Source organism: Eublepharis macularius, chromosome 6, assembly GCF_028583425.1.
Source record: "Eublepharis macularius isolate TG4126 chromosome 6, MPM_Emac_v1.0, whole genome shotgun sequence".
Classification (NCBI taxonomy): domain Eukaryota; kingdom Metazoa; phylum Chordata; class Lepidosauria; order Squamata; family Eublepharidae; genus Eublepharis; species Eublepharis macularius.
Window position 1 is genome coordinate 97,331,147 of NC_072795.1, and position 236,115 is coordinate 97,567,261.

The 236,115-nt window shown below is 41.8% G+C and overlaps 1 protein-coding gene across 1 annotated transcript; it reads right to left on the reverse strand.

The window, feature by feature from the left end:
• Positions 1–9,146: 9,146 nt before the first annotated feature.
• On the reverse strand, positions 9,147–217,947 carry STK32C (serine/threonine kinase 32C). Its single transcript, XM_054983368.1, has 12 exons — positions 217,857–217,947; positions 103,474–103,529; positions 29,834–29,985; positions 25,410–25,583; positions 23,834–23,871; positions 20,749–20,838; positions 18,551–18,654; positions 18,316–18,432; positions 15,086–15,211; positions 14,774–14,905; positions 11,624–11,691; positions 9,147–9,373 (listed from the first exon to the last, which is right to left on the reverse strand). Exons 1-12 carry the CDS (start codon positions 217,945–217,947, stop codon positions 9,235–9,237), a joined length of 1,287 nt encoding a protein of 428 aa, XP_054839343.1. The 3' UTR covers positions 9,147–9,234.
• Positions 217,948–236,115: the final 18,168 nt, after the last annotated feature.

The window sequence follows — 236,115 nt, forward strand, 5'->3', positions numbered from 1 at the left end:
CAGCAGTGTCCAATGAGTATGGACAGTCTTAACTGGGAAAAGAAATGCTGTCAGCTCACATCAAAATATTAAACTGGAAAGGCTCTCTTGAAAGGCCCGGAGCCACTATTAGGAACATCCATGAAACTGACACTGTGAAACACACAGTCTGAGTAAGAAAAGTCAGTAAAGGCTCATGAAAAATGGCATGGTTCCCACAGAATTCTTGGGGATGCTGCCCACGCCTTTCTAGCATGCTGGTAGGCCAAAACCATTTTTCCTTGCTTTTAGAGGCTTATGCGAAGCAGGAGTTGGCTGTTCCTGCCACAGAGAAATGCTCAAACTTGGTTTGGCCTTTTCATTGTTGTAGCCAGGGCTTTTTTTCTGGGGAAAGAGGTGGTGGAACTCAGTGGGTTGCCCTTGGAGAAAATGATCACATGGCTGGTGGCCCTGCCCCCTAATCTCCAGACAGAGGGGAGTTTAGATTGCACTCCGCACCGCTCCAGCGGCGCGGAGGGCAAGCTAAACTCCCCTCTGTCTGGAGATCAGGGGGCAGGGCCATCAGCCATGTGACCTTTTTCAAGAGGTTCCGGAACTCCATCCCCCCACGTTCCCCCTGAAAAAAAGCCCTGGTTGTAGCTGTTGCTTTTATTGCATTGGCATGTTCTAAGTTTCTCTATGTGTCACTCATCTGAAGGACCACCTGCCCCTGTATCGAACTGCACATCCTGGCAACAGTTCCTACATTCCCTTCTCCTTCAGATCAGAACAGAAGATTCAGAAGCTGCATTATCTCTTTTATCACGCAGCGTCTGCCTGCTGTGTCCCAATGGCTGGGAGGAATTAGCTGAGGCTGAATCCAGACAAACTGAGATGAAGGTGGTTTTGAAGACTGGGAGAATTAAAGATCTCTATTACCTACATTAGATGGGGTACCCTTGTCCTTATCTTGGATGCTCAAGAGCCTGGGTGTCATGATGGACCCACCAGCACTTCTGAAAAACTGGCATGGTCGGTGCTGAGAAATGCTGTTTAGGAGTTCCCTCTGGCAGAGAGGTTAACCGGTGCCAATTCATGCAACAGCAGCATTGATGCTAGATTACAGTTAACATATTACATGAGGATGATGCTCTTGAAAAGAACTCAAGTTTCAAGGGGAGCCAAACATGGTTGCCCGATTGTTATCTCATGTGAGCCATTTTGAGTACATTATACCTATTTTGAGAGCATCGCAGTGGCTGCTTGTTCGTTTCCACATCCCATGCAAGAATGCTGGTTATTACCTTTGAAGCCTTATCTTTTTAACTTGTATCTGCTGGATTTCTGGTCATGCATTGCACTCCACTTTCACAACAAGACACAATAAATAAATAATGTTGTTTCAGATATTTAAATAGAGTTGAGCTTTCCCTTCTCACCTGTGCCAGCTTCATCAGATTATAAAATATATATTTTACTTTTTAGTATTAGGAGCAGTTCTTGATAGGGTTTTATTATGTGAAATATACATGATTAACTGGAGCATATTTTTTATTTTGTTTGTTTTTCATTATATAATTCACTTTATTTATATTCCACCTTTCTCTTCAGTAGGGATCCAAAGTGGCTTACTAGTAAAGAGTCCAGTAGCACCTTTAAGACTTACCAACTTATTTGTAGCATAAGCTTTCGAGAACCACAGCTCTCTTCATCAGATGCATCTGATGAAGAGAGCGGTGGTTCTCAAAAGTTTATGCTACAAATAAGTTGGTTAGTCTTAAAGGTGCTACTGGACTCTTTACTATTTTGCAACTACAGACTAACATGGCTACTCCTCTGGATCTATGAAAGTGGCATACATTGATCTCCTCTCCTCCATTTTATCCTCACAATAATCTGGTCAAGTAGATTAGGTTAAGAGTGAGCAACTGGCCCAAAATCGCCCGGTAGGTTTCCTTGACAGAGTGCGGATTCACTCTAACTACGGCCTTTGCATGGTCTGGAGCTCTTGTATTTTAAAGCTTTTGTATTTTACTCATTAAGCCTTGCACTGTATTAGACAAAAGATTACAGTATAACATTACAGTATTGTTGAATAGGGCATCTTATTTCAACATTTTTTGTAATTCTTTCAGTCTTTTATATTCCTGTGTGAAACAAGGGCAGTCCACTGCCCATGACTGCAATTAGATATGAAGTTAGGACATTTTAACATTTTAGATTTTTAATTTTTTTTGCACACTGCATCACAAGCATGGCCTCCAACCACCCTCTAGTGGGGAAAGAGAGCAACCTATCCTTGTATGAAGTAATCAGACCTCCAGTGTTAATTTTACAGTCGCTTTTCCTCCATTTCATTCACCAAGTAGATTATGTGGATATTACCTGGGAATGGAACAGTTGACAAGATGCAGCGAAATCAGTCAGATGCCCAGGGACGTGCTGATCAAGAATTGTGCGTGCGCGTGCAGACTGTGATGCTGCCCTCTTCCTAAGGATGAGGCATTGTCACGCCACAAAAGGTGCAAGAGCACCACAGGGTGCAGCTTTGCACTTTGATGCCTAAGGACTGAGGTTTTGACAGGATGAGGTGTTGAAAGAGAAACAGAAGTAGAAACCCTGCTCGAGCACCTCTGTTTGGGTCAGGAGGACTGTGGGGTCAGCTGTGGCAGAATGCAGCCATTTCTATTAAAACTGCAGTTTTGTATTTCCCCTAGTTACAATGCTCTAGTCTAATCATAAGAATCTTGACTAATTTGGCTTTTTCACGCAATCGTGGAGCTGGAAAACGACCAAGTATCAGGAATGCTGTGAGACGGCTAAGAGAGTCACAGATCTCTATCCGAAAGACTCATTGTCAGTTGAGCCAGGAAGTCATCGTTGTTGTTCCAATTTAGCAGAAGATTCAACATCTTTCTTCCAGCTTTGCATTTAATGTGGGGATACGGGCACAGGAGACCAGTTCCACACCCCATTTATGGCTTGAAGCAGATATGCTTGCAGTTACATATTGAGTGAGCAGAACTAAATCACTGTCTATTCAACTGCATCTCCAAAGGAAGGGTGACCTGTAGGAAGATGCCACCATTGGGCAGTCAGCTAAGAGTTGGAGGCCCTGCACTCTTAGGAGGTGGGAAAGAGGAACCTCTGGATCAGTGCTGTGCAAATGCATAGCTGCTGGCCGTCCAGGGGCATGCAGCACGGGCACAGAACACTAATCTCAGGGGCTCCACTGGGCACAGCCGTCCAGTCAACAGCCATGGATTTTAGAGAGCTGATCCCCATGGCATCTGCTTCTTCTGCCCCCTCACACCACACCTGCCAGCAAGAGCACAGGGTCCCTTCCCTTGGAGACTGTTACTCAGCTGTGATCGTTTTTTCCTATGTGTTGCACCCCATTAGGAGTCACCACCACCGCTGAGTAGTAAACCTGTAAATGAATATGAATGTATCATTTTTTTAATACAAAAAGTACACATTTATTACTCCACAAACGCAATGGAATATTTTTGCAGATGTCTGCAAAAACAAAACAAAACACATATATATTGCTATAACGTAATTTTTTCATAGAATAAACTGCTCATCCTCATGCAGTAAAACTGACCGAAATGTCTGAATCTGGTTTACAAAGATATTTTACAAAGTAAAGTTCCATTGAAGTAATGAACAAAAGAAGGGTAAACAGCCAGACACTAAAAATTCATTACTGTCCTAGATTTATGTTGTCAACATTTTTTTTAAAAAGATGATGCCTATGAGGTTTAGTACAATGGTTGTTTGTGTACATCGATGGCCCTCGACAACAAACATAGGAAGCTGGTCCATCTCTTAATCCAGATGGTACTCAAGTGTCTGGCCTTTCACGTGATCTGCAACCCCCCTATGATGCTGCATTCAGGACATCTCATAATTTCCCATTATTCTCCTCCCTTCTGTCGAGAGGTCTCCCCCTCTCACACTTTGCCATGCTTACAGATCTCTGGAGCAGGGCATCTGTTTTTAGTGAGAACATTTCTTTTTTCTGAGATTTCAGACGGTCTTGGTATTTCTTGCTGAAACATTCGCATGCTAGGAGGACTGCTTGTCACTCCAACCAGTAATCCAGCTATTCTGCTACTATTCTACATGCCATGCTTCTCTGTATCATAAGTAATTTATTTACAAATTGTTTCCAACCACTGAAGGAGTAGGTGAAGTACATATGTGCCCTTCCACTTTATCCTCACAACACTGGAAGGTACTTTAGATTCAGAGCTAGTTACCAGCACAAGATGAGCGGAATGGGGAATGAGACCTAGGACTCTCTGGTCCAAGTCTAACATTCTGTAGATTCTACCATGCTAGCTTTCCCAGTGAGTGCTCAAGAGTCACGGGATCTACTTAGTACATTTTTATTCTGTCCTTCCTCAGGGTGGTTTCTTCCCTCTTCCACTTCATCTGCACAACAAACCTGTAATACAGAGAGTGACTGGCCCAAAGTCACCTAGTGACCTTTATGGTAGAATGGGGATTTGAACTCAGATCCTAGTCTGACACTCTAACCAATACACCATGCTGGCTTCTATTATTGTTGCATAACATAGGCTTTTTTAAAAAACAAGAGTGATCATCCTTCACTTCTTGATCCTTGTCAGCATCTCTAATGTTGAGGGATTTACTAGTTTGTTTGCTGGTTGGCAAAACTTACACACAAGTGACTATAGCATGGACTGGGGGTTACATTATTAACCTAGATCCAGCCCTTTGGAATGCATACAATAGCCAAACTATATAAAAGTTTATTGGAGTATGCATTCATAAAAAATGTACAAATGCTAACTGCCAAAACAAATCAGCTCTCACCAGCTGAGGACTGATAATGATCACCTTTGTGCTCATTAGAAGCATCTATTTTTCAATGTTTTCCTAGAAACCACAGACTTCTATGATTGCATCCCTCCAATACCATGCCTCATAGTAAAAGAGAAAGTACACAGATTTAGCTGCAAGCAGGATTTTTTAAAAATACATAAATTAATTCTCTAAAAGACTGTGCATCAAACCCTTGCTTCGAAAAGTTCTGTGCTATTGTGTACCAGGAATGAGGTTTTAGTGAAAGCAGAAGGATGGGGGGGGGGGGTCAGTTGTAGAGAAGCATTCGTACACTTGAAATGTTGGTTTTGCTGGGCTAACTGAAATTGGCAAACAAACACCTAGTCCTGCAATCACTAAAGGTAATAAAAGGAAGGTGGATTCAGCCAACAACCACCAATTACTTTTAAACCTGGCTTTCATAACTCTGTGTGGAATGGGCAGGCTGCTGCTTCTGGCTTCATGCACAAACGCAGCATGATCAGAGGCTCACCATGTGCTTACCAACACAAAAACTAGCCTCTAAGCAGGAACCACAAGGTATTTTGTCGTCAAAATCCACCTATTATCATACTTATTCGAGTGGATGACCTAATAAAAGTGTCTTCTCCATCTTTTTCTGCTAAGGAGGGGAACTAAAGATATATGGAATCTAGCTAAATCACAGCTTGTCATGTCTGCTGCTAGGAAAAGGAGAGGGAAAAAAAGGTATGAGGCAGTCTGGGGTGGGTGTGTTGTGCAATTGTTTTGAGATTGAAAGGGCAGGAGAATTGGCCTGCCACTCATTTACAAAGTGTTCCTACAACAAAACTGGTTCTTAAACACAGGGATAAATATTCTCACAGCTGGAGACAAATGTGGGGAATACAGACAAGAGCACTTTCCAGCCCCATTGGTTTTCAATAATGAAATAATAGTACATGCTTAACTTGCACACTGAAACCAATAGAACATGAAGTGTTTCACAAGTGGCTATATATTTTAACTTCTTCAAACACTGCGGTTATGAAATTCTAAAATGACAAATTTTAAATGGCAGCCATTTTGTGCCACTTGAGTACTGTGGGCTCGAGTCCTGAGAGAAACATTTTGCATGGTCGCACAGATCTTACCTGAATTCTTTTCTTGACAAACTGGTTTAATTCATTCGAGTTATTATTATTAATGAACTAGCTAGCCTTTCCTTTTCCCTTCCCCTCAGGGGAGGTAGTAAGAGGGTGACATTTGGTCATGAGGATAGGGTAATTTGGGAAAGGTATTATTTTTGTTGCTGTTTTGCGTTCTGTGTGGATTAATTTCTGATTTGTTTGGATCTTCTGCCTTCCTTTGCATTCAGTGGAATTTGTTTCTTCTTATTTATTATGATACTTGTTTGTTTGTTTTTTGCTTTTTCTGGTTGCCCTCACTTAGTGAGTTACCTGTTTTAATTATTTTGGGTAATATATTTTTCATGGCTCAGGACTGGATAGGTAGACTCCCAATGAACCAACTGCAATGAAATATGACCTTGCCTCAGTTTAAAAATGCTATTTCTCTGCAATGTGATTGCTGGGGCAGATGGGTGGCATTCTAGACAGACACTCTGGAAAGACTACTTTTAATGATAGTTACTGAGGGCCAGGCTACAAGTGACGAATGACACTTGAACGGCAAGTGGATTGAGTGGAGTGCAAGTGAACAGGGAGAAATACACTTGCCGTTCAAGTGTCATTTGTCACTTGTAGCTTTGCCCTAAGACTGGTTTTAAAAAAATGCTGTTCTGGCAGCCATTTTCAAGCCTTTTGCAGAGATGATGGCTGGGGGCATCTTATTCAAGGGACTGTAAAATCGAATCTTTTTACCCAATTCACTTGAAACTTGGGGATTCTTTAGATTCTCTGATATTCTGATACCATTTGGTGAAAAAATGTCATCTCAAGATAATCTACCACTTTCCCTAGATGGAAAATAATGGGCAGACATCTTAACGAAAATGGAAATGGAACCCAACAAGTCTTTCTAATAGGACAACATTTCCAAGAATTCTTAAAATAATATGACTTTCCTTTGTTAAATTATGATACATTATTAAAATGACAATTTTCCAGTGCACACCCCCTATTAGCCAACAACAATATATATTCGCTTATTTCAGTGCCAATGGCTTTTTTATGGACCAGCAGCTTTTTTTCTAAATCAAAGCAGAACATTTATCACAATGCTAGCTTTCCCAGGTATGTTTTCATCTCTGATTGATACATTTATCAATGAGGTGCTTCAGTCCAATCAAACACACACTTGCCAACTCATACTTTAATTCATGGTTATAGGATGGAGTATATTTAATGCTGTGCCAATTCAGCCGTGCAGTATGTTCAGTGAATGCCAGCACTGGCTCTTGGAAGATGAACATTTCTACTGGCATGTGGCAAAACTCACTTGTGTTGTGGGTATAATGTCATGTTTTGTGGTATTGTGCTGGGAAAGGAAGTGGAATGGTACAGCCTAAACATCTGCCTCCTAGTACAGCAAGCCTTTGGGCTGAGGGAGCAACTCGTCAACAAACCTCCATGAGTTAAGGGCACTTGCAACAGTACCAAGACCTAGTGCAGTTTCTGTAGTTTAAACTGAAGAAAGGACATACCATATACCGAACACATGAGCTCTGGCTTCTGAGTACCCCCACACATTGTGCCAAAAAAGAACATGTTTGTTTGGTGGGGGAGGTTATAACATTATGATTGTGTACTTTCATCTTGCTTACTGGCCTCCATATAAAACTCTGGAAAGATAAGTATGTTTTTGGCAGTCTCCCATGTTTATGTGATTAGCTGTGCAATCCTAAAAAGACTTAGAGCTCACCATGTCATCTGATGTCAAGGTTGTAACTTTGCTAAGGATTGCAGTGTTATGGTGCAATTTGTTTATGAAAATTCAGATCACAAACAAATCACTCCTAATATATTATCATACGCTGCACCTTTGGAAAGTTGGTCTAAGTGCCAAGCAATCACTGCTGTCGGGCAGCATATAATATAAAGGAACCGTTTCAGAGATGGTAGTAGTGTTGTAACAAGGCAGTACAGATTCCTACCGCCAGAAGGCTGCAGTTCAATCTCTGACATGCTGACCTCTGGCAAGCACCTCATTAAGACAGCAGAAAATAGATGTTCACCTTGAAAGCATGCAAAGTTCACTTTCCTTCAGGAAAACATGATTGGGATGCAGACAGGGCATTCTCATAGACACTTCTAACAAACAGGTGGAGTTAGAACAGGTATGAAGTTTCTGTACAGCACTCAGTCTCCTGGAACCAAGGGATCCAGGTGTTTTAAGTAGTCACTTAAAGCCACTATGCATTAGATAAAGCTGTTAAGCCTATCATAGAAAAAGAGGCTTTGGAAACAATTAAAAAGGCAATATCCACAGCTGGAACAAACATTAGTTTCACTGACCTCTACAGATGAATACAGAGGCCAATGATTTATATACAGTACTTTAAATTACACTTTGAACCATGTCAGCAGAAGGGTGCAACGGTCATCACTTCCTTTGCTCTTTTATAGCTCTCACCTCTACATTCCTCCCAAGTGGTGCCCTTCTGCTTCATAGGAAAGAAAGCAATGCTAACCTTGATTTATAGCCTTGATTTATAACCTTGATTTATAGCCTACACACTCCTTCTGAGTAAGGACTGCTATGTAAAAATATCCATATGTTTAGAACAACAGCCTACTTTGGATCACACACTTTGCAAATTCCAGTAGCAGAGCCCAGCGTGTTTGGCTGTAGCTGGGAGTATCCCCGACTCCTTGACACACATTTATGAGATGAGGCTCATAAATCAAGTAGAGCCAAGTCAAGTGGAGCCAAGATGTCACTATAGATTTTACCCATTGAGTTCAGTACGTACAGGTTACTTGTAGCTACCCCTGTTCTGTAAGATCCTCAGATGCTCTGAAAAGATTGATAGACTCTCTTGTGTTCATTAGCTGGAACACCAGGGCAGTACAGCAACATCCAGTTTACAACCACTGTTGCAATCTCCCTCTGCCCTCTCATCCCTTTCTGTGCAGCCTTGTTCAGTAATACCTGGGACCTAACCTAGGCTATAGTCAGTCTGACCTTATCACCTGAAAATATATGTCAGAAAGCTATCAGCCCCTGTAAAAAGGGAGCAAAGGAAATGGCCCCGTGTTTACCAAAGTGTTGCATAGCAAAGTGTCTTTCCTTATAGCAGGTGACTGGCAATCATTTTGATCCATGAACACAGTTCTGTAAGAACTAGCTGCCTCTTTACGGCTCTACAGTGTTGATTTTTGTGACTCCTCTTCTGTTTCTTAACTAAAGTACTCAGTGTACTGTTGTCTGTCAGTGCAACCTGAGAATGATTTATTCAAGAGACACGCAAGCTTCTGGCTCCTTTGCCTTGTCCTCGTAGTCCTAGCTGCTGCCAGTGGAAGAACATACTGAGCTACACATATTCAGGTTGGAATTTTCCGATTCTGTTTCTGTTTCAGCTTCATCAGTGGTTTCAGGGGGAGAAATGGGCTCATTCATTTGATCCTGGGTCCTCTTCAATCTGTATAGGATAGGAAGCAAGAGAAATGTTGATGAAAGCTGTGGGTTGGATAGATCCAGCAGAAATTTCCTTTAATGGTGTGTGGAAGGATGCCAATTCTCTCCTACCACTGCAGACCCGTTCCTCCAGGAGTAGCATTTGGGGGGCCGTTTCAGGCTGCAGCAGGCCACGGAAGGTAAGAAAGTCCTGCTGTACTGATGGGAAGCCAAGACAAGGCAAAAAACATTATTTGCTTCCACCTGGAGGCCAGTACTGGACTAAATGAAGAATCGGTGACCACTGGAAAATACTAGTAGAAATTACTGTTGGATCCAGCCAGTGTTTGAGATTAAGCATATGACAAAGAATGAGATATTATACCCATTTCTTTGTACAACTCTCTGTTGGGAATGATGGGGTTGGATCCAGACTAAATTTTCAAGTTCCACCAACTGCCTCTTCCCACTGCAAACCCACTTCATGTCATTCCTCAGGGTCCCTCATCCCCTGGGAGTAGCATTTCATGAAGATGTGTGGGCTGCACTGGGCTTACAAAGGCCTGGCACTTACACTTTAATTCCATTCTGGAAATTTTAATCTGGCTCCAAGCCAAGGAAATGCCTGTATCCTCAGTGGCACATAGGTGACCCTTCAGTTTCATCTGCTGTATGCTGCCTCCTTACAATTAGGGAACTATTGTGGAAAGAGTCTCTCGGGGACCATGCTTCTTAAAAATTGAAACATTGCCGATCTTGTTGCATCATAACTGGGGTCAATAATGATGCCTGCAAGTATAGTATAGATGTGAATCTATTATGTGGAGACTCTGGGTCATATATGCTAGCCAATTCAAAATGTAATCGATTCCAGTGATTGTTAACAATGGAATTATTCTTTTCTTTTGAAGGTTTTGAAAATAAAAGTAGTATAGATCTAGAGCATGGGTTCCCAACTTTTTTGAACTTTTGGGCACCTTTGGAATGCTGACTGTTGGCAGCTGCCACTGAAACATTGTTATTTTAATCTGCCCAGCCAACTGGATCTCCAATGGCCAATCAGAAGCCTGCTAGGCAAGTGTCTCGTCTGGCCGCATTTTCTAAAAATACTTGGTGGACACCAGAAAGGTGTCAGCAGATGCCATGGCACCATGTTAGGGCCCCTCGATCTAGTGTGTTGGGCTCCTTTGAAATGCTGTATGCAATTTTCATTGCTCCGTCTCAAAAAGGATATCAAAGAGCTAGAAAAGGCAGAGAAAGAGGCAAAAAAAGAAATTCAAGAGGTTGCAGCACCTTCCCTAAGAGAAAAGGGCAATTTTGGGGCTTTTTAGCTAAGAAACAAGACAGAGTAGAGGACATGGCAGAAGTTTATAAAATTATGGATGCTGTAGAAGAAAATGGATAACAAAACCTTTTTCTCCCTCCCAACAGTACTGGATTCAGAGAAGACAAAGAACTTGTTGAACTCACTGCCTCAAGATATAGTGAGGGCCACAAGTTTATATGAGGCAAGGCATAAAATTCCTGATAGTTCCAGGAATCACTATTCACCATGATTAACCTCCATGTTCAGAGACAGTATAATTCAGAATACCAGGTACAATATTGGGGGATCCTCATTGTAGGTTATCTGGGACATTTGACCAGCCACTGGGTGTAGCAAGATAATGAAGGATCATTGGTCTGATCCTGTAGCATGTACTTTTCCTTTTATATTCCTCTTCATCATCATCATCATCATCAGAAACTCATAACTTAATTACGCCAATCTAAATCTATTGATTTCAATAGGCTTCAGCTGGAGTAACTCTGAACAGGATTGCACTGTAACTCATAAGTCAAGAAGCCGTGGCATAAAAGTGAAATTATTCTTACTTCTGAGAACTTTCTCCTTTTTTCTACAGCTAGCTATGGTAATGGAAAGTGCCATTATAATGATCCTTGTTGGGATTTTCAAGGTAAGAGACTAACAGCGGTGTAGTGCAGTCCTAAGCAGAGTTACACCTCCCTAAGCCTACTGATTTCAATGGGCTTAGACTGGAATAACTCTTCTTAGGATTGCATTGGTGGTTTGCCAATTTCTGCCTCTGTACAGAGACCCTGGTCTTCTTTGGAAGTCTCTCATCCAATTACTAACCAAGGCTGACCCGACTTAGCTTCAAAGATCTCATGAGAACAGGCTAGAGTGGGCTATCCATGTCAGGGAACAGCTAGCAATAATCCTTGTGAATTCAAATGCTACTCAGTGATTCTAACAGCATTCTTCCAAACTCACTTCTCTCTGTTAAAAATGACAAAGTCTTGCTGAATTGCTTCAAGGCAGTCCTGGAGGTAGTCATTTTCCTATGAAGAAGAGAAAATGAAAACAATATGTTAGCATGAATTTATTTGTCTAGAACAATTAATGACTGTTATGAACAGAAAGGGATCCTGAAAGTACTCATTGGTTCTTTGGTAGTAATGTGCACTTGAAAAAAAGATATTTTTTGCATCCAGATCTCAGGAAGGGGAAAAATACAGATATTTGATGGTATTCAGCTCTGCCTCCCCTTTTGTTTTGGGATTCATTTTTTTCTGGGTCTATTTGAGTTTCTTTATTCCCTATAAGGGACTTTTAGGGGCATGCTGGAGTGGTTGTTATTCAATCAAATGACATCAACATTGCAGGAGACCTAGTGCTGCCTGATCACTAAAGACAGCCCAATCTCCAAGTGAATTGGACTAAGGGGACCAATTCTATGGGCCCTTGAACAAAATGCCCCCAGCTACGCTACTTGCAGACCAGGAGAAAAAAAATAGTAAAAAAGTCCAGTAGCACCTTTAAGACTAACCAACTTTATTGAGGCATAAGCTTTCAAGAACCACAGCTCTCTTCATCAAATGCATCTGATGAAGAGAGCTGTAGTTCTCAAAAGCTTATGCCTCAATAAAGTTGGTTAGTCTTAAAGGTGCGCACTATGGCTCAGGAAGTATGACACTGCACAAACAAGATATATATCTATATCCACCATATTAAATGTGCTTATTTGAGCAAACTCATTAATAATCTCAATTCACATACAATATACAATCACCAATCCCAACAAATCCTCAATTAAGTGACAGTGAAACAGTCTTGGTATCCAATAGTAAAATGGCACACCCCGCGTTCTCCTCGCGGCTTGAAAGTAGCTGGCGTCCGTAGTTTGCCAGTAAAAGATACGGGCTGCTGAGGATGTTAAAGGCAACGAGCCACGCCGGCCTCTTTCCACTTCACTCGTTTCAAAAATTATTTTCTTCTTCAGGCCATTAAATGACTACATCTCATTTCATTCATTCAAAACTCCAGCTCCATGCAATTAACGGTAGCGGTGGGATCCCACCGCTACCGTTAATTGATTGAAATGATTGAAATGAGATGTAGTCATTTAATGGCCTGAAGAAGAAAATAATTTTTGAAATGAGTGAAGTGGAAAGAGGCTGGCGGGGCTCGTTGCCTTTAACATCCTCAGCAGCCCGTATCGTTTACTGGCAAATTACGGATGCCAGCTATTTTCAAGCCGCGAGACAAATGCGGGGCGGGCCGTTTAACTTTCCGATACAAGGATTGCCTTTAACATCTTCAATACCTTCAGTAGCCCGTATCTTTTACCGGCAAACTATGGATGCCAGCTACTTTCAAGCCGCGAGACAAATGCGGGGCGGGCCATTTAACTTTCCGATACAAGGATTGCCTTTAACATCTTCAATACCTTCAGTAGCCCGTATCTTTTACCGGCAAACTACGGACACCAGCTACTTTCAAGCTGCGAGGAGAATGCGGGGCGTGCCATTTTACTATTGGATACCAGGACTGTTTCACTGTCACTTAACTGAGGATTTGTTGGGATTGGTGATTGTATATTGTATGTGAATTGAGATTATTAATGAGTTTGCTCAAATAAGCACATTTAATATAGTGGATATAGATATATATCTCGTTTGTGCAGTGTCATACTTCCTGAGCCGTAGTGCTCTCCTTGAGATTCGTGATTTACAGGAAGTTTTCCCTTGTAGTTGTTTTAGTCTTAAAGGTGCTACTAGACTTTTTACATGTTTACTGATAATACTATGAAATTATTAACAATAACGACAACTTTGCAAACGCACAAATTTGGAACTCTGCCATAGAAAATAGTCAAGAGGCAAGTGTTATTTGGTCTGGTAGAGTGTTTACTTTGGCTAGATGTTCTGCCCTACCCTCTGCTGTTCTGGATGGCAGATTTAAGAAGATTCCTTGGAATGAGAGGCTATGTCCTTGTATACTTGGGGAGGTTGAAACCCAGGAACATGTGTTCCTGAGGTGTCCTTTCTTTAAGGAAGCACGTATGAGACTTATAAATCCCTTTCTGGAAGGTATCTCAGAACATCCGGATAAGAACAAATTAGAGAAACTGCTGTCAAACTCAGATTTTACAACATTACACCAGATAGCGAAATTTTGTGCTCTGGTTGTTAAAGTCCATTAGAGTGTAGGCCTCCACTCCGACTACTTGTCTAGAACTATGCTGAATTTCTGGTTTTTATAAATTTTGAAAGATTTGTTTTAAATCGTACATATTCATATGTTCCATGTTTTAATGGTCGTAAAATATGTATTTTACTTTTTATGATAAATGTATTGGCTAAGTGCTGTAATAAAGAATCTCTGGTCTGGTATAGCTTCCTCATGTTTGTACAGCTCCTTCATGCTAATCGTGCAAAGAACCATTGTGACTGTTAACATTTATGACACTATCTGAATGGTTTATAAGTATTCACTCCCCTTCTGAGGAAGACTCCGAAACAAGTGATAATCTGGAAGCTCATGAAGGAAGAAAAAAAGATTAAAGGAGAGTTGTTTAGAATGTTTGGACCCAATATGAAGTGCTTCAGGTTTATTTGATTGTATATGAGCTACATTTACTTTGTTATAATACTTGCCGACTATCTGCCAGTATTTGAACATGTTTGTGGATTATGATGGTTGTTGTGGATTTTCCGGGCTGTATAGCCGTGGTCTTGGCATTGTATTGTATGTACTGCATGTTGGATTAATTTTTTTATAATAACACACACACAATATTGGATAAGAATGAATTTCATTTGTGTTTAGTGATCCTTATCTCAGTGTTTTTGTAGTTGATAGAAATAGTAATGCCATGCCAATATTATATGTCAGAGGAATCAAATCACAGACCTAGAAATTCTAGGAGGTGCCATTCATTCTCATCTAACATAAGAGAGAACAGAATATCCATACTGTGTATAGCACTGGCACAGACCGCTTATTCTTTAGGGTCTTATGCAAAGCAAAATATAGCACAACACTCAAATATTTAAACTCTGTTTGGGTTGTTTTGTTTTAGCCTTTTTTGTGCTCAATGTCCTCTTTTGTTTACATTGGAAAATTCAAGGATACACTGACCGACTGTGAGCTGTCCTTGCTATTATCCCGGGACTTATTCTTTGCCAGCCTCTTCTTCTTCTTGTGCAATGGCCTTGACTCCAAGATCATCTCTTCTAGCTCAAAAGTGGGGTCGCAGTGCAGACGGCCTTTCTGTGTTTAATCAGACCAAGATATTGCCTTAAAGCCATGTGATTTACAAGCAAGTTAACTGTAGCAAGATATTGTACCAAATGTGTTTGCCTTGGCAAATCCTTGGCTTTACACCACGGCTTCTCTCATAAGCAATGGGGATCAGGGACAGAAGCAAATGTACCAGGCACTTTGACTTACATTAGGAACAAAGCCCGGTTCCACTTTCTTCTCACAGATTTCATCCCAATCCACGCTGGATAAGTAGGAGGAAGTCTGGATGTCAGCTAAGCTAGAAAAGCGATGCTCAGGGTTCACTGTAAGAAGCTGAAATTACAAATGTTGTGGCAAAGTTTGTCTTGACAAAACAGTACTGCAAAGGATAAAACAGCTTTAGCTCAGAACTCTGGGCTGATTACTTCCATGGAATGGTTGCTCCTTCTGTGTGGCCCCCCAGCGATAATAGCTGAAACAAGGAGGCTATACAGAGTGGTTGGATGATGCAATCTCTTCTCACACCAGTGCTGCAGCTTTCTGGGTACCAGCGGAGCTGGAGAGTAAACAACTGCATTTGCCATTTGTCATTCATAATCCCTCTTTCAAATGTTACAGGTACACTTTGAGACCCAACCAGCAGAAACAGCAACTGTGCTTTAAAGCTAACATAACAACCCCCCGCCCCCCCGGGAACTTATACAAACCCTGAGCAGACATTCATTTACATCTGAGCATAATACCTACTCAGCCACTTCAAGCATAGTAAGACATGGAGAAGTGGCTAATAAATATGATGTGTTTTTAGAAGGCTCTTGTAGCAGCTCACAAAGACCATTTACAACATTCAGTGCAATAAAAATAACATTAAAAACAATCAATAAAACTTGCTTTGATAAAAGTATTACAGTCCCAGACAGCTAACAGTCCTGAAAAGCATTTATGAAGTGGTCCCTAGACACAGTAAAAACAGCCAAAAATCCAGAGTTACATCCTTTGAGCCCATGGACTTCAATAGACTTCAAATAGTGTAACTGTGCTGAGGATTGTGCTACACATTCCATCTATGTGCCAAAATCTTCCTGGATGAAAAGGCCCTGACCATTTCCCTAAAGTCAGCTGGCTCAGGTTACAAGTCTATGTTAAAAGCCATGCTTTACCACGTTAGTTTTCATGTGCATATTTTCATGACAAAGCATTTTCAAACAAGTAAGACCCTATCTGAAGTGGTTGCAGTTTTCTGAAAATTGTGCCATCTGCTCTACTCAATGTTTGAATCAACATCTCAAGAACAAACACTAAACACAGTCTTCATTTCTGGTGATGTTAAGGAAGTTGGTTATTTCCAGGTTTGTAATACTTGACTCCAATCAGGAGTGTGCATCAAGACCAAAGAATTCCACACCACCATTCAGCAGCTTCAGTCCAACATGAAAACACGGGAAGCTGCCTTACAGTAAGGTTACATTCAGATGTCACAACAAACTTTAATGAAATAGCAGCTTGTCAGCCTTGAATATGACCAGAGCTTGTTTGCTTCATTCACATGCTCCCCTCCCTGCAGTGTATGGAGATTAACTGGACACTTCCCAGTTTGATCCAATCCAAGTTAGCCAGGGCTTCTTAATGCAGACACCTTGGCAAACTGGAGTCCCTTGCAGTACCACAAACTGGGATTCTAAACCTCAATCCCAGTTTAGAATCCTGGCTTGTAAGAGGAAAGCAACCTCCAGTTGCTCAAGATGCTATATTCTGAAGTTATAGCCAAGTGGAGTGTGATCAAACAGGGAAGAGGTCCAATAAACGTAATACATTTGAGGAGGAGGGAAGTGGGAGGAGCAAGCCGAGCAAAACAGCTGGATTGCTGACAAACTTGTTTAAATATAGTTTGTTGTGTTGTTCTGTCATCACATTCACCCATCAAGCCCAGTACTGTCTGCCAGAGATTAAACTGGGGTCTTTCTATATGTAAAACTATGAATTCATTCAGTTTCCATTCCCCAATAAGAGCCGTAGGTGGTTTTAAGAGCAGTCCTCAGCAGAGTTACAATCTTCTCAGTCCACTAAAGTCAATGGGCATAGAAGGGTAATCCTGTTTAGGATTGTATTATTAGCGTATTATGACTATATATGGACTAGTTTTTTTTTTTAAATAACCTCTTCAAAACAGTGTGTTTACATACATCATATATTTGGAGTTCTCTCTTATGGCTGCTTGAAATTGGTTTCTGTAGACAATGTTTTGAAAGTTATGCTCTGATGTGAGTCCTGTAGAGGGCGTTTGTGTACTTGCTGAGTGAGTTTCGAGGGAATTGTTCCATAATGGAACTCAACTTCTTTAAATCAAACTTTCTTTCTGTATATTGGTCACCTGACAGTAATCTGTATTGGAGCCACCTGTTTGTGTGAGTGACATCAAAAGGAAACCATTGCAGAGATAGGTACAGTGGGCTTGCATCAAAAAATTTTCACTGGTAAACTATGGATACAAACATATTTTCTTTCAGTTGCTTGAAACTGAAAGAAACCCAATGAAACTGGAGAACTGTTAACCAAAGAATTTTAAACTGATAGCAGTCCATCAATGGCTACTACTAGCCATGGTGACAAAAGGGACCCTCCATGTACAGAGGCAGCAAACCTCTGAATGCAAGGGCCAGGGGGCAGCATCAGGGGAAGGCTTTGGTCTCTATCTTGTTTGGCCCTCCAGGGCAACTGGTTGGCCAATGTATGAAAGAGGATGCTGGACTAGATGGACCACTGGTCGGATCCACTAGGCTCTGTTTATGTTCTTATGAACAATTAAGCCTCATGTACTGAGACAAGAAAAGGAAACTTCACTCTGAAATTTTATCATGGGAACTGGCACATACTAACAAAGCAAAAAAAGCAATATTTTATATTGATTACTGAACGATGACATTTACAATAAAGGTTGGCTCATTGCCATTAGTTTGAAGGAAAAGGATCTGTTCTGATTAGCATTGCAAATGTCTATCTGATCCAGCAAGGGAATGTACACACATTGGACTGGGAAATAAATATCTGAGCAAAACGGTGTTATAAGCATTTGAAACATTGCATCATTGCATCCAGTACTGCATCCAACACTTTGTGACACTAACTTAGATCCTAACCTTGGGGGTTGTAGCTAAATATGCCCTTCCACTCACACACTCATGGAATGGTTCTTTCCTCGACCAGAAGGATTCCTTTCCATAGTTGCATCTAATTTGCATTTGCATCTAATTCTATGGCTTAAATTCAGTCCATTGCATACAGAGAGTCATCTCATTTGGAGACTAAACACCTGCAGATACATACAGGCAACAATGTGCAGGCTGCTCTCTGAGACTGGCTCTCTAGATTAAGTTTTCTTTGCTATTTCCACCTTGCTGGTCAACAATCGCAGCCCTACTGAAGAAACTGTTATTTACCTTCCTTAATAACGCCACCATGTCTTTTGACCATGTTGTCGTGTACTGGACGCTCACAGTACTGAACAACTGAACTAAAGATTCAACTGGACTATTGGAGTGGATGTCATATGGCCTCTAGAAAAAAAGAAAACAGAGATATTGGAAACTTCTGCACTTCCCTCTGAGGCACATTAAGAACATAAATAAAGGGGCAGGCAGCCACAACATCTATATTAAAAAAATGATACTACACCCATCCACGAAGGAGCTCGTATGCCATCACTCCCAATGACCACCAGTCAACTTCAAAGGAATAACCAGTTCCACCATTCAGAAAAGAATGAAAGACTTCTGGGGCTAAGAGGGAAAAAGAGGAAGAAATTACTTTGTTTGTACCATGTTTGAATGCCATGAAATTATTCTTACATTATGCTAAGATTCAGACAAAGGCATGGAATCCCTTCCACCAACCTAGGTCCATTGCCTCTCTTCTGCCACCTTCATGGAGGAAGTATTTTCCATTGAAGCAAGAGGGAATATCAGAACCAGCCCACTGCAACTTTGTTTATTTAGTGCTATTAATGTGCAGGCATGGTGTATAGCCCAATCTAATGAGATCTAGGACGCAAAGCAGAGTTGGTACATGGATGGGAGACACCAAGAAAGACTGAGGTTGTTCTGCAGAGGAAGGCAATTGCAAATCAGTTCTGCTCCTTGCTTCTCTTGCAAACCCCTTGCCGTGGTCGCCATAAATCAGTTGTGACTTGAAGGTGCACACATACATATTGATGTGCATGGCAATTTAAAGAGTACAGGTCCCTGCCCTGAAGCGCACACAATCTAAAGTCTGAAACTAGGAAAGCAAGACATGGGGGAGATAGTGGGCTGAACAGAGGGCGAACATGTACCCATTCCTGTTCCATATTCTTAGTCTTAGTTCCAGTAGGGGGTGGGGACTAAGGGATTGTGCCAAAAGCAACAGAGGGTTTACAAAACTAGAAGAACCTATATACATTTTGTTATATTATATATAAATTTTAAATGAATCATGATAGTTGATTATCATATTAAAATCTAATGTTTGTGAAAGGCAGATCTGGTTCCTCAACAATGATTTTCCATGATGCCCATTCTGGGGCACATATCTTTTCAAACTCATAAAGAAGTCTAATAGTGCAATCCTATAAACACTTTTCTTGGATGTAAGCCCCACTGAATATGCTTGAGTAGGATTCTGAACAGAACTGCTTAGGATTGCTCTCTCCTTAAAGCAGAAGGAGGAGGCAGAAGAGAAGCCACCACCCCTCCTCTGGTTGGCAGAAAGAAGCAGCAATGGACAAAAGGACGGCACCCTGCAACAGGTTTTGCCCTGGAGTGGGAAAGGGTGTTTGGGAAAGGGTACACCAAGAGCCAGTGCACTCTGGCCAGGCAATAGGACCAGGTGAGCAAGTCCTCATGATCTTCCTGCAGGCAGCCCATTTATAATGCAGTGGTAGAAATTCCACTGTGGGAAGCTGGCCCATGCTCTTCTGAAACTATCCCTCCATGCCAAAAGGTTGGGGTGAAAAACAAAACACAGGAGTAATAAGAAGTGCACCAACAGAAAGAGAGACTGACAGTTAAATCCTAAGCAGAATTACTCCAGTCTGGAGTACCTCTGCTTAGCATTTCACTGTAAATGCAAAGAAACTGGTGGGGAAATCTCTGCAGCATCATGTAGATTTTGGAAGCAGTTATTGTGCGTATTTGCTGGTAAAAGCAGCGATCTAAAGCCTCCTTTTAAGTATCAGATCATACAGATGTTGATGCTACTACACAACCATCAATGTACATGGTGCTTTATTTATTTAGAAAGCTTGTTAGTCACACTCTACAAAATGCCCGAAATGATAGGGATGTGCATTTGTCTGGAAATCATTGCCGGCTAAGCAAGCATTGTTCAACTGCTGTGAGTGGCTTCTAAAATAGCCCTGATCGGAGGGGGCTGTGGAGGGACACCCAGGTAACTCCTATAGTAGCACTTGGCAAACCAATGAAAGCCAAAGGAAACTAAATAACAAAAATGAACGTATACAATTTACAAACATAACAAAAAAGAACGTAAATTTTTGGAAGAAATGGAAAAGTTACACAGAAAGAAAAGGAAGAATAATGCTTTTATACAAGTAACCAAAAAAAGATGATTCCTCGCCCTTATAACTTGTGCTTCAATGGCACGAGTGGCAACAAAAAGAGGGAAGGGAAAGCAAGTGTAACAAGAGATAAGTGGGCTTTTTGAACAATAAAATATAACTGGAGAAGAAAAATCACATCAGCATGGTCGTGTGGCTTGCTAGTGTGAACCTTACCTAGCTCCACTTTTGTATGAAAGGGAGATGATAAAATGGATTTCTCATGAAAGTGGTTGCATATGAATGGCATCATTTCAACCAAAGGAAGGTTCTTACTCACCCATGTAAGGCTTTGTTCCGGCTAAAGCAGTTGCTCTTTCACCATCCCGGATTATTGTTGCGATATTAAAATCCGTTAGGTGGGCATGGCCTAGGAGGAACCAAATTTGAGAAAGTAAGTCCAAACATCAGGGCTGATAAACACTGGTGCTCCTTTTTTCAGAGAGAAATGGCTTAAACCTTAAGCAAGGAGGTCCCTGATACTAAACCGGCAAAAGGTGACCTGTCCCTCATTAAATGATAAGATGGCCCAGGAAGCATTGTGTGGGAAGGGGGGAGTCTATTCCCAGAATAGGGTGCTATGTCTGCACACATAAACATTTTCTGATTCCTGGAACTCAAGGGCTTCATTAAACACCAGCACTTACTTGAATCTTTTCCTGGTAGAGATACTAATCTACCTTCAACATAAGTTGGTTTACACACATAGACATACATGATAAAAGCCCTTGAAGCCATCTGTGGTCAGAGCAGACCACATCTTTTCTGCTTCTCTCTCTTGCCTCACGAGCAGCAATTTGATCGCTGAATAAATGATGCATGTGGGAATGGTGCTGTCTGAGCAGGAAAAAAAGCTGGAAATACAATGGGTGGTGGTGGAGGGACACATGCATGGACAAATCACCCAGCCTGTAAATCATCAGAATCACACTTGAGAGAGTGCATCCAAGCGTCTTCAAATCAAAACCTCACTCTGAAGTGATAAAATACGCCACCCTCTCTATCAGGCTCTCAAAGAAGCCTCTCACTGCAGAATGAGTAAAGTCCAACGCACATACCTCAGAGGAAGTTTGCAGTCTCCAGCATCTCTATTACACGTACAGCTGGGTGTGAGGGTGTGATTTAAAGCATCACAAGAGCACATGGGCAGGGTGAACCTTTTTGGTGCATTAAATTACTTTTCCACCACCACCGCTCCTGCTTTACTTGTGATTCACAGCCAGATTTACTGCTGTCATATTTGAGTCTCTGACTGAATCCACAAAGTAAAAAAGAATGCTGGTCTAAAACAAAATTCTAAAACCAATAACAAGGTTCAGATAGATCAAGATGGGGAACCATGTTAGTCTGTCTGTAGCAGTAGAAAAGAGCAAGAGGCCAGTAGCACCTATAAGACTAACAAGATCTCTGGTAGGGTGTATGAGCTTTCGTGAGTCAGAGTTCACTTCTTCTGATATAGCTAGAATGTGAGTCCATCTGTCCTTGTATCTTGGGGAGTGGAGTGATTACAGAAGCTGAATGACAATAGCCGGTGAAGGTCTACATAATACCTTTTTGTTAAGTAATAAAAGGTATGACGTGGTTTGTGTTCTTGCTTTTGAATTCTGAATTCACAGGTCTTTGGATTATTGCTCTCCTATAATCGTTCCCCTCCTGCATTGCCAAAAAATCCAAACCGAATGTTCACAAATATCTAATAACATGTGGGTCCCGATTCTTGATGCTAGCTGCACAGCAAACACCCTTCCAGTGTTCTCATTAATTTGGGAAAATTCTAACCCACCTGAGGGTCCCTATAAATTCATCTTAAGATACAGGTGGTTGATGTCAGAATACTCCTGTGAATAAACATATCTTTTCCAAACCACCATTAAGTGTACTGCAGGCCACTTATCACCTCTCTTGCTACCAAAGGCTGGGAAAAAATCCCTCATGAGCTGCAACAAATCAAGAGCCACTTTCAGAACTCGCTTGCAGGACAACGACTTTCAAGCCCAGATAAGAACTCCAATCCAAAATAATCTGCTGACTTTTTCTTCAGGTCACTCTCTCTTTCCCTCTCTCATTAGTATTAGTGATTCAAGAAGCATGGATAGACACTAAAATATTTTTCCTTTTTTATTTCTCTTATGACACAACAAGACTGCAGGTACTTCATAGGCACTAATGTATATATATATAGTGCTTAGATATGACTTGGAGTCATCAAGAGTCAAGGGGGAAGAATTCCTCAAGACTTTCTCACCTAGCTGCTGGGAAAACTTCCCAAATGGTAATCCCCAGCTTGAATTATGCATGTAAATTCCAGAGAAAAACTGCATTACACCATGTATGTTTCAGTTCTCAAAAATTCACCTTCAAAGAGTTAGGCTACACAACTGAATCCACACATCTGGATATTGTCTACTCATCACCTCCTGGATTTTCCTGTCTGTTGTGTGATTCTAGAGTTCCATGACAGAAACTCCAGATATTTCCTCTGACTGCAAAAGTGGTTGTTGGGGAAGAGGGAAGGTCAACATAGATCAAAGCCTTGGTGCTGAGGGGGTAACCTGACCGGGTTGGGGGGGGGACCTTCTTGCATCCTCTCCCTACTGAGGATTAAAGCAGTCCAGGGGATTTAACATACCCTTCCCAGTATCATGTCCTCAATTCATACTGGAGTACCAACTGCTTTTTATAGTCAAATGACACATCTGGAGTTCCAAAGATAGAACTCCTTACATCGTGTGTTGCTTGGCTCAAAGCAGGTGCTCTGCAGTATAGCTGGAGTTCTTCAGGAAAGTGAGGAATGATTTTGTTATGACAGCCTACTGAAAAATTCTCATCTGAAAACTGAAAAGTGAAGCCTCTGCCCATATGGAGATTCAAGAATGTATCAAAGCCCTGCCCACGTGGAAAATCTTGCTTTATTCCTGACATCTTTCAGAAATTCAAGAACATCTGTCACTTCTTGCCACTGACTACTCAAGCAGGTACACAGATGTTAAGGAGAAAAAATGGATAAATGTGCTCTTTATATATTTTATATCAGAAAACGACAATGGGCGTCTCACAAAGCTAATTTTAATTGCTTTTGCATGAAGCTGCACTTATCAAAACCTTTCCAGAATGAGTAATAGTAGCTACCAATCAATGTCAATTACGCTAATTCTTCTCTGAAATGAGCTGGGGGGGGGGGCTGATGAACAGAATACGTTCAGTTTCAAATCCCTTATCCTCTTGCACGTCATTCACAACTATGAAAACTGAGGGGGGAAAAACTTGAACATGTAAATGAATGTACAAAACAGAAAGCACAGAGAAGATCAGAGTATTCAGATGCAGAGGTGGCAAAAATAATTAGGAATTTTTTTTGTTCTTACCTTGTTCATCAAGGAGAATGTTGTCTGGTTTCACATCTCTGGAAAGAAGCAAGCTTTTAAGTCAGATTTATAATAGGAAGGCAACAATTTCTTACAACTGTGTAATGCAAAAATACCCCAGGAAGCCGTGAAATAGTGGGATTTTAGATAAAAAGAATATTTTTCCGGAGCCATTAAACAAAATAGGAGTGTGAAATTTGCGTAACCCTCTCAAGGAAATTTCTATTCAAAGTAATAATTGAAACACACAAAAGAATGTCATACTGAGAAAACAACTCTCGGCCAGGTACGTTAAGTCCAAACTTGAGAAAATGCAGGGCAGATTTGTCAATGGATCTCCCAAGCACATCTGGGTAATAAATATCAGCTATGGGGACGTCCAGCATGGACCAGAGCTATGGGGGAGAGGCCTTTGCTACATGCTGTTTTCCTTGAATAGTCCCCTGGAAGTGCTATGTGCTTTGGGGGGAAGATATCAGTCCGCTATATGGTTTCCCCACAAGACAAATGGCCTCCCCCAGCAAGGCAAGTATCTGAGGTTGGGAAAATAGTGTGCCTTTGCATTGGGGAGAGGGGAGGGGGTTTAAAAACCCTCACCCATGGTTTCAACTCACCAATAAAAAAATACTCAGGAAATCCATTCACAGATCTCCCTGCATCTCATGAGGAATGTAAGAGTTGCCATGCAGGATCAGACCAATGGTTCATCTAGTCCAGCATCCTACCTCACATAGCGACCAACCAAATGCCTCTATCTTGTTTGATCCTTATATACTAAAGTAAATGCGAAGAAAAGCTACTTATAACGACAGAGCATCTCTAAACTTACCAGCAAAGAAAACAGGAAATCCTTTGGTTTATGAGCTGATCTCCCTAATGTCCCAATTATGACCACAGTCATTGGTAGCCTATTCAAAAAGCTGGCACCCTTACCTAAAGCTCTGTAGAGTCTCATAAACTTCTGAACAGGCACTTAGTGAGTGGGGAACACATACTCAGTACAGCATTTTCTTAAGCTATGTATGAGCTTCTGCTTGTATTCAAATTTCTGCATTCCATACCCTACTGCACTGCTTTTTGAATGTTTGATCATACTGGCCAACACTTTGTAATCCGCCTTGAGTCTCAATGAGAAAGTGGACTATAAATTACAAATAAGTACTTTCTAGCTGTGGTGACTTAGAGAAAAATTATCTAGTGGCAACTTTTTCCAGTTATAAGTGATTGCACGCTGTCATGTTCTGAAATGTTTAGGAATTAAATACGTTATCAAAAATAGATCAAGATGGGTAGCCGTGTTAGTCTGTCTGTAGCAGTAGAAAAGAGCAAGAGTCTAATAGCACCTGTAAGACTAACAACGTTTGAGGTAGGGTATGAGGTTTTGTGAATCACAGCTCACTTCTTCAAAAATGTTTAGGAATTAAATACACTGTACCAATTACAAGTTCAGATGTATAGCAGGGCTCATATGTAACCGAAACCTGCTCAACAGCTATCCCTAATAAGCAAATATCCAGACTGGCTTGTATTGTGCTGCCAGTTTGCAGCAGCTGGAAGTAACAGATTGTGTCTTTACCTGTGTATAATATGCTGACTGCGTAAATAATCTAAGGCTGAGGCCATCTCACAGATATAGAGTTTCACTGTTTCCTCAGTAAACTGCACATTTTGCTGGAGATGATAACGAAGGTCACCACCCAGGAGTAAATCCACTACCATAAACATATCTTCTTCATCCTGAAAAGAGTACCTGTGGAAAATGAGCAGAGGTGAGTGAACTATGGGATATCAAGGAAATGCCACAGGTGGCATCCCCAAATGCAAGGACTCTTTCATGTATACATGCACTTGCATAAAAAATATCACATGCACCTTTACTTTGTATATGATCTGCAAACACATTCCTCTGAAATGCAAACAGTTTCCTTTAGGACACTATGCTACTTTTCCCCCATTGCATATTTATTCTCAGTACATTCAGTTGGGTTACATCATCTTGTTTTGCAATGCTTTTTATATGAGCTCTCCTCCTCCCCCTGGGTTGATATTGAACAAGGAGCAAATGTCCCAGTTAATTTTACTTTGCTCGCACAACCCCCCATTTCTATATCTGGCACAATCACATGGTTCCTGGAATGTGATCATTACACACTTTTCTAGGCATAATCCATAATGGACTGGAATATCAAGCAGCCTGCCTGGTTTTATTGTCAAAGGGAAACCAGTGCCATTAGTTCTCAATGACTCACTAGCAAGACAGTGCTAGCCTGCATTGTGGCTAACCCTTCTTTTTAATGTAAAAGTCCAGTAGCTCTGGGAACCTAAGATATTGGTCCTACTTGCCAAAGGACTTGACAGAACAGATAATCATATTGGAACCACATTAAATTGCCTATGGCAGTGTTTCTCAATCTTTCATATCTTATGCCCCACTTAATCACTCTTATCAAAGAAGTGATAGCAACAAAAGTCCTCTTTTTACAAGAAGGATATTTATATTTGTGACATACTGCACATTTTTTAAAAGTCTATAAGTGCTGTAAACACCTAGCTGCAGGACTATTAAGAGTTAATCCCTCACAGAATTAGAGAGCTGTGAACAAGGAATCTGATTTGGTAGCATCAGCTGGAAAGCAGCGGGTCTGTTTTCAGTCCTAGCTGAACAGGCAGGAATCAAATGTGAAGAGTCGGGAGATGGAGTCCTAACAGAGAGAGCAGTTTTACACTGGCAGGAGAACTGGAGAAAGTTGGCAAGGAGGTTTAGAAAGTAGGTGCAGACTCCCAAATGGGCTAAGGAAAGGGGGATAGATCTTCTAAGGAGAGATTTTCCCTACCCAGTCAAACAGAGAGGTAGCACCAGAGAGTGAAGAGATCCCTGGTCGAGTGAGGTTGGAAATTACCCGTGGAGACTGTCATATTCAGTTAACAACTGAAGGAAAGTACTGGTGGGTGAAGAGAAGGGGATTGGGGTACTAGAAAGTGGGTAAAAGAAAGTATACTGGAGTGCTTGGGGGAAAACAAGGGAACCTATAGTTAGTTAGTTAGTTAGTTAGTTAGTTAGTTAGTTAGTTAGTTAGTTAGTTAGTTAGTTAGTTAGTTAGTTAGTTAGTTAGTTATGGAATTTTAAAAACGTCTCTGGTGCTATTCCTGTTGTTTAAGTACGAGGGAACGTCATAATATGTTTACACTCTGTTATTAATAATAGCATGACAAAAGGTGTCAGACAGATAATCTGTGGCAAGTACAGTTGACAAGAGATGGCGTGCCACACTTGCAGGTAGCTCAGAGGGCTGAGGGAGCGTGCATTCTTTGCAACAGTTATGAAAACCCCACATCCCACCTAGACTTCTTCAGCACCCCACTGGTGGTGCGTGTACCACTGGCTGAGAATTACTGGTCTATGGGGATGTGGGATAATTAAGCAAAATCCTTTAGCAACCACTGCTTGCTTTTAGACTGCTTAAAAACACCAATTTCTCTTCCAAATTGCATTGTGTGCCTTCCTTACAAGAATATGAAAATATAGAGTTAATGCTCAGCTGCACAGATTTCTGTACAGGTTTCCTTCCTCTCATGCCCACGGAAGACTTTAGAGGAGAATGTTGGGTGGGTGGCAAGGATCCCACTGCCATGCCCGCCACTGTACTGGGCATAGAGTTGCCAACCTTCGGGTGGTGGCTAGAAATCGCCTGGAATTACAACTGATCTCTAGACAGAGATCAATTCCCTTGGAGAACATGGCTCCATTGGAAGGTGGACTCCGTGGCATTATGCCCTGCTCAGGTCCCTCCCCTCCTAAACCCTGCTCTCCCCATACTCTACCCTCAAAATCTCCAAGAATTTCACAACCTAGAGCTGGAAACCCTGTTTGGATGCCTCTTAGCACCTTCTCAATGACTGGCTGCTCCACCATCCCATTGGCAGATGCTGCATTGCAGGCAACATCCCAATAGCTGCGGGCAGATGATGTCACTTATACTAAACACCCGACACTCGAACACAGACTGTTTTAAAGCTTGAGAGAAATCCTCATAGATGGCCACCTTTCTTTTTCTGTTTTGCAAATGTCTTCTGCTGCAATCATTTTGCTCAGAATGCTTCGCATGCTGATAATCAGCAACTGACTAGGGAAGCATATTTGCATAATAAGAAATCAATATATGACCTGAGTTGTGGCCTTCTTAAACTTATGGCTAATCTGTCTCTAATAATTGCTGGGTTTTGCAGCATTATAGAAGAAGGAACATCTGAGCAGATATGCTTCTGATGTCATCCATACAGGAGATATCGCTGAACAGAAATCATTCTGATTAGTTCAGACACTGGCAGCATTTCAAGTTTGCATACATGTTTAGTATTTCACATGGGATACTTACAAGAGCCTATAACAACTTTTTGTGTCTCCCCTTGAAACATCCAGCCTGATGAAGAGCTCTGGAGAACCTATGATTGGTCCTAATAAAAGGTATTATCCGGCATTTGTTTGGGGACTGACCTGAAACTTCTTTCTCTTTGGAAATAATCCAATTTAGCTGATATAAAGAAGGATAGTTCAACTGGAGGAAAAAGAACCTGAGAAAAGACTTTGCTTATGTTCTCCCCCGAACCCAGGGAAATTTGGCTTCTACTGACTCTTTGCCTTGTGCATCAACTAAAACTAATCTCCAGTATTGTTAATCTAAGCACTACATTTTCTCCCTCTTTCAAGGAACCCATGAATTCCATCTGGTGCTAGAGACACATTTAATCAGATACTGTTTTTTATAGCATCCACTGGATACTTCTCAGAAGGCCAAACATGACACCAGCACCATTTTATCTTTGCATATCTGCTCAGCATGCCACAAGGGATGCTTACAAGATGTTCTGAAGTATCTCCCGTGGCTGCTGCCAAATATCCAGTCTGATGAAGAGTTCTGAGCAAATCTGAAAGCTTGCACTATCTTTGTGTTATTTTGTGTTATCATAATAAAAAAGTGTTAAGTGGTTTTTAGTTTCATATTATGCTTTGGATCAATGTTTTTACCTGTATCCTAACTGATGCTTCTCTGTACTTTCTGTTAATCTTTATACCATCCCATTAGATTTGTGAAGGTTTTTTGATTTTATATAGCCATGGTTCTTCTTAGCATGTGCTACTTAATTATCTGGGACATACTATTTAATTACCTGCTAGGCAGGAGCAAAGCTTTGCTCATAATTGCTGGCAGAACTGCGCAAAGGCCAAAGTTTTGCCCTCGTGCCTGAGGACATGTAGTCCAATTTTATTTTGGGTGCCCTTGAGTAAGACACTCTTTCTCCCCTAATTTACCTCATAGAGCTGCTGTGAGGCCAGAACCATATACCCAACCCTGAGCTCCTTGGGAGGAAGGCAGGAGCAAAAGGAGGGAAAAGCTCCTGCACATGCCAGTCCTGCAGTCCTACATTGCTCGCTGGGCAAGTGAGAATTCATGCCACATGAATGGGGAGCTTTTCTCCCTCTGCCTGAAATTTAGGAAGAGGATTTGATTGAGTGAAGGGTACAATCCCACTGGGGCAGAAACAATAAAAGGAATGAGGAGGAAGGTGTCTCCTGCTGACACCAAGAGAAACAAATAATAGACACCCCCCTCAATCTGAATTATAAGTTTAAAGTGAATAAAAATATTAATAACAAAATGAAGGGAGTGAAATTTCTGCACTCATTCTTACTATCAAACTTTCTTTGGCTTTTCAACTGAGAACTCTTGTGGCAAGCCAAATACTGCCCCTCCTGATGCTGCTACTGGGGAAAACGGAACCCCAAGGAACAGCACAAGGCAGGAGCTGCAGTTCTGATATGTGATGGAGGAAGTGAGCAAACATTGTTCCCTTTATATGCATGGAAATGATTGATGGGCCAGGATCCAAGTCTTAGACTAGGCTGTGTCCCAAACCAACTCTACCATTGCCATAACTGTGAGTGTCAGTGAATGGAACAGAAACACACAAAAAATGTAGAGCAGATAAGAAGATATTCACCAAAGATTCACCAAGAAGACATGCTCTATTTCCTGCAAGATCTCTAGTTCTCGGAACACATTCCGAACCTCGTCTCTTTCAATGCACTGCTGTTTGTTCATGTACTTCATAGCATACATCTTTTCTGTATCCTTCTTTTGTACGATGCACACCTTAATAAAAAGAAAAAGTAAACTGGGTTATAGTTAGATGCTCTCATTTGCATTATTAATCTAGCTGTTGCAATGACATGTCAAGACTAAAGCCAGATTGATAGAGAGCCACATAAAGTACTTTCCAACCCATTTTCCACTGTTGGTGTCCATGAGAAAAACAGAAAGGCAAGCATCAGATGTCTGACATGTGCTGCTCTGAGCCATAAGGAAAGACAAGATAAGTATTTCAATAAATGAATAAATGTGTCCAGTTTCATCAATGGCCTTGCAAGGCTGGTTTACAATTGCATTTCAGTCATTCTGGACTTTGTAGCACAAGTGTGATTTAGGTCTAAACCTATTCTTGTGAGTTATTACATTTGCTGACTTCTGCCTATAGCAAGACAGATGAGCTCAACTGCCTCTGTGCACCAGAACTGGGCATTTTGCATGCTATCACTCAGGGGTGGATCTACTATGAAACTAATAAAGCTTAAGGTTCAGGTCCCCTAATCCTAGAGGAGCCCTGAAGCAACTTTTTTTTTTTAATGAGTGAATTTTCCAACAAACTTGATGGAGTTTTTTTAAGTGTTTATTATTAAAATAAGGCTATTTTAGTGACAGAATCATAAGCCAATGGGTTGAAGTACTTAATATTGACCTTAGAATATGCTCTAATATCTGTTTCATATGGCTTCAAAATGTCTCTGTAATTGGTCAAATTTCAAAATTTTCTCAGGGTCTTGCAGCACCCAAACCCCCAGCTGTGTGGGCTCGCTGAGCTCACCAGACTCTATTCATAGCCTACATTTTGGCAGCTGGATCCTCGAATCCTTCATTGGTGCACGGCTTAATAGTTCTATAGCTCAGCCCTTAGCCAATCAGAACTATAAAAATACATCTGAATTTTCAATTCAAGCTGCACTAGACTTGTTTGTGCCCTTTAACAACAAAAAGTAGATTTTCATCTCTTCATCCTAATGAACCTCGCCCCCTCTGACGACCTTCTAACCGCTCAAGTAGAGAATGAACCAATACTTTTCCCCAAGCATTGATGTTGGGTGGCGTGACCACCCTGTTCTCTGCCATTTGGGCCTTGAGGACCTTTGAAGGGCTGCAAGGCCCTTTGGACTTTGTTGGATGTTGCCCTATTTTTGCTGATTGAGAAGGGGCCCCCATAACAGTTCAAGCTCCGGAGTCCCAAAAATGTAGGTCCGCTATTACTAACTGCCCTATAAACACTGGCTTCTAGTGATGTTTAAATGTCGAATTCAGTGTATGAGGGAAGCTGCTTGCAACCAATTTGTCATGGATAAAAGTACCTATAAGCAGCAAGTGCAAAAACTCACTTATGATGTTCCTCCATCTTTAGACAGCAGAAATGGCACTGGAGGTGTTTTTTAAAATTTCAAAAAACCCAACACCCTAACTAGTTTATTTATTTTAGAATGGAAAGGTCAGGTGAAATCAGAGGTTGAAAATTTATGAGGTATTACCAGAACATACACATACTTCAGTTTTTAAGCACTTCATAGATACTTTAAAAAAATTGCTTTTTTTTTCTTCCCGTGGTTTTCATGAAATGCTCTAATATACTTCCTTTAGTATTCGCCGTCACTTTTGGAGTTAGGAACGCTGGTACCCACTTGCTAATACTCCAATCCCCTTCTCACCAAACACCAGTACTTTCCTTCAGTTCTTAACAGAGTCTGAAAGTTTCCACAGGCAGTTTCCAACCTCACTCGACCATGGATCTCTTCAGAGCTACCTCCCTGTATGACTGGGTAGGGAAAGTCTCCTCTCCTTAGATCTATCCCCTTTTCCTTGGCCCATTAAGGAGCCTGCACCTACTTCCCAAACCTCCTTGCCAACTTTCCTCAGTTCTCCTGCCAGTGTAAAACTGCTTTCTCTGTTAGGACTCCATCTCCCAACTCTTCACATTTGATTCTGCTCTCTGCTAGGACTGAAAAAAGACCCTCCTCTTTACAGCCCATGCTACCCAATCAAATGCTTTGAGGTAGCCTGTCACTCACAGCTCTCTGATTCTGTGAGGGATTAACCCTTAATAGTTGTTCTGCTGTGTGTATAGTACTTCCAGAATTTTTTTAAACATGCAGTGCATCACATCACCAAAAGCTGTTCACCCTTGATAAGAGAAACTTGGCATTCCAGTTAAACTCTGTGAAAGTTGTTGGCTACAATGCCCTGTAACATCAAGTCCATTATTGTTCAAGAAACAGTGTAATACATCTAACTAAAGTTCTGAAGGGAAATGAATTCGAAGTTCATTCCTTGACTGATATCTGAATGCTGCCTTTAAAAAATCAGCCAATATTTCAAATGCAATCCCAATTATCTAGACAATTTGTAGAACTACTTGAAGTTCATCATGGACAGGGGATCCATGGTCAACACTGTTCATTTTCAGAATATGGATGTCTTGGTTGTACTGAGATTCTTTGAACTTCTTAATTTACTGAAGGAAATAATGCACTAAATGACAACCTAGCCTTTTCACTTGGGTAACAGCTAGAGATGGGCACGAACCGAAATATGAACCAAAATTAAGCACGAACCAGGCCGGTTCATGGTTCGCGAACTGCAGTTCATCAGATCCCATTTCTGATGAACCGCCATGAACTTTAGGCTGGTTCGTTTGGTTCGGTTTTTGATTTGTAACTGCAGACAGCCTGGTGCCAATCAATCAGTTTCCTAGGCAACAGGGGATGGACTTCCTGATGACCCAAAATCGACCTTCTTCTGGCCCAGAAGTGGTCTTCTGCTGACCCGGAAGTGGTGGTTTTCTGACCCTGATGTGCCGTTTTCATGAACCAAGCGAACCGGTTCGTGAACCAGGGGCAGGTTCGTGAAAGTTCATGGTTCGTGAAATTTGACGAACCACGAACCACATGGTTCGGTTTTTTTCCAGTTCGTGCCCATCTCTAGTAACAGCTCCAACTGTTTATTTCCCGTTATTCTACAATGTGTATTTATTTTGCAAGCACTCATACACTTTGGAAACTTAGACAGCTCTAACTTTGACTTTTAATTATGTTTGCAAATTATCCTAGATATTTGTAGTGTTATCCAAATGGGGGTCTCCTTGCAAGTTGGGGGAATTAGTTGAAAAGAAACAAGTTAGGAAGAGGGGTGGCTAGCAGGATCTCCACTGATATATACCAGGTTCCTTCCCTCAGAGGATTCTTGAAATGACCAAGAGAGTGTATAACAAAAATGATTTTTATAAAAGGAGTTTCTAAAGCAAACAAACGAGACCATACACCACACACATACAAAGTTTCTTAGGAAAAGCAGAGATGAGGATGGATAGAGTTTCAGGGTTTGGGGGTTATAGTTACCAGTCAAGAAGGGAAGCAGCTTGAGCATCAAGCACTTTGTGGCAAGAAGAGAGAGAGGGGCTCGGACATGCATCTGAGAGTGTGTATAGAATCTCAGAACACACCCACAGAACTATGGCAAAGAGTAGCCCAATTATACTGTGGAACATACCCTGGGACAGGATGGCATCTTTTACCCCAAAACAATAACTTAATGGCCATCTCCAGGGTGAGACAAAGAACTGGGAAAGCTTTGATTAAAGTTATCAGTGATGATTGATGGCTGGAAAGGAGTGGCTATCAGAGACCTGATTAGCCTTGAATAGGGAAGGGGAGGAGGGAAGATCAGAAGGGTGTGTTGAGATGATTAAATCTCGAGTACCCCTATTGTCTTAGGATCTTTGCACATCTTCTGGGGGTGTGGGGCTAAAAGCTAGTATCACCTCATGACTCACATGTTAGTAATTTTCCAACTCCCAACTAGGGGTTGGCAGTCATTTCCTGTGTTGCTGGGCAGTGCTTCTGTGTTTTTAAAATACAAGCAGAGAGGGGCTTATGATATAGCCATATTCATAAGCTTCCCTATTAACATGAGGGCAGGTACGCCTGCTAACAGTAGAAATGGTACAGATATAGATCAAGGCTAGATCTGACCATTAGATTTGAGGAAATGGATTTTTTCAACCCCATATTGGAGTTTGTGATGGAGCCAACAGTCCCCTTGGACCTGTGGCATGGTGGGAAGTGGATTTCATGAGCACTGGAAAGGTTATTTCCTCAGCCAAGAGGAATTCAGGATCTCATTCCACAAGTAGGATGGGTGCTTTACAGTGTAATCCTCGTTAGAATTATACCCTTCTGTTGAAGTTAATGGGTTTAGAACTCAGATTAGGATGGCAATACAATACACTAGGGAGATGAGCAGGCCACTGAGTGCACAATCTCCAGTCACCAGAGTAAGACTGGCACAGGATGGGCTTGCCAAACTCAGGCAAGAGGTATGTGGTAGATTGCCTCTCTTATTTGCTTATCCTCATTCCTGAAGAATTTAATGAAATAGAAATCTTGTACATGAACACTCTTAAGACAGCATTTTCTTTTTAAATCAGTACTGGTGACATCTAGCTAAACCCCCACACATACATCAGCCGTCACACTAGATAACCTCTCAAGTACGTCAAGTTAAAATGCCTATTCCTATTAGCCAATTAATTCCATTAGCATCCAGACAACAGGAGTCAAAATGTGCTGCCCTTGAGAGACCTTTTTTGGCAACAGATCTGATGTCAGCAGTTGTTGATCTCAGGAAGCAAATGTGTCATTTTTTTATTTGCCCTCTGCTGAGAACAGCAAAACTGGTGGGCTTTAATCATTACATTTCCTAACAAACTTTAAAATTTTGGTGTGTGTTTTACATTTTCCTATGCTTCCTTTGAGAACTAATGAAACACTTAATTGCAAAGTAACTATTTGGAAATGAGTTGATGAAAAATCTGCATCTGGCACAATTACATCCATCTTCTTTTAATTAGCAGATTTGCTTATGCTTATGCTTATGAAGTTGTGCATGTGACTGAAAATTAAATCTGACAGTTTGCTCCTACAAGTTCCTCTTCAAGCACAGCAAGTTGAATGTGACCTTAAGGTGACTGCAGATGAATTGTTAGAAAACACTCTTATGCCCTCTAAAGCAGACGATCATAATGGGCCTTGAACAAGCAGGACAGGGCAAAGGAGTTCAACATTTCATCATGAGAAACAAACTGAAAATCACTAATAGCATATAACGCAAAACCATCACTGGAAGGCCTTAGAAGCAGAAAGAAAAAATATAATGGATAGTTATCATGAGCTCAGTAAAAACACCCGAATTAGAGGGGCACAAATGGAAATCATGAGAATTATAGTTTCTTGTTTGCCAAGATAGCTCACATTAAACCGGATGATTTATATAAATAGTCACATATGTATATGTATTCAGAGAAGCCTCACGTATCAAGAATTAAGCACAGACTCAGGGAAGAAGCTACAGCTGAATTACACCCTCAATTAACAGTGCAATCCTGAGCAGAGTTACACCTTTCTAAGCCTATGGACTTCAGTGAACTTAGAAGGGTGTAACTCTGGTTGGGATGGCACTGTGAATTGCTGACATTTCCTGTTAAATAAGCTAACTGCTTATGTCTGGAGAATCACTGTAAGTTAAACTAAGCAAATATTTTCTGATTTAATTCTAGTCTAGGCAGCTACAGCACATTGTGACAACGATAATGTATAAATGAGAATATTTTTGGCTGGGCAAAACCTGCTACAGCTCCCTAATTCACAGACAGTGGGACAATCTTTTCCCTGTACTGTTGGTCTTGCTCCCTCCCTCATCTCCGTGGTCAGCTCTCCCTTTCCCCATGGAGCTCAAAGCACGTGTATGCTGGCAGTCTACAATCACACAGAGGTCTTGTTCACAGAATCTCTCACTAAGGCGAAGAAACTGCATCAGCAAGGCTTCTGGGTAAGTGGGTATTTTTGTGGAAGAGAACCCACTCCACACATTCATGGAGCGGGAGGGAAAAGCAGCCGGGCTTCTGCCTCACCAATCTTCTGGAGTTCTTTTAGCGAGTTAACAAGAATGTGGATAAGGGTGATCCGGCAGACATCAGATATTCGAACTCCCAAATGGCTTTTGACAAGGTACCTCACCAAAGACTCCTGAGTAAGCTTTGCAATGCTGGGATAAGCGCTTAAATAACAAAAAGTAGAGAATAAGGAATAAACGGACAGTTCTTGCTAAGCAGGGGGGTCCTGCAAGGATATGACAATGATGGACATGGGAAAACCCTTGCACCTGCAATTACTCTGCTGCAATAGCAGCAATGTTCCTTACGGTTCATGCTGCAGTGAATATTCTGGGATACTGCATCATATATTGCTTCTCTTGCATTAGCAAAGCTGGCCACAGTTAAACAGCCAACTCTCTGCTCCAAGACAAAATACCCCACAGGCTCATCAACGTAATTTCAACCAGTGTGCCACAAACAAGACCACACAAATTCCATCATGCCAAAGAAAACTGCTTGAAATGTCTTAAACACACAGAAACCAGGCCACCAGCTACAAGATGGCAAAGCAAACTTTCTCAATAACTGCTAAACTGATGTGGGAAAAGAAAACTTCCCAGTCTTTTGATACTGTTGCCAGTTAAGGCTGCGCAAGAAACTGAATACATATTTGACTGCCTACCACAACTGGGTGGATTATAAATGGTGCAGGCAGCCCTAGCCTACCATAGTTCCTGAGTTTTCCCTAACATCGACTATATAGATCTGTTTTGTATATATAGGACAGCTGGATGTTGTCATGTGCCCCAGGTCATGTGGTCTGATTGCAGTCGTGCTCATGCTAGCTTACTCTCTGGATCTCCTACTTTGACTTCTTATTTAGAGGCATGAGAATCTGTTGACGGCGATGAAATATTCACTAAAGCCTAAGCACAATCACCTTAAAAAGGGGGGGGGGGTTTCTCCCTTACAAAAATGTTGGTCTTTCTAGTGTACAAATACATTTGACCTAAATGCGAGAGGGAAGGATGTGATTCCAAGTGACTGGGGGTGCAATTTTGAAAACTGCCAGTCTACGTAGTAAGTCTGGATGCTATAAATATTTCATACTGTGTAATAGTTGCTTTAGGTTTATGATTATCAGAGAGAGAGAGAGGGGGGGGATTCATTATGGGAGAGTCAGAAAATGGTTGTTACTTGCATGAGGAAAATACTAATGGATGTTTTTGGATGGTTTTTCTCTTCCTTCTCCAGTATCTGGTCTCTTATTTTGTACAGAAATCCCCTTCAAATGATAAACTTTTTTAAAAAATCTGTGAAATACAGGCAGAATTAAGAGTAAACTGCTTTCTGTTCTGTTTAAGATCCTGCATATAACAGAAAGAATACAGGGCTGAATTCCCTGGAGGTTCAGGCACTGCCAACTGATTTGTGCACATCTGCCTTTGTTTTTATTAAGTTAAAGGCATAAGGGGTCCGGAAATTACTTTAACCATTCAAGTAACCACATTTAAAGGACTCTGGTCAATGCCACTGTCTTGTATCAGTCTGCTGTTTTCAACAGAAATTAGATCAACCAACTCTCATTCTGGGCCAACGTTTATTTTACTGACCTGATTAGGGGAAGGGGAAGAGGAAATCAGTAGGGATAACTCCTCCGGGTTCTGCGTCATTCTTGTTCCTATTCCACACACACACACCCTTTTCTGATTTCAGTTTGGCCTTGTGTTACTGAACACAATTACTTTATAGCCACACAAAAATAAAGGATCATGCCGGTTTCTGTTCCCTTGCACTAAATTTGTCTAACAATGTGAAAGCATTTTTCAACATTATTTGTGCCTCAATAAATCAGCATTGTCTATTATACCTACAGTATACATATATATGATAGACTTGATAGCCCATCACCCACTAGTCGATACTGTGTAGCAGCAGCCATCCTTGGAGCAATAATTACAGTTACCTTTGTAGAAATAATTTACAGTATGTGATAGCAACCAGCTTTGCTTTGCAACATAGCTAACAGTAATTATGTAGTAATAACAAACAGCCTTGCTCTAGCTAACGGTTTATGATGGCAATAGACTTTGCAACAAGACATGACAAAATCCACAGGGTGGTATGCATTGCTGAAGGGGAAGTCACGAGTTTGGAGCATGATGCCCAGCCAAAGATGACACGTATGCCTTGCTGTAGTAGCTTTATAAAAGCTCTGAGGATTCTCACCCAAGTCAGAGGAGCATAGTGACTTGCTTTTGAGAGACTTGTTCCCCTCTTTCGTTGCAATGAAGCTTTCATGTCATTCTGCAACTTCCGGTTTGGGATCCATGAAGGTCTAACACAGCTCTAATCCTGGAGCTGACCGGGCTGCCGTTTAAGCGGCCGGCGGGGCAAAATCAAGCCCGCAGCCGACTGTTCTCAGGCGGAGAACAGGCATAGAATGCTCAAGCACCTCAGGGCGCGTCGATCTCGGGCGAGGGGGGGTCCTACGCAACGGATCCTCTCCCGACCCTTGAGGTCCCACCCTAAGACAGGTCGGCTATAATCTCTGCAGCAGTCCTGGTGCCAATGCGGTTGGCATAAGACCTACATGCCCAAGCTTCAACAGGGGAAGGAAGAGTGGATGGGAATCTAAGATTGAAACAGCGATTACAACCCAAGAAAAGTGAATGAGAAGGTAAAGATCACTATCTCTTGAAACGGGACAGATTACTTAAAGTAAAGAAGAATTAAAGTAGACTTTTAAACTGCAACAGACCAAGTATAAGGAGGGGAGGACCCGGCAAGAATTATATTAGAAAAAGGACTAAGTTAAACGAAGTTATTAAAGAAATTGGACTATTGTTTTGAATACCTGTGGCTATAAGGAGATATCAGGCTGTGAGAAAGTTTCACCATCGCGAGAACTGCTGTGGGAAGTCGGGAAACAGGAAGTACGTAACAACAATAGAGTTGCTGGAGAGAGGCGGCCCTTGCCGGAGGGCAGGAAGTAGGGAATCGCCATTTTTGAAAGGGGAAGAGCCGCGGCTTCAGCAAAAGAGGAAGTAAGCCATATTGGATTACAAAAATCATAGAGGAACCATAGAGAAAAGACGCCCGACATTTTGGACTCTTTAAAAGTTTTTTTTTGGAAAGACCGGGACATTTAAACTAAAAGGACATTAAATTAAACGCCACGGAGCTAAGGAAGAGAGCGGACTCGTGGGAGCGAGCCAAAGCAAGCCCCACGATGTCGAAAAAAGAGTGGCAATCGGCGATAGAGAATTTGGATAAAAAACTTTTAGAAGTGATTAAAGAGCTCAAGGACATGAAACCGGAGTTGGTGAAAGAGGTTAAAGAGGTTAAAGAGACAGTGAAAAATGAGCTGGCAGAAGTGAAGAAAGGTATGGAAACAATGCAAAATGACCTGCAGGGAACACAGCAAAGAGTCAAGGTAGTGGAAAGCGCGGTGGAGAACTTAGCAGATACGCAACGAACAGAGATGAGGGTGATGAGGGGGAGAGTGGCGGTTGCGGAAAGTAAACATATGGAGAAGCAGCTGAGGTTTCGCAGCTTGCCGGAAGTGGAAGGAAAGACAGCTCAAGAACAGATCACTGAGGTGTTAGCTGAATACCTGGGGAAGGAGGAGGAGGAAGTTGTGGCTATCCTAGATGTGGTATATCGTGTAAATTCAAGAATCGCGACCCAGAGGAAACTACCAAGAGATGTGATTGTGCAATTCACGACCAGAAATATAAAAGAGAAGATTGTGACTAAACAGTTTCAAGATCCATTGGAGACTGATGGCGAGACGATTATTATCATGAAGGAATTACCCAGATCGGTGTTGCTAGATCGAAAAAAATATAAAGCTCTAATTCAGATTCTGAAGGACATGAAAATAAGGTACAGATGGGAACTACCAGAAGGAGTGTCCTTTGAATTTGGAGGAGCGAAAAAGCGCATCAGATCTGAATCAGAGATGGAGCAGTTTATAAGGGACAATGAAAAGGACTTACCAGCAACAAGAATATGAATATGGAGTGCAAAGTGTTATCTTGGAATGTAAATGGACTTAATTCACCGAATAAGAGAAAAAGTATTTTCCACTGGCTATTAAAACAAAAATGTGATATTGTATGTTTGCAAGAGACTCATATTAGAAAACAGGATGCAAAGTATCTAAAATTGAATAAATTGGGCAGTGATTTTGTAGCGGCCTCTAATAAGAAAAAAAGGGGAGTGGTATTGTATATAAAAGAGGAGCTACAGCCAAAGTTAGTGATGAGAGATGCGGAAGCCAGATTTTTAGCAGTGGAATGTATATGGAATTTAAAGAGAGTATTGGTGATTGGAATTTATGCACCTAACGGAGCAAAAGAAAGCTTCTTTGAGGACTTGAGGAAGCAATTAGATGAACTTTCTTATGACCAGATAATTCTTGCAGGAGACTTCAATGGAGTGACAAACTTGGAACTAGATACAAAGTCAGCAACTGCACAAAAGAAAAGAGGACTATTACCAAAGACGTTCTTTGTATTGACGCAACAGGAAACGTTAGAAGATGTATGGAGAAGACAAAATCCCAAAGGCAGACAATATACGTTTTTCTCCGCGAGACACTCTACGTTATCAAGAATTGATATGATCTGGGCCTCAAAAGACTTAGCGCTTTGGACTAAGGACGTGGAAATAATGCCTATGGTAGGCTCAGATCATAATCCAATTATGTGGAAGTTGGGGAAAAGGAGTAAAAGGAGAGGATGGAGAATAAATGAGGATTTGCTGCAAGAGGGAGAAAATATGGAGATGTTGAGAAGAGAAACAAAGTTTTTCATACAATATAACATGAATAGAGAAGTACCAACCAACAAGGTATGGGACACCTACAAGGCAGTAATTAGGGGCATATTAATGGACTTAAATGGAAGAGCCAGGAAAAAAAAAGAGGAGAAGAGACAGGAGATCACGGAGAAAATAAAAGCCAAAGAAATACAGTTAAAGAAAAGACCAGGGAAAAAGAAAATCTACCAGGATATTAAAATTCTTCAAGAACAGCTGACAGCAATGAATAATAAAGAATTGGAATGGAATCTTAAGAGAACGAATCAAAAGGCGTTTGAAGGCGCAAATAAACCTGGAAAATATTTGGCATGGCAATTGAAGAAGAGAAAGGAGAAGAAAATAATAAATAAAATCTGTGAGGACAATAAAGTGTACCTGGAACAGACAGCTATTAGCAGAGCCTTTTATAAATTTTATGCCAAATTGTATAATAAAAAAGAGGTGAATAAAGACTCAATAGCGACATACTTGGAGAAAATGAAGCTCCCAGTAATTTCGGAAGCTTGGAGAGACAAATTGAACAATGAAGTAACGGAGGAGGAAATAAGAAAGGCAATACAGTCAACAAACTTGGGAAAGGCGCCAGGACCGGATGGACTTACAGCCAAATTTTATAAGGTAATGGCTAATGAACTGGCACCATTCCTAAAAGATGTGATTAATGGTGTTTTAAAGGATGAACGGATCCCAGACACTTGGAGTGAAGCTAATATATCACTGATCCCCAAAGAGGGGCAAGATCTGACTAACGTGAAAAACTATAGACCTATATCGTTACTTAATAATGATTATAAAATTTTTGTGAAGATACTGGCGGAAAGAGTGAAGGGATGGCTTTCTGAAGTTATTGAGGAGGAGCAAGCTGGTTTTTTGCCAAATAGACAAATCAAAGACAATTTAAGGACAGTTATAAATGCTATTGAATACTATGACAAATGTTGTGACAAGGAGGTTGGCTTCTTCTTTGTGGACGCTGAAAAAGCGTTTGACAATTTGAATTGGGACTTTATGTTTGCCACCATGGAAAAGCTACAAATGGGAGAAAGATTCATAAGAGCAGTAAAGGAAATCTACAGAGACCAGAGTGCAGCAATTGTGGTGAATGACGAGGTGACTAAGAAATTGACTATAGGTAAAGGAACAAGACAAGGTTGCCTGTTGTCTCCACTGTTGTTTATTTTGGTTTTGGAAATACTGATGATACAGATACGAGAAGACAATGCAATCCGTGGAATAAAAATAAAGGACTTTTCCTATAAGGTCAGAGCATTTGCGGACGATATAATGCTAATTGTGGAAGATCCAATGGAGAATATGCCAAAAGTAATAGAGAAGATTAAGGAGTTTGGAGATTTGGCAGGATTTTATGTAAACAAAAAGAAGTCAAAGATATTATGTAAAAATATGACTAAACAAAAACAACAATTATTAATGGAAATAACAGACTGCGAAGTAACAAATAAGGTGAAATATCTGGGAATTGAACTGACTGCAAAGAATATAGATTTATTTAAAAACAACTATGAGAAACTATGGACTCAGATAGAGCAAGACTTGATTAAATGGAACAGACTGAATTTGTCATGGTTGGGAAGAATTGCAGTAATTAAGATGAATGTGTTGCCAAGAGTGATGTTTCTGTTCCAGACAATACCAATTATCCGAGACTCTAAGCAGTTTGAAAAATGGCAGAGGAAAATATCAGATTTTGTTTGGGCAGGCAAAAAGCCTCGAGTGAAAATGAAAGTGTTACATGATGCAAAAGAAAGAGGCGGAATGCAACTGCCCAACCTAAGACTTTATTATGACGCAATTTGTTTAGTGTGGTTGAAAGACTGGATGATGCTGAAGAACCGGAAATTACTGGCCATAGTAGGATATAAAAAAATATTCGGATGGCATGCATATTTATGGTATGATAAAGTAAAAGCGGACTCTATGTTCTTACATCATTATATTCGGAGAAGCCTATTCACAACTTGGAAGAAGTACAGAAATTACCTACAAGATGGAATCCCCTCATGGGTGGTTCCATATGAAGTAATAGATCCGAGAACTGTCGATAATGAACAACAGTGTTTAACATACAAGGAGATAACCCGAATGGAATTTTCTAAACCCAAAATAAAGACGCAGGACGAGTTGTCTCCAAGTTATGATTGGTTTCAGTATAGACAGATCAGAGATCTTTATAATTCGGACTGTGTGAAGGGAGGGATAAGAATGGAGAATTCGGAATTAGAACAGGCACTTTTACAAGAGGATAAAAAGGAAATCTCTAAGGTATATAAAGTGCTGCTGAAATGGTATACTGAAGATGAAACAGTTAAAGTGCAAATGGTGAAGTGGGCTATAAACCTTAATAAAGAAATAACAATGGAGGCGTGGGAATACTTGTGGAAAAATACGTTGAAGATCACGACATGCACCAATATTAAAGAGAATGTCTATAAAATGATTTATTGTTGGTATTTGACACCAAAGAAAATTGCGCTAGGGAATTTGAATATGTCTAACGAATGCTGGAAATGTAAAAAGCATGAGGGATCTTTGTATCACATGTGGTGGACTTGTGAGGTAGCTAGGCAGTACTGGGGGGAAATAATAAGAGTAATAAGTGAGATTTTACAATTTCAAATTAATAAGAACCCAGAACTCCTGCTACTGAACTTGGGAATGGAGGATATTCCAGCACAATATAGGACATTGCTATTTTACATGACAGCAGCGGCTAGACTTTTGTACGCGCAAAAGTGGAAAGTGCAAGAAGTGCCAACTATTGAGGACTGGATATATAAATTGCTGTACATGGCGGAAATGGACAAAATGACAAGGAAACTGAGAGACCTTGATCCAGGACAGTTCAACACGGATTGGGAGAAGCTGAAACAATATTTAGTGAAGAAATGGGAGGTGGCAGGAGAACTGTGGCAGTTTGAAAATTACTGAAATACAATAAAAGTAGAGGGAGGTGACTTTACCGGGGGGTGGAGAGGTAAATGAGAATTTCTAAGCAACTATTTTATTAGACTATTATATATAGCATTAAGTATTATAGGTGTTATTACAAGAATTATAATGACAGAAATTAACTAATTATAAGGATAGAAACTAATTAATTTCATTCTGGCAATAATTGTATAATGGAGATAATTTTATAATTGCAATGAAGGAATCTAAGTAAGGTGGGAAAATATATATTAATGTATAGATTATGTATTAAATTGATTGAATTGGTTTGGAGGTATATATGGGTCAAATTGGTTGACTATTTTTGGTGGATAGTTGCATAATGAAAGAATAATACAATTATATAATTAAAACAGTATGAAGATGAGATATGTAGAAAAAGTAATATATAGAGTATAAGTTAAATTGGTTGACTTATATTGAATGTACTGTTTATAGAAGTATCTAAAATTATGCTAAAGGAGGGATAAATTGTTTGTCCCATATTGAAGATGAGATTATAAGATAGAGTATAGAGTATCAAAATTAGTTAAATGATTATTATCAAAAGAAAATATGCCAAGAATGTATTATTTAGTTATGTATTATTTAGTTGTTAAAGTAAGTAGGAAGACAGAAGGAGCACTGTGTTATATAGATAAGCTTAGAAGAAAGTGAAAGATTATGTTTGACAGATAGAATAAATTTAAAATGAGTAAGGGAAAAGGGACAAGGGGTTGGAAAACTGTTGGAAGTCAACAAAAGGGGGGGAAAGGGAGGGGGTTAGAATTGGAAAAATTAAAGGAAACTGATTGTAATGTACAATTTAATGATATCTAATCCAATAAAATTATTAAAAAAAAAAAAAGCTTTCATGTCATTCTGCCTACTCCAGCCTCTGTGTGGTGATTGGCAAACACACAGGGGAGCCAACTTCGACACAACATATATGAAGCCCATCACACACAGAAACGATTTATTTAAAAGCTCTATAACGTGCATTCACAATGCAATCTTATATACAAAACCAACAGTGAAAAGTAAGAGAATCTGAATAGATGACAAAGGATACAAACAAATATAAAAAGACGTGGAACAAACAACATAGGCCCATCTTTAGAAATAAGTCATTCAAACATTTTAAAATTAGGGTGAATGCTTTAAAGATATTTACACTGCAATCCTGCGTAGAGTTATGCTAATCTAAGTTCAACAAAATCAGAATGATGTAGTAGTTTTTGTCAAAGTAGGGTCTGAGAGAGCCAGGTTTGAGTCCCCTCTCCAGCATGCAAATTCACTGAGCGACCTTGAGTCAGTTATTCTCTCTCAGACTAGCCCACCTCACACAGTTGTCACTGTGAGGCTAAAATGGAGGAAAGGAGAATGATGTAAGTTGCTTTCGATCCCCACAGGGGGAGGGGTGGAGAGAAAAGCCGAGTATCAATCGGCTTAGACTGGAGTAACGCTACATAGGACCACTGCTGGTGCCACGGTTCCTGGCGCCTGCGGCCACCCCCCCAATGCATGCGCGCTGCATGCCCCCGTGTGCGCCACAGACTGCGTGATGACATCATCACGCGATGACATCATCACGCAGCACAAGCCGGGGGCATTGGCCAGCGGATGGCTGGGGTGGTGGGCGGAGGCTGCTCCGCACGCCACCCCAGCAGCAGCTTGTGGCTGCTGTGCCCAGCTGGGGGCGTGTGGCGGCGGTGGCAGCACAGGGCTGGTTGCAGCAGCTGCAGCCCAGCCACGCCAACTCCGTGGCGCACGCCTCCACCCCCGACACCCCCTCCGGCGCCCCTCCAGTGCCCTCATGCCCTGAGGCCACCATCTACCTGGCCTCCATGGGCACACCAGCCCTGCATAGGACTGCCCTCCTAATTCCCAGTGTTCTAAGCTTCCATGCCAGAAAATAAGTAGGATGAGTATCCTAACTATTCTAGTTCTCTGGGTCAGCAAGCTTAGTGGCAATGTTGCACTGGTGCAGTAAAACAGATTGCTGTGGAGCCTGTAAGTTTTAATGAAGTTAATCAATAGATCAATCAACCACAGACTGAGTTGATTAATCTGTGGAGGAAAGTTTTAATTGCTGGCACTGGGAAAGTGACAGGTATACTTGTATATGTTTGGAGGTTATTTATTACTAAAACAGGATCTTTTTAAAAAGGAAACTAGTTGGCCCGGGATCCCGATGGCCTTCCCCTCTGAAAAGTAAAGGCAGATTTTACTCATTCAACTGAGATCATCCTCTAGCTTATTCAGTGTCCTTAAAAGAACAGTTACACAGAGTTTGGCTAATATATGCACATCTATTTTAATTTAGTTATTTAGATGAAAAATAGGTGATTAATTCATGAAAAATCATCTAACTGAGAGACAGTCCAGATGCATTCACAGTGGCAATGAAACATCCACCCAACAGTTTTCCAGGCATTTTCTTTGCCTCAGCCCCCTCATGGCTGCCATTTCCCCCTCACCCAAGAAATAGCCACTATCAGCGTAACTTCACTGTGCCCCTTGCTGTCTGGCTCCCAACTAAGACAGATCACATGGGCTACACCAGAGAGGCTAATGGCAAATCCCAGGGTTTAAACATGGAACTTCGGCAAAGTCTGATATTAGTTGATTTTCATGGAAGAGTTCATAATCCCTACTACCTCTACTAATCCATCTGTGTCTTCCTGCCCAGCAGCTTCTCTCCTGAAGCCCTTTTCTTCTCAGCCAAACTCTGATACTGGAAGTGACCTCAGCTGGCAGAAAAAAGGAGAGGGAGGCAGCTAGAGGGCACGAGGGAGGAGAGGGAGGCAGCATGACTGGCATGTCTTAAGAACATAAGAACATAAGAGAAGCCATGTTGGATCAGGCCAATGGCCCATCCAGTCCAACACTCTGTGTCACACAGTGGCCAAAAATCGGGTGTCATCAGGAGGTCTGCCAGTGGGGAAGGGACACTAGAAGCCCTCCCACTGATTGCCCCCCCAAACACCAAGAATACAGAGCATCACTGCCCTAGACAGAGAGTTTTATCTATACCTTGTGGCTAATAGCCACTGATGGACCTCTGCTCCATATGTTTACCCAATCCCCACTTGAAGCTGTCTATGCTTGAAGCTGCCTGCCACCACCTCCTGAGGCAGTGAATTCCATGTGTTAATCACCCTTTGGGTGAAGAAGTACTTCCTTTTATCCGTTCTAACCTGGCAGTTCAGCAATTTCATTGAGTGCCCACAAGTTCTTGTATTGTGAGAAAGGGAGAAAACTACCTTCTCTATCCTATGCATAATCTTGTAAACCTCTATCATGTCACCCCTCAGTTGTCGTTTCTCCAAGCTAAAGAGCCCCAAGCGCTTTAACCTTTCTTCATAGTGGAAGTGTTCCATCCCTTTAATCATTCTAGTTGCCCTTTTCTGCACTTTTTCCAGTGCTATAATATCTTTTTTGAGGTGTGGTGGCCAGAATTGTACACAGTATTCCAAATGAGGCTGTACCATTGATTTATACAGGGGCATTATGATACTAGCTGATTTGTTTTCAATTCCCTTCCTAATAATCCCCAGCATAGCATTGGCCTTTTTTATTGCCGTTGCACCTTGTATCAACATTTGCACTTGGCCACGTTGAACCTCATTTGCCATGTTGACGCCCACTTGTCCAGCCTCAACAGATCCCTTTGGAGTGCCCCACAATCCTCCCTGGTTCTCACCACCCTGAACAATTTAGTGTCATCTGCAAACTTAGCCACTTCACAGCTTACTCCCAACTCCAAATCATTAATGAACAAGTTAAAAAGCACTGGACCCAATACTGAGCCCTGCAGTACCCCACTGCTTACCACCCTCCACTGAGAATATTGCCCATTTATACTCCCTCTCTGCTTCCTATTCATTAGCCAGTTTTTGAACCACAAGAGGACTTGTCCTTTTACCCCATGACTATTAAGCTTACTTAGCGGCCTTTGATGAGGAACGTTATCACTCTTTTTCACAGCAACAATTATCTGTGTAGCTCTTGTTGTCATTGTGAATGCAGAGGTATTCACAGTGGCAACAAAGCATTTCCACAGCAGTTTTCCATGCATTTTCTACACTTCAGCCCCTTTATGCCTGTCATTTCCCCCTCACCACTAGAAGACTGGAGGTGGGGGCTTTAACAAAATCATTAACTGCAAATACACTATAGTGCAATAATGTTATAATGATCTATTGCCACAATCTACTTGTTCGTCTGAATTTTCAGCTTTATTTTTTTTTAAAGAGGCAAACATTCCCCTTATATCTGTGGAACAAAAAGTGCTTGAGTGTCTTACTTTTTCTTTTAATGAAAGCTAGGAATTCTGAGGAATGAGTAGATTAGGTCTGACACTGATAATCATGTGTCCTGTAGAGTCTCTCAGTTCGCACTCGCAGCCAAAAAGATAAGATCTAAGGTGGTACTGAATGAGGCTGCCTCGTGATCCCTGGGATAGTTTGGCATACTATATTATTTTAATTAATTTTACTAACTTATATAAACTGTGATAAGGGACTTAATTGTTTATTAGTCAATGTTTGGTGAATTGTGACGGCCTATGGCTATAGACAATAAACTCTTTTGATCTTTGAGTAGATTAGGGCAATAGATAGTACTGTAATTGATGTTTAAGGCCTCTTCTTTGCAAAAGCCACCAAGTTTATATAAAAGCCTTTTAAGGCCAACACGGGTAAGACAGACCAGGACCATATCATCAGCATATAAAAGAACTGATATTTTCTGTGATCCTAAAGAGAGGGGGACAAACTCAGGGCCTGATAACGTCGGAGATAGTACTGTATTGATGTAGCACTTTCTGATTCAAAGCTCACGTGGAAACAAAAGCCTGAAAAAGATCTCTAGTAGTGTGTGGGGACATGGCAGCTGCAGGGGATGAGGCAAGGAAACTGATGCCAATGTAGGATTGCCATCCTCCAGCTGAGACTTTTGCAGTCTCCTGCAATTGAACTGATCTCTGTAGTGTGGAGGAAATAGCAGCTTCAGAGGGTGGATTGTATGGCGTCACATTCCTGCTGAGCTCCCTCCCCTCCACAGATTCCATCTTCTCCAGGGCCCACCCTTAAATCTCCAGGAATTTGTGAACCTGGAATTGGCAACCTTATGTCAGTGTGTGAGACCTCCAAACATTCATACTTCTTAACTGTGATCTCCCCCCAAATAACAGAGCAATGGCTCCACATGGAAGCAATTTTGGACAGTTTTCTGTTTAAACACACCAAATTGCCACCATCGTGTCTAGCTGGACTAGTTCAGAGAGGACTGATCTATATACATCTGAAGGCATTTCAGTCACCACAGGTCCATTTACACTGGCAAGAACTCCCAGCACAGTTGACTAGCCCCACTTTGTCCAAGATGCTGCTTGCGTAATTTTATACATCCTATTCTGTGGATCCATGCAGGGTTGGGGCGGGGGGGGGGGGGCGGGGGGGATTGGAATGTCAACCAAACAGGTCCACTTTGCAACATGACTTCATTCTGCAGGCAGCTAAATTTGCCATCCATGCAATCGCTTGATCATCATCCTCATATACATTTTCCTAGCTTCCCAAATCTTTCAACTGTTATCTGGTGTTCTGAATGAACCTTTGCTGAGGGCTAATTTGAGGAGATAATGGAGGGTAGTGGCTGGCTCCTGAATCTGATTCCCAGTGATGTGCTGGCAAAAGGTCACAGCCACCATTTGTTCATATACCATTTTTTGCCTTGAAGCTGGCAGCAGAGGAGTGCTGGTGGAAGGCCAAATCCTAGTGCTGATCAGCCAGTCTTGGTTCACGTTTGCATATGGGAAATGGATCACACTGGCTTGTTTACAGAAAATCATAGTTTAATTTTGGTTTGTTTGTAATGCTAGAATTCCACTCACAATCACTCATATTTCTGTTTGCATTGGCAAAGGCTGGTTTCATTGTCTTTTCTCTGTGACCTGGGAGGGTGTTATCAGGGACCAAAGGTAGATGAAACCAGGATCAAGCCAGGATACTTGAGTTCATAGGTTACATGAAACCCACTAAGACTCACTGTGCTCAGTAAACTAGATCATGGTTTCAGATCCTGGTTTGATAGAGAATAACTAACCATAGTTAGTAGAGGGGTCTGCATTCAGACAATCATGCTAATCATAAAGGTTTAACATGACATTTGAACTGAACATTGTGTTAATTTTTGCTCTTTGGGGGATTATTCAGAAACTCTGTTGCAAGGCACATTATCCGTAGATTGTTTTCAGAATGACCTGGACATTACTAGTTTCTAGAACCAAGATGCCTCTCAGCACAAGGCAATCCAGACAATACATTTTGTGCAATTCTGTCATTATATTTCAAATAACAGTCAATTGAGAAAAAATCCATTAAAGCCAATAGCAAGAACAAAAAATGGCACGTTTGGAGGGTGGAGGAAAGCCCATAAAATAGCAGCAGCTGCTATGATAATGGTGCTATTGTTAGCAAAATGATCTCATTATTATTTGGGCTTTTGTGAGTGTTGCATGGCTAATACGCAGAATTTAAACATCAGATTGCATATGGGTTACTAAAAGAAACAGGGTAAAGTTTGTTAATACTCCCTTCAAAGGATGAACAGAAAGACTTTTCTAAGTATACCTTTGAAAATTAAATGTTTACAGAACTAAACCAAATAAAAGATATTGCTTGTCATATTTTGTATTATCTGGAGCCAAAAGGGAACAAACAGCCTATACTTTGTGAGTCACCTTGAGGAGGTCTCTGGAGAGGCCTCAATAAATACCAAAGTGATAAAAATAGCCCCTGATGTATGTGATTTCTTGAACAGATTGCTGCAAGTCATGAGAACAAGATTAAGATGCTGGGTGTGTGTACCCCCTTAACGGTCTAGTGAGCATAATTCCTTGGTCAGCAGCTAGACTGGTCTGCAGGCCAATGCAGGGGTGGCCGACAGGGTCCAGAGCTCAGTGACAAAGTGCATGTTTTTATGCAGAAGGCTCAAGGTGCACAATCCTCAGCATTTCTACTGTCTTGAAGGACTAGGCAAGACTTCAGCTTGATACCTTGAAGAGCTGTAGTGAACTGGAGCAGACAGAAGTAAATCAAATGGACTAGGCTCATCATAAGGCAGCTAACATTCCTGATAAATACATCTTTCCTTTGGAACATACATCTAGAGCTTGCATTATCAGGAATTCAAACTGTGCAGATAAAAATCTACATACAAGCACTTGTATATGCAGAGGTTCTAGACACATGTTCCAATGAACATGAAGTTCAGCATGTCACAATCCCACCTCATCCACCCCACGCCACAACTTACATCCATTCTCTCCATCTAGAAAGTTAAAAAATGGCTAACAGTTCCAACCAACTTAATCATTCTGTTAGAGGAATTCTGAGCCATTATTGGAAGAACAGTCTTGATCAAGGTTAGTTGTATTCTTTCCCTTCTCTCATGAAAATGATTTTCCAGATCATCTTATCTTTATTTATCTAGTTGTGTAGTCTGCACTATTCCAAGGATTCAAGCAAAAAATGGAGGAATCAGGGGGCCTGATTCAAACCATTTAATCCTCATAGCACCCCTCTTGAGATAGGTTAGGCTGAAAGAGAGTGACTGTTCCAAGGTCACCCAGGAATAGGGTTGCCAGGGGGGACAAACTATGGGATGGTGGGGCATGGGAGGGAGTCGTGCGTGTGCTGGGGGGGTACTTACCTTGGGCGCAAAGCGTACTCACTCCAGAGTGCCCCACATCGCACCAGGAATGATGACATGGAGTAATGGGTCAGGCCAGGGGCTGATTGAGTGAAAAATCAGCCCCAAATGCTAAATTCAATTGGCCCTCGGCATGACCCATTACCTCTGCATCGCACCAGGAATGACGTCATGGGCAAGGGTGGGGTGCTCTCGAGCATGTGGGAGCAGACTTTGCCTGCAGCACGGTGTTCTTTCTTCCCCCTGCTGGCCAGATAAGAGGCTGTGGGGGAAGAGGCTGGAGACAGGGGATGCCCCTCTCCATCTGGGGGAATGGTAAGCCTACCCAGGAAGCATTCAGGGCACAGTGGGAATCTGAATCTGGGTCTCTCTGATCCTAGTCTAATAACCGCTTTGCTATGCTGGCTCCCACTAATTTTGGCAACTGATCATTGGCCATACAAAGGAAGATAAAATTAACAAGGAAAAAGAGTGCTGGTTTGAAGGATCTATTGCAAAACTAAATATTAGGAGTTTAGCCTATTTCCTACTAAAGTCAGAGATCCAATTGAATGGAAGGCTGGCAGTCCCATTAAAGACATGGACATTGTCCTTAGTTCTATTATGCGTACTAAACGGAAAAATATTTCTCATTGTTGTGATAGAACATATAATTTGGAATAGCTAAGTAAGTTTCTGGCTGCTCTTACTTTCCAAGAAGGGCTTTGTTCCATGACCATTTTTGACAACTCTGTTATCAGCAACATTATCTTGAAGTATTATCTTTAGTACCTAGAAACCCATTTTAAATGAATTGGACATCTGTGGCATTGAATTTGGTGGTGTTCTGCATAACAATAACCCTGCTTAGAAAATAATATGAAGAAAGAAACAGTTGTAAAATAATTCTTATTCCTGGTATATCATTGATAAGGAAATTGCTTCTCTTGCTATAGCAGCACCTTTACATCTACATTGAATATTAAGCTGCCAATTGCAACTGAGCCTTAAAGAATAAGAGCTACAGTGTGGGAAAATAAGGAATTGACCCTGATGCAAATCTTTGTATAATTAAGGCTAGAGGAGGAAATCTGCAATTATCATGGAGTTGGTGGTTGGAAAAGATGGCTGAGCTCCTGTCTGAGGATTGGAGAAGTGAACTTTAGGAAATTTGAAGCAAACATTGACAACAATACAACCTTTTATGGAGCTAATTATTCTCTAGAGCAGCAATTTTCAAACTTTAGCAAACTGAGAACTTGCATTCTGATTTACAATTTTGGTGGTCCCAGGAGGGCCAAACCAAACTAGACAAGATGGCATCCTTGTGGCCACCATGGAGATGTTGTCACCATTTTAAAGTGATTTTAAAATGCCACAAGGGCTTGGTCCTGACCTTGCCCTCAGCATGCCCTCTTGTTTCCTCCCATGGCTCCCCACCAGTGGGGGAGGAGTTGTGGCTGTTTTGGTTCTTGATAAAGTGTATGGAAAACAAGAGCCCTTCAGCGTGTCATGCTGCGGTCTTTAATATGGTGACAGCATTCTTATGGCATCCACAAGAATGCCATCACATCCAGTTCGGCCCTAAGTCTTTCTCTCATCAATTACTGGCACCCACCATGCACCGCCCTCTTTCAAACTCCTCCATTCTCTAGTGTTCTAAAAACAATACAGTGAGAGCCACATCAGCGAAGCAAAATGCTTACTTAGCCTGAACATAACATGGCACACAAGGTCACATCTAAGACAGCAGAACCGCTATTTAAAAAGCCTTGACCCAACTTCAATCTCATCCCTTGATGGGAAAGGACTTTATACTAGAGGCAGCAAAAAACTTCTTTATTAGGTACTAACTTCTTGTCAGAGGTTGACTGAACCATGAATGAAAAGGATCCTGGAAGAACAAATTAATTTGTTTTTCTATTGTTTCCAACCCAGAATAATTTGGAAATTCACAAGAAGGCATGAAATGCTCTTCCTTAAAATTACTTAATTTTACAAGCCAGTAATAGTCAATGAACAAAAAACATCACTGGAGCTACCAAACGGTGCCACAAAAAAAGATCTTGTCAGATGTGTTCGTCCACTGAACCTCTGATGATGGCAGACTATAAAGCAAAGCTTCACTAGATGCTCCCAGCATCAGGATAAACTCTTTGGAGATGGGGCTGAAAGCACGTTTATAGTTCAGATTTATACTTGCATTTGCATTTATTTATATCCCGCTTTTCTCCATAGTTGGGAACTCAAAGCAGCTTGGAACATCGTTCTCCCCCCTCCATTTTCTCACAACCCTGTGAGGTAGGCCAGGCTGAGAGTTTGTGTTGGGCCCAAGGTCACCCGGTGAGCTTCCATGGTAGAAGTGAGGACTTGAACTCAAGTCTCCAAGGATTCTCGTCTGCCACTCTATCTGCTATGCTATGCTGGCTCTTGGTTTCTTCATCTGGTTGATATACAAAGATATAACAATTGTTGGTGCATCTCACTACATAAATTAAAGCAGCTGCAGCCTTTTTAATATTGTCTAGACTAAAAACCTGCAATGCTTTCAAAATTACTGTGTTTGCAGAGATTAAACCAGTCTCTCCTTCTATGGAGTGTGAAAAAACTGAGAGTGGAGTAAATGGCATGATTTATGCTACTTCTATTGTTGGTAGATCAATTCTTAAGTTCCTTAGGATTTAGCTGTTTGGAAATATTGAGATTTTGTCTTTACAGCACTAAAGCACATTTGAATAGCTGTCTTAATTCTTAAGAAATGCAAAATCCAAATTCAGTATTTTAATTCTTAATTTTATTAGCTTAATAATTAAGAAGTTTATATAACCTAGAGTTGACTCACTGACTCACAAAGGTATAAAAATGGTTCAGGTTTGATTTTATGAGACAGATTTATGTGCCAAGTTTCAAGCAGGAACTGTAAAAATGCCACGTGGTTAGACGAGCTGTAAAAATGCCATGTGGACAGACTTTCCTCAGAATCAGAGTATCTTCAGATAAATGACTAAATTCCAGCTTTTCATCTGTTGTGTAAGTACCATAATATTTTTGATACCCTCCTGGAGAACGAATGTCTCAAAGTGAGAATGAATGAGATTGAACTGTCTATAGATACTGTAATATGGTCTCCATTTTGTGGAGCAGTGAGAAGTTCCAGGGACAGTGATAACCCAGGTTGGTTTCTTGTGGAGCAGAGAGCATTTGAAGACTTGTGCCGTTTTTGTAATTCCTGATTTTTACAAAATGAATATAGGTGTGGCTCAGGTGCAGGCAGAGAGGCAGTCCTGCAGGGCAGCAGATGTGCTGCTCCACGTCAAATCCCCTTCAGCTGGAGGACCACCTCCTTCAAGCTCTGATAGGTCATTGGATAGAGCCATTTCTCAACGATGAAGGAAACATCTGCCATAAATACATTGTAATCCTAAACAGATTTATACCCTACTAAATCCATTGAAGTCATTTCTGCTTAGCATGGTGCTGTCAGAACCATTACCAATTTTTGCCATAAGCTCTGCCAACCCCCACCCCAACCCTAGCATGCCACTTTTGGTCAAGCCCATAAAACAGACCTATTGACCTTAACCCGAACTCAATACAATGCTCTTACAAGAATGAAGAAATATGGCTGGATTCAAACTCCCATGAACAAAGCTCACAGAAAGAATGGTTGCTAGCCTCTAGAGGCCAGAGAACAGGACTCATGGAGAAAATGACAGCTTCAGAAGGAAGTTTCTTTTCTTTTATTAAAATTTTTTTATTGGATTAGAAATCTCTATAATATCTATTACAATCAATTTCCTTTAAATATTCCAGTTCTAACCCCCTCCCTTCCCCCCCTTTTGTTGACTTCCAACAGTTTTCCAACCCCTTATCCGTTTTTCCCCCTACTCATTTCAAACTTATTTTATTCTATTAAACATATACTTTCACTCTCTTCTAAGCTTCTATTATAACACAGTGCTATCTCTATTCCCTTTCCCACTTAACTTATCAACTAAATGTTACATTCCTGGCATATATTCTTTAATAATAACAGTCATTTGTCTACTTTTGTACTCCATATTCTATCTTATTTCTTGTCTCATCAATATGGGGCAAACAATTTGTCCCTTATTCTGCATAATTTTAAGTACTTCTATAAGCATTATATACATTCACTGTAAGTCAATCGATTTAACTCATACTCTATATGTTGCTCTTTACTTCCTTCTATCTTATATTCATTCTATCTTGGTTATATAATTCCTCCATTATACAATTATCTGCCAGAAATAAAATTAGTTAATTTCTATCCTTATAATTCTTATAGTAACACCTCTATTACTTAGTACTATGTATAGTAGTCAAATAAAATATTTGCTTAGAATTTCTCATTTAACTCTCCTCCCCTCGGTAAAGTCACTTCCCTCTTCTTTTGTTGTATTTCAGTAATTTTCAAACTGCCACAGTTCTCCTCCCACCTCCCATTTTTTCACCAAATATTGCTTCAACTTTTCCCAATCCATGTTGAACTGTCCTGGATCAAGGTCTCTCAGTTTCCTTGTCATTTTGTCCGTTTCCGCCATGTACAGCAATTTGTAAATCCAGTCCTCGATAGTTGGCACTTCTTGTACTTTCCGCTTTTGCGCATACAACAGTCTAGCCACTGCTGTCATGTAAAATAACAATGTCCTGTATTGTGCCGGAATATCCTCCATTCCCAAGTTCAGTAGCAGGAGTTCTGGGTTCTTATTAACTTGAAATTGTAAAATCTCACTTATCACTCTTATTATTCCCCCCCAGTACTGCCTAGCTACCTCACAAGTCCACCACATGTGGTACAACGATCCTTCATGCTTTTTACATTTCCAGCATTTATTAGACATGTTCAAATTCCCTAACGCAATTTTCTTTGGTGTCAAATACCAACGATAAATCATTTTATAAATGTTCTCTTTAATGTTAGTGCATGTCGTGATCTTCAATGTATTCTTCCACAAGTATTCCCATGCCTCCATTGTTATTTCTTTATTAAAGTTTATAGCCCACTTCACCATTTGCACTTTAACTGTCTCATCTTCTGTGTACCATTTTAGCAACACTTTATAAGTCTTAGAGATTTCCTTTTTATCCTCTTGTAAAATTACCTCCTCTAATTCCGAATTCTCCATTCTTACCCCTCCTTTCACACAGTCCGAGTTATAAAGATCTCTAATCTGTCTATATTGAAACCAATCATAGCTTGGAGACAACTCGTCTTGCGTCTTTATTCTAAGTTTGGAAAATTCTATTCGTGTTATCTCCTTATATGTTAAACACTGTTGTTCATTATCGACAGTTCTCGGATCTATTACTTCATAAGGAACCACCCAGGAGGGAATTCCTTCCTGTAAGTAATCTTTATACTTCTTCCAAATTGTGAAGAGGCTTCTCCGAATGTAATGGTGTAGAAACATAGAGTCTGCTTTTACTTTGTCATACCACAGATATGCATGTCATCCAAATATTTTTTTATATCCTTCTAAGGCCAGTAGTTTGCGGTTTTTGAGCGTCATCCAGTCTTTCAGCCACACCAAACAGATTGCATCGTAGTAGAGTCTTAGATTGGGCAGTTGCATTCCCCCTCTCTCTTTTGCGTCTTGTAATACTTTCATTTTCACTCGAGGCTTCTTGCCTGCCCAAACAAAGTTCGATATTTTCCTCTGCCATTTTTCAAACTGCTTAGAGTCCCGAATAATTGGTATTGTTTGTAACAGAAACATCACTCTTGGCAGCACGTTCATCTTAACTACTGCAATTCTTCCCAACCATGACAAATTCAATCTATTCCATTTAATCAAATCTTGCTCTATCTGAGTCCGCAGTTTCTCATAATTATTCTTGAATAGATCTATATTCTTTGCAGTCAGTTCAATTCCCAAATATTTCACCTTACTTGTTACTTCACAATCTGTTATTTCTGTTAATAACTGTTGTTTTTGTTTGGTCATATTTTTGCATAATATCTTGGACTTCTTTTTATTTACATAGAATCCTGCCAAGTCTCCAAATTCCTTAATTTTCTCTATTACCTTTGGTATATTCTCAATTGGATCTTCCACAATTAACATTATGTCGTCCGCAAATGCTCTGACCTTGTAGGAAAAGTCTTTTATTTTTATTCCACGGATTGCATTATCTTCTCGAATCTGTATCATCAATATTTCCAAAACCAAAATAAACAACAGTGGAGACAACGGGCAACCTTGTCTTGTACCTTTACCTATAATCAGTTTCTTAGTCACCTCATCATTCACCACAATTGCTGCACTCTGGTCTCTGTAGATTTCTTTCACTGCTCTTATAAATCTTTCCCCCATTTGTAGCTGTTCCATAGTGGCAAACATAAAATCCCAGTTCAAATTGTCAAATGCTTTTTCAGCGTCCACAAAGAAGAAACCAACCTCCTTATCACAACGCTTGTCATAGTATTCAATAGCATTTATAACTGTCCTTAAATTGTCTTTAATTTGTCTGTTTGGTAAAAAACCAGCTTGTTCCTCCTCAATGACTTCGGAAAGCCATCCCTTTACTCTTTCCGCCAATATCTTCGCAAAGATTTTATAGTCATTATTAAGTAGTGAAATAGGTCTGTAATTTTTAACATTAGTCAAATCTTGTCCTTCTTTGGGGATCAATGATATATTAGCTTCACTCCAAGTGTCAGGAATCCTTTGATCCCTCAAGACACCATTGATGACTTCTTTTAGGAATGGCACCAGTTCATTGACCATTACCTTATAAAATTTGGCTGTAAGTCCATCAGGTCCTGGCGCCTTTCCCAGATTTGTTGACTGTATTGCCTTCCTTATCTCTTCCTCCGTTACTTCACTGTTCAGTTTGTCTCTCCATCTTTCCGAAATTACTGGGAGCTTCATTTTCCCCAAGTACGTCGCTATTGAGTCTTTATTCACTTCTTTTTTGTTGTACAGTTTAGCATAAAATTTGTAAAAGGCTCTGCTAATAGCCGTCTGTTCCAGATATACTTTATTGTCCTCACATATTTTATTTATTGTCTTCTTCTCCTTTCTCTTCTTCAATTGCCACGCCAAATATTTCCCAGGTTTATTTGCACCTTCAAACGACTTTTGGTTCATTCTCTTAAGATTCCGTTCCAGTTCTTTATTATTCATTGCCGTCAACTGCTCTTGAAGGATTTTAATATCCTGGTATATTTTCTTTTTCCCTGGCCTTTTCTTTAATTGTATTTCTTTGGCTTTTATTTTCTCCATAATCTCCTGTCTCTTCTCCTCTTTTTTTTCCCTAGCTCTTCCATTTAAGTCCATTAGTATACCTCTAATTACTGCCTTATAGGTATCCCATACCTTATTAGTTGGTACTTCTCTATTAATGTTATGTTGTATGAAGAACTTAGTTTCCCTTCTCAACATCTCCATATTTTCTCCCTCTTGTAACAAGTCCTCATTTATTCTCCATCCTTTCCTTTTGGTTCTTTTTCCAAACTTCCACATAATTGGATTATGATCTGAGCCTACCATGGGCATTATTTCTACGTCCTTAGTCCAAAGTGCTAAGTCTTTTGAGGCCCAGATCATATCAATTCGTGATAACGTAGAGTGTCTCGCAGAATAAAACTTATATTGTCTGCCTTTAGGATTCTGTCTTCTCCATACATCTTCCAAAATTTCCTGTTGCATTAATACAAAAAAAGTCTTTGGTAGTAATCCTCTTTTCTTTTGTACAGTTGATGATTTTTTGTCCTGTTCCAAGTTTGTAACTCCATTGAAGTCTCCTGCAAGAATTATCTGGTCGTAAGAAAGTTCATCTAATTGCTTCCTTAAATCCTCAAAGAAGCTTTCTTTTGCTCCATTAGGTGCATAAATTCCAATCACCAACACTCTCTTTAAATTCCATGTACATTCCACTGCTAAAAATCTGGCTTCCACATCTCTCATCACTAATTTTGGCTGTAGCTCCTCTTTTATATACAATGCCACTCCCCTTTTTTTCTTTTTTGAGGCTGCTACAAAATCATTGCCCAATTTATTCAATTTAAGATATTTTACATCCTGCTTTCTGATATGAGTCTCTTGCAAACACACAATATCACATTTTTGTTTTAATAGCCAGTGGAAAATACTTTTTCTCTTATTCGGTGAGTTAAGTCCATTTACATTCCAAGATAAAACTTTACACTCCATATTCATAACCTTGTTGTTGGTAAGTCCTTTTCATTGTCCCTCATAAACTTTTCCATTTCTAGTTCAGATCTGATGCGCTTTTTCACTCCTCCAAATTCAAAGGACACTCCTTCTGGTAATTCCCATCTGTACCTTATTTTCATGTCCTTCAGAGTCTGGACTAAGGCTTTGTATTTTTTCCGGTCTAGCAACACCGATCTGGGTAACTCCTTCATAATAATAACCGTCTTGCCATCAACCTCTAATGGTTCTTGAAATTGTTTACTCACAATCATTTCTCTTATATTTCTAGTCGTACATTGCACAATCACGTCTCTTGGTAATTTCCTTTGGGTCGCAATTCTTGAATTTATTCGATACACCACATCTAGAATAGCCACAGTTTCCTCCTCCTCCTTTCCCAGGTATTCAGCTAACACCTCAGTAATCTGTTCTTGGGCCGTCTTTCCTTCTACTTCCGGCAAGCCGCGAAACCTCAGCTGCTTCTCCATATGCTTGCTCTCCACAACCGCCATTCTTCCCCTCATCACCCTCATCTCTGTTCGTTGCGTGTCTGCAAGGTTCTCCACCGCATTTTCCACTACATTGACTCTTTGCTGTGTCGCCTGCAGGTCATTTTGTATTGTTTCCATTCCCTTCTTCACTTCTGCCAGTTCATTCTTTACTGTCTCTTTAACCTCTTTCACCAGCTCAGGTTTCATATCCTTGAGTTCTTTAATCGCTTCTGAAAGTTTTTTATCCAAGTTCTCTATAGCCGTTTGCCACTCTTTTTTCGATATCGTGGGGCTTGCTTTACCTCGCTCCCACGTGTCCGCTCGCTTCCTTAACTCCGTGGCACTTGGCTTAGTGTTCTTTTGTTTTAAATGTCCCGGTCTTTTTGCAAAAAAGTCGTTTAAAGAGTCCAAAATGTCGGGCGTCTTTTCTCTATGGTTCCTCTATGGTTTTTGTAATCCAATATGGCTTACTTCCTCTTCCGCTGAAGCCGCAGCTCTTCCCCTTTCAAAAATGGCGATTCCCTTCTTCCTGTCATCCGGCAAGGGCCGCTCCTCTCCAGCAACTCTATCACTATTATGTACTTCCTGTTTCCCGACTTCCCACAGCAGTTCTCACTATGGTAAAGCTGTCTCACAGCCTGATATCTCCTTGTGACCACAGGTATGTAAAACAATAGTCCAATTTCTTTAATAACTCCATTTAACTTAGTCCTTTTTCTAATATAGTTCTTGCCGGATCCTCCCCTCCTTCTAATCAATCTGTTGCAGTTTAAAAGTCTGCTTTAATGTTTCATTGCTTTAAGTAATCTGTCCCGTTTCAAGAGATAGTGATCTTTACCTTCTCCAGCGCTTTTCGCGGGTTGTAATTGCTGTTTCAATCTCAGATTCCCATCAATTCTTCTTGTCCCTGTTGAAGCTTGGGCATGTAGGTCCTATGCCAACCGCATTGGCTCCAGAACTGCCGCAGAGATTTTAGCAGCCCTGTCTTCGGGTGGGACCTCAAGGGTCGGGAGACAGTCCGTTGCGTAGGACCCCCCCTCGCCCGAGATCAACGTGCCCTGAGGTACTTGAGCGTTCTATGCCTGTTCTCCGCCTGAGAACAGTTGGCCGCGGGGGTCTTTTTGCCCCGCCGGCCGTTGAAACGGCAGTCCGGTCAGCTCAGCACTTAGAGCTGCGTTAGACCTTCATGGATCCCGAACCGGAAGTCTCAGAAGGAAGTTTCTATGGTATACCATACAGCATACCCCAGAGTCCAGAAGAAACAGAAGTCCCTCCCCCGGTGTGTGTGCATTATGTGTTGTCAAGTTGCTTCTGACTTATGGTCACTGATGACCCTATGAATGAAAGACCTCCAGAACATCCTATCGTTAACAGACTTGCTCAGACCTTGCAAACTGGTGGATATAGCCTTCTTTATTGAGTCAAGCCAACTCATTTTAGGTCTTCCTCTTTTCCTACTGCCTTCCACTTTTCCTAGCATTATTGACTTTTCCAGAGAATCTTGTCTTCTCATGATGTGACTAAAGTATGATAGCCTCAGTTTTGTCATTTTAGCTTCTAGGGAGAATTCAGGCTTGATTTGATCTAGTACCCATTTATTTATCTTTTTGGCTGTCCATGGTATCTGCAGAACTCTCCTCCAGCACCACACTTCAAATGAAGCCGTTTTTTTCCTGCTAGCTTTCTTCACTGTCAAACTTTCACATCCATACATAGTAATGGGGAATACCATAGTTTGGATTATCTTGATCTTGGTCCCCAGAGAAACATCCTTATCCTTAAGGATCATCTTCTTCTGATTTCTTAATTTCAGTCTCCCTTTTGATTGATGATTGAGCCAAGGAATAGAAAATCTTGAACAATTTCAATTTCTTCATTGTCAACTTTAAAGTTGTGTAATTCCTCAGTAGTCATTACTTTTGTCTTCTTGATATTCAGCTGTAATCCTGGTTTGGCACTTTCTCCTGTAAGCTTCCTCAGTAGTCGTTTCAAGCTTTCACTATTTTCTGCCAATAATGTGGTATCATCGGCATATCTCAAATGTTTTTTTTTTAAAGAATTTTTATTGGATTAGAAACATATAATAACAATTATAATCACATTCTTTAATTTTTTCTAATTCTAACCCCCTCCCTTTCCCCCCCTTTTTATTGACTTCCAACAGTTTTCCAACCCCCTATCCACTTTCGCTCTACTCCTTCATATTTATTTTATTTGTTTATTATAATATACTTTCAGATTCTTCTAAGCACTATTTCCACTTCCTTTCACATATAAATTGTCATATAAATTGTCATATAAATAAAATCCTCTTAATCTATCTTCTTCATTAAAACTACTAATAATATTCATTTTGATAACCTGTGTTTTATCTTACTCCTTCTATTCTCTTCAATATGGGACAAACAATTTGCCCCCCTTTATACATCAATTCCAATACTTCTATACACATACTTATTATACACACTTATTGTTGAATTTACGTATGTATGTATATATTCACTCTATGTTATACGGTTATCTTTCCAAAAAATATAGATTAGTTAATTTCTATCCCATTAATTCTCATAGTATCAACGCTATTGCTACTTAATATAATACTTAAAAATCATATAAAGTTGCTTAGAATTTTTCCATTAACTCTCCACCCCCTCGGTATAGTCACTTCTCTCCTCCTGTGTATCTCAAATGTTAATGTTCCTTTCACCAATTTTCACTCCACCTTCTTTTAAATCTAATCCAGCTTTCCTTATGATATGTTCTGCATATAGAAAGATAATATACATCCTTATCTCATCCCCTTGCCAACTGGAAACCATTCTGTTTCCCCATATTCTGTCCTAACAGTAGTCTCTTGTCCAGCGTACAAGTTGCACATCAAAACAACCAGATATTGTGGCACCCCCATTTTTTAAACACCATCCACACTTTTCATGATCTACACAATGAAAACCTTTGCAGTAATCTATAAGACACAGGGGTACATAATTTCCTTCTGAATCCAGCTTGCATGTCTGGTGTTTCTCATTCCATGTTCCTCAAGTACTGCCCCCAAGTATTTCCCAAGCCAGAATTTTGCAACCCTACCTGTACCCCTCCCCCCACTGCTTTGAAATGTTGGAGGACTTTCAGGAAGTATTTAGGATGTTACTAAGAGGATTTCATTGAGAAAGGACTCAGATAGGCGACAAAGGACTCTCATTGGTGCAAGCTGCTGCAACATTCACTGGAGAGTTCATACAACATTCTGCCTATTCCACCACTTCACTGCATCCTGCCCCCCCCCCCCAGTATCCCCAAGTCTAATACCAACTTTTTAGGGAACATTGAGGGCTGTATAAAAAATTGAAAGCAGCTCCTTCCACTAATGACATGGGGATAGCTGGCATGGGGGTACATAATCAGATCTGATTATAATTTACTCTCAAAAATATCCTAAGGGATCATGGCACTAGGGTGGGAGGAGGGGTTTAACTCTTTCTCCCATATAATTTCCATGAGAGAAATCAATTCCACCAACTATTATTAGACATGGCAGGAAAAAAGAGTGCTTTAGAACCAACATCTGTCTGTCACTCATTGGGTCTAATGACTGGGGATAAGAAATTTAAAATGGATAAAAGCAGAAATACAATAAATATTTGATCCTGAATAATATTCATCATACTATTTGCCATTCAGAAGCACAGAGAAATCTTACACAGATGGATAGTTCAGTTCTAGACTCAGAGCCTCTCTATACAAGACCTGTTACACGAGTATGCTCAAGTGCAGGGAGACACAATGTTTGCCGGGAAGTGTAGTTTAAAAAGACAGATGAAGATTCTGTCATTTTCACCTCTCTACAGGAGGGTAGTTTTAAAAGACAGAGCCAGCAGAGATTGCTACTCAGAGGGTTTGTTAATTTCATCTTCACCTCTCTCAAGGGGAGGTGAAATTGACAGAGCGTTCAGGGAGGTGAAGATGAAATTGACAAACCTTCTGAGGAAGAATCTCCACCAGCTGTCTTTTTAAACTACCCTCCTGTAGAGAGGTGAAATTGACAGCGCCTTCAGGGAGGTGAAGATGAAATTAACAAACCTTCTGAGGAAGGATCTCTACCAGCTCTGTCTTTTTAAACTACCCTCCTGTAGAGAGGTGAAATTGATGGAGCCTTTTTCTTTGTCTTTTTAAACTATGCTTCCCAGCTAACATTGCATCTTCCTACACTTGAGCGTCTTCATGTAAACGGTCTCATGCAGAGACTCTCACTTGCTCAGAAGTAAGCCTTAACATCTTCAGTGAGGGCTGCTCTCAAGTATAAGTCCCTATAGTCTGAAATGTCTCCTGTGTATCAGCATCTGGATGGTTCAGAAGGACTGAACTTATATTCAGGGTGAACGTTTCTTATCCCTCCTTGTTACAAAGGAGAGTAGCCAAGCTGCCTCCTTTTCACTTATAACAATGCCTAACATTGAAGAGACTGAAATCTAACAATCTCCTGGCAAGAATTTAAGATTATTTTAGCTGAATTTTTGGATGTAAATGACAGCTGAAGTTTTTCCAGACCTCTAAGGCCCTTGTCTGAATTTTTTTTTTAAATCCAGTGCAATCCTAAATACAGTTACTACCTTTAAAGGCCATGGAAATCAACGGTCTTAGAAAGATATAACTTCACTTAGGATTATGCTGCATTTTTTAGCTCAAAAGGATGTTTCTAAGCAACAATCTTTGGAGCCATGGAGCCTTCTGTTTGTTTGTGTGTGTGTTTTTTATCATGCACTAAATGTGTTCTTTAGAAACAAGAAAACACAAGGGTAGGTGGTGGAAATAAGCTTTTAATGTAAAACTCCACAAGACTTCAAAGTTATCTCCAAGCTCATAGAGTATGCTTCAATCAATCCATTGCTTATTCGAAAACCCAGTACCTGCTTTCTCTGCAGCCTTACCAATTAAAAACCCTAATCAATGGTTCTTCCTGTCCACATGTCTGCTATCTCCTGGGCCATCTGGATAAGGGGGGGGCACTTCACTGAGTTGTTCTCCTGAGTTTATTTCTCCCCAGAGTCTGGTCTCTGAGACACTCTGAGACACTGAGTCACCAACTGCCGGCACAAAGGAGGCTTGTGATGCCAGGAAATCTTGCAAAAAAAAAATAATGACTAGGTAAGACAGAGCTCAGCAGCTGAGGATGTTGACTCAGCAAGTACAACCACATCACCTACAGTCATTAGTCCACCTGATTGCAAATTTAGTTTTCATGCCCCAGTGGTTGGTAATTAGAACTTGGACGAACAGCTATTCTTGGAATTCTATTTTAGGTGGTTGTAGTAATTGCTGAGTAGAATCTCAAGATTTACTGGAATGGAGATGCACAGCCCTCCACTAAATCTGTGTCTCCACTAGGTGAATATAAAGAAAAGAATGAAAGCAACATATTAGGATGAGTGGTGGTGGAAAGTGCTGTCAAATCACTGCTGACTTATGGCAACCTCTTCTGGGCAAACCTCTTCTGGGCAAACCTCTTTCAAGGCAAGAGACTAACAGAGGTGGTTTGCCATTGCCTACCTCTTCTGGCAACCTCTTCTGGGCAAACCTCTTTCAAGGCAAGAGACTAACAGAGGTGGTTTGCCATTGCCTACCTCTGCAACCTGGTCTTCTCTGGAGGTCTCCCATCCAATTAGTAACCAGGACTGACCCTGCTTTAGCTTTCAAGATCTGATAAGATCAGGTTTGTCTAAGCTATCCAGATCAGGGCATGTTAGCTTTATAGTTCTGCTTTTCCAAAGGTGCTTAATGGACATATATTACAAGCAATATAATAACACATCAATTTCACATAGAAGCTGTCAGTTGCTCTCTTCCATGTAATTGTGGTGGTGCCACATGATTCATGTAAGTCAGATGGGGTATGAGGTGAATATTTCAGGCAACAGCAACAGATATTTAAGAGAGAGACAGACAGAGATACAGTGGTCTGATTCAACAGGGCACCTTTACTTCAATACTGCATCACTGGTTTTTCTGTGCAAAGTCTCATGCATGCCTGAGCTCAGTCATAATTGTGAATCCTTTACTAAACACCACCAAACGTATTACAGAACTTGACCATCCACAATTAACCACAATATTAAAACACAAGCTGTTTTCAATCTAATGATACACATACATCCCAAATCTGTAATAGTTAGACCTGAAGTTCTACTATGGCATACATTCCCAAATTTGTATACATTCTCTTAATCTGTATGCTTCCTTCTAGAAGTAAACTGCCCTTTTGTTAAGGAATGTTCCCTGCCCACTTAAGCACTGGTAAACAGATTTGAGATCAGAGAATTTAAGTTTGAGTTTTGAAAGGAGGAAGAGGCCTTACAGGAAGGAGTGGGATTTGGAAGTGGCATCACAATATGTCATCACTTGACCTTTGACCTGGACAAGTCACCACAAAGTGACATCAATTCCTTGCTGAGCTCCACCTTCCCCAAACTCTAACCTCTCCAGACACCTCAACCAAAATCTCCAGTGCTGACAACCCTAAGGATAGTGACCTTTCCCATTAAATAGTAAGTATGTTCTATGTCCAGAGCCACCCCTTCCTCTGCAGATCTCACCTTGCCTCTGAGATGTCAAGCAGGGGCCAGGACATATTCCTCAGTGAGAGATTTACTTTGAGGGGGCTCCAGTTATTGATCTCTTATTGAAATGTGGATACACTATGAAGTCCCAACACTGGCCTACTCTCAGACTGCTAAATTACTCCAATATACTCCCCCAGTATGTGGCCACTCACTTTGAAGGATTATGCCATTTATAATAAAGATTCTCTTCACATAACTATCTTTGAGTTGAGTTGGAAGAAATAGTTCACCTTTTCATTTCTTGCCATTTCCCCTCTTTCAATTGCACCCCACCCCCTGCTGCACTCAGTGGAGGAGAAAACTGGTCCATCATGTCTACTGAACAATAATGGGAGACTTGCCTTTTGAAAGCTGGCATGTATAAATAATGGTTTATACCTATAGATCTAGAGATAGATAGATATCGATATAAATATAAAATTTAAAAACTGATCACGGTCCAAAAATGTACTGAACATTAGTGCAAACGCAATGAGATAACTGGTAAAGGATGTTTCAGTAGATTTTGCACATATTCCATGTAATAACACTCATGTTGGTGTTGGAGGCCAGGCAATCCAAACTGTGAGACAGGATGGTGCAGTGGGCAGAGTATCAGGTTTTGATGTGGGAAGCTCAAGTTCAAATCCTTGTTCAGCCATGAAGCTCATTGGGTAGCCTGGGACATGTCATTGTCTCTTTTCCTAATCTACCTTAAAGGGTTGTTCAGAGAATAGTTGGGATGGTGCTATGAAGCTACATTGAGGGAGGGTGATATACCAATGTGATAAATAATGAATGCTTTGATGTTACTCAAGCATAAGCTTGGGGTCCAAAAACTGTAGGCTTAGAACACAGTACAAGTATACTGCCTTTCAATGGGGAGCACCTTGAACTGATCTCATTCTTGTTTGTAAGTTTGAACCTGGCTGTACTGCTTACCAGCGTGGGAAGTCAGCATGCTTATGTGAAACGTGAATCTGTATTATACTGAATTGGACCACTGGCCCACCTAGCCAGCTGGGTGTGGAGTCAGTTTGGAGCAGTGGTTAAGAGCACAGGACTCTAATCTGGAGAACCAGGTTTGATTCCCCACTCCTCCGCTTGAAGCCAACTGGGTGACCTTGGGTCAGTCACAGCTTCTAGCTCTCTCAGTCCCACCCTCCTCACAGGGTGTTTTGTTGTGGGGATAATAATAACATACTTTGTAAACTGCTCTGAGTGGGTGTTAAGTCATCCTGAAGGGCGGTACATAAACCGAATGTTGTTGTTGGTATAGCAGTACACTGCCTGACAGCAGTTCTTCAGAGTTTTAGGTAGAGAAAGGTCTTCCTTAGCACCTACTGTCATTTAACTGGAGATGTTCTGTATGCAGAGTGTGCGTTCTGAGGCACAGCCCTTCCCTTACAAAGCTAGGCTATGCCTTGAGAACCTTGCATTTCTATCTCCCTTGGTTTGGACGTAGCCTCCAGTTTTTCCTTGTCATGTACCTCCCTGCTGAGCCCCCAAGCAACTCACAAAAGTGCAATCTCTCTCCATCCACCCAAGCAGAGTTTGTCAGAGCTGTGAGATCCACCTCCCTAAACCCACAAGCCATCCTTCTTGCTACCATCTCTGTGCGAAGTGTGAACACAGCGGACCTGTATAGAGGCATTCTTAGAGTCACCCATAGCCTAGAACTTGCAGAGTTTCACCGGAATATGAGGGCTTCCTTGTTCAGCTTCGTTTTAAAATCTGGGGTTCACTGGGACTGGGATCATTACAATGAGTTTTTAATATATTTTCCTTTCAATAGATAATAGGCAATTGTACACAAATGAAAGCAATATACCATGCATGGCTGCTCTGCATGGATTGCGCCCATAGATAAGAACGTACTGCTTGGGGAGGGTGAAGCAATTTTGTCAATGGTGGATAATTTCTTTCCTTGGGAAAATATTTCTGTTAACGAGTGCAGTTTTTACCACATCTTTAATCCAAATATTGCCCCCAAGCCTAATTATTTGTCTTCTGTATAAATTAGAAAGTGAAACAGGAAATTTGAGCAATTTAGCATAACTGTTTAATGTGCACTTTCTCTTTGAATTAGGAAAACGAGTTTTTACATTAAATCAAATCACCTTCTTCTTGGGCTCCCTCCTCTCACGAGGTTAATTAGAAGGGACTGCTGTGCTTGGGCAGTCGGTTAAAACTCAGGTAGAAATAGAGCTTCTTTGTTTGGTCCTGCCAAGAAACTTTATCTGCACCTTCCCTCATCCTGAACATAAGCACTGGTTTTTATACCATCTGGAAAATATCGTTCCAGTGTTATTCCCAAAGTACAGGCTCAGTACCATAGTTTTTTTTAATTTAAAATGATTTTTAAAATATGCTCAGAAAAAAGAGTTCTTCTCCAGTGCTGCTTCCCAGCAAAAAGTAGCAGCTCTACGGGATGCTTGGAAGTTAAAAAAAATATTGTGCAAGATCCCAAACAAAGGATCCCATCTACTTAGATCATCCAAAGACTTTCAGAGACATCTCTTTGGAAAAGAGCTTCAATTCTGCATCATCCCTGCCAGAGGGTGATGGAATCGTGCAATTATACTACTGAGACAGAATGGTTCAGCTATACTACCCAAAGCAATGTTCCACAAAGATTTCTAGGATCCTGAAAACTTTTTTGTAGCTGTACTTAAGGGTTTTAAGGGTCCACAGTTAGGGGGAAAAAAATAATACAGCATTAGATAAACCGTACTGGTAGCCAGACTGCTTTAAGCAAATTGCCCTCAATTGGTGTTCAGAGAAGATAAAGTTATAAATAAAGGCTGTCTTTCACTGCCTGGCAACACACAGTTCTCCTACAAGGGTCACAATCTGCCAGTACCATTTGTACAACTGTTTTTGAAGCAAGCAGGCCAGTACAGAGAGGTAGAAGACAAATGATACATTGAGGTCCTAACATATACTCCAGGGAATGCCTACTGATGCATGCCTTTAGCTCTGCCGTGAAATGGCACTTCAGTAAGAGGTGACAGTACACATCACTTAGACAGAGCTGTGTTCCAAATGACTTACAGTATCACATTACCTTGAAAATTATCTTGTAGATGATATGTCACATGGACAGAGAAGTCTTCAGAAACTTTGTGGGAAGAAATACTATTGGAGAAAAAGCTCTTGGAACCACATTTTGCCCTACAGATCTGGGAAGATTCGTCCACCATTAATGTGAAACGTAAATAACACAGCACTTATATAATGCTCCACTGTGTCCACAGAGCTCCATGTACATTAGAAACCTGTAAGGCAGACCAGTATTATAATCCCTATATTACCAATGAAGAGCTGGAGGTTAATGGTTGGCCTAAGTAACTTCCTAGCACACGATATTGTATGTTACAACAGCATCGCCTATAAAGATGCGGACATATCCATGGAAAGAGAGTGCTGCAAACCACACCCTCAAAGATCTCGAGTGTTAAAGAACTTTAATAGCTCTCATTTCTCTCTCTCTCTCTCTCTCTCTCTCTCTCTCTCTCTCTCTGTGTGTGTGTGTGTATGTATCCAAAAAGCACAGATGCTTGGGATCTGTCTACAGACAACAAGAAATAAGGCAAAATTCTAAGGAAAAAAAATAAGAAAACCAGGCCTATACTTATAATAGCATAACTATATCCCCCTACCTTGGAATGGGTCCAAGGCAGAGCTTCTTGGCACAACCTGGCAGGGTCTGAACTTCATATCAGTGTCCTGATACAAAATTGACAACTTTTATGGAACCAACCAGAATGTAGGGTGTAGGTTCAAAGCTTCCCTCCAAACCAGCTCTTGAAGAATCCCTGTAAATGTCTGGATTAAAGGGCTTTAATCAAAGGAGAAATCAGTAGTAATCCATCAAGGAACTTGGACAACTTGGCCAAATGGTTAAATTGAGACTGAGATTAAGTTTCCTTTCCAAGCTCACACAATCACCATACCTGTCCCTCCCTTCCTGGGATGTGACTTTAGGATTTAATTGCCTCATTCCAGTGGATGAGACTGTGTTATTTTAAAGGCATTTCTTCCCTTTCCTAACATGAGTGACATACCAGTGTGCTGAGTAGAGGATGTAGCAAGTACCAGCTGTCTCCGTCAGGGTCCCATGCTGGAGTATCTCAGGAAACCTCTATAAATGGCCTTCTGAATCCAGACCTTCTCTGAGGAGGGCTGCAGCTGCCTTCTCTGTTGGCTCCACATCCCTACTGAGGCCCCACTCCTCAGCTGTGCAGGTAGGTCTTTGATGTGGGCGAGAGGTGGCCATCCTGCCTGCAATGGTACCACATCACTCCCTCTCAGCTGTATTTAATTACAGTTGGATGAGTCCCACTAGCTGCCTGCAAGCTCGGATGGGCCCCCTCCATCAAATTTCATAGTAAAAAACCCTGGATAAAAAGCACTAGAATGGTTATAGGAAGCAGTAATATAGGAGGTATTTGTGTATAATCTTGACTACCACATCAGCTACCTGAAAGATACGATTAACGATATAACATAAAGCATCATTGGGCTGAAAGTGACCAAGTGATTAGAAAATCAGTATTTTGACATTGATGAAGTTCTTAGAATCATAGAGTTGGAAGGGGTCTTACTGACCATCTAGTCCAACCCCCTGTCCAGTGCAGGAACAGCCTAAAACATCCCTGACAACAAGTATTCTCATTGAGCTGCTCCTTGAAGACTGACACTGAGGGGGAATCCACCACATCCTTAGGCAACCAGTTCCACTGCTGGATTACTTTAATGTGGAGAAGTTATTCCTAATGCCCAGCCAGTACCTTCCCTCCTGTAGCTTAAACCCATTGTTTAGGGTTGCCAACAGGAACAGCTCCCTTCCCTCCTCTAAGTGACAGCCTTTCTCTTCATCCACTTTTCTGTCAACAACAGAACAATCGTATGGTCCAGGACAAAGGCCTTCACTTTCCTAGAGGACACAGTGCTGTAACTAGTTTGGATCCTCTTTTTTCCCAACAACAACATGAAACACACAACAGCAGAAGGGGTGGGGGAGAAGCAGGACCACGTAAGATGACATCACAGAAACCCTGTCACACTTTCTCCCTTACAAATACCTAACTAGGAAGAGCCCCCAGTACCTAGTGGTAAAGGTGGCACTGATAGCCACAAGCTGTTGGGCTCCCTCAGACAAGAGTAGATATTTCTTGGCAGCCCATCCCAAACACAGTAAAAGGTAAAGGTGCAAGCACCAAGTTATTACTGACCCATGGGGTGATGTGGCATCACGATGTTTTCTTGGCAGACTTTTGTTATGGGATGGTTTGCCATTGCCTTCCCCAGTCATCTACACTTTACGCCCAGGAAACCATTTTACCAACCTCAGAAGGATGGAAGGCTGAGTAAACCTTGAACCGGCTACCTGAACCCAGCTTCCGCCAGGATTGAACTCCGGTCATGAGCAGAGCTTGGGCTGCAGTACTGCAGCTTACCACTCTGCACCACGGGAGTCTTGTCGCAAACACAGTAGCATGCAAAACCCCAAACATTTTGGGCAGGTGAAATGTCATGATTGCACGGGGAAGAAAGAGTTACCATTCCAATTGCAGTTAGGCTTGCCATCCACCTGCTGCAAAGGGAACCCTGCCCTCACCTGGCTGGTGGAGGAGGGGAGTGGGGAGAAGCCTGAGTGCTCCCCCATCCCCAGTCCCACTAAACGGGCTTTAGCATGCCTGGCAAAGCCTCCAAATGGGTGATCTGTGGCTATGCCTTTGGGCTGGAAAATGACATATTTTCTAGCACAAGGAAAGGAATGCTGGGCACACTGAAGCCTGTTCAGTGGTATGGGGAAGAGTGGGAGCACGGGAGCACTCACAAACGTGTGCACAAGAGGTAAGTGGTCCACTGCCCCAGCTCCCCCCCCCCACACACACACACACTTTGGCCCCTGGCAACCCTCGTTACAATGGTCAGTTGCCTCCAAGTCCCGATGGCTAGAGAACAGCCACAGAGTACAAATGTGGCTGTGCTGCCAATTTATTTTATTTATTTCACACGGATGATATATTATATTGCAAATTATTTAGTTATTCGTGAGATTATTTATTCCTTTCAGTCACAACTTGGAATTCCTCTGGGAAGATTTCTATATGGCACATTTAAAACAGCTTTCTTTAGAGGATTGCTGGCATAACGATTGCAAAGTATTCTAAACACAGAAGGAGAGCAGCGAATGTTTAAAGGCTGGAGGTTTAATCGATGGAGAAGGAAATCAATCAATGTATCATCTTGCATACATTCTTTCTTGATTCTGAATCCTCACCAGACCCTTCCCCTATGCTTTCAAGCATCATGATGGCTAGACATTTGTCGTTTTAAACCAATAGCATTGATGCAGCTCTTTACACATCTCCTGCTATGTTCTAGACAGTAAGATTCAATGAGAAGAGGCCATTGAACATGAGTTTATCTGAGGTAGTGGGGGGTGGTGAACTATACAGATAGATAATCCATGGGGTTTTATTTGACTGGAAAGTGCAGGCTTGGCTAACTGAGCCATACAATGTAGTCCTAATCAGACCCACGCTGAACAACTAACCAGTTAATCCTGATTTCCCTGTCTGCTACTGGATTCTAAAAAGTCTCCCAAGAATGCAGCCATGCAGATGCCAGATTACCGTGGCTGTAAACAGCTCAATATCAAAAAATCAGAGGGGCATGTAATTCATCTCTGTGGTGGGTTACATAAACGGAGATGTTTTAAATTATACATGTTTATATAGCTGGCTGAGCTGGTTTATATGATAATGAAGTTTCTGTGGCTGAGAACTGTACTGTAGAATCCAAATCCTACGAATACATTTATTGTTTAATATAGTGGAACTGCATATTGTGAGTAACCATATGCATTTCAAGAATAATGGCCTTCCTCCTCCTGCCACTCCCTCCCCCATCCATCTCCCTCCCCGCTGCTATTGTAGACAATATATATGCCTTTTTGTAATTAAAATACCAAAGCAATGCCACTGCAGCTTAGTATGATTATAGCAGTTCATTTAAGTAATTTGTCATGAAAAGGTTAAATAGGGAAGACTAGAAGAGAGAGGACTAGTGTTATAAGAAGTGGTAGTACATGATGTAATGAAGACAGTGGAAAAAGACTGCCAAATAATAGCCAAATATTGCCAAAAATAGCCAAAGATTGGCAGTGGGCCCTGTGTCAGGACATGGGCCCCAAGTGTTGACTGATCATGCCAATGTTTGGCACTGGTCCTACTGGATATGTTGATATCATGAAAAGTTTATCTCTAAGTATGACACCTTTTCCATGACAGGGATCACTGTTTCTATGGGACTGGCAAGAGCCTTCCAAGCCTACCAGCCTAGAAGCATATACTGAGGTCTACAAATGTGAAATGACTGTCTTAGCCACATCACTCTGCCTCCTGGCCAAGTCAGAAGACATACAATAAAAGCTTGGGAATCGAAAGCAAGATAGTATCCACTCGTCTACTAGTACCTCCTTGGGTTTTGGAACCTTCGGCTTATGCTAGGCACACAATAAATGTGGATGAGTGATGCTAATAAAAATGACCTGATACCTCGTCAGGATGATACAGATGATCAAGGCAGTCCAAGATTAGAGGGATACAGACAAACTGCTGAGATAGTGAGTCCACTGAGCAATGATCATTCTTTTGAATAAGCGAGTGTATCTTTCCCTATGACCTACACAAATGGTTGTCACTTAGAAGCTATACCTTCACAGACATCATCTCGATTTTACACCTGTATCCAATTCTATAGGTTTAATTCTCAGTCTCTGCAATGGTTACATTAGAAATGGGTAATCACACAGTATGGGTGGATGATATACCAGAATTATTCTGTACACTTGCATTTCCATCCCTTTATCATCCACTCATCCTATGTGGATCCCCTGGTAGAACGATTTGGGAACTGATATCTCTTAGATAATCTGGATGTGATTAGGTCAAACAGTACCCAAATGAGCATTATGTGTGATTCTGGTAGAAAATGTTTGTAAAATCCACTATCAACAGTGTCTTAACCCACAGAAGTTAAGAAAACATATAGATTGACACATGACGGAAATGAAGCAAAACAACAGCAGATTGGGTGGATATTTTTGGAATAGCTGAAAGATGACTGAAAATCAGTTTTGGAATATATTACACATATGGCAGGACACAAAACAACCCTTAATCACTTTTCTCTTATTAGCAGGGCTTTTTTTCTGGGAAAAGAGGTGGTGGAACTCAGTGGGTTGCCCTTGGAGAAAATGGTCACATGGCTGGTGGCCCTGCCCCCTGATCTCCAGACAGAGGGGAGTTTAGATTGTCCTCCGCGCCACCGAGCGGCACAGAGGGCAATCTAAACTCCCCTCTGTCTGGAGATCAGGGGGCGGGGCCACCAGCCATGTGACCATTTTCAGGAGGTTCCGGAACTCCATTCCACCACGTTCCAGCTGAAAAAAAGCCCTGCTTATTAGGATATCTAAATTGTCTTTGTATTAAAGATTAGGAAATGCTTGCTCATCAACTGAATAAAACTGGAATGGTAATTGCCCCCAAATGGAAAAAGTCAGAAGCACCTGTCTGTGCAAGAAAGGTTACTACAAGTATTGGGAAAGGATAGCTATACTGTGAGAATCACAAAGGGTAGCAGGTGGATTGGCATGAGCAGGCACTAATATATTTTTGGTGGAAAAAGCCCCCAATCACTACAGTGCCACTGTCATTTTGATGGTAGCTCGTAAGATTTTTTGGAATACTTAAAGACTATTGCTCATGCTACACTTCCCTGACACACACCAAGGACTGCACACAGAGAGGCCAGAGAAATATTTATTGGCCTGCAAGTGCTTGGCACTCTTTAAAGTTCACCATCCATTAGATAAAACGATGATGATGTCTCTGAGGCACCCTCTCCCTTGCCTTGGAAAACCCCAGTTCTAACCTTGCCTGCCATAAATATCAAACAGGAGAAGAGAGACTGAACATAACAAAAAATACATTTATTTTTCTGGGAACGGACGAGAAGGTGTAGGCATTCATGATCAAGTATACAGAAATGTAACTTATTGAGAGAAATATGGAGATACAGAATATTGCGGTGTGACATATTAGCCAGGAACTGCTAGAATGCTTTCCAAATGACAAATCTGCCAGGTTTCCCTCAGGTTTCTCATGGCTTTATTTTGTGGTGGTGCTGAGCAGTAGTAAGTAACAGCACCATTTGGTGGGTTCTCCCAAGTCCCAAGGTGGTAAACAGTGGAAATCAGTGCAGCCATATATATGAGTACCAGCTTCTTCTTTAAAAACAAAGAAGAAAATCACTGAGGTTTCCCAACCTGTCTTTTCTGCACGGGGCTTTTTCGTTGATTCTGGCCCCATACTGCATTGATTTCTCTCCAGAGTTCTGAACACATGGTCAAAATACCCCAATTCAGTCTCCAAGCTGCTAACCAGATTTTTTGCATTCTGCACGGAGAAAAGCCACATCTACTGCAAAATCAATCTTTCCCCAGCTTTTCGACAGCTTTTCTCCCTGTGCACATAGCCCAATTTTTCCCCAAGCAAAGTCAAAATGGGACTTTTTTGAAGTGCAGAATACTGTTTTTGATGTGAGGCCTGGCCCTGGCCTTGCCTTTTGCCTTCCCCTTAATCCCCCTGCATCCTGACTGATTGAACAGCAACCAATTCCATTTTTTCTTGATTTTTAAAAAAAATTAAATAGCAAGATTGCAATGTTGGTGCTTGAAAGAAACCAACAATTAAATAGCAACATTGCAATGCTGGTGCTTGAAAGAAACAAACCTTGCAAATTCAGGAGGGAAAACACTGCAATACGGCAAATACAAAAACTCTGCAGAGAGCCCTGAATCTCACTTGATATTTTAAAGTTTTCACCAGTGTTTCCTGTACTTTTCAGTCCATTCTTTTTTTGGCATTTTTTAAAAAAGATTTTAAACAGCAACATTGCAATGCTGGTGCCATTAAAAAAGACAAAAAAACCCCTTGTAAGTTTCCTCAGTAATCAACTGAGGAAAATGACTTGTGCTCAGCTGATCAATTGAGGAAACTGAGGAGTCCTCAGACTATCAGCTAACAAAACTGACCTGATCTAAGCAGATCAACTAATGAAACTGACATATCCTCAAAGCTCACAACAGAAATGGGACATTGTTCTAGAGCAGAAATAAAAAGCAGACACCATTTCAGTTCGACTCCCTCAAAGTATATAATTAAAGAATTGAAGCAGTATGGGGCCAGAACTGATTATTAAAGTGGATCCGATCCTCATGTGTTGAACATGCAGAAAGCCCAATGTAAAGTTCACCATGTGGAAGAGTTTCTATTTAAAACTACACTGGAATTTTAAACCTGCAGACCTCAGCATGCCCTGTAGCTTTCCTCTATACCAGAAAAACTGCATCTGCAGGACCACCACTCCCATTATGTCCCCCGCAGGACTTTGCACTCTGCATACAAGCAGTTACCGATTATCCCCAGCTCGAGAGACGTTTGCCTGGCCCTGACCAGGGCCAGGGCTTTTTCGGCTCTGGCTCCGGCCTGTTGGAACACACTTCCATTGGAGATCTGGGCCCTGCAGGATTTGCTACAGTTCCGCAGAGCATGTAAGATAGAGATGTTCAGCCTTGAGGGGTCCGGCATTCTGACCCCCTTCACTGCCATGATCTACACTCTGCTGCCCTGGATGCTGCATCATGACTGCACTTGTAGTCTTTTATATTGCAGTTTTATTTGATATTGGACACCTTTATTGATGGATTGTTGTGACTTTTAATTCCTGTAATTTTATTCTGTTTTTAAAATTGTACCACTCTTTTATGGTTGTGAGCCACCTTGAGCCAAATACAAATAATACAAATAACCTACATCTTTTCCACACTGTGACACTGAGAGATCTCTGTCTTTTGGTGCTACACCTCTGAAGATGCCAGCCACAGCTGCTGGCGAAACGTCAGGAACTACAATGCCAAGACCACGGCAATACAGCCCGGAAAACCCACAACAACCATCGTTCTCCGGCCGTGAAAGCCTTCGACAATACACCTTGAGCCTGTTCGTGAGGACAGTGGGATATAAATATGATAAAATAAACAAATAAAATAAATAAACTAGTGGATGAAACTCACTGCACTAGCCCAGTCTTCTCCACCTGAAGGGACTGTGAGATACCACAAAATCCCTAACCTGCTTAAAGGACTTCTGTCCAAGTGATGGTTAAATGCCTCTTTTTCTTTTTACCCCCTCCACTCCCCGTGCAAAGGTTTGGAAGACCCTGACTGGCTGCCTCTCTCTACCACAACAATAGGGTAAAAGGGAGACTGGCAGAACAGGTAAAGGGGGGTTGTACTTGGCTCTGTCCATCACACTCAGACTTATCTGTTCAAAACTGGGGAATCGAATCCCCAAGTTACATTTGAGGAAGAGGGAGTCAGTTTTATAGGGATGGATACAATAGGTAGTGGCTGAATTTCACCAGGCCAAGTTTCACCATTTGGGCTAGGCTGTCAATAGCTCTGATAAACTATTACTGCCCCCATACCCTCTGCCCACAGCTCATGCAGCTCTTAGATGGCACATAGTATAATTCTGAGTATGGTATACAATTTTAATCTAATCAAATCTAATCAAATTTTAAAAACCCTAATAAAAAAGAATCTATCATATCACTAATTTAAAATGTGGAGCAAATCTGGGGAATCGTGCATCCACTGTAGCTCTAACTTGACTACAGCCTTTTACCTTAGTGGGGAAACTGTAGGCAGGTCATCAGATTAAACGACTGTGGTAATTATGCTTCTCATTCTATAGATGCTTGCTTACCTCTGTTGCCCACCGATGTTTCCCATGGTAGGGGAATAAAAATTGGGGTAGCAGTCTGAGAGGGTCATGCTGGTGTTGTCACTTACAGTGAAAACAGAAATTGACATCATTATTTGGAGGGGGGTGTCTAGGATTTGCCAGAAACTCTACGGTTAGGTCAAATTCTAGAACACCCACCCCAATTTAATGAAATCATTTCCAAACATCACTTTCATTGAAAACTGGATGTGATGTCATAAGCCTGTCCCTGCTCCCCCATTCCTCTTGGAGTATTGGCAGCACAGCTGGAAATCACATTTGTGAGTCTCCTGTCTCTCCAACCCTACTGGCTGGCCTTCAGCCATCCTACAACATGACAAGGCTAGGCTCCCCAACCTCAGAATAGGAAGAGGAAGTGGTTGCACCACTTTCTTCCTCACTGTTCCCTGAACCTGTGCTCTCAGACCCCATAGCAAGGCTCTCTCATAACCCCCCCCCGCCAGCCTGTAGTGGTCCCAGCTTTATATGGGTTGGGTTTGCTCCCCTCCTTCCCCAATCCCCTGCTCTCTGGATGGCCTAACGTAATAGGGCAAGGCTGAGTTGGTTTCTTTCTCCTTGCTTTCTCTATGAAATGTATTCCCTGAGGCTGCCTTCGAGCCCCTGACTGGCTGACCCAGGAGGCCTGATGGAGTGGAAATTCCCACCAGCTGGGCCAGGCCAACTTCCTGCAGGCCTGCTCATTCTCAGTGACTCCCCATGCTGCTGGTTCTCGCTCCGCCCCGCTGGCTGCCTGCTTCTCCTGGTGAGGTGGCACTGCCACACCCACCACCATCTCTTCTGCTGCCAGGCCAGTCCTCTGAGGCCTCTTCTGAGCCCATTAACCCATTACAGTTTATTGCCTACAACATTTCCCCCTTTATTATCAATCAATTTGTGGTCTCATTAATATCGTTTTTCCCCCCTCCAAGTTTTGCCATCTGGCTCCCAGCATATCCAATCCAATTCACTATGATGATCGTCAGACATTTTTACCCACACTGAAAAACCCCCCAAAACAAACCCCAATGCATGACCAGCAAGAGCGGCTAAGACAGACTGAGGCCACCCCTTATGTGTTCCCTTCTTCCATGCACAAGCTGAGACAAAAGGAAAAGGTAGTGCAAAGTCAAAGTTGCCCAAAGAAGTGCTCTTTCAAGGCTGGGGGTGGACTGGCCCTTCAACTTTCTGCGAACGTTCCTGTTGGATTCCCATTTTTTGGTCTGTGCAACTCATTTTTCAAGTCAAGTAGCAGACATGCAGGCTCTCTCGTGCTACGCCACTAATGCGTTTCAATCCGCAAGTGCTCTGGAGGGAAACCTGCTTAGGGTGAGTGAGTAATTCAATTTCCCTGTCCAGTTAATCTGTGGCTTTCTGCTGAGATTGCTAAGAAAGCTTCCAATCTGTGCCAACTTTGCAATAATTTTATCGCATTTACACCTTTGTGCTTGGAAAATGGACTGTGGCCACAGCTCATTTCACACAGGCCATTGAGTAGTCACCAGATGGTGCTTTCACTGGGGATGCCGCTGACCTAGATTGGATTTGAACCTGTGACACTGTGGTGGGAAGCTTTTTCTCATTCTTTATCCTGCACATTCAAACCTCTCTGAAAACATGGACAAGCCAAATACAATTTAGTGTTTCAAAGGACAACCCTGGGACTGTCGAGAATCTCTTTCACTCTCTCTCTTTTTAATCAGAAGCCTTTTAAAAACGAAAACCACTTTATCTCCTGTTGTGTTTCATAACTCTTTTGAGGCAGCAAAGAAAAAAAATAGCTCCCAGTAGAAAGACTTGCTTGTATTTGTTTTGCTTTTTTAAAAACTGACTGGCAAGCATAGGCAGTGAGACAGAAGGGCCCTGTATACACTCCTGTCCAGGGAAAATTCTCAAGCTGGTAAACAGTCTACGGCACACATGCTCCCTCCCACCAAACCTCCAAACTGCAGAAAGCTACAGGGAACTAAAGCACACTTCTTTGGACGTCGGTTCTCTGGCCCTGCCTGCCATCCTCTGTTTCAAAATGGAGATAGATTGTGGAGTCAGGAAGGCAACAGTCAGTAAACAAACTTGGTCCAGTCCTCTAGACACCGTCAGACAGAGCAGAAGTTCAAGCCTCTTACTGAGCTGCAATTTCTCCTCAGAAAGTAAAGAATTAAAAAAGAGTGGGCTCTGCCTGTGTTCCAGTCCCAGTTTTATCCTGGACACATCTCATTCTTCTTGGCTTTTTCATTTCTCTTCAGCAGTAGTCATTTAGATGCTTATGTAATTTCCGCTGTTTGAGCAAATGGTTTTTTCTGAGCAAAACAATCAATTACAAATCAGCAGTGAATCCAATGACAGAAGAATAGCAGGATTTGAGCCCAGCGACGCATTAGAGACCAGCGAGATTTTCAGGGCATAAGGTTTTGCGAGTCAAAGTCCCCTTCTTCAGATACCAATGGCAGCAGTATGTATATATATGTGCCTTAGGGAGTCAAAGTTTGCTGGTGGCTTCATCATGGAGACTGTCAGAAATGTTTCCCAGGGCCTTGCATTCACATGAGGCCAGATGGCTGATCAAGAGAACCCTCAAGGTGAACGGGAGTAGCAGGATCATGCCCTTTAGCTTCACCTAAATTTTGTGTTCAGTGGAAGGTCCAGATACAGCCCTGTGCCCATATAGGTGTCATATGCTCTGTGTACTTCTTTTCATGGTTCCTGTAAAGCAGTAAACACTTGTATTTGCATAGAACTTTATACGGATCTTCCTCTGACCATGCGTAGATTGGGGGGCAGGGTTGTTGGGAGTGATCTTTCTTCCCTCTATGCAGTTCAGGCTTATCATTCCCCCGATCAGGGTGGGGGATCCTCTGCTGCCTGTGGGTGCTTTCCCCCACCACTTGACAGGGAGGAAATGGCATGAAACGGGGGTGATGTCTGCAGCATCCTGATGTGCTGACATCACTTCCCACACACCCAGGTTATGTCAGTGCATTGCTGGGGGATGCCAGGGACACTCTGGTATTTGAGCAAAACTCTTTGGTTCACATTGACATCACTTCCAGGTGTATGGGAGAATTGCCAGCTCTTCAGTATGATGTGGAGATGTTGTCAGTGAGCCCCCCTACAACCTACTAAGTCTCCACCCCCAGCTAGTTACCAGAGGACCTGACAATGCGAATGTGTTTTGATATATGCATGATCAAACATATGAACAGTGCTACAGCACGTTATGGAGAAAATGGATGAAAGTAACTTTGATCCCATAATACTAGAATGCAACTGAATGTCAAGAACAACAAAAGGAAGTACTGTTTCACAAAACAGGTGGCTGATTTGGGTACTCACTGCCACAAGACGTGGTACTTTTGATGGATGAAGATTAGGATGAACAAAGATGTAGAGGAAAGGTATACTGCTGTTTAACCACCCTGAGCCCATTCACGGGGAGGGCGGGATATAAGTCAAATAAAATAAATAAAATAAATAATAACAGCGATTGTAGCTGACCTCTGAGTTCAGAGGCAGAATTATTCTGATTATTAGGAAACTTGGCAGCAGTTAGCAGGTAAGGGCTGTTGCCAGTGGCTTCTTTGTGGCATCTGACTTGCCACTGTTAGAAAGAGGATGCTGGATTGGGGAGAACGGGCTGGACTGGCATGGCTGCTCTTCCATTCATATGTAGTGGGGCAAAGACTTATCTTAGCTCCAGCAGATATTTATATCTCATACTAAAGCTGCCACACTTAGCATACTTCCTAGTGAGTACATCCAATTGGACTAAATATGCTCAGAAACTTATCTTTTTTACACGATAAGTTAAATTTTATACAGATCATTCTCCTCTAAGAAGAGGAAGGAGTCCTAGAGCATTCTTGATGCAAATGCCATTTTGCTGACTACTGTACAGTATATTCTGTGTTGTAGCTGAAGTTTTCCTTTACTTTTCCACTGTAAATTATTTAACAACATTTTCTGCTTTATAATTTTATGCTTGCTCTCATTACTACAGAGCTAGACAGCAAGTCAATAAGAGCCAAGTCCCATATTCTTGCGGGTTTTTGTCTGCTCTCTGATTCTGGCATGAACTGTATTCCCTTCTCTCTCTCAAGAGAGATGTTGCATTTTGACCTCTTTTTCCTCTAGCAGCTTCTCAAGGAGCCAAATCAGCGCTAAATCATTGGAGGGAAAAAGGAAGTAGCAAACAGAGCTGGAAAAAATCATGCCTGTGGTCCCAATGCCAGCCTTTAATGTCTGCTATTAGAGTGACTAGTATTGGCACGGTGGCTCTAAGAAGAAAAGGGCTGCACTTCATCAAGTTGGGGGCAAGCAATACAGTATCTTCACAGTGAGTGCTGCCACCTGATGACCTACCAACTTTGGTCCTGCCATTCTTTCAAATACGGTTGCTAATTTGCAACCCTGAGATCTGACCCATCTCAGTAACAGCCCTGCAGCTTTGCCAGCCCCATCACCAATCCTCCTCTTCCACCTGCTGGACCCTCATGTTGCCACACAACTAGGCGGTGGGGGGTGGGGGTGAGTTAGGCCCAGGGATGGAGCAAGCTGAAAGACTAGGGTTGTCAGGCCCCCTCAATCTCCCAGCGGGAGACTGGGGCCTGGCTCTTACCTGGGGGCGAGGGGGTGCACTCCTGTAAGCGTGATGATGTCACTTCTGTGAAGTGACGTCATCACGTAGCCCCTGGATTGCGCCGTTGGGGGCTGCTGCGGAGTGCAGGAACGCTCCTGCACTTTGCAGCAGCCCAAAACGGGCCTGATCCGTGCCCAAATGGGCACAGATCAGGCCCGTTTTGGCACAGGTCAGGCCCGTTTTGGGCTCCTTTGGAGCACCAGAGCGTTCCTGCACTCCGCAGGGGCCCACAACGGGCCCAATCCGCACCAAAATGGGGCTGGTCTGCACCTGTTTTGGTGTGGATTGAGCCCGTTTTGATGCGGATTGAGTCCGTTATGGGCTCCTGCGGAGCACAGGAATGCTCCTGTGCTCCACAGGGGCCACAATCCAGGCCAAAACAGGCCTGATTCTGGCAGCTGCTGTGCTATTTGGACACAGTCCAAATAGTAGCAGATCTCATCCTCCCTCTGGCTGCCTTCCGTGCTCTTCTGCCTCCCAACTTCACGCCAGCCATTCTTGCTTTAAGAAGGCAAGACACATACAAAATCCTGGGGAGTATTTGCTTAACAGGATCGATTTGGTATTTAGGAGCCTCCACAACAGATATCTCTTAAGTGAACCGTTTGCTTTGTAGGCATGAACAGTTGTTGGGTTTTATTTATTTACTTATTTAAAGCATTTGTGCCCCATCTGCCCAGCACAGAGCTCTCCATGCACAATAAAAGAACAGAATAACATATCAAACCAAATAAGCTCTACCACATAAAAACTAGGAGTAAATCCAAACAAAAAATCAGGAGGAGATGGAAAATATAACGAGAATATAAATTTTGCAGCAGTACAGGTATAATGACTGACATGTATTTTTCTTGATTCAGAGATCAGCCTGTCTGTTTAGTTATTTATGTTTAGTTAATTTCCACAAAAAGTTAAGCCAGACTCAAATTCTCCACTCACACTTTAATTTCTGCTGAAAACTGTGTTGAGTTTCACAATGAAATCCTAAATCTGATGAAATAACCTCAAGCGTTCTGTCCAGGCTTACCATTTCCTCACTGGCAGCAGGGGATCTCCAACTGGCAGCAGGTGCTTCCTGCTGTTGCTCAGCTGGTTGGTGGAAATAAAATGGCAGGAAATGGGAGGGGCATCAGCAGCTGACATGCTGATGTCACTTCCCATGCACCTGGAAGTAACACCACACCTCGCCAGGGAACACCAGGGATGTGTCTCCTGGCAAGGTGCTGATGTCATTTCCAGGTACATGTAGAGTGACATCAGTGCCTCACCAGCAAGTCCCCCAACCCCCCCCCACCGTCGTCAGGGGGGACCAGGCATCTTATCCAAAGCTGTTGTCAATTGGCTGAAAACAAACAAATTGAAACTGAACCCAGACAAGATGGAAGTGATGCTGATTGGGAAAGCAGAGATCTTGAAGTACATTGTGCTTCTGAACCTTTGATGGGGTTCAGTTGACTCTGGCCGACTCAGTTAAGAGCCTAGAGGTTATACTAGATTCAGCATTACTGCTAGAGAGGCAAGTAAATGCAGCTGCAAACAGGGCATTCTCCCACCTCAGAGTAGCCTGGAGGATGGCCCTCTACCTTGACACAGCCAATCTGGCCACTTGGATCCATGGCATAGTAACATCGAGACTAAACTACTGTAATGCACTCTACATTGGTGTTGTGGTCCAGTCTGAGGGCTCCTCTGGAGGAGAGAAGCCTCGTATAACCAGCCAAGACTCCTCAAGAGAAGAGGAACCCCGTGAATCCAGCCCTAGCCCTGACTCAGCAGAAGCCAGTGATCAGGATCAACAGCTGCTGGCTGATCAGAGTTTACAGCCAGCAGCAGAGGCAGAGGCACCAGCACCCTCCGGCCCCAATACCACAGGGGAAGCTCAGCCAGAGACATCCAATGCCACAGGTGAAGCCCAGCTAGGGGCTTCCACCCCCACCCCCCAGGTTCACTCACACCCAAAGAGTGCCACAGATAGAAGCAGAGGCTAGAGCTGCAGGAGAGACGGCACAGTGCTTGCCTTCTGAGCCAACACCAGCTGCTGGAGAGCAAGGATGAGTAGCATCAGGAGTGAGCCACAGCAGCTGGTGGCAAACCATGCCTGGCTATAAAAGCCAGTCTGGAGGAACTGCCAGGCATGGAAGCAAAGTGTTACTTATTTGCAACGGCTCTATAGTGTGCTTGTGCCCACTCCTAGACCTGATGCTATCAGTAACTGACCTTAGACTGGACTTGACCTGGATTTTGGATTCTGGACACACCCCTGGCATTTTACCTCATGCTCTGACTATGGACTGGACTTGGCTTTTGGATCTTGAACTCCCCTTCGGGTTCGTGTTGGTGCTTGGACTTCGACTACTCTGCTTGGGCTGGCCCAGCCCACGACAATTGGTCTGCTTTCAAAGTTAACTCAAAGACTTCAGTTGGTGCAGAATGCTGCAGCTTGTTTACTCTCCGGAATTAGACGGAGCATGCATATGACTCCCATTCTGTAGTCACTCCGTTGGCTTCCCATCAGTTGCCGGGTCAATTCAAGGTCATGACTATCACATTCAAAGGCCTTCATGGACTTGGCCCCTCGTATCTCTCCCCCTATATTCCCCCATGGCAGCTTTGCTCCTCTGAACAGGGTCTTCTGAAGATACCACACTATAGCTGGGCAAAATCAACAGCTGCCCTCACACATGCCTTCTCTGTGGTAGTCCCCACTTTATGAAGTAGCCTGCCTGAGGAGGTCAGGGAAGCTCCCACTCTCCTAGTTTCCACAAACTATGCAAGACTGAAATATTCAGGAGGGCTTTCTACCCAGATTACAGGACTATGTCATAATAAATAGCTATTGGGTAGTGTCTACTGATTTAGATATGCACCTACTAGTGAGTTTCCACACTGCTAAATATGCAATTAGTTATGCTTTGGTTCAGATAGAGTTTGTTTCTGCTACCATTCCCTATTGTGTCTGTTTCCCTGAATGTCCTAACTGTTCTTCACTATTATACTTTGCTCAGCGAATGTCCTAGCTGTCCATTACATTGCATTGTCACTTGCACTGTTGTAATCTGCCTGGGATCTCAGTGAGAAAGGAAGACGATAAATAATCAACACACAAACCAATAATATAATACTGTTTGAGACTGGTCCTTCTCCAACATACTCAGGCCTTTGGGCTGCCACCTGCTCCTATGGCCATCGCAATGGCAAGAGGGCATCTCCATGCCAGGCAATGCAGAGCTCCAACACATCACCAAGTGGCCCCTTTAAGGAGCTGCTGTTCCTCTGCTCTTCCCCCCTGCTGGCCAGGTGAGTGGTGGCGGGAGATGGAGGTTGGGCGCAGGGGATCCCAAACCTGGGATCACTAATTGTCATGTTTCTTTTTTGTTAAGCAATTTACCGGTGTGATTTGATGCAGATTCAGTCCTCTAAACCTACTGAAATCAATAGACTTGAGCAGGGCTCATTTCGAGGGGGAATGCACAGGAACACAGTTCCGGCAGTTCCCCAAAGAGGTCACATGACAGGTGCCCCCACCCACCTGACTCTCAGCCATTTTGGGCCCATTTTGGCCTGGATTGGGGCTGAAACGGCCTGGATCAGGCCTCTGATGTGTGATGGATCATTCCCCTGCTCAGCAGTGGCCTGATCCTGAACATTTTGGGCCCCTTTTGGCCATTTTCAGCCCCTTTTGCCATTTTGGGCCCAATTTAGGCCCTGAATGGCCAGGATTGGGTCCAAAACAGCCAGGATAGGTGATGTCAGGGTGTGTGGCATATGCAAATCAGTTATGCTAATGACACGCTTCTGGTGATGTCAAGGGATGTGGCATATGCTAATGAGTTGTGCTAATGAGTTCCTCCAGCTCTTTTTCTACAAAATGACCCCTGGACTTGAGTAACTGCACTGGAAGATTCCTATTAAGAATTCCAAAGAAGAATAAACAAGAAACTTCAACAGGCACAAAGGATTTTTGAAATAACAGCTTCCAAGCCTACTTTTCTACCGGTGGCCACTTGTACATGCTCATGCTGAGATGTCATAAATTTATATGGGTTCCATGGCTCATATTTCACTCCTGAAATACTAACATTTCAGAATTTCAAAGTTCAGTACACAGAGATCCTGCTTCAAAGTGAAAGCAAACTGCATTCTGCCAATCAAATAGACAGAAATGACAGGTAAGTTCCAGTAACAAGTACAAACTCAGTATTCAGAAACCAGGATACACAATGAAAAAGCTGTTGCCACTACAGTCAATCCTGCCAGCTGGGGGGCAAAACAGTAGGGATAAAAGCCCGTAGGCCTGGCAAATGTTGCTCTCTGCCTGCAAGGCACTCTCTCCTGCATTAGGGCTCTGAAACTCAGAAGGATCCTCTTGGCATTTTTATTACCTTCTCTTCTGTCACATAAAGGACATGAGAAATAACTCCCTGGTTTTTAATTTTTTAAAGTTATATTTATCCCAATTTTGCCTTCCTGGAAGTTAGAAGTGGCAGTTAGGCGAGATGCCTCTGAGGGATAGTAGCAGCTCATTTTGCATGGAGGGCCCAAGAAGGGCAGATGCTGCAGAACAGTGTATCAGCTGCATGTAATGACTCTTCCAGGCGATCGGGTTCTACTAGAAATCTTGCCCTAAGGCCTCCCCTCCCCAAATCCTGGAGTTTTCAAATCTTTGATATTAAAATCTTAACCAAAAATCTATCCTCTGCTATTCTGGTTGAGCCATTGGAAAGAAGAAAAACATGCACTTGCAACTGGGAAACCATGCCAGTTGTTTTCTGTGGCACATCAGGCACACCTTAACTCACGATCTTGTCCATCTGGACACATTTGTGCTCCATAGCTGTCACCACCTTCATACACCCCCTCCAGGGTTGCCAGCAGGGGGAGATGGCAGGTGGCACAGGAGACTTCCCAGAGCATGTGCATTAGCACATGAGCTTGCATGGGGATGTGATGATGTCACTTCTGGTAAAGACACCATTACATCACCGCCACACTGTAACCTCTCTGGCACTTGGGCAAGAACTCTTACGATTTTTGCCCAAATACCAGGGCTTCACCTAGCGACTTGATGACATCACTTCTGCAAGTATAGGGACTGATATTATTACATCGCCAGTGACATCATGATGTCACCCAGAAGGGCCCAACAGTGACTGGTAAGCCCCCCATTTCTTCCCCTGCCAGCCAGCTTAGCAGCTGCGGGAGGCATGGTCTGGGGGTGAAGAATCTCTCACCCCCACCAGGGGTTGGAAGCCCTAATTCCCTTCTACCTTCATTCCTGACACAGGGAACAATTTTTTGAAGGAGGCTGAGGTGCAATAAACAATAAATTATTGTGGTCACCACTGGGCAAATCCTTTGTTCTGTCTCCTTTATCTGTCACCCCAACTCTTGTTAACATGAGAATGGTGAGATGTAAAAGGGGATTTTCTGGAAAGTAGGTTCATTAGTCAGAGTGTTATTTCCAGTTAAGTAGCTCATTCAAGGAAAAAGAGACAAGGAAGAATTCTGCAAAGACAAGCAGCGTAAAAGAAAAGTGAAAAGTTCAGGCTAATTCTAGGTGGGTTATTACCTTAGGGATATTTATTATATGCATGAGGGACAGCTTTTCATGTAAAACATATAGTAGCATAAAGCATCTGACAAGCAAGTAGGGAAAAACAAGTCTCTTTTTCATACTGCTGGTTCAGAGAAAGAGGGGTTAAGTGAGGGTAACTGGTCCAATCAACTCCCTGAAAAAAGTTTTGGTTGTAAATTAAAATCAGCCAATGAATGAAAATTTATCCTACAGACTGGTGACTGTAGTCCCTACACAGAGAGGGAAAATTTTCTCAGTGTCCAGTCATGCAGGCATTATTGTACAGTACACCAGAACTAATAAAATATGTTCAATAGATAGCAGAACCAAAGGAAAGAGTAAATATAAGATTTCCTTATTGCTTAAGAAGCAAACTCCAACAACTAGAGCCAAGAGATACCTCTCAGTTCTGCTTGCCTGGGGGTTATGCTAGGTTATACATTAACATACACACTATGGATGTGTGAAGGGAGATCAAGTCTAAGGACTCAGAGATACCTTAAAATTAAGTCAGCCAATGAGTAACAATGGTCATAAAACTAATATGTACAGAGGTGTTTTTGTCACCTGTTCTGCTGTGACTTCACAGAAAATGCTGTTAAATGGGCCGTTTCCACACTACTTACCTTCATCTGGAACGCCGCGGAATGTCACGAAAAAAATGCGGAAGATAGCATCTTCTTGTGCGAATTTTGCGTGATGTCGCACAAAACTCGTGCGAGAAAACACTATCTTCCGCGTTTTTTTCACGACGTTCCGCAGCATTAGGCATGAAGGTAGTAGTGTGGAAACGGCCATGATCTCTTCCTCTATGAGATATGAGTCATTTTACTTGGGATAATCTTCATATTACTGTAATTGAATAAGGCAGGGCAGAAGACACATTGGCCGATTCCAGACGGCCCTCTGCCTCCCGAAACGTTGCGCGTCGTCGCGCGTCGTCGCACGGAAAACGCGAAATATCGCGTTTTCTCGCACGAGTTTTGCGCGACCTTGCGCAAAACTCGCGCGAGAAAACGCGATATTTCGCGTTTTCCGCGCGACGACGCGCGACGACGCGCAACGTTTCGGGAGGCAGAGGGCCGTCTGGAATCGGCCATTGTGAGAAGAAAGACTGTCAGAGAGCAGCCCCAGAAGTCTTTTAAACATTTGAGCAGTCAAAGAGTGTACTGTAGGCACCTCCTGTCCTGTTTCTCTAGCCCTCATCCTCCTGCTGTGTGGTAAAAAAAAAATGGAGTCCTGCTTATCCAGTATCTGATGGAGAAAGGGAGCAAGAAGTACCTTGTCTGCACATTCTCCTGCTTTAAGGGACAGGCAGCGTTGTAATTTCCAAAGCCAGTGAGGTTGGAAAGATGTAGATGTTTTAAATTGCTATAGCTATAATCAGTAAGGTAGGTGAGTACAGAGGCTGTTTCACAGCTGTTGATTACAGTGATAAGTTTGAACTTACTTACAGAGTCAATCACCCACTGCATGAGAATGTGTGATTTTATTAGTTTTCCAGTATACAGAAAAGCAAGAGTTATACACATGAACACGATTATTTTCCTTCTATTTTTTTTCCACCAGCACTTGAAGCAACCAATATATGTGTGGCGATCCCGGCTAACCCCAGTCAGGAGTTGCCCTTCTGTCATGGTGACACTGGTTTGAGTGGCCTGTGGGTGTACCTATCCCGCCTTTTTGAGCTGCCTTGTTGGTCCCTTTTTGCGTCTCCTCAAACGCCCCAAGTGGGACCCCCTTGTAGGCCTCAGTCACGGTGTAAGAAATGTCAGGGTAGATGTCCCTGTAACTCCTCTCCCCCCTGGGAGGACGTCCCTTAGCAGCAGGGACAGAACCTCCGCTCTCCTCTTCGGCCAGGGCGTTTTCCTGCCTTATATCCCCCACCCCCAAGTGACTGCCCTCCCCCCATCCCAGGGTCCCATCCCAAAGGCCAGGCCCCAAACCTGGGCTATTGGAGGCCAGACTGTTCTTCTCCACAGTCCAGTCTTCTGGGGCCTGCCTCTCAGACCCATCCCCCAGTCCCACCTTCACTGCAGCCCGTCTCCCCGTGGGCCATTCAATGGCTGGGGGTGCCATTCGTTCATGGCCCACCCTCCTGTGCTGCAGGATTCTCTGGGCTCCCTTGATGGGTGGCAAGGCTCATCCTGCTGCTAGGGAGCCACCTAGCCCAACTGGCCATGTCATCCTTCCCCGGCACTGCCTTTCTTAGCCCATCACAGAGCCTCACGTGTGTATTGGCGGGGGGGGGGAGGCGGCTGCGGGAAGTCTGGGCCACGCCTCAGGGCCGGCTCTGGACAATATGTTACTAGTAAAAACAGGAAGGAAAGACAGACACATATTCCATGAACACTTCACAGTGTTCTCTGAAAAATGGCCCCGCCAGGTTGCCAGCTCTGTGTTGGGACGTTCCTGGAGATCAGGAAGTGGAGCCTGGGGAAGGTGGGGGGTTAGGGGATGGAAAGGATCTCATCAGGGTATAATGCCATAAAGTCACCTTCCAAAGCCATTTTCTCTAGGGGAGTTGATCTCTATGGACTGGAGAGCAGTTGTAATTCTGGGAGATCTCCAGCCATCACCTGACAGTTGGCAACCCTACCCATTCATCAACTGAAGGGGCACTAAAGGGGGCAAAAAAATTCACAGCATAGCAGGCAGGAAGAACTGCCATATCTAGGCGCACAGGCAATGCCCATGCTCCCCTCTGCTACTGGATACCCATTTAAACTGCTTTTACACGCGCTGGATAATGTATTTTCAATGTAATTTGCCAATAGTTTGCAACTGGATTTTCCTATGTGAAACAGGAAAATCCAGTTGCAAATGATTGCTAAAGTGGATTGAAAGTGCATTATTAAATGTGTGTGAAAGTAAATCAACCCTGATTCCAATTCATGCAGCATGAGGAAAATGCAGTGTAGGAAACATTCCCTTTTGAATAGGTTTCCTTTGCCCTCTATGATCATGTTGCCTGATCTGATTGGCTACATGGTGCTGTGATGTCACTATACTCTTTACATGATCCCTGATTTGCAGCCATCAGAGTAGGATTGAGAAGATACCCCACCAGAAAGTAGTACTCATAGAGAAATGCTTTTTATTTTGGAAGTTTGGCGGAATGTTGGACAAGTGACAGTTGAAAAGTCCATTGGACAGCAGTCAGAGAGTCAAGCTGCAAGACCAGGATGCCTACATTTCCCATCAAAACTTGAGGGAAGCTGACAAGTGTCCAATCTGTGCCTTTTGTCACTTGTGGTTCTGCTCATAGAGAGTCCTTGTTTCCCATTTGGTCCTCACAACAACCTGTGAGGGAAGTAAAGCTGAAAGAGTGTCACGGACCCAAGATCACCTATTGAGCTTCATGAGAGAACAGGGATTAGAACCCAGATCTTCCAGGTCCCAGTCCAACACTCAAACCGCTACATATAGTTTACCAGCATATATAGTAAGGGTGCATTTCAGTGAACCCAGCACACCAGAGGAAGACTGGCAGCTGCGAGGGGGGGGGCACTAATCAGAATGACTGGACAAATACTTTTCACACATGCATGGCAAGTTCTCTGTTTAATGCGCTGTGGATGAATTATGCTCTTAGGTGAAATATGACTTCAGAGTCATATCTTGAAAATGTAGCAATTTCAGGTATAGAGATACAACTGTACGTAGAATTTGATATCAAGACCCCATTTGTGACCAAGTTGTATCAACTAAACACGCAGAAAACTTATTATTACAGCGGCATAGATCCAAGAGCCTGCTTCAAGAGGGCAGAAGGCATTTCCACTTTTGCAGCAGGACACTTGGATCCAAGCCAGCATTCCCCAGGCGTCTTAAACCATTAGTGCAACCTGTGTGTCAGTGCAGACTATTCCCATTGCGAAGGAGTGTTGGAGTAGGATCTAGGAGACCGAGGTCCAAATCCCTGCTCTGCTATGGAAGCTTGCTGGGTGACCTTGGGCCAGCCACACCCTCTCTGCCTAGCTTCCCTCACAAGGTTTGTTTTTAGAATAAAATGGAGGAGAGGAGAACAATGTAAACTGCTTGGGATCCCCATCAGGGGAAAAGGTGGAGTAAACAAATAAATTATGCTTTTAACTAGCGTTGGTTCAAATCTATCTTGCCCATGTATTACAACTCTGGGTAAGGGAACTGGCTTCTTGCACTATTTGTTTAAAAATATTAAAACATGCAGGTCCTCCTGAGAGAGGTGCTGCAGAAGCTGTTTCTACCACATATCTAGCTAGCGATTTATCAGGAAATAAAGGACCCAGGTGCACACACAAAAGACAGTGGATGGCTGTGAGAAAAGATAAGGGCCGAAAGGCCACTCCACAATCTTCATTTTAAAATCTTCCCCCTCTAGCAGTGCTATCTGACAAAGGTCTAGCTCCACAAAGCTATTCCCATGAGGGCTTGAACACAGACATTTCCTGTACTGTACCGAAGCAAAAGATGCTGGAAGAAACGACAGTTCTGGAAACTAATGAAGCTGAAAATACTTGGTGTTACGGTGCAATAAAATATATTCTGTGTATGTGGGCCCAACACCAAAGCTAATTAAGAAGCTGCTGTGCATGATACACAACTGGTCTTTATAAATGAATTATGCCATGATAGCTCCAGTAATTAAAATTCTTAGTAAATCTAATTCATAGCATTGCAAAACTGATTTGTTGCAAGAATGTTGTACAAGCTTGGAATAATAGAGAGGTGTTTAATGATCTTATTGTACAATCAAAAGAAAAGAGGTTTGTTAGATATGAACACAGTATCTGATTACATGAAGCTAAGGGCCAAGCTAGATGTGACAGCGTCCTCATAGATACCACAAAGAGGACGATGCCATTTTAAAATCATTTAAAAATGCCATGAGGGCTTGATCTCGATCAGGCCCTTGCAGCATTTTTAAATTTTTAAATGACTTTAAAATGGCGGTGGTGTCCTCATGATCATATTTAGTTTGGCCCTCACATACTGTGTCAGATGGGTGAACTATCCAGCCCAGTACTGTTTAGTCCGACAAGCAGTGGCTCTCAAGGGAGTGAGAGGTTTTTAACTGCAGATATCAGGCACTGACTATAGGCTCTTCTGCATTATAAAGCACTGAACTATGACCTTTCTCTAATATAAAACAAATATATCAATGTTCAAAGATGAATATATCTCAATACAGAAGCTTAACAATGCAGTCTTGCACAGATTTACTCCCATCTAAACCCACTGAAATCAAGAAACTCAGACTAGAATAATTTTGAATAGGATTGCACTGTAAAAGAAGGAGGGAGGGAAGGGAAATCCAGTCATCTTCTGTTCCCAGTGCAACCTACTTAACTTTAACAATATTGCTGAAGTTTGTAATTACCTAGTTTAGAAAATGTGCATGTCACTTTCCTTTTAAGCGACATCGTCCCACTATCTTCAATATAATCATTTCTCTGTGATCAAACATTCTACACTCCTTTGTACTTACTGACTTTCATTATATATCTTATCTCAAAAAAAATAAATCTAATCTGCTTTAAAAGTGGACAGATCCACTCCTCCATCATAAAATTATAAAATGAAATAAACGCATATCACATAGGGTTTGTTTCTGTTGTTTCGAGGACAGGTATGCTTTGGTAGAGCTAAGAGTGGATCTTGATGTTGCTCGGGGTAACCCAGGCTGAGCCAAGAAGAAAAGGTTGAGCCAAGAAGAAAATGAAAGAGCAACATTGTGAAATGGATAAACAAGTTAACATATTGCGCCCTTCCTGTAAAAAGCTCAAAGCAGCATCTGGTGGATTCCCTTTCAGGTACTGAGCAGGTCCAGCCCTATTTAGCGTCAACATTGCCACTGCACAAGTATTGTCACATTTCCCTAGACTAGTTCGTACAGAAGACTGAACAGAAAGTCTTTCTCATCCTCACAGAATACCAGCAGTTCTAGGTCTACCAATTCTTTCCTGTGTGAGGCAACCGGTTCCAGATATCAGGAAGTTGCTTGCACATTTGCAACTAACTGAGATATGCTCTTGTTCATCAACTTTCCTTAAACAAAGTTGCACATGGGCCTACACTGGAGGTGCTAACTCCCAACTTATATGGCTGACTGTACCCAAACAAGTGTTTGGAGCAATGACATTGGTGATCAGTAATACGTCAACTCCATATTATCATCAGATTTATTTTATGTCTATGAGGTCAGCCTAATTGACCCTGCATGCTCTCTTTTGTTTTCAGATGGGTACCCATGTTGGTCTGCAGGATTTAAGTCCAGTAGCACCTTAGAGACCAACAAGACTTACAGGGAATACGTTTTCGAGAGTCAAAGCTCCCTTCTTCAGGTACCTTAGGGAGCTTTGACTCTCGAAAGCTTATACCCTGAAAATCTTGTTAGATTCTAAGGTGCTACTGGGCTCAAATCCTGCTGTCTCTCTTGTTTTTTTACACTAGACCAAGGACAGGTAACAGAAAGGGAAGCTCGATGTATTGTCGAAGGCTTTCACGGCCGGAGAACGATGGTTGTTGTGGGTTTTCCGGGCTGTATTGCCGTGGCCTTGGCATTGTAGTTCCTGACGTTTCGCCAGCAGCTGTGGCTGGCATCTTCAGACGTGTAGCACCAAAAGACAGAGGTGTAGCACCGAAAGACAGAGATCTGAGAGATCTCTGTCTTTTGGTGCTACACCTCTGAAGATGCCAGCCACAGCTGCTGGCGAAACGTCAGGAACTACAATGCCAAGACCACGGCAATACAGCCCGGAAAACCCACAACAACCATAGAAAGGGAAGCTGTCAGGATAAAAAGTCAGTATCAGCTCTACTTTGCAAGATGCTTTCTAAGGGACAAAGAAGCTGGAACAGCATTCACAGGTACGACCTGTAGCCCCCAATGACATTTCAGAGATATATTTGGGCATTTAAAAATGCTGGAAGAGCCCAATTTTGATCAAGCCCATGGTGTGGCAGGATCAAGTGATCTTGTCGTTCCCCCCCCTGGTGTCTTTTCAAGTGTTAAAAAAAGCTGTTTTGGCACTTTAAAAGGAGCATGGGTGGACTAAGATTGCTTGGTCCCACCAGGCCACAGTCCCGAGCCTGATCAGGCCTTTATGGCATTTTTACTGGCTGAATACATCTCTAAAATGACATCAGAGTCTATGGGTCAAACCCATGGATGTTGTAACGTCTAGTTTGGTCTTTATTATGCAGGAATATGTGTGCCATTTCCCTCTATCTTGCAAAATGTAGGTAGAGGGAAATGGAATACTACAAATACTACTAAAATACTACAAAAAGGGGGGGGACATAAAAAATCTAACTGGAGCTGTTGCAAAGACATTTTTAAACTGATTCCACTTGAAATACTTTTACAGAGCACATCTTTGGTAACCTTCACAGATAGAAGATTAAAGGTTTATAATTATCTGCTGCAAACTGGGTGAATTATTAAAGCCATGGCAATCCTAAAGTTAAAGTGCTTCTGAGCAAACCACTTTAGAAGTGTGCCTTCTTCAGGAAGGTCATGCAGAAACCATCTTCTCCTGAGCTGGCAAGTAATCTCTTTACACGTAAGTCCCAAGTTACAAAATCAATAGAGTTTAGGGTTGATACACATGTGCACGATTATCAAAGACTGTTACGACTATCAGTGAAATCCTATACAGAGTTATTCCAGTATGAATCCATTGACTACAGTGAGCTTAGACTGATGGAACTTTGCAGAGGATTGCACCATAAATGACTTCACTGCTATCTGGCAATAGCTTATTCTCTCTGCAACGTTTGCAGTGTTCATGCACACAAGTCATTATTTGGGGTTGCAACAATGGACATGAATATACAAGTCTAAATTGCTCTTACTTCAGCTGTGTGGTTAACATCAACAGCATAAGCCCAACAAAAAAATAGTTAAAGACATGGAGAGGTCTTTTTTTTTTTTGTACTTGACTACCAGATGAGCAGTAAGACGTGGTTCAGATGAAACACTGAATTTTGGAACTAAATATATGAACTTTAAAGGAACCTCAGCCTTAGTCACTTGATCCTTTTTCCCCTTGAGCACCACATGCTAATTCCAGATATACATGACAAATGACAAATTATAGTTGGTGCTTTCCTTGGGAAACAAGATTTTAGGCCCCAATTTGCTATTCCTATGGAGAACCCACACATTGCCGGATACTGTGCTACCACAAGAGTAAAAAAGTCACTACCAATATAACAAATTTAGTGTTAAAATGCAAATAGTGCTCTACTATAAATATAATCAATAAGTAATCAATAATTCCATTAATATCATTCAATAAATATCCATAATAGAAAGGGGTCAATAAATACAATTTTCACAAAATCATCCGACAGGTCTAAACATGAGCTCCTGGATTTAAAAGTCAATAATCCAAAGAAGATTCCACAAGGTCCTAGTGCAATATCTCAGTATGAGTTCATTTTCCAGAGAAGTAAAGTAGTCCTGTAAAAGATGTTATGCATTTGTAGAAGAAGCTACAGCTCACAAAGACGCCGCCTACAGGTTTGCCAGCATAAATTCATTCCATCCCGTTTCGTATGTCACTTCTTCCTAGGCTTCTCTATTTCATATCTAATTCACAGCAAAATACAAAATTCAATATATTTATAATGCATAATGCATACTGTGCTATGGCAAGCTTTCAATGCATTTGATGATAATGCAATAATTTCTCTGACTAGATAGCAAAATCTAGGAGATGAATTATGAGAATACTGCAATATCAATGATGTGAGGGTCCTCTGCCAGTTTAGAATCTTGGTTTGCAGGACTTTCTGCAGACCCAGAAAAAACTAATTAACATGCGGCATACAGGGAAAGGAGGGATTATGCGAAGGAACCTGCAACTCAGCAGTGAACGTCTGAATGAAATTCACATGTTGTTGCTACTAACAAAATTCATACGTTAAGGGGATGAATGCTGCAGCCTCTCTCGGTGACTAGTTTCTTACAGATGTCTTTTGTTTATTAAACATTGTTATAGCAATGGAAACTGTAATGTTTACATTTCAACTGAATTCTAATGTTTTATACACAATCGTTTCTGTTTAATTAACCTGGAGTTTTTAATGTGTATGTATAATAAATATGCCATTTTTAATTTCTTTTGTTTTTGTATGTTGTCATTTTGAGTCTTTAGGTTTCATCATTTGTGTTGCTGTATTTATTCGTCTTATGGCATTTTTGCCCATTTTCAATGCAAGCTTTAGCAAATCTGACTTCAATGGACTTAGAAGAGCTGAACTCTGCTTAGGGTTGGATTGTTTATGTTTCATGCCTTTCAATGCCATCTTTACACCTCTGATGCACGAAACAGGTATAAATTTTAATGGAAATATTTCTATCAAATTTCATTAGTAGAGAGAAAAAAGACAACTGCAGTTTCATCTTCAGCAGGCAGAGAACTCATGTTAAAAACTGGAGTTTTCAAAATGAAATGAGAAGACTGCAACATTTACTACTCAAAGTGCTTTACAATGCTTATCACTAATCTATACATAAATCTGTAAGTCATTTCTGTTTGTACTTTACAAATTGAGGAATCATGACAAGAAAGGAGTTACTTGCCCAGTGATGCTTAGTAAGTTTATAGCTCAGGTAAGAAATTGGATCTAAAACTAACTACTGTACTGTATTGGCTCTCATATGCAACATGGGCAGTAACTGAACCTTCTTTGTGAGACTAATCTTAACACATTGATGCACTAAATCTCTATGGTAACCAGGTTCCTCATGCACAGCACTGTAGATTAACTCCGCACTGTGAATTTGTCCGTCTTCTTTCATGGTTTTTGCCCTTCTACACACCCGTGCCTTATAATTTTTTAACCCATGAAAAACAGGCAGGGCCTTTGTGGCATCCTTCACAGTGAGAGGTAACAAGGGGAAATGTAGCATTGCTTCTCAAGTATTAATCTCCTATCTAAGCATACTGAGAAGGCATTATGTTTCATCCACTAGCTTTTCACCAAAGGTCAGCTATATGAACCAGAAACACTACAGCACACTTTGGGGGGCAGGGGGGAGGCATAATGGAATTAAGGAATCATAGATTGTGGACTTAATGGCCTCATTGGGGACCTTCTTTAAATGGAAGTGTATATTTTCAGATGCCAAACATACATTAGTTCTGAAATCTAATGATGCTGATGTCTTCCAGTTTCTGAGCTAATAATTACACTTAAGCCATTTCAAACACACAACACCAAAACATGAACTCACATGAAAACCTGAAGAGGCCTTATACTGAATCCGACCATCAGTCCATCAAGGTCAGTATTGTCTATACAGACTGGCAGCAGCTCTCCAAGGTCTCAGGCAAAGAGGTTTTTCTCCTCACCTATTGCCTCACCTATTGCCAGGCCCTTTAACTGGAGATGCTGGGGATTGAACCTGGGACCCTTTTGCATGCCAAGCATAGGCCCCACCACTGAGCCACAGCCTCTCCTCATGAGACTGTACTATGGGAAAGCAGCTTTATCACAAATGTAGAAGGTTGGGTGAATGAGTACTCACATCCCACATTGTTTATCCTTGGGAAATAACATTGTAAAGCAATGAGGTAACGTTACCCATTCTTTTCCAATCAGCATAGCAACATTTAGGAAAGACTCTGATGTTAAATAGCTGAGTTACAATGAAGCTTATTGATACATTGTATTAACCAGGGTTAATGACACCTTTCTTAGTCATTCAGGCATTAAATTGCTTGACATAGACTTTGAAGGGCCACAAGATTTTTACTTTATTATTGCTGTGACTCATACAGCTGTCCTGCTGGGATCCCCTACTGTTCACCTTGTAACAGGTGCCCCTCAACGAATAGATGCTGCCACTAAGGGGAAGAGACAGAAGTGGTGAGAAGAGAGGACAGATAAAATTCCAAGTGTTTGTATTTCTATGACATTTCTATGACTTAAGAGTCATCATTTGGAGTCACGTAGGCCAGTCAGTTTACATATAATGAGAAGAACAATATGTTGAATTTTCTGGTAGAAGACTGTAATTGGCTTAATACAGAGAGATGTTCAAAGCCCATGCTCGGGTCTAGATTGTTTCACAATTACAATCACAGGCAAGAATCTGCTATACTACATTTTATGGATTTGTTCAACTCTACATAAAACAGGGAAAAAATAAACTTCTTGTTAGTCAGCCACGGCTAGATGATTTTTCATTCTCTATTTTAAGAAATGCCTGGATTTTTTTACTCTCCACTCTGTCTTGTAGATATATAGTAGTTCTTTTTCTCTCCTTCTAAAATGGAGAGAAGAGAACCACATATGCCACCCCAGGCTCCTTGGAGGAAGGGCGGAATGAAAATGTACTAGAGAAATAGATTTCTTGTTTAAGCAGATTAAAGAGTCACCTTATTTCTTCACCAGATAAAGCATTGCATTTTTATTTCAGTAGAATATTTACTAATAATGAGCTTGGCTCATATTTTGACACATGCCTGATTCCACAGATTGCATTTCATTAGCTCCTTTATCGGGCACTGAATTAAAAGGTTATAAAACCATAATGGAAAGAACGAATCATACATTGCAGCCATAACCCATTCCATGAGTCATAATTGCATGTTAGAACTCAGCTGATTTCATGACATTTAGCACTTTTATCTTAATCTTCCTGATTATTTTTGGATTAAAAGAGGAATGATGTCTTTGGATATCAGAGATATTTATCAGAATCTAAGTGGAAAGAAGAGCTTGTCCAAAATGAAAATTAAAATGATCAGTTATGACTAAAGTCATTTTCTTAAAAAACCTCTATATTATTATATATTTGGATTTTGATAAAATTTTGGGGAGTAGCATACAAGTTGGGTTGCCAGCTCCAGGTTGGGAAATTCCTAGAGATTTGGATATAGTGGAGCTTGTGGAAGGGATGAAGCTCAGCAGGAATGTGATGTCCTAGAGTCTACCCTCCAAAGCTGCCATTTTCTCCAGGGGAACAGGTCTCTAGAATCTAGAGATCAGTTAATTCTGGGAAAACCTCAGGCCCCACCTGGAGGTTGGCAGTCTTACATACGGGTGATAATGCTTATCGTCTCTACAGCACTTTCAAACATTCAAAGCAGACTTCGCCCAGTTCCACATTCACATTTTCTGCAATAGTTTGTGCTTTACTTTCTATATCATACGTGTGTCTGTGTAAAGCGCTGTCAAGCCACAGCCAGCATATGGTGATCCCCTGCTGGGGTTTTCAAGGCAAGAGACATTCAGAGGGGGTTTGCCTCTGCATAGCAACCCTGGTCTTCCTTGGTGGTCTCCCATCCACATACTAACCACTGCCAACCCTGCTTAGCTTCTGACGAGATCAGGCTAACCTGGGTCATCTAGATCAGGGCCCTACATCACATAGTGCCTAAAAACAGCTCGTACAGCATCTTGTGCATGAATAAATAACGCCATCTCCAGATACTCTATGTTTAACATAGTGCAAAGGGCCACCATGTGGTTTTTTCAACCTTCCACAAGGATCTTAACGCACATGGAAATCTTTCCGTGGATCCAAGCCATTAGAACATAAAAGCATAAGAAGAACCTACTGGATCTGACCAGTGGTCCATCTAGTCCAGCATCCTGTTTCACAAAGTGGCCAACAAACAGGCCACAGATATAAAGGCCTTCTCCAACTCTGCCTCCCAGCACTTGTATTCAGAGGTTTGGCCTCAAGACAGAGTACATTTTATACTATATGGATCATCTGTGTCAGAAGGGGATAGAAAATGTTATGTTCCCCCTGTAAAGTACTGTGCTTAATGTAAGAAATGGTTTTAAGCTTAGACTTTGGCAAGCACCGTAGCTGAAGGAAATTCATAACTGGGAAAGTTACCTAGAATGTTGCAATCTCTTCTAGTGATGTTTTATATTAAGTGATTCTGAGGTTTACAATGTATTAAAAAGAAAGAAAAATGGGTAAGATACTTCCATTAGGTCAAATAATTTTTAAAATATAGAACCTGTATGAGAAACATTGTAATACTAAAGGAACAACAGCAGTCTTCTATCTGCCAACAGTGTTGCCAACACTGATGTGCCTCCATTTTCTTGACATGAATCTCTGTCCTTTAGGTTATCACTTGGCCTGATTATTACAGAAATTGCTAGGAAGGAACAAAAGGTAGACTGGCAAAAGGAAAGTGAGGCTAGGACTAGTTAATCTGCATAATGGAATCTGAGCCCTCTGAGACTGCGGATGGTTCATCAAGGAAAGAGCTCCATTATGCACATCTAAAGAGTCATGAGTCATGAGGAACCCAGCTCAGCCAAGGTACCATGGCTATTACACTGTCTATTTTGATCCAATCAAGTGTTCAAAACTGCAGCCTTCATTCTCTCTTCAAATAGGCCAATCAGATTCCTTCACTCCAACTCTCATTCAAACAGATCAATCAAGATTCTTTCCAGCCTCCAGTCCCTCCCCTTCTCCTCTGATTGGAGGAGCAGTTGGCCTCCAATCTGCCTTGCATTCCCACTGCCACCAATCAAAAGCCATAGATTAGACTTTCCAAGATCTCCCCCATCTCTTGTCAAGCCTTCAAAATCTACATTTGTTTTCTATTGTGCTTGATTTCCGTAACTGAGATCCCTTCCCCCATGCCTGCTGGGATCTGTGCCAGCTCTCTCACTTGCCTTCTGTCCTTGTGCCCTGGGTTCTGACATGTTGGTCACAGTCAGCTTTGTTACAACGTTTGCCTCTCTTCTGATGTATTGCCTGGAATTGCTTGTAATTCTTCCTCTTGGTTTCCCATGCCCTTCTCTGCAAAATGTCCTTCCTCCAAGCCTTAATAAGCCATCCTCAATGGTTCCCCAAGCCCAGAAAAGAATAGGTAATGCTCTTCCCTTCACCTCTCCTCTGCCTACTTTTTGCTTCCTTTCCCCCATTCTCTGGGGTACTCACTGCTCTGTGGGGGCACTACCTGGAGAGTGCTAGGATCATTTAGTTGTACTGACAACCTCTGTGGTATTTGTGCTGCAATGTACTGGAATACTTGTGCTGCAATGTACTGATTCCTTCTCTTTCTTACCACAATGTACAGTGTAGACGCAAAATGTCATGAAGCACAGTAACAAGCTGCTTTCCAGAATGTTCAGACCGCTGTGATTGTTGTTGCCACTTTCTTTGGTCTTTCCACGCAGAGCAGAAAAGGATAGAACTCAAAGGGCAACTGCCTTTAGGTCAACATATACTAAATATGACTTAGACAGCCAAAGAATTATGAAATGGAGGCAATGAAATACCTCTCTGTAGGAAGACCATCAGACAGTTGGCAAAACAACAAACATTGTAAGTGGAATGAAAAACTAAAAACAAAATCTAGAGAAGATAAATGTCAAAGGACAAAGTGCCAAGAAATAAACCCATCCAAGGCAAACGTCATGACAAAAGCAATTATGATCCATATCGTAACACAGAGATAATGTAGGAAATGTGCTGAAGAGGAGAAAAAACTAGTAAAAAATTAATCAATAGTTGGTTTCCTGTGCTCTTGTAAGCAGAATGTCACAGCAGCCTCTACTGATATCAAAATGTGATATGATCACTGTTATTATATATTATTCAGCTGATTTCATTTAAAAGGAACTGTATGGAACTATGTAGAATACGTTGCTCTGTTAAAAATGTGACCCTAATAATTATAGTAGAAAAAATGGCAGAGCAATTAAAACAAGGTTCCAGTTCTTACTGAATCAAAGCAGTCTATGAGACACTCATCTTTACTGTGGAGCACTTAATCACATCCATTTCCTTCCCCCACAAATTACAAACTTTTTCTCTTACCTTGCCAAAGCTTCCCTTCCCAATTGCTCGAAGGATCTGAAAGTGATCAAAGTTCACTGCAAAAAATAAAAAATCTCATTAGCTTCCCACCAAGATATTTCAAAGAAGCATGTCACCAATCCCTTTACCAAGCAGTGAGGTGCAGTTTATTAGATCCAGACTAGAGAAACATGGCTTTGATTCCTACATAGCAACGAAGCTCAATTATCTTGGGTCAGTCACACTCTCATCCTAACCTATGCCACAGGGATATGGTGAGGATAAAATGGGAATAACCAGGGCCAGCGCCAGGGTTTCTGGTGCTTGAGGCGAGATACTTGCCCTGTGCACATGCGCACACTCTGGCCCTGCGCGATGACGTCACTTGTGATGTCATCACACAGAAGTGTCTCCCTCACCTGAGGCGGGCGCAGCAGTGAAGGGGCGGAGAGGTGATCAGGGACACGTCCCGCTTCCCCGCTTACTGCTGCGCCACCGGGGCGCCCAGCTCGCCTGGGGCCGAGCCGAGGTGGGTGCAGCGATGAAGGGGTGGAGAGGTGAGCAGGGATGTGGCCCACTTCTGGGTCACAGGGGCTGGCTCGTACCTCCTTCAAACTTCAGCGCTCAAGGCGGCTGCCAGCACGGCCTCCATGGACATGTCGGCCCTGGGAATAACCCTCACATACACAATCCATAACTCTTTAGAAGAAAGGCAGGGTATAAAGTTGAGAAATGAATAAACTGTCAATAGCGTACAATATTGAGTAATCACTGACTTTACCAAAAGGATGATGCACCAGTTGTCTCTGACATAAACATGTAGGTAAGCACTTTAACTGGACTTGTGGCCCCACAACTCCCTCGACTGAGCAATGTCAATCCAGGCATGGAGACCTGGAGTTTGTTTTAAACCACCATTCTTTCATTGCACTCCATGCAAGAAAGGAACACCGAGGCTGTGTTAATACAGGTTTGGTTCTACCACCCAAGCAATAGAGAGGGTGCACAAATATATCTCACACAATGTTTCAGGTGGGTAGCTGAGCTGGTCTGTAATCGAAGAGCAAGACCCAGTTCCAATGGCAGCTTAAAGACCAACTAGATTCCCAAGGTATGAGCTTTTGAGAGTCAAGGCTCAGACCTTCATCAGTTTCTTGTCAGGGAGATTTGACTCCCAAAAGTTCATATCTTGGAAATCTAGTTGGTCTTTATGCTGCCACTGGATATCACACATAGAAGACAAGATCAATGATCCTGTCACCAGAAGCAAAAGACCCAGATCAAGCTGGATGAAGGGTTCAGGAAAGCTTCCGCCATAACTAACTAGGCTGTTATAAAGGGAGATGATGGGTATATTTGTTCTTTTACTGTTAGCAGACTCTTCCCTCCCCATTTCCACTATTCACTGCCAATCTGACTTTCCCATTTTGTTCATATTTCATAAAATAAAAAATAATTCTAAAACATAATCTATGCACAGAAACACGCTCAGGAATTGAACATGCAAAGGAGTGCTTCACATTCAGGTCCTGTGACTGGCTCACTGCATATGGGATATATGTATGTATGTACGTACATATATATAAATTTATTTGCTTCATTTATAGCCTACCTTTCTTGCTGAGAGTTAAGGTAGATTACAGAAACAATCAGATAGCAGAGAACCCTAACAGCGCAGAAGGACTATATACATCTGTGTGTAGGGTTATTACATTGGGACCCCGTGCACATAGGCAAACAGATTACCAGTGCTTTACAGGACTCATCCTGTTTTGAGTGCTGGGCTCCCTTCCCTCCTTCTGATATGTGACCAGTACGTAAGACTACACGTGCTCACCTTCTGTTCAGCCAAAGTGAATCTCTACATGCCAAATTCAAAATTTCATGACCATGGATGATTGGTAGGCTTACATTACCATTTGTTTCCACTGTTATGACGTATGTCCTACAGCCAATTCCACAGTAGAAGTTCATAAACAAGCAAGCTGCCAATTTCTGAATGAAGCAGTAATTCCCCCAAATCTGGCTGAAATTTGCACATACTAGAAATATGAGTTGCCACTCTGTAATGAATCTGAAATTGATTTTAAACATTTGATTCTTAGCTAAGTTCCAAGCCTAACCACGGCAACACAAAAAGACGCATAAAGCATTTAAATAACATCAAAAGTACATAATGAGATCTCACAGGGGAGCACTATGCCTTTGACTCCTTCCAGCGCACTGCTTTTGAATCAGAAGTGCCCTGCATGGCTTCGGATCAGTGCTTGGCCACCACTGAGAAGGCTTCATAGTACATAATGTCTGTAATTAATTTGCATACTCAATTAGATGTAACCAGCAAATTGACGTATCATTTTCTTGAACCAGGCTGAAATCATGCAAGATTCACTGAACATCCTGAACTCTCCTGCTTTGAAACACATCTTAGAATTATTACAGAACTTGAGCTAAGGTAGAACTAGATGTTATGTTCCATATTAGGCTACTGTCAAAAGGGGAGGAGGCTACTCACTTCTCTACCTCTCCCTTTAATAAGTAGTCAGACTATTATTATTATTATTATTATTATTATTATTCAAATTACACACAACACAATCAATAATAAATAAAGATCACATGTTATCATTGATTGGCCTTGCTGAGCTGATACAAGTTTCTGCCAGAGACCTAACTATCAGCTAGGTATTGGTGCAATATGTACGCTGTTCCAAGTAATGCCATCTTTTGCATTTCTGTAGGTGTTATGCAGGGCTTTTTTTCTGGGAAAAGAGGTGGTGGAACTCAGTGGGTCACCAGCACAGGGGGCAACTCTTGGCGGGAGGTAGTGCCCCTGGTACCACACACATGTGCACAGAGTGTGCGTATGCTCCCAGGACCACAAAATGACATCACTTTGGGTCAGCTGGAACAAGGGGGGAGTTTTTAAAAGTTTAAATCGCCCTCGGTGAAAATGGTCACATGGCCGATGGCCCCGCCCCCTGATCTCTAGGCAGAGGGGAGTTTAGATTGTCCTCTGCACTGCTCGGCATGGAGGGCAAGCTAAACTCCCCTCTGCCTGGAGATCAGGGGGCGGGGCCACCAGCTATGTGACTATTTTCAAGAGGTGCCGGAACTCTGTTCCGCTGCGTTCCAGCTGAAAAAAAAGCCCTGGTGTTATGTCAGAAAGCTGCAGTTTTTCCATATAAGTTGCAAAAAATTTTGAAATAGTTTCCAGTGCCCCAATGACAATGAGGACTACTGTTGCATTCTTCTTCCGTAGTCAGGTGGTTTCTATCGCCAGATCTCTATATTTAATCATTTTTTCTTGTTCTTTTTCTTCGACTCTGGCATCCCCCAGGATTGCCAAACTTTTTGATTTACCCAAACTTTTTAATTTTCCACAACTGTTATGTCTGATGTATTGTGTTCAAGGTGTTGATCAGTTTGTTTTCTAAAATCCCACAAGATCTTGACTTGATCATTCTCTAACACCTTTTCCACCAGATATTCCCATAATTCTTGGGATACTGGCAGATTTTACTTTTTACTCAACGACTAATGAATCAGCTTTGCAGCCCTATCATGTCTAGCTTTGTAGTCGGTCTGTGCAATTTTGGTGCATTCATAAATAAGGTGGGACATAGTTTCATCTTTTTCCTGGCAAAGTCAACATTTTGGATTTTCACTGATTTTCTGAATTTTGGCTTTCATAACATTAGTTCACAATGCTTGTTCTTGTGCTGCAAAGATCAGACCTTCAGTTTCTTTCTTGATTGTACCCATCTTCGACCATGCCCAAGTTAGGCTGCTGTCACTTGTTCCTTCAATATTTTTTAGACATTGCCCATGTAAGGGTTTGTTCTTCCAGCCATTTAACCTATTCTCAAACTGTTTCTTCTTGTATTCAGCCTTTGTTTCAGTTGTTTTTAATATGTTCTCTGTTTTCACAGTCTGAAATAATTTTTCTATGCTTTTACTGATGTAATCATTCAGGCCTCTCTTTTCTTCTTCCACTACCTAATGTACTTGTAACAGCCCTCTTCCACCAATTTTTCATGGTAAATAATAGCCTGTCAACATCACTTTTCAGTTGTAAAGAGTGATGCATGTTCATTAGTTTTTGCGTTTTTCGATCCAATTTTTCTAAATCACTTTGTGTCCAATCTATTATTCCAGCTGGATATCTGATCACTGGAATCACCATGTATTTATGGCCTTGATTGTATTTCCACCATTTAATTTTGACTTCAAAATTTTTCGTACTCTCTTGATATATTCTTTCTGAGTCAGTTCTTTTACTTTCACATAATAATAATAATAATAATAATAATAATAATAATAATAATAATAATAAACATTTATTAGACATCTTTTTTCCTTGTAGGAACTTGAGGTAGCTTATAAGATAAATAAAAATACAACCTTGCCCTCGAATTTAAAAAACATAGTTTAAAACTGCTAGTAACTGAAGAAAACTAAGTTAATTAAAAGCAGTCCTAAATAACAGTCTGTCAGTACCTTTATTGGCATAAAATAAAGTTAAACAAAATCAGTATTTGAATTGACAAAATGGAAAATACAATCCAAAAACACTCATCTCTCCAGAGCTTAAATCTTGTAATCCCTAATTCTCATAGCAATCCAGAGAAATCTCGCTACTAAAATGGTAATACGGGGACATGGATTTAATAAAAGGAGGGAAACAAGCTTCATTTCTGGGTGATTAGACTTGTTATACAAAATAGGGTTAATTGGGGCTTCCAATTTTGGATGTAAAATTCACATCAGAACAATATGTAATCATGGTTGTGGATTTTCCGGGCTGTATTGCCATGGTCTTGGCATTGTAGTTCCTGATGTTTCGCCAGCAGCTGTGACTGGCATCTTCAGAGGTGTAGCACCGAAAGACAGGGATCTCTCAGTGTCAAACTGTGGAGGAGATGTTTGCAGGTGATTTATATCTACTCAGAAAGGTGGGTTGGGTTGTGTCATCCTGTAAGGGTTTCCCAGGGTGTGGAATGCTAATGGAGTGCTAATGCTTCACTGTATCCTGAGGAGGTTCTTTTGCATATGGATTGGTGCTTGATATGCTAATCTTCTCTGCAGGGCTATTGTGGGTTGTAGAGTCTTTTGTTAGCCTGGTGTTTTTCAGAACTGGAAACCATGCCCTATTCATTCTTAAACTCTCTTCTTTCCTGTTGAAGTTTTGCTTATGCTTGTGAATTTCAATGGCTTCCCTGTGCAATCTGACAAAGTAGTTGGACGTGTTGTCCAGTATTTTGGTGTCCTGGAATAAGATACTGTGTCCTGTTTGAGTTAGGCTATGTTCAGCCACTGCTGATTTTTCAGGTTGTCCAAGTCTGCAGTGTCTTTCATGTTCTTTTGCTGCGCTGTGGATGCTGCGCTGTGTGGTCCCAATGTAAACTTGTCCACAGCTGCAGGGTATGCGGTATACTCCTGCAGAGGTAAGAGGGTCTCTACTGTCTTTTGCTGATCGTAGCATCTGTTGTATTTTTCTGGTGGGTCGGAATACAGTTTGTAGGTTGTGCTTTTTCATAAGTTTTCCCATCTGATCAGTAATTCCTTTGATATATGGCAAAAACACTTTTCCTGTAGGAGACTGTTTTTCCTTAGTTGTTTGATTTATCCTGGGTTTAATTGCTTTTCTGATTTCATTTCTGGAGTAACCATTTGCTTGAAGTGCATGGTTTAGATGATTAATTTCCTCAATTGATCCTGGTTCCCTGTTGTTGCATGGGCAAGTTCTTTCATGGTAGAGCAATTTCATAAATCTTCCATAAAGGACTGCTGATGGGAAAACACTGAATCTTGCTAACATAAAGGCACAGCATAAATGTGGGGTTGTATGCTGTGTAAAATAGGTAGCTGGAAGTCTCTGTCTCAATGCTGAAATAAACTGCAAAGAGTAGCAGGCTTTGTCTGCAAGAAACAAAAGTGTTTGCTTCTCAATGTCAAGAAGTCTCTGTTTCAAAGATCTAATGCTTGAGATTCATCTAGCATAAAGAGGAAATTCAGAGGTATAACAATTAAATAAATGTTCCTCAAGATTAAATGAAACCAATTAGTATGAAAATGAAACTGACAACATTAGAGAGACATAATTGTTAGGTCCTGCCCTATAATGGAGCTGTAGCCAGAATTTCAGTGTTGAAAGCCAAGCTCTGGTCAGGAGACCCTGCCCTGTCTCCAGGCGCATGGCCTCGTAGGCTATGCAATTTGGGACCCTAAGAATACATTGCAGAAATATGGCCTGGATCTGCTCAACATGTGAGTTGAACAAATTGATTTTTATTTTTTTTGAAATAACAACATCTTTATTTGCCTCCTAAAGCTCAACAAGGATGGGGCCAGGTGCATCTCCCTGGGGAGGTTCCTTATTGTGGGGTTGCACCGCCAAGGCCCTCTTCCGTGTACCCAACCAAACAAGCTTCTTTACTTTATGGAACAATCAAGAGAGCTTCTCCCTGGAATCTTAATTTCCTGATAGGAACATATGGGAAAAGATGGTCCTTCAGATAACCCAATTCCAAGCCAGACAATGCTGTGATGTCATCACTACAGCTTGTTCCTGCTCCATAGGATTGGCTGTTACTGGCAAGATGGAAAAATCACTTAGGTACCTGTGTCACATTACAGCACCATCTCTGTGTCAAGCACTTCCACATCTATTGTGGCTATTATGAAGTTGAGAAATATACTTTTCTTTCAGGGAAGCCATGAAATCTCAGAATGCTAATGAGAACCCTAGAGCAGTAAAAACATTGCTTATGGAAAGAAGCATTGTGTTTGGCTTGCAGAGAAGTTCTTTCTGCTTTACATTGCCCACAGATATTTGTGCATTATTATAATGTGTGGAATGGTATTTCTAAATAATGTCATATAAAACAGAAGTCTGGTGTCATATAAAAGAGAATGTCACATAAAACAGACTCACATGGCTATCCCTCTGGAATTATTAAATAATGTCAACCCACAATCAGAAGAGTGCATTCCTGATTAAGAAAGACAATGCATTGAACTAAAGAATGAACTGGTAAAATGGAAGCGTGGCTCTTTGGTAAAAAAATCTGAGTTGGGCAAAAGGGAACACTTTATGGCGAAAAGAAGTGATTCCAAGAAGTGATTCACAGTATGTTTTGAATCCACAGCCTCCAGTAAGCTGCTGTACTTGACTGTGATGAGTTCATAACAGTGTTGGTGAATCTGTAGCAGTCCACTTAGTAGTTACGTATGCTAAGAGGAAACCAACATAATGAGAATTAAACCACTGGCTTCCGCTCACTTGATTTATGACTCCATTTGAATTTTAGCTCCTAGCTAATTCCAGAACCATAATGGAAAATAATGGAGGAAGGGAAAAGCATATATCACTTTAATCATATTTAGTGTTGCCTGGATCTTGAAGCAAAGTAACTAGAAAATTATTAGTACTGGGATAATGGTTATGATATGGCCTCTATAAAAAGTAATCATAGCACAAGATACTGTGTAATGCGTTTATCTAGCTAGATACAAATCTATTTCAACTAAAAATAAAAATCCTGCTTTTAGGATCCTGGTTCAAATGTTATAAAAGCCATTAAAAGACTCTCATTTCAGCCCAACCCAGAATTCTGAGACTCTTCTAAGTCCCACTCCTTACAATCGGAAAGACTTCAACAAGAACTTAACTTTTCCATTAACATTCAAAAGGCACAAGAGTACATTATAGAGCTAACATTATACAGCATACTAAGCAGAGTTACACCTTTCTAAATCTATTGAGTAAATCCATTGAAGTCAATGGGCTTAGAAGGGTGTAACTTCTGAGAGATGGCACTGCCAACTATGCTATATAACACCCAATGGGAGTTTGCAGTGGCAGCAAAGCCCACACTAATTGAGTTGTTTTGATGTACTGGGGGGAGGCTTCAGGAAGCAGAGAACTTAGGAAAGAAAGAAAGAGAATGGACAGATGTGCACTCATCAAAGAGAAAGATGAGGAAGTGGGAAATGCATGCCTTAATTCAAAATACTCAACCAAATCTGCGGTTGAAGGCTTTTGGTTTCTTTTTGGTGGAGTCAGATGAGCAAGATTACAATAAGAGAACAACTGCAAAGCTTTTCTTTCTCCTCCCTTCTCTCAAAACATAGTGACACCATACGACTTTTTGTGCTGAACGCACAGCATTTCTAAAAATGACAACACATCTCCCCAGAAGATGTGATTATTCCAGAAATAGAAGATTCTAAAGTTGCTGGGAACAATACGGAGTTTCACTTTTTTTGTCAGCTGACAGAGAAAGCTGTCTTTCACTTATGAGTCGAGTATCATTGGAGATGATTCGTAACAGCTCAAGTCATGTATAAATGTGGAGAGAAGAGTTTTTATGATCCACAGTCTTAAGAAGCAGAGTGATAGCAGCTGTTACCTATTTGGAGGACTACTAATGGGTCTTCAGGGTAGCACAGTTTTGACAATGGCACTCCATTAAATCCAATAAGGCTTTTGGGCATGAGGTTTCAGTGTGTGGGGGGGTGGGGGAGGGTGACAGTAAAAGCTAAAGAACGTGCTATAAATTACAAGTTGAATTAAATGCAGCAAAGTCACATAAACATATACATCTGTTGATTATAGCAGAACTTCAAATGACGGGATTTGTAGGGAGATTTTATCATTTCTTGTGAAAACAGTGCCATTCATTATCCCCCTTAATTACTCGGATAGCTTATGTTCAGCTAGTCACCTCTTATACAAAAGGAGGAATGCTGTTTATAAAGATTTCACACTTGATATTGGAGACAAATGCCTCTACTGAGAATCCACAGCGGAGAGCAGATAAATATCTGTCAAAATATAATTAAAGCTCATAAAAATTATTTGTAAATTATCTGCAAAATTATTTGTGCTCAGTTCCAATGTAATGTAAAACCATGGCTTATTTTAGCTACGGTTACCGAGGGAAACTAAGATTCGACACACATATGACCAGTAATTCCTGGTCTCTCTCAGCAAATCCTGGCTTCAGTGCTGTCACTCTTTCCCCTTAACTCCCCAACCCAGCTGCTATCCCAACCTGCCTCACAGCACCCAACTGGCCATATGTACCCTGGCCTTGAGGCTAGCAAAGGAAGCTGCCAGGCTTCCATGTTAACTCTTGCCTCTCCCACACACACAAACCTCAGGAAAACAACACCCCACTTCCTATTTCAGTGCATCACATTCACACATGCAACCAAGCACATTCATCCAAACTTCCCTTCTCTCGTCCATACCATACATGGCATTTGCAGCAGATATTGTATCCCCTCCAACTTTTTTCTGTACACATGAAAAGATTTTGACTTCCCACAAACGCTACCTGTCAACCCCATGCTCAGCATCTAAAATCACAACAAAGTGCCCACACACCCCACTTGAGTGTCCACTCACACAATAAACATGCAGATGAATTTTGTTAAATGCCCTTTACAGAACAGAAAAATCAAGCAGTAAGAGCTGTGAATGCTAATTTAGGGCCAAACTAGATGAGACAGTGTTCATGAGTTCACCCTGAGATGGTACAGCCATTTTGTAGACTGAGTTCCCCCACCAAGGAATGCCTTTCAACAGTGTCAGGTTGAACAGGTTTGAACTTGGAACCAAAACACCATGTAACCAACATGAACAGGTTTGAACTTGGAACCAAAACACCATGTAACCAACATAAGAACTCACTCTACGCAGAGCTTCCCTTGGGCTTGATCCGGAAACTGCAGCTGGTTCAGAATGCAGCTGCATGGGTGGTTGCCAGAGCACCAATCATGGCTCATATAACACCTATCCTCCATCAGCTGCACTGGTTACCGGTTGAGTACTGGGGTCCGGTTCAAGGTTTTGGTGTTGACCTTTAAAGCCCTATGCGGACTGGGCCCAGCATACCTTCGGGACCGCCTCTCTTCATATGTTCCCTAGAGGTCGCTTCGATCAGCCACTAAGAGCTTGCTGATGGTCCCTGGCCCCAGAGAGGTCCGCCTGGCCTCTACCAGAGCCAGGGCCTTCTCAGTTCTGGCTCCGACCTGGTGGAACTCTCTGTCTGAGGAAACTAGGGCCTGGCAGGATTTGTTATCTTTCCGCTGGGCCTGCAAGATGGAGATGTTCCACCGGGCATTTGGTGGGGGCTAGGCTGTCCTCTCGCCGGCCATACCACTGAAGACCTTCCACCACCCATGCAGGACAATGCTATATTTTAATATTTTATACCTGCCAATTTTAATTGTTTTCATATGATGTTTTAATGTTTTTATAATGTTTTTACTGTTTTAATCTGTTGTTAAACTGCCCTGAGCCTGTCTGACAGGGAGGGCGGTCTAGAAATGTTATTAAATAAATAAAATAATACTACTGGTAGTCACATACAATTCCCAGCTCAAACCTGTTCAATGCATCATTAATGACCTGCAACCTATGCTGTACAATTATACTGCTCTCTCATAGGCATTGGGAGGTAAACCTTTTCTTGCCCCCAACATAGTCATTGGAACCAACAACATCTCAGGCTCCAACATAATATATGCCATAAAGTGACTGTGATGCTCTTCAGTTCTCTATATTGGACAAATTCTTTGCAAACGAATGAATGGACATAAATCTGATATAAAAAATCATAACATTCAAAAACCAGTGGGAGAACATTTTAATCTCCCAGGACATTCCATTCCTGACCTAAGAGTAGCAGTTCTCAAGCAGAGAAATTTCAAAGGAAAATTACAGCATCAGATTGCTATAACTGAGTTTTTTGCAAAACTGGTTGTATCGGGACACAGGATTTCTCTCCCATTACAGATGCTGATTTTCTGCACTTCATACCCAGGTTCTATCAAGCTACCTACAACATGTATTATAGCTAGCTTCCTGACACCCTAATTTACAACACCTCTCTCACCTTCTGCCTGGATTATAATGACTCCTTCTTTTTTCCCACAAAGAGAGCTCTGACTCTCAGAAGCTCACACTTTGGAAATCTAGAGGGGAACTTACATAAGACGAATTACCTGGGTTTGGGCAAGTGAATAAATTTATGTGTGATCTCACATTTATGTGCTGGCTTTCCCCCAAGCAAAGCACATGTCTTCTGATTTCATGGGATCCCTGGTTATGCGGTAACATTTGCGTTTGGGCTTGCAACTCTAGAGTCTCTACCGTAGAGCATCAGTTTTGTTCTGTTTCCATTTCTCTCTTCTTCAACATTTGTGCTATTCTTTTCTTTCGTTTTGGGAAGTGGGTGGTGCAATTGCTCCCTTTTGCTTGTTTTGTCATCACTACTCTAGTGTACCCCCCCCCCTTCTGTTAAAAGCTATAGCGGCCACAAACCACTTTAATTTTATTTTCCTAAATGAGCTTTCTTTTTCACAATTTTAAAAAATAGCCCTGTTATTTCATGGGACAGTTTGCTTGATCTTCGCCCACTTTTTCATCTGTGATGCCTCAACTTAGTGGTGGTTCGGATAAAATGGAGAGCATAATCCAAGACTGCATGATGCTGCTCGGTTTAATCCTTTGTATAAGTTGAGTTACTTGGTTGAAATCACGGCAACAGAGGCGTTCCTCTCCTTTCCCTCTTGAGAGTGCTAAAAAAATCCCCGATAAAGCATTTCACATACAGCTTTTCTAGAAGACATCCTTTTCCAGTTTCTTTTATACCATCCTCCCCACCCATAATTGTTGCAAACGCTCACAAATTTCAAGCTGTGTGAAAAGACACCTCCACCCCTTGTCATATTGTCAGCTGCAGGATGTATTAGTGGGGAAACTAACAAGTGAGCGAGCAGGTGGGGAGCTGAGAGCCCCAGCGCCTGGTTGCTCCGCCCACTGTGCAACGCTACTGCAAAGCAGACCCAGCATGGCTATGTCTACAGAAGTAAGCCAGCCGCCCTTCCTTTCCCATCTGGATAAGCAAAGATGAGGTGCAACTTGGGAGTCAATCCTCTCCCTCTGCATCTCGTAGGACCGGGAATAAAACTCATGCCCGTCTGTCCATGGGATCAAGAGGTGTGTGACTGCATGAGCAATCACACAGAAGGCTCATGAAAAACACGTGTAAGTTTATTCACTTTCTCAAACCCAGGTGCTTTGTCTTGTGTAGTTCCCCTCCTAGTTGGTCTTTATGTTGCTATTGAACCCAGATCTTGCTCTTTATCAGCAAGACCTAGATCTTATTCTCTGACTGCAGGCTAACATGGCTACCAACCTGAAACTATTTCAAAACAATATCTTCTTAGAGAGGCAGTGTAACATCAAACTGGTTCTGCTCACTTGCTTTATCTCTGCAAAGCACCCCCTTGCTATAATTAGATAAAGCCAAAGGCTTAAAAATTCAAAGCATATTATTACAAGCAGAAGCTTACCATTCCTCAGTATGCTGCTTCATTATGGCTAAATTCTTTCTGCATGAACCATGCAATGCAATGTGTGCTTGGCCTATTGCCCATGTGTCTCTCATCTACCAGTACATATTAAGGAATGAAGAACGATCCTGGAGTAGCTGCTGTACCCTAATCCCGCCTCAGTATTATTATTAATTTGTTTTGGTAAATGGTCCTGTATTTTGGTCAGTATCATGCATCTTTGCACATACTCCATTTCAATGGAAAACTGGCTACAACATTTCATTGGATTCAGAGACTGATGTAAGCTCAAAATTTCTGCATAGCTTTCCCTTCCTCTGTAACAGGGACAAACTCTTCTCCTTTTCTTTGGCACCCTATCGCCCTTAAGATATGAGCAGGTACTGATGCTATGGCTGTGGACATCCATTGATCTGACAAGCCCTTTACGTCAAAAGCAGCTCCTCAATGGAGGTAATATGTGGGAATTCACAAGTCAGTGAGAGGGAGTTTGGGATGTGGAACAGACCTAAAGGAAACGGAGAGATTTACTCCCTTGCAATCTACTCTACCTTTCACAGTGGGTGTGAAACTTTCACACATCTGGAGGCAACGATTTGCAAATTGAAAATGGTGTCACAAACCTCTAAGACAATTTTAACACGTTTCTGTGTGAAACTAGATCTTGGCTCCGCAGCCACATATCACACAGAGAACCGTCCAGTCTTATGAGTCATTCAGCCACCTAGAGATATGAGTTTTAAGTGTGAAAGGTGAAAAGAGTCAGATATTCAAATATGAACTGGTTTTATAAAGCATGGCAAATATAGTTTATCTGTATTAATATGCTCCTTAGGTAATTTTAGGTCATGTGTCAACCTTGAAAGATTTAAAACTTATGTAGACAAGAACCATAACCAGCAGAGTATACTGCAATGAGTCAGTTCCAAACCTGTGTGAGTGGAGGGGAACTTCTGCTCATACCAGAGAGTATATGATTTCTTCCAATTCTCCCTTCCCACTGGAGCCCCCTACCCTGCAATATGAAGGGGGAAGCAGGGTAGATCCATCCTGTGTCCTCCATTCTGCCTGCAGTTCTTTACAACCCAGTATATGCACAGAACGGAATCAGACCAATTATGTTATTACCAACATGGAAATACTGCATTCACATTTTCCTCACAAATCAAAATATACACAACCAATAAAATGCTTCGCATTGTGATGGGTAGTGGGGTTTGGAGGGTCCATGTACGGAAGGTCCTGTGGGGATCTCCAGTGATCCCAGCATCTGGTGCAAGTTTGGCTTTCAGAGTGAAGCCCATTTACTTTGTCATATGGGAAGTGGAGTGTGTCTCATCTGCATAACCTTTTAATCTTATCTTAATTTTGCATACCTTTTAATAGCCACCCGCATCAAGAGAAAGCAGCTCTAAAAACAAAACAAAAAAATAGTCCATGCAGGTGTTGCATAAACAAAGAGATGACACTTATGGTCTTTAAAACTTGCCTCAAAGCACATGTGGTTATTTTTGAAAATAAAAAAATGTCTAAGGGACAGTGGCAGGTTTTTAGAAAGTTGAAATGAATTCTAAATTCATTTGTCACAAATTAGCAATTTCTTACAGATCTATAAAGTCTGGTGAACACATTGAATTCCAATGCTGGCAAGGCCTCTTCTGTTTCAGTGGACCAAGCAGGCTCCATTATGTCCAGAAGATCTCCTGTCTCATCCGAGAATAATCTAAACCAAGGGTTCTGTATACACCTTGGAGCGCATCTCTGTATCATTCCATGAAAGAATTCCATTGAAAGGTCATTCCATGAAAGGATTGTGATATAGGGTGACAGCCTTTAGCTCTGAAAAGATATGCAATTAGATAAATTCATGGAGGACAGGACACTCAGAGCTAAGCTACAAGAGAAAAACTACATGAGGAGGAGCACGGGAAGGGAGTTGCAAGGTTAGCAGGGAAGCTGAGTTTTAAAAGAGATCAGAAGGCTTTGTCAATTTCCCCTCTCTACAGAGCCAGGGAGATGTCTGCTCAGAAGGTTTGTTTATTTCTTCTTTGCCTTTTAAAAGGGGAAGTGAAACTGACAGAGCCTTCCAAAGGCAAATAGGAAATTAACAAACCCTCTGAGCAGCAGTCTCCCTGGAACTGTAGAGAGGGGAAATTAACAAAGCCTTCTGATCTCTTTTAAAACTCAGCTTCCCGGCTAACATTGCGAATCCCTTCAAGTGCTCCTCCTCGTGTAATTTGTCTCTTGTAGCTTGGCTCTCAGTAGATTTTAGTCAAGGTACCTAAATGGAGTCTCCATGTTCAGAAGCAGTATATACATCTGAGGACTATATACCAGGGATAGTCAATGTAATGGCTCCAAATGTAGAACTACACAAAGTTATTTAAGCATAGAAATGCAATGGTGAAATAATAGTTTTAACAACAGGTCTGTTATTGAAGCACTCACATGAAGCAGCTTTGTTTCCACTTCTTAGATGCCTAACCTTTGATGTCATCTAAGTGTTTCTGTACATATGTAAATTATGAAACATGCTGTCAGACTTCATTAATAAAATACATGAATTAAAGCTGCACAGATATATTGTTTTGTAACTGAAACAAACAGTTCCACCCCCCCCCCCGACATATGCATATTCTATTTTAGCAACTCAGTTAAATTAATAGCCTTTTCAAACAAGCACTGTTTTTATTATTGCTCTCCTACCAGGGACAAATTTGCAAACACACTGCACTCCCTGATATAAAATTTTAATATATAACCACATTAACCACAAATGATGTTTCTGGCACACTTTACCTTCCTTTAACCCTGTGCTAAATTTGCTGATTATGTCAGTGATTTTTATTGATTATTCATGGAAAAATTGATTCATTTGAAATGTGGTGCTGGAGGAGAGTTCTGCGGATACCATGGATAGCCAAAAAGACAAATAAGTGGGTACTAGGTCAAATCAAGCCTGCATTCTCCCTAGAAGCTAAATGACAAAACTGAGGCTATTGTACTTTGGTCCCATTATGAGAAGACAAGATTCTTTGGAAAAGTCAATAATGCTAGGAAAAGAAGAAGGCAGTAGGAAGAGAGGAAGATCTAAAATGAGATGGCTTGACTCAATAAAAGAAGCAACGTCCTCCAGTTTGCAAGATCTGAGCAAATCTGTCAAAGATAGGATGTTTTGGAGGTCTTTCACTCATAGGGTCGCCATCATTTGGAGGTGACTTGACAGCACATAACACACACACATATTCATAGATACTCAGTAACGATCTTCAGGTAATGTCACTGAAGCTTTAATTTTGCTTATTAACATAAATAAGGATATATGACTGCAAATCAGTAGAATATAAATTTGAAGACCTTATCTACCAGCAGCTAAGTGCTTTGCTTCAGTTATACATTGGATTAAAATGCATTACCATTATTATTATAATTATGATTTTATAATAGGACTGCTATGCCTTTTCTGTCTCTGCAGGCAGATATGGCAGTGTCACTGGTAATCCTGGTGAAACAAAACTCCAGCCAAGAGTTAATTATTGTTTTGACCTTCACAATGTTGTCATTCTTTAAGCATTCTTAAAGAAAAATGAAAGGTATGCCAATCCAAGTATCATCCTACCTGCACAGTAAAGCTTATCATATGAAAAACAGCCCTTTGATGCATGCAATATCACACTTTATCTGTTTGTAATAACAGAAAAAGGAGAGATCCAGATGTTTTGCTTTTGCACACTGAGGGCTATAATGAATGGTAGCATGTGGAAATGAGTGCCCCCATCCCATATACAGGGGGAAAGGGTTTGTTTGTTTGTTTGTTTGTTTGTTTGTTTGTTTGTTTGTTTGTTTGTTTGTTTGTTTGTTTGTTTGTTTGTTTGTTTGTTTGTTTGTTTGTTTGTTTGTTTGTTTGTTTGTAGTCTGCCTTTCTTACTGGGACTCAAGGTGAATTACATAGTGTGAGATTAGTACAATCAGTATCAAAGACATTTCCATACAGGGTAAAGGACATTTCCATAGACAATACCATAGAATAAATAAATAGAGTTTACAAAGACATAGCATTAGTAAGGATCCGATACAGGGTTAAAGAATTGCTGAAACAGAACATAATCAATTCTAGGACTGACATTACACAACAGATAGTATACAGGAGAACAAATTTAAAAGCAACAGATAATATGTAAGGCAACATAGTGGTGAAGTCTATGGTCCCTAACTCATTAGCGAACCATCTGAGACCCCCCTCCTATCTGAGTAAAAAGCCTTTTTGAATAATTTGGTTTTGCATTGTTTGAGGAAAGCCAGGAGAGTGGCGGCTCTCCTGTCCTCCTCAGGCAGGCCGTTCCACAGGGTAGGGGCCAACACAGAGAAAGCCCATGTACAGTTTGCTGTTGATTTCACCCATGCGCAGGGTGGCACCTGCAAGAGACCCTGTTCAGATGAGCAAAGCTGCCACAGAGGGACATAGGGGAGGAGACCGTCCCATAGGTTTGCTGGATGAAGGCTGTGAAGAGCTTTGTATATAATAACCAATACCTTGAATTGAGCACAGTAACTGATAGGTAGCCAATGGAGCGACTGTAGGATGGGAGTGATGTTCATGCTCCTGCTTGCTCCTGCTAACAGTTGAGCTGCAGCATTTTGCACAAATTGCAGCCTTCTAGTTAACTTAGATGGGAGATCAATGTATAGTGCATGACAATAGTCAAGTTTTGATGTGACTATAGCAAGGATCCAGATGGCCAGGTCAGCCGTGTCGAGGTAAGAAGCCATCTTCCAGGCTGGAGTGAGATTGTAGTAAGCATTTTTTGTGGCTGCCTTAACTTGTTTTTCTAGTAGTAGTGCTGGATCCAGTATAACTCCTAGGCTCTTAACCGAGTCTGCAAGGGTCAGACAAACTCCATCGAAAGTGGGGAGTGCAATGTCTTTCAAGATCTCTGCCTTCCCAATAAGCAACACTTCAGTCTTGTCTGGGTTCAATTTCAATTTGTTATTTTTCAGCCATTTCACCATGGCTGTCAGGCAGCGATCTAAGATTTCTTCTGAAGCAAGCACCCATGTTCATGGCCATGGGCACACCAATGAAGCTGCACAACTGCGCAATACAACCCTGAACTGTCCTGCAAAAGATAGATATACTGTATGGAAATGTACTTGATACTGATTGTACTAAGCTTCTACTGTGTAATCCGCCTTGAGCCTCAGTGAGAAAGGCAGAATATAAATTAAATAAATAAATATGTGTATTCTCAACCAACTCCTGACAAACCTATTTCCCCTTTAATGCTTCTTCTTTTGATCATGATTTCCCGTACACAGCATTTGTCACTTGTAAAGCCTCTGTCCATGCAGGCATTTCAGTATCAAGGTCATTTGAGCTGAAAGCTTGTGTAGCATCACATTTTTATTTTTCTGTTAGGCACTGTCTGATCTGGCACATATCTGTGGACAGATTTACTATGTCTGTGCAGCAATGTGAAGCGTATCCAAGTAATTCACATTGCGCAGAAGGTAGCCTCGACAATTTTAACAAGTTATTCAAAAACAAACAGCTTTACATTTTGTATCGAAAAAACAAGAATGCCTCACCCCGACAAAGAAGCCAAAATACAGTGGGAACCCGCAAGTTGGGGGATGTGGAAGAAACCCAAAGGAAAAGGAGAGATACACTCCCTTGTCTTCGAAGACAACAGGTACTCTTTGCATATTTGCAATCTACTCTGCCTTTCACAGTGGGTGTGAAACTTTCATTGGGTTCCCACTGTATTTTGGTTACATTTTGAATAGGCATAGTTGGAAAGAAGTAAGAAAACTTCTACTGTGGGGATAATAACAACACTGACTTTGTTCACCGCTCTGAGTGGGGCACTAATCTATCTAGAAAAGCGGTATATAAGCGCAGTTATTATTAGTATTACTTTCGTTGCTTGAAACATTTTCCATGGTAAATATTATGTTTTCCTCCCCAACATATTTGCCAGAGATTCCCATGTATCGTCAAAATGATTTGCCATAAGTGTTCCCCCCCAATAATCTATATATGTTACCAACAGATAGGGTTGCCAGGTCTCCTGGAGCCCAAACTGGGGGAACAGTGGTGGAGGGTATGTGCATTGGGAGTACTCACTGTGCGTGCACGCAGAGTGTGCGCACTCCAAAGCTCTTCCTGTCACGCTGGGAATGACATCATTCTTGGTTCAACAAGTGCTCCAGAGTGCGCGGGAGCACACTCCAGAGTTCTTGGACCCATTCCACACTCACACCACGGCGGCCAGGTGAGAGGTAGCAGTGGATGGAGGCTGGGAGCAAGGGATCTCCTGCTGCCACCAGGGAACTAGTAACCCTAGCAGGATGCCCACAAGGACTTGCAGGGGGCATCTCATTTCCCTCTCCTCTGCTTTTTCCTTCTTCCTTCCCCTGAAAGCCCCATAACCTCTTCCTTTTTCTTGCTTCTTTTTCTTCTTTCTATCCATCCATTTAACCTTCCTTCATCTGTCCCCTATCTTCAGTACTCCCTAATTCCACCCTCTAGCATCCTCTAGCAAGTAACTGAGTACTTCTGCTGGACCTGGCTTCAATAAGTCCTTCCTTAAAGGCCAAAACACCCCTGGAAAAAGCCATAACCCTTCCCCCTGTCTTTTTCTGACAGAAACCAAGATTGGAAGGCTGGCAATACTGCTGTGGTTGCCTGGCAACCTCCACAATGGCCATTGTGACCTCCCTTCTTAAAGGTACATGTGTTGTTTGTATTATTGGGGGGGGTTAACCCTCTCAATGTATTTGATTTTAGATTTCATATTTTTCTACAAACCTAAGGCTCTCCTCAGGTTTGTAGAAAGTGTCGTCTTGTCAGTTCATGGCTCTGTATTTCAGTATTCACAGGTTTAGCTACATTGGTGACAAGTGGGGGGCCTGCAAGGGCATCTAATTTTTCCTTTCCTCACTATTTTTCTTCCATGAAAACCTCCAAAGTCAGCAGTTTACAGTCTTTTAACGTTATTCAATCTTTTAACCATGTCAGACAAATTGCTTCGTAATATAATCTTATGTTTGGCAGTTGCAGCCCCCCTCTTTCTTTCGAATCTTGTAATACCTTCATTTTCACTCGGGGTTTCCTGCCTGCCCACACGAAGTCTGAAATTTTTCTTTGCCATTTGTCAAATTGTTTGAAGTCTCGGATAATTGGAATAGTTTGCAGCAAAAACATCACACGTGGTAGCACATTCATCTTCACTGCTGCTATTCTTCCCAACCATGACAAATTTAATTTATTCCATTTTATCAAATCTCTTTCCATTTGTTGCCACAGTTTCTCATAATTATTTTTAAATAAATCTATATTTTTTGCAGTCAACTCAATTCCTAAATATTTCACTTTATTAGCTACCTCACAGTCCGTTATATCCATTAGTTCTTGCTGTTTTTGCTTCGTCATGTTCTTACACAATATCTTCGACTTCTTTTTGTTCACATAAAATCCCGCCGAATCACCAAATTCCTTTATTTTATCCATTATTTTTGGCATATTGTCTATTGGATCTTCCACTATCAACATTACATCATCCGCAAATGCCCTGACTTTGTAGGAAAATTCCTTTATTTTTATGCCACGGATTGTGTTGTCCTCTCGAATTTGAATCAACAAAATTTCCAAAATCAAAATGAACAACAATGGAGATAATGGGCAACCTTGTCTTGTACCTTTACCTATTTTCAATTTTTTAGTGAAATCATCATTAACTACAATCGCTGCACACTGGTCTTTGTAAATTCCTTTAACTGCTTGTGTGAACTTTTCTCCCATTTGCAACTTTTCCATAGTGGCAAACATAAAATCCCAGTTCAAATTGTCAAATGCTTTTTCCGCATCTACAAAAAAGAAACCAACTTCCCTATCACAGTGCTTATCGTAATATTCAATAGCGTTTATTACTGTCCTTAAATTGTCCTTAATTTGTCTATTGGGTAGGAATCCAGCTTGTTCTTCTGCAATAAATTCCAACATCCATCCCTTTAATCTTTCCGCCATAATTTTCGCAAATATTTTATAGTCATTATTCAGCAACGAAATTGGCCAATAATTCTTAACGTTGGTCAAATCCTGTCCATCTTTCGGGATCAATGATATATTAGCTTCATTCCATGAATCAGGAATCTTTTGGCCTTGTAATATTCCATTAATTACCTCACTTAGAAACGGTGTCAGCTCACTGGCCATCATTCTATAGAACTTTGCTGTTATTCCATCTGGTCCCGGTGCTTTCCCTAATTTTGTTGATTGTATAGCTTCTTTTATTTCTTCCTCTGTCACTTCCCTATTTAACTTCTCTTTCTATTCCTCTGAAATTACTGGAAGCTTCACTTTCTCCAAATATTCCGCTATTGAATCTCTGTTCACCTCTTTCTTTTGGTACAGCTTTGCATAAAATTTAAAAAAGGCTCTACTAATGGCTGATTGATCTGTCAATGTTTTATCTTCCTCTCGAATCTTAGTTATGATTTTCTTCTCCCTTTTTTTTTAATTGCCACGCTAAATATTTCCCAGGCTTACTTGCACCTTCAAACGACTTCTGTTTCATTTTTTTTAATTCCACTCCAATTCTCTATTGTTCATTGCCGTCAATTTTTCCTGCAGGATTTTCATATCCTGAAATATTTTCTTTTTTCCTGGTCTTTTTTTAAGTTGTATCTCTTTGGCTTTAATTTTTTCCATAATTTCAAGTCTCTTTTCTTCCCTACTCCTCCTAGCTCTTGCATTCAGATCCATTAGTGTTCCTCTAATAACAGCTTTATATGTGTCCCATACCTTGTTAGTTGGTACATCCTTATTCAAATTGCACTGTATAAAAAATTTGGTCTCTCTTCGTAACAACGCCATATTTTCTTCCGTTTGCAGCAAGTCTTCATTTATCCTCCATCCTCTTTTCTTTTTATTTTTCCCAAATCTCCACATAACTGGATTGTGATCTGAGCCTACCTTGGGCATTATCTCCACATCTCTAGTCCATACCACCAGTTCTTTGGAGGCCCAGATCATGTCAATTCTTGATAGTGTAAAATGTCTTGCAGAGTAAAATGTATATTGTCTATTTTTCGGATTTTGTCTCCTCCACACATCTTCCAGACTTTCTTGTTCCTTAATCGCAAAACACGATTTTGGCAAAAGTCCTCTCTTTTTCTGTGCACTTTTAGATTTCTTTTCTTCTTCCAAGTTTGTAACTCCATTGAAGTCACCTGCCAAAATTATTTGATCATAAGTCAATTCATCTAATTGTTCCTGTAAGTCCTTGAAAAAAAATTCTTTTGCCCCATTGGGCGCATAAATTCCAATCACCAAAATCTTCTTAGAGTTCCAAATTATTTCCACTGCAATATATCTAGCATCTGTATCACTTAGAACCAGTTTTGGCTGTAGCTCCTCCTTTATATATAATACAACTCCTCTCTTTTTCTTTTTGGAAGCTGCTACAAATTCATTTCCAATTTTTGCAAGTTTCAAATATTTCACATCCTGTTTTTTAATATGTGTCTCTTGCAAACACACTATATTACATTTTTGTTTTAAAAGCCAGTGGAAAATAGTTTTACGTTTAAAAGGTGAATTTAGTCCATTTACATTCCAAGATATGATTTTACACTCCATGATCAAATTTTAGCTCCTTTTGGTAAGTCTTTTTCATTGTCCCTGATAAACCTTTCCATCTCCTGGCCAGATCTGATGATTTTCCTTACACCACCAAATTCGAAAGCCAGTCCTTCAGGTATTTCCCATCTGTATCTGATTTTCATGTCTTTTAACATCTGGACCAGCTCTCTATACTTCTTCCTCTCCAACAACACCGATCTGGGCAGATCTTTCATGATTCTCACCACTTTCCCATCAACCTCTAATGGGTCCTGAAATTGTTTACTCACAATTGACTCTCTTGTCTTTCTAGTTGTAAATTGCACAATCATATCTCTTGGTAACTTCCTTTGAGCTGCAAATTTTGAGTTAATTCTGTATGCCACGTGCAGAAGTGCTGCAATCTCCTCTTCTTCTTTTCCCAGGTATGCCGCCAAAATTTCTGTAATCTGCTCTTGGGCTGTTTTTTCCAAAACTTCTGGGATTCCACAAAATCTCACTTGTCTTTCCATTTGTTTACATTCAGCTACGGCCATTCTTCCCTTCACGCCTCTCAGCTCCATTCTCTGCACATCTGCCAAGGTATCAGCCGCCTTTTCTACTGCGTTAACTCTCTGCTGTGTAACTTGCATTTCTTTTCGAACCTGATCCATATTCTTCGCTAGTTCTGCCATCTCCGATTTAAGTGTCTCTTTAAAGTCTTTCAAATTTTTCACCATCTCTTGCATCATATCTTTAAGCTCTTTATTCCCTTCCGAAACTTTTTTGTCTAGGTTTTCCAGCGCCATTTGCCATTCCTTCTTCGACATCGTGGGGCTAGCTCTACTTTGCTCCCACAAGTCTGCTCTTTTCCTTAGCTCCATGGCGCGATTTTATTATTTTCCTTTATTTTTAAAAGTCAAAGTTTAGGTTATTTTTATAAAAACTGATATTTACGCGGTCCAAAATGTCGGGCGTCTTTTCTCTATGGTTTTATTCTGAGGCAACCGCCCTTACCCTTGTCTAAGATGGCCTACTTCCGTTTTTCTTGAAGCCGCAGCTTTGCCCTCTTCAAAAATGGTGATATTCCACTTCCGCTGCTTACAAGCCGCTTCTCGCCAAGCTCTTTATGGTTCTGACGCACTTCCTGTTCCTCTCCGTTTCACAGCAGTTCTCGCGATGTTGAAAGTTTCTCACAATCCACTATCTCTCTCTAGCCGCAGGTATGTAAACAATAATCGTTTTTCCGCTCTAACTTTTCTTTACAATGTCACTTTTTAATAATTTATTTGCCGGAGTTTTCTCAGTTATATATCAAGTCTTTTGCAGTTTTCTAGATCTCTTTGTCACTTTATTTCTTATTGTAATCAGTCCCGTAATGAGAGATAGCAATCTTTACCTTCTTAGATGTTTCTCTTGGGTTGTAATCACTGCTTCGATTATCCAATTGATTCAGGTTCCCTTCTTAGTTTGCTGAAGCTTGGGCATGTAGGTCTTATGCCAAAATTTGACTCCAAAGTCGCTGCAGAGATCTCAGCAACCTCTCTTCGGGTGGGACCTCAAGGGTGGATGGGGGCTCGTTACGTAGAACCCCCCTCACACCTGAGATCAACGCGCCCTCAAGGTCTTGAGCATACTTGCCTGTTCTCTGCCTGAGAACAGGGGGCTGTGGGCAGTTTGCACCCCTCCAGCCCTACAAACAGCAACTCGGACAGCCCAGCTCCCTGAGCTGCATTAGACCTGCATGGATCCCAAGCCGGAAGTCCAATAAATTGATTAGTCTTAAAGGTGCTACGAGAAACTAAAATTTTGCAACTACAGACTAACACAGCTAACTGCTCTGGATATTTGGCTTGTACTCACCACACTTTGCTCTACTCTGTTGTGCCAATTGCCAGGGAATTCACTATGGAATAAAAACAGATTCTTCATGGTTTAGGGGGATAGGGAGAACCAAGCCACAATGTCAGAATACTGAAAAAAGTCTGTGCAAGTATGATCCACTGCAAGCTCAAAGAGAAAGGATAAAAGAAAATGTACTAACTTGGACAAAAATATTCTTAAGTTTAAAAGCAAAGTCTCAGTTTATAAAGCACATGTGTCAAGCCCAGCTAATTATATTTACACACAGTTGATTAGAACTGAATTGATATTTGAAGGATCTATCAAAGATGCACAAAGTGGTTGAAAAGAAATTTTCCGAGAAGATTATGTGGTACCATAAGGACTAGAAGAAATGTGATGTCATAAGGAGTGTCAGGAAATCAAATTAACAGAGCATTAAACTGAACATCTAGATTAACTCCTGTTTTATTCCTGTCCCTATTTCTGGGAGCTCAGCTGGATACACTATGGTTTCCAAATAACAGAAAGCAATGATATAATACATACATATCCCCAAAAATGTCTTGGACTTCAATACAATTTGCAGAAACAAAGGGTGAAATGGTTCCGCCAAAATCCATGATGGAGAACTACTCTCTGAATTGAATGAGGTTTTGGGGTACTGAACAATCCTTAGTGGACAGCACTGTAGTAACAAGAGACAATTGTTAGCCATAGTGCAACATATAGCACACACTTCAAGCTGCTGATATCAGCAGTCTGTATCCTACCACTCCATTCAGTGTGGAGCTTTCCTTCATCCCAAGTGACCATTTTTTCCGAGGGCAACCCACTCAGTTCCACCACCTCTTTTCCCAGAAAAAAAGCCCTAGTTACGCTCAAAGGTGCCATTCCACTGGAAGAATAGCACTTCTATCAGAGCGGGACAAGTGACGCCTGACACAGGTTGGACACTTGCCAGCTTCCCTCAAGTTTTGATGGGAAATGTAGGCAGCTTGGCGGAATGTTGGACAAGTGACAGTTGAAAAGTCCATTGGACAGCAGTCAGAGAGTCAAGCTGCAAGACCAGGATGCCTACATTTCCCATCAAAACTTGAGGGAAGCTGACTAGTGTCCAACCTGTGTCAGGCGTCACTTGTGGCCCCGCTCTCAGTAAAGGAGAAGGTTATTTTTGCTGATTCCTCCTCACATAGCAGACCTCCATTTTACCATCAGCAGCACTCCCACCACCACCCATGCACACACTGTTTCTGAGGGTCCCTTGATCTGTCAGATCAGAATTCCAGATGGCTTGGTAAGTTGCAGTAGGAATGGGAAAGTGAGAAGTCCTGCTCCTTAAGTGAGAAGTCCTGCTCCTTCCATTGAGTGAGAAGTCCTGCTCCTTCCATTGGTTATGGTTTGGATCAAGCCCATTGGGTTAGAACTCTGCACTCTGTATAAGCTTGTGGTCAATACGCATAGTACAGGTTTTCCCCAACAAACAATAGTTTATGGCATTTTTGTTATGATGCCATAAGCAAGAGAAATGTTAGCATTCTGTTCGCCACGTGAGGGGTTGTGACTGATCGGCCTGATAACAGTAGCTGTGTAGAGCTCTTACTGAACACTGAATTGGCTCTACAAGGAGGTGGTTGGTGATGGAGATGCACTGTAGCTCTCAGTTGACTGCCAAAGCTAATCCTGATGGTGCCATAGTCACAAAAAGAAATTTTCTTATGAGGTATACAACCCCCTTCGACCAGCTTAATGTTTTCAGAATAAAATCCCAGCATGTAACATTTGTATTTGCTTTCCATAATTGTTATTATTATCATTAATAATCCTCCCCCTTTCTAAGTGTATATTTATGTACATTTTTAATAAAATGAAATGCATACAGCCAACAATGTACAGCAGGGCAAATAACATGACAGATGAGAGCTATAGAAATATGCCCAACTAATACTTAAGCCATCACAACCTCCTCTGAACAATATGCCAATCTGTAGGGAGAAGAAAAGTGTCTAAAATAATTCCAAGTCTTACTTTGTAAAATAACAGCCTTGTAATGCTAAGTACCTCATTCTGACTTACAACACAGGGGGGGAGTCTAAAAGGTAAAATTTTGGAAATGAATAAGTTTTGTCAAGGACAAAAATGGGACTCACACTGCTGCTTTGTAAAGAAGAAAATTAAATTTACAAACAATAAAGCTCTACATATTCAAAATCCGTGTTTCGAAACAAACCCTCATGTGAAGCATTTGAGATAAGCCAGATTGCAATTTAACGCACTTGCCGCAGTAATTGCCAACTTGTGATCTGCACTTGCAACGGCTGCTGAGTGACCAGTTTACCAGAGGCACATTGTCAAGTGGACTTTTAAAAAGAACTAGCCAGCTATTGACACAGTTGTTGTGTGAACTGGTCCTTGAGTTAAAGCTGTGGGATTGCTACTTTGGGTTAAATTTCCCCATATATGTGGGCTAAGTCATGCATGACTAGAAGCAAGAGAGCTGCTTCCTGTGGATTCTTCCCACATTACTCACCAGTGACATGCCGAGCCAATGATACGCTTCCTTCTCATGCTTCCTCCCTCCAAGCCAGGAGGTAAGCAACAGTGACATTGGCTTCATCCATGTAGCTCCCTGTTTCAAAAGTTACTTGAGCTGTGTGGGAAGAGCAGCCACTTCTCAAAGCAGGTCTTTTCCCTGTAGACTGAGGAAGTTCTCTCCATTTTTATGTCCCAGGGAGATAATAATTAGAAGAGTTTTCTAAGGACATGTCACATTCTGTAAACCACCCCCCCCCCCATAACACCAAACATTATCTGGGAAATTGGCTGCATGAAATTGGTCCATGCAGGTTCATATGCTCCGGTTGATGATGATACCCACACGATTAGTTGGCGGCATCAGTGGTAAGGCAATACCATAAAATAATACATTTTTGATATATAAAACAAAATAAGCTGTTGCAAACACTCCATAGGCATAAAAACAGCATAAAATAACCATTGAGCACTCTAAATAGTATCCATAAAACAACACCCAGAAGGCAACCCCAACCTCAGGGATAAGTCACTCAGGAGGCCTCCATGCTTGGAATCTTGTCTCAGACAAGGGAAAATGTCCACTAGGATCCCTCCCCCATTTTGGCAAGCACATTCTCTGCCATTAAAGAGAATTTTAAAATTAGCCATACATGCAGGGGAAATGCCAGTCAAGATAGGTAGGAATCCCAGGTCCCCCACCAGGGATGGGAGATCCCCTGCTCCCATCATCCGCCCCTTGCCACCACTCACCTGGCTGGCAGGGGGGAAAGGTGGGGGAACAGGCCTCCCAGATGCACTCCCAGGGCCACATGATGATGGCACTCCCAGAAGTGACATCATCGTGCAGGCCTGGGACCATGGGTGCAAAGCACACACACTAGGAACACAAAAAAGGTGAGTGCCAGGTCCCCCCTCCCACCGGGAGGGTAAGGGACCTGGTAACCCTAAGCCCAGGAGAGCCTCAAGGCACCTATTGTCAAAAGCATCTCTTCGATGTCTGGTAATTACTTTAACTCCACCCTGCCAATATCTGTAAATGCTGCACTCCCCTCTTAGAGTAATAAACTAACCCATTACTCCTAGAGTAAAAACAGGTGTCCTGTTTTGCAGGACATTGACTATGTCAATTTCCACCATAGCTCAAGCTAGGTCTTTTATGGTTGTTGTGGGTTTTCCGGGCTGTATTGCCGTGGTCTTGGCATTGTAGTTCCTGACGTTTCGCCAGCAGCTGTGGCTGGCATCTTCAGAGGTGTAGCACCAAAAGATAGAGATCTCTCAGTGTCACAGTGTGGAAAAGATGTAGGTCATTTGTATCTACTCAGGAGGGGTGGGGTTGAGCTGAGTCATCCTGTAAGAGTTTCTCAGGGTGTGGAATGCTAATGGCGGGAGGCTTCACTGTATCCTGAGGAGGTTCTTTTGCATATGGATTGGTACTTGATGTGCTAATCTTCTCTGCAGGGCTATTGTCGGGTATTGTTAGCCTGGTGTTTTTCAGAACTGGAAACCATGCTCTGTTCATTCTTAAGGTTTCTTCTTTCCTGTTGAAGTTTTGCTTATGTTTGTGAATTTCAATGGCTTCTCTATGCAGTCTGACAAAGTAGTTGGAAGTGTTGTCCAGTATTTTGGTGTCCTGGAATAAGATACTGTGCCCTGTTTGCATTAGGCTATGTTCAGCCACTGCTGATTTTTCAGGTTGTCCAAGTCTGCAGTGTCTTTCATGTTCTTTTATTCTTGTCTGGATGCTACGCTTTGTGGTCCCGATGTAAACTTGTCCACAGTTGCAGGGTATACGGTATGCTCCTGCAGAGGTGAGGGGGTCTCTACTGTCTTTTGCTGATCGTAGCATCTGTTGTATTTTTCGGGTGGGTCTGAATACTGCTTGAAGGTTATGCTTTTTCATAAGTTTTCCCATCTGATCAGTAATTCGTTTGATATACGGCAAAAACACTTTTCCTGTAGGAGACTGTTTTTCCTTGGTTGGTCTTTTATCTTTTTGTTTTAATTCAGTCAAATTCCACACACACACACCTTGCCAGCCTCTCAGCAGCCCCTCATAGCTCTATTAAAAGGGCTCTTTCGCCCAGCAGTTTGATTTCAGTCAACCTTGGGACATCAACTTGGAACCAGGCAAGGACTCTGTCCCATGCAAGGACTGTCTCTCCACTTCTCCCAAATCTTCAAGGAATACTACACCAAATATCCTCCCTTCTCTTCTCATCAGATGGGCAAAATATATTTCACATCCCCCCTTTTATTTCTTGTGTAGGTAGCAACACTCCCCCCACCCGAAGTATCTTTACATAGGACTATTTTGGGTACTAGCTTTCTGGGTATACACAGGTCCAAAAAAAACATAGACTGCTTTAGGTGTCATGTATGACTGTACCCATTCATCCATGCCAATGTTAATTCTGATGAGTATGTTCTAATGCCAATTATTGTACACATAATCCTGGTGTAACTCAATTTCCTGTTACTAGTATTCTGATGATTTCTCAGGCTTTCACAGGTGGCTATCTGTTGAGCTCAACTATTTACGACCTTGGACTTTCCCTTGGACTATGATATGTCTTTCTTCTTAGTGGCGCAGTGTGATAACACAAATATGCAAAATGTTCTCACACCAAAAAAGCGGCAAGGGATTGTTTGGGAATTGGTAGGGGGGGGGGGGGAAAGCAGGGTAGAAAAGAGATGTAATTTTCCCATGTTGCCATTCTTGTCAAACTTCTACTCGAGCTACTTAGATGCTTACCTTATTCCTAAGTAGACCTTTGGACTTGAATATGGAAACGATCTGATTTCTGAATAAAAGTCATTTAACCAAGGACCTGTGTCTTGCTATAATGATCCAGGGATCTGTTTGCCATATCCTGTCATCCAGAGCCTGACATTAGGTGTGCATAAGAAGGGTTGTACCTGTGTACAGGGAGCAGCTTGTGTAACAAGTATATCATTAAAAAGTTAAACAGATAAATCCTCTTAGTTAAAAGCCTAGGTTAAAAGAGATGTTTTGGCTTAACCCCTGAAAGACAGTATGGTGTGAAAGACAGTGTTCTAAAATACTGTGTACAGAAGTCTCTGAAACTACATTTCTGATTGTTATCCACATCGGAGGTTTTTTTAAAAAGTCTAAAGTATTTACATATCTCATGTTTCCCTGCATTAAAATATTTCCCATTTTCATCACCAGCTTCTTGTAGATTTAGCTAGGGATACTGTGAATTTCTCAGCAAACCCATTCAACATTCAAACTTGCCTTGTTTGACACTCACATTCAAACTGTAAGCTGATCAAGGATATTTTGGGATTGCATTGAATAACTTGAACAGCTGTTAAACAAGTTGACTGCTGTGTGTTGGTCAAAAACAAACTCACAGCTGATTGGGGGATTGGTGGAAGTCCAGTTTTGATCCATCACCACTCCAAGCAAGAGTGAAGTTGCAAATGGAAGAGGAGAAAGAGCTAATTTCTTCCCCATCCTGCAGACTGGTCAGGGACAAAATCAATGCTTCTGACTTCCACACTGCAAAAGGGAGAAGAAAGAGCTCCTGATCTCCCCCATCCCCCTCAACACTTTTCTGGATACAGAGGAATACTGTCCCACCAGGAGATCAGAAGCCAACTTCCAGCTGATCCTACATCATCTGGAAGTCCACTTCTGATAGCTGCAAGCAGCAGGTTCTTGAAAATGCACACAAGTTAACAACAGCCTATTGATTAACTGGCTTTTTTATCACCACTGGCAAACAGGAAGTGAGCTGAACTGTCAAGTGTTCAAGAATGCATAGTCCTGGCAAGGGTTAAGGCAGACAGTAGGTGGATATTAAGGTGTGAGCTTCATGTGCATCCCACTCTCAGCTGAGAACTGAAATTAATGTTTCAGGCATAAAACATTAGCCCTGGAGTTTATTCATCTGCAGTTCTGGAAAGCTTCTTCTACAGGGGCTTTATACTACAATAAAATATACACTTCTTACAATTCTAAATAAGATTTAGATTTTCAGTTCTACATAATAAGATTTAAAGAATGTATGCCCAGTGTTGAAAGTGAAATGCCAGTTTCTCAGTTGGTAACACTGTCAAGTAACTAAATCTTCATGGAGGAGCACTCCAACAAACAGATCAGTGAGATTTTGGCTGTTTCCACATAAAGACTGTACACTGATTTCATGCCTATATTGGAGTTTGGGGTTTTTTTTTAGTATCCACATGATGTTGTCCCCGAATCATCCATTTGTGTGTTGTCCCCTGCTTTGCTGCAATCCTTCCCAAGCCTGGTTTGGTAACATATTTGGCTGCAGCACCTTTGCATGTTGTGTGGAGGAGAAGGCATACACATTTGCAAGTTCTATCCCCGATCAATACCATTTCCTTTACCTCATTTCCCTGTGGTAATCACCATCTCTTTGCCCCCAGAGGGCTTGAGAGGGGCTTATTGAAAATAAGTAACTGACATATTTCTATAGCATTAATGTAAATGACAAATAAATAAATAAATAAATAATAAATAAATAAGTCACTATAGCTTAAAATTGGTAGTTGACAAATCACTGTAGCTTAATGCTGATACGTCAATGACCTGTTGTTCCTTTTTTAAAGGAGAGGCCTCTGGAACTGCCTGTGTACACGCTCCTGCTTTTCAAAGACAACATTCAAATGCTACATTGAAGAGAGTGCTTTTCACTTAAGAAGATAAACATAATGTTGTCGTATACTGTGGCAGTTCGGCCACTGAGCCTCCACATTGTCTACTCCAACTGCTGGCTGCTCTCCAGGATTTCAGGCAAACAAAATTCCTTCCCAACTACCTGCTCTCAGGAATTGATTCTGGGAACTTCTGCATACACACTATATGCTCTACCAGTAAGGTAAGCCCCTTCCTTTAAAACGATCTTTTGAGGGCTGTTTAGCAGGTGGCATTTCCTACTCTGAAAACGCTCTCCAATATGTGTACTCTGAGAGACAATGAATATGAGGCAGTGAATGCAGATGATGCATTATACTGTCAGAGGATCGGTCCATCTTCTCTGATGTCGGTTCCAAATGGCTGTAGATCTGTGGGGTTTGGGGAGAGAGGGGGCCCTTTCTGACTTCTTCTGAAGATTCCTTTAACTAGAGAAGCTGTGGCCTGAACTGGACTCACACGCTCATGCTCCACCATTAAGGTATGCCCCCTCCAGTGAAATAGCCACATAACACATATCTGTAAATGCATTTTCAGCACACTGATGTGATATCTACAAAAGAAGAAAAATAACACGTGCACGGCAGCCCTTACTTTGCGGTTTTGGAAATCGAATGGTCTTTTGTTAGTTGTCACAGGAGTTGGTTTTGTGCTCTGTTTCTCAGGATGTGCTCTGAAATTCTTCATGCTGCCTTTAGCCTAATTTGTCATCTTCCTGCCAAGGGCTTTTTGTATTCTTCGGGATTCCCTGCATTCTTGATGCCTGTGAGCTACAGTTTACTGCCAAATATTCTTCACCCTCCTGAGTGATCTTAATGGTTTTTCTAATCACTTGCTGTACTGAAACCAGGAATGGTATCAGACAAAAGCATCTGGTAGATTTCCAAATTTCTTTTGTTTTTATTGTTCAGGCTATTTTTTTCCTGAAGACAACAATAGGAAAAATACCTTGGATTTCATGCCGAGACAGAGAGATGGATAGATAGATGGATTATTTTAGGAGGGGAAAAGAATTCTATAAATTAGCTAGCTCAGATTATGTATTTCACTAGCCACATACCTTATCCCCTATTCACTGGAATAAATGCCCATTCTACATCTTTTAATGATTTTATTTATTTATTTAGTCATTTTTACCCAGCTTTTCTGCTTACTGGGTAGCCAAAGCAGCTTGCAAAAATACTAAAATACAGTTTAAATAAATAGACCAAAAAAAGAATAGAAATAACAGAAAAACCATTCTTGACTGAGCCCAGACCCTAGCTGAGTCAATGCCCCAGGTTGTGATCCATGGCTTAAGAGCCTAGAGCTCTTTTGCTCTTGGCCTCTGTCCATGCACAAGGTTATTATGGACAGAAAAGGGAAACAGTATCTCAGGCTAAATGTTATGTAGCTGGCAGACCTGTTCCCAGAATCCCCCTCCCTTGCGGAAAGGGTGACTTACAGAGGATGAACTTATCGTCATTGAAGAGACAGCACTGATGCCTGCAACTTTCTCTTCAAAAGCGAGGAGTCTCTTGTTCCAATGCAGAAGCTTTCTCATATCTACCTCTTCCATATTTCCAAATGAGTGGAGTTCTAATTACGCGTAAGACAAATTATCAGACCTTCACACCACTTCAGCCAGTACAGTAACAGACTTGTCTCAATGGTACAATAAGATATAGCCTCCTTTTAATTCCCCCTTCCCCCAACCCCTGGTTTTTAGAGCAGTCTGAATTTACATTGCCAATACTTTAGCTACATATGGAAGAGCAATCATTTATTATTCAATAGCTGTCCCTCTAAATTCATGAAATTCACACTTTGTACAGATGAACTGAGTGTTAAGTATTAAATTACACTGAGCCAGGAAATGTGTGTATCTATATTCCCATTGAACATTTCTATTCACCTTTGCACATTCTTTTTTATTTCGCTGGCTCTCCTGTGTTTGCCTGACAATAGCAAGTGCAACCTCCTATTGATAGATTTTATGCTTCAATATGCACATAGTTAAACCCTGCAGTAATGTTCTTCTTTCTCCGACAACCGCCTCTGCCACAAATCCCCTCTTGCTTCTCAAGTTGTGTTCTCATTATGAATTCTATTTCAGGGCCAAAGAACACCTACAGAAGTATTATGTGCTAGTGCTACAGCTGTGGTCACTCTAGTCATTTTGCTGCCCCAAGCAGCAAGAGCACAGCATGGGAGGTGGTGTGCCCCCTCCAGTGGCATAAGTGGGGAGACATGTCTTCTATATGCACTCTCACCAGTTTTGGGAGGTAGAAGCACGAGCAGGGGACAGACTCCTGCCCATTCCACTGAAGAATGTCTCCACAGAATGCCTTTACAGCCTGCTTGAACACATCAAGCTGCCTTATATACAGTCAGACCACTGGTCTATCCAGGTCAGTAATCTAATGTGTCTAATCTGACTGGCAGCATCTCTCCAGGGTCTCAAGATCAAGTCTTTCACAATACCTACCACTTGATCTTTTTAACTGGAGATGTTGCGGATTGAACCTTGGACTTTCTGTATGCAAAACAAATGTTCTACCACTGAGCCACAACCCCATTCCATTGTCAGAATTGGGTGAGCTGGCACAAGCCATGCCTGTTGCTCTCCCCCACTCCCCCAACACTTCTGCTTGGGCCAATATGATGCCTAAAGCGCCAAAGGCCTCCTAGGAACAATCACATCTAAAATGCAAGTCTCCTCTCTCCTGAAGAAAGACTCTCTGCATACAGAAAGTTAGCATGTCAAGACATTCTAGCTTTTAAAAATATATAACCTGTATAGATAGGAGATAGGAAATTTATTTCTATGCAGTGATCCCCCCTCCTCTAGGGATTTCCCCCCACCCCCACTGCTGCCACCAGAATTCTCACCAATGATCCAGCTGAAGTGGCAGTAAAGTCCACACATGCAGGGGAAGATGGAATGACTTCTGTGTGGGCGGAGTAGGTTTTTTGTTTTGATCTTTTTAAGCTCAGAGGGAAAAAAATTGTGACTGCCATTCTAGAATTACAGGCACAGTTTAAATACCACATTGAATGATAGATGGCATGATGAAAAACTGAACTGGCCTTTGGGCATGCTTTCTGAACATTTTCAAAAGAAAATTATCTCTATTCACATTTGCAGTAGGACTTCAACTGCATTGTCCCCTCCCCAAAATGACGACAAAGCAAAAGCAAATAACCTTAATCATCCTTGCAAGTGTCATCGAGGAAAACAAAATGAAGTCCAAAATGGAGAGGTCAAAGCTATTATGGTATCAAAATTATTTCTTTTTAAAATTAGCATAATAGCCATCTTATTTTTAAACCTGGCTTTAGCCAGATGTTAACCTTTGACAGGAAAATGACAGAGGGGGTCAAGGAAAGGTTCTGTACAAAGAAAAAAAAAATCACTATTGCAGCAAACTTGGATTTGCCACTGAGGATCAACTCACCCAACATGATGTTGGAAAACCCTTGGGTTTGGGGTGTGGCTTCTTATTGCTAAATAAAAGACGAGGAAGGGATTCAGGCTGGGGCTGCAAGGCAAAGCAAGAGAGGTTTAATTCAGTTCCCATGACTTCAAAGAGGTCCCGCTGGAGGAAACATGTATGCAGCTACAGGGAGACCATTTGAGGTCTGGAAAATGGCAGTGGAGGTAAAGGCTAATTGTACTGACCTGTCACTCAGTCTGGAATAAGGGGCAGTATTGCTTTTTAGAAAAAGAAAATGCACTAGAGAGCTACTCATGTTTGTGTTAGTCTTGTCTAGTTTCACCCTGAGCATAGCAGTCAATACAGAGCTGAAACATCTCTGGCAAATGTTTCTCTACAATACATACATATGTTTGTCACATAATGTTAGGTATAAAAATGCAATGGATGAAACAGCTCTAAGGGACAATTCCCAGGACACTTATCATGTGATCACTACAACTATTACGTGACAGGAGAGTTTCAGACTGTCACAAGTCATCCAGCCTTCTTATTAGGTGAATGCATTAATAGAGGGAAGCTTGTGAAATTTCAAGTTTTACAACTGCAGTCCCAAGAGACTCCGTGCAAGCTGAAGCAGTGAAAAAATTACGCCAAAGACCAAATTATTACACTGAGGGGACAGAAGGCGACAATCAGTCAAGCTGAGTGCAAGGAAAAGGGGGATCTGTCTGGGAGACTGCAAAGAAAAGGCCACACAGAAGAAAAGCAGAGAGACTATCTCAGGGGCCCACAGAAGATGAGAGGTCAGTCATAATACTTGACAATAGATCCAGAGGAGTTAGCCATGTTAGTCTGCAGTAGCAAAATGGCAAAGAGTCCAGTAGCACCTTTAAGACTAACTAACTTTACAGTAGCATAAGTTTTCAAGAACCACAGTTCTCTTTGTCAGATGCATCTATAAATTTAGGTAATCTTAATGGTAATACTTGAAAAGGATCCGAGTAGCCCTTGAGAGCAAAGAGATGGCAACAGTGTAGCTGGGAACTCAAGCTGTGCATCTTCTGTGGTACTGAAAACACAGTGAGAAAATCTGAAAAGTATTAACAAGTATGTGCTTCATATTCACTGCTGAAAAAAATTGCATAGGCAGGATTCTGTGAGTGGTCTGTGACTAATTCTTTAGACATAATTGAAGATACTAAGTTGAAGATAAGTCAGTTCTGAGTTTGCAGAACTCCTTCACTTTGTGTATATTTCAGCACTTTTCAAACTTTAACAACCCACAGACCATTATTTATATAGTGTCATGCCCTCCACTCTTTCCTTGTCAGTGCCCACCACGCACTGAATAGCCCTTTTTCAAAGTGTGCACAGGAAGCTATGCATGCACCATCAAGGCCTCCATCCTCTGTCATCCTCAAAACCAGGGCTTTTTTTCAGGGGGAACGCGGGGGAACGGAGTTCCGGAACCTCTTAAAAATGGTCACATGGCTGGTGGCCCCGCCCCCTGATCTCCAGACAGAGGGGAGTTTAGATTGCCCTCCGTGCCACTTGGCAGCGCGGAGGGCAATCTAAACTCCCCTCTGTCTGGAGAGCAGGGGGAGGGGCCACCAGCCATGTGACCATTTTCTCTGAGGGCAACCCACAGAGTTCCACCACCTCTTTTCCCAGAAAAAAGCCCTGCCCAAAACAATACAGTGAGAACCACACAGGCCATACTTTAAAAGCAATTTTAAGAAGAAATGTTTGTACTGTCTGTCTGTGGTCTACAAGGTCAAATCTCCAAGATTAGTTATTTCTTTAGTGCCACAACTGCAAAACAACCTGACCCAAGTCCGGTTTGAGAGGAACAAAAAGACCTCCTGGTTCAGGGGAGTCTACAGAACCAGGAGATGAAACTCAGTCCTAACTGAGACCCCCTAAACCCAGCGGGGTTAGTTAAGCTGCCGTCATTTATCCCAACTAAGCCTCATACAGAGACTTTGGTAAACAGGCCTTAGACTTTACCAGACTTTACCCAAAAGTCACCTAGGCTGAATCTCCACAAAGAAGTTACAAAGGTAGCTTGACCAAACCAGGTTGTAGGCACTGGGTGAAAATGAAGTCAGAACCCAAGAAATCCTACACAGTTATGAAGAATATTTTGTTTCAATTGTGCATAAAAGGTTATATTTGAAAAGTGTGCAAAAAATAATAGATAAAACAATAACTCTAGCTAAACCCTATACTATATTATCGGCAGAAATATTGCCAATCTAATCCATGATGGTAACTTGCAAGTATCACACAGCATTCTTGTCATGTCTGTATTCAGTCATGCCATGATTGTATGTTGTAACCACAATGCTCATTATTAACCTGATGTATTCTCTCCTTAGTGCAAGTGTTACTTTTGAGACCCAGAGTGGGCCTCTTTTGTTATCTTATAGAAATACGCTCCTCTAAGCTAGCACTGACCTTGGAGTGTTCAGACGCCAGTTCTTGCTAACTAGCCCAGATGCTGGGAATGTATGGTTGTATACTGAATGTCTAGCCATAACTAAAAGGGTTCTCACAGGACCCATGTATACTGCGCGCCAAAACCTTAACAGTTATTTGAGCGCGGGAAAATCAAGTATAATATAGAACTGCTTACCTTGCCTTATCACTTCTACTAAGCTCCGTGATGGAGTGCAGACCTGAACTGTCAAATCCTAAATAAAGCTTTTCTACTGGAACCAATGTGTGTTCACTGGAGAGGGGCTGAGGGATCTACCTGCCAGGAACAGACAATTCTTAGTCAGCATTCAGGTTCAAAGTGCAAGCATCAGATCAAGTTATAATCCCAGGGTGCAAACATACTGGTAAGCAAAGCAGGGTCAGAACAAAAGGCAAACAGCATGAGGTCTAAGCCAAATGGCAAGCATGATAAAAGCAAACTTCTTCATTTCATTTTAATGCCCACAGATTTGATTGACCAATCAGTGCTTTGCAGCGACGTGTGATGACGACATTCTGCACCAACATCAGCATCACCTTACACTATCAGGAGCATGTATCCTCTTCTCATGAGAACCATAGCTGGAGAGATACGCTTCATCAGTTAGGGTACTTCTGCCTTGCCTCTCCCTGGCCTTGGAGACTTCTCCCTCATAACTAGCTCCTGTAATAGAAAACTGTGGAGTCATTCTCACACTGGCAGGACTTATCCATAATGCATCTAAACTCTTGTCAGTAGGCCTTAATTCTTGTGGCCGAAGAGACCAGTTTCTCTACACCAGGTAATAATCAATTTTGCTCTTTGATTGGAAGGCACTTTGTACCAGAGATAGCAAGAAATTTCCTTATTGGTAAATAATCAGTAGCCAGATGACTAGGAAGGAGAAGGGGCCTGGAAAAACTGCCACACTAGCATCACACAAAACTTCAGATATGCCACAGAAAACTGCCATTCGCTATAACTAAGGAGGCAGAGTGCTGTATCTCTACAGTGAGACTCTGTGCAGCTGCTGAGGTACAAGCGTTAAGGGACTTTTCTGACGACCCCTTTCCTAAAATCCTGTGTGAGCATTACTGAACCTAGACACCCACTCAGGAAGTGAAATTTGCCTTGGTAGGCAGACTCTTTCCCCTACATTTAAGAGATTAACATTGCAATCCTAAACAGAATTACTCCAGTCTAAGACCACTGATTTCAATTGGCTTAGACTGGAACAACTTGGCTTAGGATTGCACAGTAAATTGCAGGCCAGCAAATACGATGTTTCAAGACTTTTGATTTAACTGGTCAGCCCTGCAATATGTCAAAAAGATGCAACATCCTCCTGCACAAAAGGTCTTTTTTGTGCTGTAGCTTTTTCTCTATGATTCAGTTTCTAAAATCTGAAATTAGTAGGTTTCCCTGTTCCCTGCTCTTAGAAATTCCCACATCTGTTATCTCAAATCTGTCCCAGTTCTCTTCAGTCTCTTCATAGCAGAAGCACCTCTGCCATCTCAGCTTAATTTGACTACAAAACCTCAAGGGTAATATTCTTTAAATACAATCAGATGGCTTAAATTGGGAGAGTTAGTCTTCATTTTGCTCTCAACTGGGGTTAACTGGACTTCACTGCAACCAAACAGGTAGCAGAGAAAATCCTGTTTCATTTTATTTGCTTCATTTTCAGTTCATTTTGCAATTTAATTTTTATTTGTTTTATTAGCCTTATTACATTTGTTAGAATTTTTAAAAAACATTTTATTCATTTTCACTGGTTACACTGTTAACACACATTTCCATGTGTTACTGTTTATCCTTCAACCAACTGGGACAGAATTTTCTAGAACTCTACCGCTCAACAAACAGAGCTGCCCTCCTATATCTCAGGCAAACGGGAAAAATTTCGATGCTCTAAAGGCAATTCAAACTTTCCATTGTTCAGCAGGCATAGGGATATATGAGTAACATGTGTTTCTTCTTTCCTGGGATACTCAATCAGCTGTGTGTGGGGTGGGGGGGGGTGTAGATTTAAACAAAACTGTTGGAGAGCAAATTAATCTAAACCCTACCCAATCTTACCTCCTTTACAGTGATAGAATTCAGCATTTTCCTTCAACCCTACTTGATTTCTGGTATATTTAAGACTGGGAGAAAACAGCCTTCATAAGACAAGTCAGGGGGGAGAATTTAGCTCCTTTTCATCTATGCATTTGTTTTAAAATAGACCACTTCCTACTTTATCTTCATGTTAACAGGTGGCTGATTATCATGTGGATTGGGGGGGGGGCAAAACCTGGGCTCTTGCCTTTCTTGCTCTTCCCTGTAGTATGTAAAGCCCTGCCTGCCACCAGGGCCATTTCCACATGGCTTACCGCTGCTCGTAACAACCTAGAAGATCACGCAAAAAACGCGGAAGATCGCATTTTCTCGCACAACGTCACGTGACATCGCACAAATCTCTGCGTTTTTTTGTGCGATCTTCCAGGTTGTTCCGAGCAGCGGTAAGCCATGTGGAAACGGCCCAGGTAAAGGCTGCCTACTCAGTGTAACCCCAGATGATAAAATAGCTAATGCGAATAGGCCATGTAGAGTCAGAAATCTATCCAAAGGCTGTTATGGTGGACTTGAAGAAGAGCGGTGGTGGATGATTCCTACTGAGTCAACCTTCTCACTGCAGAAGCATAACAGGGTGTTTTAGAAGGTCCCCCAGTGCTAAGCATTTGGGAGCAGTGCTTAAGAGTAGTGGGGAAAATGAAGGTACTAGTCACTACTTATGAGAGGTCACTTTGTTAATAGAAGCATCAAATCCAACCTGGTGGGGAAAGGATTTTGATGTTTATATCTAGATTTGAATCCACACTAAATTTTCTGCTAATGGAAGGGGAGGATTCTCCCTTCCAGTTGCAGACACCCTCCTGTCATTCCTCAGGACCCTGTCCCCCCAGGAGCATCATTTTGTGGAGATCAATGGACTACTGGGGAAAGGGAGATGCAGGAAAAGCGCCATTCCACTGATGAAAATTTAGCCTGGACCCAACCCATAGCTTCCTTTACTAAGGAAAATAACTAAACAAAATAACTAACCAGACAAGTTCCTAGTGACAGAAAACAAATCAAGGGATAGCAACGAACTGGGCTGAACATCTATTAAAATAGTTTTCTTTAGCACTGCAGATTGCATGTACAACAAATATTAAATTCTGGCACCTTTCAGCCCTCATTAGAGACAAAAACAATATACTTTCCCCCTCTCCTTTTGAGGGATTGCAAGCTCAGTGGAGTATGGATTTTTCTGTTCGTTGATCATGGTTTAAAAGCTACACTGATTGTGTAACAAATACAAATGACAATGCAAAGTCAGGTCAGGACAGCTGACTCTGGCAGCAGGTAATTTGAACTCTTCTGAATGTTTCCAGGAACTGTGGATAATTCACCAAAATGATGCTTTCTCTTTAAGATTCTTTCACTAGACATTAACCAGGAACAATTTCCTTATTAAGTGAAATATTAGTTTTCAGGAACAACGTCTACGCTTTGCAAATCAAAAATGTCTTCGCTTTAACAAAAAGTAGGTCATCAGCTATCCCATAGATTGAACAAGGAAGGAATGAAGAATGGCTGAAGTGTCTTTTTCTGTTCCCCACAGATGTTATTTTTAGCTCCATCCTCATGTGATGAGGTACAAAAATAAAACCCTTATGCATTTTTCATGGAGGGCCAGTGTGCCAAATTGATGCCCTCACAATGTGCCCTTGGCTTGATACATTTTTAATAAGCTGTACCCAGCAACAAAATGAATAAGCCTTTTTGTGTCTCACATTCAGAGCAGTAGCTACAATTAATGACTTCACAGCACCTGCATTATGAACTGAAATACGTAGTTCTGCCACATCAATTCATTCTGAAATGAAGTCTGGGCAGTAAGGTTGGAGACAAGAAGTTTCTTTCATGCTTACAAATTTATAATGTTGAAACTAAATAATGGATCTTTACTGGCACCATTGGAACAGTGTTCCTTTTTTTTTTGGTAAGACAAATCAGATCATAATTGACCCATATTACAGTCTTCAAAGCCCACTGATTTCAATGAAACTCTACTGAATGTACTGTTAGCTTCATTTCATATTACTGGGGAATTTCAACAGTATACAAGGAGTACTGTCAATCAGTATGGAAAAAAACATGTTCTGTTTCAAAAATCCAATATGCTCTACCTGAATTAAGAAAACTGAATCTCTTACCTGAATTTTTACATAAAAGTTCTTAAGAAAATTGGAAAAAAATATGAACATGCACTTGAAAAGTGAACTGCTTTCCAGGTTGGCTTTCACACAATTACAACTGAAAAAAGTTTTCCTTGGCAGTCACATTTTATTAGCTTGCTACATGACTATAAAAATGGTTATTAAAATTGGAACCCATGATTTCTTCACTTTGGTCCAACCACAGTCCTCTGGAGAAAGAATTAACTGCTGCAACGTGACCCAAATTCAAGTGTCTTGGTACAAATTCAAGGTTGATAGAGAACAAATTGAAGATCAGTCTGCTGAATGAGTGGCCAGTTGTCCACATCTTGTACATCCTGACAGAACAGATTTACTCTGGACACATAGATCTGAGTGGACTTGTTTTGTCATATATGACAAGCATCACTCTGGAGTTTTTGAAAATTGATGGGCATCCAAGTGTAGCTGTCAAATGGATGATCAGACACAAAAAATGCCTTCACATAATTTCCAGGTCTGTCTAGATGACCTTTTGTCCTTGTACATGAAGAAGGATGTCGGGTCACATCTGGAAAATGCATGTGGAACATTCAAGGCTCTCCAGGTTCTCCAAGGCCTATCCCTTCCATGACTTCTGTCATTGTACTGTAACAGGATCTCATGACATGAGATGTGAACGCTCAATGCCTTTAACAGAAAAAAATGGTGGCAAGGGCCAAATATGTGGAACCAGCAGCTGGACAAAAAACCCCAGTGGCCATTTTTTCCAGTTAAAAGTGGTATGGGGTGGAAGAGAGGGAAGACTGACCTCTCTCTTGCTACCACACTGTGTTCCAGAGCTGATTCACCCCCTCCGCCCCACACGCTGTTTCTAAGGTGAATCCCAGGTAAGATGTGTCACGTAATGAGACCCAAATATAGTAAAATTGCAGAAATCGCAGAACAGGGAAGGCTAATACACTCAGCTGAAGTGACATCTTTGAGTCAACCATTTACCTAACATCATTGGCTGCTGACAGTGAGAAAACAGAAATGCATAGCATGATAACGTCATGTGATATAATGTGTTAACCTGGACATTGTGCAGAAAAGTACAGAAGCAGACACAGGGGTGAAGCAGTGTTGCGCGCGCACACACACACACACCATCTAGTCCTGCCCTCAGTAAGTTTCCTTTTATGACTCTGAGGTCAGGTATGTAGCAATCCTGATTTGATATATCAAATGCCATCCTTTTCCTGCTCTGCTGCCTTCCTAATCATACAATATTCAAGCATCACTCACATTTCTTCAGGAAAGATGTGGTACGATACTGTCTTTTGGTATTTTATAATTATTAATCTTGTTTGCAATCTGTATTACACACTAAGTAATTTCTGATGTGATTAACCTTGTAATGTTGCGGTCAGTCTCATAATAATGGGATAGGAATCATGATTAAAAATTGCTGCCATCTGAAGGGTAATGGCTTTGGAAACTGTAGTATAATTACATGTGAATAAATGCAACTTCTCTGCACTGGCAGAAGGTATCGGATGCCTTTTGGAAAATTAGATTCTGCATTTGTCATTTAGCTAAAGGTTAGTTGGGAAAACTGGCAGAATAATTTGCTTTCCTGACAGCAAGTAGACTGGGACAGGTTAGCAGATGGGAAGAAAGAGCTCTTACAAATTGATAAACAGAATTGCTACACTCAGGTGACCAAGAATTATGAAAATCTAAATATAAAGTGATATGGGGAGAGTCTTCAAGCAGAGATTCTGGAAGCAGGACTGTTACTCTGACACACACACACCCCAATAATTCCCCAGAGGAATAATATGCTGGCCTGCCCTCAGCTGCACATCAGCGCCACCACTGCAGATGGCTGCACTACAGCTGTGAGCTCATCAAGGATCAGATGACATAGCAAGATCCAAAGGAATTTTTTGAGGACTGGGGGAAATTGAAAAAATACTTAGAAAAAAGATTGGATGTTAAAGGACAATTATGGTCTTTTGAGTGTTATTAAGATAAGACATAATGTAAATCTTTACCATTAAGTTTAAAATGACAACTAAGAGATAGTATTTGTAACAGAAATGGGGGGTTGTAGGGCTGTTGGAAGACAATAGAGGAAAGGGGGAGGGAAGGGGGTGGGGAGCATACACTATATCTATAGGGGATAATGAGTAAGTAAGATGTATTAACAGTATGTATGTTATGTTAACCATCCAATTAAAAAAAAAAGGATCAGATGACATAAGGGACTGATACAACTCCATTGGTTGTAGGAGACTTCTGGCTGTTCTGACTCTTCTATCTGAGCAACTTACTGCTCTCAGACAGCAGTTACCCACCAACTACAGTCTGTTGAATTACCAGACTTCTTGGCACCAGCATACTTCCAGACTGACAGTTCCAACAATTGCCTCAAATTATTTTAATCATTACTTCTTACACTTAGACTACTGTAATTTAATTTGTGTTGGGTTGCGCATAATGGCTGTTGGGAAGCTTCAGGTAGTAGAGAATGTAGTGGTCATGTTTACTAGTACTAGTCATGTTTAGTGAGATTTTATTGAAATAACAGACCTATTTAAAGACTGCCTTTTCTATCTAAGCACAAACATGAAAATATAGTAAACCTTGAATAGATATTGCATGCCTTTTTTAAAAAGTTGTAGCTTCCTCTTAATCTGTACCTGAAATAGATGTTTTTGAACCCAATGCAGTATGTATTTTCCACTGGAAAGTTTTGTCCCTTGTTTACTGGAAATACATACAACAGAGTCTTTGAGTATGAGAGCAAACTTGAGCACAGTGGCATTTGCTGTACTGTTACAGTCATTCCTTTGTAAAATGCTATGCTCTGATCTGCATAACCTTTGAGATGTCAGCTTGCATTAAGCCTGCTGTCATTTTGCAAAACTTGGAATATAGCACTTTGATTCTAGTTTAATTGATTAGCTCTGGTGTGGCAGTAGGCCAAGTTTCCCCAACAAGAGGTCTGTGTATCTTAGCCATGTTTGAACACTACTGATTTGAAGGGGAACAAAAAAACACCACTTGAGTATAGCAGTTTTTGCATTTGGATACGGCTGGTTAACCTGTTATACAAGGAAGCTACAACACTACTACTGGCACTTATGTGGTGCTGATTGTTTCAATACAAAACTTCTGAATTAACCAGCACAGCTGTAGCAAAGGATTCATCATTCTAGATAACAGCAATGACTAGCTGGAGCCACAGCTATACTGAGTGATGAACCAGTCTCTAAAATAACTATAGAAAGAGGGCCATTGCAAAGTCCAACCCTCCATGCGAACTTTGCTGGGTTTGTGCTTCTGAACACCCCATTTTTCAAATCATTTTCTTAAATTAGAAATACTGGCTTTAGAATGTTGTTTTTAAAAATCTTATGAACACCCATTCTTCCCAGACATCATGAAAAACAATCTGGGGTTATGAGATTTGCTCCTTACTCTAAGCCCAGTAGAATGGGTAAAATGACATTCTCCGAGAGCTTCCAGTTCTAGTTCTTTTAGCAATATGTTGTGTTTTTCTTAGTTTAAAACCTACACAATGATAGCCTATACCTTGTGTATATTGCTGCCTTATGACAGGTTCCCACACAATGGCCACAGTCATCTTTGCTACCAGTATGGATCAGAGGTCCAGCAGTGATTTGGGGAGTGGTAGCCAACCTTCTCTACACCACAGAGAGGTACAAGATGGCCTGATAATGTGAGAACTTCCATATAAGAGCTGCAAAATCTCTTCACCACTGATACATTCCCCATCCATAACTAAGCAAGCCTAACAGGCTATGGCAATGAAGATCCTTCATGCAAGCACGGGTAGAGGTCAGTTCTATTGGCTGTCATATTGCATGACACTGAATACAAAGGTTCAGATAAAAATTAGGAGGCAGAATCACTAGAACCTCTCATCTCGACAATGACCCTTACTGTAGGCCTCAGTGGAGGAGTGTATATCTCAGGAGGAAGACATGGAGCAACCTGCTTGGGTAGTAGCACCTACGGACCTTGCTCCAATCCAGAAGTGCCCTCTAGGGTTCACCATCCCATTTAGCACTCTCTGTAGTCACTCAGGGCCCCAAAAGCAGAGGCAGTAGTGAATCCATGCAGGAGCCCAGAGCGCTCACTTGGCAGCACAAGGAAATATACCAGATTTAAGTAACACCATGAGTAGTTTCACTAAGTGGACAGAAGAGGTGGAGCTGCAGGGCTATATACAAATCTCTTCAGGAGCTCCCTAGATGCTGCTGCTGCAACATTTCCCTACCGCAACACCAGTTCTACCTTTATTGGCCCAGCTATCAGACTGGACAGCTCCTCACTGGTTCCATGCCCCAAACCCACTCCTTGCCTTGAACCTAGTTGGACGTCTCTTGTGTTCCTTCAAGAACTCTGTTTCTTGCTGTGCTGGAGTTGTTTTGCCACTAAGATCAAGCCTTCGAGACATCTTTCTGCTATGGCATAAGAATGGGACACTATCCAGCTAGGGGTCAAACTGTATCGTCATGCTACACAGATTGTATGCATGTTTTTTTTTAATGTCAGGACTTCATTGGGCGTAGGGAGGTACCTTCACATATTGCTCCTGAGGTCAGAATACAAGTGGCCAAGGACACACTGGTGCAGTTGTATGCAATTGGCCAAGCAGTACAGAATTAGAGGAACAAATGCTTCTTGTCATATTACTTGATTTTATTTAACAATAGGTTTGGCTTTGTCTCTGTGGTGACCAGACCCCCCAGTATAGCAAAGAACCCTAGCAAACCCATAATTCTGAAAACAAATGATTTCAAAAGTGAAGCTAGCTGTGAGAAAGCTTTTGAGAAATATATACTTTGAACTAAAGAAAGTAATTGAACGTCATCATCCTACAGTGTTTGAAAATGAGCTGATTGCTCCTGACCCCTAAGTTTGGAGTAGACTTGTAGTTTAAAAACAAATAATGCAATTAGATTTAAGTTGTTTTATTCAATAGATGGCGTGAGCACAGTTAGGGCAAATTTCTCACTACAGTGGATGGATTACAATCACCATTCAATTTTTTTTTTTAAATTGGGAGTTTGTCTTAATACAGTAGCCCTAGGAGGAATCAAATTCCTCGATACTGATTGACATAACATTTTATGTACTGCTACAATAATAAAGATGGTGTAGGGTTCTTACATTTTAAGCTGCATTACAGAGTTTGTTTGCAGCATCTAACTTACTATTTGTAATTTTACCATTTGGCATAACTTGTTTCAAATATACATAGGCAGGACTTGCGCATATTCCCAAATTAGCCACACAAGATTCTCTTCAGAATCTTTTCTTCTAAAGCTTAATTTGCATCCTGGAATTACCAATGGGTTATTGAAAATACAAAGAATCTAGCTGCCTTATTGAATCTAGTCCACTCAGCAGGGTTTCTTGAACACTGTGTTTTCATTTGCGAGAAAACTGAACAAAAAGTCAATGACTGCACTATGAGAACGCTAATTAGCTCCATGAGCATATGTATGCTGAAGTCATTGTAAGTGCATTCTTAACTTTACCTAAGCAAGAGCTCCCACCAAATGCCCTGCAGAATCCAAGTTCAGGGAAAGAAGCGTTAATCTCATCAACATTAAGAATTTGTGCCATTTCAATATGAATACTTTAAACCCAACAAGGAATTAATGTAAGCTGCTCGCTATTGTACCTCTGTATTTTGACAGAATCTTAGCACTTAAATCAAGAGAGTAAGCAATGCTTTTATTAGCACCCTGCCGGTACTTTCTCCTAAATTAGACGTGATGGTGGTTGTCTGTCTTGGATGACAAAATCAAAATTTTTGATCTATATGTTTATGCTGTGAATGTTATAAAATGGATTAAATTTTTTAAAATATGCATTTAAGGACCATGCCCCAGAATGCTAATCCAGTACAACTAAGGAATTACATACTCATAAAGAAATCCTAACCAAAGCTATGCCTTTCTAAGAGTCTCTTTGCACAAGACACTTCCACGGGGATGCTCAAGTGCCTTACTTTCTGTGTGGTCTTATATTCAAGTCTACTCTGTCTCCCTAGCAGTACATGTGTATCCACAATGGGAGAACAAGTGTAGGATCATTCACTTGAGCGTCCCCTGTAAGATGTCTTGTTTAGAGATACTAAGTCTAATGAGCTAAGAAGAGTGTAACTTTGTTTATGATTGTGCTATTTGTGGCACTTTTGACATTGCTATTCTTTAAGATGTCACAAGACTGTTTATTGATTTGGAAGCAGCAGATTAATATGGCTACTCCTCAGAACTGAATACTGTGTAGCACTTTGATGTTGCAGATTCCTTCCTAGAGTTGCTGTCAAAAGGCCTATTTGGAAGAATAGTATGGATGCATACTGTTCACTTGTGCCAGCACTTGTGTCATTTTCACCTGATAGTTGATCTCTTACTGGAATAACAATGGACCTTTCAGCATGTCATCAGTCATTCTAACCTTTTAATATTTTCTAACCAATGGCTGATGATCAATTACAGCACTCTAAAATCAACTGCAGATCCAATACAAGCATTAGTCAGCTGATCTTCCTTGACTAATATTGTTCCAGAGAAGCAATGCAATACACATCATGCTCATTACAAATATCTGACTAATGCATTGTTCATAAATTGCTTCTAATTTCTGCAAGAGCATTTTTACAGGTAGTGCTCCAATGAGTAACAATCATGCTCCAGGTCTGAAATCACAAGGTACATATATTTGTGATTAATGACTAAATGACCGAATGACACACCTTCTTTCTGACCCATTGTGCATAAACTGATTAGTCATTTACAAAATCTTGTTCTAAAAACAATTAAGAATAAGTTTACTTGTTTAGATCCATGGTGTTCTGGAAATGTACAATTGATACTATGAAAGCTGAGATAATGTCACACTTTTTACCATCTTTTAAAAAAAATTTAGGAGCCAGTTCATCCCAGCAGTGAAAACACATTTCACATTCAAAGTGCCAGCATCAAAAGGTGACTGGGGTTTGAAGGCCACATAGTTATTGCAACTGTGGAGACACCCCAGATCCACCAGTCTATGCATGTAAAGGAGCTCTGACACACCCATATGTATAAGCACATTCATGTCAATGCCATGGCCAGCTCTGTGTTCACATCCCATTGAACATGCTGGACTCCTGGGTATTTATTCATTACATATTTAACCTATGCATCCTCCAAGGCACTTTGGTCATCAGAGTGACTCTCAGTTCTCCAGTCATCTCTTTATTCCCACAGCAACTATGTGAGGTAGTTTAAGCTAAGATGCAGCAACTAGCTCAAGGTCACCCAATAAGTGGGGATTTGAAGAAAGGTCTACCCAAGTCAATGTCTGATAGTCTAACCATTATACTGCTGTTTCTCAGCTAAGGGGGGAAACTATTCATGTAAGAAACCTATCTCTTACCTACTGTTTTAGAAGACTTGAAGGGGCATGGTTTGCGCTCCCTGCTTCTACTCAAGAGCTACCCATGAATCTTCTCCCTGGATCTCTCCATGTCTCTCTAGGGCCACATGCCAGGCTGAGTAAAGCAGTCTTGTTTTCAGTTCTGCATTGCTTTCTTTACTTTACCCAGATTCACCCTTGTTACAAACTCAGATAGGATCTCTTTTTTGCAAGTTTAGTGCCAGACTACTTCTTCCCCCCACCCCACCCCTCAATTTGGGCAGATAATCCTTTTTAGTAATCCACCTCTTGTCACCTCTCAAAAATCCCAGCAACCTCACTGTCTGCTTACACACACTAGTTGAGGGAGCTCTCCAACCAGGTGGAAAGTGTCACACTAACTCCTTCATATCTGAGACAAAGTCAGGATTCAGAAGAACCCTGACCCAGGTAGGTAAAGGTAGTCCCCTGTGCAAGCACTGAGTCATTACTGACCCAAGCGGGGACGTCGCATCACAATGTTTTCTTGGCAGACTTTTTAAAAATCTACACTTTACTCCCAGGAAACTGGGTACTCATTTTACCGACCTCAGAAGGATGGAAGGCTGAGTCAACCTTGAGCCGGTTACTTGAACCCAGCTTCCGCCAGGATCAAACTCAGGTTGTGAGCAGAACTTGGGCTGCAGTACCGTAGCTTACCACTCTGTGCCACTGGGCTCTTTTTTTCCTGACCCAGAGCTGCACATTTTTGAACTCCAGCAGAGGAATATTCAAGAGACGGATATAGAGAGCCCAACTCAAAGGGACATCAGGAACCACAAAGAGAATGATTGGATCCTGTCTATTTGGCTTGGAGGCCTGGCTGAGGGAATGGTAGAACTTCTGCCATAAAAGAAACAGACTTAGATGGTCTCTTTTTGTTGTAAACAAATAGAACAGGGAATGGCAGCAAAGACCAACTTCCCAATAATTCTATTCTGATAGTAAAGGGGGATGGCAGGAGGATAGGTCAATGAGGATATTGTTTTAATATCCCAGGAGGATATTGTTTTGTCATGGAGTGGTGACAGACTGATGTAAATATTTCACTGGCCCAAGGGAATTCAATTAGTGAAAGGAATACTCCACTGTGCTTCACTGCTATCCTATTCCATTCATTCTAAAGCTCAGTTAATAACCCTTCCTTAGGGAGGATCTCTGTTGAGAGAGCCCAGCATTGGATGGTATTTTCCTTTCTGAACTCTACCTTCCCCAAGCATAGTGAGGAAAAAAGAGAAAGATGGGGGAGGTGATTGCAAGAAAAAACAAAACAAAAAATATCCATGAGAACATAGGCAATTCTCTCATTTCTGTGTAATTAAGCAGATGGAGGCTGTAAGTTTTGGTACAATTCACAGTCTGAATACAACATAACATTTCCTGGCAATTATGCATATGGCCTCATAAACCTGGCCCACAAGGACACCAGAATTATATGAGTAATTTGTAGCACCCTGTAGACATACAGCTAAATGATACAAAATACAAGGACCAGTGGGAGGAGCTAAAACGGAGGGAGCCAAGGATGGGACTTATGGATTTCCTTAAAGCACTCTGCCTTTTCTTCCATAATTTGAGAGTAGCTTTCATAAATTTGCCACAGGTCTAAGTAGTTCAGAGCTAATTTTGAGGTGATATTGTAAGATTTTCTTAGGAATAATGAGGCAGAAAACATGCAAGATGCATAAATGAAGCACGGCATAATGATGCCCTCTGAATAACTGCATAAAGCCCATGCTTATGCCATTTGCAGTTTAAATATTTCAGAATTTTAACTCTTCCAAAAAAACCCTCATTGCTTCCTTTGTAATCACAGTTGATGTTTTTGTACTCAGTTGTTATCACAGGCTTTGGTTTATAGCTTTTCCTTCTGGAATATGGGATTTTGAGTCTGTTATTATTAATATGTAGTTTGCCTTTTCTGCTAATATAAGACGTGTATCCATCACTAAGTGACTGCCACTTCATGTGATGACTTGTATATATGAAACACCACAAACAAGGCTTTGCTTTCATACCACTTCCAACACAATGCTTGTCAAAGGAGACAGCTCAGACAACTGTGAGCTGTCACATGATGAGACAGTGAGTTGTATAAAATGTATGAATTAATTTGTCTTTATGGGACCCCACTCCAGATGTCCCTGTGTGTGGGAACTACAATTCTGGTAAAGTCATAGTATGTTTAAAAAGCACTTAAAATAGTTTTCCCAATTTTGACAAATTTCAGTGCAATCCTATCTAAAATTGCACCCTTCTAAGCCCACTGACTTCAGTGGACTTAAGAGGAGAATAACTCTGCTTAAGATTGCATTGTTGTGTTTTTCAGCAGAAAGACAGAAAATAACCACACTGAAGGGTTCGAAGGAAACAGACAAATGGGGATCAAGCCTGTTGCAATGATGTAATCATAGGGCACGTTGTCTTCTGGACTTTAAGTAGAGCAGGGCCTCAGGTCTGCAGGGTTTCTTCTCAAATCGGCTTGATCAATGTAGTTCTAAAATGTGAAACATGCCAGCCATGAACAAACGTCTACATTACTTGACTTTCATTGGATTATCTGTGTGTCATCTCAGTCCAGCCATGTGTGAAATGAGATAGCGATCATTGTTAAGCTCTGATAAAACCAAGGTTATGTCTATGATATTGAACCATTAAAATCATCACAACAGTGTTAGATTAGCTGGCATTCTAGCTGGCAAAAGAGACTAAAGAACAAAAGAAAGAGTCAAAGAGAAAAACAATTGCTTAATTTGTCTGTAGCTCTCCCTCACTCTTAGTAACTAGCAAGAGATTCAGCCAAAGGACAGAACACTTCTTCACATCAGCCTCTTTTCTTTGTGGTTACTGTGATTTAGAAGTGTTATGAATGTTCTACAGAGAATGTTATGAACATTCTACAGAGAATTCTTCCAGTTTCTGTGAAGATGGGGATATGAATAGCTTTAATTTCCTCATGCACTCACACAAAAATACATCACTACTTTTCGCTGAAAGCCACGGTCCACCAATCTTTTAACAAAAATCTACCCAGGCAGTACAGAGCTTCCAAGCGTGCATGGCAGTGGTGGCAATTTTTCCTTCCAGTGACAGTCCCCCATACTTCTCTGGGTGCAGTTCCAGAGGCATCCTAATTCTTCAGATGGGCTTTGAGGGTCATAGGGGCTGCCTCCAGAAGGCATAACTGAAAAGCCTTTGTGTACATGTGCAGCAAGGTTCAGGGTGCTAGGATCCTGCCCCATGCATTTTATGCAGAGTTTTAACAGAAAGATGGGGAAAACAGATTTCTCAACCCAAATGCCAGATCCCTCTCCCCATACCTATGTTTCAGACAACATGAAATTGTTTTTCAATTTCTCTCACACATTAATGTGAGGTACAATAATAATAATAAATGAATCCATTTTGGTTCTTCTGGATATTTCAGGGTTTTAAACACAATTCACTACCACAGTATTCTTCTGGATCTGCTTACTGAGATGAAACTGGGAGTACCATTCTTTGATGACTCCAGTTCCTCCTGGAAAGTAGACCTCAGAAATTGATGCTGCAAAACTATTCATCTGCCCTACAACCTTTGACTTGCAGGATTCTGCAGGATTTCATTTTGTCCCTCATAGTATGATGTTTAAAATGGTCTGCAGACCACCAAAGGCAGTTGTCTGAAGATTTGGTATGTGGTGTCATCAACATACAAATGATGAGATGGTGGGAAGTGCTGTCAAGTCATAGTTGAATTATGGTGACCTCTGCTGGGGATTTCAAGGCAGGAGTCGAACAGAGATGGTTTGCCATTGCCTGTCTTTGCAACCCTGGTCTTCTTTGGAGGCCTCCCATCAAATTACTAACCAAGGCCGACCCTGCTTAGCTTCCAAGATCTGATGAAATTGAGCTTCCCTGGACTATCCAGATCAGAGCAACAGTGTACCTACTTCCTATTTACTTATTTAAAACATTTATATGCTGCCTTTCCACCTAAAAAGGGTCCCTACGGATACAAACATCAGACATTAAAATGTTTAAAACATTAAAATAACTTTTAAAATGGACAAATACAATAAGACTAATACTTGACCCACTCCAGTCAACACACTGGCTGCAGCATTCTATACCAATTGCAGCTTTTGGACAGTCTTCAAGGGAAGCCTCACACTGAGTGTATTGCAGTAGTCTAATCTAGATGTTACCAGGGCATACACCATAGGAGCAAGATCTTTCCTCTCCAGGAAGGGCCACAGGTGACTCACCAGCCAGAGCTGGTGAGAGGCATCCCTTGCCACTGCTATCTCATTTATATAACAGGAGGTCTGAGTCCAGCAGCACCTCAAGCTACAAACTTGCTCCTTTGGACAGTAGGTAAGGGTGCAACCTCATCCAGAACAGGAGATATCCACATTCCTGGGTCAAAACCTTTCACCCACCAGTAGCAACTCCATTTTGTCAGGATTAAGTTTCAGCTTGTTAACTTTCATCCATCCAAAAACTTCCTCCAGGCACCTGTTCACAGTTTCCATAGCCTTCCTGGGATCTGCTGGAAGTGCAAGACAGAGGTGAGTCTCATCCTACTGTTAAATATATAGACTTGAACTTTCAGGCTTTCTCTTCTAATTTTCCAGAACTTTCTCATGTGATGTAGTAGAAAGGTTTGGTACTAAAAATAATGATTTGAAAGTCTGTGACTTCGTAGTGTATCTTTACTAACAAGTATATTTTTCTGTCTTTGTCTTATGGGGATTCAGTAATTATTCATGACTACTTTCTATAGGTAACCTCGTCACTTTCATTACTCAAGTTTCACCTTAGTGTTGTTCATATCCATGAAATGCTTCTTTGGATAGAAAACACTTTTTTTCAAATTATATTTAAGACATTTGTACGTCACTTTCCCTAAGCAGAAAACTGTTTACATTATTTTTAAAAAATCACACTATTTTGATAAAAAATATATAACAGTACTAAAATATGTGAATTATTGGAGTTTAATGCTTTGAACTGTACTAACTGCCTTTCATTCTTGTCACTAGTTAACTGATGGTTTATCAGTGCAATCCTAAACTGGGTTACACCCTCCTAAATCCAATGGGTTTAGAAGAGTATAATTCTGATAAGGATGGCACTGTAACTATATGGTTTTTCACATAATCTTTCCATGTTGCACTTTTCAATTAAACTACTTGAGGACAGGATGTTCTGACTCCTTGTTCCTCCTCTCAAGGCAACCTGGTTCTTCAGCAGAGGGAGAGGATGGAGGCAGTTCTGTCTTCTCCCCCTGGGACACACTGTTTCTAAAGTAGACCTGTGTTGGCAGTTAGGGGAACGGTAGTCCTACCTTAATTGTATGGAGCAAAGTTGTATGAACCATGGAAAAACACAATCAAGATCAAGTTAGTTTACATAGTATATTTTAATTAGCTTTATTATTGGTTTATTGGCTGGAAAAGAGAGTGTTCAGGCCTAATGATCTTTAAACTTTCTGGGACACTAAGTTCTAAAAAAATCCCCAGGCTGTTAACTTTAATGAACGAATTGCGTAGTCTAAGCTGGCATCAGATGGCTGTGCGTTAACTATTAATTCTGACTTCAGTATTACAGTCAACAAGATGCATATAACTTGCTTGCTTATGGTTAAATACATTCATTTGAAAACAAATGACAAGAAATTAGCAAGAGAGACTTCTCTTCGACTAGGTATGATGCCATTCCCTGAGCAGACCTTCTTCCTAGCGCAAATAATATTGTTTTAACACAAGAATGCAGAAGTTGAAAAAAGCCTTGGTAAGTTATGTATTCTGTAGGACCACTTATTATTTATACTCATGGATGTTGTCCAATACTGACTACATGGCTTAAAATGGTCTTTCAAGCTAAAGAGGCCTGCCTGCCTCTTCAGAATGCAAAAGTTCATGACTCAGGGCACATAATAGCTAACTAATGAATTTCCCTATGCAAAACAAAACAAAACAAAACACGGCAGCCTTAAAATCCTGCACAGTTACCCTAACCTGTATCCTCCATGTGTAACTATGTAGTTAGATTACTACAGTTGCTCATAAAGATGAGCACTGCGTACAAAAGTCCTTTACCCCAGGAGAACACAGGAAGGTGCCCCCATTAGCTTGCACGGGTGCAAGAGTTACAACAGCAGCTGTCCTCCGACAAGGATTCAGGAAAAGGATGCCAAATAACAAATTCAGGACTGATCTGGCAATGTAGGTGGCAGAGCGCAGCCCTTGAGCCATGGTTGGCAGCCATTTCTGTATTACCCAGGCTTGCCAGAGCCCCCACCACAGCAGGGCATCTCCCACCCCAGCCTCCATCAGCCTCTGCTCCCCACCACCACTCACCTGGCTGGCAGGAGGGGAAAGCACCAGGAAACAGTGGAGGCCAGCCTTAAATATGTGTGTCATTTCTGGTGCCATGTGGAAGCAACAGATCACGATGGGGACCTATTCTCTAAAAATCAGCCCCAAACACAACGTTTGAAGTGATTTTAGACAATCCGGCCCCAGCTGGTCGCTTCTATGTCACGCTTCTATTTCATATCACTTTCAGTGATATGAAAGTGGTTGGGTGTTTGTGCATGGGGTGAGTAGCTGCTGTCCCACCACCCATACCTCAGTTTTAGCCCCCAGGGGACCTGGCAAACCTGGTATTATCTGGATCGGCTTCCAAGCACTCATGGACTACTAAATTTTGGCACAGTTCAGATCTCGCATAAAGCCCTGGGTTAAGTAAGCTCATGATGGAGCATAATTTTTAAAAGCTTATACCTTGGAAATCTTGTTAGTCTTTAAGGTGCTACTGGGCTTGAATGATGGTTAGTGTGATTGACTGAATGCAGGCGTCAGTATAAAAACATCACTTAACATGAGAGAAAGAATGGCGAGCAAGGAAAAGTTAAATTTGGAACTTACTGAAGATCAATCAGATGATGTTAACAGTTAGCTATTCTTCATCTACAATTTCAAATTGCTAACGTTTATTCCAAGAATATGATGGGTTTTTTTAATGTTCTGAAGTGTACATATTCAGTTATGTCCACAATGGAATCTGTAGTTATTAAAATGCATTTTTAATGCTAGAATTCTATGAAGACACAGTAACCGCATTGCCATGTGCCAAACAATCCTAGCGACTGCCAGCGGAACCCTCTTAATAAAGACAGAGGCAAGATTGCATTAGCACCAGTTGCTGCAAACAGCTTGGAAGATGAGAGGGTGCTGTGGCTCAGCACTGGCATTACCATCATCTCTTTGCTGAGAGGGGTGGGGATGGACTAGCCTATGCATGAGCCAAGAGAGGGGTCTCTAGCATTGGTGCACCGTGTGTGGTCTTGAAAGGCCTGGTACAAAGGCAAAATAAGTGCATTTTAGTCAAGCTTTGAAATCACAGCACTGATAAGATTCAGCTCATACTTGGCTATGTGCAACGTACTGATTAAATGCACCAGAAAACATCTAATTAATTTAATTCTCTTCAGGTCCTAATGAAGTGAGGAAATGTAATTCCAATTAGATAATCCTTTTTCCACATGGTATCTATATATAACTTAAGACAGTAAACTTGATGGAAATACTAGGAGCGCTGTAAATCACACAAGCAAGTATCAAGTGCACAAACAAGTGATTTAAAGGTGCCATTTTTATCAGCAGCATCTCAGTATGTAAGATGTACATGACTGTGTAATCCAGTAGCAGCTCATGGGCAAGGCACAGAGGATATCCCAGCCTCTATTACTCTGCACTCACCACTGAAGGGGAAGGGGGAGGCAGTACCCTTACTAACAGGCAACAGGAGAGTGCAATGGAGCTGCCAGGGCCACAACTACAGCACCATGCAGGTACACAGCTTCTGAATGGTTAAGGCAACCTGGCACCAGCAAGTGGCAACATCATCCCAAACTCATGCTGGGTTCCGCTGGCCACTCGGAAGCTACACACCTGCAAAATACCATACGTGAGGTCCCCAGTGGCTCTGTTGCCACCTCTTGTCACTCTCTGGTAAGGACACTGCCTCCTCCTTCAACAATGCATAGTGGTGGAGGCTGGGATATTCCCTGTGCCCAATCCCCATGAGCCACTGCTGGTGTAACTACTTGGGAATGGAGATTTATTATCTTACAAGACACTGAGAAGGAGAGTCTTTTGAACATTTCAGTGAACTGTTGTCACTATGTCTCTCAGTAGAAAATATGGATGCTATCTCCTTAAAATGTGTGGCCACCACCTTACCAATAGTAAGAGAATATGATCACATGACCAGTCACACAGGAAGTAATTTAGCCAAGAGGCCACGTGAGAAACCTGTGGCTTAGCCACAAACAGCAAACTACTACTCTGGGTTACTGAGTCCTAAGCATTTTCCCAAAGAGACACACCGAAAAAAAATAACTTGTTGGTATCTAGTCCCTAATGCAGAGGTAGAACACCTCCATCCATTTATATAGTACTGATCCTAATACTTCTTCCTGGAAACCCTGTGAGACCCATAGCTCAATGGAACAATTTATATTCTGTGTGTACCAAGTCCTACATTAAATCACTGGCACTGGAGCTGGCACTTATTTATGACATCAAGCCTAATCTGACTCGAAACAGAGCAGTACCTTACATTAGAGCTCTGTGTATGCTGCAATTTTTCAGGACCACAGCCAAATTAGAGAATATAATACTGGCACATTGAAAGTTGGTACAGCCAGATGGTTAACAGAAGCCCTGTTCATACACTACAGTGAAGACATGTGCAACCTGCTTGTTTATATGTACATCTGATTGTAAGGAGGAGCCAACATGCGTTCACTTTACTAATGAAACTGGGGACCAGTACTTGGCTAAATGTGGGGTTTCAGTTCAGCTGCACATGAGAATTACTGAACACATATATTTAAAAAAAAAAAACTGTACACAGATTGTATGTGTGTTCACTGTAACTTGTGAACAAAGCTAGACTGAATTATGAGTTAGGAAGTCCCCAGTTTTAATCTCATCTCTGCCATGAACTCACTAAATGGCATGGGCAAGCCACTCTCTCTCAACCTCCTGCCCCCCAATCTGCAACACTGAGCTAAGTATACTATCAGACTCCCCTTCCCCAAAGTTGTAGTCTCGGGCTGCAGCTTCCTCCTCAAGTACCTTCTCCAGCCTAAGGGATTGGGAGAGGAGGGGGTTTAGCTACATCCGAGTCCCTCTCTACATCCCAGCATTGTGCCTCTTGCCTCAAAAGTGGGGGCTTGCCTAGCCCCAGGCTCCTCCAACCACCCTCCACCCAGCATGGCTCCCCAGTTGATGGCTGGCCTAGTGCCCAATGCAGGGTGCCATTCCACATCCTCCCCACAGGGGCTGGCCTCCCAGTTGGCTATCACCAGGTGGAGGCTCCCAGACAGTCCTGCCCTGCTGGGCTGGTCCCTGCATCTTGGCTGGCCTCACCTCCCACCTCTGCATGCTTCCAAAGCCTTCTATCACCAGGGTTGCTGCCTGGCCTTGCGCCTCAGGCTTGTCTGGCCCTGTTGCTGCACAACTGAGGCCCCAGGGCAAGTATGGTTGTACAGCAGCTGGTTCTGCCGCCACAGCCCCAGACAAGGGTGGGACATCCAGCTGACCATCATGTCACCTGCTGCTCCTGAGGCAATGTGCTTCTTGGCAACTCATGCTGGCCTATCCCTAGGACTCTCTGCCAGTCAGGCAGCTCCTGTGGATTCCAGGGTTCTGCTGCGCCACTGCTGCCACATCTTCCTCCTGTAGCTCCCATGGGTAGATCAATGCAGGGCCAGAGCAGCTGACCCCCAACAAATATTCACCTACCTTAGAGGGCTGTAGCAGGAATTGCCAACAAGATAATGAGCATGAAACATTGTGAACACTTGAAAGAAATATACAAAGCCAGTTGTTGCTTTGGCATGGAAACCAGTGAATTCTGTGTTTTCTTCTTTCCGCCCTTACACCTACACGAGACGATCTGTTGACAAGCTAGCCGAAAAATGAAAACACACACGGACATGGATACCATCCCTACAATTTTAACAAAAGATTGATGACAAGGGGCAATTATCTAAATGGGTACAAATCAAGATTTTCTCTTTAAAGAACTCAATACAAAGAATGTGCACCTTGACTCTTGCATAAAGGATGCAGGGCCAGAATTAACATAATATCTGCTGAAATCTTCTATTCAAGGAATTGGCCCTTCATCTCAATTTCATTTGCAACTTTCTTGAAAGCCTGTGATTACTATCTAAACAAACAGAGCTGCTTTAAAAAAATTGGAAAGAACAAAAATACTACTGCAAATATTCACATTCAGTTACTTATCTAAATTTAACACCACACAGAGGGTCACATTTTACTGCGGATCAAATAACATGGTCGTGTCCCTGTGACTGACATAGGGACACTGCCACCATTTTAAAGCCTAAAATGAGTGATCTAAAAATGCCATGATGGCCCAATCCTCATCTCCTGTTCTCTTCTCTATGTCAGCCACAAGGACACCATCCCATTTAATTTGGTCCTGAAAGAGATCTCAACATGTGCACTGTGTTGCACATGGCACACACATAGGGATCCCATTCTCCATTCTCCCAGTGCGGACTGGGGATTCCCCACTCCCAGCATCCACCCCTTGCCACCTCTCACCTGTCCAGTGGGGGCGGGGGAGGGGAGGCACAGAGAAAGGGCCCAGGAACCCACAGTGTGCTCCTGCATGCTCTGGAGCACTTCCAAGTTGTGGAGTCCTTACAAGTCATCTGTCTAAGACTTTTTATCCCATTCTTCTTCCAATGAGCTCAGGATGACATACATGGTTCTCCTTATCTCCCTTTTAAACAAACAACCCTATGGGATAGGTTAGGCTGAGAAAAAGTGATTGGTTCAAGGTCACCCAGTAAGCCTCTCAGTATATATTACTTTCATTCAGTTTGTCAACTGCTCCCCATTAATAACATAACAACAGTAGGGATTTTGCCACTGGCATTCTTCACATTTTCCCTGTTGACTTTCTGAGGGTGACTATGGCAGACTAGGTTGCTATAGAAACCATGTGTACTGAAAATTACCTCAAAGTCAATAGCCTCCAGAATGTGTTCCACATTTGGGCACATCAATGTCATTACTAGTGAAAAAGAGCATCCTAACAATGTATTACTCTGTGCTTCTAGGATAAGAACAAGAGAAACTGTTACCAGCAAAAGAATTTCATAGAAATGTCAGCTACGTCTCACACTAAAGAAATAGTAACACCCAAAGGTTAGACTGACAGACACTGTAGGGAATAGAAGACTGTCAAAAACTTCCCCAGTGTTTGATAAATGGACTCATTTGTACATTACTACAATGTCATTAGTACCTTGCTCTGATGAGGCTTGTTGAGGAACATAACATATATCAAAGGATGTCTGAAAAGTTAGTAATAAAATAGGTTGCCACTGAAATCCAGAAAGTATTTTTTCCTTCTTCACATTCAGATTTCTCACACTGAGTTGGAGATTTTTCACAAGATTTAAATGTTCACATGTTCCAAGCTCAGTATTCTCCAGTAAAACCCTACAGTAAAGCAAAACAGTATTATACCAGACAAGTGAGGGACCAACAACAGCTTTTGGGGGGCATCTCATTTAACCCTCCCCTACGACTCCCTCTTTCTTTTCTCTGAAAGCCCCCATACCCTCTCTCCCTTTCCCGCTTCCTTCTCTCCTTTCCACTATAGCTGTCTCCCTGACTTCAGTTTCTCCTCCACCTCTTACCTTTGTGGCCTCTACCTGGAAATCTATGGCCCAGTTGTGTACTAGCAGCCATTGGGTCCAGATGTGCAGTGGAGAATCCCTCAAGGATTGTAGGGGGTTACTTCATTTTCTATGTAACCTCCTCCCCACACTGTTTCTTCTTTCCCTCTTCCTGACAGCCCCATATCCTCACCCTTCTCTGCATCTTTCTCTCCTTCCCATCCACCAATCAACTGACCATTTACTCCCACCCTCCCCCATCTTTGGCTATATAGATATTTACTTACTTCATTTATACTCTGCATATACTCTACAATGGGCACCCTATACTCTACAATGGGCACCCAAAACAGTTTATTTCATCCCTTTCTTCTCCATTTTATCCCCACAACAACACTGCGAGGTAGGTTAGGTTGAAAGTGTATGACTGGATCAAAGTCATCCAGTGAACTTCCACAGCACGAAACTGATTCAAACCTGGGTCTCCCAGATCCTAATCTGAAGCTCTGACCTATATACCACACTGGATCCTAGGAATGGCTGCTATTGAACAGTAACTAGTAACCAGGCAGGGGCAAGTCATGCAAGCTATGTGGTAGCGAGTTGCTCAGTGGTTGCTGCCAGGCCCGGCCCTGATGAATCCTCCCTCAAAGGCTAAAACAGTTCTGGAAAGGACCCTGCTCCCTTCCCCTTTTGCCCTGCCTTTTATTGATAGAAACTATGACTTGGAAACTGACAATGCTGTTATGGTTGCCTAGAAACAGTAATTGAGGGCACTGAGGTCCAAGAGCTGCTTCTATAATTTGAGAGGGCTTTAATCCCCCAATGTTTTTTCCCCAAGAATGTGGTGTGTGTGTGTGTGTGTTTTGCACACCTGGGACTTTTTTCAATTTTGTGGAAAGAACAGTTTTCTCTGTTCATGGCTCCAGTCTCTAGATTTAAGTATCCACAGATACGGCCATGTTGAATATTAGATATATTGCCGATTTGGGGATAGTATATTGTTATATCATGTAGCTTTAATGCTTTAATATGCACACTGCCATGAGTATTTGTTTTGCTGTGGTCAAATTTATTGGTTTTATAAATTTTTCTGATCTCAAAGGCTCTGGAAAGGTTATTTGATGTATTTTGCATTAGATGTTGGGTCCTTAAAGGACTTAGTATTTCATCTAGAGCCTGTATGAATGATTCAAAACCAGAAGAAGTATGCTGAAGAATCAAAGTCTGACATTAAATAAACCCAAATGTTACCTTAAAACATTTACAAAGTAGAAGTTTAAACTCTAATTGCTAGGTCTACTTTATAATGTTAGCTCAAGCAATATTGTCTCTTAATGCAGCCATATTTTTAACATCATAGGTTGCAATTCTAAGCATAGTTAGTTTGAAGTAAATCTCACTGAACACAATGGAATATGACTGCTATTGGGCTAGTTACCCTACAGAGTCCAAACAGCTTCTACTGGCCAATGCAATAGTCATCAGGAGACAATACAAATTAAGGATGCTTTTATATTTTACTGGACTCATGACCATTTTAAAGATGTATGCAAATCACCTCCTCACATAAATGGTCATTGTAAGTGCCTACAACAAGGAATTTTTCAGTTATTTTGATCACTCAGTACTGAGCTTCAAGTTAAAAGGGTTGTTTGTGCATCAACTGTGCTTACTTCAAGTACACCATGGTCTTCTGCCATAAGGTTAAAGAATTTGTTTTCTCTTCAGAAGTACAGCCTCCATGATATCTTTTGTTCCTATTACTAGAATCTGAAATTGTTCATATATCAAAATCTTGGAACGAATAGTTCTTCCACGTTCTTCATTTTCCACTTCACTTCATTGACTTTGGCTAACTTGCAACTTACAACTTTGGTCTGGGATTGTGACCTTCTATCATAGAAATCAGTGGCAAAATCAGTATTAACTGCAAATTCAGCTTATCCCATGTCAGTTTCCTTATTTTCATTCCACAGCGAATGCAGTTTCTCTAGAGATGCAAATGCAGTCCTAATCCAAGAAACTGCATAGGGTTTCAATGAATAATAGTAGAATGAACCCATTTTCTTTACACAGGACAGAATAACCTCAAAAGAAAAGAAAATAGAACCAGGGAAACCACTGCTTCCTCATAAATTGTCCTTGAGCTAAAATGACACAGACTGTCTTCTTTAAAACACAATCTAAATTGATCAATCTATACACCTAATTTCAAAACCTACATCTTGTTATCAGAATATAAGGATTGACTTATGCTACATGAAACAATCACATGGACACACTGGTGTTATACCAGTTATGGTATTTTCCACAGCAGGTTGATTAAGTGTGGATACTAGACATGTACATTTCAACATGAATTGGACAGAGATTCACAGGAGTATATGATACATCTGTCACTCATATTTTATTTATTTGTTTCAGGACACCAAGGTACATGTTGTAAGAGGGCCATTATAATGGGCAAGGACAAGAGAGACCAAGATTTTAATTCTTACTCACCAATGAAACTCACTGGGTGACCCTGGGCCAGTTACTCTCTTGCTTGCTCTCGCTCTCTTTTAGCCTAACCTACCTCTTAGAGTTGTTGTGGCGATAAAATGGAGGAGAAGAAAACCATATATTTTCCCCCAAGCACCTTGGAGAAAGGATGAGATAAAATGTATTGGTTAGCTAGATAGCAAAAGCCATTGCTGCACTCAGTGTGAAACTCTTAACTTCTTGAAATCGAATGGGACATGTGCAGGTCTTCCATCTACTGAACTCTACTTCTTTGGAATATACATTCAGGCATGGAGTACTTCTCTTGAGGATCTGAACAAGGCAATGATTTATCTTTTATCTCTTTCTGCCAGCACTCTCCAACAATGACTTGGCGCTCTGTGTCATACAAAATCCAAAATCTCCCATCTGAAAACAAATCCCCTCTTGACCTAGTTGGAAACATCTTGTACTTGAATCAAATCAAGTGGCAAGCCAACAACCACTATTCGTCATTTTGATTTCTGCACAACTGACAGCCATTGCAAGACTAGGAGAACAAGATAACACAATGCTCTAGATCATCAATGTTGACAATAGCAAGCATCTACGTTTTCCCAAATCGCATTCCTAACTACCAATCCGCTTTGAATATGAGGGTTAGTATGCTGCAGAGAATGCAGAGAATACAGGGAACTACAGTAGTCCACTTCTATATCTTACCATGGGTGGCTCTTTTCATATGTTCTATGGGTACAGAATGAACATTCATGGGGAGGAAACAGGATCATGGCAGAGAACTCTACCCCTAACCTATATGCCTTCATAGAACTGTATTAGAGAGCCTATGTGCATACAAGTGTACATATGTCAAACTTTGTCCATATGACTGGGTATCCTGAAAAAGCAGGCTCTATAACACATTTCAGTTCTCACACAGGTTAGGTATGGAGTTTGTAACCACAATCTCATTCTTCCCTCTTCCCTCAATCCTACTCATGCAGAATGTCTGAAAAGGACTAACATCAACGTATACTCTGCATCCATGGTTTTCTCCACTCACTTCAAGTTCTCAAGGTAGGACTGCCAGATTGCAATCCAGAGAAGCAGCCAGTCTCTTTAAAAGATTCACTGCTGCAAAAGAGAATGTTTTTACTCCTCCCTCAGTCAGCCATGTTGGTCACTTTCCCCTCCTCCTGCAGGAGAAAGCATGCCTTTTGCACTGCCCCACAGCACTTTGGAGGGAGGAATGAGCGTTGAGACTGGAGGGTGACAGAACTGTCAAGACGCCACGACACAAAACTAAATGCTAGATGCTATACAACACCACTTAGTAGGCAGTCTTTCTCAATAATGCCCCACTTTGCTTAAATACTGTTGTTGGTTCATACAGACATTCATTAATACATGAGGAAGCATCAACATAAACTGTATGCCAGTTGTTTAAACAAATGAATTATGTATAGATTCTTACACATTTATCTTGGGTTTTCTGATTCCTTCAATATTTACAGTGAGTTTGTCAGAAAAAACATACATATGTGTTGGGGGTGGTTGGTGTGAAAAAGGTATTGCATAACAGGTGGACTCATGGCTACTAGTTATAAATAGATAAGTGGTGGTTTCCTTTCTGCTTTGTTTGCTCAGTCTTACTGTAAAGGTAATTAAAATATGCAAGAAATTCAATGTAGCAATATGTAGCCATTGCCTAATACAAGAAGTCTTGTAAATATGTACATAATATATCCACAGTAGCCCATTCTGATTCGTAGAAGAGAATAAATGATATTTCAAGAAGAAACATTTGGGAAATTGCCAAATGATTGCTCAGGTTCTTTAGACATGCTGTCTGTTGATATGCTCATTCTAGGGAGTTTCCACATAGCTAAACATACCATGTTAACTTGTTATGCTTTGTTTCAGAAAGATTTCATCGCTGTCCTCAGCTACCATAACCTATTGTATTTTTTCACTGAATGTTCTAACTATTGTTCATGATTGTATTTTGCTCAGTGAAAGTCCTAGTTGTTGATTTTATTGTATTTCATTTGCACTGTAATCCACCTTGGGTCTCAGTGAGAAATGTGGACTATTAGTAACTAAAACAACAAAAACAACAATCAACATTATGCAATGGTTGCTAACTTTGGTGCTACCAATTCACCAGAAAGAATTTCCTTCCTTTTCTCCCCTCCCTCTTGGTCTCAGCCAAGTTTACTAGTTTTCCCCTGAACTTTCATATAATCTGGAATGCCCAGTGTACATTCAGTAAATGTGCCAAAAATGGCAGAGCAATGATTGGTCTTTGATAGTGTTCACTGTGGAATTCTCTGCCACAACCATTAATTTACTGCGTGTTTAATGAAAAACACAGAACAAAAAAATGACCCCAGGATGACTGCTGGAGCATTAACCTGTTGTCAAAGGCACAAGTACAGGCCAGCTGGTAATCCTAATTCATGCATTCCTTTCTTTGTTCCTTACATTTACATCCCACCGTTTCTCCAAGGATCAAAAGACTGTATACATAGAACAGGAAGATTTGTACCACTAATCACAGGCAATGCCACAGACACTATCCAGTAGATGATCATAACATTTGCATAACCACCATCCATCCAAACTAAATAACAGTAACAGAATCATTAGGGTGGTGTCACGGAAATATGGATTAGAGCACATCATATTTAGTGATACACATGTATTCTAGTGAATTCTGTATGAACTTTACTGTAGTTTTTTCTAGCATATTGTATAACTATACAGGTACTCCATCCTTGACAGCCAATTAAGAATAGTAAACAGTATGAGATAAATTTATGTATTTATTTATTTATGTCATATATAGTCTGCTTTTCTCACTGAGACTCAAGGCGGATTACACAGTATGAGATTAGTACAATCAGTAACAAGTACATTTCAATACAGCATCAAGGGCATTTCCATAAACAATGCTGTAAGATAAATAGATACAGGTTGAAAAGACATAGTATTAGCAAGAATCCGTTACAGAGTAGAAAAAATACTGAAGCAGAACATAATCAATTCTAGGACTAACATTAGACAACATGGAGCACTGCTGGTACATAGATGCAGAGGAGTTAGCCGTGTTAGTCTGTGGTAGCAAAATCAAAAAGAGTCCAGTAGCACCTTTAAGACTAACCAACTGTATTGTAGCATTCTCAAAAGCTTATGCTACAATACAATTGGTTAGTCTTAAAGGTGCTACTGGACTCTTTTTGATTCTGCTGGTACATGAGAGTGCATATTTAAAGCAGCAGATAATATGTAAGGCAATATAGTGATGAAGTCTATGATCCCTAACTCATTAGCTAAGCATCTGAGACCCCATCCCTACAATACAACCCTCCAGAGAAAGCAGGGTGGAGTTAGGGCCTGTGGCCAAACAGTCTACAGCTTCTGAAGATCAAAGGAAACCCGAATATTTTCAGGCTGCACACCCCTAATCCAGACGCCTCCTAACCCCTAAATCTCAACATGTACAGTCCCAAGAACAGGCAATTAGCTGCAAGACCTTTGCTCAGTTTTTCGCTAATAAAATAGCACAAATACGCTCTGATCTAGATGCTAGCTGCAATGCGAACGAGATAGAAGAAATGCTTAATAGACCATCCAGCTTACATTTGGACTGCTTTGAACCAATCACAATGACAGTTCTTAACAGGATCTTGATGTCTATGAAAGCCACTACTTGAGCGCTTGATCCTTGCCCATCCTGGCTGTTAACATCAAGCAAGGACCACATAAGTGAACCACTGAGGTCTATTGTAAAATCAATCACTAACTCAGGGAACATTTCCCCGGCAGCTCAAACAGGCGGTTATCTGATGTATTGTCGAAGGCTTTCACAGCCGGAGAACGATGGTTGTTGTGGGTTTTCCGGGCTGTATTGCCGTGGTCTTGGCATTGTAGTTCCTGACGTTTCGCCAGCAGCTGTGGCTGGCATCTTCAGAGGTGTAGCACCAAAAGACAGAGATCTCTCAATGTCACAGTGTGGAAAAGATGTAGGTCATTTATATCTACTCAGGAGGGGTGGGGTTGAGCTGAGTCATCCTGTAAGAGTTTCCCAGGGTGTGGAATGCTAATGGAGGGAGGCTTCACTGTATCCTGAGGAGGTTCTTTTGCATATGGATTGGTACTTGATGTGCTAATCTTCTCTGCAGGGCTATTGTCGGGGATAGAATGTTTTGTTAGCCTGGTGTTTTTCAGAACTGGAAACCATGCTCTGTTCATTCTTAAGGTTTCTTCTTTCCTGTTGAAGTTTTGCTTATGCTTGTGAATTTCAATGGCTTCCCTGTGCAGTCTGACAAAGTAGTTGGAAGTATTGTCCAGTATTTTGGTGTCCTGGAATAAGATACTGTGCCCTGTTTGCATTAGGCTATGTTCAGCCACTGCTGATTTTTCAGGTTGTCCAAGTCTGCAGTGTCTTTCATGTTCTTTTATTCTTGTCTGGATGCTACGCTTTGTGGTCCCAATGTAAACTTGTCCACAGCTGCAGGGTATACGGTATACTCCTGCAGAGGTGAGGGGGTCTCTACTGTCTTTTGCTGATCGTAGCATCTGTTGTATTTTTCGGGTGGGTCTGAATACTGCTTGAAGGTTATGCTTTTTCATAAGCTTTCCCATCTGATCAGTAATTCCTTTGATATATGGCAAAAACACTTTTCCTGTAGGAGACTGTTTTTCCTTGGTTGTTTGATTCATCCTGGGTTTGATTGCTCTTCGGAGCAATCTTTCAGTTAGGTCACAAGGTCTACAGGAAACCAACTCACACTGATCGGTACTTACACAAAAACTCCAATCACCACCCCCGACAGAAAAGAGGCATAATGAAAACATTAGTGGATCGTGCAAGACGGATATGTGAGCCGCACTTTCTCAATGAGGAAATTAATCATCTAAACCACGCACTTCAGGCAAATGGCTACTCCAGAAATGAAATCCGAAGAGCAATCAAACCCAGGATGAATCAAACAACCAAGGAAAAACAGTCTCCTACAGGAAAAGTGTTTTTGCCATATATCAAAGGAATTACTGATCAGATGGGAAAGCTTATGAAAAAGCATAACCTTCAAGCAGTATTCAGACCCACCCGAAAAATACAACAGATGCTACAATCAGCAAAAGACAGTAGAGACCCCCTCACCTCTGCAGGAGTATACCGTATACCCTGCAGCTGTGGACAAGTTTACATCGGGACCACAAAGCGTAGCATCCAGACAAGAATAAAAGAACATGAAAGACACTGCAGACTTGGACAACCTGAAAAAATCAGCAGTGGCTGAACATAGCCTAATGCAAACAGGGCACAGTATCTTATTCCAGGACACCAAAATACTGGACAACACTTCCAACTACTTTGTCAGACTGCACAGGGAAGCCATTGAAATTCACAAGCATAAGCAAAACTTCAACAGGAAAGAAGAAACCTTAAGAATGAACAGAGCATGGTTTCCAGTTCTGAAAAACACCAGGCTAACAAAACATTCTATCCCCGACAATAGCCCTGCAGAGAAGATTAGCACATCAAGTACCAATCCATATGCAAAAGAACCTCCTCAGGATACAGTGAAGCCTCCCTCCATTAGCATTCCACACCCTGGGAAACTCTTACAGGATGACTCAGCTCAACCCCACCCCTCCTGAGTAGATACAAATGACCTACATCTTTTCCACACTGTGACACTGAGAGATCTCTGTCTTTTGGTGCTACACCTCTGAAGATGCCAGCCAAGGTGCTGGCGAAACGTCAGGAACTACAATGCCAAGACCACGGCAATACAGCCCGGAAAACCCACAACAACCAGGCGGTTATCTCTTCGCTACTTAAAAAACCATCCCCCAGACAAAAATGATGTGGCCAACTATTGCCCAGTCTCTAATCTGGGAAAAGTGATTACGAGAGCGGTAGCTGACCAACTCCAGACCTTCTTGGATAATTCTAGTGCTCTGGACCCTTTCCAGTCAGGTTTCAGACCAGGGCATGGGACAGTGACAGCACTAGTAGCATTAGTGGATGATCTCCATCTGAATATGGATAAAGGCCATGTCTCCTTACTGCTTCTATTGGATCTATCTGCAGCCTTTGATACAGTAGACTATGCCATTCTGTTGAGGCATTTGGAAACTGAAATGGGCATCAAAGGATGTACTCTGGACTGGTTTAAATCGTTTCTCTTGGAGTGGACTCAAAAGGTTGCCGTTGGTGATCAACTATCTCCAGAATGGGAACTATCTTGCGGGGTTCCACAGGGCACAATCTTATCTCCCATGTTATTCAACCTCTATGTAAAGCCTTCAAGAGAATTCATTTGTAGCTATGGAGTTGGATGTCATCAATATGCAGATGACACCCAACTCTATATCTCGCTATCCAGGTCTGCACAAAATGCAGTAGAAATATTAGATCGCTGCCTGACAGCTGTGGTGAAATAGTTGAAAAATAACAAATTGAAATTGAACCCAGACAAGACTGAAGCGATGCTTGCTGGGAAGGCAGAGATCTTGAAGAACATTGTACTCCCCCCTTTCGATGGAGTTCATCTGACCCTTGCAGACTCGGTTAAGATCCTTGGGGTTATACTGGATCCAGCGTTATTACTAGAAAAACAAGTTAAGGCAGCCACAAAAAATGCTTTCTACAACCTCACTCTAGCCTGGAAGATGGCTTCTTATCTTGACATGACTGACCTGGCCACTTGAATCCATGCTATGGTAACATCAAGGCTTGACTATTGTATACATAAGTCTCCCATCTAAGTTAACTAGGAGACTCCAATTAGTGCAAAATGCTGCACCTTGACTGTTATCAGGAGCGAGCAGGAGCCTGAACATCACTCCCATCCTAAAGTTACTCCAATGGCTACTCATCAGTTACCGTGCTCAGTTCAAGGTATTAGTTATTACATACAAAGTCCTTCACAGCTTTGGTCCGGCATACCTACGGGACTGCCTCCCTCCCTATGTTCCTCCACGGCAGCTTCGCTCATCTGAACAGGGTCTCCTGCAGGTGCCAGGCTGCACACGGGTGAAGTCAGCAGCAGCCCGTACAAGGGCTTTCTCTGTGGTGGCCCTTGTAGAATGGCCCAATGATAATCTGCTCACTTAACTTTTCCTGTCATATTTACTGATTTATATGTCTTGCAGCTGCACATAGTGTCACTTTTTGGCGAGGTAGAATGTCACATGATTGAAAATATGAATAATTAATTAAATCTCAAACTAATCATAATTTATCTATGTTATCGCATGAAAAAGTTCTTAGATTTCTGCATAAGATAACAGATAAAAGTGCTAAACCAGATGCAGATCAGGGTACTGACTGAAAGAAATCTCATGAAGATCTAGGTGAGAAACTTACCTTTGTAATGTGTGCTATGGGAATTTCAATGCGTTTCATAGCAAATCTGATTGATTTAAACTTAGATTTAATTGAGAAATGTTGTTGCCTTTATCTGTTTCATCTTTGTAGGTGAATATATAAATCTTAAGAAGCGTTTATATTTTGATATCTTGATTTATTAAAAAGACTAGAGTTTATTTAACAAAAGAAATCATTAAACTCTTCAGAGGAGGCTCTGTGTTTTGGTGGGGAGATTATTGCAAGAAGAACCCTACAAATTACTTTGTACTGACAAACAGTTTCTCCAAAAGGAATGAAAGCTGTTTTCAAGTCTCCAAGGTCTGGATGCTGCTCAGAATTTAAGAAAAAATCTTTAGTCTGAGCAGTTAGAGGCCTCAATGAGATGCGGATAAGCATTCTGTTACAGTGGAAGGAGAGCAAAGTTTTTCGAGCAATAATAGATTACTGTTTCAGTGGTGAGGAAACACAATTTCCTCTGCCACAGCAACAAATTCTGCTGTGGGAAAAGAAATACAGATTCACTCCCACCCTTAACAGGAATGGCATGAGATTGCCCTCATAGCGAAGGAGGCAAGGATGCCTGGATATTTTCCTGAAAATGTACAGCTCCTTGTGAACTGGGAAAGGAAACAGAATGACTTCTCACAAACTAGGAAAAAGAAACAGGAGGTGAGCACACCTGAAAAAGGAGCAAGGAAGAAGGGATGCTGATGCACTGTGTGGAAAGGAGAGTGAAAGCCACCAATGTCTCCCCGTCCCAGCCCTCATACTTCAGACATGAGGAAATACCACTGGTTTTATCTCTGAGAAAAATTTTGGTAAAATTAGAGGTCATGTTCCAAGCAAGCGTTACTAAAAATCATCTGATCATTTAGGACTACGCAGGAGATTTGGGTGTGTTAATTAACTGAGGGAAATGAGCAATATTAATAGCTTCACTCTCTTTTCTGAGAAGCTTTTCAGCTGGATCTAGTAACAGGAAAGATAATTTACTAGACGTAACTGTCACTTGAGCTTCCATACAATCATTTTTGTGAGCCTGAATAAGAACACAGAAATAGTTGATGGTGCTTTTTTTCCAGAAAAATTGGAAGCAGGTAGATATTGATTACTTAAGAGAACTAAACTAACTTCAAGCCATTGGGTTGCTTTGTGTTACAAACATAATCCATAGGTACTGGGGAGGAATAAACTGACTTATGACAAAATCATTGTTACTGAGAATCACTAGTACTTTATTTTCTTTTTAAGAAGGCTAAAAATATTAGCTCTTTCAGTGCAAACAGCACATCTGAAGTCTCCTTTGCACTCTCTCACACGGGTGCTAAACTCCATGTGAGTTGCTTTCCCATGGTTTTACCCTGCACAGCTCCAACGTATTTCAATATCACAAGCAACAGGGGGGGTATGAATACGCAGGTCTTTCTCACCTATCAGCATAAGGTTAAAAGTGTATTAAAGGTGCAGAAGTAAGGTTGCCAATTCCATCTTGGGAAATTCCTGGAGATTTTGAGTGGAGCATGGAGAGGGCAGAGTTTGGGGAAGGAAAGGAGGGAGGTCAGCAGGGATGTGTTTCCATAGAGTATACCCTCCAAAGCTGCCATTTCCTTGAAGGGAACTGATCTCTGTAGTCTGGAGATGAGCTGTAATTCCAGGAGAACTCTAGGCCCCACCTGGAGGATGGCAACCCTGTGAGCTTTATCTTTCTTTGCATATAGTCACTCTAAATTGATACGACATACTTGAATTACACTTCTGCAATTGACCCATTTCATTCTGCCATCATGACTAGTTATGGGACAGAGGTTGCTTTAATAGAACCGGTGGATGATCTCCAGCTTCAGGACAGGAGTGTATCCTCTGTTTACTGAATCTGCTAGATTGGCCTTTGACAGGGTGGACTACTGCATCTTATTACACTGGTAGGAGAAGGAGATGAGGATACAGGCATGGTACTCAGCTTCAGTCCGTTTGCTAAGATACAGAGAATGTCCATCAGAGACGCAGAATCAATTGCCTGGCCCTTTATGTGTGATGTGTCTTGAGGTTTCATTTCTTCACTTATCATATTTACTTCAAGCTATTGAATGTGATCAATCAAAGCTTATGGCCAGGGTGTCATCAATAGGATGAGATCTCTGTTTTTATCAACTAGACACCAGGTACAGCTATCTGTGTCCTAAGTCATTACCTCAATGTGGTAGCCGACTGGATGGGGAAGAAAAAGCTGAATCTGAATCCAGACAAGACTGAGATTATGCTGGTCATTAGAGTGGAAGTTTTAATGAGGATTCATCCTTCTCTATGGGATGGGTTAAAATTGTTTTCATCAGATCACATAAAAAGCCTTGGGGTGTTTTTGGAACCCTTGAAGGGAGGGGGGGAGTTTGCAAATAACAGACAGTTGTAGGACATGTTTACATAATGCTATGGTTCAAAAGTGATAAAACACATCAGTCTGTTGATCTAAAGAAATATAAATAATTTAAAAATGATTTAAAAAACACAGTTGTGCATGTATTTGTCATGAGAATGCTCCCTTTAATCTGGGAGATTCCTCTTTCCCATGCAGGGAAAAATCCCTATGTGGAAGCAGCCTAAGAAAGCAGTCTTAAGAAAGCCAGAATCCTAATCAGGCCCTTTCAATGAGACTTACTCCCAGGAAAACATTCTAAAGATTGTACTGTTTATCACCTAATGCCGTGCTTTGTTGTGTAGACAAATATATATATCTTGTCTTCATTCATTTTCCTCTTGCCATGAAGGCATCTGCTGCTATAAATACTCTTAACGCTACAGATAAAGGAGGAATACTTAATAAGATCCACACAGGCTTTGGCAAGTTTTCCTTTTAAATAGAAATCTACCTCTCCTCCTTGCTCTATGGATCAGCTAAATATCTAAAGAAGACAGAGAGCAAAAATATCAAGACGTCATTTGTTTGAAGTATTCCTCCACTGCATATAATGAATACAAAATTCTCCTATTGGTATGTCTTGATATAGGAGACAGTATCACCCATCTATAAGAGAAAATTACTATATCTTTCTTATCAGTCCTGCATTCCCTCCCACACCATGACCCCACTGAACTCCCCTCCCACTCTCCAAATGTTCTTGCTCGCCTGAAAGTTCGAAACAATTAGCAGGTAATTATTGTTCGTTTGTTTCAAGTGAAACATCTCTAGCAATTAAAACAAGGAAGAGTAATCCTGGCAGACATCAGGGAATTGAGACCCATCTAAAGCTTAAATGAGCAGTGGTTAAGAGGTAGGAACTCAATGGTTAGTACTGCCACACTTCTTTTGTAAACGTTTTGTAACAATTTTAAGTTGAAATTATGCTCATGGTGAAAACACTGTTATGTACAATACCTCTTCGCTTGTTCTTTTTTCAGAAAGAAGCCAACATCATGTTTAGGAACAGAATCATGGCAATATCCCTTTCAAGCAATCTTAAACAAATCTATTCAAAAGCCTACTAAAGTCTATTCAATGTGGCTTAAGAGCTGTCATGAGTGGTAGGGTTTCTGCCACGGAAAGTACTCTAAAATTAACTGTCTAAAATTTGAGCCTCAAGGATCTTTTTTGAGAAGCAGACACCTGTAGTCCAGGGGGAGACAACTCCTAGCACCAGATGTTGAACAGCAGCACACGGGGCCATTTTGCTTGGCACACAGGGATGGTTCTCTGCTTGAGTGACCAAGACAATTCCTTGAGATTCTTGCAGTATCACTCAAGGTCAGCTTGCTTTCAAAGTGTCAGGACAGCTACAAGAGCCTAGTTCAGAGGTCCTCAACCTTTTTGAGCCTATGGGCACCTTTGGAATTCTGAAAAGAGTCCAGTAGCACCTTTAAGAGTAACCAACTTTACTGAAGCATAAAGCTTTTGAAAACTACAGTTCTCTTCGTCAGGTGCACTTGCACGGCTAACTCCTCTGGATCTATGATTTGGAATTCTGACACACGGTGGTGGGCACAACTACAAAACGGCTGCTGTAAGGAGATAGCGCAAACCATAAAATGGCTGCCACAGGAGGCAGAGCCACACGTATACCAACAGGAAGCCAAGGGCAGGAGAGAGGAGGGATAGTTTAAAAAAAATACACTAGGAATAGGAGTCAGAAAGAGAATAAAACCAATGCTGTGGTGGCAGTTTCTGACAAAGCAATGTTATTTTAAATTGCACAGCCAGTCTGATCTCCAATGGCCAATCAGAATCCATGCTAGGCAAGAACCCCACCCCCCATCCACTTTCAGAAAACACTAGGCAGAAGCCAGGAAAGGTATTGGTTGACACATGGCACCCATGGGCATCACATTAGAGACTCTTGGCCTAGTCTCTCTCACACAAACATCTTCACTAGTAGGTGCTGAAGGGGTTCTTTAGGACTTGAGCCAAAAAGTATGTCTACCCATACTTTAGACTTGGGCTACAACCCAGCAACATGCAATCTCACATGTGCCTACCTTCAAACAGCTGTAGTAGTCTGCAGATAAACATGAAGCAACAAGTGGCTAAGAAAAAACAAGAAAGAACAGATGCTGGTGAGCCCAGCCAATGCCTCCCAAAGTATTTCCTCCTCTACTTTGCATAGACCCACACCTCACAGCAGAAAATCACCCAAATCAAGAAAACAATACATGTGAGCTCAATAACAAAGAAGATGGGAACAGATGGATGAGGCAGAAGGGTGAAGCATCCTGAGGTGCCTGGCACAACTCATAGCCAAGTAGATCTGTTTCTAGGGTTTGCCTTGCCTGGCAATCCCCTGGAGCTCTGAGGAAGGGGGCAGAGACTGCTAGGATATCACTTCCTGTTTCAGAACTATGGTAAAAAACATAGAAAACTGGACATTCAGAGTGCCCTGATGTCACTTCCTATTGCAAAAGAGGAAATGACAGCAGAACAATCTAGGTTTTTACCACGAAGTTATGAAAATTTCCCAAACATAATATCACTTCCTGTTCCAAAACAGGAAGTGGTGTCCCAATGCCACCTCCTCCCCAGCCATTTTCATCCCATTGTTCCAGGGATGAAGACAGGTACCATTGCTAGGAGGTCCCTCTCCAGAACAGTTAAGTGGCAACTCTACTTGTTTCTTCAGCAACTTGAGTGTACAACTGCTTCAGCTGTTTCTGAGACTGATAAAGGAAAATACAGAAGTAATTTTTAAATATGTATTAGGCCAGTGTTTCACAACTAGGGTTTCGTCGCCAGGGTTCTGTTGGAGTGACTCCTCCCCCCACTCTTCCCCTCAGCCCCTGCTCTTCCACCCAGCTCTTTCCCTCCCGTTCTTCCCCTCCCTCCCTTCCCCTCCCCCCTTTCACTCAGTTCTGTGCTGCTGCCAGAATCAGAAGCGACGTACATCAGCAGCGGTGGCTGGGAGGAGGATCACAGCAGACATCAGCAGAAGAGAGCGCCAGCCAGGGAGCCTACTGAAGTAAGAAGGCCAGGGAGAGCTCTTGCTGCAGAACTGACCCCCACCCCTTCTGCAAGTTGTCCTGAGCTGGCTCCCCCAACCCCACACTCACTGGTCTACCAGGGAACGCCTGGCCAGAGGATAGTCGTGGCCAGGGCTCCTAAAGATTGTCAAGACAGCTGGCTCCCAAGGTGGCACCAGGAACAAAGGGCTGACCAATTGAAGGGTCCTGTGACTGTCTGGGTCCCCAATGGCCGGTGGGGGCAGAGGAGATGGGGCCGCTGACAGCACTACAGCAGAGCCCAGAACAGGGCAGCCAGATATGGCATGGAGTAGATCCATAGGACCTAGGGTAGCCCCAGCAGTAGATGTCCAGGTGGCAGCAACTTTTACATTTGTGGTTTTTCTCTTATTTCTTCATTATTCTTCCATTGTTTTGTAGCTTTGGGATTGAGGCTGGGGGAGGACTTCAGTATTCTGCACCCTGTAATACTGATTTCTTGCACAGGATAGGGTTCTTAGTGAAAATAATCAAGCCCAAAATTACTAAACAAAAATAACCAAGCCCAAATATTACACTGAAAGTTAATCTGATTGCATTTGGATGTGAAGGTGCCAGGCAAATAAACAGCCAGGCGAGCCAACTCAGCTGTCTGGGTGCTTTCTTTCACTCCTCAGCTGCCTGCCCCCTCACTACTGCTGCCACCACCCTCCTTTTCCCATATTCTGCTGCTGGAAATGGAAGCATCCTGCAGCTGAATGCCCGATATGGAAGCAGCTCGTTTATAGCAACCAGTCTTGTTTCCCTACAGAAGGACAGTGAGAAGAAGAGGTGGCAGCCAGTGGCTGTGGCGTATATTTTCATGAGATTTGTGCATAGGTGAGAGTCACACATACATTAAAAATGGAGCTCAAGGCACATTCACAGTGCGACAAGCCTCTTTCAAATGCATGTCTGCAAGCAGTCTTACTTTTGCATCTGCAGAAGCTGTCCGCAGCCTTATTCTCTATCCATAGAAATAACTCTGGGATTGAATTAATGCACCAAACAACATCTGTCATGGGATTGCAACTTGGGTCCCCCAAGCAAAGACCCAGCAGCCAGCTATGCTTCAAAAAACTCCCATTAGAAACTAAAGTGTACTCTTGTTTTGGAAGCCTCATTCCCTGTCTTGTTACCTTCCATCACATGACCAGCTGCAGCCTAATATATTCATCAGATTGGAACTGCAAAGTAAAAAACATTCATTCCACCTCCTCCTTGTGGGCAGAACAGTACAAAGATAATGAAATATCACAGTTAGCTGACAAGGAAGGGGACATGGTGATGTGAAGGTGGTAGTTCAGCACATCCCCCGAGCATGACTGGCAGATGGTGCTACATAACAATTAAGTTTTCAAGCAGTGTGTTTTCCTAGAGGTTGTGGATCAGAAAGAGCAACCACAATATTTAAGAGAACCCACCATTTCACTCCAAAATTGACTAGAAATAGTTACTCTCCACCATTCCTGTATTGTTTTTTTAAGTTAAAGAGTATTGCTCGGATCGACCTTCTTTCCAGCCAGAAGGATAATGAGAATTGAAAAAAATCTTTCCCCTCCTAAATTCAGCTACTTGAAATTAACAGACAGTGATGACACATAGCCTAGTGTTTTTAAAACATGGTAACTTTGGAGGTTTTCCATGGTGGTTTCCTTGAAGAAATGGTTTCAATCCAAAATTATATGGTACTCAACAATATAAGGACTTCACCAACTCAAGTATAAGCACAAGAACTGTAACCATTGGACTGAAATCATATGTCTGTTGTAAAGCACCAGATGAAATATTATTATAAAATCTACTTTGGTGTAAGAAACCCAATACAAGTACATTTAAAACTGACTCTATGTTTCTACTCATGCACACCAAAAATGGGAGAAAAGCTAAAAGGCATTTTGGGTTGCATCTAACAGTAATTTCTACTGATGGAAAGGATTTCTATCAGCAGAAGACAACTTTCTTGCCTCTTCCATCCCTTTGTAGCCCGAAATGCTATCCTGCGATGGATACATTCTGACCTGGTGACTTTTCACTTTAATGTGACTGCTACCTTTGGATCTAATCCCCAAGAAGAGCAAGAGGGGTGAGTCAGCGGTCTACATGAAAGGGGAGAATGGGCAAAAATTATTCTTCCTTTCTATTAGCAGAAATCTACTGCTGGACCCAACCCATTAACAGATATGAATGAATTTATTTGGAGAGGGAAATTGCTTGAGGGAGAGAGAACAGGGGAGAACAGGCAACATGAAAGGAGACTGAGAGACAAGAACATTAAGAGGAACAGGAAGAGAACTTGTTTGGCTTTTAAATAACCATTCGCCAGGTAATTGTAATGAGGATGAATCCCTCTCAAGCAGCCAAACTAAAGGATAGATTCAGGTAGGTAGCCAAGTTGGTTTGCAGTAAAAGAGCAAGATCAGGGTCCAATAGCACTGTAAACACCAACTAGATTTCCAAGCTATGAGCTTTCGAGAGTCAAAGCTCCCTTCATCAGATGGATAGTTGGTTTGCACTTTCTTTCAGGCCTTTGATGTGCAGGATATTACAAGTGTGAGGATTTGAAGGCAGGCGTGACATTTAAATGTTTAGGGGGTAAGCAATTTATGTAAACTTCATATGCATGTCTGTGATAACAGATGAGTTTGTGCACAACAGAGACAGTTGAAAAAGGAAGTAGAAGCAGATGAGGAAGGATACAGGCAGAATAAATTGCCATACAGCAGGTCAGAGGCTGGGTCAAGGATTTAAAATGCTTTCTGTCTAAGTGTGTGATAATCACCTAAGATAATGGACTGAGTCCAAAAGTGCCCATCTAGTTGTGGAGGAATCTTCCTGTCATGGGGAAACTCTGTAAATGGAAGATGCCTCCTGTGAGAGGAAGATTACTCCATGAATGGAACAACACCTTTGGGATTCAGGTCAATATATAAAATTGTGAGGCAAAAATGAGACAAAAAGATATGTGCACACCATGGGGATGAAATACACTGTCTCTGTCAAAGCATTTTCAGCACTTTGAAAACCTATTGTCTGTTCCAGCCTTAGTTATAGGGATGTTTATTTCTCAGCTCTTTCAAAACAGAGATTTCTTGTTTCAAGATAATGCTGCCTATATGAAGAGGAGACAATAAAAGTGTGTTCTTTTGTTTCCTGCAATGTTGACAGTTTCAATTTTCAACTCTTTAATTTTTCACCATTTTTTTGACCTACAATAGGTACTTCAGGATACAACAATTTGCTGTTCCATCTCTAGCACCGGGTACATTTGTAATTACTGGCTAAAACTAAGCTATTGAATGCTATTAAATTTCAGGATAAGTGTATGTTCTAAGTTGTACATAATGTATGGCATGTTCTTAAAGAAGTTCAGTAAATTTTGATCCAATAAGAACTTCATATAGTTCAAATTCCTTCTAAATTTTCAATTGTCTTTCCCCCTTCATGAAAATAAACAGGGGGGAGGGCCATGTTTTAAAATTTATAGAAACTATATCATTATATAACATTTCTTAAGAATACAAGGCTGGAACAAAAGAATCAGTGGTTCATTCTAGATCAACATTCCATCTCACAAAGTGACTAACCAGCTGCCCTGGTTAAAACAGCATGACGTCTAAGACCTCCTCCTGATGTTGCCTTGTAGCAGTGATATTTAGAAGTTTACTGTCTCTGAACATAAAGGTTCCCTTTAGTCTCCTTGGCTAGCAGCCACTGAATCACTCTATGAATCCTCCATGAATCACTCTAATCCACTTTTAAAGTTATTCCTCGATTTAATTATTAATTCAGAGAAGTACTTCTTTTTGTCAGTCCAGCATCTATTCTCCATCAACTTTATTAGGTGACCTGGAGTTCTAGTATTACAGCAGAGGAAGAAAAAGCTTTCCCTGCCCACTTCCTCCACCAAGCACATAAGCCTCTGTCATGTCCCTCCTTGTCTTCTTCCCCTAATAGAAAAGCTCCAGTCTCTTTAGCCTTTCCTCCTAAGACAGGTGCTCCATCCCTTTAATCATCAGGAGGTATCTTTATATGCGAGTCAAACATGGGACCTGAAGCTTACCTTTAAAACCATAGGAGGGGGCGCAAATTAGCTCCTGTGTATTCACTCTCAGGAAAGTGAGACGAAGGTTGAAGGTATCAGAAACTCTGTGTTCTATTTGTTGCATCAGTGGAGCATATGGAAAGAATTGCCAGAATATAAAACAGAAGAGGTCCAATGCATTTGATATGGTGAATTTTGTATTCAGCAAAAGGAAAACTTCTTATGTTACTCATTACATGGTAATTAAGTTCAATGGGTTCAAGAAGAACTGAAGTGTGCCTTGAAAGTTTAAGTCACTACCCTGGCTACATCTACGCTCCTCAGAACAGAAAGATCCTGCGTAGCAGAGATGCCCCCCTTTCTCAACAGTAACATACAAAGCTACCTTACACTTACTGAAACTACTGGTCAACCTAGTACAGTATCATCTGTTCTGACTAGCAACAGCTCCCCAAGGTCCCAAGCAGGGAAGTGTCTCTAGAACACCAACTACTTGTTAGCCTGTCAAGAATTATCAAGAATTGTTATAATGTCAAGGACTGAACCTGAACTCTTCTGCCTATAAAACATGCACTCTCTTGCTGTATAACAGGCTCTCCCTAGGAGAAGAAATGAGGCTGCGTCGTGCAGATGACAGGCACTTGGAAATCTCAAAAATATTCATCATTGCCAATATTCTGGACTGTCCTGAAGTGGCAAGTAAGATCCTCATCCACTGTTCTGGACAGAGATCAAGAAAATATAGATACATTTTTAAAGTGTAAAACTGGATTGTGCTCTGAGTTTTTTTCCCCAGGGGAAAGAAATCACATAAATATAAAACATTTGGAAGACACGGTAGTAAGGGATTAGGATTTCAGGGTACCAAAAAAAGAGTTCTTCCCTTGGTTAGAGTCTCAAGGTAGAAATGCATTAAACACACATATACCCCCCCCACACACACACACACAGACAGACAAAAAACAGTTAGATATCCAAGAGGACAGCACAGTGTATTTAAACACCGCCATTCATTCTTTCATCTGATGTGAAAATTTTGTGGTATTGAGAAATCTACAGAAAGCGCATTTAGGGGTATTGATTGTACTCGCTACTTTAAAAAAATTAACATGTTGTTTACAGGCCTCTGGCAAGATAATACTAGCGCTTGTACGGATCCATCATGCCTAGATCCATCTCCAGCTGACAGTCTCTCTCCCTCCAGCATACAATGGCAGGAATCAACCAGGCCGCCCCTCCGCTGTGTCTGGATTAGAGATGGGCACGAACAGCAATACGAACAAAAAAAAGCCACGAAGAGCCCAATCTGCTGTATTGTCGAAGGCTTTCACGGCCGGAGAACGATGGTTGTTGGGGGTTTTCCGGGCTGTATTGCCGTGGTCTTGGCATTGTAGTTCCTGACGTTTCGCCAGCAGCTGTGGCTGGCATCTTCAGAGGTGTAGCACCAAAAGACAGAGATCTCTCAGTGTCACAGTGTGGAAAAGATGTAGGTCATTTGTATCTACTCAGGAGGGGTGGGGTTGAGCTGAGTCATTCTGTAAGAGTTTCCCAGGGTGTGGAATGCTAATGGCGGGAGGCTTCACTGTAACCTGAGGAGGTTCTTTTGCATATGGATTGGTGCTTGATGTGCTAATCTTCTCTGCAGGGCTATTGTCGGGTGTGGAGTGTTTTGTTGGCCTGGTGTTTTTCAGAACTGGAGCCCATGCTCTGTTCATTCTTAAGGTTTCTTCTTTCCTGTTGAAGTTTTGCTTATGCTTGTGAATTTCAATGGCTTCCCTGTGCAGTCTGACAAAGTAGTTGGAAGTGTTGTCCAGTATTTTGGTGTCCTGGAATAAGATACTGTGCCCTGTATCTAACTCAAACAGGGCACAGTATCTTAGTCCAGGACACCAAAATACTGGACAACACTTCCAACTACTTTGTCAGACTGCACAGGGAAGCCATTGAAATTCACAAGCATAAGCAAAACTTCAACAGGAAAGAAGAAACCTTAAGAATGAACAGAGCATGGGCTACAGTTCTGAAAAACACCAGGCCAACAAAACACTCCACACCCGACAATAGCCCTGCAGAGAAGATTAGCACATCAAGCACCAATCCATATGCAAAAGAACCTCCTCAGGTTACAGTGAAGCCTCCCGCCATTAGCATTCCACACCCTGGGAAACTCTTACAGAATGACTCAGCTCAACCCCACCCCTCCTGAGTAGATACAAATGACCTACATCTTTTCCACACTGTGACACTGAGAGATCTCTGTCTTTTGGTGCTACACCTCTGAAGATGCCAGCCACAGCTGCTGGCGAAACGTCAGGAACTACAATGCCAAGACCACGGCAATACAGCCCGGAAAACCCCCAACAACCATAGCCCAATCTGCTGTTCGCGAACAAGTTGTTCATGATGCCCCGTTCTAAACGAACGGGTGGTTTTCTCCCCAAGGGGCACCCAAAGAGGCTCACCACACTGTTCCCTCTGTCTCCATTTTCTTCTCACAACTGTGACACAGGTAAAGCTGGGAGAGAGGAACTGGCCCAAGGTCATCCAGAGAGCTTCCATGGTGGAGTGACGATTTGAACCTGGGTCACCCAGATACTAGTCTAACACTCTAACCACTACTCCACACTGGCTCATGTATGCATGGAAGCCATGTGTGCAGTTGGGATGCTTGTGTATTGCAACGTTCCACTGGCCCCTCTGACTGAAGGTACGTGTGGTTATGGATGGACATCTGATCCAAAGCTTCTAGCTGGTGAGGGTGACTAGAGCGGGATTGAAGGCTTCTGCTTTAAGTACTGCCCTTCTCCATCATATCCTGTTGGAGCAAATGGTTCCTTAAGGGAATATGAATTACATAGACTCTCACTATCATCATAGGGATTTAATATAAATGAGACTTGAGTCCATTTGTCTATTCAGAATAGACAAAGAAGTACTCAAGGACATACAAGAAATGCCATGTGCATGTAGATACAGTGCAAACAAACAAAGCTGCTGTAGCAATATAATAAAATGTAAAAAAATAAAGGTGATTGACATATTGTGGTTTTTGTCAGGGAAGAAAGAAACCCACCGTCTTTCTTTGTACCTTTATACAGCGAATGCTTCTATTGGAAAGCTGCTAAACTGCCAATTCTGATCTGTCCCAGGATATGGAATAATTTGTTTTCTTGACAGGTTTTCTAACAGCAAATATATATCTGCTTTCAACTCTTTCAGTACAATTTCCAGGATCATTACTTTCTATGGCTTGAAAGTTTATGCTAATCCTGATATGACACAACATAAACAAAAAGCTGAGTTTTCTAGCTGCGTTCATCACTAGTTAAGGACTCAGTAAATGCAGGAAAAGGAGGGAAATGGGTCAAGGGCAAACCCCCAGGTACTTGAATCACTATGCAATTGAGGATTACATAACACGCTAGAAAAATTTATCATAAAGCTAGTGAGGAACTACTAGATATAAGGGATGTCATAGTCTATATATTACTGTCAGGGTAAGATGTAACAAACAAGGACTCCTGACTAACTCTATTCCAACAACAAAAGGAGTAAAGCAAGGCTGTGTCCTGGCCCCTACCCTTTTTGCTATTTATATCAATGATTTGGTTAACAACCTTCGCTTAATTGACACTCATCCTCCTTCCTTGGTGGATCGCCACATAGTGGCTTTACTTTTTGCAGACGACACGGTTCTACTTTCTAGGACACCAGTAGGTTTGAGAAGAGCACTAAAGCAGTTTGGTACTTATTGTGATCTAAACCACCTAGAGATCAACTACCAAAAAACAAAAGTAATGGCTTTTGGCCCCAAACCCAAGCCAAGGGAGTGGAGCATAAAAGGCTATAAGTTACAACAAGTGACAACTTACAAGTATTTAGGGGTTACTGGAGCAAAAAAGGCCCATTGTGAATATGTTGCAAATTCTGGTCGCAAGTCTGTTCAAGGAATCATTAGGTTCTTCCATACCAAAGCAGGGCAGTACATTCCCATGGCTCTTAAATTATATCTCTCGAAGACAGTGCCACAACTCATATATGGGACATTACTAGGCCCGGTACCCTCAAGTCTAGCTCCTTTGGAGAAAACTCAATCTAAGTTCTTAAGAGCTATATTTGGATTTCCATGTAGTGTCCCAAACGCAACTTTACGTTTGGAAACCGGACTGCTGAGAACAGAGGCCAGGGTAATTCTGGCTTCAATCAAAATTTGGCTTAAGCTCAGCCATTGTCCATCGGATATTACTTCCTTAATCCTTAAAGATAGGTACTGTTCTGCCTGGCTCGGGACCACCCATCAGAAATTAACAATGCTGGGCTTCTCATTTGAATCCCTACAGATGATGGCCCTGGACCTGGCAAGGGCTGTGGTCAAACAGCGTATACTGGATGTCGAAAGACAGAGGGATCTTGTGAGGGTCTCCAATTTCCTAGCCCCCCCACAAACAAGATATGTGGTTTCTCCAGCCTCTTATCTATCAAGCCTGGAGATCCCGTCCCACCATAGGGCTTTCTCATTAGCCCGATGTAATACATTCCCATCTGCAGTACTTGAAGGCCGTTATAAGAAGGTCCCGATGGCTGAGCGAGTTTGTCCATGCGAGGCAGGGAAAGTAGAAACAATTGAGCACATCATGCTTGCTTGTAAGTTCTACCATGAAATACGTATAAAACATATCCAACCTGCATTGCAGAAGCTTTCGAGCCTCCCTGACACTGAGCAAATGAATAAGCTCCTGTTAGGTGTTGACCCCCAGATCACGTTGGCTAGTGCCAGATTTTTAGCTGCGGCTTGTAGAATCCGCAGGGAATGTGCAAAGTAACATCTGCTTTTATTTCGAACCCTGAAAGCCCACACTTTTGTACGTATATTGCCAAGTTTTATATAATTATATATTTATATAATTATTTTTATAAAGTGGTGTATTTTGTGTATGATACTCACTTATGTTTTTTACAAGTCTGTACTGGTTTTTAACTGTAAATAAATCTGACTGAGTGAGTCTATATATTATGACAGGTCCCACCTTCTGTTACTAAAGGTCCTGGAATGGTCATACTTCCACTATATTTAAATATACTTTGAGTTTTTCCTTCCCCCCCCCCCCTTGATCTTCTGAACTGTAAAGCTTATAGGGCCTAAAGAAACCATTGTTTTTTAATCATACCTGAATTTATTTTTTATAAATGAAGTTTCTAGTCCTCATGTAGGTGACAAAACTGAAAACACAGATCGCAGTTTATCCTAAAGGAGGCATAGCATGGGCTTAGAAGCTTGCATTAGAGAGAAAGACAGCTGTTAACTATTCTTTCCAGGGCCTCAAATTAGAATGTAGGAGTCCTAAGTCAATTCAATATGTATTATAATCAGTGTGTTAATTATTAAGGGTACAAGTTACAACTTTTCTGTAACAGAAAGCTGTTGTGCAAAGGAAAGTTTGATTATCTATCACAGTTATTTTGCTAGGACAAGACATTGTGAAATATCTTCCACAAGCTGTTTCCAAAGTGTTCATGAACTTTTGAAGTATTGAACAAGTGTTCACATAACAGCTCTAAATTACCATTGTGGTCCACTAGTACTTCATACAATCCAACCTAGAATTCCAGTGGGGGGAAACTGAGCTTGTGCTTAACTCTCTCCTGCTGAAATCAATGAAACTTATTTAACTTTGTGTTGATAATGTTTTTCTTTACTACCTGATGTGTTGTTTACTGTCCTTCTCCAGTGTGGCGCATGATTATGCTAGTCGTGCACTTAGATTATTTTAAACTGTGTTTTTGCAGTTTGAGTCTTGTTAGAACTTTTGAGATTTCAAGCTCTGTTTTTAAAATCAGTTTCTGGACTTCATGGAAGAGGATGCCACTCTGAGGTGGTGATGACAAAAAATGCTAGAAAACAAAAATGCAGGTAGAAAGATGTGGGATCTGCTGCCCAAACAGCCTGGTTTGTAAGGGTGTTCCAGATTATTCAGATAAATTGAACCAAGGTTTCCCACATTTTGGGAATGGTGGTAGGGTGTTCTGGCAGGTGGAGGAAAGATGACATACAATAAGGGAAAAAATGCAAGCTGTCCACCATCTGTGGCTTAGCACTCATGAAAATGATAAACAAATTATATTAACTGCACGTATCCAAAATATGCAAGTTAGTTCCATCCCTCATTTTGAGTTTCCAGTGAGGTTTCAGCACGAGTCCCATTCAACAAGATTGTTTCTAATGCATTACGTCATGCTGCATTCCCAGGTAATTTTGCCGGCTGTTACACAACAGAATCAAATAAACACTCTTTCATGAGAGACACTAAACGTTGCACTTTGCAGAGCAAACAGGAAAGGATGAGTCAGTAAATTAATGTTACATACATAATGCATATTTCATGGCAACAATCCAATTCAGAGCTGAGTTGTATGTGGATAATTGAGTCTGAAATGACAACAGTATCTACAGAAAACAGCCAAAAGGTTGAACAGATTCAGACAACCTGATGAACTTTATTGCAAAGGAATGCTCTCAAGAAGGTTTCAGTGTTGTTCAGTTGTCATGGCAGTAGCTGTGGGTGTTTGCAATATGTGCTGAGACAGAGTGTGAAACTTTTGTAACACATTTGCCATGCAGTGCTTCGAAAGTGTTCGTGCTAAAGAGTCAAGAAACAGGACCGGCAGAGAAAAACAATTTCCAACTTAAAAAAGAAAGCACTGCAGATTCTACAGAATTAATCATGCTACACAGTACTCCCTCCTTGAAGGGTGAGATTTTGCTTAGGCCGAGAAGTTGTGTGGCCAGATGAGGGGTAGGATCCAGAGCTTTTGCAGGACACCCTCCAGAAAATACTGGAGGAAATATTGCAAGGGCCCTGTACACTAACCCTAAAAAGAGTATTTTCCCTAACTCGACTGAAAGCACACAACATGAAACAGTGAGCAAAGATTTTTCTTCTTTTTTGTAAGAAGGCTGGTTGCACTCCTGAGAGTGTTCTTACATTTTGCTTCAGATGTTCAAACAGCAGGAACAGTGGTGCCCTAAACCATACAATAACAAAAGACTAATGACAAGCCAACAGAAGCAATTTAAAGATGCCCAATCGAGTGGCAGAGCCAGATGGTATCCCTGTATGAGCATCAACTCATTCATTATTTAATTCATTAATATCCTGCTTGTCTCCCTTCGGGACATACTCCTCTCCTCCATTTGATCCTCACACAAAAAACAAAAAACCCTGTGGTGTTGGTAAGGCTCTGAGTGGCTGTCTGACTAGCCCAAGGTCATCAAGTGAGCTTCAACGGCAGAATGGGGAATTAAACTGGAATCTTCCAGATCCTAGTCCAATGCTTTAACCACTATACCACAGTGGCTCTCAAGACAGCCATCAAGGGAACAAACATGCACCAAGCCTGAAAATAACACTTGAATGAGCCAAGGAGAGGATGCTACTTGGAGACAGGATGCTACTGGGAGACAGAAGGAAAAGAAAATTACAGCCCCTCTTCCAAGCTAGTGTGGCAGCACCCTGTGATATTTACAGACCTAAGGCCATATAGCACCAATAAACCATATATAAGAACAAGATCAGAAACATGAGAGTTAGTTCATACCTGTGATCAGACCCCAATCAGGGCTGGATCTAGGGTTCCCAGCGCCCAGGACAACCCAAGTCAAGCTGCCCTTGCGCGTGCATGCAGCACGCACGTGCTCCCAGTGCTGCGTGATGATGTCACTTTGTGATGTCATCACGCAGGGCGGGTGTACCAACAGCGGGGCGGCAGCAGCGTCGGCAGCTGGGAGGCTGCCCACACCACTCACCTGCCCCGTTGAGGGGGCAGCCAGCTTGCCGCGCGCTCCCTGTCCTGTGGGGCAGGTGAATGGCATAGGCGGCCTCCCAGCCCTCCGTGCCACTCACTTGCCCAGCAGGACAGGGAGTACGTGGCAAGCTGGCCACCCCCTCAGCCAGGCAGGTGAATGGCACGGAGGGCTGGGAGGCCGCCCGCGCCATTCGCCTGCCCCGCAGGACAGGGAACATGCAGCAAGCCAGCCACCCCCTCAGCGGGGCAGGTGAGTGGCGCGGGCAGCCTCCCAGCTCTCCGTGCCATTCACTTGCCCGGCTGAGGGGGCAGCCAGCTTGCCACACGCTCCCTGCCCTGCTGGGCAAGTGAATGGCGAGGGTGGCTGCTCAGCCGCCCGTGCTGTGGCTGGTGCGCTGCCGCCGGCTGGCAGCTGCACCCGATGCTTCCTCTTTGGTGGTGCTGGGGGCAGACTACCCCCCCGCTGCCCCCTAAATCCAGCCGTTTCCCCAATATGGTGCCCATAGGAACCATGGCACCCTCCAATGGGTTTCCTGGAGACTTGCTTGTAAAGATCCAGTCCTGGCTTTCTTCCACCTCAGGAGGCACTTCAGAAGAGCCCAGGAGGCACCACCTCTGTGTCCACATGGAGCACCATTCCGAACAGCTGCCTCCATCATAGGAGGACACATGGTTTCAATCTCCCAACATTCTATGCACCACAATCTTATACAGGGATCTTTCACATCACCTACTAACTGAGCCTTTTAACTGGGGATGCCAGGGAATGAACTTGGGGCCTTCTACATGCCAAGATGATGCTCTACCATTGAGCCACAGCTCCTCCCGAGTCTCTTAGTACTGCTACACTAACCAAGCTATTTTTTTTTATTTGTTTCATGGCAAAATAAAGAATGTCAGTTTCCAGGGTTATCCATCAGATATTTCTTGTAAGCCCTACATAAACTGTTGAACTAACGTTTAATGTAACAAACTAGCCAGAATGAAACAACTCCTAAAGAGAAGTATGCAAAATAACATCAGTGGAAATTAAACATACTATTCCATCTTTGCATCTTACAACGCTTTCTGTACCACATGCTCTGGCAATCAGTTGTTACATCAAAAAGCCGTTCCTTGTCATATTTTAAGCACTATTCTTAGGCAGCTGTTCCCACGCACCATAAACATTTAAGGTTCTGTACTGTCAGCCAAAGGGGGGGAGGGAGAAATCAGTGGGAGAAAAGAACAGTACATTAAAGTTTGTCTCCTCTTGTTTGGCAAGACTTAGACAGTTCACAAGTCATCCTGCCCATCAGTACTTCTGGCCATAGATACCAGATTAGCTATTATTTTCTTCTTTTCCAAAGCGATCTGTGCATATAAAACCAGGAGTTCATTGCTTGTTTCAGAAAACATTCACATAATTTTCACTTGTGTTATGGTAGTCTCTTCTTGTTTCCCCAAAGGAATGCAAATTATTGTTATCCTTAATCTCCCATGTCTCATGAATTGCATATCTCCTAAGACACTATGGGAAGGGATGTTCTGTTCTTACAGCACTCTTAACTACACATCTGTCTTTGCTTCTCTCTTCCAGCCTGAAGGGGGCAAGGGGAAAGCTGACTTCATAGATGCCATGTGTTTAGCACTTGGCTCTTTGCCACTCTTTTGCCTTCTAAGAGTCTATGGGCTATTCTCATAGACACTTCCCTGGGCTCCCAATGGCACTAGAAGCAGGGAATCATTCAGACTTGACTTCCGGCTACAGTGGCAGAATTCCAGGGATCAATCTCTGCCCATGGTTTCCTTAGATTTCAAGGGAAGTCTGAAAGGTGAAGAGGGGCAGGAGCGAGAGACAGATTGTCTGTCTTTGGACCCACTTCTGCTGGTAGAAGTACTTGGAGCCTCACCTGTGCCCATCTCTAACCCAGGGTGGTAAAGGCAATGGGCATAAAGCTACCCCCTCCAGTGCCGAAAGTGAGAGAAAAAAGGGAGTGAGTTTCTCATTCATTCAGCCAAACTAAGTTTAACCTGCGGCACATTCACCATTATCTATATATATATAACTAGCTTGATACCCGTGATTCGCTACGGTATTTAACTACTTTAAGTCCAATTACAATACTTATGGGTATGTAACATTTTTTGGTTTGTGGAGGGGTGGTTTGAGATGGTTTTGTAGTATAATAGCATAGTACCTGAGCTTCACAAAAGTATTTAAATAAAGTGAAGTGTGTTGATGCTGAAAACTGATGAAGTGAAATTAAAAATGTAACAGTTAAGAGATTTTTAAAAGGAAAAGATTGTAGTGCAAGAAATAAAGCGAAAAATACGTACAACTGGGTTTTTTTCTACTGAAGGACCTCTTTGTAGACCACATTGGTGGTTTTCCCCTCAGGTGCTAGGATTACAAGGCTGGTGGGTAAGCTTACTCTGGAGCAGGCCACATAGAACTGCCCATGTGAAAAGCAATCCTCCCTCAAGTCAATTCCTGCCACCTTCAGTGTCTACCCCCGGGACTTGTTGATTGTCATAGCAAAGCAGGCCTTGAAGAGAACTGCAGTCTCTTAAATTCAAAGGGGTTCTCTGGTGGTATGAGTGGTATGTGTGGTATGAACACTAACCCCCCCCCCCCCGCTCTCCAAGCACTGCTGGTGAACAATGTGGCCTCCCCAATGACGTTTCTATGGAGGGCTTTCACTCACAGTCTGGTGCCATTGCAGAGTTTGGGTTGGTTGAGGTTTCAGAGCAGCATCACTGGTGCCCCCACTTTGAGGAAAAGCTTGTGGTCTGGGAAGCCAGGAGGGTTGAGTGTGTTGAGGAACTCCACAGGGTAGTGGACCATGTCATCCATTTGCCCCACTGAGTCCCCAGATCTGTACTCCATTTCTGCCCCTTTGAGGGAGTTGTGTTTCATTAATGATGGCAGCCTTGTCATTCTTGGGGGTCAGAATGGCACACTTGCACAGTCAGTCCATGGACGTCTTCATTATAGTGATGATATCAGGGTATATTGTGGCTGTTAGGTCTGCTAGGGTCATTACTACTGTGCCCAGATCTGCTGGTATGGTCACCTTTCCCTTGAACTCAGGATATTCTCTGTTCCCTATTTTTAGTAGGAGTTCAGAGAATTCCCTAGCAGACACCTCGTCTCTCAAGTGGGCCCTCAAGTTCTTTCTTAGTGAGAGTTTCCTGATGAGGGGCCACAGATATGATGCCTTGACACACACAGTAACCTCATCAGCTCAAGCTCCATGGAGAAGTCCATGGATGGGCTGTGCAAGCATGCCATTCTGACCCCCAAGAACGACAAGGCTGCCATCATTAATGAAACACAACTTAACTCCCTCAAAGAGGCTGAAATGGAGTACAGATCTGTGGACTCACTGGTGCAAATGGATGAAGAAGTCCACTACCCTGTGGAGTTCCTCAACATGCTCAATCCTCCTGGCTTCCCAGCCCACAAGCTTCTCAAAGTGGGGGCTCCAGTGATGCTTCTCCGGAACCTCAACCCACCCAAAGTCTATGAGTGAAAGCCCTCCACAGGAACATCATTGAGACCACATTGTTCACTGGCAGTGCTCGGGGGGAGTCGGTGTTCATACCACACATACCATCAGATAACCTCAAGTTCAAGAGACTGCAGTTCCCCCTCAAGGTCTGCTTTGCTATGATGATCAACAAGTCCCAGGGGCAGATACTGAAGGTGGCAGGAACTGACTTGAGGGAGGACTGCTTCTCACATGGGCAGTTCTATGTGGCCTGCTTCAGAGTGAGCTCACCCAGCAGCCTGGTGATCCTAGCACCTGAGGGGGAAGCCACCAATGAGGTCTACAAAGAGGTCCTTCAGTAGAAAAAAAAAGGTTGTGCATATTTTTCCACTTTCTTTATTGCACTACAATTTTTCTTTTTAAAATCTCTTCAATAAATGTTACATTTCAAAATTCACTTCATCAGTTTTCAGCATCAACACGCTTCGTTTTACTCAAAAAACCTTTGTGAAGTTCAAGCACTATGCTACTATACTACAAAACCAACTCAAAAAAATCCCCCACAAACCCAAAAATGTTACATACACTTAAATAATATAACTGCATTTAAAGTAGTTAAATACCGTAGCGAAGCACGGGCATCAAGTTAGTTAAGAATATAACTTTGACAGAAACTATTTGTCTGCCAGCTGGAATTAGGAAATCACACTCTGAAATATTACAGTTTTCAGTCATTGCCAAGAAGAGCCTTACATGAATGAATATGTCCTAATATTCGGAAATACTAGCATCACACTTCCCCATCCTGGGGTGGATGTCAGCTATTGAAAAAGAAATGGGAACATTTTTCGGCCCATCTGAAAAATAGTGGGACAGCATTCCACCCCATTTCAAGCACTTACCCCTTCAGAAATTGTTTATAAGGCCATGAATGTACAAAGGATGATGGTACATCATAGGTATGATGTAGTTATGGTGTCCTCCACGTAAGAAAGTACAAGTTAAATTGCAAACGTTAGGCTTCGTTCCTTTGCTTCTCTGTAGGAAAATTTGAAAAGTCCATAATACTTGAATGACAATTCTGCATTAATTCAAGATGCTCATGGAATTTGAAATTCTAAATGTAGTGTCCTAATCCTCCTTAACATTCAGCTACCTAGTATTACAATACTCAGGCCCAAACTATGCATGATGGCAGCCACTGATTCAACTCATGGTCACCAACGCTGTTTTACAGAAGAATTTGACCATTTAAAAAATGCTGCAAGGATCTGATCCTATGACATATAAGCCAATGACAGTCAGGTGGTCTTCGGCTAGCAAAGTCACATTTCAGCATGAGAGCAGAACAGCCAACAGCTTCAAGAGAGGAAGGGAAGGCGGAGAACTCCAAGCCATCTGTGTCCAGTTCCTTCATACTACATCCAATGAATTGCACTACACAGGTCAGCCTGGAAGTTCCTGTTAGACTGGAACTAGGTTTTGAGAAAGAGACATGGGGGGGAAAGTAGTCATGCAAGACCTCAGACTATTATTTGTTTGGGTTACAATTGTGAAAGCGTCATAAAGAAGTGTGATTTAAAAAAAAAATTGAGCCTTCTAACCTGCGAAGTCTGTCATAACATATGTTAACACCTTTTCTAAAGTGTGAGAGCGCACAATGACTTCTAGCTGACTTCTTTCCACTGCATACCTTTCTGCTAACAGCATGTTTCAAGCTCATAAAATACATCCTGCTCTCCATACAAATCTGACTGTAGATGCAACATACAGATGCAATATGACTAAAAATGTATTATAACTTCTAATCCAAAATACTGTACATGCTGAATATGCACACAGAGTACCCTTCCCAAAAAATGTATCTACTTTACACCAAAGGAATGTGTACACATGAAGCTACTCCCCCTCCACTGAAATGTCACAGGTGAGAGAATTCAATCTGTATGGTCAACTCTCCTTAATAATGGATCTGGATCATGGCTGACCATATAGATATTATCTGTAAAAAAAAGGAGTGTACCGAAGGAGGCAGCAGATGACTTACATGATTTCCAAACTGTTTGTTGGGAGCCGTATCCGTGAAAAAAAATCAGCAATAAATTTTCTAAAAGAGAGGCTGCTGGCCATTTCTGTTCTTCCTCTGTGGTGTGCAGTTGGAACAGAATGTTGAATTTGTACTAGAGTGCACTCAGTTCACACAGCACACACAAAGGTACGAATAAGCCTCGACAATATCCTGTACAAGCTGAGCCTACATGCTACAATATGGCCCAGAATCCACTACAACATGGCAGAGGCTTATTGGCAGATGCTTAAGAGTTCCTCAGCGGATAAGCCCCTGAGGAAAATCAGGCATTCTTAAATAAGGTTTGGGAAACAGAAGGATAGCAATATCAATGATATAGAACAAATGGAAGGCCAAGAACACCACAGATATTCCATTTAGAAGTGAATGCCTTTGTATTAATAATAACAGTATGTGAACTGCAATTATTGACTTGGCCAAATTGGTATCTGAGCAGACTTTTACAGTGTCTAATTTTAAAAATATGGTGTTTCCCCTGTGCACCCCACTGAAATAATTTGGTTAAATATGGGAGAGAATTATTTCTCAATGAGGGTGAGGTTAGGAAAGCTCACCGGTGTGAACAACTCATAGGCCAAGTTTGCATTCAAATACATTTTTCTCCAGAGTGCTTAGACTTCTTAGAGGGTATAACTATCGCCTCACAAGAAATTTTAAACCATGCCATACACAAAACAATTGCTGTAAAAGACAACTGCCATATCACTGTGGTTGCCAGATCTGCTTTTTTCCATCTGCGACAGGTCAGGCAGATTGTCCCTTACCTTTTGACTCATAATGACAGTGATCTAAGCAATGGTCACCTCCAGATTAGATTATTCTACACAGGGCTTCCCTTGGGTATGGTCTGGAAGTTGCAACGGGTCCAAAATGCAGATGAGCATGTCCTCACGAGGACACCATATAGGGTGTCCTGCAACAGTTGAACTCGCTCCCAGTGGAGCTCCGGATCAGGTTCAAGGTGTTAGTTTTAATCTATAAAGCCCTTAACAGACTGGGACCAGCCTATCTGTGGGACCACCGCTCATCACATGTTCCCTGAAGGGTACTTAGATCAGCTGATAAACAACTATTGGTGGTCTCTGGCCCCAAGGATGCTTACTTGGCCTCGACCAGGGCCAGGGCCTTCTTGGTCCTGGCACCTACCTAGTGGAACACTGTCTGTGGAAACCAGGGCCCAGCAGGATTTACTATCTATCTGCCGGGCCTGTAAGGCAGAGATGTTCCACCAGGCATATGGCTGAGGTTGGGGCTTGGGTGAGCTCCTTTTTGCCAGTCTCCTGTCAATGCAGCCCCTGCCTCCTGATTGTCTGCCGTCTCACCTAATGTGTGTGCCATTACCCATCCCATGGGATGTATTAGGCCAGGTTTGACATATGGGTGGCTGCGACAAGCTGCTGAATTCTTGCACTGATTTTTATGTTTTATTGTATTTTAAAGAGATAAATGTACTTAATGTATTTTAATGTGATTTTTACTTATTGATGTTACATGCTCTGAGTCTGCTTGTGGGGAGAGCAGGATATAAATGACCACATGGAGATCTGCAGTGAGCAAGGACTGCCACAGCCCTTTCAGCACTTAGGAAACAGAAGTTTCTGTAGCCCTAAATGGATGGGGCAGGCCCCAGTAAATCATTAATACTATGGAACCACAAGCATTACTGTCTGACAATACCAACTGCTTTTCTGCCCCCATTCCAGCACTACAGAGGCAAGCACCTTCCCCAGGGCCCATTCCACCTCCCCCATCAGCACCTCAGCTACAGTCAGACACTTCCACAAAGCCCCAGGCCTCCTTCTCCATTGGAGCAGCAGCTGCCCATGCCCACACCAAACCCCAAACACCACCACCACCACCCAGCCATGCATCCAACTGACCATCTTCCTGCAGCTACGCAGGTGGCTCAATCTTAGTCAGGCTGACAGGAGGCCTTTGGCAGCCCGGGTGGGGCAAATGCAGGCTCCAGGCTGCCAAGGGAACTGCTGGAGAGGCTTCAGGTGCAGCAGGGGAGAGACAATAGAAGGCAGAAGAGCTAGCCCTGAGCTGAGAAAGGATGAACCAGGAGACTGCAAAGTCTACCCAGCTGTCCCAGATAGACTCAGAGAATGACCACTCAGGGACGCTGGGTTGGGATTGGGAGAAAACCCAGGAGGCTACAGAGTCTACCAAGTCCTCCCACCAGATAGGCTGGGAGAAGGACCATTCAGGGTGGCTAGGTTGGGACTGGGAAGAAACCCAGGGAGGTGGGAAAGGAGAACCCTTTGAAAACTGGTTCCTATGAGAGCTAAGGAAGAAGGCAAGAAAGAGGCAGTTGGAATGTACTAGTTGTCCCAGAGCAAAGAAGGAACAAAGTGGTGTAACCCCTGTCCTTACCTGTCTGAGGAGGACACTTGTCTCTGGCGGCTGACAAGGTGGCAGATGAACAAATAGGAGTGCTGGCAAGGGAGGAGCCCTACAGTGTACTACGTTGGGTAGAATTCTGTGTGTGTGTGAATTGTGAAATTCACTTTTTTAGATATAGTTATTGGTTCCTCTTATTCTTTCTTATTTTCCAAAGAAGGATTTTTTAAAAAAAATCTCTGTAGTTTTCTGTTTTACTTCTATGAAGCCTTCTGTAACCTCAACCCTTACAGGGTTTTTAAAAAAATACTTTTAAGCACCACAAGGTGCTCTAGCAGGAGGATAGGAAAGTTTGGGAAGATGCTGATTTTTTTATCATCTGAGGAATGAAATTCTGAAATTTTGTAGAGCCCCTCTTTCTATCCCTTTTTTCTTTGAATTTCTCTTTTTGGTCAAAAATGAATTAATATGAAAGATTCCAAAATAGAGGGGAGGGAATGGGTTGCTGGGTATCAGGGTAAAGAGAAATTAGAAAAATTCTTCTTAATGCTAGACCACACATACTCTTTGAAAACACTTACAGCCTGAACCTAACTATTTTTACTGCAGAATAAACTCAATTGATTTAAATGGCGCTTACATCAAAACATGCTTAGGATTAACATCAGTAGGCACTAAATAAACCCGCTGGATTCTTTTGTTTTAAACCAGCAACCCATAGAGCATTGATTTATTGTTTTCTGCTCAAACTGTTCATGACCTTAATAAACAGATTTCACTGCAGTCTTTCTGGGCACAAGTCCACATACTTAAATGCTGAAGCTGCAACATAGCTAAAAGAAAGCAAAGAATATCTGTTGAACACCAATTTTTTTTAAAAAAAAAAGAAGAGGAGGCTAAGCAAACAATTAATTGATGGACTCGTTGAAGGATAATTTGGAAATACAAGAAAAGAAAATTAAGACATCAATTGGCAATGTTAAAAGTTTCATCCAAAGATCCACAGAACTAATAATACTGAGAATGGGATGCAATGATTGCTGTGCCAGAGTCACTGCTGTGAATCATTACAGGGTAGCAGATGTCAATCAGGATATCTTTTTTCTTCCATGAACTCACTAAATGACCTTAAATGAGCCACTCTTGTTGCAGCTTCTACTCACATTTCCAATACGGAATAATAATTATTGGCGTACCTTGTCTGTATGGTGCCATCAGGTTGCAGCCAACTCATGGTGATCCCGGAGGGTTTTCAAGTTAACAGAACTTTACAGGAAGTTTGCCATTGCCTGCCTCTGCACAGCAACTTTGGACTTCCTTAGTGGTCCCACCACTTCCTTGGTGGTCCCATCAAAGCACTAAGCAGGGCTGATCCTGCTTAGCTTCTGAAATCTGATGAGATCAGGCAAGCCTGGCCCATCTAGGTCAGGCCTACCTTATAAGGATTACTGAGATGGTGCGTGTAATAGGCCTTGAACTCCCGGAGGTGCTATATAAACACTAACTGTTGTTGTTGTTGCTTCATTTTACAGTACAAAAGCATCGTGATCCCAAACAGGACATCACACAGGTGCGACACAGGCTTCAAGGCTGCTGACACACCAGGAACAGCCCACTATGGCAATGGTGACAAACCAGCTATACAGCCCAGATACCTTGAATGAGCAGCACCACGGAGGGGCATCTAGGTCAAGGCAGAACTAGAAATGCTCAGACCAGGCTTTCCCACCAGTTTGAAACACTCTGCATCAGCGCAGACCTACAATCCCTTCAGTCTGTGCTGAAAACATGCAACTGACTGACAGTGATGAGAAGATACTCTATTTGATGCTCTAATAATGCTGGTCCTTGCTCCTCTGCAAAGCTACACACATATGCATGTCTTTAGGCATTTATGGTTCCGCAGAGCTTTCTAAGGAAAACTTTGGAAAATATGGCTGCTAGGATGTGCCACTGGGATGTGACATTTTCCCTCACAGCATCCTCTTGAATTTGTATAGTTATGCTCAGTAGAGAGCTCAGTGCAGAAGTATGATACCAAGCTTTGAAAGGATACCCTCTCCACATCCTAGGAGGAGGCAGAGGAAAAGCCATTCTTGGATGGGATTTAAGAGTGACATGCCTGGGTTTCTTCCATGTTATCCTCAAAACTATAGGCAGCACTGAGACACAAGTGTGAGCACTTCACACATGAGCAGAGTCATGTGGCTGAAACTTAGCAGTGTACACAAACAGGCTCTAGCCTGGAACCTGAGGAGTGTCTACATCAAACATATGCACTAGTTTGCTTTTGTTCAATTGTGACAGTCATCGAAGTATGGAGATGAGGAACCCTTGGCTTAGCAAAGATGCCTATCCTGAAGTTGAACTAGTCCCTATAAGAAACTGGTGTTGTCTAGCCACTGTATTGGAAGAAGGGGAGGAGAGAGGGGAGGATTCAAACTGATCCAACTACCTAGGAAATAAATCATCTGGCAGCTTTCCAGGTAATAAACTTGTCAACTAGATTATGCAAAACAACTTCTTCAGCCAAAGGAGACACAGTTGCTGCCTTAAAAAGCTTCAAGTCACTCTTTCAAAAATCCTACTCATTCTTAAAAAAAAAAAAAAGACAACGAGACAACACAATCTCTTGTTTTCAGCAAGCAGGATGTGGTTCTTTACATCATTAAATGCAACTTGGTTGCACAAATCTACAGCCAACACATAATTAATTAGAAGCTTTGCAAAATGGGCACAGGTGGCAGTTCGCCACTGGGCAGCCCAGCTGCATGAAAGCTAGCCTGTTCTTTAAAGACAGTGGGCATATGTGTGCATGTCACACCCTCCCTCTTGCTCTCCCAGCTCCATCCCTTCTCTGTAGGCTGGCAGAAGATTGAAAATGACATGTTTTCTGTTCTGCACATGCTTCACGGGGACACAGTTGGTAGGCAATGCAAGCAGGAGGAATGGCACTGATGTCACAGAGGGAATCCAGACTCTGCAATGTATCTTTATCAGGTCGTCTCATCAGTACCAAATGATCCTGGACTTGCCAGAACATTCATTCTGTTTCTTATTGGATTCTCTGGCTGATCAAGAGACAATAAACTGACGAGCACAGTGAGAACACTGAAGTCTGTGGTTAATACCAGCACATGCTTCAGCTGAGTTTGCTTTAGTTTATAAGAAGTAAAAAATGTCCAAGATTATGTGTCATCAAGGGGAAAGACAGTGAGAGGGCCTCTGTATTGCAAGGGGGAGCTTAAAAGATCCCAAGGCGTTGTGTCCCCAGTGAGTTGCCATTGGTGGAGTCTGAACCATCCAGCGTCAATGTTCAGGAGTGAGCCTTTGACCCACTGGAACACTGTTTCAAGAGCCAACCTACATGTTACCGTGTTCCACGAATTGCATCTGGGTTCCCCATTATGACTGTCAGACATTCAGTCATCTGTCAGCTGTGAGTTCCCTACTGGAATTCAGTTTTCAAGTGTGAGGGAACGCGATTCAGATTAGAATTGTAGGAAGATGCTTTTGCCTCCTGCCTGTTTTCTTGACCCAAAACGGCACCAAGGGAGGCACCATTTGCCCTGTCGGGGGCAACCCATGTAGCCTATCAGTATACTGCAGCCCCCCCAACAAAGCAAACGGCGTGCACACACTCACACTCACGCACATGGGCTGTTTTGAGATGGGCAACAGCATGGAGGGAAAGCGGAAGCTGCTTCTCCCTGAATCCATGATCTGAATCAGGCCCTCTCAGGCCTGGAAACGGAGTTCCCAGCAGACAACTCACAGCTAACATGCAACTGACTGATAGTCAGGTCAGGGAATCTGGATACAACCTGTGAATCACCATTGTATAGTTTTACCTCAAGTACATTTTGTTTTTTCTATAAAAGTAGCAACCATTACCTTACATTGCCTCCCACCCCAAAGTGTGTACTCCAGCAAAACATGAAGCTAGGAGTTAAAAATAATTTCTCACATCTTCTGGAGTGCAAAGTATAGTGGCAATCTGCAGACAGAGGAGTGAGCGCTCTAGGCCCACTAAGGGATCAACTACATGGAACAACTTCCTCCATGTTTATTTTTTGTGAATTTAGTTGCTGGGATTGCTTTATCAGAGAGGGGAATGTGGTGTGGTGTTGAGTTTTGTGATTATTATTACTATGTGTATGATCCACCTGGTCAATGTTTTTTGTTGATATTAGTTGGAGATTACAACTGGAGTCTGTTTGTACAGTACCAAGTATCCCTCATCATGATACTGGATGCATCTAACCTGCCACCATCTTCTTGAATCTGATGTCATGAAAAGGATTATTCATATTACGCACTTCTTTATTCAAAATATCTGCTGTGCCAAGTTAAACACCTCATCGGCTCAACAATTGGCTTGCAATTCAGAACAAACAGCATGTTGACGACCACTGCACATCTGCATCAAAAACATTCGGCATGAGTGCTAGCTGTGCAACTGATGCTGTTGTACATTCACAATTTTAGAGGCTTGCAGATATTGTATATGACCCAAGGTTGTTACAGGCAAATCATACAGTATTTGTAATAAACTACTCAGCATGCATACACTGCTTTTGTACCTTTGCAACCAGTAGCATTAATCAAGCTGGCACATTTACTTATAGATCAAAACATTTCTATTCCACCCTTCCTTTGGAGGCTCAAGGTGGCTCAGAACTAACCAGATCAAATTACAGGTCCCAGGCAGCAGTGTGAGAATGCATAAATTCAATTTATACAAACATGAACACACTTAGCATTGGGAGGGAGGCAAAACAAGCAAAGATGGAATACTATACAAAAGCCATGCAGATCCCACACCACCTTCACTCCAGCAGAGGCAGTCAAGGAAACAACCCATTTGGAAGTTGAACTTTTTGTTCCTGTTGGATGCATTAGACAAATGGGCAATGAAGACACTCATTACAAAGTATTTGCAATCCCAACCAAAAGAACATGAGCACCAAGTTAGCTCAGCAAAGTTAGAATGGACAGACATAAAGCCTCCTCCCACCGCCCTGCCCTCAAGCAGGAATGAAATACTTTAAATTGATGTTTAACATACAACCAAGATGATTAAGGAGCGATGGGACGGGGAAAGCAGCGTGAGAATGCAGAGGCACAGAACATTTCCAACCCAATTTCAACCATTTGAAAAATAATCCAGTATTTTTTGAGTTTACAGGGTTCTGATCATTTGTGAATGAAGAGCAATCCACAAAGAGAGGAGACTAAATATCACAATTTGAACAGAACTTACAGCCTAATCCAATACATGTTTATTTGGAACTACATCCTACTCAAATCTGGGATGCTGAAGACTTTACTTCTTTCTTTCTCCTGAATAGGGACCCAAAGTGGCTTACATCATTCATCACTCCTCTATTTTATCCTCACAACAGCCCTGTGAGGTAGGTTAGGTTGAGAATGTATGACTGGCCCAAAGTCACCCACTAAGCTTCCATAGCAGTGCAGGGATTCCAACCTGGGCCTCCCAGTTCTTAGGACAACACTCTAACGATCAACATGCAAACTTATCTTGACCAAAGCACACGAAGCAAGTTCCTGATTGCATCGCCACAGCACTGTCAGTTGAAATTCATCTCAAGTACTGTGCCACATAGCTGTGCACCTGTGCAGTACCCACTGGTGCTACAGGGGGGCATGGTTTGGTAATAAGTAACAAATGTTGCAGTTTGTGGAGCTTTTATATTTGCATACTCTGAAATAAATCCTCTTTGTTGCTGGCTTGTATCTCCCAGAGTTATGGTCAAGTCATTAAAATCACCATCTTGTTAAACATACAATAACTCACACTACATCCCTTCTTTATGACTGTACATTTGAGTGAATTCTTTAAATAACTTTACAGGGGCCATTGCATACTTTTTGCTCCTGCACACTTCCTGAATTCGTCATAAGAACTAATCGCAAAATCAATTAGGCTCATGGGCAGACACCAAAAGCACCCAGGGTCATGTAAGTAGTAAATCTCCTCAAAAATCTCAAATAGATTTTATTTCTTTTAACTATGTGATTTTTAACAATTAGAGGGAGCAGAGCAATGAAAGAGGGCAGCAGCAGCAAGGAACTGGCCTGTAACCAAGCAAATGAACACATCCCAATGTGTTCAGATGAATCCACAGTTCAGGAAGAAGTTGGTTCTCTGATCACAAAAGACAAATGAAACCAGCTGGCTATCAAGTCTATCTTATTTAAACCAATGAAATTTATTCCTAAGTAAGTATGCATAGGATTGTAGAGTCGATGATCATAGCTAATATTTGCAGGATGTTTATTGGCTGCAATTCAGGCAAATTAATTCCTATGTACAGCAAGATGTTAATGCTAGGCTTGAAGAAAGCAGAAAGCCCAAGGCATATGACTTTTCATTTCATAAATAAAATGGCAGCCTCCGTAGTATGTCTGCATTACAGTCATGGTATACAACAAGTCTCACAATTCCCTAAACCATTATCCCCAATACATACCAGAGCTGTGTGTCTCATCTTTTAGCCTACTATGACTTTATTCAAAACTGGAGATTATTTTAAGTACCTTACCCTTTCCCCCCAAATTTCATGTAGGTTTCCATGGAAATAGAAAGAGTACTGTGGCAACCTAAAGCTCAGCCACCAAACTCTAGTGAGTTTCAAGAGACACTGCTGGTAAAAAAGACAAGTTCTATGTTTCAAATGCTGCTTACAGATTTCAAGGGCCTGTAGGGACAACAGACTCCTGAAGACTGAAGTGTTCTAAATATGTCAAAGGAAGAAGACAGGAAAATCTCTTCCAGGTGTTTACACATTTCAAGTTCAGATAGTATTAGAGAAATTACTTCTCCCAATTAAACAAGATATGAGGACCTGAATGTTTTCTCCAGTTTTTATAGCAGCTGGTACTGTAGCACAAAACAGTTGAATTGCTGCCTTATTCAAAACAACATCAAACAACATGAGAAAATTCATTTCATTTATTGCATTTATAACCCACTATCTGATCAGAACACCCTACGTATAACTTGCAAGAGGTTTTCCATCCAGCAGTTTACAGGGAGAGATTTACTGAACTTCACACAGAAATGCATCATGTGATTTCAGAGAGTTGTGAGGGGGGAAAGTTTAAAAAAAAACCTACTAAGGAAGGTGAAACTGAATGCTATGTTCAAGACATGGGCCTGTTATTTTGAATTCAACTCAAAGAAGTTCAAATATTTTGCATATACTTTTATTACATCACCAGATGGATTCTTCCATTGACTTCCAGTCACATTGTGTTGTTTATATATTAGCTTGGTCCCAGAAGATGAGATCCAATAAACCACCTGCATATCTTATAGGAAGCCTATAGTAGTTCATTTAGAAGTCAATGAGCCTTTAGTAAGAACATTTAAGAGGAATCCTGGACAAACTACTGCTTTGTAAACCCATGAAGAGTTTTTGTTGGTTGACAAAAATCACAGTGAGATGGAATGGGGTGGGGGGTGGGGGGAGGGGCTGCAAAAAACTGAAAATACTGAACTGTAGACCTGAAAATGTGTTGGTTACTTACATGTTCAAAAAAAGTCTTGCCGAATGACTTTTGGGCTATCACAGTTCTCATAAAGCAGGATCCTGAAAGTTCCCAGTTTGGGCTTGTATTGATAGCCAACCATTATTCGTGCTTGCCTCATCTCTCCATGTCCTCTTTCACACAGAGAAGATTTGGCAGAGAGATCAGTCTTTCACTTCATGCTGAGCTTGGGAGACATTCAGAAGCAGTGAGAATTTCTCATGCTGCTTCTGAATGTCTCTGAAGCCCAATGGGAGGTGAGAGACTGGGTCTTTCTGTTCCCTAACTTCTCTATACATACCAGAGAACTTGGGAGAAAGGAACACTCGTTCTTTGCCACCCAGCACAAAATGAGAATCACTTATGAGTAGAGATAGGCACGAACCGGAAAAAAAACGAATCATGTGGTTTGTAGTTCATCAAATTTCATGAACCATGAACGTTCATGAACCTGCCCCTGGTTCATGAACCGGTTCATTTGGTTTGTGAAAATGTCACATCCAGGTCAGAAAATCATCACTTCTGGGCCAGCAAAAGGTCACTTCCGGGTCAGAAGAAGGTCTGTAGGAAGTCCATCCCCTGTTGCCTAGGAAACTGATTGATTGGCACCAGGCTGTCTGCAGTGACGAACCAAAAAAACGAACCAAATGAACCAGCCTAAAGTTCGTGGCGGTTCGTCAGAAATGGGATCTGACGAACTGTGGTTCACGAACCATGAACCGGCCTGGTTCATGCTTAATTTTAGTTTGTATTTTGGTTCGTGCCCATCTCTACTTATGAGATCCCTACAATATGCTGAGAATTCTGGGAAGGGGAGGAGTCTTTGCACTGATCCTGGTCATTCAAGGACAAGAAGTTGCCAGAAAGGTTTTACTTCATTTATATCCCACCTTTCTCCCCAACAGGGACCCAGTGCAGCTTATACTGTTCTCTTCTCCTCCATTTTATCTTAACAACAAATCTGCAACGTAGGTTAAGGATGAGAATATGTGACTGGCCCAAGGCCACCTAGCAAACTTGCATGGCAAAAGGAGGATTTGAGCCTGGGTCTCCCAGATTCTAATCCAACACTCTAACCACTATACCACAACTGCTGCGTGGTTATCTGGAGACTAGCTTTGTGCTCCCCTGTTATTACCAGATGTGGGGAAAGGAAAGAGAATCCAACACACGCAAAAACTGAGCTTTCAATTGCAACTGCTATACAAGGAGGTGGAAGATTTGGGTACATGCTAAGTGATTTGCTAACAAATGAAAAGTTTAGGAACTAACTGATTAGAACAATCCAGTTTCTACTGGGAACACAGGATAGCATCTCCTTAGATATCAAAAGACCTCTCCTGTACTCCTAAACTCAATATACTATGAGAACTGGAACTGCTGTTTAAAAACTGTGCAGCAGGATCTCTGTGGACCGGCCACTATAATAATTTAAAGAAAACTGTAGATATAACATAAGCACGGATGAAATTCTGAACAGGTACAGTATCTATTCATTTCAAAAGAGACAGAATCACACAACAGTTGAATTCAGTTTTGGGGATTCTGAAAAAAATATAAAGCGTACAAAACATCTTTTGACTTAACTGGAGCATTTTACTGAAACATTCTTAGAGCCATTCAAAGGTTAACGCAGGAAGTATGAAAAATAAAAAAGTGCAAGCTATAATCAAAGACTGCACTAAGAAGTGGATTAGTCAGGGAGCAGGTGCCTCATCCTTTCTTTATCATCCATTCTGATTAAGTTCAACTGCATGTAGGCTTCACACAAAGATACAATACAGAATAAAACCAAGAGCATTCCCAGGCAGCATTAATTTAGGGGGAAATCAGGAATGCTGCTTCAGCACTTCCAGCCCCCGCAATCCAGATGTGTACTGGTACACCAGCCCACCACTTGTACAAACAGCTGCACCAAACACCAAGGCTGAGAAACGTTTGGTCCTGGGGAACTGTTTCCTGCTTAGATTCTGCACTCAGTAGATCCAGAGGAGTTAGCCGTGTTAGTCTGTAGTAGCAAAATCAAAAAGAGTCCAGTAGCACCTTTAAGACTAACCAATTTTATTATAGCTATAATAAATAATAATAAATAATAAATAATAAATAATAAAATAATAAAATTGGTTAGTCTTAAAGGTGCTACTGGACTCTTTTTGATTTTGCACTCAGTAGGACAGTGTTATTGCCAAACAAGGAACACAAGTTGTAGGTTTGACCCTTAAATACTGGGCAGCCTTCTAAAGAAGCAATCCCAAGGGCATCTGCTATTGTCAAAGCATTATTTGTTTGTTTAAACATTTATACCCTGCCTTTTCACATAGTTCATGGTAGTTACAAAATGATTTTAAACATTTCCAATTAAAAATCAAGATAAAATCTCTCCCTCTTAAAAGACGTCTGAGCTTCATACCCCCTTCATACCCCCTGGCAAATAAGCAAGCTTCGCAGCAGCACCTCCTGAATACCTCAAGGAGATGGCTCCCCTCACAGGCTCAGGGAACCCACTCCACAAAGCAGGAGCCATGATGGAAAGGACCTGGGCTCTGTGGGTCCTTTCCCAAATGGGTCACCCAAAGTGGTGGGACATCCAATAAATTGTAGTTGGAGCACTGGAACATATGGAAGGAGACAGTCCTTTAAATATGTGGGTCCCAGATCATGTAGGCTTTTAATGGTCATTACCAGCACCTTGAATTGAACTTGGAAACAAACTGGCAGCCAAAGCATCTGTTTCAAAATGAGTCACATATGTTCTTGGCAGCTAGCCCCTGAGAGTATTCGGGCCACCGCATTCTTGACCAGTTGTCGTTTCCAGATTGTCTTTGGGGCAGCCCCACATAGAGTGTAGTAGAGTTGCAGTAATCCAGCCTGAGGTTATGGAAGCATGGATAACCAGATCAACTGAGTCTAGGTAGAGAGAGAGTTGGTGCACCAAACGCCCCTGCTAAAAGTTGCTCTGGGCCACCACGCTAACCTGCTTTTAAAGGAATAAGGCAAGGGCCATGAGAACCTCCAAGCTCTTGATCTGTTTTGAGAAAGCCAGTTTCACTCCATCTAGGACAAATGGATTCAGTTCCTCTAGACCATCAGCCTTCCCAACCAGCATTCTCTCTGTCTTGTCTGGATTCAGCTTCAGTTTGTTCTGCCTTAGCCACCTGGCCAAAGCCTCAAAGAACCAGTTCAGAACCAAGACAGATGCATTTGGAGGCCTGGACAATGAAAACTAGAGCTGAGTGTTATCTGCATTTTGATGACATCCATCCCTAAAACAATGGACCGTCTCATGGGTGATGCTGGGAGGCTTTCACTCGTTCCACTGCTCCTAACAGCAGCCAAGCAGTGGCCCAGTGTGTACCAGCAAGCTGGTCCTGAAACTTTCTGAGTTCCTGGTTTGACTCTACAATGCACAATCAAGACCGCAAAAAGACATCTATGCTGCCCTGTGAGTGCACAGGATTGCATTAAGTACCATTCCTGTTGTCCAAAAGTATTCTAGCTGTTAAGTTCCAGCAGCTGAGAGTCCGTCAGTGTTGGCCCAGTTAAAGTGTTGGGAGTTCAATCTCTCAATCACCTTTTTAATCTAATCTATCTCCTACAGAGAGAGAGAGAGAGAGAGAGAGAGAGAGAGAGAGGAGTGTGTCATACATGCTGATCTGAACTCTTGGGAGGAAGAGCAGGATATGCACATGATTAATTAATTACCACAGTCTGAAAGACATGGCAGAGAAAATTTGTCCTTTGTTTGAGTGTTGGCAGATAGGAAGGTTATACAGGTCAATCCGATGAGGAATTCTACTTTAGAGAAGAATTTTATAGAAGAGAACAGAAAGATACACAATATCATCAGCCACATGGTACGTATCTGATTTTAATAAATGTGAAAATAAACGAAGAAAAACAAATTTAATCATTACCATCATGGAGAAGTTTATGTTGCTAACTGAGGCTGTAGTAAAAAGGAAACCCCAGCTTTCCAGAAGCCAGTATGGTGAAAGTCAGACAACCTCTAATAGTAGAGTCTAAACATATTTGTACTTCTTCTGCGTATTTGTTCCACTTCCTTTTACTTCCATTATCTCATTATTAATAAAAAACAACTTTTATTTGACAAGTTGGCTTAAAATTTGTGATTAAGGGCTGAGGAACCAAGGCGAGCTGCTTAACTTGGAAGTGCCCTACACTCTGAAAAGGTGACATTCCCAGTCTAATTCTTCTCACAGTCTGATTAGGATTGATTCATTCCCCAAGAAATGAAGTCTTGCCTGATGGGAACTTGACAGGAGCTAAGAGCTAGCTTACTTGCTTATGTTGGTTAATCAGGGTTACCAGGTCCCTTTACCCAGCGCTCACCTTCTCTGTGTTCCTCACGCATGTGCAATGATGTCACTTACGGGTGATGTCATCACACAGGCACAAGAACACATACGTGCTTCGCAGCAGGCCAATTTGGGCCTCAAACGGCCCTAAATCGGCCTGTTGCGAAGCACAGGATGTCACTCCTGAGAAGGTATGTTGTCACGCCGCCTCAGGAGTATACTCAGGAGGCTCATTCCCATACTTCCCCCCCCCCCCCGCTGGCCAGATGAGTGGTTGCAGGGTGCGAAGGATGGGAGCAGGGAATCCCCCACGCCCTCCAGGGGACTGGTGACCCTAGTTGGTTTGAGGAGCAGCAGGATTCACTAGCACACCTGAGGGACATGTCACAATATGGCCAAGGAAGCTGGTCACTGCAGTAATTTCTCCCACATTTCTCACTTGGCCCTGAAAAGTAGCACAGACAAACTGAGGAGCTATTCTAATGACAGCAAGACCACCTTATTCCTGCCCAGCCACAATGGCTACAAGTTGTCATCCTCCCTTTCACTTGCTCAACTATCCAGGAAGCAGAGTAATGACAAGAAATCACAAAAGCTGAAGATTGCTCCTAGTACTGGTCCCCCCCTTCCTTTATCAGGTAGGCTGACCCCAAGAATTTACTTCAGCCTTCATTAACCTTCAATAAGGGAGGTGAAAAATCTTGAGCCAGCTGTGGAAGGATGCCATCTTATTACACAACAGCTCTCTGAACACAGGCTTATCCGAAGAAAGTATGTTCATTCTTCGGTCACTTGCTATATACCAACCCATCTTTCCACTTATTTTTTAGGTTCTGCCCTTTTAATTTTGGTTAGCGTTAATTCAAACCCATCTAAAAAATTTTGCTCTGCTATTTTTTTTTATACCAACTATTATATTATGTGGTCATAATGGAAGCACTTCTTTCATAATATTACCTCTCTCCTACAAAATATAAAGTATTAATTGATGTTTTATTTAAGGAAATCCCCAAAATGTCTTGAGGGGTCTCCATAGCAACCATGCTGTGCCAGTAAACAGGAGCAAGCCAGAACAATGCTGTAACCGCTTCCATATATACTAATAAGTGATTATTCCTTTTGAAAAGCAGTAACTACTGAAAATATGCTTCTATGAAACGTTAATGTAATTATCAAAACATTACATGGTAGCACCTTCCCTTTTTTATGCATCATAATCTACTTCTTGGCAGCGGCGCCTCACTTGAAAACATACTGTAGAATTAGATAGCAAATCAATATTTAGAAGGGAATTTAGAAAGTTCCATATTTGTTAGAATGAGGTCCATTTCGGCAATGCCAGCATACTGTCTACTCCTGGAACACAACAGTCTTTTTTTTAAAAAAAGAAAAGAAAAATAGCATTTAAGAGCCTTCCTTTGGGTACTCACAAGGATACAGCAGAAATGCCTGTGTAAATCATTATTTGGGGTTAATTATTTTGAATGGGCTCTTAAAAACCTGTTAATGAGTCCCCAAAAGCTATTTCTTAATTAAGACTCTTTACTAGCCACTACATAGCAAAAAATAGCTCCTTATTTACACAGGCGGCATAGACACTTACTAAGGTTAATTTGAATGTCAGCGCAGATTATATTTTTTCTCTTATTTATTCTCACCTATAAATTCAGTCTCTGTTATTCCCATTTTGTAGCAGGAATCCGATCGGAGATTTGCCCGGGGTGAACAGGGGTTTGAACCCAATTAACTCTAGCCCTGTACAAATGACAGCCCCACACGATCACTGAATGTGCGGGGAGGAAGAGTGGGCACGAGCACACTGGCCCAGCCTCTTGTGCAATTTCCTGGTCTTCAGGGCGACTGCACAGAGGAAGTGGCTGCGTGAACTCTCCTTCCCCATGATCAAGGACATTCAGAAAGTCATAGATTCTCAAGACGAATCTCTTCCTTGTAAATGAGGGTGCAATTGGCTTCAAAGAGTTGACTACAGTATCTGAAGTCTAAACAATATGGTGAGAAAACTCTAGTTTACTTTCCTTTGAAAACTTAAAAGTAACAGAGGAGGGGGGACAGGATTCAAGAAACAGTGCAGTAGGAGCAAGTGTTTAATGTTTACTCCTACACATTTTTCCAGATATTGGGAGACAAACGTGCCAGCATGAAATGGGCGCACAATTGTTTTCTCTTGTGAGACCAGCAGCAGCTTGGAGAGGTGACCTGGGCCAGAAAAAACGTAGGGGAAGTTAAATTCCTCGGCCTCACAGGTCTCTTCTCACTCAATCTTTTCCTCTCCAAAGCTGCTTGGGGTGGGGGGCTGTTCATAGACCTTCTGCCATCTCATCTAGTTTGGCCTTTGAATATATAAATCACAAGCCTCTCCTATGCATGATAAAATCAATCTTATAGCAAACAAAATCAGGAGGCGTATGAAGATTTCAATATAAACTTAATGGCATGATTGATTTGAGACAGTCAAGAAGGTTCTTGAATTCTGCCGCTTTAATCCAGCTGGATTACCAGCGGCTTTACAAGTATACAGATCAGTTCCAAATTACTTGGATACTTTTATTGATTCTTCAAGTCATTCATTCATAAATAATGTTTGTTCTTAAATCTTGTGCGGTAACTCAATCTAAGTGACTGAAGATTTTGTAAAGAGAACTAAGGAATCTATCCTGTTCTCATTTGCTCAGCTTTGTTCCCCTAAACCTAAAGGCATCTTTGCATAGCAGCAGTGCTGGAAGTTTAATATACAAGCATAGTTTCAGAAAAACCTGTCCACAAATCCAGTCTCACTTGCTCAAGTGACCTGGGCTTCTGGCAAGCTGCTCCCAGCCTTCTGGCAAGCTGCTCTCAGCCTCTGCCCTCTGCCACCACTGGCCTCTGCCTCTCCTGCTCCCCAGCATGGGGCAAAGACTCTGGGAACAGGCCCAGGAGGCAAAAAAACCTCTCAGGCTAGCACGCAGCAGGCACACTCCCTCCAGGTGCAATGATGTGACTTTTTTAAGTGATGTCATCATGCCTGGCTGTGGACATGCACAGGAGCATGCCCACCACTGGGTGAGATGACATCACTTAAGGAGTAGAAAAGAGCAAGAGTCCAGCAGCACCTATAAGATTAACAAAATCTGTGGTAGGGTATGAGCTTTTGGGAGCCACAGCTCACTTCTTCAGATAACACAGATATCACTTAAGGAAGTGAGGTCATTGCACCCTGCCAGGAGAGTTTATGCGCTCTGTGCATGCGTGAGAAAATCCAAGCGGTAAGTGCCAGATCCCACCCCTCCCACCTGGAGGGTAAGGGGACCTGGCAACCCTATCCCAAGCAGCATATAGGTCCCCTCCTTAAATCTTCTCAAGTGCACTAAAGAACCCAGTTCCAGGCAGTGGGACAGATTCATACTGTTTTTTACCTTCTCCACAACCAAGCAAGGCAAGATACAAGAGCCCCGTGGCACAGAGTGGTAAGCTGCAGTACTGCAGCCCAAGCTCTGCTCACAACCTGAGTTCGATCCTGGCGGAAGCCGGGTTCATGTAGCCAACTGAAGGTTGACTCAGTCTTCCATCCTTCCGAGGTCTGTAAAATGAATACCCCGTTTCCTGGCGGTAAAGTGTAGATGACTAGGGAAGGCAATGGCAAACCACCCCATAACAAAAGTCTGCCAAGAAAACGTTGTGATGCGACGTCCCCCCGTGGGTCAGTAATGACTCGGTGCTTGCACAGAGGACTACCTTTACCTTTTACCACACCCAAGCATAAATAAGACTCAGGAGAGGGGAAAGGATGGGTAGAAATCCCATTTACAATTGGTCAGTAATGCAAGCAAACATTTGTGGCCCTCTGAATTTAATTTAGAAAGTAGTACAAAAGCACAGGACCTATTTGTTCAAGTGAGTCTACATAGGGTAAGGCTACAGGATTTGACTCTTAATTCTGTATCATTTCTAATGTTAACAAATACACAGGGAACAATCGTGAAGATTATTAAGAATCAATTTCAGCAATGTGCTGGACCGGATATTGTAAAAATGTTCAACTTGGGTACGATCAGTGCAACAGAGGATTTTAGGGACATCCTCTTGCTATGAGATACAGCCAACAAGTGTTGTCTATGGTTGTTGTGGGTTTTCCGGGCTGTATTGCCGTGTGTTGCCAAGTGTTGTCTACTTTAAGTCAGGTCAGCAGGACAAATACATCTAAAAGCAGGACCATTATGGACCTAGTTCCTGAACTATGCAGCCTCCTCTCTAAAGAGGGCAGACAATCTCCCTTTTATCAGGGTTCTGAAAAAGAGATGAAATCTTTATTTTTCAACAAACATTTAGCAGATGCAGGTTTATTAGTGATTTATGTGAGTGTACTGTGAACAGTACCATACTAAAGAGTTACACACTTCTATGCTCAAGAGAGTAACTCTGCTTAGGATGACACCTTAAGACTTATATTCTACTTTTGTTATTCTGCTTTTATTTAAGGCTACGCAGATTATATTTAATTGATTAGCCCACCCACCTACAAATTAGTATAAAAATACCCACTTTGAGCTAGTTATGGAAAGGGCTATATCAATATTTTAAACAAATTAATGAAACACATGTAAGACTGCAGCTCCTGTTTATGTGAATGCAAAAAATAAAAATTTCTGCTTACATAATCTTGCGTGAGTCCTCAACTCCTGTATTTGCACTGCTCATGAGCAAGACTACATGGGAAGTTTTCTCTGCGGTCAACCCCATTGCATCAACAGAACTGTTTCTCAGAGAAGCTTCTTGAAGAGATACATAGAAAATGTCTTGAAAAGATACATTACAAGCAAACGATACTGGTGTAACTTGAAAGTTTATGCACATTCCCCTAACTATTCAAACCTGCTTGCACCTTAACTCCCCAAGTGAGTTCAGCAAACAGAGACTAGCATAGCAGGACTTTGAGAACAATCCTTCATGTGTCAAGTTGGCCCTTCCCATTCTGGTTTTTTCATATTCACAATAAGCAGACATATGACTGGGAACAGGCACTGGAAAAAATATCGCAAGCCACTACACTGTTAAAGAGCTTCTAGATTTGCAAAACGTTTTCCTTATAGTCATTTCTCAGAATTTATTTGAGGACAAAATCAAAAAGAGTCCAGTAGCACCTTTAAGACTAACCAATTTTATTGTAGCATAAGCTTTCGAGAATCAAGTTCTCTTCTTCAGATGCATGATCCGAACTGCATCTGAAGAAAAGAACTTGATTCTCGAAAGCTTATGCTACAATAAAATTGGTTAGTCTTAAAGGTGCTACTGGACTCTTTTTGATTTTGCTACTACAGACTAATACGGCTAACTCCTCTGGATATTTGAGGACAGAAACTGTTTGAAATTTAACTGCTTAACAGAGCTGAATATAGCACATCCTTTTGTTTTCTGATCCGTTTATGATTCACAGTGCATACAGCAGGCAATCTGATCAACTTCTTTGCTCAGAGAAACCAAAGCACGGTTCTGGCAAGATAGTTCTCTCAACGAACATGGAAAAATTGTTTTTGAATATTTGTATGATCCAAACTAAATATACTAAAAATTCCAAAATGTAAATCTTTACATAATGTTCTGTCAACTCAAAAAAGAGAGCAACCCAAAGTAGGTCTACTAAGAATCGGACTCCGGTGTATTCAGCGGCGCTTACTTTCAGGAAAGTGTTCGTACGATTGCAGGTATCGTGATAGATGATCAGAGTTTTAATGATTATTCAATGCCTTCAGAATTCAATACAAGGATGAATTTGCCTTCAAATATTTCCATTTACATTGAAAACCATCTGTGAGTCGGCTGCTGCAGGGTACTGATGATCTGTAGCTACTTTTCTTATCACCCCTGAGCACCACTGTAAAGGATAAACACTATCAGTGCAATCCTAAAAAAGAGCGATGCTCTTGTAAATCCACTGAAATAAATGGGTGTGAAACAGTGTAACTCTGCTTAGGATGGCACTGAGAACTAGGAATATATGCAAAGGACAATCGTACCAATGATTAATCGCCTATCCTCCCCCATCCCAAATGTTAACCGTACATGAAACACAACTGTCCCATGTTCAGGGTAAACAAGCCCTGATCTGCCTTGCAACATACACAGGTCGATCCTATGCACGCCTACTCATGAGTAAACCTCACAGAGGTCTGTGGGACTTCCCCCCAGGGACAATGCACATAGGAGGCGCAAACCTTGCAACGCAATCTTATAGAGAGTTATTCCAATGTAAACCCGTTGAGTTCAACTTTGCATAGGATTGCACTCTTGCCTCTCCAATTATTCAACCCAGTCTGAAAAAACCTACTTCAGGGATTACCACTCATGCACAAGCAAGAAGGAAAGCTCATGATTGGATATCATCTATTTCCTGAACCAGTGAACCAAACTCAACTGCCGCAGAAGCCGGCTTTACCCATTCTTCAAAGGAGAAGGGGGGAAAGAAGCATCTGGTCTATATCGACTAATCCCCATTATCAAATCTTCACGGCTCCGTAGCAAAACCCGTCCTCTAATCCACTGCCATTTACATGCGCCGACGCCTAATCCCATTAGCCCCGATGGCTTTATCCAGTTGCAGCGAAATTAAAAGAAACTTTAACACTCTTGGAGGACATGATCCGAGATCTCCTGTTCTAGCAGGAAGAATCACCATCGGTCACCTTTACAGAGTCCAGCTCCAGGACTACAAGTCAAGAAGGGTGCCACAGTTGTGTTTGTCTAAGTTACGGGTTCGTGCTTAAGGACGCGGTGCTAAGCGCATGGTTGACACTTGCTTAACTCAACGCAGGGAAAGAGAGGGAGAATGGATCTCCGGAGCCCTGCAGAACTTCAAGCCCCCTTGCCCCGCCTGGGGTCCCTAAGATTCGCCTCGTCTCCCGCCCGCCATGCACCCAAACTGCCTCCAACATTGCCCGACAGTCCGTTGCGTGCACCCAGCCCCGCGGCCACCCCCAAAGCAGTTCTGAGTTTCCAGCGATTTCCCTTGCATGACTTCCCGCACCGTTTCTGCCTCCTTTCCTCCAACCCACCCTGCCCGGCTGGGCGAGCTGCTCCCTCGCCCGGGACTTTTGGAAAGCCCGTCTGAGAAGTGGCGGAGCGCCGGGAGCGCGCCTGGTACTCACCATCCTCCTTCTCGTCGAACACGGGTCTCTTGGAAGAGGAGGACGAAGTGCTGGCGCCCATCCTTTTCTTCCACTTGCTCCAGTGAAACATTGGCGAGGGAGGCGAGCTGGCATGCCCTACGCGGAATACTGAGGACGTCCCGGCAGGGGCGCGGCGGCGGCGGCAGGCGAGCGAGACCCTCCAGATGGCTCTGTGCCGGGCGCGGGCGTAGCTATATAACGTGGCGGAGCGCCTCTTCCCCCCGGCCAGCCCCTCGCGTCTCTCTCGCTACGCGCTGCCTTTTGTCTGCGCGGCGCGCACACGCCCGGCTCGGGAGGGAACTGCCCCGGCTGCGCTCCGCCCGCGGCTCGGCGGCTCGCTGGGCTCTCCTCTCTCCCCGCGGGGTCCCACCCCTCTCGGCTGCCGTCTCGGGAGGAGGCGCGAGCCCCTCCTCAGCTCCACCATCTCCGGCCGCGAAAATCCCAGCGCCCGAGCATCGAAAGCAGCCGGGCTGGCTTCAAGCAGCCGAGCCCGTCCTAGGCGCGAAGCCCAAGCGCCGCTAGTGGCGACCCGCTTCGTTCCCTCTCGCTCCCCAAACCTTCCTTCGCGGTCAGTTTGAAACGGCCTGACTCCGGAGCGGAGAGTGTCCCCGAATGAACGCGAGTGGCAGCGCCCCGGTGACCGGCTAGGTGGCGCCCGAGGGGTGCAAACGCGGGGATTACCTTTAACCTTCTGAGATCATCGAGATGCTGCTTGTTTGGGGGGGACGTAGCAGGGTTGATGGGGGGGGGTTAATACGGTAAGGGCGGGTTGCCTGCCTGATGCCAGCCCCTCCTTCCTCCGGATTTTCTTGCTTTGCTCTTTCGAAAGGAGAAAAAAAAATAGTGGGACTTGCAGAGGGTTAATCTGATGCAGCAAGAAACGGCCTCGGGGTACCTTCTTGTGGTGGCAAAAGCTGCTGTGAGCCTGAGATGCATGAAGTGTTAGTTGACAGAGAAAGATATACCCAAAGCTACAAACAGTGAGAAGGCATTTATTACAAAGACAATCAGAAAAGCCCCGTGTTCCAGGGCATAAATATGTACCCCATTATATTGCAGAGTAGAGGTATGTAACATACTAAAACCTACCCAAAGCCTCTTTAGTTATGTGACCTAAAAATCAATAATTCATATAGACAACAAACAAATGGTAAGCTAGCTCCAGAACCTATTTTCAATGTGAAGGCACAGGTGCAATCACAGATGTCTTTTGTACATGTGCAGAGTGCCATGCTATCACCAGTAAGGGACTCCATAACCTCTACACTGAAGAGATTTGGGGAAGAATCATTCCGCACAAGTACTCCCATCACCACCATTCTGCACAATAACACCACATTTTCTTTACAGTTGGATTCTGTATTTGTTCAGACAAACTTTTAAGAGAAAGTTTCAAATACGTTCATCTGCTGCCATGTTTAAAAGCTGAAAACAATGAAAGAATAACTTAGATCACAATAGTGAGTTTCAAGTAATTTAGCTTTGCCATCCTAAACAGAGTAAACCCTTTTAAGCCCACTGGCTTCAATTGATTTAGAAGGGTATAACTCCACTTAGGACAGCACTGTTAATTTACTACCCACTTTGAACAACTCTTTTGGTGGGATAGATAACCCTGCTTTTTACCACGTTTGCATTGTTTTCAATTAGTACTGCTAATTAATTCACAGCGGTTTCCTTCCTCTTATTTAACTGTTGGTTTCAATTACATGCTGTGCACAGCAAAAGAAAAGGCCTAAAAGAGCTGATAGAGAGAAAAGGAGTGTTCAGTTTAATGTGCATCCAGGTAGAGTATTGCATATATTTAGCTATTTTAAAATGCAAACATAAATACCTTAACAAAAATTAAAGGCACATAATGGATATCTAATTTCCCAAACAGCTGCACAAAGGCCCAAATTAAATCCCACTTTTATTGTGCAAACAAGATGAATTGTCTTCCTTTCAAATGACTGAGATTATTGAGAACTGCGAAGACATTAACCTGACAGATAGGAAAATAAACATTTTATATTGCTTGGCTTCCACAAAGTGGTTATGCATGCCCTACTCCTGTCCCTATGTATCTTTACTTAGAGGTAAATGACCCTAAGCTCAATGAGGCTTACTCTCAAATATGAGGGTTTTTATTTTATTTTTTATTGATTTTATTTAAAACTTTTATGTCACTTTTCTACCCTAATAAGATCTCCAAGGTGGTGAACATCAAAACATTAATGTGTTTCAACATTAAAACAGCATTTTAAGATACAGTATATATAAAATATTTAGACAATCAAACACGTAAGCACATGAACACATATAACAACACAACCAGGGAGGAGATCCAATAACAGTTAGTGGTGGGATGCCAAACAATAACAACAACAACAACAAAGGCTTTACCTACTGGCGGAAGACAACAACAGGGATGAATCTCCCTGTAGAGGGAGTTCCAAAGTCTTGGATTGCAACCTTCAAAATACTTATCCCATTAGGTCTACTGGCAATACAGTTGCAAAATTACATGAGCGCTTTAGGGCTAAATTGCTGGTATACCATTACCACCACATGAGAAATACAATATCATTATTAGAACAAAGTCCAAAGGAGTAAGCTTGATTGTTGTAACATAATAAACAATGAAGAGTTTTATGGCACTTTAAGAGCTAACAGATTTATTATGGCATAAACTTTTGTCAACTAGAGCCTCCTTTATCAGACACGTGAAGTGTTTTCCTCAATTGACAGATGTTTCCTTTAAAAGATGTACCACAGCTTTATGCATGTGGCCTTCAAAGTGGCTAAGAAACAGATATTGAAAACAATACACGGACTAAAACAATTGACAAAGCAATTTTACAACTATAAATAAACAGTACCAGTATTCAAACAATAACTACCCGCGGAAGGAAGTTAAATGTTGCTTAAAAGCTTGAAAGAATAAAACAGTTTCCCCCAAACGTCTTAGAGAAATCAAAGGAGGTGGCAGAGTAATCTTCCATAGATGCCACAACAGAAAAGACCCTGTTCGGTATAAGCCACCCACCTAATGTCTGCTGAGCACAAACCGTCTTGTGTGAGTTTTCTGTTGAACCAAAAACTATACTGGCATAAGCCAAGCACATAAACATCTTGGCTTGGAAAAGGGACTTACTATTCAGATGTTACACCCTGCCATCTGTTAAAAATGACCTCGCAAACATTAATCAAGGGGAGAATGGCCTCTGTTCTAGTACTCAATTCTCCATCTTTCCTTTGCAGTCTGCATTATAGGTTCTGTGTGGAAACAACCCCTTCGATCCTGGGTAATTAGATTACTGGACAGATCCTCCTTTGGTAGGAAATGTGAATAGCCCTCACTTTTGGAGAAACTCCCCGTTTCTGAGAGACCTCATGAAATATGAGCTAGTGTGGAACAAGCCTTTGTCACTCTTTTGCCACAATCATCCTGTTCTCGGAAGGGTGATCAGGGAGATGGGGAAGACATCTTGTGTCTTGCGTTATAGGTATCAAGAAACTGTGCTTTTATTTCTTTACTTTCTGTATTCTGTATTCCTCACTTCTGGTATTTCCCCATTCACTTATTTATACATGCAACAGATAAATCCTCCCCTCATTTGTTCTTTGATTCCAAGAGATTCTCACCACCCTGCTGCTCAAGCACACAGTACTAACTGTGTGGGGATACTTTTCCCTATCTCACATACCTTGCTCAGGCTTCATCAGGGGTCCCCCACCTTTTTGAGCTTCTGGGGGCACATTTGGACCAGCAACAATATGGCTGCCACAAAACAGCGGCTGCAGGAGATAAAACCAGCCACAAAATGGCTACTACATCTTACCTTCAGTCACACAATGAAAATCCTTGTGCTGTGGAAAGAGTTTCTGCCAAAGCAATGTTTTTTTAAAAAATCTGCTCAGCCAATCAATACTCCAATGGCCAATCAGAAGTCATGCTTTGCAAAAGTCCCGCCTAGTTCCAACCACTTTCTAAAAACACTTGGTGGGCACCAGGAAAGGTACTGGCGGGCACAATTGTGCCCACAGGCACCGTGTTGGGGATCCCTGGTCTACACCCAAGAGAAGAATTATTGTCTGGCCCAGAGCAGTTTGTTAATATACTTAAAATCTCTAGGTGGCAGCAGAAATTACTAAAGGGTATTTTTGGGCCCAAGGGGCTGGGCTTCCTGCATAACTTCTTATATGTGAATACCCAAGAGAACCAGAAATTCAGTAGCTACAACTGTATCACCATAGCAAGTTTGTGGAAGTATTTTTTATCATTTTATTCATAATACTGCATATTTTTCAATTTAGGCAAGGGGCTATGACTCAGTCGTAGAGCATCTGCTTGGCATGCAGAAGGTCCCAGGTTCAATCCTCTGAGTAACCTTGAGGTTAGACTATTGAAATGCATTCTGCATGGATCTGCCTTTGAAGACAGCCCAGAAACTCCAGTGGATACGGAATATGTAGCTTGGTCTCTGTTAGAAAGTAAGTAGAGAGTGCAAGTTACACCTGTTTTGTGGTTGGTTACTGATTAACCCTTTATGGCCTGTGGCCCATGTATCTAAAGGAGCGCCTCTCCTGATATGACCCCCTGTGACACTTGTGCTTACCTGGCAGAGTCTGCTGAAGGGACTACCGTGCAAGTGGGTAAGATAGGTATCTGCCTATGGCCTAGCATTCTCTGTTGTGGCTCCCGCTTTGTGAAATGCCCGTGGTCCATAAACTTCTGTAATTCCAAAGAATGTGTGAAACGAAATGTTAAAAAATGTTTTTATAAAGGGATAAAATAAAACATAATTACTCATGATGGCACTTTGATAACAGGACTTGGGCTGTAGTTTATGGTCCTGTTTACTGCATCCATGTTGTTCTTGCATTATTTTCTCAGTTTGGTAATCCAATTTTTGCATTATTTATGATATTTTATGTCTTAAATTGTTTTGTACTGCATTGTTTTCTAATTGTGTAATCCAACCATATTGCATTGTGTCTTACACCGTTCCTATTGCATTGTTTTACATCTTTGTAATCTAACTTGAGTCTCGGTGAGAAATGCAGACTAGAAATAAAGTAAATTAATAAATTAAAAATCTCTGGCATCTCCATTTAAAATGATCAGGTAGTAGGTGACCTGGTTGACCCAGGCTGTCCTAATATCATAATCTAAGCAGGGTCAACCCCAGTTAGTATTTGTATGGAAGACCACCAATGAAGACCAGATATTAGTTCCTTGGAACCAATTCATTTTCCCTGCTGCTGTACTTCAGCTGCAGGAAATGTAACTTTAAAAATCTGGTGGAGCCCAATGTGGCTCAGAAATGCAGTGTAGGTGGAGGGACTTTTGCTCCCCCCTCCCATTTTAGGGTTACCAGTCCCCAGCAGGAACAGGGGATTCCCTGCTCCCACCCTCTGCCCCCTGCCACCACTCACCTGGCTGGCAGGGGGGAAAGGTGCACAAACGGGCCTCCTGGGTGAGCTCCCGAGGTGGTGCAACGACATCACTTCCTGGGAGTGACATCATTGTGCCACCCCAAGAGCGCTCCTGCACTTCAGAGTGGGCCAATTTGGGCCCCAAATATGCTGAATTGAAGTGCGAGCGCATGCTCCTGCACCTGCCCGATGTCACCTAGAAGTGACTTCACAGGGACACAGAGAAAGTGAGTACCAGGGGGCCCCCTCCCAATGGGAGGGAAAGGGGACCTGGCAACCCTACCCCATTTTCCTAAACAGAAGTAGCAGGGAGTAGGATTCTCTCCTTTTTGAATGCAGCAGCAGCAGCAAAAAGAGGGAAGTAACTCCCTACTTAGGCCATTTGGGGTGTAGTTTGGTCTTAACTATGTGATACTGACAAATAGCTTTAAACAAGTTAAATATGAACAACATTTAAAGTATCTTGCACAACAGTGTATAAACCTCTCTAACAGTTTCTAGAACAAACTAACATCATATGATCTTAGGGCAAGACCATAAATTCCATAGTTCCTTAACACTGTTAAATGTAATGGAATATCTCTAAACTGTAAATTCTAAACATAGTGTGTAGGAAACTCACAGTTCTGATTACGGCCAGATTATACAGTCAAGAGGATGAAGTGGTAAGGTATTTATAACAACTGTTTGTGTTGAAAGAATTTATATAGCCGCTACTCTGTCTACCATATCAACAGTCCGCCTTTCAGCTGTAGTAACTCCCAAGGCCATTTATAATAAAATTAAAATAACTCACATTTAGAACAATTTAAATCTAAAAACCAATGGGAAAAAAGTCTATAGTAACTATAGCAACCCAACATTTTAATCAAAAACAACAGCAAAAATCAGAGAGACCTTTCGGTAGGGAAATGAACTATATGCTATGCTATTGGGTACTGTCTGCTGATGCAGATATGCGCCTAGTAGTAAGTTTTCACATTGATAAATATGCCATGTAAATTTAATCTTTATGCTCAACTTTATGCTTGCTTTCACATTTTCTGCCCATACTCTATTGTATTTGTTCATTGAATGTCCTAACTGTGGTTTGTTATTGTGCTTTGCACAGTGAATGTCCTAACTGTTGAATATATTGTGTTTCACTTGCACTGTGTAATCCACCTAGGATCTCAGTGAGAAAGGTGCAAACAAACAAGCAAGCAAGCATGCAAACAAACAAACAACCCATTTGATCCAACTGCAACTATAGTGGAAAAGGCAAGTTTTCATTCCAGTCTAAAAAGATATGCGAGACTGTGGGGGAAATCCTAAGGAGGTCTACTCAGAGGAAAATCCCATTTTTTTCAATGGTCTTACTCCTAGGAAAATGTTTTTAGCATTGCAGTATGTTCCAGTCCAATAGTTAGTGGGAAAGAATCCCAAAGAACTGAGGCCATCACAGAAAAGACTATTCCATTCTGAGGACAGTTTAGCAATCACAATTGATAGCATGTAGAAGGAGGCTTTATTGGCAGATCTTCATTTCCCAAGGGAGTTCATATTGGTTAATTGTTGAATTGTTGTTTTATTAATTTTGTTGTATTTTTCTCCTCTTAGTCATCCTCTCATCACCCTGTGAAGGTTCCAAGGATCCTGTTGTAACTTAACTATGAACCCAGAAACAGGGCTAGCCTGACTCCATAACTAGACAGGCCACAAAGGCAGTCTAGAGATCTAGAATCTAACAACTGTGGAGAAAGTAGATGAGAAGTGCCGTCTAACTTGTATCACTGTATATTAAGACTCAAGTGCAGGGAGTATCTGAGAATGGCAGGAATGTCTAACTTCATAGAGGCTGGCAACATTATTCAAGGACAGATGTATTGGTGGAGGGACAAAAGCTATTCAGATGTATGAGAAACTTGTAATCACTAATTCTACATAGGCTTTGTCAAGACGAGAATTAACAAGACTGAACTAACTATTGTTATGTTTCAAGAAGATGTTTCAAATATGGATAACCTTGTGTTGTGTATGAAGTCAATAGATAATAAGTTAGCTGAGAATTTGAGTCTTTGAAGTGGGACAGACAGATTTTGGAAAGAGAAGGCTCTGAAACCCTATAAATATGACAGGCTAACTTTATCAAGTGCTTCTTCTTTGAAAAGGCTCCTTGACCTTCCTATCTCTGGGTGAGATACTTTTTTGGACTCATGTAATTGCTCTTCTTTCATGATCTATGTAGTTATAATGGATGGTATGATTTTCTGTTGATTGAGTCAATATTAAGAATACTAAATAATTATTTTGTAAATAATAAAAGCTTAAAATGAAAGCAGAGACTCCATAATTGTGTTATTTGTCTACAATACTTGGTAATAAACCTAAGATGTTATCTGTGGTGTACCTCTAGCCAGGAGGTAAATGATTTGATATAGAAAAGCTAACTAGACGCTCAAGACTTCATAAGTGCATGCCTAAATCTGAATTAGTCCTGAACAAGTCAACACAAGCATCCTCCTGTGATGGAGACAGCTGTTTCCAAATGGGTGCCCCCTGTAGACACAAAGGTGATGCCTTCTGGACTCCTCTGAAGCCCTACTTACTCTACTGAAGGGGAGGAAACCGAGGACTGGCTTTGGGGGAGGATGCTATGGGGAACAAGCAAGTGAGCACCAGGAAAGGCATCAGTGGGCACCACAGTACCCAGGGCAGGCAAGTCACCACATAGTAAAGATGCTGATTACAAACAACATTTCAAATTTTCTAATAATTAAATTCTCAGTATCCACATCCTTGGAAATATATGTGGGGACTGAGATGATATATCACTTGGTTGCTCAAGAAATGTGGTTTACTATGGAAACATTTCCTTCTACATCATCTGCCATATACCAGATCTTTATTCTCCAGAACAATAAGAGAGCACGGAAGCAGGACAAACAAGCCAGGAACTCATTGCACCAAACATAGGGTTGCCATCCTGCAGGGGAAAAAAGTCCTATCTGGGGTGCTCAAGTTTTTCAACTGCTGTATCTGGTGGTTTCCCAAGGACTACAGCTGGCAATTACTTATAGTACTCAACCAAATCTATATTTTACCCCATCTCACATTTCGAACTGTTCATTAGCTTTACCCCCTTTCAAATATATTTTTAATCTAGTCACATTTAATTGTTACAGCTGAGCTAAGAAATGGTAAAATTGCTATAAAATTACTTCTTCAGGACTTAACTCTTAATGTTCTGGGCCCTGAATTAGTTTTCATTAATGTACAGCTACCATTTTCCTTGACCTGGATAGCCCAGGTGAGCCTGCTCTTGTCAGATCTCTGAAGCTAAGCAGGGTTGGCCTTGGTTAGTAATTGGATGGGAGACCTCCAACGGAGACCAGGATTGCAGAGGCAGGCAATGGCAAACCACCTCTGTTCTTATCTTGCCTTGAAAGCCCCAATAGGAGTCACCATGAGTCAGCTATGACTTGATGGCGCTCTCCATCACCATCATCACAGATGCCATTTACCTTTTCACACAGGTGTTTAATTTGCCTGACTCCTGCTCCTCACAATTTTGTGATTGGGTCTGTGATGCTTCATAATTGAAGCTCTCTGGTGCTTGCAAAGCTCTTCATGCATATTACATCCCCTTATGATGCTGTGATAGGGGGGGCATGTGCCCCCCTTGTTTATATAATTAGGTTTGGCAGTATCACAAGTATTTTCATCCATTTAACAACTTGTCAGCCACATATGCCTCTTGCTTTATGCATCTTTCACTCACATGTCTATTTCCACTATTTGCATGTTCTCTATTTATGCAAAAATCAATCCAGATGTCTCATTAGGAAATTCAGGACATATGCTACTTGCTTTTGTTAGTAATTAATTAGTATTTACTTACCAGTTAAAGGACAAGGGGCTGCTTTTGGTTTTCTTCATGTAAGAATCTTTGCTTAGAAAATCATACATAAAAACATCCTCCCCCATTTTTCTCAAATGCATCCTGATTTATATGAAAGTGATACACCAGAGCAGCTGAAATACTTACAATAATCCTAGACTGAATGGGGGGGGGGGCGGTGCAGGGGGAAGCAAGCATTACTTTTTAATAGTTGATCCCCACCATTGTCAATATGTCAAACTATATTTTCATCTCAGGACAATGTATGGGACTTTAAACTACGTGTCAACTTATTCCTGAAAGTCGGGCTTTAGGAAAATACAGTGCATTAAAAGGAAGTTAGTTTCAATACTGATGCCAAAAGCTTGGATCCAATGGAATGTTTCCATGAGCAGAAGGATTTCCATCCGCAGAGGATGATTTTCTCACTTTTCCTTTCCTGCCGGCAAGCCAAAATGCCCCTTGGGCTGCAGCAGAAGGGGGAAGGCAAAAAATTTGCATTCCATGGGGGGGAATCTGTCTGTTCATGGACCTTGCCCCCTCTCTGTGAGAGTCTTCCCTAGCTCCCTGTGAGACATCTTTCCGGTCAGGAAAAGGCACATGTCATTCTTAGCATTCCAAAATTCTCATGAGAATCTAGGAAAAGAAAGGAAATGTATCTCTCTCTGCTCTGAAATTTCATAAAAATTAAAACAAAGGGTGCATAAAGTGCCCATCACAGAAAGTAATAAAAATATCAACAGATCAAGGGCATCAAGGGCAATTAGGCAGGGAAGACAGAGCATATCTCTCATCCAAAATGTCTTGGCTTCTCTTATGGATATATAATAGTAGTGCAGCCCAAGCTCTGCTCACGATCTGAGTTTGATCCTGGCGGATCAATAAAATAAAATATAAACAATAAAATAAATAAAATAAAAATAAAAAATAAACATAGTGCCCTTTAGTTCAATATCCCTCCCTCCCCCAATGGCAGTGGGATTTTTTTTTTAGCTTCCAGATGACATCATAGTGCAATCATCTGCCTTCTGGGTTTCTGCCTGCCTGAAAGTGTTGTTTTTCAAACCTACTTTGGTACAATCTTTGCAAAAAGATCATATTCACATCAGGTTTGGTCACTGTCTAGACAGAAAGGCGCAGATTTTCTGGCTTCCCTGCCCACATCTACTGCCATTGTTTCCCCATTTCCCATTATGCTTGCTATTCCCCATCTCCACCACAGGTTCTTATTTGCAAAGGGATAGTAGGTATATTCCTGTAGTGTTATAACACTATAACAATATATCTACAGCACGTGTTTTTTAAAAGTCAGCAAACGGGAGGGAAATGGGAGGGCACGTGGGGATACCACAGATAATACCCCTGGCTGGACCCTGTCCATTGCCACTGAAAATCCCTCTGCATTCACAGTGGCAATGAAATGAAAGAGCAATGGAGAATCTCTTCTGGAAGTAGTCTGGGAAGGGGAACAAATATTCAATAACGTAACATCATTCCACTGAAAACTATAAGTATGAAGAAATACAAAACAATGGTGATCTAGCTAACAGGTGACCTAAAATGTGATTGTATTTATTAAGCTTAAAAGAATCCTTGAATATAAATTATGATGATAGTTTCTTTTCCTACAAAAGGGTGATGAGGGAGATTGCAGGTTATTATCTTTATATATCTATATGTATTTAATTCCTGTGCTTATTTCTTCTGCTATGTTTTTCCTTTAGAATTGTAATAGTAAATAATAAACATGCATGCTTTTGCATCCTTTTATTTAAAAACTGTCTTTATGCTCCTTTAGGGAATACAATCATTTCATGAAACTGACACCCTCCTGTTTTTCTCTAAATATGCCTGTTTTGTTGACTGGCAATTTGAATTCTGTCTTTCATCAGTTCTTTGTGTCTCTTTGGCAATTGCTGTCCTGTAGGCTGTAGCTCATGCACAGATGTTGAGCTAAATGGATACACAGAAGGAATCCTAAAGGTAGCAATAAGAGGAGACACCTTAAGAAACCCATCCCGGCACGGCTTGTGATATACACACTGGGACAACTAAGGGGAACTGCACTGGAGTCTTGATTTAACAGATCCTCATCAGTTTAAAATAGGTGTTGTTCATATTTAGTAGAACACCTCATAATTAGATGTTGCCTGGATTTAGTGGAGAATTTTTGGTTTAATAGAACCATTGTCTAGCTATAATGAAGCTAACTAGAATTCAGTGACACTTCCTTGATCCATTCCAGGTACTGTTGGGAATTTAGTGCCACAAGCATACCATTATTAGGTCGATACATCACTGGATTAATACACATGCTGTCTGGTTTCTAAAGAAACAACATGGTGGTCTGTGCTATTAGCTTTAAGTAAAATATTGCAGCTGTTTCTTAAGTGTGTGACTCATAGTGCCATCTGGATTTGACCACTAGATACTATCTAGATCTCAAAAACTGAGCAGGGATGCTTTAGGCTCATCCTGCATTAGATGGGGGATGAACTAGAAGGTCTGTATGGACCCCTTCCAACTCTGTGTGATTCTGTGATTCTATGACTGACTTCAATACACCAATGTGAATGTTAATGAATGTTCTATGATATCACAGCATCCAAGTCAAAATGGCATTTAACTTTAATCTGGAAATACAGAAATTGTTCTTTCAGTGTAGCATCAACTAGTATAACTTTCCTGGGTGGAGCTAGCATCCACATGAGCTAAGCAATTTCTCTTTACAAAGGAACTGTTTTATAATAGTTTTATACAGTGATATCACATTGGCAATTTCATTTTCTGTTTTGCAAGAACTGTGTGTAGTGTAAATCAAATTATTCCTAGATTTCAGAACAGCTATGTAGGATTAAAGTAAATTTGTTAGGTTTCAGCTTTCTGTTTTCTGCATTTGGCTATGTAATGGATTTTTATCAATCCTCACAAATCCTCTTGAAAAAAAAATCTCTTCTTTCAGACTGACGCAGTTGTTTGCTAATCTTTGCTAGGGTTATTCACTGCAGTTTTGTAAAAGTATTGTAAGCTACTGTTGGCTAATAGGCTGGGTGTTATTACATAAAAAGTGTAGTTTATGTTCAAAATGAATAGAAATGCAATTTACCTGAGTGATTTTTACTATATCACTGACTATAGTAGCTCCTATACACCTTCTTGGGTCCTTTAGATTTGGATGATAGGCTCAAAGAGGAATTTGAGTTAGAAGGGAGCTGTACAACATTTGACACAATGTTCATATATGGTAGAACTTCTGATTTTGCTTCCTGGTGTTGCCCACAGAACCAGGCTAGTCATGTGATTTGTTTTCATATAATGTCTGAGTTGCGTCTGGGTTATATGAGGGAGAATGCAGGGCGAATCTTGGTCTGAGGCCCACAGTGGCTCTTGGTAGCTCTCTCTAGTGAGGAAAAACACATGGCTACTATTAATCTACATGGTGAGATTCAGATTGCTGAAGACAAAACAAGTATTAAAAGAACCCCAGGGTTATTCCTGCCACTACTTGGGGGGAGATATTTCATAAGATGTGTACAGTTAAAATAAAAAAAAAATACTTGAAGGGTGTGCATTCCCCAAAGATTCAGGTTTCCTGCTTCTGGTTTACCCAGAGCTGGGGAAAATTTGGGTATACCCAAAAGCCAAAGCAGCAAGCTGCTTCGGGTTTGGGTATTTAAGCAGATTCAGGTTTATTAGGGAAGATTCGGCCATTGTTTCCAGTGGGAAACACTGCTCCCAGCTATCCAGGGGCCTGGGGGGCATTTTTTTCCTTAATTGCACCACATTTTCAGGAGACCCTCTCCCAACCCTCCTCTCATGGCCACCCAAGTTCCAGGGAGATTGGACTTGGGGGGGCAAGTTATGCCCCCCCAAAGAAGGTCCTCCCAGCCTCCGCTTATCTCCATTGTTTCCCATGAGAAAAAACATGGGGAAGGTTCCCAGGACTGGGGCTGTCATTTTGGAAGCAAAATGCACCAAACCTACAGGGGACCCTCTCCCCACCCTCCTCCCACAGCCTATCATGTTTCAGGGAGGTTGGACTTGGGGGGGGCAAGTTATGGTCCCCCAAAGAAGCTCCCCCAGCCACATTATTCTCTATGAGGACTAACTTCACACCAGAGAATCAAAATAAGAAAAAAATTGATTAAAAATTCACAAAACCATATGAAGCAAGTGACTGATTAACTAGAGGTGAACAAATGATCAGCCTAACCAAAAACACACCGAAAATAATTTTCAAAGATTTTATTTCTCAGATTTCTGCCCCACCCTCCCCACAAGTGTGTCGAGTTTGGGTTACAGCATACAACAACTGCATCAGTACAACATTCATTACACCCTCACCTAACAGAACTGAAATGGTTCAACATTAGTTACATTAACTAACCTTATTAAGCAGGCCTACTGAGTGAAGCACCTTTTCACAAATGGTGTTTATTCTTAAGAACTAACTGCCCGCCTACTCTGAAAACTTGCTTATTTGTGGCTCTGTACCTGGAGATGGACACAGAAATGTCTTTTCAAGGCCCCATTTAGTTTCGTGGCACTACACTAGCAAACAGCTGAATTCTTCTTCAGGAATCAAGCTGGCCCTGAACCCCAAAGATCTATAGGGAAGCCTATAATGGGAAGCCTTCTTCCAAATGTGCCAGCTCTGGTTCCAAGGGAGCCAGAGATGGGCAGGAATACCCTAGTTAAAAGTACAAATGGACGGCCTATTTATCAACACTACTTGAGAACCTGAATTCTTGCTAATTCCTACACAAGCCTATTAATAAAGAAGAAGCAGCCTTGGATCCCTAGCAAACAATTTAATTCAGAGGGCAAAAGTATAAAGAGATCTACAACTACCAAAAAACGTTTTAAAGCCTCTTTTTTAGAACACTCTCAGAAACCTCCCTAGATATGCAACCCACCCACCGCCGTCCAGTCAACAGCACCCAGCAAAGCAATTCAGTAAACAGGAAACAAATGAATCAGTGGACCCCCCCAGAAGCAAAACTGCACCAAAGAAGCCCACACACAGCAAAGGCAGCAGCAAATTCCTCACAGCAGCAGTTAAAGAAGTGTGTTTCCCTTCCAGTTGCCCAGCAAAGTTGGATTAAAATGCAGCAACAGGAGAATCAAGGCACAGAACAAGGCCAAAACTCAGGCCCCCCTCTCCAGCCCACACCCAGCAAAGGCAGCACCAAATTCAGCACAGCAGCAGTAAAACTGTGTGCTTCCCTCACAGCTGCCGAGCAAAGTTGGATTAAAATGCAGCAACAGGAGAATCAAAGCACAGAACAAGGCCAAAACTCAGCCCCCCCCCTCCAGCACACGCACAGCAATGATTAAACAGAAGCAATATTTAAGAAACAATAAGAAGCAATAATCAAACAGAAGATTTACCCACAATTTCCCCCTCCTTCAAGCCACCAAGGCTAGAGCATCAACCACCACCCTCTCCCCACAAATAGAAAAAAAAATGTGTGTCAGTGACTCAAACCTGTTTCAGACAGTCCAGTCTAGGTCCACCAGGGTAGCTCAGTAAAATCCAGTTGGTCCAGCAGCAGAAGCAGCAGCAGGTCACTCAGCAGCAGCACAGCCAGCCCAGAGAGAGGCAAGCACATGGCTTAAGCAAGGCAAGCTTGCTAATTTATGGCTTAAGTTGCACAAACCCCCAATTCAAACCAGCCACTCACTGCAGCAGCAATTTTTTAAAAAATTCAAACAAACAATGTCCTCCCAGAGAATCACAATGTACTCCTGGAAAATCACCAATCGGGAAATGAAGAGCTGCTGGCAGCTGCGGTGATTGGCTCGTTATGTCAGCCAATCTCAAGTCCCTACCTTGATGCCCCCCTCTCCCCCTCTCGCCCTCCCTCCCCTGACCACAGGGGAGGGAAGACAGAATGGAAGAGCTGTTTAAAGCCTTTTTCCTTGCCTCAGAATTGCTTCGGGTTACTCTGCTTCGGGTTTCCAAAATCAGGACAGCTCTGCTGGGGCCAATTCGGAAAACACAGATCAACCCGAATCTGGGTTGATCTGTGTTTGCTTCAGGTTGCTGAAACCCAAAGAGCACATCCCTATTGAACATATTGGAAAAGAAGCAGAGGAGGAAAACATTTAGTCTATATATCATGATTTATTAGTAGTTTCTCAGACAGTCCTCCAAAGAGCCAAAGAGGTCAGGAATGGATAGAAGCAATGGCTTTCCTTTCATTTTTCCCTGTTATTTTCTTTAGGATGAATATTTTAGTACATAGTAATGTACATTTGCTCAAACCTGGATGGCCCAGGTGAGCCTGATCTTGTCAGATCTTAGAAACTAAGCAGGGTTGGCCTTGGTTAGTAATTGGATGGGAGTCCCCAATGAAGATCAGGTCATAGAGGTAGGCACCACAAATCACCTCTTTTAGTTTCTTGCTATGAAAACCCCACCAGAGGTTGCCATAAGTCAACTATGATTTGAGGGCACATTCCACAATGTAGATTTAGTACATTAAAAAATCTCAAGATTTTTCTGCTGTCCTAGCCTCTGTTTCAATATAAGTGAAAAAAGGAATCCGTACTAGCAGAAAACTCTGCCCTGCATAATGACTCTGTAAGCTAGTTTTTTGCCTTTTCCGTAACTGCTGTCTCCCATACTTCTACAAGACAGGCTTGTCTCCTCAGGGTTCAACAAATACTGCCTTTGTTGCTGTTAGTCATATTCCTGTAGATTCTTAAGATCATCACTATTTATAAGAATAATAATACTGACCTAGCACACAAATTTGTTGCAAAGATTACTATGGAGCACTTAGAACACTAAGAAAGCAATCCTGCTCAGGTCTACTCAGTGGGGCTTACTTCCAGGAAAATGTTCTTAGGATTGCAGTGTAACACTTACAGTGCAATCCTAAGCAGAGTTACACCAGTCTAAGCCCGTTCATTTCAATGAGCTTAGACCGGTGTAACTCTGCTTAGGATTGCTCTGTTAGAATACTGCAAAGAGTTACTCCAATGGGCTTAGACTGGAGTAACTCTTCTTAGGATTGCATTGTAAAGTGCTCTATTGATGCTTAGGCTTATACTGTTAATAAAATAATTAATAAAATAATTGAAATTGCTGGAAAATATAAACTTTTTTTTAAAAGGGATGACTTTGATTTGTCTTGTTCCCCAAATACTTTGACAACTGTGCAAGACCACTACGTGAAAATCTTCATTACAACTGGGCAAAACCACTATATAAAAGTCTCCATTAACATTACACTTATTTCAATGTTTATTCAGGTAATGTTGTTGCCTGTATTGCAGTTTTAAGGTTTACTCTTCACTCCAAAGTTCATTTCTCTTATATTATTACATGTTGATGTTGTGAGAGTGGCTACCAATCTTGATTTATGCCAAATTTCCTCTTTAATTGACTTTCCAATCAGTTTTTCAGGCTTCAATATATTTTAATTTACTTCCAAAATGTGTGGATAATAGCAGATTATAAATAATTGAGACTATGTCATTTGCCTTTGCCAAGTAATTATAGAGAACCAGTTCAAAGCCAGCTGTTATTCTTGTAATGCCTGGAAAGACATTTCTGCTATGTAGCATATATTGTAATTTAATTAGTACATCCATCCATTTTCTATCTGCTGCATAAGGTGCCAAATTATTGCAGAAAGGAATATGATTACTTTTCAGTATATCTGTACATCTATAAAACTATACTCTTCAGTCAGTAAAAATATTAACTTATGAATCCAGGCCCAAAATTGTTTGACAGTACAGTAATGAAAAGGGGACAAGTATACTATTCTACCTGTTCTTCATTCTTGAAATTGTTCTCAAAAGAAGTAAAGCCTGGTTATCATAGCTATTGCTCTTATACCATCAGTGTACAGGAATTAGTGTCAAACAGCAAAGTGCCTGTGCCTTTGACAAGCTGCATACCAGACAGAAATTCAAAAGGTGCAACCATTCCTCAAGTTTCTTCCAGTCAAGCAGCTTTAAAGGCATACAGAGAACCAAGACGAGAGAGAGGTGACAACCACTGCTGGGCTGAGAACACTACTGCAATTTAATATCTAATACCTAATGCTGATTGCTCATGAAAAGTGTTTGCTAGATCAGTTGGTGGGAGGGGTTCTTAGTTTTTACCAGCAAATTAATGAATGAACGAACGAAGAATTCTTGTGACACCTTAAAGACTAACCAATATATTGTGGTATAAGGTTTTATGAACTAAAGTTCACAGGAGTCCACAGGAGCATAACTAGAATGCAATTACCTTTAAGATGCCACAAGTCTCTTTTTGTGCACCTAGAAGCAAATGAGGAAGAGAGTATAACTGCTGAGGGATCTTTATGGGAAGCTCTAAGTACACTGGGTGCAGGAAAAAATACCTCAAGTCAAAATGGGTGGGTGGGGGTGGGACTTATATTTGGATATATACAACACATTGCTGAGGCTGAAAGGACATGTGATGGTTCTAACTAGGGATATACCGGGAAACAGTTTAATATAAGTCAATCACAATATTGTATAGCTACAAAAATATAAATGTACGGAAGTCCCATTTTTCTCTCTTAGCAAGATAATTCTAACCAGCCTGGTATAAATCCCAGAGGGATAATAGCCATGCTACACTGTTGCTACAAAACTGAAAAAAGGACTCCTCTAGCACTTTTAAGGAGTAACAGATTTATTGAAGCTTAAGCTTCCGTGGGCTACAGCCCACCGTGTCAAGCAAATGGGAAGGTTAACAGCAGAGGTCTTGCACATACAGTCACTGCGTGAGGGCGAGGAACGCTCCCGACTCAACTGAGGGAAGAGGATTAGGAGCGGGACGCAGTGGCTGCCTCAAAAGGAAAGCAAAGGGGGCTGGAAGCGAAGGTGTATCTGTAGGCTGGAGATTTCGGTGGAGAATGAGAGCTGCGGGAGGGGAAGATGAATAGGCCCCGTCGGTTCCCTATG

Coding starts and splice junctions, on each gene's coding strand:
- STK32C (XM_054983368.1), bottom strand. CDS start 217,947: ATGTTTCACTGGAGCAAGTGGAAGAAAAGGATGGGCGCCAGCACTTCG. Junction 25,584..29,833: donor GTCTTCTTGGTGAATCTTTG/GTGAATATCTTC, acceptor CATTTTCCACAG/GTACTCTTTTCAGGATGAAG. Junction 15,212..18,315: donor TGGTGGCGTTATTAAGGAAG/GTAAATAACAGT, acceptor TTGTAATTTCAG/CTTCTTACAGTGAACCCTGA.